We start from the raw sequence: 271382 nt of genomic DNA on the forward strand, positions 1-271382 counted from the left end.
AGCTTATAAACATATATACATATTTGGTCATTTGGTTTTGATAGGTTGTTTAAAAAATAAAAATAATTACGTTGAAGGAGTTACTTCCCTTTGATCATGTATACATTGAATTGAAAATTCTTTGATTTTCAGTACATAAAACTGGGAAGTAACGGTTTCGATAATAGTTTTTGGTATAACCGTTAATTGCTTAAAATTAAATTTCCAATTATTTGATTTTATATTTGAAATACAATCTGTCAGCATTATATTGAAAATATTTATTTTAACAGGAATTCACCAAGGATTGTTACTAGGCGACTCCGGTTATCCATGTACCAAATACCTGATGACCCCTTATCTTAGTCCAGCTAATAACTGCCAGGGATACTTTAATAGAGCACTTTGTAGAACACGGGTTTAAAAGAACAAACATTTGGAATATTAAATAGGAGGTTAAACTGTTTGCATGATGGCTTTAGAACAACACCAAATCAGTCTGTAAAATATATAACAGCCTGTGTTATTTTACATGATATTGGAATCAATCACAACGATAGCATTATAATTAACAGTATTGAGGAAAATTGCTATTAAAGATTGTAGGGGTAACATTAATATCAACCCTACTTTTGATGGCACCGCAAAGAGGAATGACATAGCAAGACAATTTTTTTGAGTAAAATTTTTTATTTGTAGACATCATACTAGATTACCAAGTTTACATTACTGTATCATTAATAGTTAATTCATAACTTTTGTTCACTAAGAAGATAACATTTTAGTCAGTTAAGAATTCCTAATGTTTGATTAGTTAATCAATTATTTTTATGTTTCGTAAACTATGTAGATAATATTAGCCTAAATTTTTCTTAATTCATGTCTGACAGGTAAATATAAATTTTTCTGGTTTTTTTTTTATACATTAGTATACAAAAATAAACCCAAAGTGATCTCTTGCACAAAGATTCGCCTAGTCCAGCATTCTGCAACGGTCTAATAGCCACCTCTTATGTAAAATTTGAAAAAAAACGGCCAAGATCCAAAAATTGTAAAATATACAGTAGAGTTGGTGACATTTGAATGATATGGATTTCTGTCAAGGAGACAACATGTTTACAATGTTAGACAATATTTTACCAAGTATATACACGTGTTTGGGGAAAATATAGCAAAAATGTTATGTTATTGAGAATTGAACACCAAAATATCAAGATTTACGGTATTACACATGTTGTATTTATGGTTCGCTTAAAATTTGGACACAATCAGAATAATCTGTCTGCAATTTACATATGATACATTGTTTTTTTCAAAATAAACACTCCTTTCTCTAGTTGTAAATTTTCTTGTTCAAGTTTGTCTTTTTGTTTCTTTCCGTAGACGTTCATTATCATAAAATCAAATTCCTCTAATTCTACCAGAGTCCTTCTGTTGTTGCTTCTCCTTTTTATTATTCCTAGTAACATGATATATAACATTAAGTTGTTATATATATATATATACTAGTATATACAATGTGTTACAAATCTTTTTGTATTTCATGTTGATTCTGCTATATAAGCTGTATCACGAAATAAGTTAATTTTAGTTCAATCAAAATTGAGAATGGAAATGGGGAATATGTCAAAGAGACAACAAAATTATATGTTTTGGTGTTTAGTATGACGTCCATTTCACTAAACTATTGCAGAACACATTTTTGTTTAGCTGAAGCCCGCCTCCGGGTGCGGGATTTTCTCGCTGTCTTGAAGACCCATTGTTGGCCTTCGGCTGTTACTGCTCTTTGGTCGGGTTGTTGTCTCTTTGACACATTCCCCATTTCCATTCTAAATTTTGAATATGAAACATTTCCAGCTGAAATATTTTGTTAGACTGTGTTTTTTGTTTCTGATTAGCATCTTTTTATTTATTTCTTGTATGGTGAAAAACATTGAACTGTTAGAAATGCAGCAACCATTTATATTCATGCAACATTTTGTTAAAGTTGATTGTACGACGTCATAATTTCTGTATTGTATTTTTGTTGAAATATACTAGTTCGAACCATAACGACTTGAAAGTTTACACATTGATAAGTCCATTTCATGACGTCATGAACAAGAATTTGTAACGGCCAAAATATACTGTTTTCCGTTTCCAAATTTTGGATATTTTTTTATTCATTTCATAGCAAATGAGTGATTTGGTTGAGTTTACACATCAATAAATGCCATCAAATTAATCTTTATTACTTCAATAATGACATCCATGTCATAGCTCAATAACTAATAGATGAAAAGGTGGTATACAATGTTTATGTAGAAGATGTTTTGTTGTATGATATAACTTTATTCAATTATACCATATATGAAAATACCATTTGTGCAATATGGTTGTTTAAATTTAAAGAGTTAGTTCCCCTCTATTTTGTATTATATATTTTCATTTTTATATCCTTCTAAAATCTTCATATATTTGTTTTAGTTCTAAAAAGTGTTTAGATAATAAAGTTGTATTTATCTATACATACTTCACAAAAACAAAGAAATATTTCTGGAAAAAAAAACATTCATACAATGATGTATTCATCTTTAAGCCCTTTGTATTCAATCAAATTATCAAAAATGACCATTTTTCTTTTATTTTATTTGCCTTATATGTCGATCAGAAAACTATACAGACCATGTGTATTCTATAATAGTATTGTAGCCGTTCAATTGCTTCAGTGGTAGATGGAATTTTAAATATAATTCTACATAAATAAATACATCTCTTAAGATTATGCTTGATATGGTTGGTTGGAAACTAATATTACATGTCTGTTTTGACTTTTGAAAAAAAATTCAGCCAGCATTTTTTGAAACTTACCTTTAGCTTTTTTGGTATAACTTGGTGTTCTTGTCTTTTTACTATTTTTTCCTATATAAGATAGAAATTTTATGTCAACATTTATTACTTAAAAAAAAATTCATGTAAGACATAGATGATTAAAACATTTTACATGGGCTGGAACTTTATATTCCAATTAAATCCCCAGTGATACATTGTAAAATGTTAAAATGTACCATTCATTAGAATAGTGAAAATGAAAATATAGCCTGTGCACATGTGCAAAGTATGTGTATATGGGATTTTTTAAATCTAACATACATAAAGTTGAAATAGTACGTCCATTAGAACTTTCAACAAATTCTTACTTCATTATTTAACTATGCTGTATGCACAAACATAAGAAAGACAAAAATACAATAATGAAATACTTTATATAAAATATGTCATAAATATATAACTTCAATGTTATGAATTTATACATAATACAAAATATCATGTATGCATCTTTTGTGTATAAAATTAATCATTTTAAAAGAAAATCTTCAAATTTAACTTTTTACAAACCAAATGGAATATAATGTCATTCCCAGTTTTTATTGAGGTCATGCTTCCACAGACTTCCTTTTTTGCTGATTTTTGTTTGTGTTAATTTTTGTAATTGTTTCATAATTGTCTGTTTCGGTTTTCTATTGTTTCTTCTATTGATGACTTTGTCTCAAGATTTTCCACAGGTGAGGTAACAGATTTAATATAATCCCTGTATTTCCAAAATATTTAATAAATAAATTCGCCTGTCCTGCTTCTAGTTGGGAATGGAAAAATATGTTTACAACCTTACCCTGTTCTTTCACTATATTTGTTCAGTAGCTTTCTTTGTCTGTTTCAACCTGTCCATTAATTCCAATCTCCTCATTTGATCTCGATTCTGAAATGTAACTGGAATTTATAAATGTCAATCGATTTTCTCCAACTTCAAAATTGAACCAACATGACACAACCTTGACAATATTTTTGTTGTCATTTAAACATTGGCTCTAGTTGTTTTCACTAATATTTCATCACAAGCGACAGCAAGAGAAACAATATTGACCTGCGATCTGGACCTGCCACGCCATTATATTGATTGTATACTGAAATATATATTTTAATAGGACACTAGTCTCCCCCTTTTGCTCAATTATGTATGTTATATTAATTGGTTAGAGCAAGAAACCTGTACATGTGGTTTTCTTTATAAATATCACCAAGTCATTAATCATAGAAGGTAAATCATGGGTTTTTTTTAAATTTCTAAGGCAACTGTATGTTTGACATAGGTAGTTCACCAATAAATCACTTTCAGACTCATCTTGGTCAACTTCACTCTTGGAAATTCCTTTTAAGCTTTCCATAATGTGTATATCATTAGCTCTAGGAACTGGTTTTACAACTGTATGAGTTTTTAAAAAATATTTTATTTCTACTGACATTTTTTTGGCTGTTGACTCCAAATATCTATCTGAAAAATGAGACAATGGTTGAACCGACTTTATTCATTTTATATTTTCAATGCTTATTTACTTTTTAACCTATACTAAGAGGTATTTCAAGAGGCATTTCAAGTGACTGCATGTGACAGGTTGCTGCTTTTTTCATGTCAATTTATAATTAATTTGCTGCTTTTTTATGTCAATTTATAATTAATTATCACTGTGGGACTTCAAAAAGTGACCATTTTATTCAGATTTTGCTATATTCTTTGAAAAGAAAGTGTAAGCTTAATAAATTGGACTGATGGACATCCTAGGTGAGGTAACAGATTTCTCCAATCCCTCAATCAATGTTAGTTAGGTTGAAGATGGTGGAAATGTTACCCATGAGCGTCTGCAATTGCCAAGCCTCTTTCTTTCATGTGTTTTTATTTCTTACCCAAGAAGCTTGAAAACAGCAACTTAATATATCATTTGCAGGCTATTGTTTGTATCAGAGTTATTTCCCCATTTTGGGATATAATAATGGGTTTAAACCAAACTTTTAAATTTTTTTTTTCTATAGGGGTACTAAAGTAATATTTTAATGTTATATTCATGATGTTTCATAATTCTCGTAAAGGATGCGCAAACTGATGTAGCCTGTTATATAAAAAAGGTGATTTGGTGGTAACCTGTATACAAGACAAGAAAATCAGAAGATACATTTTACCAAAATGAAAATACCTGACAATTCTTTGTTGTGTACCAGCACCTCCTTCTGCCTGGTAATCCAGAATCCAGACTATTCTGGTTGGGATGCAATAGCTAAAATAGGACATGAAATATTAGTTCTCATTTCTGATAAAAATAACACATATAAATGACTGACAAACAGTCCCACAAATAAAACTTTATATTCATCTGAAAAGTAGGAAGTGAAGAAGGATAGATAATTATTTTAAAAGCTCATTAGAGATTATGTTACTTGTATTTATTATGCATCGACAATAAATAAACAATTGAATTATTTATACAGTTAACATCATCTGATCATTTTTCTGTATTCATGATGCAACACAGAATTTATCAAATGCTGCAAAAAATTGTATTCAGTTTTAGATTACTGTACATGTTGATCACACTACTGTGTTGTATAGTATGAAAATAATCATATACACATATAATTTCATTGTACCAGACAATTTTTTTTAACATGTTTAAATTGATAAATATTCTTTGCTTATTTTAACTTATATACTGCATGTATTTCCCACATTTCACAAGCATGTCACAAGTGTAATTTCAAGGAGAATCAAAATGATCACTATATTGTCTTAAATATTAACTATCAGTGTCTACACCTTCTGGCAAACCAGTCAATTGTGTCCTTTTATCCTCATGCATTTGATTGATTAAGAGTTCTTCTACTAGTTTTTGCAGCAGGACCTCTTCCTGTTTTAGGCTTCTTTTGCAAGTCATGTTTTTCTTTACCTTCAGAACATATATTTCTCAAATAACAATATTATTACACATATTATTACATACATGTACCAAGGATTTCACCAAACAAGGAAAAAATATGTATTAATAACAGGGCCTTTGCAGCTCTGATGTACATTTTAAATATTGCATGTAAGTGTTCATGATTTTCAATTTTAAACTTTGCTTAATTTACTTTTGTTTCCTAGTGCCCGTCAATTTACATACAATATGCATCGATAGAAGCAACAAACTGTTAAATTTTTAGAGGCATCTATAAACACAACATGAAAATATTCAAACTCACTTCTTATTAAAACTTACTTCTTTATTTCAAATTGTAATACTTCTTTTTAACCTTATCAAATGTTCTTTTACGAAATGTTAATCTTCTGCACAAGAAATAAAAAGCAAAATCTCAATGAATAAAATGAAAATGTGCACTGTTACTTCAACTTAATTTCTTTATAATTTAATTTTGGATGTAACAAGTCTTCATATTGGCTGAAAGTCTTTTGTCTATTAGCTCATAAACATAATTTTTTTCATGTGACCGTTACGTCATCAACGTTTTTTCATGATTTACTCCTTAAATTTACTCCAGAATTAAATTATAAGGAATGACTGTAATATTTTTTCTGTCTATTCTATTCAAAATCGTGGTTTAAACTTTTAAATAACCCGCTATGCGTGTCATTCAGTGTGCATCACATTTTTGAAGTTATTTTTTCATGGACAGAAAAAATATTACAGTCATTCCTTAAGTGGATATAAAAATGAAATTTTATTAATCATTTTGATCCTTAACAGCCACTATTTATTCATAGCAGTAGCTTTTTAACTGGACTCGGCTAAATACACTTCTGTAATAATGGGGCTATTTGACCGGATTTGGTTCAATAACTCCAGACTGTATCATATATAAGGAATGTCACCAAGGAAACTGAATATTCTTGGCATCCATATACAAGAACAGTGACAGTCTACAAACTGGCATATAACATATTTCTATTTCCTATATTTCTAATAAATAAACTATTAGAATATGTATAAATATTTTATGTTTTTTTTTTTAAATATCTCATTTTAAACCTGAATTTTAATTTGCAGAGATCCTAGAAAATATAATTAGGATTAAACAACCATTTTCTGCAATTATCCGTCCCCTACCAAGATTTTTTTTAGGTAATTCCCAGTAACAATATTTTTCGTTACAAGTTATTGTTTGCAAATAAAATTATAATTTACAGGCAATCCTAGCCAGTGCCTACAATGTAAGGCATTAAAAGCAAGTTTTAAACTTGGAAGAAAACCAAATCTGCAGCCTCTGTTAGTTAATTTGACCCTATACCTCTTTTTATTTTACTATTTTACATGATTTAGAAATTATTTGTGGCACAATTACTATAAGGAAAGTAACTTTCTCGCTATGTACAGGTCAAATATCAATAGCATTCGCATTAAACTGTTCAATGTATACAGTGACGAGGAAGCTGTACAATCGGCATTCTTATTTTGAAAACGTGGGAAAATATAGAGAACATACACATTTAACATATTGCAAATCTCCTGCCAAGCGTTAGCCTCATTGTGGTGATATTACATCACCAGAACCTTTCATTTTCCCAAAGAGGGAATTTTCCCTGAGATTTCCATGCTTAATTAGGGCAAGCTCCTCGTCGTTGGTCCAATTTAAGCCTCTTTTATTATTTTCTGCCAAGCTGACTGTACTGACGACAGAAATTACCTTGACAGGCGACTTTTGACAACTACAATGTATCATCAAATCTCACTAAACTGGTCCCCCATTCCATCTAAATCTCCGCACTGAAGGAACGGTTGGGAGACATTGTCACCTTGTCATTAATTGGACGAGTCTTACAAATTCAACGATTGGCTACGAAATTGACCAATTATATTGACAGGAGCTTTTGACAACTTGACCTCAAATGTTAATACTGCGATGCCGCATATTAAATAAGTATCTGTTAATTAACTCCATGGTGACAGCGCAGATAAATGCCCCCACGAACGTGTTATTATATTCTTGACAAACTGAGCCGGTATCTCTCATTTCCTTGAGAACTCAGTAGGGATAGGAATGTGCTAATTTCTTGTTTGAGTAAAAACATCACATATATGCATGATGCACTAGTCTCGTCTAAAATATTAAATCACGTAGACCGCGGGATTAAGGCCGTACCTGTTGTTAGTGTACCGATAAGTGAACACAACAGGGGTCCAGTTTACAAATCTCACCTGCGTTTTCGCGAAGTTTCGTACTCTTTTCTAGATTTCATACACAGAAGAGTTCCGTGTACCGCTTACATCGCTGAGAAAAAAATTCTCAGCTGAGAATACATTGAGAATATTTTTTATGGCAGATAAACAAAGTTCTCATTATTAGCTGAGTAATATAATTCATTCTGAGAATATCTTTTTTCTCGGAAAATAAAAGTTTTATGGCGCCAGGGCCTGATGTCAAATGCTGACAAAACTTACTTAAATAAGGTTAAAAAAACCTACTTTTTGCTTTTTAACATTATATGAGCTGTAAATGTACAGGAAACGACTGCACCAAAGATTTACCAGATCAGCACAAGCGAATTACTACTGGATTGGTGAAACACTTTTAAATTAGGATAAAGCTTTAACAGACGGATGCATCGACTCTGTGGTTGTAAAAACTCACAATAGATACCAGGCGGTTTATTCCTGCTATTCCTACATTTTAAAATTTGGTATGTCATTTGTAAGAAATCCATGTAGGAATAGGAGGAATACTTGAATAAACAAGGGATTAAATCAGATTAGGTTGTAAAAAATAAAGCTAATTAACTTCAGGTAAATTTCCATTAAACTGCTGGAGTTTGAAAAATTATGTAAGTGTTAATAAAAAAATGTTCAAACAAATGCATGTTATTATCTCATTGAAATTGTCATTTATCATTTATCTTTATTCATTTTTTTTCTATCGTTTTCAAAGCTGTTGTGTTTTTCCCTAAAGTAATGAAAAGTCTTTGTCATTGAGGGAATCCTTCAAAAATAGATCAAAACAAATTTGTACAAAGTCCCATAAAATAGAGTTTACTAACACAACGATGTAAGCATCATTTAAACTCCATAATATATTTTAATCCCTACAATAAAAAAAATATTATTCTTTACATAAGAGAAAAATATCAAAATTACTATAATATGTTTTGATATGAGAATTTATCATAAAATCAGTCCATATAAAGCAAGAGTTTCAGTTCTACACCAAACATGTTACATGAACCATTTGAAATTTAAACAAAATGCTGATTATTTTTAAATATGTAACGGCTTCAAAATATCAGAATTTATTACACAGTGGGAAATCGAGTGAACGAAAACAAAAGATAATTCACTCTTCTTATGATAGAGTCGAGAAAGTCAATAATAAAACAATGCCGGTGACGATACTGATCAAAAGTTATTAATAATAATTGTACATTTTATAGAAATTATTTGTTAAACTGTGTTATTAGAAATATACATGCAAATAAACGATGTTTTATGTTCAGTATTTATCGAGATAATTGCATTAGAAGCTTGTGAAACTAAGATTTAAAAAATGCCAATATTTGCTGCATATTGATTTCAAAAATGGAAAAAATCATGTAAACACAAAATCTAAAGATCTTTCGGGTCCCCAATTTTCGGAGGGTTCCACAAAGTCCTTAGCATGTTACAATTTCCAAAAGTATACTTATTTTTTCACACCTAAGTTATCGAGCACTCCAATCTACTCTTGTCACATGTACATTTAATAGAGAAATATTGTCTTTTCGTGAATATAAAAATTTAAAAGTCTATCTGTGCAGGTTAAGAAATTAAAGATAGCTATTCTTATAAAGTAGGTATCTTCCTACTTTTTTATATAATTTTAAGAATAGGTCGTCTCAATTTTTGTACATGTATTTGCGGTCTTTTCGATCTATTCACATTCAATGTTTACATCCAGATAAGGTCCGTTTGAATTTGCTTAGTAACTTAATTTTAAAAGTGCCAATCTTTGCTGCATATCAATCGATTCCTTGGGAATTTTTTCCCTGACTTTCTCTGATCTAGCTGTATATACATACAGATAATTAGCATGTTCTAGAGAGGTATACAGGCAGTAGAAAAATAAATTGAAGTTGGTACTCCATGAATTTATTCGCATAGCAACATTTTAAACCAATTTTACATCAAGCTTCTATAGCCTGCTGTACTCGTCGTTTGCACTTAAGGAGAGAAATGATAAGATAAAATTGGAGTTTTGTTTTTATTTCAACTTATTTCTATTTTTACAATTTACCAGAACGTTTTCCCGTGAATCCATAATTGATAGCGTCCTTGCTAAAATGGGACAAACATTGAGACGATTAAGTTTTCATATTATGGGTTCTAGGTGCAATGCATGCATCATCTGAGTACTGTGATCTATTTTACTTTAAGTGTTATAAAGTGTAGTTTAAATTTGGCATTGCACATTCAACATACATATACATTTTAGCATTTATCTTAGCACCAAGGCTATCGATTAAGATTAAGTTTCAAATTCTCAACTATACGTGTAATATATATAATTCACTTTGATTTCTTTATTTCTGAATTAAGCCTTTTCTTTCTCGTTATTTTTTTTATTTGAAAAACTCGGAATTCTCTTTTATATAAATTGAAAGTACACTTCTATATTTGATTTTCTTTTTTATTCTCTGCAATGCATCCATTTTTTTTACTTTTACAATCATAATTCTTCATAATTACATAAAACCAGAGACATATATACACATGTGTATAGATCCCTGAAAAAAATGTGCATTTCTTTGCCATTTGTTTACCTGGTAATCAATCAAATCTAATTGCTAAAACAACAAATTACCTTATAACAACATCTATTGTACTTTGTTTGTAGAAGGAATATGTATTTTTAAAATGTAGGAATAGCAGGAAGACACCTACCAGGCTTATAGTAAGTTTGTCAAACAATTTTATCGTCTAAATAAGACTTTTAGATCAAAAATAGTTGCGCTTGAACCAAAACGATTGAAATGCTTAACCAAAGCCCATTTTGAGTGAGAATACATTGAAAACTGCAATTTAATTAATCTACTGAATTCTACGAAACAAAAGACACTTTATCACATTTTTATTAACATGTAAAAGTCTAGAAGATATTAGAAAACCCATTTTGTAAGATTTAATTTCTTCCTGTAGTACAGAGTTGGCTATTTTTAATATGAAAGATGAACAAATTGACATTTTACAACTGATTATAGATCCATTTGGGTATTTAGCAATATTTAGAAATGAAAAGGCTTGTACAGTGTAAGAGAAATTTATAGAACCAAAATGTAGACGATTATGTTATAATCTTCATTGTGAAAGGTATAGACTGTTGAAATTAGATGATATAAAGAAAAAGTAGATGTTGACTGTATATATATTTTCAAGTGATTGGTGGATGTCTACTCAGAAACAGTGATATCCTTGGCTAGATATTTTTATATTTTATAGTAGAAGTATTGGTACTGCTTAAACTGACAATAAGCCTGATTTTATCGACAAGAATATGATGTAAATATTGTACAGTGATATTGGTGGAAAAATTTTTTATTCATTTTGTGAACCAGAATACTCAGAAGAGGTGTGCCTACATTGGCAGAATTTATATAACAGATTACAGATTACTGAGCAAAAAATCTAAATTTAAACAAAATACCGCATCAATGATTTTTTCATGTCATCTCAAAAGAGCTCACTATACTTGGATGGTGATACTATCGGAGACAAAACGACCACATAAACTGTTAATATTGTGTTAACTATTTAAAAAGAATACACATTTTACCCGTTTAATAATATAATATTTATAATCGTTACATAAAAAGTCATATACTATATATTGAAGCAAAATTGATTTTTTAAAACAACATACAAATAAAATAATAAATTCTACTTGACAAACCAGTTACAAATTGGACCTAATGCAATTTCTTTTTCTATCTTAAATAATCATAAACGTCAAATTATCACTTGTATGTTTTTGTAATACCAAACTTGATGCTTATTTATAGATAATTCACGTTCATCGCAACCCATCCTTTTAAAATTGTTTAAAGATGAAATCTTTTTGATAAAGTACTGAATGAAAATAACTTTACAGTATTTTGTTTCATTAGCATTTTGAATCTGGATTTTAAATACTTACCGCGACCGTCGATCAAATTTAAATATAGTACAGGGCGCTAAACTAAAATCAACATAATTATTTTCAAAAACTGCTAAATATAATTAGATTAAATCATCATATCATTAAAATTATGATATAAAGCTACAAGATAAAAAAAATTATGTAAGAATTATATCGTGGGGGATGGGGAGGGGGGATTATGCAGAAATCCTTAAGGATGTAAATCAACATCTAAAGAGGATTTTCTTTTTTCGAATACTTACTCTACGATTGCTCTGCATAATTGATTAACTGGTGCTGGTCTATTGTTTGTGTAGAGGGTTTTATTTTGAGCATTTGTTTTGTGCATTTTGGTTGAAATGTATAGAAATGGACATATGCGCAAAGTCTTTAATTCTTTAATAAAAAAAAGCTTTTTACCGAAAAAAAGAACGTTTTATTATATTTTGTAGTCAGTTTGACAAAACTTTGCAACAATAACATAAATTGAAGATGAAAAGTGTAAAAAGACGGAAGCAAACAAGGTGAAGCACATTTCGGTTATACATAATGATTATGTTAATTTAATACAACTTTCCACTATTTACTGGTATACCCCGCCCCCCTTAGCAACACATGGCAACCCAGCATCCTAGGTCAAGCAAATCAACAAAATGGCGGTTATTATCAAACATTTAACCATATATGTGAAAATGTCACAGCCATTATACATAACCTAATTTACGATATGGTTTTGATAGTAATTAAAAAAAAACATAAACAAAACTATTTTTATAGTACACTTCTTAACTATACAACAAAGATTCAATATTCATAAAAAACACAATTTTGTGCCAACAAATAATGCAGTTGGATAATCCAGGTCATGTGTTTAAATAATATGTATTCATTTGTTATACATTTTGTAAAACAATGACTTTTAAGTGAACGGTAAGTTAGTCTCGGAGTCTTATCTTAAGATCTTTTATCTATAAATGGTATTCTATGTGTCTTGCCTATTCTGCCATTTACACAATTTCCGCTGGGTCTGCATCATATCCAATATAACGTGTATAAAGGCAACAGTTATATACCGCTGTTCAATAGTCATAAATCAATTTAACTGAAACAAATCCGGGTCACAAACCAAAACCATAGGAAACACATCAATTATACGAGGAAAACAATGGAACAACAAACACACTGAACTGCTACAAAAACAAACGCCAACATGCATAGAAACGGACTATTTGATAACAACTGCCATATTCCTGACTTGGCACAGGACATTTTTTGAAAAAAATGGTGGGTTGAAACTGGTTTTATGGCTAGCCAAACCTCCCGCTTATATGGCAATGTTTAAACACTTCAAAAGTCAAAAGTCTGAAAAGACCAATTTTTGTCTGAATTTGCATGAATTTTTACTCGACATTCTTTCTTTGTCTGAATTATTTTTAAAAATTCTTAACATATTATGAATTTGTCTAATAAGGTTCTTGATTTTTTCTTGACAAGTGTCTTGACAGTATTAAAATTGTCTAAAAATATCTCCACACTTTCTGTATCATCTGATAAGAGTCTTGATTAATCTCGACCAATTCTTGACTGTCTTAAATTTGTCTCGATCAGTCTTGACATATTCTTGACATTCTTAATAATGTCTGAATATGTCTTGACATATTCTTGACATTCTTAATAATGTCTGAATATGTCTTGACACATTCTTGACAGTCTTAAAGCTGTCTGAATATATCTCGACACATTCTTGAAGATTCATCAGAGATGTCTTGACACTATCTCAACAGTATAAATTTCGCTTGAATTGTGTTTAGACACATTCTGCACTGTTTAAACACTTTCTTTTGCTGTTATATACTCATTTTTATTATCGTTAAACTAAACTTAGAAGAATCAAGGATTTGTATAGTAAGATACCCTTTGGGTGCACCTATGTGGAAAACCCCGAATGACCTCCCATGTAGTTTAATTTGGATTTATTTTTTATTAAACGTGTAATTAAATTGTTTTCACTTGGAATATATGTCGAAGTTAGTGACAAACAGCATTTGAGATTTTTGCTGGTCAAAAAACTGCCAGTCAAATTTGCTTTACTAAAATGGGTGACTTGAGGCAGTTTTAAAATGTGACCATTTGTCTCTTTTGAACCCCACCATTCATCTTGTGCGTGTGTGTGGCTAAAAAAAGGGGGGGGGACTTTCGTTCAAAATTGAGTGTTGAATCTCATAATTTTTTTATCAAAACTAAATATTTGTTATACTTCCCTCCTGATTTTTTTCTCAAGAAATCATAGAACAAAAAAAATGTTTAGATCTTAATTATGCGTGTCTGTTTGAGATCCATTTCATAAGACCAATGATTTCTCTGATGGGACCCTTTATGAATACAGTTTTCTATTATTCCATGAGTAGATAATAGTTTTCTTTTAATCTTTGGGAAATTATCCAATTTGTTTTTTATGTTAAATTATTTCACTTCATAATTTTTGATGAAGAAAATCCATTTTAATTCAAAATTTTTTTATTAAAATGATGATTTTCATTTTCATCTATCAACAAACTTTTAAAAATTGTAGTAGCATGGTCAGTCAACTGATAAGTTGCATGGCTGATTACAGGTAAAGCAGTAATTTTCCTTATGACAGTCGCGAGTACCCTGGGGTGTGTATAACTTATTTGGAATACCTTAATTGTATGGGGAACATCCTGTCCACGTTTTATACTTAATATATATTCCAACAGATGACATTACACAAATTTTCTTCTGTTAAATCAAGGATTTGTATAGTAAGACTATACAAATCCTTGGAAGAATGAGGATACAATAATACTTTGCTATTTATAAAAACCACATTTTGATACAATAATTGTTTATTTACCCTATTAACATTGAATATTATGCATGTAGAATGAAATATGTCTACAGTATGATTGGTTTTAATTATTTAGCAATTATTTATAAGATTTAGGAATCAACATTTGTAATTATTTACAAACCCACATTTGAATTGGTTTTTATCAACATACCCACATTTGTATTGTTTATACTTTAACTTTCATAGCCATATTTGTATTTATGAAAATATCTATATACCCAAATTTTCAATTATTTTGCATGCCCAACATTTGTTTTTGTTGTAACAAGTGTAACTGAAACAACAGTAAATTATATAAAGAGAAATAAAGATAAAGTTATATCATGTATATTGGTCATGATTTGTAAAACTCAGAATTTTCAAAAGTAAAATCACAAAAATTGTCAAGTAAGTTTAAGACACAATTCAAAATGTTCAGAATATGTCAAGCCATACTGAGAAAAAATAAGAATGTCGAGAATCTGTCAAGAAATTATAAGACAGTATTCATATGTCAAGAATTTGTCAAGAAATTGTAAAACCATATTCAGAATGTCGAGAATTTGTCGAGTAAATTTCATACAAATTTAATATAAATGAGAATTTGTCAAGAAAAATTAAGACACAAGTCATACATTTGGAGAATGTCGAGTAATTGTTCATGCAAATCAAGACAAAAATTGGTCTTTTCAGACTTTTGGACTTTTGTAGTGAAAATACCGCTAAAATGGAATAACATGACAGGAATACAGTACAAATAAACGCAAGAGCACTCAGGAGAGAGAAATACATAAACAAATAATATAATAGTACATTGTATTTACTTCTTCATTTCGAAACTTGATTTTTGAAACCCTTGTTAAGAAATGTGAAGCTACAGCTATAATTGAATAGGCTAACCATAGGCGGCTCACATCGTTCGACTTTCGGCGTTGCAAAGATGAAAGTGAGAAATACCATTTCTTATCAGAGAAAGAAGATACCTAATGGTCAATTAAACAAGTGGAAAAATAAAACGTCGAAAAAACAAAATTAAATTAAGAAAACAGTTCACAGAAGATTTAACATATGAACCCTACTAAAACTTAGGTATCAACGCAGATACTGCAACGAGGTTAACTTAAGTGACTTAGTATATTGATGTACTTATAAAACGATTACAGAGAGACAAACAAAGATAACAAGCAACATGTCTTATAAAATTTAAAATGGAATCGGGGAATGTGTCAAAGAGACAACAATCCGACTAAGGAGCAGAAAAACATCCCAAGGCCACAAATGGGTCTTCAACACAGCGAGAAAATCAAGTACCTTGCAAAAATAAAACTATAGACAAAATTATGTATTCCACATTTTCGGCTTGATAAGTTATAACTGGTCATATTTATAGTTATATCTATATGTGTTTTCCAAAGCCCCCCCCCCCCCCCCCCCAAAAAAAAAAAAAAAAAATTTTCGAAGTGGTTACAATAAAGGCAGTTCAAAAATTCAAACAATTTCAGTTGAACAAAGAATTTGGCGTGTTGTAATTCAGAAACCATTTCAGATGAATGAAGAATTTATAGCTGACGTAAAAGATCTTCCTTCAGATTATAACCTGAAGGATGAAACTAATGTGATCAAGTGGAAGGTTTTCTTTGAAAAATGGGGAATGTATGTCGTGATCGGTGCGTACTTAGGAGGATCTTTAACATGCCATGTTAAAGTAGAAAAAGAACAGTCTGTAGAAGACGTACAAATTGCATTGGCGGCAAAATTTTTCTTTTTTCAGGGATATGCAGGCTATGATTTTTCCAAGGCAAACACACAAAGTACTATTCAGAAAAGTTTATCATCCGTTCATTCAACTTCTTTACAGTGGAATGGTGGAAACAAAGAAACGTACAAGACATCATTAGAAAATATAGATCAAAGTGATTGGAAAGCATGGGTAGAATCATTGGAGTATTCCCCTGTTCCTCTATGGAGTTCACTTGATCTTTATCCTCTGTACCATATCGTTGCTGAAGTTGACAAAGATAAAAGTTTTATCATGCAGAGGGCTATAAATTTAGCTTTGAAAGGGGAATTTACTTATCAGCCCCCAATAGTAGATGATAGAACTACCACTGCTAAATCAAAAAATGCTGGATACTGTTTTCATGAAAATTCTGTTGTAGAACTCAGTAATGGAAATATGAAACGAATGAAAGACCTTAGGGTTGGTGATAAGATTATAACATTAAATAGCAAAGGAATTCTTGTTGAAGACGAAGTTATTGTATGGCTTCATCGATTAGGGACGGGTCAATTTACTTTTCTAAAAATAATCCACGGCCTTGGCGAAATCATATTGACCCCTGATCATATTTTTTTTGTTGGAGAAAACAGAAACCCGCAACAAGCATCCACTGTCAGTCCAGGTAATCAACTTCGATTTTTAACGACCGCGAAAGATCGTAAGACGGTTATTATGACAACTGTATTATCAATACAGACAGTGAATGGAACGGGAGTCTACGCTCCATTGACGTATAATGGCCGCCTTCTCGTTAACAATGTTGATGTCAGTTGTTACAGCACCTTGAACCCGCTACAAATAATGGGACATGACTTAATGTCAACACATGCACTTGCTCATATGGCTTTCCTCCCGTTGAGGATGGCTTTCACATTTGGTTTGGATATCAATAATGATGAATATGATGACGGAACTGGGATTCATGGCTACGCAAGGTGGTTAATGAAGTTATACTGGGCTCAATAGTTTCCCATGAGGTAGGGATAACATGTATACATGAAATTTGAGTTGGATGATAGATAAAAACTTATCCATTTGGCGTGAATGTGTAGTGTCGTCTTACATGTGATCGAAACAAAACAATATATCGATTCGCAATTATTTTTTTGAGTGTCGTGACGTCAGCCTATTCATTTACCGTGGTTTCTTTTTCTAAAAAAACGCTTCCTAAATCTGTCTCTGGAATGGAATTCAATTGTTTCATCTGTGTGCTTAATTTCATTAAGTTTGAATTGGCTAATTTACTGATTTCTGTTCACTAATGAAATTAATTTAAAAACTTACCTTTAACTTTTGTAATTTTTATATGCCTACACTGGGAATCTAACACTCCTTGAAATCTGTTATGTGTGACTAACATCAACACATTGACGAAACCTTTCGACTACAAATGGGTTACAATTTAGATGTCTATTTCATATATATCAATGAAAATATGATACAAATCGGAACAACGGACACACTGGGCTTGTACCTTTAAATATACATAATAGACAATCGAATAGTACAAGTTACAGTAGGACAACCGGAAGCGCCTGAGTATTGATTTCGGTGCTCAGTGATACGGTTCACTAGACGACGTTGTCAACACGTAATGGCGGCCATTGTTTGACGTTGGATTTGGTATTCCACGCTGTAAAGACGCATTTATGACATTCTTGGATGCTAAAACTTAATGCCACACAACATAAAAGGTAAAGGCTTATTTCAGAAATACCGAGTTAATTATTTTCAAATAATTGGGATCCCAAAAATTGATTTAAACGGCAAAAATAAAGTGTAAAATTATATGAAACGTGAAAATTGAAATCCCATTTTTCATCATTTCCTTTTCATATATTGAATACACTATTTACACCAACCACTGGTGAATTATATCCTGATTTCGGTCTTAGGTATTCGTCCTTGTCTCCGGGAATATTATACCCACACAAGTTGTCAACATCCGTTTTCAAACTGTTCAAAGTGTTCTTCTTCTTTATATACAGAAAAACATCAACTGGTTGATGATTACTTTCTGCACATTCTTTACAATCTCCCTGGAAAATATTCACGCTATCACTTCGTGCTCAGATAATAGAACATTGTAAACCTCTAACAGCAAATACGGACCAAAATTAATCATATTTGAATGCACGGATGATCACGTGTAATGCCGACTGTAAGTTCTCTAAAATGGGTGGTAATTTCCCCCCCAAATACACATGAATTTTGCTGACGTTTCAAATTCAACTCATAAGTCCATTATCAAATCAGAGGCGGATTTAGGGGTGGCAGGGGTCAGCCCCCCCCCCTTTTGTGGGAAAAATTTGGTTGATTATAATGTATATAGGGAATCACTGATGCATGACTGGAGCGGGCCCCCTCTTAGGCAGTTAGTGGGCCCCCTCTTATTAAAATTTCTGGATCTGCAAATGCAAATCATTAGAATGTAAGACATATTCACTTCAACTGTTGGCTATTTTATAGCTGGTCTAATTTTTAATAGATTCGTCCCATTTCATATACACCAAAATTTAATATTTAAAAAAACTTTCATTATTATATTAACATATATACAAGTGTGGACACAGATCAGTGTGGATAGTATGATTGGATGTTTGACAGTGTTTTATATGACAAAAGGAGTTCTATGTTTTATGTTTTCTATGTATTAACTGTGTTGCACAATGACAACCAACATGAGCATTAGGGGTGTTGTTTATGTAATATTTAGTTTTTTATGTTCAACACGGGCATGGAAGAGATACTAATTGCATTAATTACCAAATGATTATGATAGAATATATATGTTCCACATCTTTGATTTTGGATACATTTTGTAGCTAGGAGAGGAACACATAATAGGTTCATTTTTTTCTTAATGTGATTTTTTTATATGGGAGATGGTATCTGAGAACATGTATTTGCTTACTATTTGTATGGTTCTATTTATATTACTTTGTGGGGGATTGTTAGTATCATAAGTAAAAGATTTCGGTTAAATGTGGAAATTGTTTCTCAGTTTAGAAGACATTTAATGTTTTTTAGTAATGACAATGCCTGACATGATGATTGGGGCTAGATGAGCTAGAAAGTTAATTTCTGTGTTATTTTTTATTAATTCTTTGAAAATATCTCCTCCAAAGCTGGTCAAAGCAAAAAAAAGTTTTGACCAGTATGAAAATGATATCAACAAAAGAACCTTTGTGAGCATGCTTCAAAGACTCATAACTAACTACAGAAGTCATATGATAAAATGTCAAGCGGATATTATGAACATCTACTTAATATGTCTAAATATCTAAAAAGTTTTAGTATTCAATATGAAAAAGCTATTGCAAAAGCATTCTCTTTTCAGTTTTTTTTGTTATATGGATACAAATATAAGTGATACCAATACAGTAAGGCAGTTTTGTTATGGTATGAAAGTGTAGTAATTAACATTTACTGTTAATTCACACAAATTAAGAAATAAACAAATGAATGATAAATGTTGAACATGTACAATGAAATATATTTTAGAAATCAATTAGGCCAGATAGGCCTTATAAATTTTGGTCTTTTTCTTAACATACTGAATGACCATTTACACTCAGGACTGAGTCGCCAGTAGGCAGTACAGATGTAAAAAAGTAAAGTGTAACAAAAGAACCTAGCATCATATTGCTAGTAGCCCCAGTAGCATTGTTTGGTGAATTTGTGCTTTATTTTTTTAGTTTGGCTAATGGACAAAAAATGTTTGGTTCAAATCTAAATAAAATGCTTTTATCTCCCTATTACTTACATTGTACATAGAATGGATACCACTTTGACAATTCCTTGTACATGAGAGTTGTCTGTCAAATCTTTATTTCACAAAGAATGAATTGCATAACAATGAACTGAGCTCAAAGCAAAGCACTTTAATAATACACTTAGACAATGAGCTCAATCCAGTGATATACTTTGTACTACAGGTCCTTCATGAACATCCTACTGGCCAAAACCATATCTCACAAACATGCCATACTACATGGTTGGATCAGAAGTCCTGAAAAAGACATGAACTTTATTAACATATTTTAAATATATACACCGGTTAAAACTTTAACAAATTTGTGGTAAAATTATTCAGTATCTAGCAACTATCAATCGCTTCATGCACAAATTGATATAGGTTGAGTACCCCTCTGTCAGAAATAAGAACATACCTCCACCTAATTTTAGTTAACTGATGAAGAAACATTCAAAACTATAAAATGTTATCTAATAGACTAGCTGCAATGAAATCCCAGTTTTCTAAAATGGTAGATGGACCTAAAACTCAAAAGATTTTAAACTATGCATTTTAAATATTGCAAATATACATGCAATAATAATAATTCTCAAAAATTCGCTATATTTTTCCTTATTTTGTCTTTTGTTCAAGACTGTATATTGACCTCTAGATGTCTTTCAATTACATCCAGTTTGGCGTGGGTTGATGTTTGATTGTTGTACATGTTATATATCGTCATGGGATTTGTTTATATAAATTAGGCGTGAAATAATTTTGGTTAACTGAAATCCTTTAACTTAATTCCAAATTAATGTTAATACTGAGGGAAAAAATTACATTGCTAAATAACCACTTTAAAACACATGCAAACTTTTTGAGAGGAAGTCATAATGCATGTAACATCTATTAGATCTTTTTTTAAACCATTCTAAACTACTGATAAGTGATAAAGTTTGTTAACTGTTACTTACCTTCAAAAAGGGGGTTGCATTCACTTTACTACATATACATATAAATATAATCAACAATACTGAGTGCAACACCTAGGATAAATAGAGGATTGTTTTGTAAGAATAGTTGCTGAAATAAGCAGGCAATATTCAAAGTAGAATAAAAAATATTACAGGACTGTGTTTTAAAGTAATAAGCATTGTGCAGGGCTCACGTTACCATGCTACTGGGACGACAAAGTCGCTTTACCAGTCGCCACTTGGCTTTGACCGACCTTCAAAAGCGAAATCTAGTCGCCCTGTTGTTTACGATACTCAAATTCAGTGGCTTTCGTCATCGGCAATATTCAACATTTACCAAGTCGATGAAACAGCAATTTTTCATTTGAAAGTAAAGAAATTCAAAAACATAAACGATTTATTTTCTTTAGGAGGTTAAAGCATTGATTTTAAAGTTGGTTGCATGTTATTTTCATACAGACAATTTTTTTATCACTTCTGGTACTTGTTACTCAAGCGTAGATCAAATCATTCTAACTTTCGGCAAAATAAGCTTGTTACTTCATTAGAACGTGATGAAATTAAAGATTTCTTGCTGTTGTGCAATACACTGTGCTGTTGCGCAATACTTAGTAAATCTGTCGTCAGACTATAAACAAATAAAGTTCAATTAATTCCCAGTCATATTAGAAATTTATGAAAATGTAAAGGGAGCTTGCATCAATAGATATAAACAATTCACTTAAGTTTCATGAGAATTGCTGACAGCATTTTTGAGCTATTGTCCGAAAACTGGAAAATCACCCCTTTTTTAATGAATAAAACCCCATCACTCAGAAATGTAAAATTTATAAAATTCTAAACGGAGCTTACATCAATATAGATATAAACAATTCACCAAAGTTTCATACAAACTGCTGAAAGCATTTTTGATTTTTGTCCGAAACTGGAAAATCCCCCCTTTTTTCATGAATAAAACCCTGTAACTCAGAAATGTAAAATCTAAAATATATAAAAATCGAAAGGGAACTCATGTCAATAGATATAAACAATTCACCACAATTTCTTGCAAGTTGGTGAAAGCTTTTATTGTCCGAAAACTGGAAAATCCCCCTTTTTTTAATGAATAAAACCCCATAACTCAGAAACGTAAAATCTAAAATTTATAAAAACAGAAAGGGAGCTCATGTCAATAGATATAAACAATTCACCAAAGTTTTATGCAAATTGGTTAAAGCGGTTTTGAGTTAATGTCTGACATGTTAACGACGGACAGACGGACAACGGTATACCATAGTACGTCCCGTAAACGGGCGTATAAAAATGACAGGGTGTCATACCACACCAAAACCTTCTGAAGGAAACACTAAGTTGGCAAACAAATTTATTTTTTTTCATTGACAACCCTGTATAACCTTGCAGCAGTATCGAGTCTACATGCATTACCTTGTATATTTCATGTACATTGAACTTAAAAATATGTGGTCATTGTCAAAATTAGTTATGTCAGTTATAATTTACACATTTACTGAAACAATGCCAGAGAAGTGCATGTACAAACTTTTGAATTTGATCTGCAAACTGGGAAAGCCATCCTTTTTTATGAATAAAATTCCACAATTTATTAAATTGAAAGGGAGCTTGCATCAATAGATATATATAAACAATTAACCAAAGTTTCATGACAAATGACAACTGCTTAAAGCATTTTCGAGTTAATGTCAAAAAACATGGAAATCCCCCTTTTTGAATGAATAAAACCCCTTACATTGTAACTGGATAATGTAAATTGTAAAATTCCAAAACAATCTAAAGGGAGCTCACATCAATACATGAATACAATCCCATATAACTCTGAAACGGGAAACCTAAAATTTATAAAATAATCAATTTACAACAGTTTCATGCAAATTGGTGAAAGCGTTGAAGAGTTAGTGAACAAAGCATTTTAAGAGTTAATGGGCGTTAACATGAAAATCCCCCTTTTTTAATGAATAAAACCTCACATTTTGAAAATGTATATTATAAAATTCCTAAAAATCTAAAAGGAAGCTCACGTCAGTAGATATATTCAATTCACCAGAGTTTAATGCAAATTGGTGAACTATTACTGAGTTAGTGGACAACATGCTAGAAACAGACAGATCAGGGCAGACAGACGGACAAAGGCATACCATAATATTTCTCATGAACAGGCGTATGAAAACTGCAGGGTACCATTCCAGGCCAACACCCGCTGAAGGAAACACTATAAGGGAGCTTCCTTTCCATTTTTATGGGGGGAAAAAGGGGGGGCTAGGATGAATATTTTGTCCTGCATTTTTTTTTTTAAGTTCGAGATGTAATCTGTCCTGCCTTTTTTTCTATTAGTTTATCCCGACTTGTTTTTACATAAATTGTCATCCTGCCTTTTTTTTCATATTGACTCATCCTGCCTTTTTTTCAAATTTCATCCTAGACCCCCACCCCCTAAAAATCAAATGGTAGCTCCCTAAGTTAGCAAACAAATTATTTTATTTTACATTGACAAACCTGTATAACCTTGAAGCAGTATTAAGTTCATGTATTATCCCGCATATTATTACATGTACATTGAACTAAAACAAATTGTGGTCATTGTCAAAATTATAATTTACAGTTTACTTTTCCAATGCTTTCAATTAAAGATTAGGGCATTTTTGTCATTGGAATTGAGTTTTGTAGTCGGAGATTACTCTAACCTCCAACAACTGTTTTGCGACACCAGCTAGGGCAGTGGGACTTCAGCTGGTCCCATATCAGATAGATGATATTTGCCCGTCCAAAGTGGATGTGCTGCTTCATTGCTTCTGGAGGCGACTGGATCCATATAAATCAAGCCTCAATTTATTCATTTTTCTCTTCATTTAAGTAAGTTTGATCAACCTGCCACCCGTTATCTTCTCATATTTGGACAGTTTTCACATTGACCCATCAATACTGGCATTTTAGAGGGCATGAATGCCCTTTACCGTCAGGCGTCAAAGGGTCAATTTGGCTACCGTTAGTGTCAAATATGTTAACATTTTACCGTGATTCGTCAACATATCCTTAACGTGATTCATCAGAGGTCTCAAATAATTATCGTTACCGTTATTTTTGGGAAAAAATTAACGTGATTCATCAAAATCTGTCAATTTTTTTCACGTCTTAAAGAAAGTCTTCATTTTATCGTCATGCACCAAAAATTACCGTTAACGTCATCTGGCAAGATTTTTTACCCTTATTCGTCATGAAGGTACCCCCATTACCACCCTCATTTTAACTTTCACTTTAAAAGAATGTCACATGACCAACATTATGGGAACTGATTTATGCAAATGACCCTTATCGAGCCTCAATTAGTTCATTTTTCTCTTCATTTAAGTAAGTTTAATCGACCTGCCACCCGCTATTTTCTCATATTTGGACAGTTGACACATCAATACTGGCATTTTAACTTTAACTTTAAAACATTGTGACTGACCAACAGAAAAAGTAATTTACAATGCATTATGAGAGCTGATTTATGAAAATGACCCTTATTCAATAGGAAAACATAATCTAACACCTCGTTCATTTCTGATGCAAATAAGCTGAATGGCCGAGTGTGTTCAATTTGAAAATAAAAGAGTTAAAATGTCGGAATCGCAAAAACAGATGTTGGACATTAATCTCGGACTATGAGTACGAGTTTTGAGCAATTTGTAGGGGTGGGGGGAGGGTTCAAGGGAAGCAAATGCTCTTTAAATTATGCATGTTTCAAAAATTGGGGAAAAATTACACAGAGTGTTGAGTCATTTTTATATTCATTAAATAATGACTAATAACATAAACGGTACCAATTTTTCTGCACCAGATGCGCATTTTGACAATCAATGTCTCTTCAGTGATGCTCAAGGCTAAAATATTTGAAAATCTAAAGCTCATTAAAAACATGAAGAGCAATAAACCAAAAAGGACAAAAAGTATAGCCAAAGCTGGGCAAGGAATCAGAGCTTTGCATGAGGGAGATACATTCCTTAATTTTAAATAATTTCCAAAATTTTGTAACAGCAAATTTTATGTAGACTTACCTTCTAATTCTATAAAAAAAAATCACAACTACTGAACAGGAACAATCATGGTACTTTTTTGTCTATGAAACTACACTATGACATCTTATCTGCAAAACCTACAAACAGACACAGAAATATCATCAAATAGTGAAATATAAGATTGATTGCACTTGGTATGGATAGTTCCGACACGTGTTACATGGGGAGCCCGTTTGTTTACAAATAATAATGTCACGTGATCACGCACTGACCGACAATTCACAAATGCATAACCCATTTATCTTGCGGACATGTAATGGGAATGTGCACGGTTATCAAAAACTACAAAACTATTGCATGTACAGTTAATGAAGAAGTTATTTCATCAAATAGATAAGATTTTCGCTCATGACACAAATCGACTGGGTGCCATCGGGGATAATTGATAAATGGGATTAAATTGACCGCCAAGAAGGTGTAGAGAACCACCTCTGGAGAACCTTAACATTAATAAATAATACTCACCAAAATTTCTCTATAATTAACGCTACTTTCTGTTGGAAAATTTCAGAAAGATGCTGATAAACTTATTTTGTGATACAGATTATTTTCTTGTTTTGGCGCGAAATATATTCTTACTGTTAATGCTTGACGTAACAAAATTTGTATAGAATTATATTTAACTAAAGCTCAGCGTAAATATGCAGTAGCATGACAATACATTAATGATAAAATGTGTAAATACTTCTGTAAAAGAATGTAATTTTACTTTACCAGTATACTTCACTTAGAATTACATTTGAGCGCAAGAAAATCTCTATGTGAATCGGCTGAAGGTTACCTCGGCTGAATCCCGGGGTCGAAGTTCAACATGTCAACGGAAATTTTTGCGTTTGCTTGCGTTGCTTTAGATCGAGGCCACAGCTTTTCAACCAATCGGGGAATGTTTACTTGGGGCATACATCTATTTTTACTGCAGGTTTCGACATGTTTAAATCGGGATTATAGAAAAATGGAATGTTGTTGGTAGATACAAAACAGAAAATGATGAACACTTTTAGCAAAAGATAAATTGGATCGGGGGTCTGTGAATTCACATTATTTGTACAACTCTCCTTACTCTTGGGAAGCGTGTGCTTTACATCGAGGCTTGCGTTGCTTTACATCGAGGCTTGCCTTGCTTTACATCGACGCCATAGTAGTTCAACCAATCGGGGAATGTTTATTTGGGGCATACATCTATTTTTACTGCAGGTTTTGGCATATTTTAATCGAAATTAGAGAAAAATGGAATGATGTTAGAAGATATAAAACAGAAAATGATAAATATTTTTAGCAAAAGATGAATTGGATCGGGGTTCTGTGTATTCACATTATTTGTACAACTCTCCTTACTGATGGCAAAAAATGGAATTTCCGTGACCTAAATGGTTCGCGAAAATTAATATTTTTATATATATATAGTAATAATACAAAGGGAAATCAATCACAAACACTTGTTTCTGTCAATGGGGGTTCACTATCCATACTCATACGAAAATTTTTATTTTTATGTGGGTGGGTGGGTAGGAGGAATTTAAGGGGACATTATATTCATCTTCTTATTTTACTATTATGGCTGATTCATTTTTAGCTCACCTGGCCCGAAGGGCCAAGTGAGCTTTTCTCATCACTTGGCGTCCGTCGTCCGGCGTCGTCCGTCGTCGGCGTTAACTTTTTACATTTTGAACTTCTTCTAGAGAACCACTGAATGGAATGAAACCAAACATGGCATGAATGTTCCTTATGAGGTGCTGACCAAGATGGCCGACAGCGGGGGACTTAGTTTAACATAGGACCCTATGGGAAATACATACAATTGTCTTCTTTTAGAGAACCACTAAATGGAATTGAACCAAACATGGCTTGAATGTTCCTTATGAGTTGCTGACCAAGTGTTATTACTTTGCAGTCGATCCATCATCCAAGATGGCCGCTAGGGGGAGGGGCTTAGTTTAACATAGGACCCTATGGGAAATACATACAAATGTCTTCTTTTAGAGTACCACTGAATGGAATGAAACCAAACATAGCATGAATGTTCCTTATGAAGTGCTGACCAAGTGTTGCTACTTTGTTGCCGATTTACTGTTCAAGATGGCCACCAGGATATTTTATTAAATAACGGGACCAATATTAATCAAAATTTGGCCTCAATCATTATTTGTATCGGTATCTGTTATGATTTTTATCTATCTTTACATGATTTCTAAAACCAAAGTAGAGTCAGGTGAGCGACACAGGCTCTTGAGAGCCTCTAGTTTTTCAATCTGTACACAATTGTTCTTTCCTTTTTATTAGACAGAATATTCAATGACATGTTCATCCTGTGTCAGCACTCTTGAGCAATGTATATTTTATGTTTGGTAATTACCATGATTACATGGACATGTACCAGATCTTTCCCATAAACAAATTAAGATAGCCATCCTCTAAATCATAACTCTGAAATTATAAAAGAAATTTACACATTGAAATTAACCAATCACCCACCCATTTGAAAAGCTTGTACACGTGCTGCTTTGCATTACATGAATCCCCAGAAACTAATTAATTTACAATTTCTTTATACATGTTATATCTGACATGTTACATGTACATGTATATTCTTCCAATCATGATTATATACACAATCTAATTAGAAATGATAATCCATTAACAATATTACTTTCTCAAACTTCATTAATATTGTCAAATTCAAGGTGTCAATTTAGTGACAATACAGTCATGACAGTGGTGGTTCCAGGATTTAAATTAAAATAAAACTGGGTTGTGAGTGCCCCCAAAATGTATAAAATTTCAGCTTGTATTGTACAATAGACATGTTATGATCTTATGATGTTTATGCAAACTATTAAATATAAAAATGTTATCAAAAGGTTTGGTATAACATAAATTTGCTCCTTGTTAAACCTAAAAATTATTTTTCAAGACTTTTGAAATGTTTTCTTTGTCTGAAACTTTTATGTACATGTATTGAGCAAAAATGCTGGGGGAATAATTATCTATAATACTTAATACATTTTTTTACATGTACATGTATTTTCTTGGTAATTTATTTGGCAAATTTGTATTCATGTGTTGATAATATCAATGCAAAGTTTAATTTTGCTTTGAATAATTTAGTATATAAACATTAATAGTAATTGTATGTAAATTTGCTTTATATTTACAGGATGGAGAAAGATGTTCACTAAGGATCAAAAATTCAAAACAGAGGACTTTTTTATTCAAACAAAAATACTTGTACATGTATGATATTCTGTACATACAACAAGAAAACAGTAATCAAATGTAATGTCCAGTGATGTTGAAAGCAAAATTATTTTTGTTAACAGAAAAAAAATAGGACTACAATCATGACAATATATTAAGGGTAAGTAATCCAAAATTGTCTGTTTTAATAGGGTTACAAAAGTGGGTTATTGACAATGTGCTATGATTTCAATCCCCCAAATATGAAACAAAAACATAATATACATGGTATTTGAACTGTTTTCATAAGGAAACAGACTGAAAATATTCTGCATTTAACAGTCAGACATGAAAGTTGCCAATGTAATAAGTTGGGACTGGAACTTAAAATTTATAGGATATACATTGTAGGCCAAGGAATCATTCAGACTTTATGGCCAAATGGTATACTTTTAATATTTTAAAGATTTTATTCTATTATCTATGCTGTTTAAATGTCAATATTGTTTCATTTGGATTTAAAACCTAATTTCAAGAATGAAGGGTACAGTAATTTAAAATTAATTTAAATGATTAAAAACAATACAAGGGAATTAACTCTTACAAGATGTGCATTATATCCTAATGAAGTGTTTTAATGAATTTGTCCATTTTTTTCAGATAAGAGAATGACTTAAGCAGACTGTATTGGGGTCATAGATGGCCATAACAATGAAATACAATATATTATAATTAGCATTCTTCATTACGTTTTGATTGAATAAACAAACTTAATTTAATAACAAAATATTTTCTTTTTTTCAGTACACAACACATCGTGTCAGGAGAATAATTTTACTGGAGGATAAAAAATTTAATACCTGGAATCAGCAATTTACAAAATGTATATGAAATTTATTAAGAGAGATATATTCATGTACAGAATGGTAACCCCACCAAATAACCCAGGTGGTTCAAGTGATTATTAGCTGGCATTTTTGTTGAACTAATGCAGGATTAAATAAATGAAGCTTTAGCAAACTATGGGCTTCAAAGTGTAGTAAAAAGAGGATTTTTAAATATGACAGACTCATAAACATTAAAATGTGCATAAGTGAAATGTTACAATATTTAGTAAAAAATTCAGATTATTGACTCAGAGGAAATTTTTTATCAAATGAAAACTTTTTATCAAAGCAATATCACTGTTATATAATTAATAAGATTCCAAATGTTTTATTTTATACTTTTGACAACCGAATATATCTTCACTCTGGCCTCAAGTGTTTCCCTTTTATTAACCGGATTTTCGAAGGAAATATCAGTTATTAAAATGGTGATGTACGGCGGGCTGCTGTACCGCGGGATCTACGGGGGGCTGCCAAACAGTGTCAGCACAATAACATAAAAACGCTTTAACAATTTTTTTTCAAATTTAAAAATGTTGTTTCCTGGGACTTAATGAAGGTCTAGTTCAATTTTCAAGATTTTAGTATATCTCCTTTGTGAGTTATCGCCATTTTTAATATCCAAAAGTGGAATTTTTAAATATTTTACTCTTGTTATCTTTTTTATGACTAAGCATAATGTCTTATCTCACAATAAAAATTGGAGTGACAGATTTATTTGAAAATTATCTATTTCCAAAGTGGTAATGATTATAAGCTATATTATTAGACATTTTGAAGTTAATTACATTATAAATTATTAATTAGATCTGGGTTATATCTTAGCATATAATATCATTGGAGTGACAAATTTATTTGAAAATTTTCTGTTTCCTGATAAGATCTGTAGGACTGTATATATAAAGTTTGAAATTTACTAGGACTGTATAAATGAAATTTGAAAATTACTGTTCATTATTAGACATTTTGTAGATAATTAAGTCTCCCTAAACCATATATATTCTTACCCCCACCCCCTTCAATTTGAGAATGTGCTTTTATCTTGTAAATGATTGAGATCCCCACCCCTAAACCATATATATTCTTGTATGGGACAAAAAAAACAAATCAAATGAAATATTTGGGGAGTCCCCGGGTTCACCCCCACCCCTCTTCTTTTTGAAAACTTGTAAACGGTCAAGATCCCCACCCCAAAACCATATATATTCTTGTATGGGACAATAAAACAAATCAAATGAAATATAAGGCGAGTCCCCTGTGGTCAACTCCCACCCCCTCCTGTTTAAGAACTTGTAAACAGTCGAGATCCCCACCCCTAAAACTAAATATTCTTGTATGGGACAATAACACAAATGAAATGGAATATAGGGGAAGTCCATAGGGGTCACCCCCACCCCCCTTCTTTTTGAAAACTTGTAAACGGTCAAGATCCCCACCCTGGAACCATATATATTCTTGAATGGGACAACAAAACACATCAAATGAAATAAAAGGCGAGTCCCCTGGGGTTACCCCCACCCCCTCCTGTTTAAGAACTTGTAAATGGTCCAGATCCCCACCCCTAAACCATATATATTCTTGTATGGGACAAAAACACAAATCAAATGAAATATAGGGGAAGTCCACGGGGGTCACCCCCTGCCCCCTTCTTTTTGAAAACTTGTAAACGGTCAAAATCTCCACCCACAAACCATATATATTGTTGTATGGGACAATAAAAAAAATCAAATGAAATAAAAGGCGGGTCCCCTGGGTCACCCCAGCCCATCCTGTTTAAGAACTTGTAAACGGTTGAGATCCCCACCCCTAAACCATGAAGGGGACAATAAAACAAATCAAATGAAATATAGTGGAAGTCCATAGGGGTCACACCCACCCCCCTTCTTTTTGAAAAATTGTAAACGGTCAAGATCCCCACCCTGAAACCATATATCTTCTTGTATGGGATAATAAAACAAATCAAATGAAATATAAGGTGAGTCCCCTGGGGTCACCCCCACCCCCTCCTGTTTAAGAACTTGTAAATGGTCGATATCCCCACCCCTAAACCATATATATTCTTTCACCTCACCCCCCCCCTTCTTTTTGATAACTTGTAAACGGTCTAGATCCCCACCCCTAAACCATATATATTCTTGAATGGGACAATAAAACAAATCGAAAGGAAATTAAGGGGAAATCTCCTGGGGTAACCCCCACCCCCCTTCTTTTTGAAAACTTGTAAACGGTCAAGATCCCCACGCCGAAACCATATATATTCTTGTATGGGACCATAAAACAAATCAAATGAAATATAAGGCGAGTCCCCTGGGGTCACCCCCACCCCCTCCTGTTTAAGAACTTGTAAACGGTCGAGATCCCCACCCTAAACCATATATATTCTTGTACGGGACAAAAAAACAAATCATATGAAATAAAGGGAGAGTCTTCTGGGGATCACCCCCCCCCCCCCCCTTTTTGGGAACTTGTAAACAGTGATCTCCACCCCTAAACCATATCAATTCCTGTTCGTAATTTCAAGAAGATTTGAATGACATACAGGGTAAATCCATAGGCGTCACTAATGCATATCATAAACCAATTTGTACTGGACATTGCCCAATGTCACGCGACAATGGGAATGACGAATTATTGGAGCTTTGTTTGGGAGACTTCGTAACTTACAATTATTTCTTGTTACTGATAAGTTTTATAGATTTTGAAATGACATTGTATTAATGATAAATAAAATTTCGCATTTTTTTCTTCTTTTCTTTGGTAAATGGTTTGTAGAATTTTGTGGCAAGTTTGTTTGTTATTCTGTAAAAACTAATTTTCTGAATGCTTTATATTTTTTTTTTTGATGTAGTAAACTCCTTTAAAAACTAAGCTTATATTGTCTATTAATAAACATATATTTAGATTTCTGATTTTGGGCCCAGTTTTCAAGTTGGTCCAAATTAGGGTCCAAAATTAAACTGTGTTTGATTTCAACATAAATTGAATATATATAGGGTTCTTTGAAATGCTTAATCTAAACCTGTATTTCTTTTCATTATTAATAAGATAATACCACATTTAGAGTCCAAAGGGTCCTAAATTACACTTTTGATTAATTTCATCAAAAATTGAATTCTTTGGTTCTTTGATATGCTGATTCTAACAATGTTTGAGTGTTAAATCATATCTATTTTTAGAGAACTAAGTCATCACTGGTTGTTGTTATTATATTATTGATTATAATTTGTAAAAAAATTGCATCATATCTTATTTTAGAGAACTATTTATCCAGTTTGAGTTATTTCCCTTTGCACAGAAAATATTATGGATAAAATTAACCTGTGTTTCATTTCAACATGAATTAAATATATATAGGGTTCTTTCAAATGCTGAATCTAAACCTGTATTTAAATATTAGATTTTTGGGCCCAGTTTTCAAGTTGGTCCAAATCAGTGTCCAAAATTAAACTTTGTTTGATTCAACAAAAAAATAATTTATGGGGTTCTTTGAAATGCTGAATCTATCCATGTATTGAGAGATTTTGGATTGTGGGCTCCTTTATCAAATTGGTCCACATTGAGGTCCAAAGGGTCTTAAATTAAACTTTTGTCTGATTTCATCAAAAATTGAATTCTTGGGGTTCTTTGATATGCTGATTCTAATATGTACTTAGAGTTTTGATATTGGACCATAATAGGTATTTAAATGTCCAATTTCAAGTATTTCAGTTCTTAAACCACATTCATTTTGTGTCACAAACCTATGCTGTGTCAAATATTCAATCACAATCCAAATTCAGAGCTGTTTTAAGCTTAAATGCAGTGTCCATACTTGCTCAACTGTTCAGGGTTCGACCTCTGCAGGAAAATCCGGTTTGCTGTCACTCTGACAGCCTCTTGTTTTGTATGAGTGTAATTTACAGAAAGCTCACTTTGCTTTTGGCGAATTCAAGTTTTGCCTTTCCAGAATTATTGGACTTTATTCATGGAAAATTAGACATTTGCCCATATGTTGCAGAAGAACTCAATTTTGCTTTAATACTTTTTCAAGAAATTGTATGACAAGGCTTGATTTGATCAAATAATCTCACTTTTGAATATTTATCACATATCACATACTTAAATAATCTAGTATGCTTAGATTGATTTCCTTCACTTTTGTCCTGTTGTTGAGATTGAGTGAAATAATTTAATAATTTTATCCCTATCAATTTGGGGTGGGGATCTGTGTACCATCGGGACCGGTATTTAACACTGCATAACTATATCCTATCACAAGTTATGATACAGCCAACCATATAACATACCCCTGCCACTCAAAGGAGAAAAGAAGTGCACAGCAAACAAAAAAATATTTCATATGGCTAGCTTCATTGTATCCTTTGAATATTTCATTGATTTTTTGTCAGTAGTTATTTATTAAAGGTACTACAGTTCCCTTTCAGTTTGCCTGCTTAAGACTTGATTACAGTTCCAATATAAAAATAAGAAGTTGGGGTATGATTACCAATGAGACAACTCTCCACAAGATACCCAGGGGTTGATCCAGGAATTTAGGTTTTGGGGGGGGGGGTGTGCGAACATAAATTTTCGCCGAGCGGAGCGAGACCAAAATTTTTTTTGAGGTAAAATGATCGGAATATTCTTTATTAAGCTGAGGACAACCTATGCTTTGCAAATTTTAGGGGGAGCGCACGCCCACACGCCACGCCCCTGCCTGAATCCTCCCCCGATACCTTATGACGAAAAGGTTAATAAATATATGCATAGGTCTCTGACAGCCTTCATCAATGAGCAGAACCAATAACGCATAGTAAGCTACATGTATAAAAGGTCCCCAAATAACATCACACAATAGAGGCTGAAAATGAATATTCTGCATCAGTGAGTATGCAAAAGTGAAAATTTATCTAGAAAGAAAAGCATGGATGCAAATAAAAAGTCAATCCAGAAAAAAAATCCTACTACCTCACACGTTATGGTTTGTGCAGTTTATTCACTTAATTGTCAACAAACATTTACATACTTCATTCAACTAATTTACATTTAACCTGGGAACAGTATATCTGTCAATATATGTTCGTGATTAAACAAGACAAAATAAAAGAAAAGAACAGAGCGAACAAGTACTAGTGCGAACAGACCAGGATTCCCTTCCCACCACCTACCTAGAATAGCAAATGGTCCTCCCCATATGCATAGATATATTAATACTAGTACAATAGTCATAATACATGTTATACCAATGCCCTAAGAAACTGCACATTGAATTTTTAAAAAGTAAAGTCATGAAGAGTTTAAACCAACACTGCAAACCAGAAATTAAGAATCAATAAAATGACACACGCCTTTGACAAAATTAACCCCCACCCCCCTCTTTTTTTCAAAAAAGAAACAAAACAAAACACATAACGATAACTGTATTAACGAAAGGAAACTTATGAGAAAAAAACCGATAGCTTTTCTATGGCCTATTCAGATTAGATGTTCATTTAAAACTCATCGGCCGGTAACATACTAAAAATATTCACGAAATAAATATGGATCAACGTCAACGAAGTGCGATATCAACAAATCAATCCCATGATAATGTAGGCCTAAAACTGTTAGTTTACCAAGCTCGGTCTGTTTTGGTATATCGTTGATATGAATTAAACATATCGCATGACTTCCTTGGCATTCATATAAACAAAATTGCTACAAAGAAGTAAAGAATCCAACTTTTAATGACATTTACGTTGACATTTTCGGCGCCGGAAATTGACAACGTTGGTCTATAAACTGACACAACATCGGTTGAGGTCGATTCCGGCAATTCTGCTTCAAACAATCTCTAGCAGTTAGAATTTATTGATGTCTTTAAATATATTTGTTATGTTTCAATAAATTTTAGTGGATAATTATTTTTGAGAGAAGACTAGCTATCGTGTACTTCAGAAACCAAGGTTTAGGGAGGACCACGACCCCTTAGTGGGAACATACAAAATAAAGATGACCGTTCTCCATTTGTACTCGATAGAAGTGCCTAATTTTTTCATAACATATACATTATGTACCAAAGATAATTAAATAAAAGTATAAAAGAAATCGAGACGGAGAATTTTTAGAAACAGCTAATAATTATAGCAGACCAATTGACGTAATAGAAAAAAAGACGAAAATGGCGCCTTCTTTAATTTCGAAAAAAATCTATTATTTTACAATTTATTGACACATATTGTTATTTTTAAAGGAGTTTAATATCTATTGATTCACTTTTCCATGAGAATTGAATGAATATTTTACTTTAAAAACAGAAACTCTTCCAATTTCTAAATCTACCGACCATGCAAGGAAAAACCTATAAAAAATTGCGACCCTTACATTAAAATGGGAACAAATTTTTGCCCTGGCTTGAACACTCATGTTCTTTACGAATTTCGATGCCAAAAACTAGCGAGAATATGATGTAGAAATTTTTAAAAATCGAAAAATAGGTATTTTTTTGTTCTCATTTTTAATATAGCCAATTTATCCTACAGTGCAGAAAATCAATATCCGAAATTCTATGTTCAGATATAAAAAAATGAGATTTCCTTGTATTTTAATGTTCGAAAATGAAAATAATATGTAAATTCATATATTTTTCTCATATAGATTTGCTTACAATCAACAGTATTTAAAGTCGGTACTTTGCCGCAAACGAACGAAAAAAAATTACAAAAGCGCGCCATTTTTCAGTTGACGTCGGCCGACGCAAAATAGTCCAATTTTCGGCGGAGGACTACTGAGCGCCGCCGAATCACATTTTGACAAAAAAGGCACATCCGGTTGTCCTACTGTTAGTAGCCGCGAGGTAAAGATTAATGAGTTGTAGAGTCAAGTTCGAAGTAGAGATTTGTTGGTTTAGGTTCGAATCCTGTTTTCTCTTTGTTGTCCCTTTTTTCTTTATTTTTGCCGTTTTCTTATTTTGTATATTATTGTGGATATTTTTCATGTAATAGCGGGTTCCCGTGTATTCTAAAATTATTATTGGCTTTTTCACGTATTTAAAAAAAAAATGATAACATTCAATTTGTTCATTTTTGTGTTATAGATATAAAATTGAGAATGGAAACGGGGAATGTGTCAAAGAGACAACAACCCGACCAAAGAGATGAAAACAGCCGAAGGTCACCAATGGGTCTTCAACGCAGCGAGTAAATCCCGCACCTGGAGGCGGGCTTCAGCTGGCCCCTTAAAAAAATGTATACTAGTTCATCGAAAATGGACGTCACACTTAACTCCGAAACATATATAAATAAACCAAAATAAAAAAATCCTACAAGACTAACAAATGCCAGAGGTCCCTGACTTGGGACAGGCGCAAAAATGCGGCGGGGTTAAACATGTTTTGTGAGATCTTAACCCTCCCCCTATACCTCTAGCCAATGTTGAATAAAAAAAAACACACAGCAATACGCACAGTAAAACTCAGTTTTAAAGAAGTCAGAGTCCGATGTTAGATAAGGTAACAGAAGAAACTAAGCAAAATGACAATAATGAACATAAATTAATAAATGACTACTAGCAGTTACTGACATGCCAGCTCCAGACTTCAATTAAACTGATTGTAAGATTATGTCTTCATCATATGAAAAATCAAGCACAATTCCTCCTGTAAGGGGTTTAGTATCATACCATCATAAAATATACGAGAGGAACATAACCCGTATCATGTCAATAACTGGTTTTTAGAATAAATGTGTTTCTGACGCAAAGACCCTATGAATGAATCAATACTAGTTCCAAAAAATGCCATCTTTAATGACTTGACAACAGTATCGTAACTATATCCCTTCTGAATAAGTCTGTTTAAATGTTTTGTTAGCTTTTGAGGTGAATGACGACATTTTTGTACTTTGAAGAGAATATAACCATAAAAGATTGGATGTGAAATACCTGAACGTATAAGATGCCTGCACGTTGATTTATATTTACGAATGATGTCCTTGTACCGATGATAAAATTTAGTAAAAGTTTGGAAAGTTTGTGATATCGTAAACCCTGGTGTAATAATTATTCAGTAATACAGAGATTTCTTTCGTTAAAACCATATACATTGTTACATACACGAGCAAATCGTACAAGTTTGGATATATAAACACCAGATGGTGCCAATGGAACCTCACCATCTAAATATGAATAATTAACAATAGGAAACTTAAAATCATCTCTTTTATCGTAAATGTTAGTATTAAGCTTCCCGTCAAAGATATAGATTTCAAGATCTAGGAAAAGACAGATTTCATTGTTAGTATTAGCTTTATCTAAAGTCAGTTCACCATTATACATCTCTTAAGTGTACATATTGAAGTCGTCATAATTGAGAGCAAATGTATCATCCAAATATCTAAAAGTGTTATTAAATTTTTGTATCAGATGTTGTATCGATGGGTCTTTGCTGATTTTAGTCATACATTGTAACTCGTAACAATACAGAAATAGGTCCGCAATAAGTGGTGCACAGTAAGTCCCAATTGGAATTCGGATAACTTGACGATATACGAAATCTCCATAGCGAACAAAAATGTTATCTAGTAAAAATTCAAGTGCAGTTATCGTATCAGAGCAAGCCCAATTGACATAATTCTTTTGTTTGTTGTTTCTAAACAATGACCCAAAAGAGTTAGAACATACATATCCGCACTCCGACTTTTTAAATGCCCATCATGTTTAATTAGGTATGTGATTTTTTTCTTTATGCGATTAGTATGATTTCATCTGTTTTACTACATATCTTTACAAATGTGTATTTGCAAATCCCTATGCGCTTAAATCATGATTTGCCTAGAAAAAGGTTTCTTGCTAGAAATGTGGGTAACATAAATGTTATATATACTTAGAAAATAAGTTCTTATTTTGTAAATTACAGATGTTATTCAGATGCATAATAATTTAATTTGAAAACAGACGTGTTTTGTTATATTTGTATTTCTCTAACCGATTAATTGCGAGCTTTGATTAATTAATGCACAGTTGAACATGATAACATGGTTATTTTAACTCACTCACAATACCTTCTAAGCTTAAAGCCTCCGAGCTCATGGTTTCTTTTTCAAGAACAGACGCTTATCCATTGTATCTATAATATTTATTTCATGATGTTAGAAAAAAAAAATGAATACATAAACTGGTCCGGATTCGTGATACAGTAGAGTGTCAAACATGCGTGACTGTAGAAAGTAAACTCTCTGTTTGTTGTACATAATTATTAGATATGTGTACATAGTTTCACATTTGGAAGTGGTTCGGCCATGCATTGTTGTTCCTTCATTAACGTGTATCATTTGTCTTTTCAGAATTTAAATCAGTATTGGTGTTATTTTTGAAAGCATATCAACCATCTTCATTTATCAATATCAAAACGTTCGGATAATCTCGTAACGGTAAAAATAGTGAAAATTTAACAAATGACGAAACGTCATTTTCCTTATTTGGTTTACAAATAATTAAACTAACCATAGTCGTTTCATTCCGAAATGGTTAATGGGTTTTAGTTAAAGTGATATACTGTATTTAAGCCTTTCTGCATATCTAAATATAATACCGATGTCTTAGCATAATTGCTATATTTCATGGTGTTTATAAAATCATCTGTCCAACAGAAACATAAAGTTCCAATTTGAAGATTTGAGATATTGCGGATCGTTGGCTTATTCGCTAACTGTTTATCTAGACGACAGATGACTTTGACATGATTAAGATACTATTCTAGAATGTAGGATTCACTTCAATATGACTTAACATCGAAGGTTAAGTGAAAACATAGTTATCTTGTGCTTGAAAATAGACATTTTATTTAGGTTTATATAACAAAAAAAGTAATGCATATACATATGAAGCCATTTAATGTTTTACATGTAAATTACAAATAGAGATTATATTTTAAAAATGTCCATTTAAATGTAATTTGCTGGTTTTCAAGGCTGATTGTAGTGAAAATGATTTACGTCGGAGAAAGATACACTATACCGGGACCTCTCTCCCTTAAAAAAAAAATCAACGTAAAGACATTTTACACAACAAACGCAACACATTTAATTGTATAGACTGTGAATCAAGTTCCTCACGAAATATTGAGAGTGATTTCTAGTGCTGTGATAGGGTAAACAGAACCTGCACTAATAGTAGCAACCGAATTGATGCTCACCACAGGTAAATTTTGAAGTAAAGTCAGGACAGGATTTTGGCTCTAAAACTTGATAGGAGCATCCATGGTCACCTGTTACACAAATATTCAATAACGATAAAACAAAACAGGATGGCTTCCATAAAACTTTGTTAAGATCCGACTTAACCATAATACGAAGAACAGTCGGAATTGTATCCAAACTGATTCCATATCTTGAAGATTTCATTCTATATTTGCTGTCAGAGAAGCTGCAAGTAATCACTGTTGTGTTGTCTAGTATTTTGGAGATTCCTGTGATCATTTTTATATATTATTTTATGTGAAAACTGGATACACATAATTGTCTGTGATATTTATCAAACCAAATGTTATTAAGTTTCAGCTGCAACCCAATAAATGTTATTCAATTATGGTTATTTTTTTCAGAACTGGTAAGATTTTGACTTGGCTAAGTAGAATATAATACAGGCTTTCTGACAACATGGTGGTCTAGGAACAGCAACCATGACTATTTCTAAGTTAATTAATGCAAAATATAGTGTGACACAACCTAAATGAACATCACATTTTTAAACCAAATTTGATGAATTGTTGCATTTTACAGCTATGTATTTTATCTCCCATAGTTATTTAGGAAGATCTTATTCCTTTTTATAATGGTATTGCATATAATTAAACAATCTATGTACCGAATGATAAGTTGAACGTTTTAAGAAAGTGGTAACGAAACATATCAAAGATACCAGGCTTATATTTTGGTAAGCACGACATGCGTTCGTCTACATGGGAGTCATCAGTGGTGCTCGAATAAAAACAGTGAGACAGCCATGCAAATACGAAGTGGAAGAGCTTTAAAAATTGTTAAGTTAGTTGATTAAAAAAAAACGATTAAAGTCACAATTTACGAAAAATATTTGATTGTTTTGGCATTCATCGTATATGAGAATACTTACACATAGTTATATTGATGGTTTTTTTTTGTTCGGATGAATTTTAAAATATGACTTTAAAAACTCTGCTTATTCAAAAAACGTTACAATGTGAAAACTTACATTTACATATGGATTGTTATTTCTTATGTCGGAAAAATACTTTTCCATGATACTTTAGTACAAAAATACATTAAATCGGACAGCAGCACATCGCATGTATGTTTTGTTCAGTTTTAAAAACCAAGTATATCTGCAGGGTGTTAAAAAGATTTAAACCGGTTACATACTTCAAAGTTCTGTAAATTTACTGTTCATCATTTCTTTCAATATAGATTTTCCACTTTCAACATGGTCCATTTAGCGTCACTGTTATAATGTTACATTGTTTATGATCTTCTGCAACTTGTATATTCTAACCATCAACTATGATTCATTCTGAGGTTTTGATATTGAAATAAAAACATAATTTCCGTTCTTCGTCATTAAAGGAAATCAAATATTTCTTGGACCAATCGATTAGCTCACTGAGGTCGTTGCCTATAGCTGATGTTATCTATGACGTGTCATGATCAAAATGACTGGTAGATGCGACATCTGAAAATAATCTACATATCGAGGGAAGATTTCTGCAATATCAATAATAAAGACTTGCAAAAAGAAATCTTAATATAGAACCATGTGGCTCTCCAGCTAAAACACACCAATGGCAAAAAAGGATTAATGTCTTTTGTTCGAGTAATTTTTAAAAAAAATTACAAACTCGTCGTCGAAACTACAAGACTTCATTTAATGTAATAAACATTGATGTCTAATTTATCGAAAGATTTAGAAAAGTCACAGAAAAAAATACAACTATTACTTTATCTGAAGTGAATTTAAAATACAGTTGATTTTTTTAAATGGCTGATGAACTTTTGAACAATTTCGAAGATAAGCACAATTATATTCAGATAATAATTTATTTCGTTGCAAGTAATTGGAAACGTGTTTACAAACAACTCGCTCCAACATCCATCACAACTTTTAATTAGAATTTGTCTATAACTATACGTTTATGACCTATCACTTTTAAAAAAATGCAATTAATTTACAATTTTCCTGTCGTGTAGGAAATTTGCTTTGCTGAAATTTAAAAAAAAATATTATTCTTAAAAGGAATAGCCACTTATTGTTTTAAATCTATATTGTTTGTTAAAAGTTGATGCGCTGATAATATACTGAGAAACCCTACCATAACGACTCCATCTAAGAACCCATAAACATTTAATGCTAGCCAAACCTGCGCAAGTTTTAACAATGACGCTAGGTGTGTCAAGATTTCCAAGGGCTTCATTCATATTTCTGAGCATCTATTTGCATAGCAACTAAAAAAAGGCATCTAGTGTATATTGAGAAAGTTTGTGCCACAAGTGGTTCGAATGAGATATGGATTCGTAAAAAAATCAAAAGTTTCTTAAATTATTTTAATCTAATTTCATTGTTATCAGCAGTTTTCTAGATGTGAATGGAAAAATAATAGACGTTTGTAACTTCATTTATTGTTAGTTTCTATACATAGATGTACATTATAAATAATGATCAATTCAGATTACGCTATATTTTATTTTTTGCAATTACCTATAATATTAGGACATTTCAGAATCATAATCATGTTTAAGCTAGATTTATACCTATCGTTAGGTTAGGATACAGTTGGTATATCCAACGTGATGATTTTTTACGTTATTTTTGTTCACCTTTATGAAGTGCATATTTCCGAATTGGTTTGTTTGGAAAGAGATATAGTCTACACGGCATAATCACCGTAACATGAGCATCAGTTTCAATATGATAAAACTGCTCATCTATTTTTTAAACGTTCCTTAAATGGTCACGAATATAAGATTTCTTATTATTAAATATCAAACCATAGCTTGCAGTTTTCTTGAACAAACGTTGTTTTAATACAATGTTTTTTTCCAAATTATTTTCGATATAGATATTTTTGAATACCTCATCAACAACACCAAGATTTACCCAAATTTAATTTCATTTTATATCGTCTAACATCAAATTAAACTTGATGATGTCAGCCACGGGCTGTTTTTCGGATGTATCCTAAGACATCTTAAGCAATTTGGACACACTTTCTTGGATTGGTGTCTTTAAAACTTTACACTATTGTTGGAATGCATAAAAGGAAGCTCCCTTTCGATTGAAACAAATCTGGTTTAAAAAAAAATCGGTTTGTATTTCCATAGTTATGGGATATTTAACAGTCATATTTGACACTTCATATTTCTACAGTGCTCTTTTGTTACACATAAATATTCCATTTATTTCTCGCAACAATTTCAATGTGTAGACGCTTGACGCAGAAACTTATTGTTTCAGTTGTGGCACATCAGAATAGCAGCAATTTTGGCTGAAAGATAGGTGCAACAATGTGCTTAAGTTAGTATTTACCTTTGTTGGTTCATGAATCACATTTCAATGTTCATATTTGCCGTTTATTGTATTGTTATTTGTACAAAAGAGGTTTAAACAAGTATTCTGAGAGTATTGCATGGCAATACATAGTCCTCTACCTCTAAAAATTCATCGTACCGGAACAAAATGCTAAAGTGTTCTCTAAATTGTCATGGTGTAAACTATATAAGAAATATCATGTCATTATCTTCAAGTATGACGAAAAAAGTGTGGAAAACTGATTATTTGCGTGAATTTTCTAAGTCTAAAGACCGTAACTCTGCAAAATAATCATCCGAATGGAACAAACTTCGAACTTGAGCTGTAACTTGTCATGGTCAAAATATATACCAAATATCAAATCAATATCTCCAAGCATGACGAAAAAAAAAGTGTGGAAAACTGATTACTTGCGTGAATTTTCGAAGACCAAGCACATAAATTCTCTGCACAAAATCTTCAGACCGAAACAAAATTGTGTGGAAAACTTATTTGGCGGTCTGATGGATGGAAAGACAGACAGACGGACGAAATGCAAGCCTATAGTCCCTTTCGATTTCGTCGGTAGGGGACTAACAAAGGTCGCCTATAATTATGTTATCATTCAAATCAAGGGTAAACTTATTGAGAACATATGACTCGATGTGTCTTAAACTAGTGGACTTAGACTTGGTTCAATATCACTACTGTAATATTTAATACGAATTTGGAGTCTTAGAAAAGACACAATTTTAAAATTGTGATTCATGCGTTTGAGAATCAGTAGGACCTTGTGCACGATGGAGATGGTTTGGTGAGATCAGCAATAGTGCGTACACAATTTGGACTTACCAATAGACCGATCGTCAAACTGTACCCAACAGAGATTAATTCTAATGACAATGATGAATCTCAAATTCTTAGAAGGAGTGTTTGTTTACAAAACCGTAACCAAAGACTGTAATTATAACAGAACTATTTTAAACGCACCTTGATTTAAGAATTGAATGCTTTTTTTTGTAAATTTATTGGGGTGTAAAAGCGTCGACCGAAGTACATTTTGTATGAAGCGCTGAAGCGCTTCATTCTCAAAATGTGCGCACGGTCAACGCTTTTACAACTCTATAAAATTACTAAAAGAAGCATTCGATACTTATAATGTGAACATGAAAACATACGGAAGCGTATTAGCGCCACGACATTTTTTTTTATTTTTTCCTTCCTATCTTTGCGTTATAACGCAAACCTTTGCAATATAACGCAAACCTTTGCGAAATAATGCAAACTTTTGCGTTATAACGCAAACATTTGCGATATAACGTAAACCTTTGCGTTATAACGCAAACATTTGCGAAATAACGCAAACCTTTGCGTTAAAACGCAAACCTTAGCGTTAAAACTCAAACCTTTGCGTTATAACGCAAACCTTTGCGATATAACGCAAATATTGGCGTTATAATGCAAACATTTGCGAAATAACGCAAACATTTGCGAAATAACGCAAACATTTGCGTTATAACGCAAAAATTTTGATTGCAATTATTCATTAAGTTTTGTATTATGTCCTTCTGTCATTAAATTCCGGTTGTGATTTAATTAATAGAAGAACCATAAATACAAGGCCAAATCATTACTTATAAATATGCATAGGAATAAGGGAATACTTAATGTGCAAAAAATTGAAAACAACACGTTTAACAATTTCATGCGTCCGAAGCGCTTTTCTGGATTTACCTTCATCAGGAACGCTCAAAGCTAAACATTTGAAATCCGAGGAATGTATAAGTACCGAAACAGTTGAAGAGATATATGACAAAAATACCTAAAACGAATAGCCAAATTCATCTGAGGTCAACTTTGCCTGAGGGAGTTAAAACCTTAGTTTCTTTATAATTTCAAAATTTATAAACAGACAATGAAACCTTTTGCGTTATAACGCAAACATTTGCGATATAACGCAAACATTTGCGAAATAACGCAAACCTTTGCGAAATAACGCAAACATTTGTTTTATCTTATTTCTTATTTAAGGTTCAAAGGAAGCAGCTGTTATTAATGGATAAGGCTGCATATATTAGAATGAATCACCCTTTGTACTCATTGCAAAGTAAAATGCTTGAATATTTAGAACATATCATTGATTAATAAAGAGCAGGATAATACATGTATATATATCACAAAGAAAATTGAGTAATTTGAAGTTATCACGATAAAATAAAAATCTACCCTGCTAATATAGCTATGAATATACCTCCAAAGTAAGCTCTCGTTTGAGATTTTTTCTGAATAATTCATTTTAAAGCAGAAAGATCAATTTGTCTATTTGAATTGATAGTTTCACAATTGTATGACATTATTTAGCCCTGATCTACTTAATTAAAATTTTCAAATTTTGTTCTTTCAATTAAAATATGCCTATTTTCTTGTTAAATTATATAATTTTCTGATACAAAAACCATTCTTAATTAGTGTATAATGGTACTGCCATGATTTATAACAAACCTTTCTAAAATTGTCTGTTTATAAATTTTGAAATTATAAAGAAACTAAGGTTTCAACTCCCTCAGGCAAATTTGAACTTAGATGAATTTGGCTATTCGTTTTAGGTATTTTTGTCTTATAGCTCTTCAACTGTTTCGGTACTTATACATCCCTCTGATTTCAAATGTTTGGCTTTGAGCGTTCCTGATGAAGGTAAATCCAGAAAAGCGCTTCGGACGCATGAAATTATTAAACGTGTTGTTTTCAATTTTTTACATCACTGGGTCGATACCTCTGCTGGTGGACTATCAGTCCCCGAGGGTATTATCAGCTCAGTAGTCAGTACTTCGGTACTGACATGATTTATAACAAACCTTTCTAAAATTGTCTGTTTATAAATTTTGAAATTATAAAGAAACTAAGGTTTCAACTCCCTCAGGCAAAGTTGACCTTAGATTAATTTGGCTATTCGTTTTAGGTATTTTTGTCATATAGCTCTTCAACTGTTTCGGTACTTATACATCCCTTGGATTTCAAATGTTTGGCTTTGAGCGTTCCTGATGAAGGTAAATCCAAAAAAGCGCTTCGGACGCATGAAACTATTAAACGTGTTGTTTTCAATTTTTACATCACTGGGTCGATACCTCTGCTGGTGGACTATCAGTCCCCGAGGGAATCATCAGCTCAGTAGTCAGTACTTCGGTACTGACATGATTTATAACAAACCTTTCTAAAATTGTCTGTTTATAAATTTTGAAATTATAAAGAAACTAAGGTTTTAACTCCCTCAGGCAAAGTTGACCTTAGATGAATTTGGCTATTCGTTTTAGGTATTTTTGTCATATAGCTCTTCAACTGTTTCGGTACTTATACATTCCTCGGATTTCAAATGTTAAGCTTTGAGCGTTCCTGATGAAGGTAAATCCAGAAAAGCGCTTCGGACGCATGAAATTATTAAACGTGTTGTTTTCAATTTTTTGCACATTAAGTATTCCCTTATTCCTATGCATATTTATAAGTAATGATTTGGCCTTGTATTTATGGTTCTTCTATTAACTAAATCACAACCGGAATTTAATGACAGAAGGACATAATACAAAACTTAATGAAAAATTGCAATCAAAATTTTTGCGTTATAACGCAAATGTTTGCGTTATTTTGCAAATGTTTGCGTTATTTCGTAAATGTTTGCATTATAAAGCCAATGTTTGCGTTATATTGCAAAGGTTTGCGTTATAACGCAAAGGTTTTGCGTTATAACACAAAGGTTTGCGTTATTTCGCAAATGTTTGCGTTATAACGCAAAGGTTTGCGTTATTTCGCAAAGGTTTGCGTTATAACGCAAATGTTTGCGTTATATCGCAAATGTTTGCGTTATAACGCAAAAGTTTGCATTATTTCGCAAAGGTTTGCGTTATATTGCAAAGGTTTGCGTTATAACGCAAAGATAGGAAGAAAAAATTAAAAAATAATGTCGTGGCGCTAATACGCTTCCGTATGTTTTCATGTTCACATTATAAGTATCGAATGCTTCTTTTAGTAATTTTATAGGGTTGTAAAAGCGTTGACCGTGCGTACATTCTGAGAATGAAGCGCTTCAGCGCTTCATACAAAATGTACTTCGGTCGACGCTTTTACACCCCAATAAATTTACAAAAAAAAACATTCAATTCTTAAATCAAGGTGCGTTTAAAATAGTTCTGTTATAATTACAGTCTCTGATTACGGTTTTGTAAACAAACACTCCTTCTAAGAATTTGAGATTCATCATTGTCATTAGAATTAATCTCTGTTGGGTACAGTTTGACGATCGGTCTATTGGTAATTCCAAATTTTGTACGCACTATTGCTGATCTCACCAAAACCATCTCCATCGTGCACAAGGTCCTACTGATTCTCAAACGCATGAATCACAATTTTAAAATTGTGTCTTTTCTAAGACTCCAAATTCGTATTAAATATTACAGTAGTGATATTGAACCAAGTCTAAGTCCACTAGTTTAAGACACATCGAGTCATATGTTCTCAATAAGTTTACCCTTGATTTGAATGATAACATAATTATAGGCGACCTTTGTTAGTCCCCTACCGACGAAATCGAAAGGGACTATAGGCTTGCATTTCGTCCGTCTGTCTGTCTTTCCATCCATCAGACCGCCAAATAAGTTTTCCACACAATTTTGTTTCGGTCTGAAGATTTTGTGCAGAGAATTTATGTGCTTGGTCTTCGAAAATTCACGCAAGTAATCAGTTTTCCACACTTTTTTTTTCGTCATGCTTGGAGATATTGATTTGATATTTGGTATATAGTTTGACCATGACAAGTTACAGCTCAAGTTCGAAGTTTGTTCCATTCGGATGATTATTTTGCAGAGTTACGGTCTTTAGACTTAGAAAATTCACGCAAATAATCAGTTTTCCACACTTTTTTCGTCATACTTGAAGATAATGACATGATATTTCTTATATAGTTTACACCATGACAATTTAGAGAACACTTTAGCATTTTGTTCCGGTACGATGAATTTTTAGAGGTAGAGGACTATGTATTGCCATGCAATACTCTCAGAATACTTGTTTAAACCTCTTTTGTACAAATAACAATACAATAAACGGCAAATATGAACATTGAAATGTGATTCATGAACCAACAAAGGTAAATACTAACTTTAGCACATTGTTGCACCTATCTTTCAGCCAAATTTGCTGCTATTCTGATGTGCCACAACTGAAACAATAAGTTACTGCGTCAAGCGTCTACACATTGAAATTGTTGCGAGAAATAAATGGAATATTTATGTGTAACAAAAGAGCACTGTAGAAATATGAAGTGTCAAATATGACTGTTAAATATCCCATAACTATGGAAATACAAACCGAATTTTTTTTAAACCAGATTTGTTTCAATCGAAAGGGAGCTTCCTTTTATGCATTCCAACAATAGTGTAAAGTTTTAAAGACACCAATCCAAGAAAGTGTGTCCAAATTGCTTAAGATGTCTTAGGATACATCCGAAAAACAGCCCGTGGCTGACATCATCAAGTTTAATTTGATGTTAGACGATATAAAATGAAATTAAATTTGGGTAAATCTTGGTATTGTTGATGAGGTATTCAAAAATATCTATATCGAAAATAATTTGGAAAAAAACATTGTATTAAAACAACGTTTGTTCAAGAAAACTGCAAGCTATGGTTTGATATTTAATAATAAGAAATCTTATATTCGTGACCATTTAAGGAACGTTTAAAAAATAGATGAGCAGTTTTATCATATTGAAACTGATGCTCATGTTACGGTGATTATGCCGTGTAGACTATATCTCTTTCCAAACAAACCAATTCGGAAATATGCACTTCATAAAGGTGAACAAAAATAACGTAAAAAATCACCACGTTGGATATACCAACTGTATCCTAACCTAACGATAGGTATAAATCTAGCTTAAACATGATTATGATTCTGAAATGTCCTAATATTATAGGTAATTGCAATAAATAAAATATAGCGTAATCTGAATTGATCATTATTTATAATGTACATCTATGTATAGAAACTAACAATAAACGAAGTTACAAACGTCTATTATTTTTCCATTCACATCTAGAAAACTGCTGATAACAATGAAATTAGATTAAAATAATTTAAGAAACTTTTGATTTTTTTACGAATCCATATCTCATTCGAACCACTTGTGGCACAAACTTTCTCATTATACACTAGATGCCTTTTTTTAGTTGCTATGCAAATAGATGCTCAGAAATATGAATGAAGCCCTTGGAAATCTTGACACACCTAGCGTCATGTTGTTAAAACTTGCGCAGGTTTGGCATGCATTAAATGTTTATGGGTTCTTAGATGGAGTCGTTATGGTAGGGTTTCTCAGTATATTATCAGCGCATCAACTTTTAACAAGCAATATAGATTTAAAACAATAAGTGGCTATTCCTTTTAAGAATAATATTTTTTTTTAAATTTCAGCAAAGCAAATTTCCTACACGACAGGAAAATTGTAAATTAATTGCATTTTTTTAAAAGTGATAGGTCATAAACGTATAGTTATAGACAAATTCTAATTAAAAGTTGTGATGGATGTTGGAGCGAGTTGTTTGTAAACACGTTTCCAATTACTTGCAACGAAATAAATTATTATCTGAATATAATTGTGCTTATCTTCGAAATTGTTCAAATGTTCATCAGCCATTTAAAAAAATCAACTGTATTTTAAATTCACTTCAGATAAAGTAATAGTTGTATTTTTTTTCTGTGACTTTTCTAAATCTTTCGATAAATTAGACAGCAATGTTTATTACATTATATGAAGTCTTGTAGTTTCGACGACGAGTTTGTAATTTTTTTTAATAATTACTCGAACAAAAGACATTAATCCTTTTTTGCCATTGGTGTGTTTTAGCTGGAGAGCCACATGGTTCTATATTAAGATTTCTTTTTGCAAGTCTTTATTATTGATATTGCAGAAATCTTCCCTCGATATGTAGATTATTTTCAGATGTCGCATCTACCAGTCATTTTGATCATGACACGTCATAGCTAACATCAGCTATAGGCAACGACCTCAGTGAGCTATTCGATTGGTCCAAGAAATAGTTCATTTCCTTTAATGACGAAGAACGGAAATTATGTTTTTATTTCAATATCAAAACCTCAGAATGAATCATAGTTGATGGTTAGAATATACAAGTTGCAGAAGATCATAAACAATGTAACATTATAACAGTGACGCTAAATGGACCATGTTGAAAGTGGAAAATCTATATTGAAAGAAATGATGAACAGTAAATTTACAGAACTTTAAAGTATGTAACCGGTTTAAATCTTTTTAACACCCTGCAGATATACTTGGTTTTTAAAACTGAACAAACATACATGCGATGTGCTGCTGTCCGATTTAATGTATTTTTGTACAAAAGTATCATGGAAAAGTATTTTTCCGACATAAGAAATAACAATCCATATGTAAATGTAAGTTTTCACATTGTAACGTTTTTTGAATAAGCAGAGTTTTTAAAGTCATATTTTAAAATTCATCCGAACAAAAAAAAACATCAATATAACTATGTGTAAGTATTCTCATATACGATGAATGCCAAAACAATCAAATATTTTTCGTAAATTGTGACTTTAATCGTTTTTTTATTAATCAACTAACTTAACAATTTTTAAAGCTCTTCCACTTCGTATTTGCATGGCTGTCTCACTGTTTTTATTCGAGCACCACTGATGATTCCCATGTAGACGAACGCATGTCGTGCTTACCAAAATATAAGCCTGGTATCTTTGATATGTTTCGTTACCACTTTCTTAAAACGTTCAACTTATCATTCGGTACATAGATTGTTTAAGTATATGCAATACCATTATAAAAAGGAATAAGATCTTCCTAAATAACTATGGGAGATAAAATACATAGCTGTAAAATGCAACAATTCATCAAATTTGGTTTAAAAATGTGATGTTCATTTAGGTTGTGTCACACTATATTTTGCATTAATTAACTTAGAAATAGTCATGGTTGCTGTTCCTAGACCACCATGTTGTCAGAAAGCCTGTATTATATTCTACTTAGCCAAGTCAAAATCTTACCAGTTCTGAAAAAAATAACAATAATTGAATAACATTTATTGGGTTGCAGCTGAAACTTAATAACATTTGGTTTGATAAATATCACAGACAATTATGTGTATCCAGTTTTCACATAAAATAATATATAAAAAATGATCACAGGAATCTCCAAAATACTAGACAACACAACAGTGATTACTTGCAGCTTCTCTGACAGCAAATATAGAATGAAATCTTCAAGATATGGAATCTGTTTGGATCCAATTCCGACTGTTCTTCGTATTATGGTTAAGTCGGATCTTAACAAAGTTTTATGGAAGCCATCCTGTTTTGTTTTATCGTTATTGAATATTTGTGTAACAGGTGACCATGGATGCTCCTATCAAGTTTTAGAGCCAAAATCCTGTCCTGACTTTACTTCAAAATTTACCTGTGGTGAGCATCAATTCGGTTGCTACTATTAGTGCAGGTTCTGTTTACCCTATCACAGCACTAGAAATCACTCTCAATATTTCGTGAGGAACTTGATTCACAGTCTATACAATTAAATGTGTTGCGTTTGTTGTGTAAAATGTCTTTACGTTGATTTTTTTTTTTTGAAGGGAGAGAGGTCCCGGTATAGTGTATCTTTCTCCGACGTAAATCATTTTCACTACAATCAGCCTTGAAAACCAGCAAATTACATTTAAATGGACATTTTTAAAATATAATCTCTATTTGTAATTTACCTGTAAAACATTAAATGGCTTCATATGTATATGCATTACTTTTTTTGTTATATAAACCTAAATAAAATGTCTATTTTCAAGCACAAGATAACTATGTTTTCACTTAACCTTCGATGTTAAGTCATATTGAAGTGAATCCTACATTCTAGAATAGTATCTTAATCATGTCAAAGTCATCTGTCGTCTAGATAAACAGTTAACGAATAAGCCAACGATCCGCAATATCTCAAATCTTCAAATTGGAACTTTATGTTTCTGTTGGACAGATGATTTTATAAACACCATGAAATATAGCAATTATGCTAAGACATCGGTATTATATTTAGATATGCAGAAAGGCTTAAATACAGTATATCACTTTAACTAAAACCCATTAACCATTTCGAAATGAAACGACTATGGTTAGTTAAATTATTTGTAAACCAAAAAAGGAAAATGACGTTTCGTCATTTGTTAAATTTTCACTATTTTTACCGTTATGAGATTATCCGAACTTTTTGATATTGATAAATGAAGATGGTTGATATACTTTCAAAAATAACACCAATACTGATTTAAATTCTGAAAAGACAAATGATACACGCTAATGAAGGAACAACAATGCATGGCAGAACCACTTCCAAATGTGAAACTATGTACACATATCTAATAATTATGTACAACAAACAGAGAGTTTACTTTCTACAATCACGCATGTTTGACACTCTAATGTATCACGAATCCGGACCAGTTTATGTATTCATTTTTTTTTCAAACATCATGAAATAAATATTATAGATACAATGGATAAGCGTCTGTTCTTGAAAAAGAAACCATGAGCTCGGAGGCTTAAAGCTTAGAAGGTATTGTGAGTGAGTTAAAATAACCATGTTATCATGTTCAACTGTGCATTAATTAATCAAAGTTCGCAATTAATCGGTTAGAGAAATACAAATATAACAAAACACGTCTGTTTTCAAATTAAATTATTATGCATCTGAATAACATCCGTAATTTACAAAATTAGAACTTATTTTCTAAGTATATATAACATTTATGTTACCCACATTTCTAGCAAGAAACCTTTTTCTAGGCAAATCATGATTTAAGCGCATAGGGATTTGCAAATACACATTTGTAAAGATATGTAGTAAAACAGATGAAATCATACTAATCGCATAAAGAAAAAAATCACATACCTAATTAAACATGATGGGCATTTAAAAAGTCGGAGTGCGGATATGTATGTTCTAACTCTTTTTGGGTCATTGTTTAGAAACAACAAACAAAAGAATTATGTCAATTGGACTTGCTTTGATACGATAACTGCACTTGAATTTTTACTAGATAACATTTTTGTTCGCTATGGAGGTTTCGTATATCGTCAAGTTATCGGAATTCCAATTGGGACTTACTGTGCACCGCTTATTGCGGACCTATTTCTGTATTGTTACGAGTTACAATGTATGACTAAAATCAGCAAAGACCCATCGATACAACATCTGATACAAAAATTTAATAACACTTTTAGATATTTGGATGATATATTTGCTCTCAATTATGACGACTTCAATATGTACACTTAAGAGATGTTTAATGGTGAACTGACTTTAGATAAAGCTAATACTAACAATGAAATCTGTCTTTTCCTAGATCTTGAAATCTATATCTTTAACGGGAAGCTTAATACTAACATTTACGATAAAAGAGATGATTTTAAGTTTCCTATTGTTAATTATTCATATTTAGATGGTGAGGTTCCATTGGCACCATCTGGTGTTTATATATCCAAACTTGTACGATTTGCTCGTGTATGTAACAATGTATATGGTTTTAACGAAAGAAATCTCTGTATTACTGAATAATTATTACACCAGGGTTTACGATATCACAAACTTTCCAAACTTTTACTAAATTTTATCATCGGTACAAGGACATCATTCGTAAATATAAATCAACGTGCAGGCATCTTATACGTTCAGGTATTTCACATCCAATCTTTTATGGTTATATTCTCTTCAAAGTACAAAAATGTCGTCATTCACCCCAAAAGCTAACAAAACCTTTAAACAGACTTATTCAGAAGGGATATAGTTACGATACTGTTGTCAAGTCATTAAAGATGGCATTTTTTGGAACTAGTATTGATTCATTCATAGGGTCTTTACGTCAGAAACACATTTATTCTAAAAACCAGTTATTGACATGATACGGGTTATGTTCCTCTCGTATATTTTATGATGGTATGATACTAAACCCCTTACAGGAGGAATTGTGCTTGATTTTTCATATGATGAAGACATAATCTTACAATCAGTTTAATTGAAGTCTGGAGCTGGCATGTCAGTAACTGCTAGTAGTCATTTATTAATTTATGTTCATTATTGTCATTTTGCTTAGTTTCTTCTGTTACCTTATCTAACATCGGACTCTGACTTCTTTAAAACTGAGTTTTACTGTGCGTATTGCTGTGTGTTTTTTTTTATTCAACATTGGCTAGAGGTATAGGGGGAGGGTTAAGATCTCACAAAACATGTTTAACTCCGCCGCATTTTTGCGCCTGTCCCAAGTCAGGGACCTCTGGCCTTTGTTAGTCTTGTAGGATTTTTTTATTTTGGTTTATTTATATATGTTTCGGAGTTAAGTGTGACGTCCATTTTCGATGAACTAGTATACATTTTTTAAGGGGCCAGCTGAAGCCCGCCTCCAGGTTCGGGATTTACTCGCTGCGTTGAAGACCCATTGGTGACCTTCGGCTGTTTTTATCTCTTTGGTCGGGTTGTTGTCTCTTTGACACATTCCCCGTTTCCATTCTCAATTTTATATCTATAACACAAAAATGAACAAATTGAATGTTATCATTTTTTTTTAAATACGTGAAAAAGCCAATAATAATTTATGAATACACGGGAACCCGCTATTACATGAAAAATATCCACAATAATATACAAAATAAGAAAACGGCAAAAATAAAGAAAAAAGGGACAACAAAGAGAAAACAGGATTCGAATCTAAACCAACAAATCTCTACTTCGAACTTGACTCTACAACTCATTGATCTTAACCTCGCGGCTACTAACTTGTACTATTCGATTGTCTATTATGTATATTTAAAGGTACAAGCCCAGTGTGTCCGTTGTTCCGATTTGTATCATATTTTCATTGATATATATGAAATAGACATCTAAATTGTAACCCATTTGTAGTCGAAAGGTTTCGTCAATGTGTTGATGTTAGTCACACATAACAGATTTCAAGGAGTGTTAAATTCCCAGTGTAGGCATATAAAAATTACAAAAGTTAAAGGTAAGTTTTTAAATTAATTTCATTAGTGAACAGAAATCAGTAAATTAGGCAATTCAAACTTAATGCAATTAAGCACACAGATGAAACAATTGAATTTCATTCCAGAGACAGATTTAGGAAGCGTTTTTTTTAGAAAAAGAAACCACGGTAAATGAATAGGCTGACGTCACGACACTCAAAAAAATAATTGCGAATCGATATATTGTTTTGTTTCGATCACATGTAAGACGACACTACACATTCACGCCAAATGGATAAGTTTTTATCTATCATCCAACTCAAATTTCTTGTATACATGTTATCCCTACCTAATGGGAAACTATTGAGCCCAGTATAACTTCATTAACCACCTTGCGTAGCCATGAATCCCAGTTACGTCATCATATTCATCATTATTGATATCCAAACCAAATGTGAAAGCCATCCTCAACGGGAGGAAAGCCATATGAGCAAGTGCATGTGTTGACATTAAGTCATGTCCCATTATTTGTAGCGGGTTCAAGGTGCTGTAACAACTGACATCAACATTGTTAACGAGAAGGCGGCCATTATACGTCAATGGAGCGTAGACTCCCGTTCCATTCACTGTCTGTATTGATAATACAGTTGTCATAATAACCGTCTTACGATTTTTCGCGGTCGTTAAAAATCGAAGTTGATTACCTGGACTGAGAGTGGATGCTTGTTGCGGGTTTCTGTTTTCTCCAACAAACAAAATATGATCAGGGGTCAATATGATTTCGCCAAGGCCGTGGATTATTTTCAGAAAAGTAAATTGACCCGTCCCTAATCGATGAAGCCATACAATAACTTCGTCTTCAACAAGAATTCCTTTGCTATTTAATGTTATAATCTTATCACCAACACTAAGGTCTTTCATACGTTTCATATTTCCATTACTGAGTTCTACAACAGAATTTTCATGAAAACAGTATCCAGCATTTTTTGATTTAGCAGTGGTAGTTCTATCATCTACTATTGGGGGCTGATAAGTAAATTCCCCTTTCAAAGCTAAATTTATAGCCCTCTGCATGATAAAACTTTTATCTTTGTCAACTTCAGCAACGATATGGTACAGAGGATAAAGATCAAGTGAACTCCATAGAGGAACAGGGGAATACTCCAATGATTCTACCCATGCTTTCCAATCTCTTTGATCTATATTTTCTAATGATGTCTTGTACGTTTCTTTGTTTCCACCATTCCACTGTAAAGAAGTTGAATGAACGGATGATAAACTTTTCTGAATAGTACTTTGTGTGTTTGCCTTGGAAAAATCATAGCCTGCATATCCCTGAAAAAAGGAAAATTTTGCCGCCAATGCAATTTGTACGTCTTCTACAGACTGTTCTTTTTCTACTTTAACATGGCATGTTAAAGATCCTCCTAAGTACGCACCGATCACGACATACATTCCCCATTTTTCAAAGAAAACCTTCCACTTGATCACATTAGTTTCATCCTTCAGGTTATAATCTGAAGGAAGATCTTTTACGTCAGTTATAAATTCTTCATTCATCTGAAATGGTTTCTGAATTACAACATGCCGAATTCTTTGTTCAACTGAAATTGTTTGAATTTTTGAACTGCCTTTATTGTAACCACTTCGAAAATTTATGTTAAAGGCTTCAAAGTTGATAACCCCATCCACCTGTATGTGTAAATCTCTTAATCTTTTACTAATATATTCATTTGTATCCTCAACTAAATCAAATTTGACTTCGAATGAGGAGCATTCTTTCAACTGTACATTGGCGGGTAATCCATACTGATCTTTACACTCTTCCATCGCTAGTGGCGACATCAAAGTTGTTGAATCCTCAAAAATATTGTAACCTTTTCCAATATGGTAGTCTAATCCCGAAACTTGTTCATAAGTCAAACCGAAAACTTCTTGTAAAACTTTCTGCATCTCCTTTGTGATTCTAACAGGATAACATTTTGCCATTAATTTGTTCATCGACATGTTTTGTATATCGCTAATTTTGAAGATATTAAGATCGCGAAATCTTACCTGAAGAAATAAAATTTCGTTATCAAGAAATTTCATTTTTTTCATTTTTTTGTAATTCTCTAACATGCTACCTACCTCAGAAGTAGGAACCATAACTATTGATTCAAGCAAAAGTGAATGCATGACTTGTGCATCATCCGATGTAACCTTGGAGGATGGTACGCTGTATCCCTTCTTAACACTCTTGTCAATACCAGGTCTAAAGCCAACTGCAATGGCTTCATGTCCTATATCATCGCCAGCTCGTTCTAAAATTCCTGCACATACTTGATAGAGTATTTTTGGCTGCTTGTCACCATTCGGTAAAATATACCAATCGCCATCACGTTTTAAATCGTTGTCCTCTGGTAGGTTTTCTTGCACCACAATCTCTGGATGAACACCTAAGTAAAGTCGTACGATTGCTTTAACTTCTTCCTGCCTCTGTTGTACCTTTTCTTTCCAACGTTTGAGATTCCGAGCAATAGATGCAGCATGTGTAAGAACAACTACAACATTTGGATTGTAAGGGTCAATTGCACCGACTTTGCTCAATCCTTTTAACATTTTCGCAAAGTTGGAACTTTCTCCTGCCATTCTATTGTCATTGATATTCTGTACAATAAACACCAGATTTGGATAACTGTTTTCTCTCATAAATGGATGTGAGTTCAAAAAGTATTTTATAGACATTACATTTTTGGCATCCTGCTGGAGTCCATCAGTATCACCAAATCCCGGTGTATCTATTATGGACAGTTTAAGGTCAGGAATTTTATATTCACTTGATTTCAAATTTAAAACATATTCAGTTGTTGAGCGGGTCACTGACAAGCTATCACCAGTTTTCGCAACATTTTTGTCGAACAGGTAATTAACAGTTGAGCTTTTACCAGATCCGCTTAAACCAATAAGTAATAGAAACACTTGATTTGGTGATCTCTTCATTTGTATTGCAGTAGCAGCCATTTTCATTGCAAGGTGGCGTTTGCCACTGATAAACAAAGTTTGTAACTGTTGCTCACTTTCTGGAAGCGACATCCATTCATCTTTCCTGGAAAATATGTGATTTAAAAAAAAGTTATTCCTAAAAGAACCATAAAGAGATCCTGTTTTTAAGTTATTCATAACCTTAACTGAAACTTATTGTATTAATTAGAATATTTCAGTCTAATGTTCAGCGTAAAATTTCTCTAGCGATTTGTTATAAAGATACCATACCTTAAGATCATTTTGGTATCTTTTCTGTAAAAAGTGTCAAAACGAAAATAATCAAAGGGAAATATCTGAACACCAAGAAATCCGAGTTTTTCTTTTTTGAAATAATGATAATTTTTAACATCCAGACGATTACGAAAACCGTTATGTTGATAACATATACACGAAATAGTTATTATGTACCGAATTCGGTAAACTTACAAGATTACAATTAATATAAAAGACCCTTTTGTTTTATCATTTTGCAGAAATTCACTTTCAAAGGCCTTTTTTTTCTTACAAGAAGACAGCATTTTCAAATGGTAAAAAAATTTAATCCTAGTATCTATGATGAGTTTATTAATCAACATTATTTCAACTATCCATTATGGATTTTTTTATGGTGAGGGCGAATTATTCACAACTTTAATATTATTGCAACGATTTACAACTTGATATATGAAATGCACACTTGTCTAGTACTGAAGACCTATGCTGTCCCTTCGGTGACTTTTATGGCTTTATCATGTTTTGGGTTGTTGTGCCACATAACAAATGACGTAAGTAAAGTGATTAAAAAGATTTTAAAACATGTTCTTGGTATACACGACAAAATTAAAAAGCGAGCTAAATGAAACAACACTAATTTTCTTCTGATGTAATCTTTTTTGGAAAACGCAGTCCAAAAGAACATCAACAACAGTTTCAGTGACGTTTTATCAAATAAAGAACCATACATAGTCCATCATAGTCTGACAGGCATCTTAAAATATGTTAAACAAAAACGAATATTGAAAATAGAGATGTCCACTTCCTTCCATTATCGAGAAAATGCCACATTGAATAATCAAAGACATGTAGACCATTTAAATGGTAATTTTCACAATTGACAAAGGTGTCAGATTTCCTAATTTCCTTTTAAATCATTTTGTTTGCAGTGAAACTATATTTCTTAGCAAGTAGCAAAGGGTACTAAAAGACCGTTGATTATTTATTAATTCATTCATGTAAATTAGTGCTTACATGGAGATTTTAGAAATTGTCAAAAAGAAAAGAAAAATACAATATCAGGTCTTCATAATCATTGTTATACTTGCTACTCAAACAGTTTCTATAAAAGCTATATAGTAAGATTGCTGATGATTATAAGTTTTATAACGAATTAGAATTGGATATCGCTTGATATCAACTCGAGTTATATAATTTCAAAATGATAATAAACGAGACTGGGGTGAGTTTATTATTACTATTTAAATAAAATAACGGGAGTTGATATCAAGCGATATCCAATTTTCACGAGATTTTAAAACTATTTCTTTTATGGTAAACACTCTCGTTGCCATGAAGAAAATGTACATCGTTTTTACCTTTGGAAGTCATCAATGACTAAACTTGTTCATGATGCTTGATAGACCAATCAAATTAACGCATTTTTGTATCACTTTTTCATATCCTACTCCGTGCAGTGTTATACGAGAAATATATGTTCATGAGAACAGGCCAGAACCATACAAGAATGAAACTTTTTAAATATATATACCTGACATCCTCACTGTATCTCCGATGCCCGTTATTAACATCTCCACTTCCATCACACTTCTCTTCATTGTCGGATCCCTCATGATCGTTATCTCTGTCATTGTTGCAATTTTCATTGGATTTGCTACTCGTATGATGAATCATGATTACGCACATAAACAGTAACCACCTGATATAAATCACAAATTAATTAAAATACGATTTGTTGTATACATATGCAATATTAACGTTTATGTCTTGAAAATGTCTTTCATGTCTTTAACATTTTGAGTCTGTGTTGGTCTTCGGCATTTCATACTTCGTATATCCAATGTTTTTGAGTCTATATGTTCTTCGACATTTCATACTTTCGTATATCCAAGTTAAATAGATCTATATTCAATAAACGAAATGAGAATTTCTCTGATGTATCCATTCATTGTCCAAATAATGATTCCTTTGATAATCAAAAAAATGTTTGCTAGGCACAATTTGATATATTGTACACTATTTACATTGTTACAGTAATAATTATACTTAAAGTAAATTGTCACTCAAAAATAGTATATGACATACATCTTTGTCAATGTTTACTTTCGCTTATGAAATACAAGTATATAATAACAACTCTAAGGTTATTCTATCTTTAATATTACATTTCACCGTTAAACGTATTTGTTGCTATATACAATTTGTCGAAGTTACCGAACCATCTTTAGGAGGGAAGAAGAAAAATGTAAATTCAGAGGTAAAAAAACACGACCGAGTCCAATCAGCTGCTTGCACAAGCAACCATAATCTGAATGAATTTTGTTGTGTTATAATAAGTCCAGATATAAACTCAAAGGGGTAACTTTTAGTGCAAAATAAGAAAATTTCATTCTTCTTTTTTTTTAAACTAAGGACCATGGGAGTCTTAATTTAGCAAAAGTAAAAGCAACGAAAATACAAACTGCCGTCCACAGAAAACTAAGATTGACCACCTAAAACCTCACCAAAATCCGGGGAACAGTACTCTGTACAGTAAGTAGTTGCTGATCTTCTAGTGACACGCTCTAGCTCATGAATTTAAAATTCGGTGACTAGTCGCTTTCGTTTATGGTACAATCGAAGAATATAGGAAAGGATTGGGCTACAACAAGTAAAACATATCTGCTGTTAGCTGTGGTACAGATATTCCATAATGGTGGATCCAATCATGACGGCATCAATCTTTATCCTATTAATAGAATGTTTCAATACAGAACATGGGAGAAGAAAAGACTTTTTTTTTATTTTCGCTTTGGTAGTTTAGATTACACAATACATCTTGTATACAAGAACTGATTATATTCAAACACTTTTACAGATAAGAAGAAGGATTCTTTTATAGTGATGTTTTGAAATGATCTGTCAAATGACTTTATTGTCAAATCATACTAGGCCTCGAGCATCAATGAAGATACATTAATTGTCGAAATGCTCATTTGGTGAAGTACAATTGGCACTATTAATGTTATAAATACCACTGGGTCGATACCTCTGTTGGTAGACTGTTAGTTCCAAGTATAGCATTACCCCAGTAGCCATTACTGCGGTATATGCATGAAAATACTGATATTGTTTTAATTAAAATTTGGTGTTAGAAAAATTTTGAAATCAATTTGAATATCTCTCATGTCATCTTATTTCTTGTCCGGGTTTGGCTTTATTTTTGATCCTTTTTAGCTTTATCAGCTCTTTAACGTTTATATCAGGTTTTTGATTTCCGAATATTTTAGATAAAGGCAACAGTAGTATACCGCTGTTTAAAAGTCATAAATCGATTAAGCGAAAACAAATCAGGGTTACAAACTAAAACCGAGGGAAACACATCAACTATAAGAGGAAAACAACGGAACAACAGAAACACTGAACTTCAACAAAAAAAAAACGCCAACATACATAGAAACGGACTATTTGATAACAACTGCTATATTCCTGACTTGGTACAGGACATTTTAAGAAAAAATGGTGGGTTGAACCTGGTTTTATGGCTAGCCAAACCTCCCGCTTATATGGCAATGTTAACAATACTGCTAAAGTGACAACACTACGTGACAGTAATACAGTACAAATAAACGCAAGAACACTCAGGACAGAGAAATACATTAATAAATAATATAATAGTACATTACAACATGTAAACCGCAGAATAACAACGGACACCTCCCATGAATTTATGACAGCCTAACCTCTAACATCACTAAAGAGACATTAATTGTCGAAATGCGCATCTGGTGCAGAAAAATAAGTACCGTTAATGTTCTTACCTTGATATGCTTGACATCTTTACGGTGTAAGCTCTGTATTTTCTGAAAACAAACAAATTAGTTAATAAAATGAGCTGCGACAGATAGAAATCGACCTCATGCAAATGCACATATACATGTACATGTAAAAGAAGTTGATTGATTTTGGAACATTGAAATACGACATAAAAGATGAATTTGGTCTGTTTTGTAGGGTTCTTATATTAACTTAATTTTAAACAGTTACAGACTTTGCATAGATATTTTGTCATATACAGTATACAGATGTATTTATATGCATTAGCATAAGGTCGATTCCTCAAATTATACATATAAATACAACAAATACAGTGTGAAAGTACAGGTGTTTAATTCAAGGCCTTGAACGATTAACTTCACTTATATCTATCCAAGATCTCGGTTTAGTTTACTACAGCCTTGATGTGTTGGTCGAAGATCAAAACTGTTTGTCCAAGATAATTTAATATTAATTCATTTATCCAAAATAGCAATCGGAATTTTTTTGTTAGACGACTGAATAATGAAGTGAGTTGTGACCATTCAGGACTTGCTTACCAATGAGTTCATTTTATTGTTTGACTTTTGGTATACTTTAAAGTTGCATTTCACAGGACACAACTTATAATTTCGATAAGACTTATCCAAAAACCCAAAATCAGTAATAATGAGTAAATATTTATTTGACTATTGATTACTTCTGTCCAAAAAACTTTAAAGAATTCAATGAGGAACTGAAAGACATACCATGTTTAGTAAAGGCAAATGAGGATCTTGATAATGTCAGTTTTAAAAAAGAATTGTAATAATCAGACTGATTGTTGTATAAGGTATAATGTATCCTTTCCTAAATCAAGATATTTGTATTGAATTCGGTCATTATTTTTTATTATTTTTTTAAACCAATTTTGACTAATTCAAATGATTCGATATTCTAGAGCTTGCAGTTACTATGGATATATCAAATAATGTCAAAGATTTAATACAAATAATTAAAGGGTGTGTGAGAGAGAAAACAAATACGGTACATTATTTCCCTAAAATTTCATTGATTGAAAAAAAAAATAGTGTCCTCTACTCAGATGTCAAGGAGAGCATTCTGTATGGTTAAGTTTACGCTCACAACTACTCATAGTTGAGTATAGTTAAAATGTAATATACCCGTAATACTGTTCTTACCAAAGAGTCCCAGCTCTTTAAAATGTTTAAGTAGGCAGCCACGTCCGGCATAATTATGATTTAGAGTACAAATACTTTTACAAAGGGGTTGCTTGGCATCTACCATTGACTTCAATGCAAACTTATGTCTTGAATTAAAGTTATAACTGTTTTACCTTTAGCAATCAGGAGCTTTTATATATCATTTGTTGAATAACAAATGTAGCCCCATCTTTTGCAATAGTAAAAACATAGGGTCATGGGGCATTTTTGTGCCATTCACATGGCCCTGTTTACAAACACCGCAGATTCGCACTAAATTCCTATAATGACCCCCATTACTTTTCCACCCTGTAGTAAAAACATTAAGTGCATTCAGCATTCATTTTTTTATTTTTTCCCCCTAGTTTTGACCCATCTATCAAAAGATATTTATTACAAACATTATCTACCAAGCAGAAGAGCAGAAAGCTCTCCACCAAAAGTGCGGTCTTTGACAACGTATATTTATTTACTGAACTTACCCCCTACTACTCTTACCTAATGTGGTGACCGGCTGTTCGGGTTGTATATTGAATGAATCAATTACATACAACATATTTTTTGTGTCTTTTAATTATTATTATTTGTTTATTTGTGTTTAATGTTAATATTTTCTACAGATAATATAATGCTACTTTTCTTCTGTTTTATAATTGTGTGTATCTATAAGTGTTAGTGTGAACTAAGTATCCGTGTTCTGTCTTTTAATTACGGTGATATATATTTTAACGAAATCCGATTATAGTAAGCTTGTATGCATCATGCTTACGGTTTGTTCTGTAATGACGACTTAGGTTATAAAAAGTGTTTCATTCCCCTTTACCGAATTTCGCGTAATTGTTCCCCTAGACTTCGAACAGGAATATTGCACTTGTCCGGACTGGGTTTTTTTTCTTGTTTATGTTAAAAGACCTGTTGATGATTTTGGTACAATAGAGTTTAGTAATGATCGACATACTGATCGAATTGCTTTTCGTTCTGGTTGGTCGACTTTTTTCGATAAGGAGCAATCGTGTCGCACAAACATATCTAGTCTTTAGAAGTCATCAATGTTTTCATTGAAACATTTTTCATGTCAATGCTAAAGAACTATGGTAAGTTCGATTCTTACATAAAATATATATTTCGGTATCGGTACCATTACGTATTTTTGTGATGCAAATGAAGAATTAGTTATTGCCTTTAAGGTTCTATATTTCCATACAGCTCATGTAACGAATTTGACATTTCACTTTATTCTAGATACTTTTAAAACATTTTATGAACTAACAAATCCCCAAAAATATTTTTCTTTCATTTTTAATGGAAAATTTCTTTGGCAATTAATAAAGGGGAAAAGAGGATTTCTTCTAGTCAAATAGTAATTTTTTAACAAAATTTATGAAATATTATTACTACTGGCCTCGCCCTTTGCCATCAGTCTAAGAACCGTCCTTAATAAAACTCTATCTCTGTTAAAAAAAAAGCCTGAAATTAGTGAAAGGAACATTCTTTAAAAGGTCGACTTTACGGCTTTGTTTTCTTATTGAATATTAAAAGACTAAAACAAAAAAGATATAATATAATATAATGTATTCGAGATTTCTTTGATTATATAAATTATAAAAGGCAACGAGCCGGATAAGTATAAAGAATACAAAGTTCTTGTTTTATTTGCACTAAGTAAACAGACTTTTGCCCTTCCATTAGCAGGATTTGAACGAATGTTTTTATGATATTGTGGCATCTTTGCCTGAAATGTGTCCAACACCCTGGACCACTCAGCCAACTAGGCTATAAATAGATATTTTCATTGAATCCGATTTTTCTGCACTGGACACGTATCGTCGCTTTAAATATTCATACATAAAGCATTTAAAAATTACTTTGACATATTTAACATTACTCATAAAGTGGTTAACTTGCATTTTAATTATGTTTTTCATTTTGAGATATCTCTTTCTATTATCATAACGATATCAGTATATAGAAAAATCTAAGGGAGCGTTTACATCTGTTAGAATCATAATAATACATTTGTGAGACAAATGTTCCAAAACCAATTTAATATAAATTTCTTTTTATAACAAAAGACAATTTAAAAAGATAAACAAGATGACGTCAGTGGAATTTCTACACTCAGATGTGTAATGAATTGGTTTGTAACGTATATTAAACCTATTGAACGTTTATCTGTTATAACAAAATGCGTACCTTTAAAAACATAAAGCTGGTATTGTGTTCCTTTTCTTATCCGTTCCAAAATCAGAAGTTATGAAAATCTTTCGTATTTGACTAATTGTTTGCATGTAGGGACAGATCCATGGGTCCCCCCCCTTTTCACATACACACACTTATAACCGATTATTTGGTTGGTTCTTTTTAGTATTTAGTTTTACCACCGGCTTCCTTTTTTATTTTTTTATCCGCCCAACCCCACTTCAGAAAAATCCTTAAGCAGCCATTACACATGGTACAATTTTGCAGTATAATTTTGTGTAAATCTGTATATATTGTTTCAATTTAACATTGTAAAATCATTGCTTTACTTGCCTCAATTAATCTGTTTGTCGAATTTGATCCTCTTCTCTATCACTATAATAACACGTCATCAGATCATGTATTGGAGTGCATCAATGTGTTTGTCAGTTTAAGAAAATGTAAACCACTTGGTTTTTTAAATGTCCGATAGGAATTCCAAAATACAGAAGGAAAACGAAAGTAGGATTTTTATCAAGTATAAGGAATTATATTATGATAAACGAGCAGATATCAAAATTCTATGTGTGTATATATTTGCAACTCTTTAGATAAAACTTTACTTTTTGTATCAAAACTAAATGAAACGTTCACATTCCCTCCCATCCAAAACTATAGGAGTTAAAGACCGTTTTGAATTATGCATAATATCAGGTAGGTAGGTACGCAGATAGCGATCAATATAACCTTGCTAAAATCCTTAATTAAAGTCTAATATATGTAAATGTTAAAATTAAATTTTAACCCAACAGATAATTATGCTGAAAAAATACAGCTTTTAAGTCAAACAAAATAATGTTTATATATTTTGTGCCGTAACAGTTGAACACAACATTAGATAACAAGATATAAAGAGAAACAGATGCCTTTAAGATGACAAGTGAAAATAAAAATGAACAAAAGGAAATTTTAAGTAGATGTCAATAAGACAAAAACAACAAAAACGGTTTTCAACAATAGACAAATGACTATGAAAAGGTCATGACATAAATCAGAATCTGTAAAAGAAAAAGTTGCGATAAATCTGAAACATAGACCACAAGGATTTGAAATCTACTTCTAAATACCTGAAAGAATTGAAAACAAGTGGCTGTCAAAGTGACAACAAACCGGATTTTCCTGCATGAAAATGATATTTGCAAATCTGGACCCCCAAACAGGATCAAGTAAAAATAAAATGTTCCGCTAGGCGCAAGCTTGATACGACCGCAGAGGTCGAGCCCTGAACAGTTGAGACAAGTATGGACACAACATTTAAGCTTAAACAGCTCTGAATTTGGATTGTGATCGAATATTTGACACAGCATAGGTTTGTGACACAAAATGAATGTGGTCGAAGAACTGAAAAATTTGAAATTGGACATTTACTTATTATGGTCCAATATCCAAAATCTAATTACATGGTTAGAATCAGCATATCAAAGAACCCCAAGAGTTCAATTTTTGTTGAAATCAAACAAAAGTTTAATTTAGGACCCTTTGAACCTCAATTTGATAAAGGAGCCCAAAATCCAAAGTCTCTAAATACATGGTTAGATTCAGCATTTCAAAGAACCCCATAAATTCATTTTATGTTGAAATCAAACACAGTTCAATTTTGGACCCTGATTTGGACCAACTTGAAAACTGGGCCCAAAAATCCAAAATTTAAATACAGGTTTAGATTCAGCATTTCAAAGAACCCTTTATATATTCAATTTATGTTGAAATCAAACACAGTTTAATTTTGGGCCCCGATTTGGACCAACTTGAAAACTGGGCCCAAAATCAAAAATCTAAATACATGTTTATTAATAGACAATATAAGCTTAGTTTTTAAAGGAGTTCGCTTCATAAAATATATATATATATATATATAGCATTCAGAAAATTAGTTTATACAGAATAATAAACAAACCTACCACAAAATTCTTCAAACAATTTACCAAAGAAAAGAAAAAAAATGTTCCAAAATATCATTTATCATTAATACAATGTTTTTTTTTAAATCTATAAAACTTATCTGTAATTATCTTCAAAATGTCTAATAATGAACAGTACATTTTAAACTATATTTATACAATCCTACAGAGCTTATCATCAACAACACTAAGGAAACACAAAATTTTCAAATAAATTTGTCACTCCAATTATAACTTATCTATCAATGTCAACAACTTTATCTACACAATGTAATGTAATGAAATATATCCTTAAATAAAAATAGATTATTATTTAATGAAAATGATATTTGCAAATCTGGACCCCCAAACAGGATCAAGTAAAAATTAAACATTAACGCACACAACAAAAATAGAATACCACATAACAACTGTGACATCTACCTTCAAAACACACATGACTTAAAATAATAGTTATAAAGAAAGTTTTGACAACTCCTGACTAAAATCAATTGAACAGATACAATCATTGATAGACTATCTATCCATATACTTAATTACACCATTTCTGTTCAAAGGGAAAAAACTCAAAATAAAAACAAATCATATAATAAGTATCACTTTTCGCTACTGAAAGGTCTACAACTCAACAACGAGAAAAGCTAATATCGTGAAAATTATTACTTGACCTTCATTTAGTCACAGGAAACAACATATCTAAATTTGAAAAGATTTCGTCGAAGCGTTTTCATGTTAATGAACGGACACTGTTTGTCAGCCGCCCGCCCGCCATCCGTACATCCCCAAATCAATAACCGATTTTTCCTTCGGAAATCCGGTTAAAAATTTAAATATCAAGTGTGCGCTGTCAAGTTGTTGGACAGTATTTAAAAATTTTCATAACTTGAAAAAAGAAATTGATCAAGTAATATTAAACATACGAGGCACATAAAACAGGTTTTTTACAATCGATAATTATTTCCGTGTGATAACTAAGGATTCTTAATGATAACGTTTTATTTGAGTCTGAGGAAATTATTACGAACGCCAACGTCAACACGATTTTGCTGACAAAACTGGATTATCTCTGTCACACAGATGACACAGGCTCTACTTTATTTTTCGTATACGTCTTCATGACCTGATTTATGATCGGTTCTTCCTGTGACGTAAAAACATAAGCATTGTGACATAGGAAATGTTCAAGAAAGTGAAAGAATTCAAAAGACGTTTATGTAGCATGTACTTTTCAACCTGTATGTGCACCGGAAGTCATCACCAAATTTTTAATGGGTTCCTGTTGCTTATGATTATGTTTTTCTATGATATATTGTTCGATTTTATTTATTTATTTGTTGTCATAAAGTTTCATATCAAAAGTATTCATGCATCAAGCGTTAGAAAATGTATGTTACATTGCACAAAAATTGATTATTTACACATGTTACAATCATTTTTCAATTGATTTGTCTTTTTAATGGTCTGCCAAATCCATGCATACGCTTACTGAAACGAAAGTGTCAGTAAGCCGACAAATAGATTTGGAATAGATATCTGTCACGATCACTTTGTAAAAATGTCTCTGATTGTGCGACACATGTTACATTTATGAAATATCAATAGATACTTTTGAAAAGATTGAAATGATCAAGGTGGTGCAGTTTCTACACACTGATATGTAATGGATATTTGCCCGATATAATAAAGAGTGTCTGTTTGCGTAATTTTCAAGTATTGTAGAATTTGTACATTCCTTTCCAAAATTGAAAGCTAAAAAATTATTTCGTAAGAAATTCTTCCGTATTTGGCAAAAAGCAATTGTATAAAAAGACGGGTCCAAGGGATGGTTCGAGGCGCTTCCCTTCTTTGGTCGATAATTTGAGTTTGTGGTACATTTAACTGGTTTTGACTAGAGCCACCTTCTAAGGTGCCTCATTTAGAAATTCTAGATTCGCCATTCTGAACTTGTTTGGATATATATATCTTTTGAAAAAATAAAACCTTGAAAAATATTGATTTACCTTTCTTATTTAGTTTTTTCAATCTTCCGTCTTTTATCCATTTATATTATCATATTATTATATGATCAAACTTTCATCAATACCAATCGAACATTTAAACTAATTAATTTACTTGACGTAAATCTATTTCTTTCCCACCGAGAGTATGTCATCAAATCATTTACAGAAGTGCATTCTAACGGAAGTGCATTCTAATGTTTATTTGTCATCAAAACAAGAAATCGTTTACAATTATCTATTTGGATTTTTTATCAATTTTTGAAAAAAATCTATGAAATTGTACTCGAAGGAATAAGAGAAAATAACAGATGCTTACCTCATTTAGGAGACAGATAAAATTTATAGATTTTGAAATAAGCTGATAAAAGAGAGGTGGAGTATACCAAATGGACAGTCATAAGCCAAATACAAATTAGTTGGATTAATCGTAATCCACAATAACTGACAACTATTTATATAAGTCATTGATTATATCATATCAAAGGATAACACCGTTTAATACACGGCGAAATGTTTTAAGCAAAGTTTTAAAACTTAGCAAAAATTAATAGCACAGCTTACGATCATCGTTTAAGGCATTTTAAGAAAAATCCAATTTGATAATAATACAGAACCTGTTCTGCAGTTTTTGTTTGGCATGCGCTCTGCAACTTTCGAAATGCTGACGGAGTTTAGATTACCGGGAAAATATGAAACAAATTCGTTTGTGTATTAAGATTATATCATATTAAAGATTAAGGATAACAACGTTTAATACATGGCGAAATTTTTTAAGCAAGGTTTTAAAACCTAGCAAAAATTAATAGCACAGCTTACGATCATTGTTTTAAGACATTTTTAGAAAAATCCAATTTGATAATAATACATAACCTGTCTCCACGCTTCCCTTAGAGAATCGTGGACAAATAATCTGTATTTTATTTCGATTGAGAACAATCATAGAAATGTCTAAAAGACATTATTCATGTGTATAAAAAAATATTCTTAGCTTTTTTTCTTCTAACAAACAACTTCTGTAACATATGTCATTATCGAAAGGGCTACAATAAACCCTGTTGAATTTGAAAAAAAACATAAGAATTATTTATTTTGAATGATTGTTCTAAAAGATTTTTTTTTTTAAATTGACTATTCGATAATTTATATTTGAAATGGGAATAGAATTCATTGATATTTTCAGAGAACTGCCCATCAAAGCAGTTACTCCGATATTAGATATTACTTTGTAGTAATAAAATATTATAAACTGTTGAATTACTCGAAATACTACGGTTATTCTTCTTCCCCCTAACCCCACCCCCACCCCACCTTAGATTGCCTTAGCCGTGATTAGCATAACTTTCTGGAACTTTCTTTTTTTAATAATCTTCAACCTCGTTTTTGATCTGACCTTCCAGTTGTTTTGATTTGTGTGTCAATGATAAATCTTATGCAGACGAAACGCTCGTCTGTGTCTCCAAATTATAAGCCTGGTATCTATGATGGGTTTTTTTTTTATAAAAGTTGGAAAAAAGATTTCCAGTGACTAAAACAGAAATTACCACATTCATTCACGGTAAAGTCAGTAAGATACATACCAAAGTCCATGTCCTATGTATTATCCACTCAACAATTTTGCACAATTGCAAATAAAGAAAAAGCGATAGTGGATTGCTTAAACTGTGCCTTTGCTACGTGTATCGCCTATCTAAATGGAAATATTTCAACTTTGAAATTTATGACCCATATGATTAACCCGTTATTAGAAAAGTATACATTTGGAAAACCCCTTAATCAGTTTCTGTACTGTGTGAGGCAACAGTTATTGAAATAAATTGATTGGTATGGAATGAGAACTGTAATAGATCATACTTAAAAATGAAAACAACAGGATATAAAATATAAACTCCGTTAGCAATCAATGGTTGCTTCGGTAAATTGGATAAGGTTCATTTAAAAGAGGAAACATAGTACTGGTATATTTTCCACTAGTCATCCTGTGTTATATATTACTTAAGATAAAAACCCATTGACATGAACTTTCTTTCTATTAGAAAATATTGGATGGCTATATGTTGAATGTGGAGATGCAAAAGTATAGCTGCCAGTAGCAATTAAGGTGATCAAGCTACGATCTACGAAATTTTGTTACGGATACAAAAATAATTTGGCTGACTGCAATTGATTATCCGTGTCACATATCACTATCCATATGTTTCATATATGGTTTCAAAAATCCCGTCCTACTGAATTCATTTGTGACATAAACTATTCTGGCTTATCATGGGGATTAAACTTGTCATGGGCTTCACGACGGGTGCCTCTAGAAAAGCAGTAGCGGACACCCCGTTTTCATTATGGATTCTTGTTCTTTTCATTTAGTTTTTATGTGATGAATTTTTTCAACTATATAACAATATCTGTTTGGTTTTTGTCAGTAACGATCTTTTATAACCTTGTGCATGAAAACTGTAAATACTCTTATGTATAAATTGTTAAAATATACTTTTTCACTCATTTGGTATTTTGGAAAATGTTGTTTGTGCTGTATTTAGACCCCTCTACCAAGAAAGGAGTAGGTCCGGTAAGGGCCTATTTTGGCCTCAAATTTCAGGTTCATCTGATGTAAGATTTTGTACACTTTTTAAATACTTAAGTGTCTATTTCAGTCGATTCAATTAGTTTGTGTGAAAGATTTGAACTGATTTAGTCATTTCAGACGCTCATATTCAAGCTTAAATATGAAAAATCTTTCAAATATGCCATAATATGTCACTTTTCAGATAGTTTTTGTCAAAAATGAAAGTGGCCGCATCCGTGTTCACCCTCAACCTTTATATATGTTATGTATTATCATCAAATACATCTTACATTTAAATATTAAGAATGAACACGTATGCGGCCACTTCTATTTAAGACGAAAACCGTCTAAAATTTAACTCAAATGCTAAAATTGTGAAGATTTCAGTAATTTAGCATGACTTAATGATGCTAGTACCCGATATATGTGCATTGTATTGTCAAAAACAGCCCATATTTATGTAGCAGAAGTATTCTACTTTCCAATAAATAGCTAAAAGTTTACATTATAACAATTTTGTAAAACTGATATATTTTGGGGCGCAAAAGGGGTCTTACTGAACCTACTCCTTTGTTTTGCATGCACATGTATAAAAGTTGCGGTTTTTATCCAACGCAATCATAGGTTTGAGCGTTGTTTTCAATTTAGGCTTGGTTAATTTACATAATATATATATATATAAGTTCAAGGCGTACTGGTTCGTTTTCTGTTTAAAAATGTGTGTGCTGTTTACATACCATGGACATTTTAAACAATTGATTTCAATCTTTTATTTTTGAAAGTCAGTCATGTAAGAATGATATAATAATATATTACAAACACTCTTAAAAGGAAAACTGGGCAGCGGAAAAATTACAGAATTGAAACAACATTGTATGGTAGGTATGGTATATCATTATAATTCTTCCGTTGTTTACAGATAATATCTTAAGTTGATACTGTACTCTTATTATATTTACTGATTAATAATACTTCCTGTTGGTTTAAAATTCTGTCTTTTAATCCATTACTTAATCCTTGCAATATTACGATTAATTAAACTAAGGTAAAGCACTTTAGCCGGTAATTTGTTGATATAATCTATCGTAAGCGGTCTTAAACACATTTGTACCATTAATAAACTCATTTGTACCATTATCCATCTTGTAAAGTTTTGCGCTCCTTCTTGTGCTGGGTCGACAATGGCATTGGCGTTAAGTGTGATGTTTTTTTCCGCGTTGAACTCTTTGTGACATTGCAATTCTCTGGGTTTTGTCAAGTGCATTTACAGATTTGGGAAAGCGAATAAATACAACATTCTCATCCATAACAATTATCTTTCGTTTTTTATTGTTTTAAAAGCATTCTAAAACATTTGGCTAACAATTAAATTTAGCAGAAATAAAAACAAAATTACAAAATCTTGACCTTCAAGTAGATCAGATATCTCATTTACCATAACAAACTTGGACAATATATTTTAGAACAGAGAAGCATTGATCATAGTTTCACTCGTTTACACAACTACGTACGTGTCTGATTTCGAGGTGTACGAACCAGTAAAAGGCAATTTTAAGAGGTACTGTCAAAATGTAAATTTAGCATTTTGATTGTAAATTTAAATGTAAATGTTTCAATGTAAATATCGTTTAAAATTACGAAAACAAAAGTTGCAACTTTTAGACAAAGATGAATCTTGTTGTTTTTATGCTTTTTTGTGTTTAGATTCTACGATGCGTTTATAGATTCCTTTCAGCATTCAACTTATATATTCCTATGTTGTGTTTGTTTTGTTAATTATTACTTTATACAGTTCATAACCGTTTAAACTATTTTTCGCATATTTTTTCTTTGACGTTTGTTTAATTGCAATTTCATGGTATCTTCTAAAATTTAAATTGCATATGTTTGTTACTCAATAACTTTAATCTAACTTTTCAGCTGACGACTTAAAAGTTCTTCTTTTGTCCTGTTTTTGTATTTCATATAGACAATCAAAGACATTGTTGCATGATGGAGAAGGAAAGCGTTCTACTGCAGCTAGTAAGTAAACACAATCGTTTTCCTTTTTATAATTTTGTATTTTCATCATTCTTATTTTTCTTTTTCTGTTTTTTAAAAGATGGGTTTACTCGGAGTCTACATATGTTTGTCCATTAAAGAGGAACCAGTGACCTTTTTAGTTTTTGTTTATGCTTTTTATATTGTTTCATATTACCGGATGTACGTATAAAGTGTATTTTCATTTTTAGCTTATAAGACATGATAATAACCTTGCGATTATTCAGTCATGTTTTGTGGTATATGTATTCAATTGTTACAAATGATTCATCTTCAGTGTTCTCTTGGTTGCATTCCTGTTTTAATCATATTAACTAATGAATATGCACAAATGATAATTGCTCGTTCTTACCAATTGTACCCAGTTCTCGTATGCTTTAAAGAATACATTTTGTTTTTAGATTTTCAGTTTATAAAATATGTAGTGGTGATAACATTAAGTTTGCACCCCTGCATGCTAAGTTGACCTTAAACGACTTTTGCAGTTATATTAAAATCATTGTAGTGTTTATATGTTCTCAAACGTTATTTGCTTTTGGCTTTCCAAATTGTTACTCATTAGTGAGCCTAAGAAGATTATTCCAGAAAAAAAATGTGATGTTCTCCCTGATATGTATCTGGTTTTATTTCAGAATATTGGAAGGCAACCCCTACACATTGCAGCATCAATCGGAAACACAGACACAATAACAAATCTAGTGGGCCGTGGTGCTGACATTAATTGTACAGATGAGGTAAACATATATGTTACTACTGGCCAAAGGAAAGATTTCAATACCGATAAAACGGTGACTTTCGCTAGCGGATCAGCATCAGCTGACCTGGAGCCCCTGAATTCCTCCACGGTTTATAGTGAGTTGGTGTCAGTCAATTTAAAGTTGTCTGTGTCATGTATTGTGGATTTTTGTTAGTCTTTTCGTCGTTTATTATTCGTTGCTACATATTGCAAATGTCATAGCGGTTTATTTAGCTAATGCAAATAACTGATATACACTGTTGTAACCTAAGGATAAGTAATCACTAATTCTAAAACAAATCAATAATGATATATACTGGGTGGTTTTGACGATATACTGTCATAGTTTTGCCTCTGTCAAGACACCTTTAACTGAAAACTATGGGTTAAACAAGGTGTCACAGTGCGCAAAACCTACCATTTGTATGACAGTCTTAATGGGCATAATGCATCTACATAGGTCAACTTAATCTGAATGAGATCCAGCCTTAGTTAAACAGCCATATCATACTTAGGGTAAAAATTGTAAATTCACAACTAAAATGTATAAATTAAATCATGCAAGTAACAAAGAGCTAGAAAATGTGCGCATTTTTTTCATATTTTCTTTTATTCCTTTGCCAGCAGCATCGAACCATCTACATTGATATAACAGATTTAGTATCTGGAATAATTTTCGGTATATATGATGAATTTATTTTCATACGTACGCTCGAGGCAAAAATGTTAGAAGCCAATTACTTAAAACAATGCGGAGCATCAAAGCCAACAGAACAGACAAAATCGTTACTTAGACTTGCAATCTTATTTATGTAACTTCTCATGAAATTTACAACAGAAAAGTAATATTTAAATTATTAGCTACAAACGATGGTGCCCCTGTGAACTGAAAGGCATAAGTATAAAAATAAGAAGATGTGGTATGATTGCCAACGAGACAACTCTCCACCAGAGACCAAATAATGTAGAATTCAGCAACTATAGGTCACATTACGGCCTTCAACACTGAGCAAAGCCCATGCCGCATATCAAGCTATAAAGGGCCCAGAAATGACAACATTACTGTAAAACAATTCAAACGAGAAAACGAACGGCCTGATTTATGTACAAAAGAATTGATCAAAAACAAATATGATAACCAGCAACAAACGACAACCATTAAATAACAGGCTCCTGGCTTGGGACAAGCACATACCGAATTTGGCGGGATTAAACATGTTTGCGGGCGTCCAATCCTCCCCTTAACAGTGGTTTTACAGCACAACATAAGAACAAATAAAAACTTCAGTTGAAAAGGCTTAACTAATCAGCTCGACACACAGCAAAAAAAAAAAAAAAAATCACAAAAAACACAACTAGTTCAAAGCCAATAACAACAAATAACAACTAATAATGTTATATTTGGTCTAACAATTTTGAATACTTAAATATAGATAGCAGAATGGTGTCAGATTCGTCACTTCAGCATTTTACGGATTAAAAAGAAACTTCATTAACTGTTAAATAATTTGAAAAATATTTTTTGAATTATCATATCAATTCCTTTACATTATTGCGAATTATTTGTAATTTAGTATGGGGACACGCCACTTCATTTAGCCGTGTCACGTGGACACGATCATGTTGCTGCATTGTTGATAGCACTTGGTGCAAATTTAGAGGCCGAAAATAAGGTAGGATATAATCTGTTTTATACCAATTTGAAATAGGTTTGATATGTGGGAAACAAATGAAAATAGTATGTATTCAGAATATTACATTACTTCTATGAATAGTTTCAGTTGTTTTTGATGGTTTGTTGTACTATAACATACAATTCTTAGTTATCTGTAAAAAAAAAAGGAAAATTAGGGATGGCATTTTGGCATCTGAAGTTTGTCGTTATATCTATAAATGAAATATATATATGAAAGAATCATGATATCCTGAGATTTGCTTGGTATTTCAATGCGTGTTCTTCATAGGTAGTGTTACAGTATTAAATATGCCGATCGTGTCCACTCGTCTGATCTGAGTTTGTGCGATTCAGGCAGATCTTGATTTGTAAAAAAGATCGAAATTGATATTTCGTCTTGAGCTTCTAACAATTGTGTTTCTGCTACTTTTACTTTGACAATAAGAAGCATGTATGTATTTTTACTTTGACAATATGGACATATATATACATATATTAATTTTATATCTTGGATCTGTTAAATGTTTATTATTTTATCAAAAGTATTAATAAAGCATACAAAATCTATAATCGAGATATAGTTTTCAGATAACAAGAAAATGCTCTCATTATGACAATATACATATGAGAAAGTTCAGTTTGAAATATTATTATTTCTCTGTTTTAATAGGTGAAGTTACAAAATAATTTAAAGTATTAAGCGTTTCATTTGCATCTGCACTGTTAACAATTATATAGATATTTTAATTCCCAGTATTTAATAATTTCTATGTTTATTTAAAGGAAGGCCATAAAGCATTATACATAGCTGTGATGGATAAAAGTCCTCGCATAGTGGACATATTACTCAAATTTGGTATCGATCCTTGTGTAGTAGAATGGGTAACTTTTCTTCTAAACTTTATTAAGTGATAATTTTTTGGGAGCCAACAGTCTTGGTACAATGTAATCTCATGTAATTTTTTTCTTCATTATTTTACGATTCTATAGATGTTTTTATCCTTAAGTGTTAATTTCAAGTATTGGCTTTCTTTTTCCAACTATTTTAAGCGACATGTTTCGCGGTCTAAGATATTTTGATACCAGTGTGATCGCCTGATCTGTAGTATTACCAATTGTGTCTTGTTTCCGAATGTGACATTTTCTCAGTGGTAATTCGCATGGCGAGTGATGAATGCATAGCAGGAGACGCACCACGTCTCGCTTCTTTTGGCGTTCATGCAATTACTTCGGGTTTTAATTGTTGCCTTGATTTGTGTCTTATTGGTCATTTGAGAGATTTGAACATCGGTAAACTACGCTGGCCTTAATTTAGTGTGTTACAAGTACCATAGAGTAATATAATTTCTTCAATATTTGTATTTTTTTATTTTTTACGTTTTTAAAATAACAAAAAAATGCAGTATTTTGAAAACGATAGATACATATATTATATAGCTGCTGACTATGCAATTGTGTCATTTAAGAGTTAAATTGGACTTTTAGGATTGGGCTACCAACAGTAATGGCTCCAAAGAGCATCAGATATTAGAGGCCTTTGACAGACAGTGTCAGCTAATTCCTGGATTCAGAAATGGGTATTTATAGGATTGTCTTTATACTTAAATCACCCTCAAAATTGAGTTATGATGATGTGTAGTAAAGCAAACATAGCTTAATCAATCAATCAAAATTAATTTTAAATCCTTTTTTTCCTTATCATAATTTTTGTGTGATTTTCAATATCAGTGACAAGATGTCTTGGTACGTAAACTTGATTTGTAATGTAATAAAATGTTGAATTATTCTAAACACTAAGGTTATATAATCCCCAGGCAGAGATTGCCTTCGTCGTATTTGGCATGGATATTCGGACTTCTCATTTGATTTAGCATTCCAACTGTTTAGATTCGAAAGTTACTGCTAAGTCTTTAGTAAACGTAACGCGTGTCTGGCGTATAAAATAATAAGCCTGGTATCTTTAGTGAATTGTTTTTTTTTTTCTTTTCTTTTCATACAACATTTCTAGAATATTTTTAATCTCTAATATATTTATAACGGGTTATTTGCTTAATGGTTATCTATCTGTTTTGGGGATTGTGTTTTTATACGCTTCCTGGGAAACCTCTTTTGTGCATTTTCATATTTCAGGTTTGTCAGCAAGGAACTTGTTTCTATTCAACCACACCAGGCATGTAACTGTAATTCTGTGCAAGTTGAAGTTGACACCACAAAGATCAGTAGACCGTTTGTTCTCCAGCTTTACAAAATGCAACCTGAATTTGTCAATACCCAATACCATCTACAAACTTCTGAACAGTATTTTAGTGACATATATGAATTAAGAGCATGGGACTGTAAAGAAAAAGAAATTCAACTAAAGGTTCAAGTAAATAGTCTAGTGAGACCCAATAGACAACTGAAATTTGTATCTTTAGAAAACTGTTTTGGACGTTTAGATGAGTCCGATAACACGTTCGTGAATACAGAAGATTTGCAGGTAATTGTTATTGTTAACTCAAATACAAAATTATAGTACCATTTATTTTCCAGAGAATAGTAAAGATACTTTTCTGTCGACTGTATCTCTGTTGCCTACGTTTTTTTTTTTTTTTTTTTTTTTTTTTTTTTATATCCGAAACTGTTTTTTTTTTCTGAATGCAGTAAAATGAATTTAATTCAAAAATTCAAAGTTCGTCTTTCTTTAGCTAGAAAAAGTAGAGGTAAAAGCCAGAAGACACTTTCTACTTTTAATTGGACTCACTAAAGTTCAAGATATATCAAAAGGTTACGAGTAACCAAATCATCGGTTTCCACAGTGTGTGAAAGAAACGTTTTTTTTAACACTTTCAGGTAATAAAGTTGGTGCCAAATAAAGTACACATGATACGCGCACTTCTGAAATTAACTTTGCCCCGAGGGAGTAGAGATTTTGTTTTTAAAAAAAAGTATTCAAAGTTTATAATTCTACAATTAAGATATATCCTTAAAACCATGTCAGTACCAGAGCACTGTTTCTCTGCAAAAAAATCAAAGAAATTAACACTCTCTAGAAACAATCCCTATCACTTTTATCAGTATCTTTGAGATTCACAGTATGTGAGAATGTTTAATGCTTTTAAATTAACTAATTATCTAATAATGTCATGAATTTAACTTATATAGAAATTGAATGCTAAAATAAATGTCAAGCTGTGGCCGCCATTACGTATTGACAACCTCGTCTAATGAACCGTATCACTGAGCACCGAAATCTTTACAAGGACCCTTGTGGTTGTCCTACTGTTAAGATACATCGGCTTACTACTTAATTGATATAGTCATCGAATGCTAAAATAAATGTCAAGCTGTGGCCGCTATTACGTGTTGACAACGTCGTCTAATGAACCGTTTCACTGAGCACCGAAATCCTTACTCATACACTTGCGGTTGTCCTACTGTTAATAGACTTCGGTTTACTACTTAATTGACTATAAAACTTTCGTCTGCGCTATGAATTCATGTAAATTAACTTTGTATCGAGTTTTGCTTTGACAAAAGGGAAATGTAGGGTATATGTCAGTAAGACTGCAACCAAACGATATCCAGAAAGTGACATGCAGTTTTAGAAAAGACATGTGTATCAACCCGATGAAAGAACGGATACACTAAACAAAGCTTTATTCATTCAAATACTAATATACACTTAACAGCGGTATGGTACAATATATTGTGTTTTTTCTTTCTCTTTTCAGACAACTGTGTCGCTCCATCTCAGAATTCAAGATGGCGTATACAACAAGTTTGTAATAATATCGGAAGAGAAGATTGAAAAAATAAAAATTTCGAATTCAGATACAATATTTCATCCAAACGTTATGCCTGGTGCAAAAGTATATATACCAACAAATGCACTAAGAAATGACACAAGCGTCTCATTTAAAGTACGTTTACGTTATAATAAGCTGTCTTTGTTTGGTCATCGATATTACAAAAGTCAGCATCTTTTTCATAAGAAATCCGTTGACGGTTTTGAAGATATGATCTAACGCATAGTATAAAGATATTTAAAACGGCAGGGGTGTAAATAATATGGGGGTTTCTTTCTTGTTTTTCTTTTTGTGATTTTTCCCATTGGTTACAGTGCTTCCAGTGGGTGAGTTCTTTGTGTACCTGTTTGCATAGATTTTTAGCAACCGTGGCATCTTAACACTAGAAAGATTATGCAAGTTGGTCAAGATTTCTGCGTAATTTTATCACAAAGGTTGGTTTCTATTGGGAAGTGTGGTTAAATTGTCAAGACTGATATATTTAAGGCGGTCTTGTTTTGGTCGGCTTGTTTGTGATTTTTTAACAGGTGTCTTATTGATTTTCCGTTTTAGGGTTCTACGTTTTTATAAAAACAAAGAGAAGTGTCTTCTCGGAAGTGGTATGGCCTTTATTGACTGTGATGAGTCTGCTCGGAAGTGGCGTGAGTTTTAGTGACTGTGTGGAGTCTGCTCGGAAGTGTCATTACCTTTATTGACTGTGTGGAATCTGTTCCGGATTGGTCTGGCCTTTATTGGATTGTGAAATTTTAATTTAAAATGATAGATTAATGGTACAACAAAGTAGTTTTACTCGTACTTATTTATTTTCTTTGCCGTGTAGTTGTCTGTCTTTCCTCGACATATCGTCCTGAATATGAATGAACTATTTGCCACTGGAAGTTAAGCAACCAACAATCAATTTTTGGTAGTTTCTTGTTTTAGTGCTTTTCATGAAGTGATTTTAGAATGCGTACTTACCTTTTTGTTTTCCATTGTTTGGTGATAAAAAAAAATCAAAGATAGAGAGTTGAGTTGCCTTAAGTTAAAAGTTTAATTTTTCAAAATACTTATACATCATATTTTTTGGTATCGACTGTTTTGTCATCATTCGTACTTTGTGTAACTTTCATATATTTTTTAAATCACTAAATGTGATAGCCCATGTCTGCCTCTGTTTTAGAAACTACATATTTTTATCGAATGACCGGACTATTAATTGTTTAATGTATTTTATGTTTGGTTGTTTTTCAGGTAATTGATACAACAGAATTAAGCGATGAAGTTATAGCAGGAAGGATATTTAGTGAAATTTTAGTTATCAATACATTTAAAAATATCCAGCCACAACAAGATGTAACAATAACCCTACCTCTCCGTTCCAAAACTGACTGTGATGAGTTAGTTGTACTCGCATCGAACAAGGTTCGTCCAGACTGCGTGGGTGACTGGCAGTTAACTGAGCCTACTGATATAACCAGTACAGGATCAGTATCTTTCAATACTGATATGTTCTCATTGTAAGTGATTGAACACTGATGTCTTTCATAATATGTTTTTCTCTTTTTATTAACCTTTTACGGATGTAATGAATGAATTCACATGCTTAATCAACCTAATCAAAGCGTTCCAAAGTTGCTTTCATATGGTCCCATATGTCTGTACTTTATGTGGGTTACTATGTATAGAGTATAATAACAAAAATAACGAACTCCAAGGAAAATTCAAAACAGAAAGTTCTTTATCAAATGGCAAAATCAAAAGCTCAAACGCATCAAACGAATGGAAAACATCGGTCTTATTCCTGACTTGGTACAGGCATTTCCTTATATTGAAAATGGTGGATTAAACCTGTTTTTATAGCTAGCTGAACCCTTTCACTTGACAGTCGCATAGAATTCCATTGTATTGACAACAACATGTGAGCAAAACAAACGGACGCAATAGGTAAAAATATCAAAAACTGGTGTACAACAGTCAACATTGTGTTATAATCTTAATCGCTATAAAAACAAATACTTATTTCAACAAAGAAAAACAAAATGGCATATAGACACCCTATGGACAAATGGAGTATATTTGAGGCAATAGACTTTTACCGATGTTTAAAATTTTTAAATTATTTTAAATATACAAAGAAAGAGGAAAAATACGAGAGATTCGCATGACGGAAAAAATTATCAACAAACATACCGAACTTCAAGGTAAATTCAAAAAGGGGGAAGTCCATAAAACCTGACAAAACCAAACGCTCGACTATATCAACCAACGTATCGAATGGAAAACAATTGTCAAATTCTGGTGGGTAAACCTGGTTCTATAGCTAAACAAGTGAGACCGATGTATTGACAGTGTAAACATCGTCAGTAATGCATGCGTCAACCATATAACTTGGTGCTATCTGTTTGCTTGGCAATAAGCACTTAGCTATACAGTTCCATATACGAGATGACTGATTTATTGCCCGGACTAACTGACTATTTCAGCAGCATCACGCCTTATATGTATTGATTTCATAGAGAATCAAGGAAATCTTATTCAACCTAATCGTGGCTTTCTGAAAGTTGTTGGGTTTCTTTAAAATAATCCGAATACTACAACATAAAGTTATATAAGCTGTAGATAGCTTGAAACTATTATACTAATATGTTTACATTCCCTTAGATACTTGTAATCTTCTAAACTCCGATCTACAAATTATTCCTTATACAAAAAATCCCTATCTCTTGATTCGTGCAGATTGTTTCCAAACGTATTTACGTATGGTATTCAAACCTTTGAGAGCTTCATCTGTTTATCTGTATAACGATGCACGATTACTTTTCATCTTCATTTATTTTTTGATAGTTTTTAAATATGTAAATCAATTTGTTCGCAATTCTTTTTTCTAACGCTAGACTATTTTTGGTAGTATGCAGGTTGAATGCTGAATCATAATGACATTTTTCACATCTAAATTGAAATTACTTCTTTCCATATTGAAATTTCTCAGTTCCAACTTGAAAGTGGAAAATGCAAACTTAATACTCAGAAATGTCTAGTTGGAGGTGAGAAATTTCAAGTTTGAACAGGGTTGAGAAATTTTAACAACAGAATGTCCCTACAAGTATTGTAGATATCAGCTGTTATAGTAATAAACCCAATTCCTCCTTTGGATGCGACTTCTGGTGTATTGCATCGTGCTCTTATTCAACCAAATCGTGGTTTTCTGAAGGTTGTTGGGTTTCATTAAAATAATCCGAATACTACAACATACAGTTATATAAGCTGCAGTTAGCTTGAAACTACCATACTACTATGTAGCGATTCCACATTCCCTTAGAAACTTGTAATCTTCTGAACTTAAATGCATTCACTAATCACATATTTTAGATTTGTAGTTGTGTCTCGAACCTCAGTGTCCTCAGAATCTAGCTTCTCAGATATTCATGAAACACTATGTACTCTAATGGAATATAAAAGAAAAGTTGTGATAATGATTTTAACAAAGGAGGTACCAGAAACTGGTGGAGAGCTGTACATTGTTGTGCATTGTGTTTTGCATGAAAAATCGAATGACACACAAAAGTTGTGGGAAGAAAAAGGGTATAATCTAATAGGGGTTTCAGATCAACTGTTCTGTTTGGTGAACACTAAATTTCAGGTAAATTGAAAATAATATCTTATAGTTAAAACAATGACAACATAGCATAGTATAGTTCTAAAAAACACATGATATTCATGTTTTTGTCTGTGACACTTGTTTTGTAATGAACGTGTTCAGGTATAGTTGGTACAAAAAAATTAAATATTATGCACATAATATAAGAACTAATATCGTTAGAAGCAACATAGGCAAGATGTGCATGCGGACGATAAATCCTTAAATTCCTATATGGAATACTGAATTTCTGAAAGCAGTTTATTGATCACCCCCGGTTTTTTGTGGGGTTTGTGTTGCTCAATCTCTAGTTTTCTATGTCGTGTTTTGTATACTGTTGTTTGTCTTTTGGTCTTTTTCTTTTCTTTTTTTTTGCCATGGCGTTGTCAGTTTTATTTCGGCTTATGAGTTTTAATGTACCTTTGGTATCTTTCGCCTCTCTTTCAGCAAAGTCAGCAACGTAAAGTTTTCTTCTAGGTGTATATCTACTTGTAATTTTAATGCAAGGCAACGTTAGTTTACCGATGTTCAATTTCCATAAATCAGGTAAGCTATACATCGAGGTAAAAAAAAATTTAAAAACGAGGGAATCGCATGAACTCCAAAAGGAGCGAGATTGGTGTGTCGACATGATAATCGTCTCTTGCTATGCATGCATCACCAGCCTTTAATAAAGTTGATGAGTTTTCAGACATAATCCTATTCATGATGGGTTCTGTATATTCGGGGAATCTTTAGTATCTTATAGCATAGAAAATTGAAAGACTTTAAAATCAGTTGATAGGGTTTTACTAGAAGCTGAAAAAATATTATGTATACTTAAAATTTGTTAAATTTCAGATTTCATTATCAGGTAACATTGTTGAAATATTTCATACGAAAAATATGGAATTATTATTTCAACTATGCAAAGAAAGTTACAGAATATTTAATGTAACAATCGCAGACAAAGAATGTAAACCCGGAGGAACTATAAAGGTGCATCTCGCCACAGCTAGACAAAATATTGGAGATGTTAAAGAAGATGACGTTATTTGTATTTCTTGTGGTAGTAACAGACCAAAAACCAAAAGGATGGATGATTTAACATCAGTGTTGTCCTGTCGTTTGTCCTTCAATATGGAAGCTTTGAAGGTCAACGAACAAACAAACATTGACAGTAATTATATTTGTAGAACTTTTTATCCTATTTGTAAATAATGTTATGCTTTACATACCGTATAATATAATTTTGAATCCATTTACCATATGTTAACTAATGCAATCTTATATACGTTTAAAACATTATAACAATGTAATGCTTTTTTGTAATTATGTCCGTGTGTAAAAAGGTTAACAGAAGCACATACACTAAAATGTGCGCACGTTCAATGCTTTTACAACCCAACAAAATTTTAAAAAAAGAAGCATTGCAATTCTTATAATTACATGTGTATGCTACAACCATGAAATTACCGGAATTGAACAGAGACATTCGTTTGTTTATTCTATGCAATGTTTTAAGTTGTTAAGGCGAGCACGTGCAGTCAAATTTTTTACATTTCATACGAAAAAAGATATTATTGGCCAATTAAAATTACAGATTCGTATGCAACCTTTATGATATGTTATTATATAATATCCAATCCCTCATTGGATAACCTACATATATATTACACAAGGTAAACGCTTTAATTTCTACGCTAATGCTCAATGTCAATATTAACGTCTTTCAATTAACCAATTACAGTGTTCGAAATGTATTAAGCTGGCAAATAGTCGTTCCATAAGCAAATTTCACTGATCAGGAATTAAACGCATGCGGCTGGAACACTCATTGCAATACTGTTGCTTTAGGCTGCTAATTCGACCTTGTCACCTTGAAAATGTTAATCATGTGTCAAACATGTGCCAAATAACTAGAGAGGGGAATATATGCACGATACCTGATGTAGAAACTGCACAATTCTTTCGGGTTTTGTAGCCTGCAGTGGTATCAATCTATTACAAATCATGCTTCTGCGTAAAAAGTATTTGGTCAAATCGTATGCCATTATACCATGCATGCATTTTGGGTTAGAAGTATCTCGTTTAATATATTACAAGTTTACTTTACACATATTTTTCTTTCTCCTATGCGTTGGCATGTTTTTGTTTCAGGTCAAAAGGCAAAGCTCAGAAAAATGTAAGTTCAATCTAATAGTGAAACATGAAACTGTCAAATCGGGTAAGAGACGCCGAACAATACATGAAATACAAAATCGGATAACAGAAGAAAGAACAGAATTCCGGGGGTAAAATTACATTGATAAACGAAAAAACAAGTATATTTTAAGAATAGCCAAATGAACTCAATTTTATCGATTAGCAACTGTATTGTTTGTGTGTGTAAAATTGAAGAGTTCGTGAGCTATAATGTAAACCCAAAGCATTATTTATTTTAATTTACTGCGTCACTGATGAGTCTTTTGTAGACGAAACGCACATTTAAATCCTGGTATATATGATGGGTTCACTTACAACCACTGTGTCGATGTCACTGCTGGTGGAGGTTTCTTCCTCGATGGCCACTAGCCCAGTGGTCATCACTTCTGTATTGACATGAATTATCATTGATATGGTCATAATGATAAATTACTGATTATAAAACTTGATTATAAAAAAATTTCAAAATACTAATGATGTTCTACCTCAAGGATAGATGATCGTAGCTGTATTTGGCAAAACTTTTCGGAAGTTCGGTCCTCAATGCTCTTCAACTTCGTACTTAATTTGGTCTTTTAAACTTTTTTATTCGAACGTCACTGGTGGGCTTTTGTAGACGAAACGCGCGGTCTGGCGTACAAAATTTTAAATGTGGTTATCTATGATGAGTTTATTTGTTAACTTCTGAATTAGTGTTCGAAAGGTCAGTTAATTTCAAGAAAAAAAAAACACAAAACAATGATCTGCGGACAAACATATCCACAAAACAAAACATGGAAACGCAAGTATGTTAAACATGGACAGGATAACAAATGTGCTTTGCATTGTTTTTCTCCATGATCTATTTCCGTTTACAAAGAGAAATAGGCCAGTTATACCTGAATTTGTTTCATACTGGGGCCATTTAAAAAAAAAACAAATCAGAGCGCCATGAGTATTCTTCTAGCTTTTGACAAAATTATGCTTATTTTAAAATAGTTACTTAAACTATACACGCCGGAAGATAGCCAAAAGCTGCAATTTTAGCATATTTTGACAAACTTTGAGTATTGATCCAAAACGTATAAGCCCATTCTTAACTTAAAGCAAAATTTCTTTTGAAAGTATAATAAATAGTGTCGTCCAGACACAACATTATTAATTTTGGAAAGCGAAGTCCATCGGTGTAAAACTTAACAATACCATGTAAAATTTGCATTTTAACAAAATGCCTTCAACTGCAACTCTGAATGACATTTAAAATATGCAGATATGTAAAATGGTTGAAATTGTTCAATAATATATGATATAGGCATCCTCTTTCATACTCAATTTTAAGTAAGATTTGAAGACTTTTAGTGTATGAGCCTGTGAGAAAGCCAATGCAGTCAGGAGCCTGAAATTCAGTGGTTCTCGTTTTTCTCTGTCTATTATATTTGTTTTTCGATTATTGATTTGCACATAAATGGGGCCGTTGTGTATCTCGTTTGAATTGTTTTACATTTTGTCCAATGGGAACCTATTATAGCTTACTATATGGTATGAGGTTTTTCTCATTGTTGAAGGCCGTACGATGACATATACATCGCTTAAATTTCCGTTATTTTGGTATTGATGGATAGTTGTCTCATTGGCAATCCTACCACATCTTCTTATTTTTTATACAGAGGAATTTAACCCGACATCTTTGTATTCAACAAAAGTTTTTGAATAACCTTTTGCACACCAGAATGATGATTGACAGTAGCTTTTTTTTGTCCTTTTCACTTTTGAAAGTCTGTGTAAACTTGTTCAACCACATAAAAAAAGGTGACAGCTAAATACACATATTTTACTTTGTTAGATCTAAGTAGTCATAGTTGCTTACTTCTGCGTCATTTGGTCTCTGGTGAGGAGTTGTCTCATTGGCAATCATACCACGTCTCCCTATTTTTATATAGAAGTAGGTTCTGTGGAAATATTGCAAATTTTGTCCATCCCATGAACGATTGAAACTTAAAAAATAAACCCACAGGGTTATTTGTTATCTATGTCAATTAAAAGTTTAATTAAAATATAATTTACATGGCACCAGCTTTTTATAGCATGCGTCAAGATGTCTTGTAGGCAAAAATTTCTTCACGTTTGTTATATCATAACGACATAAATTCAGTTTCAAGGAAAATTTTCCATTTGAACCCCTCTTTATTGCGGAATAATAATAGTCATAAATAAAATGGGGGGTCAAATTAATAAATTGTGATATTCTCCAATATTTAAAAACAACTGACTTATATAATAGGATATAGAAATAGAGTTGTCTTTTGGGAATATGACTAATATTGGTCGCCCAATATCTGTCTAATCAATATTAAATGGATATGATTAGACAGAAATGTGTCGTTACTTTAAACATTCCCCAAAAGTCGTCCCTAAAATCGTATTGATTTCGCTATTTTCAATTGTCAATGTAAACAAACAATGCAAAATGATAAATACAACCATCAATGCATTTAAACATAGTTTTGCAAGTAATTTATGATTGAGCCTTGTTTTGAGCCACACCGTAGTAGTTCTGAAATATTTCTGCAATAATTAACTAATTTGATTTTTTTTAGCTTCAATGGATTCAGATTGGTACATACCAGACCCAGAAACAAAATAGTACCCATGGTTTAACCTTTGGTACAAAGAAATACTTTCTTGAGACATTTTACATGCTGTTAATTGTCAGGGTGAACTGGCGGATATTTATTACATGGGTAGAGATAGAAGGTAGACATCGGCAGTTCTCTTGTAATATCAAAGTGTTTTGTATAATTTAATGAATTATATATTGATTGCTGATCTTTTGAATTCTCTATTTAATTTATTTGTAATTTTCTAGACTCATAGGGATTTAAATCTTGACATATTGTAAATACACTTACATCATGTTGCCATTAAATATAATTTGATATCACGCATTTATCTTGATGTATCATGAAATAAGGCCACCCCTCCTCCCCCTCTGAATTATTGAACGCTGTCATTTTGCAATATTCATAACATCATGCAGTGTATATTAGATCCACCTTTTGTGTGTCCCATTGACTTATAACCCACATTGAATTTGATTTATGTGCAATGAATTGTTAACGTCTTTAAAAAGGCGTTAACGTCCAGTCTCAACTATTTCATCCATATTCAGAACTACTTTAACTTCAAAGTTCACGGAGTCATCAAATGAAAATTACGCATATTACCAGGACATATGCCGTTTTCGTAATCACTTAGCAACTTTTGACTCCCCTCATTCGACGGAGTGAGCACAGGCATACACACATGTATGGGAAGGGATATTCAAAAGGAAGTCTTTGCATGTGTTTTTTTTTACGCTGTCTCTGCAATTATTTTTGTCTGCGTAGAGCGTAGAAGTTTGTTTTGATGCTATATCAACGTGTTTTGATGTTGGGAGTAACATATATAACAGCAGTGGTTTTCTTTGATTGCGGTTTTTCATGGTTTGGTTTTTCTTTCATATAAATAGAAATTAGGTCGTTGGTTTTCACTTTGAAATCGTTTTACATTTTGGTATCCCGCTGCTTACTATACGGTACATGTTTTGGTCATTACATGAGGCCATACGGTGACGTGTAATCCTTAATTTGTCTTTTGGTGTTAGGTGAAAAAATGTCTTATTACTAATGATACCAAATCTCCTTATTTTTTTACAACTGTCCAAATATAATCAAGGCGATGCAGAGCTTGAAATATAATGAAGGTGCTTTGACGAATAGGTTTCTGAATAAATATGGCTTTTTCATATAAACTAGTTAAATCAACATTGCTGTGTCTGAACAACGATGCTTTCTGGACAAAACCAAATGTATTTACAGTTTAAGCATAAAAACCAGAAATACGACAAAACTGAACTGAATTATGAAGAATTTAATTGACCCAGGACAATTTAGAGCTTGACGCATTGTATAGACATCTGTCTGTTGTTGAACACAGCATTTTGAGCTCTATATGTTTTCTGGTTTATTTGTGTCGTTAAGCTGTTGTCACATAGACGTATATAAAACATCTCATTTTACACGTGACAATCGTAGTTGTGTATTCCATTTTAAAAAAAAACATTGGAGCACGTTTTAATCGAACGTGAGAATATATTGGTAAATCAAGTTCAACATCAACCATCCTGAACCCATATTTTTTGTTAAACAAATTACGTAATTTGGTTTGCAGCAATTCATATTAAAAAGATATAACCTGCATTACTAAATAAATACATGACGAAAATTAAATTTTATAATTCAGTTTTAATACTAGACACATGTAAGAGTGCATCTTATTGCACTTGAGCGTATGAATACAATGTAATACTGAAAGGTGTATATGAATTCATGTGCAAAAGCAAAGATGTAAAAACAATATATATATATCGCATAAAATGAGCAATAGCTTAAAGTATTTATAATACTGATAAATAATGAAATGTTTTCTTCTTTTGATTTTTAGATGTCATTCGTTTGTCTCTATCTCGTTCATTGTTCTCTATATCTGTAGCACACTTTTGTCTGAAATAAAGAAATTGAAAAAATTAGCATTAAAAAATATGCATTATGTGATAATATATCTGTACACAACATGTATAAGTAAATAGTGTTTTGTTCGCCATTATGTGTGTTACTGTTACATTGTATTTAAAAAACTTAAAATCTAAAAAAAAAAGCATAAGGGAGACGCCGATTTTAAATAATGTAACAAGACAGGGTGATTAAACAAAATTAAGATAGAAAATTGATACCGCTGTTGCATAGGTTTTACCATCTAAAATTTAAAATATAAATAAAAGCTTTATTTTAAGAAGTTTGAATGATTGTTTGTTGATTTACGTCCAGTGGCAAGACTAATCTGGAGAAATTATCGATTTAACGTTAAAAAAATAATGTACAAGAACTGATATTTTTTTTTTGAAACTGCGCATATAAACTCCTTCTCCCTTGTTTACTTTAAACTATCGCGACAAATTCCTTTTCTCGTCTGAACGAGATCTCTTCACGCGTGTATTCGTGCTGTTATTTACAATAAGAGTCATTACAAACATTAAACACGTACATTGCTATAGTATGTTATAGGTATGACATGAAGTTAAATGCTACATCGAAGCCAAACAAATAACGAAAAAATAAGCAGCTATATTTACATGCAATTAAGCCTGTTATCCTGAATTTCAACAATGGTTAAAGCTAGCTTTACTTTAAGTTTTTTTTTTAAGTTTAAGCATATATATATTTGATATTCTTGATTTACTGCGATCAGAGAAAGACAGATGATGGAGCAGAATGAAAGCTAACATTCAACGTATAAGCTAAAGATTTTAATTTATTAGTTACGTTGTGTATTGCAATTTCAAATTTACTTGTTTTCATGTGACCTTGTTCTATGTATGTTTTATTATTATAATAATTAGTTTTAAATAAACTTATGACATAAATGTATTTTAAGTTGATCATTCTCTTGTTAGGTTATTTAAAGCTATATTTACAAAATATTTAATTTGTAAGTCCTCTAAAAAAACTACACATATAAGCGTTTCTGAACAATTACATGGTAAACATATAAATAGGAGCAACTATTTTATTCTAACTAGTCTATCTGGGAATAACTATAATGTGTTTAATCTGTGAAAAAATATGCAATCTTGTTGGTTTCAATCAAGTCCTTTCGAAAATGTTTCGGATTAAAATGAAGTGCGACGCGAATGACGAAGACAGAAGTGGTCCATAAATGTCGTTACTGCTTCGTTTCTGGCATATTGACCTTCTCTTTATAGAAAAGAAGGGAGATGCTGTATCAAATCCACACAGGCGTCAAAAACACAACGCAGAGTACTAGTGCCTAAGTTTAAGGCTTATGTAACTGTGGTCTCATAAGTGAAGTTTTCGCTTGAATTGTTCTACTTTTTGTCTTACCTTACTGTTTGGGATTTGCTCATTGTTGACGACCGTGCGGTAACCTATAGATGCTTACATCTACGTCATTTGGTCTTTTATGGATATTAGTCCCATTGGTAGTCATATCATATATTCTTATTTGTTTTATATTGTTTATGTTAGGTCGTATTGTGACCACTGAATACTGATTTTTTTCTTTACTGTGTTGTTGACGCAAGGACTCTGTGTTTTCCTTCATTTATATATAATTCCTATAAAGGTGTATTCGCGATTCAATTCGATTTTTGTCAACGGTAAATGTCATTCTTTATCCTGTATAACAAGTATGTGAAGAAACAATTGTTTAACTAAGTGACGTCAAGATTTTTCTGTTCGGATATCACGCTACTACAAATTTAAATTTATGAAACATAATTCTAGAAAATGACTATACTTAGGAATTGCATTATATCTACAAGGTTAGTTTCACTATAAGCTTAAAGACAATAGTTAATTATACATTTAAGCATTGGAAGCATCTTACCATGATACTACTAAATCAGAAAACCTAAAATTTCAAAAGTAATAATACAATATACTGATATTGACAAAAAGTATAATAGTCAATATTTATATTTCACCTCAAGATAATCATAACGATTTAATAATTACATAATAAATCATTGAAATAAATTCTCCTTTTGTACGTGATAAATTTTATCTTAATTTTACCGAGAACTATTCAAAAAAAGGGCCGGGTGTTAAAAGTTGAAGAGGTACATGTAGGGCCAATTAACTTGTTTCACATGGTGTCACAAGGGCAATTTTCAAAAAATCTTCTAATCATTACCAAAATAGTTAGCAACTTGTGTTTACCATGAGGTTCTAACAGCATAATTGCACTTTTCTGAACGTGTAACAAAGACTGTTCTTAAATGAAAACTTTAACAAAACTTGTGACATGAGCAAAAAAAATTGCGAAATTGCATAAAACTGTCTTAAACAACATTTTTGGCACTCGGAATATCAATTTGATTGGATGGATAAATGTAACATTATTGTTAAATCAATTATCTTTAATGTGAAAATTTTAAATCTACATGTACGCAAGTTTAAACACCTTTTGGATTTTTACACTGTGAGTGAAAGAAAATAGTTGGATTCGGACCTACATCTTCCTCAGATGGAACTCCGCCGGTAATTTAAGGTTATGTCGTCGCAATCAAACTGATTTACTTGACCATTTTGAAAAGCTATTGATACTATTATAATAGAATTAAAGGGCAGGGGCGGATCCAGCCTTTTTTAAAAGGGGGGTTTCCAACCCAGGATAAAGGGGGGGTTCCAACTATATGTCCCCATTCAAATTCATTTATCGTCCATAAAAGGGGGGTTCCAACTCCCGGACCCCCCTCCCTGGATCCGCCACTGAAGGGGTTGCCCGTAAATGGTTTCTTGTGTTATCCTTATTGTACATCAATTTAATACATATATTTAACTATAAGTATAACAATTCATTTTCAGCAATAACTGTCTGGTTATAATTTTAAAGTACAGTTTTTAATTAGACAATAATTCGTATTCTAAATTGTTATTTACACATTATGAATCTCAATTCTAAGAGATATATCTTAAAACTGGAATACTACGTCAAAAAATTATGTACGAAATGTACATGCATGCTGCATATTTAAGAATAAGATCAAAAATATTTAAGATTTTTTCTACATTTCGAACAATGCTTATGCTTACCCGACACCATACTCAGCTGTTTAATAACGTTTAACAAAACAGCTCAATCTAATTATGATAAATGAAGAAATTCTAGCATATCAGTATTCAGATAATCTGCTTTCGACATATTTTTCTTAATTATAAATCGACCAGTCTGTGTAAAATTTCCAAATCAGAACACAGGACATATTCTATCAATCATATAGTATACATAGCAAATAAAATTATTGTACGGATGCCAGGTAAAACAAATTATGTCAATAAATGATTTATTAAATAATTGATCAATAGATCAACCATTTACATGTGTTTAATCAATAAAACAGGGTTGATAAATTGTGGCATGTTCACACAATTCAAATTTGGCAAACATTTAGGGTCTGCTATGTTTTCAACACCTTCTATGTTTAATCTTGTATCATTATCATATTTTTTAATTGTTTATTATATATGTAATATATATGTGCAGTAAAATAATTAGTAGTATAGTGATTTAAGACTGTACTATATTCGTACTTTTTTTTATTGCTGAGACTATGATACATATGATATTTCAAGGCATTCAATTAGGCTTTTGTCAAATATCATGGTTCTTTTTGGTGTAGGGTATAAATTTGTTTCAGAGATATTGCAATATGAATTCACTTCAACAACATTTATAATATTAAGACCGGGAAGTGAAAATATGCACGCAAAGAAGTTATCAGACCTTACATTGACGATAAACATTGCCATACAACAATAATATATTTGAAAATCTTACTTTGTTCCCTGTAATGTTTTCTTTCTCTATGTGTGGGAGCATTTATCTCAAATGTACAACGTGGCTGATATCCAGGTTTGTGTTCATCAAATGCCGTGCTTGTAAATTGATCCCCATGGTGTTTCCTTTCTGTTCGACACCAGCTCTGCTCTTTTTTCATTTCCACGGCACACCATGATTCCCTTGCTTCTCCAATAGCCCTAGCATCAGTTGGAGATAGTTTCGACATTTTGCAACTAACACATGTAACCTAACAACGATCAATGACGCTATAACGTTCCGCTGTTGCCAAGTAATAAACAAAGGCAGAAACTAAAAGTAATTGATAATTTAACTCAATCGTACTTGAAAATACGTATTGATTACTTATAAATGACAATTAATTTCATTTAACTATCATTGTCCACTTAACTTATATCAAATTTAAATGGAACTATATAACAATGCGAATTAATTTCTGGTTTCGTTTAAAATCAAGTCCGGATCGAAGCTTATTTTCCGACTTTAAAATGTTATTTATCAGTAAAATTTTAAATGTCCGGTAATTTAAGTATTGATTACTTATAAATGACAATTAATTTCATTTAACTATCATTGTCTACTTAACTTAAATTAAATTTAAATGGAACTATATACAATTCGAATTAATTTCTGGTTTCGTTTTAAATCAAGTCCGGATCGAAGTTTTATTTTCCGAATTTAGTATAATGTTATTTTTTTATTACATATGTCCGGTAATTTTTGTTTAAAGATTTGTTTACATTCCACGGAGCAGTATTTTATGTTGGCCTTGTCCAATTTTAAAAAGGAAAAATATAGGACTTTAAAATTTATTCTGACTTTCATTATGATGAACCAATTGCAAGTTAAAATCAACATCACTTCGAATAAAATTTAAGATAATATATGGAAATTCAAGTTAAGTTGCATATTTTTTTTTATTTTTGTGTTCATCCAGAACGTTATATATTGATCAGCGAAAAAGTTACTTATAATAATGATTACAGATTATCTTCACTTAATCACGCTTTGCGGGTACGCGAGACTTTAAGGGAATGGCCAATCACCATCACCACCTTTCTCCTTGTTCCACGGCAGATGAAACATCGAACTGTCTTGGAATTTCATTAATTATACGAATGATACTGACTTTTCTTGAATGCACGTATTTGGATTCGTTGCCGAATGAGAGCAGCGAACCAGCAGTAAAATGCAAATCAGTGTGTTCAAGGGGCTGGTGTTTTACAATATCATTATTGATTATGAATGTTATTGATAAATAAAAGAGAAAAAAAGAAAGCCATTGCAAAGTTGGTGGAGTTGATTTCACGATGCCAGTCGGACGAAATTAAAAATTGTGAAGTCGTCAAACTAAAAAAAATTCAAGAAGTTATCAAAGCCGTTATGGGGATTTTCCTATGCAGATTAATAAAAAGAGATGTGGGATATGCGTTATTAAACCGACAGCAACCCAACAACGTTGAGTTACAGTCCTCAGTTAGGGTTCCCCACAAGAAATATATAGACCATCTTTTTTGTTACATATATGCCTTTGGTATGAATTAATTAAAGGCATGATTTGTAAAATGTTTTTCTCTAATATCACGAAATGCCATGCAGTTTAAATTTTCTGACACTACAAAAAAAGGAAAAGAAAAAACCCAATATAATCGGTTATTCAATGGTTAAAATGCGATTTCTTCACAGAAATATCCAAATTTACATACAGATTTGAATGTTAAAAACAACATCATTATGTGATCTGCATCATTTTAAAGATGACAAATATTTGAAATAGAAATAACATATTCGAAGAGTGATTAACTAAGTTATCTTTGGCTACTTGTTTCTCTGGAGCCTTTGCCCTTACGGGGAAGTTTTAAATCAGATAGATTTTGGACTTGTAAATATCTGGACCACAAATCAAACTGATCAAAACGGGAACTCTGATATCTATTTTATAGAGAGAGAAAAAACATATGCAATACCAATATATTTTACTAGTATTCAAAGGTAAAACGCATTTATTTAACTGATATTGATTCTTTTCTTTTTAAGAATAGTTTGTAGGAAACTTTTCTGAGTGTACATTGAACGAGATAACCATGCTTATAGTTTGGAGCACATTTGCGTGTGGACATGATATCCTTTGGGTCCCCCATGAGTGGGAGTACTCCGAATGACCCACCCCATCCGCTCCTCCCACCCCACCCAGCCCCCACTACATGTATAGTAAAATTATGATTTATTTTTTATCGAACTTTTATGTATATTGACAGACATCATTTGGTATATAAGCTTGACGACTGATATATACACGGGTTTAAGGGGTCATTCGGAGTACTCACACTAAGGTGCACATAAACGGTATCCTATCCACGTGTACTTTTGGTTTGCACTGGATGAGCATAAGACATAAATCCCATGAAATACAGTTGGAAACCAACACGACGCCTTCGATGTTGATTTTTGTGTCTACTACTTGACAGCTACTTCAACAATAAGGTAAAGAACCAATGTATGTCAGACAGACGGTCCCAAAAATGCACTTCGGTCAAATTTTAAATTTTAATTCATCGACATACCTTTGCGATTTTTTACAACTGATCACACAGTTTCCTTCTGTATTTTATTCCAACAATGTTTTAAAGAGTTTATATCAAATGAATAAATAAACACTCTGAACACGAACAAAGACTTTTTTTATTTCATATTAGTCCCTTACCCGTGCTGCTCATATAGGAATTAATCAATTGGTTTGGCGTCTTCTGTTGCAGAATTAAACTTTTTTTAACCTAATCCTAATTCGAATAGTCAGTGTTACAAATTTAATTCCATTTCACGCGGAACGGAGAACACGATTTTTTCTCTCCTGAAAATTACAGATGAAAGACTGTTAGTCTATATATGGCACTGATGACAATATAAGTTTATCACTTATGGCTTATGCCACTTAGGAAAGCTATAACATGATGTTAGAATATACAAATGAAAACCACATTCCTGATGAAAAATGGAACTTTTTTAAATTTTGTTAGGTCTAACACACCGAAGAATAAAATCCTCTGATAATACTGTCACATCGTGGATAACTCGAAAATTGTCTCTGTTTTTCTTAATGTCTGTTGCAATTTCTAAACAGCTTTGCACGACTGGCACATCCTAAAATGAAAAAAAAAATGAGTAACGGTTCAAGTTAAAGTAAAATCTAACATAAGACTTTGAAAGCACTTATATGATAGTCATTCAAATCAGTATGGAAAGAAATAAAGTAAATCTAATAACATAATGAAAAAAGCAATAGGAAACGAATGGAAGAAATGAAAATAAACTAATACATTTAGTACACTAACTAGATTGCACTAAGAACAAATTATTTCATTTTCTCAATATTATCGCATATTTTCCTTTAGATTTTTAAGGAGGAGCAATGCAACATCGTCTGAATCTATTTCATCCACAGGATTTAACTGGAGTAACAGACATTTGTTACCCTTTCGGAGCACCTGAGGGTAGTCAACCACGGTTTTTGGTTGAGGTTATAATTACTTGATATTTAGTTTTGTTGACTGTTGTTTGGTCGAATATTTTTATTTTGGTTAATGTGTTATATCCTGTATGTCTTTCTTCTGCATATTGTTTTGATATCTACCTTGGTGTCAACACGATCTATTATACCATATGATTTTATATATTAAATTCAAATCTTCAAAATTTAAAAAAAAGATAGAAGCAATTTTTCCTGTACTGAATTCTTTAATTTATTTCTACGTCTTCAGAAGCGTCATATATATATGTTTACTTTTATAAATTTTGACTTAGATGGAGAGTTGTCTCATTGGCACTCATACCACATCTTCTTATATCTATATAGATATAATGCAGAGATGACATTTTACCTGAAGTTCAAGGCGGTCTATGGCACTAGTATAGTTTTCTTTTATCGCGACAAGAAGTTCTAAAGCTCCACGTGTGGTAATCGAATTGTAATTCACCTGTAAATTGAAAAAAGATTACCAAATAAACATTTCGTAGTGTCGTCATTATCTTGTTGTGATGAACTGTCTTGGAGGTTTTTCGAGAAGCAACTTAACTGAATACTTTAAATGAGAATAACACTTCATGAATTTCGTGCGTCCGAAGCGTTTTCGTATTTTTCTGTATTTACCTTCATTAAGAACCCTCGGAACTTTTAAAAGTTTATAGAGATATGAAAATGAAGCACTATGAATTATAAAATTGGTCAAACTGATTTATTTGTTGTTGGTTGCTTAACGTCAAGTGACAAATATTTCACCAATGTTCAGGACGAGAACACATTAATCAAATTCATTTTAGTAAAAACATAGTTGGTTTCTTTGCCCAGAGAGTATATTTGAAAATAGAAATAAATAGAGCTGCCTGCTATACAAAAGTAAGTGCAAGTTAATGATATCGGCCGTTTTGTTCTTAAATACCCGGTATTAATTACCAATTACCTTTAAGCATGTCAATGTATTATTAAGAACTAAAGCTTTGGCAAGATTGTGGCATCCTTCATATCCAATTCTATTACTGGACAAATCTAAAGTCTCAAGACAAGAATTTGACGCTATTGCTCTCCCTACAGCTTCACAACCCAAGTCTGCAAAACCATTCCAGGACACATTCAGATGTTTTAATGATTCATTATTCTAGAAGAAAACAAAAAATAAAGAAGTGCCCGGCTGTATCTCAATCCAAAAAGCAAGAAAAAATGTTGTCACTACCGTAAATGTTTTACCCCGCCACATTCTGTATGTGCCTGTCCAAAGCTAAGAGCATGTAATTCAGTGATTGCCGTTTGTTGCTGTATATCATATTTGTTTTACGTTTATTGTTTTGTATATAAATCGGTCCGTTAGTTTCCTCGTTTGAATTGTTTTACATTTTTCATTTCGATGTCTTTTATAGCTTACTATGCGGTATGGGTTTTGCTCATTGTTGAAGGCCGTACGGTGACCTATAGTTGTTCTACGTCATTTGGTCTCTGGTGGAGTGTTGTCACATGTCCAATCATACCACATGTTCTTATTTTTATATTTACAAAAAAAATCCTACCTGTAAACTATTTCCGATGGCAACAGCGCCATAGAGTCTCAGTTGGTTCCAACTTAAATCTAAATCTTGTAAATATTCGTTGTTTTCTAAATTATAAAACGAATTATAATGATTCAATGCTTCAAAATTACAAATTATACATTTGAAGGTTTACACATCGTATTTAAGTTAGAGTATCGGGAGAGAGAGAAAAAAGGAAGATACCATGTGACAATTAAAAAGCATAAGTCACAGAAAGGCCGATAATACCATGGTCAAAAAGAAAAACAAGACGATGAGACAAACAACAAAACACAAACACTACATAGACAACTAACGATCAAGCTATACGAAACCAAGCACGGAAAGAACGCAAGTGCTCTGGAAACGTCAGACGTTCCCGCTCCACTAATGAAATCAATTAAAAAGTTGTGGCTAAGATGCAATTGGGTTAGGCTTTAATAAAAATATCTTTTTATTTAAGACGTTTTTGTTTCATGTCTTAAACATTGGCCTTTTTTTTATCTTTTTTAAATTGTCTGTGTTCAAGCAACATACCTAATGCCTCTGCAAGCAGCGATCCTCCTTGCTCCTGGATATTGTTGTCACTTAAAATTAACTGACGTAGATTTGTATTTTGCTGTAAAAAAATAAGTCATAGAACAGCTGCTAGGTGAGTATTATGTCATTAAAAATATAAACCATCGTGAGAATACACGTACTTTGGGGACAGACATTTTGTGTTGCCCTCCCCCTATTTTTCTCAAATCCGTTATTTTTTAATTTCTATTATTTTCGTGTTTTTTGTTTGTGTTAAACTAACATACATATACTAGAATATTTTTTTTAATTTGCTAGTTTACTATCCACAGCGGTCACTGACAATTAAATATAAAAGCCATGGAGTGACCTCTAATAATAATAATAATAATAATAATAATAATAATAATAATAATAATAATAATAATAATAATAATAATAATGTTTATTTAAAGAGGGTAACCCGGTTAGTTTTCATTAATCTTACTTGGGGCCCTCATTAAGTAAATGCAAACATGATATAGTATACATCTGTGGATAGTAAACTATCAATTGATATTAATATTACGGATTTTGGGGGTAGGTGGGGAGTGAGGGCGAAAAATCAGTGTCCTGGCCCAAGTACCTGTGCTGAGAGAAAGCAAAAGCATGGTAAGTGTTAATAACGTGCATTGTTGAACTCAAGACTGAATTTCAAATGACATGTAAGCGATGTCTTGAAATGATACATTCATTTTGTTATGAATTATTCTTTTCGTCATACGTAACTTCGTTGTTAAACCTTTCTTTCTTTCTTAATCAAGATGTCTGGTATTATTATGACGTGTTGTTGCTGTCTCATTGTCGTATACCACACATCCTTTTGTTCATACTTTAACGTACATGTAGTACTATTTTGACAAGCTAGTAGTGATCTACTAAAATTTCGAAATTCACATAAGATATTTTTAATTGAGACGTATTATGGTTGCATTTCAACAACGAAAGGAACCATTGTATGTTGACAGAAACATCAAGCTAATAGCACTCATGCAAAGGTTTCACCAAAAAAAAACATACCCAGAAAATCAGTGATATCGAACATTTTTTTTTGTATTTGTTTTGTTTTAAGTATTTTGTTTAAAAAAAAATTGTTTTTTAAATACATTGACTTTATTATAAGTGTTCCTATCCACCCATTGCAGTTCAGCAATAACATTATGGTACTTAAAACTTGTACTTAGATACAACAGAGTTGTCTTTTTTCTCACAAATACCGCGTGATACATACCAATCAGAATTTTAATGTATAAATAATTTTAACAACACAAACACACTATTTAGTAGTATTATATAATAGTTTAACCGATTTGATTAAATTCCTATAAGTATAAGTTTAATATTATGTCATTATTTCATATCCAATAACAAATACATGAATACCTTTAGAGCTTCTGCAAAGCAGCGAGATTCTTCGTTTCCAAAACTGTTCCCTACATAACAATATAAAGGGTATAAGAAAAAAGAGTTGATATGTATAAGAAATCTGATAATGTCTTAGACATGTTTCAATGTGCGTTTCTTAAACATGCATCTTAAATAGTCAGTATGCGTGTGTGTAAATTTCACATTCCACAATGTCTATATAAAAGTTTCTCTGGACTGTAAATGAGACGATAGAACCAAAAGTATGTTAGAAAAAAATGCAAGTAAATTGCTTAAACTGAGACATCTTTCTAAAAAATAAATGAGATATGACAAATCTGAAGAACAAAATATAATATGGAAGATCAAAATATAATACTGAAGATCAAAATATAATACAGAAGATCAAAATATATTACGGAAGATCAAAATATAATACTGAAAATCAAAATATAATACGGAAGATCAAAATATAATACGGAAGATCAAAATATAATACGGAAGATCAAAATATAGTATCGAAGAACAAAATATAATTTTCCTACAGCATTAAGAGATTAAGAACAAAATATAGTTTACCTGTAGCATTAAGAGATTTCAGATTTGATTTGGAACTAAGTAACTGCTCAAGAAGTATGGCACCTTTACAACCTAGGTCGTTATAGGAAACATCCTGTGGAAAAAAATATAGAGCTCTGTGGTGTATTTTAAAAACAAAGCCATCGTTTGTCGTTCATTACGACACCTTATTATGGTGGTCGGATAAGGCCATTTTGCGTTTTCCCTTTCTCGCCTTTCATATTCTATAGGGCGAAAACGTGAAGTGGAAAACGCGAAAACGCGAAATGCCCTAATCCGGCCACCATACCTCATGGTAAAAGACTAACTACGGTGTTATTTTAAATGAGTGACTTGCTTAATGACTTTTTACCTTACCACTGTGACAGATTAAGTTATAAAGCAGTACTAGTGTTTAAATAATTGCAAGGAATAATATCAGGAATTTTCAAAGATAAAAAAATCTAAACTCTGCTGTTAATTAGAAACATAGATGATTTTTCTTCTGCTATTTTTTTTGCTTTGTACAATCTTTGTTTTGTAGTTGACAAATTTTGTAATGTCTAAAAAAAGACAAAGCATGTATGTAACCCCTTCAAACAAAGTCGACCGTACAATGTTTCGACTATTCCTTTTAGTCCCTTTTAATTATAGACCTTCATGTATTCATACGCCTTTGATTTTCAAAACGTTTGGATCCAAGCGTTCCTGAACGAGATAATTTAGATATGGACAATTTAGCACGTTTAACTTGCACACAGCAACTTACAATGTCAGTTCCTGAACGAGGCAAATCCATATGTGAACAATTTGGTATACGTTTTACTTGTACAACAACTTACAAGGTCAGTTATCGACACATTTTCCTCCAGCATTCTACTAAAATGCTTCAAGCCTTCTCCTCCAAGATTGTTCCCAGAAATATCTAATATAGTTATGGTGTTATTCATCTGAAAATTTAAAAAAAATGTTATGTAGAGTCTGATTTGTATTGCAGATGGTTTGGATTTTATACGTATAATTAAGACATGGCCCATGCCAAGCTTTAATAACATTAACGGTACCAATTTTTCTGCACCAGATGTGCATTTCGACAATAAATGTCTTTTCAGTGATGCTCGGGGCCAACATATATGAAAATACAAAGTTTATCAAAAATATGAAGAGCTTATAAACCAAAAACGACAAAAAAAGTATAACCAAATTAGGGCAAGGAATCAGAGTTTTGCGCGAGGGAGATATAAACCTACTATCAAACTATCTTATTTTGAAATTTATAAATACAGTTCAAGTAACAGTATTTTACAAATGTGTTATTATAATCTTGATGTATTCCTGTCCGGTTTATTTATTTGAATTATGCCCGCCTTTTGAAGTGACCACACAAAATAAAATAAACTATGCAATTTGTAAGAAATATTAAACATACCGTGAGAGAATATGCTAAAGGTTGAATGTCGTGGCGTGTCAGTCTACCGTTGTTGATGGATAATTTGTCTGTTAGTAAATGTTTCAAAACACTATCACGTGGTGTGACTCCAAACTTTTTACAGGAATTATTGTACACCAGCACACTTGTTTCTGTTCCATCTTGAGTAGTTTCTGATGAAAACAAGAGAAACAATTATAGTTACATGTAGATTGTTATAGAGTAATGGTATGAAAAAAGTGTGGATTCTATTCAATATAACAATAAAAATTGTTATTAATTTTATTCTATAACATATTACTGTCGTTCCATCCCTAATCTCTCTCTCTCTCTCTCTCTCTCTCTCTCTCTCTCTCTCTCTCTCTCTCTCTCTCTCTCTCTCTCTCTCTCTCTCTCTCTCTCTCCCTGCCATAGAAAAGAAAAATTACATTTCAGTTCACATTGTTTGTTACATATTATCTGGTTGAATTCATACTATGTACAACTGAAAAATAACTAAATAAACCTTGTTGCTCATCTTCGCTTTCTGACAAAGAAGCGTCCAAGTTAAAGTCTAGCCATAAGTCTGAGTTGGCTTTTGAAGCTTTACGGGTTATTCGTTCGTCGGTGGAATATTTGTGGTGGCGTCTGGTTGACTTAGGACTCTGTTGTCGTCGTTTTGTTCTTGCTCTTCCAATATGTTGTCTTTGGTGCGATCCTATCTTGTGGTGAATTGGCATACGTTCTCTATAATGAAAACTTTTTATGAAATATTCTGATGTTAGATGAGGTAGGAGGATTCTTCAAATAAATGACTCAAAATATATTTTGCAACTCGCAAAAATAAATAATCTTTCCGAAGAAAGCTTGCCAATAAATATCAAAACCCACAAAATGATTGAAATAGTAGTGCATGAAAACTTTAAATACATATTCAAGCAATGAACGTCCAAATACATCCTATTTATGCACAATGATTGAAAAATCAAATGTTTGTGCCAAAAAAATATCTGCTGCCCTCCCCCTTTTAAATGTTTTATGTCGCAATTAGTATACAACTTTTATTCTTTTTTACCTCTAACAAGTATGAACTTTTACCTTGTTTTGTTAGGTTGATATCTTCTTATGTATCTTTTAATGGTCAAATCATTGTATTTGACACAAAACTGTTTTTGTAGGTGAACAATTACAAATATTTTAGTAACTTTGTAAGGTAAATCATAAACTAAAAGATAAAATACTTTAAGTACACGAAAGTGATATACTAAAGCAGATAGTCTTCTAATATAGAAATAAATCAATATCATAATTATTAACACTTTAGAACTATTAAAATACGTACAGATTTGGTATAAATTCAGGTTTTCTTAATAAGTTCCAGTCCTCATCAGCCATTTTGTTTATATTTGTAGATTTCGAATACGATAGCTTAGATGTTTCATTGGTAGAACAATTTTAACATTTTTGTGTAATATTTATCCTATTTAAGAACGTCAATAGCGGGACTATGGCTATTGTAGAAGATTTTAGGAAGGTTTAAATTCAAATTATTTTGTCACATTGATATAAAGACATTTAAAATTTATCGAAGTAGAAAATTGTCATTCTCATAAAAAGAAAATTTGAAGGTTAAATTATTATTTTGATTGAAGGCATACAATTAAATCATATATGATATGATATTTTGATATAGTGAGACAATTTTTAATCATGAAATCATGAAAGCAAATCCATGAAATCGATACCATTACAATATGTTCCTGCAAGTTTATGTGCATTAATCTATAAATCCATTTTAATGCCTTTCTAAATGTACAAATAAGTGCATTTTGACGTTAATGAGTTAATTCAAAGTAAAGTCGTCTGCTTCTGTATTGAAAATAGATACGGAAATTAATACATCCGTAAACTGGTAAACCCTGCATGTGTTTTGTTTATTCGAATTTAATCCCTAAATTCTGTAATTTATAGTTTCAGGACATGCTAATCTTGATTTGATAATTAAAAAATGCAATTTCTCATGCCTAACCTAGAATGTTTACCCACTAATGGAGAGAGAGAGAGAGAAAGACTGAATGGGGCATATATTCCGTACTATTAGCTTTATTTACGTAACATGAAATTCTTTTCTGCCAACTCGGATATGTTATTGCGATTGTTGATTAAGGTATCAAGATGTGATATCGATAATCGTAAAATTGGAAGAAGTACCATAAACAAATACTAGTATGCTGTTAAATTGGAATGCGAGTTTTAATTATATCAATATTCATCCTATCGCATTTTTGTTCGCAATAATAAAGATACTGCATAATTTCTTAACATAACCTTGTGTTTCCTTGATTTTGACGGTTGTCTGTTGTCTTCATTGCTCTTCCATAGTGACTAGTGTACTATATGTACACATGCAAGTTTTGCTCACGTAAATTTCACATTAATCTCAATTGAAATTCACGAGAAAAATTTCACGTGAAATTCACCTCAGACGAGCTTATACGTGAAACTTGTGTGAACATTTCACCGTTGGAATTTTGCGTGAATTGATGAATTGAAATTCACATGAATCACACGAAAAAATTTTCACGCGAATTTCACGTGAACTTTACCAAACAAATACGTATTTTTCATGATTTTAATTACATTTGAAAATTAAGATGTAATTTGAATAACTTTATTTTGAAAATTCATGTGATTTTCGCGTGAAATTCCGACATGAGTTTCAGGTGAAATTCACGTGATTCACGCGAATCCCGATGAAATGTGTTTATGAAGGAGGAAGAGTACTTACTATACTAACTTTACACAGGGACATGTTTATGAGCTTGTCAATAGAAATGTTACTGTCTCTCTCAAATTTTGCTTTCCGCTTTCACTAGTTTAAAGTAGATATTTTGATTTTTCTAATTGATTATTTCACGATTTGTCCTAGATATGCACTTTTAAAGTGTTATTCATTCTTTGGTTTTCTGTGTTATGTGTTGCTATTGTTGTTCGTCTTATTTTTTACCATTGTGTTAGTCTTTTTTAATTGGATTTTTGATTTATTCTAGATCGCTCCCATAGTATCTTCCCTCTTTCTTTCTCTCTCCTTATATGAAGTTTTTTTTTTGTATCTATCTGTATTCATCCTATTCATGCGAACTTTGCTGCTTTTGAATAATAATTATAAACAATAACTTATATTTTGACAAACTAAAATAAATAAATAAAAAACTAAAAACAACACGTTATAAATTGTATGCGTTCGAAGCGCTTTTCTGGATTTGCTTTCATCAGGGACGCTCAAAGCCGAATATTTGACCATAAAGAACCTAAAAAAACCAAATCCATCTAAGGTCATCTTTGCCCGAGGGAGTTGAAACCTTAGTTTCGTTATAATTTCAAAATCTATAAACGGTCAATTTAAGAAAGGTTTGTTATAAATCATGTCAGTGCCGAAGTACTGACTTCTGAGCTGATGATACCCTCGGGGACTGATAGTCCACCAGCAGAGGTATCGACCCAGTGCTGTAATAAATAAAAACAACACGTTATAAATTGCATGCGTCCGAAGCACTTCTCTGGATTTTACTTCATCAGGAACGCTCAAAGCCAAATTTCTGAAAGCCAATGACGAATAAGAACCGAAACAATTGAAGAGCTATATGAGCAACAAGGACATAAAAAAAAATAGACAAATCCATCTAAGGTCAGTTTTGCCTGAGGCAGTTGAAACCTTAGTTTCTTTATAATTTCAAAATTTATTAACGGACAATTTTAGAAAGGTTTGTTAAAAATCATGTCAGTACCGAGGTACTGACTTCTGAGCTGATGATACCCTCGGGGACTGATAGTCCACTAGCAGAAGTATCGACCCAGTGCTGTAAAAAACGGAAACAACACGCTATAAATTTCATGCGTCCGAAGCGCTTTTCTTGATTCATGTACATTTTTGTTCCTGGCACACGATTAAAACTGGCAATATATGTTTTAGCAAGACTGTATTTACATGCAATTCGCAGTTTGGTGTAAATGAAAGGTGATTTGGAATATATTTTCAATGAGACAGCAATCAAACAATACATACAAATCAGGGAAGACGTCAAGGTGTTAGCTTTCATGTCAGAATCAAGTTGTGTTAGCTAATGCGCATAAACAATAGGCTGTTTGGTCTTTAAAAGACGGTCTTCAAAAAAGACCAGTGTGTTTACCTTATGCCAAGCTCTAAACTGTCTCCAGTATAGACAAGTTTCAAAGGAATTGAAGAGACAACATAGATCATTATGCAACGTATTACGATCTGAATGATATGTCGGATTTGCATCGTGTAGTTATGTAACCGAAAAAGTCTCAAACTTGTATTGTGTTGTTATGTTCAGCAGTTCGTGTCGATCCGTCCTGTTCCATATGATTTTTTAAAAAAAGAACCGACTAATACCGTATTGTGTTGTAAAAACATATTGAAGACCTGTCAAGCTATTAAAAAGTATTATCCCTGTAGTGTCATATTATCTGATTTATTAACAGGGAAGTTGGATAATCGACTGCCCCATCGTCTTTGATAACAGGAACAAACGGAAATAAAAATCCAATAAATAATAAGAAAACTTGTCTTAATTTCATTGTTAATCCATAACATGGGTTGTAAAGCGTCAAGAATTACTTCTGCTTTGTGTGTTTATATAGATTCACATGATGTTATTGTCTTCTATTAGAAATTTAACTGCTTCCCGCTCAAAAATTCATTCGTCTTTATAACAGACGACCAAGCAAGTTAACGCCAGAACAATGTTGGTAGTGTTTGTATGGATTGCTTTATTTTCTGTAAGCCATGGTAAGGTTTCACGTTATTCCAAAAATCTTTATTTGCATATGAAGGAATTTATGTATTAGATATGTTCATATTTTTGATCATGCCCTTAAATCCATTCTATTATATACTTCAGAGGTATGGGGAGGTTATAATGTTTCTTGTAATAAATTTCAATCCTCCTTATTCAATCTTGAATCTATTTATAAAAATCTTCACTGTGAGAAACTTCATCTCAAGTTCTCTAAATTTATACTTGTACACAAAAGGAGTGTAAATTTTGCTGTATTATCAGAACTGGGGAGTTTCCCCCTACATTATGATATTGTGAAGTCAATTGTTAAATACTGGTATAGATTTGAACATCTTCCGACTGAATTCAGTCTGTTGAAAGATGCTTATAAATGCTTATAAATGCAGACAAGAGCTTCACAAATCTAACATAACTTCTTCAATGTTCTCATTTGTTAAAAAAAATATTAGAAAGTTTTGAAATTAAACAAGAAGTAAAACATTTTGGACAATATAAATTTTTGAATATATGTAGAAAATTAATTCACACTAAATATATTAAAATATCAAATATTCCACGAAATGAAAGAATTTGCAAAAAATACTCCTTTGGCTGTGGTGAAGATGAAATTCATTTTTTAACTTCATGTGAAAATTTTAACTCTAATAGAGATATCTCGCTCTCTTTGACTTTGTTTGCCAAAAAAAATCCATTTTTTTCTATACTGGAAAATCAGCTTATATTCGTTTATTTATTAAGTTGTGAAAACAATCAGGTCCTTAATGTTGTTGTAAAGTTTATTAAAGTCAATATGAGTCAGATCTATTTATTTTTCATGTAACTATATTATATACTATAGACCAAGGGCTTTATTACAGTTTAATTGTATTGTGATTGAGTATTTAAATTCTTTATACATGTATGCTCTATATGCCCCTTATGGGCCCTTAATTGATAATAAAATATGTTCTTGTTCTTATACCACGGAAGGCATTGGCCCGATGGTATATATAAATCACACTATGATATTATGGTAAATGCAAAATGATAGCTTTCAATAATTTCAAGTTAAGGGGGTCCATCAGGAATTTGACTTTATCTAAGGTAAAAGATGATCAATGCAGGATACCCAACATCTTGGTGTAATAATTTTTTTTTTTTTTTGAGATCACGTAATTATGTGTCATATTTGTTTAATTAAGCTGAAATATTAATATTAAAGAGTAACATTTTGCTAGAAGTCGGATATAATTGGAGGATTAACATAAATTATGTAATAAACCAACAATATTTTCTTTTCCGTACAACACATATTTTTTGAGACACACATTACTATCTTGTTAACATGGAAATTTAACACTGATTAGACGAAATTGAAATGAAAAATGTTATCTCTTGTAAGCTTTGACACTCTCAGCTCCCTCTCCGTATGAATAAATATAGAATAAGAATATTTGTTGTTCCAATTAAGGACCCTTGATGGGCAGTATGACATTTATACACACAAAAAAGTCACTATGATTTTGTAAACAAAATATTTGTCTTTCGTTTGTTTTTAAGGAGGAACAAAAATACCCGAGACCACCAATCTCATTTTTAGTATGATAGAAGGGGGAATGAGCTGGAACGAGGCTTCAGTGGAATGCCAAACACGTGGTGGGCGTCTTCTTAATATATACGATGAAGTTCGAAAAATTGCAACCTCCGTTTATGTTAAATACATGAAAGAGGCCAGTGCTTTGTAAGTTTCTTGTACATATAATATATAGGATCAACAGTTTAATTATGGAGGTAATGGGCTTTCTTGTGAAGGTTATTAATTTTATATTGAAAGACTGGTAAAGGAAACTCTCTTTAAAGTCTGCTGATTTTTTAAAATTTATATAAATAAATATTTTTCATATTTTGATTACATTTGATAATCTGATGCCAAAACACCATGAAATTCAGAGCAAGAAACGACCGCAGAGGTCCAACCCTGAACAGTTGGGGGCGAAAATGGACACAATATTCGCGCTTGATACAGGTCTGAATTTGGATTGTAATTAAATATTTGACACATAATAGATTTCTGACACCGAATAACAGTAGTCAAAGAACTTAGAATTGGTTATATGATTTGAATTTATATTCAATTTTTTGCTTTTGTGCAATACATTATGCCGACAGCTGTTGCGAATTGACCCCCCCCCCCCCCCAAACAAACAAACAAAAAAATTACCCCCCCTTTTTTTTAGCTTTTGTGAAATATACTATGCTGTTGCGAATTGCCCCCCCCCCCCCCCCAAAAAAAAAAATAATATTTTTTTTACCCACCCCCTTTTTTTGCAAAAAAAAAAAATATTTGAAGAAATTTTCTTTTTAATTTCTGAAATCTGAAATGAAAAAAAAAAATGCACCCCACAATTTCTTTTTTACTCCACCCTCCCCCCCCCCCCCCCCCCCTTTTCCAAAAAAAAAATTCTTTCCCTCAAGATATGGTCATAATCTCAATTCAAATTTCCAATGGAGTTTGCAACCGTAATTACCAATTTAAATACATCATAAAAGTCTCAAATAAATATTTTAAAAGCAGTGTAAGGGAGGTAATCCAACATTGTACAATTTTGTTTTTGGATTACCTCCCTTACACTGCTTTTAAATTGTCCATTAACCAGGAAACCTTTGTTTTTTCCCCTTTTTTGCCCCCAATTCCTTAACGGTTTGAGCCAAAACCCCCAAAGCCAATCCTAACCATCCCTTTGTGGTATGGAAACTTGTGGTATAATTTCAGAGAGATCCATACACTTTAACACAAGTTATTGTCTGGAAGTTACAAAAATGCTTATTTTTGGCCCCTAATTCCTTAACTGTTGGTACCATAACCCCCAAAATCAATCCCAACCTTTCTTTTGTTGTATTGAACCTTATGGTAAAATTTCATAGAGATCCATTCACTTAAACTAAAGTTATTGTGCGAAAACCAATGTGTCTTCGGACGACGACGACGACGAAGACGCCAACGTCATACCAATATACGACCGCAAAAATTTTTTGCGGTCGTATTAAAATTGCAAAATATCAAAGTTCAAATAAAAAAATGATACCAGTAATTTAATTCTATGTTCAAATAGTATCAGCTCGTTTCGCTAGGCATAATCAACCAGCCAGCTAGCAAACTCAGATCTCTAAACATATTCAGTTAAATCAGTGTATGTTATATGAATCAATGTATATTATATAAATCAATGTATATTATATGAATCAAAAATAGTCTTTCATGAGAGAAAATCTATAATTCAGGACGTCTGCCTTCTGGGTAGGATTGCATGATGTAAACGGTAGCAATACAGATGGTATATTCAAATGGTCAGACTGTAGCGCCATAACATCTTCATACTGGTCTACCACAACACAGGCGAACGGTGAATTCTGTGTATCTGCCAGTCAAGTTGATCTGTTATGGACAATTCGTCCTTGTACAGACAAACTGCCTGCTGTATGTGAAAATCGCGAACCATGTAAGTTAGTCTAGAAAATGCATAACCCGTAACCGAGAAAAAAAGATACATGGAGCAAGCCAATATAAAAATAAACATATGTGGTATGATTGCCAATGAGACAACTCTCCACCAAAGACCAAATGTTGTAGAATTTAACAATTATAGGTCACCGTACGGCCTTCAACAATGAGCAAAACCCATACCGCATAGTACTGTAAGCTATTAAAGGCCCCGAAATGACAAATGTAAAACAATCCAAACGAGGAAACTAACGGCCTGATTAATGTACAAAACAATGAACGAAAAACTGTCATGTTATACATCAACAAACGACAACCACGTCTGAATTACAGGCTCCTGACTTGGGACAGGCACATACAGAATGTGACGTAGTTAAACATGTTTGATGGCGCAAAACCCTCCCCTAACCAAGTCTACATTTTAACATATACATCCTACACCCATAATAGGGAAACAATAAATTGTGTCCATGGGACACAGATGATGCCCCTGCTTGCATATAACGTTATAAAGGGACATAACTCAAGAACGGTAAAAGTGACGCCACCCAAATTCGAACTTGATCAGAGTTTTGTAGTAATAAGCATTGTGTGTGAGTTTTGGTTCATAAAATTTGGTTGGGGCAAACTTAAGTAAAAGTATAGAAATAAAAAAAAATGCATTTTTTTCTATTTGAAAAGGGACATAACTCTACGGAACGGTAAAAGTGACGCCACCCTGGGAACAGTATATCTAACATGAATATATATGTTCCTGCGCCACCCAAATTCAGACTTAATCTGTGTTGTTTTGTGGTTATAAGCATCATGTATAAGTTTCATAACAAATGGTTAAGGCAAACTAAAGGAAGAGAACGTAAACAAATATTTTGAAGTACGGATGGACGTACAGACGGACAAGAGTAACACTTAATGCCCCCTCAGCTGCGGCGGGGGCATAATAATAACACTAGACATGCCGGACGCTATGCCAATAACAAGAAAACGTTATTTCGCCTTCAACAGTTTAAAAGAGAATAACTCACTGTTCTACAATACAAAATAATAACACCAACGACAGTTTAGAATAACACCTAAAATGACTACAATAAATTGGACGAAAAACACAGATTGAAGGCAATGACATCACTACTCATTCCGTAAGTCTGAATCCCACAGACTGTATAGTGAAAACATCCAAACTTACAGACACTTACTAAAAAGAAAAGATCATATCTAACTAATACTGAAAGGTACAAGAAAACGTGTTTACCTACACCAGTCATACAAAGAACATAATTGTTGTTGGATTGTTTTTTGTTGAATGTCAAATGGCGAAAAAAACAAGGCTGTGGCTACTTTGCCGTCGTTAGCAAAATAGAAAATATGTTATTTTGCCGGCTCTGATTAAAATATTTTAATTAAAGCTGGTAAAATAGCATATTTTTATAGAAATGGCTATTTTGCCGGTTCTTTGTAAAGAGTGAATTTTAATTTACTTTTGAAAAGTACTACGGAAATGTGCATTGTCAACATAAAAGAATCGAATTATTACTCATATAATTAAATAAGATAACAGTAACAATATCTGAGATACGTATAATCGTTTTAAAAAAATAAGAATGTGTAAACAGAAATAAAATATAAATATTGAGCATCCATTTGTAGCAATGAAATCATATCAAAACATATGTAGTTGAAATTACTTTTAAAATCAGTAACAGTCTAATGTTACATGTACGCGTAGAATAAAATCTCAGATTTTTTAACTGTATGTTGTAAAAAAAAATATAAGTTAAAAATCTCACTACATATAAATTTCATAAAACTTTATTGACTCTAACTAAATCAATCACATAGTTTCAAAATCAAAAATGTTTAAATCAAGTTTGCTATTGAATTAATAGTCAGTTCTTTGAATTGCATATTTAAACAAAATCGTTTTTATTGGCATAATTGGCTTCTGCTTACCTAGAGCCGGAAAATAGCATATTTTCTATTTTGCCGGCACCGTCAAAATAGCCACTGCCAAAAACAGTCTACAAAACCAAAATAGCCACTGCCTAAAAACAGTCTACAAAATACTACATAGAAAAATAACGACTGCAGAGCAACACGCACCCCACCAAAAACTTATGGCGATCGCATATGTCAGTCCGGTAGGGTAAACAGACCCTGCTCCACATTTGGCTCCCGGTTGAAAGATCGGATACCTGTATGGTGTTTACATGGTTCCGAGGACGGACGGACAGACTTAGAAGGAACATATTTGTTAGGATGAGATAACAACGATACTTCTGCAATTTGTGTAATGAATACTTGAATTGGTCTGGAGAGAAATTTCTTCAATTTCGTAGAGCTTAACCTGCAGCTCGATTAACAAAACATCTTTGGTAATAATTAATCGTATAAATTACGCTGATTTGTTTAAATTTAATAATAGTAAAACAAACAAGAAAAAAAATACACATTAACTACAGGTTAACCTTAACTTAAACCTCAGGTATAAAGATGACAAATGTCATACCCTATAGCTACCGCGTAGGTATGTTAAATGTGAGATGCCTGGCTGGGCACACCAAACACTTTTAAAACGTTAAACTCGTCTTTTTCCACCATGCACGCATTATTAATAAGTAAAATCAAATACTAGTACAGCATGTAACGTTTTGCCTCAAAATAATGTGTCTGTGAAGGGTTAACATCGGACTGCGGAAGATACCTGTAATATTTGCTGCTGGGCGTAAAACGGTTTTTTTATCAGCGTCATATCATAGCCATATTGATAACACATATCAAAGTATTTGTATCTAAATTCAATGTTTTATTTAGTAGTGAACAATTATTATCAATCTCCACGTCATTTGTAAATGGACTTGCCCTTATTTGGTAGGTAATTTGGAACAAATAAATTTCTTTCTTATACCAGATTCGCTTGATATGAAAATACATCGTAGTTCGTTTTTATATTCTAATTCGTAGACTCAAACGAACATAAAATATTTATCAAATAAACACAAACTTTCAAATGGGAGACGCCACTTGCAGAGATAAGTGCACATTCTATTATTCTTATTGGTAAATGAACAACTTTTATAAATACAGATTCTCTGCGCCTATATCACTGTACTGTTCAAAATAAAGATTGCTTGATCCGTGTTTAATGTCCAGTTGCAAATATTAGATTTACATTCAATATATCTTCATGTCATAGCAATACACTCTCTTTGTACAATACCAAAACAGAGTAATTTTTAACGTGCACTATTGTGTCTGAACAGTCTTTATGAAGATGTATCACTCTAAAACAAATACACATTATTAAGACTCCGAGCAATCCAATGTTGTTGTTTTTTCACCCACTACTTAACGTGGTGTTCTTAGCAGAATACCATTTACCCAACCAGGGAAAAGAAACTATGATCTCCGAAGCTAATAAATTTCAGCCTTGTTTAAAATACATAATATATATAATATTAACACTTTTATTTTTATATCCACAGGTTCTTGTAAAATTATTTTTGATTCCACACAGTGTGCTAATTTGGAAACCTCTGTAAGCTCAACAAAAATTGGACTATCAGAGGAGGACTGTCAGACTCAATGTCTCCTGCATGTCCGTTCTAATGAGCAGTGCTGGGGTCTATCTTATGATACTACCACATCAACTTGTATTCTACATGAAAGACTACAGGCAAAAACAACTTGCACCCTCCCTCACAGATATTATAGGAAAGTCTGTTTTTCTTATCGTAAGTTAATAATAGGAGTACTTTTATAATATTATAAGATTGGTGAGACATGTATGATACTTAGGACTATCGGGAATAGTGTGAAAAATATGTGCATATGTGGGTATGGGTATTACAAGTAACAAGTCTTTATATATCATTGGCTTTAAAAAAAATGGTTTTGAGAGTTCTTGATACTAGTGAAGGTAAAATATGTTTCTTTCCATTTTCTTGCGCTGGGTCTATATTGATTCTGGTGTACTGTTAGTCATGGAGGGGATCATCATCTCAATAGTCAGTACTTTGTTACTGATTTGATCTATAACATACTTTAATTAAATTCTCTTTTTGATAAATCTTGAAAATTATTAAGAAACTAAGGTTCAAACTGAATTTCTGTTTTCATTTTCGGTTTCTATTAGATCATGTAGCTACTCTATTCAGGTATTCATACATCCTTTCACTTATTCAGGTATTCATACATCCTTTCACTTATTCAGGTAATCATACATCCTTTCACATATTCAGGTATTCATGCATCCTTTCACATATGCAGGTATTCATGCATCCTTTCACATATGCAGGTATTCATACATCCTTTCACTTATTCAGGTAATCATACATCCTTTCACATATTCAGGTATTCATGCATCCTTTCACTTATTCAGGTAATCATACATCCTTTCACACATTTAGGTATTCATACATCCTTTCACATATGCAGGTATTCATACATCCTTTCACATATGCAGGTATTCATACATCCATTCACCAATTCAGGTATTCATACATCCTTTCACATATGCAGATATTCATACATCCTTTCACATATTCAGGTATTGATACATCCTTTCACATATTCAGGTATTCATACAACATATTCAGGTATTCATGCATTCTTTCACATATTCAGGTATTCATGCATCCTTGTCTATCAAATATTTGGGTTTGAGCTTTCCTAATGAAGGTATATCCAGTAAGCACGTTGAAAGCACACAATTTATAAAGTGTTATTTCCATTCATTAACAAGAGAGGACAAAACATACAATGCCTGATGCAGTATCTAAATTACATTTTGTATTTCAAGATCAAGAAAGTCTAAAACTGAGGTCAAGGTCAGATAAAAATTGTCAACTGCACATGGACTTCTTTTACCGAGTTCACATACAAACTATTCTAAACCAATTTTGCATAAGTCCAATGTTACATCCAGATGCCTTTTCCAAGGGTTGTCATCGTAAAAAAATACATCTTGCTTCACTTTGATTGCATTTCTTATGACTGTAAGGTTGATAAGTATATGACTTCATAAAGATCAATAAGCAACATTATGTTAAGAATGGCCAAAAATTCAGTTTCTAACGAAATAACAAGTCATTTGTAATCCAGGGTTCAAAATTGGATAAGACACCATTGGTACCTCCCCCATAAAACACCTGCCTTCTTGTTCACTCCATTTGGTAATACTGATTAATTCTTTGATCATTTTAAACCACTAAATTTTTCTATAGTACAATCATACCTGTATATAAAGGGCACCTCTTGACCACAGAAAACTGACCTTATTATAAAGAGAAATGACTTTCGAATTTAGGTTCAAAATACATTGATAGGTATTACTACAGTGGAAGAAGCAAATGGTGACCTGACAATACAAGTTTCCCTTAATAGAAATAACCTTTATAGCAGGTTTGAATGTACATGGCATTGTTTCTACATTTATCCAATATTATAACTATTTTTATAGAATCTGATTGACTTCTGGCAATCACATTTAAAAGAGAACAATTTCCATTTTTTTTCACTCAATCAGTTTTAAGGGTCATCTAGGTCTTGTTTAATCAGAACTCATTCAAAAATGCCTATTTAATCAGGTCATTAGTTTCCTTCTTTGAACTTTTTCTCTTTTTTTCATGTCTTTTATAACTGAATATATGTTATGGGTTTTGATCAATGTTAAAGGATGTACAGTAACCCTTAGTTACGTATATCCACATCATTTGAATTTGGTGGAAAGTTATTTCATTGGCAAACATACCACATCTTTTTTTTTTATATACTAGATAATTTTTTTAGAAACTAAATTATTCATAAATACACATCTTTAATTATATACCGTAGAGTGGTTTTTTTTTTGCGGGTGTAAAATTTTGCAATTTGGGGGCAACAAAGTATACGAAAAATTTTGGCTGTTTTTATTTTGGCGGATTCTTAATTCCCAATTAAATATTTTGGCGGATACTGAATTGGTTGCTATTAAAAAGTTGAAAAAAGTGATAGGCAGAAAACAGTTAAACATATCTTTGCTGAATGACGTCTTGTTTATTGAATATATTCAGATACAGTTATTCAATAAAAAAACGGTAACTTAGATATTTGTCACGGATGTACAAACTTCTTGTAAATGTTACGGTTGATTTGTTACGAAATTTACCGTACCATTGATATAGTAATTAGGTTATAAAATTATCATAAGTGACTTACAACTCTTAAATAATTTGACACTTATTAAGGGTAAAATACCCAACAGAGTACCTTACACTATTTTATTATTTGACACTAAATAAAAAGGGTATGCCTATATACTGTTTAATTAGCACTCATGACATCCTTTTATAAAATACATGTATGTACAATGCCCTTTGGCATTAATATTGTTATTAAAACAAATGCATACCCTTATCGATCTGCCGACTGGAAAAAGATAAGATTGATAGATATTATCACAAAACGTTATATAACTATTAAAATGTACCGAAAGTATGCATAAATTTTCCCGTAATATAGTTTCAAGATTTTCATTTATCCGCCAAAATAAGCACCCTGCAAAAATTACCCGCTATACAGTAATATCTGTTTTTTACTGAAAATTAAATTAAAGATACATATTTGTGATTCCAGGTGCCAATCCTTTCCCACGTATAAACACCACTTACACCAACACTGACGTGAACCCAGATTCTGTATGTACCACAGGTGATGATCCTATTGATTCTAACATTGATTGTAATTACACACTCTCAGTGGACATTTCACCTGCAACAACACCAGCATGTTCCTGTCCTTCATGTGGATCAGAGGTCTCTGGTTTACCTGATTTTTGGGGTAACAGTACATTACAAGAACAAATTGACTGGCTTGTAACAAGCCTGAAAGTAGATAAATCTAATACTTCTATCATGCGCAGAAGGAAATACAGTGCTACCGATTCTCGTATGACTGCAGCTAGTATTGGTTATGCAGGAGCTGCCATTTTAATACTGATTGTTAGTGGTATTGTTATTTTAGATTTGAACAGACTATGGAGAGATATTAAACAGGCATTTAAAGGAGTACACATGTACATATTACAAAAAAAGTGATTCCTTTCCACGAATTGCAAACCAGGGGTTATTCCAGAAATAAATGATGATGATTTCCATTACAAATATATATAAATTTTGTATTAAAATTTCTTTAGTTTTATTGATTTGTGTCCTTTGTTCAAAAGTTGTGTAGTTGCACTTGATTTTCATCATATATGCTTCCAAATACATAACTTTTTATATTCTAAAATTGTGAAGTTGACCTTTGCAAAGTGATATCTGTTTCAGTGATCAGATAAAAACTGAAGTAGTTGGATCAAGAGGAACTGCCCTCTAACTTCTTATACATTTATTTTTTGTAACAGCTGTAATGTTAAATGGATGTTTTTTATCCTCTCGGATGTTGAATGTTTATAAAAATTATATATGTAGATGAATTTAAAACAGAAAGCCTAATGTATCTTTCTCTTATATTTTTATTCCATAAAATTTGTATGTACCCGGTTTTTAAAAAGCCACATTTTGAATAATTTAATAGATATTCCACTATTAAATGTTATGAGATTTCTTAGCAATAAACCTTCTGTTGTACAAACAGTTCATTTTCTTCCAACAGATCATAATTTCTCCTGGTTTACATCTGTGTCTAAAGGATACTTGGAGAGTACACATCCCGTATGAGAGAACCTGGTAACACATAATTAAAAGTGGGCACCTATTAACAAAAGTGTTTTTAAACTCGGCAAAGTCTACATTCAAATCACTGTAAATTATCATTGGCATTTGTTGAAAAGTTTTGAAGCTGCTCTTGACTTCAATGTTATCTCTCTCCTAAATAGAACTGGTACACCTCTGAGTTGTGCAGCTGGCCATTCCATGGTGGTTAGAATTAATATAGATATCATCAATCTGTAGTTAAGTTGTTGGCATCTTTACTGTGATTGGCTGTAAAAAAACAACTTTAAAATAAAAGAAACAACAAAACACATGCAAAATACACATCATTTATATATCTGTTTAATGTTAAAGGGAAATAACTCTTTTTATTAAAGTAAAAGATATTAAAAATAGTCTCCATGACTTAGTGGTCTAACTGGTTGGTAAAGAATACTTGTGTCAACATTTATCTCTGACATGATACAGGTGCAAATCATACTGTCTATTGACATTAAAAATAAATGGGTAAGTTTACTTAAAGGATTTGTCAGTTATTTTTCTCAGGTCTGTCTTTGTAGGTACATAAAATTTTGTGTATTTTTAGATAGTGGTTTATGATGGACACATTTTGACAAATAAATGATTTCCTACTCACAGTCAACAAATGAATGTATTTACAACAGCAAATATTGTAAATTGGCATCATGTCTATAAAAAAAAACCAATAATTTACCTTGCTGCAATATGGGCATTCACCAAAAACTGTATTAAAACTTTGTCTACAGCCAGATGACCTTAACCACTGAAAAGAAATTCAAAACATGTCAGGAACATGAAGTGTCCATATAAAATAGACAGTATAAAAATACAATTTTTGAGAGTCTCATTAGCTACAGAAAATTTTGAGAAAACAAAATGACAAATAACTATTTCGAATGGTAAATTCAACAACAGAAAATATAAAACCACTGGTAAAAAAATTGATCTGAAAAACAAAATTTGTGGTCTCTGTATGCATTGAGGGCAAGCTGTTTATGCAGGCTACAGCAAGCTACACTGGGACAAAATTTATTATTTTTTCATGAGATTTTTGGACCTGATTGATGACAAGACAAACGTAGGGGTCAAGAACAGGGCTTCCAAAACGGTCATATATTCCGGACTTGACCGAAACTTTCATAAAAAGACCGGCTGCTCTCAGCCTCAAACGGTCAAATAGAATTGGTGTGCCACATTTTGTTATTCAAGGCATTTTCATGAAACGGTCATTTCAATTTTTACCAACTATCGATCGATAAAAATGTCCGTTTGGGGCTTTGTGCATGTCCGTTTGGGCATTTTAGTTTATAATTGTGGCAATCTATTTCACAAAGATATTTCGGTCATAATTGGGTTTAATAAAACAGAAGCAGCATATTTCAGATACTTTGAAGTGTCTCAGTTAGTCTAATCCTCTGGGTACATAAATGTACGGCTTGGTCTTTAGCTTGTGTACATCAATAAAAAGTAGAAAAAACACGTTTTCTTTTATTTAAATAACAACAAGCTGTCAAACAATTATCCCTTCAATAAGTTATATTGAAGCCATAAATCATTCACTGATAACAGGTTTGTTACCTTTGATGAGGTGTCCTTAGCTTATCTTTATCAATAGAATTAATGATGCATAACAATGTACATAAAGGTAATCCGGTAAACGAGGTCAAACATGTAAGCGTGTATGGAACAACATCCTATTTAATTACGCTTTATAGATATTATTTTAAATGAGCATTCAGTTTTAAAAGTATCCTGATATTTAAAAGTTATTCTTCAAATAAGGATATTTATAAATGAATAAGTATGATATATATTATTTTATTTAACACTGTACATCGTGTTAAATACTGGGGTACTCTCAAGGGGAAAATTTACTAAAATATATAGGAAAAACCCATGGACAAATTTCAGTCAATAAATGATTTAACTAAGTTAAATGGTGCCGTGATCACTTCTAAATTATATCAAGAGAACAATGCCTGCTCCGAATTTATTCAGACAATTTCCGATGTTATAGAGAAAGAGGTGATGTCCGACGTAAAGTTAAGTCCCGCCGTGGGAATTATGATCGACTAAGGTGTAGTCTAGGTATTGACGCTTTAGATCAACTTATGAGGATAAGCTTAGTAGGTGTAGATGTTAAAGACTTTGACCCTGTTCCTGCTATCCGCAAATGGCAATCCGTTCGTAACCGCCATGTTTATCAGAACAATGCATTTAGCAAGCTCATGAATGTAAAATCTTTAATTAGACTAAATGAACTCTAATCTTGTGCTGTGATCTGTGCTTCTTTTCAATGTGCTCATTGTAATATTTATTGCGTGTGTTTGTCAGCATTGTGCTCTCCTGACATTTTATTGTTGTTATATGCTTACATAAAATATCATGTTGTTATTCATTAAATTATTTATCAACTGAGTATGTTTTTATTTATTCCTTATTTTCTAAATCAGGTTGGGAAATTGTACAAAGAAAAATGTTATCACTGATCAGTAGATTTTACACGGTTTAAAACAATATCCTTCATCGGGCCTCCTCAATGTTATCTATAAATACCGCATCAGTTGTAAAAGTCACGTGGTCAGGTAATAAATACACAAAAAGAAAAGTATCACGTGTATTGATGATCAAGTTGTACTGCAATTAAAGCCAACATCAACAGTTTCAAATAAGATGGCCTTAATTTACAAAGTGTTAAGTACTCACAGAGAGAAGATAGATTATATAAACAGAAACAAAAACATGAGAACAGTCAGGTACTGAAGCTGATTGATGCAATGATGGTTACTGTATTACGATACACAGAAAAATGACACAATACCGAGGATAATATTTTATTTATTTTTAGAATGAAGAAAACAAAACAGTTATAAATAATTTTATTGCATATAACACTACTAATTATTTAGACACATATATCAATTTATGCATCCTCTCAGTTACATTTAAGTATCCAGCTGATCATTGACCGTCATAAATAATTCTTTGAAAAATGTCCGGCTGTCGTCAGGAAATTTTGGAAGCCCTGGTCAAGAACATGATATCCTGAACAACAGCAAGGTTTAAATATATTTTTTTTTAATTGCTTCCAATTTTAATATAAAATCTCTATAACTTTATATAGTTTAACTGAAGTATGTTGCTCTATAACAATTTACTTATCAGTTTATAGTATTGGCCAGCATATTCGAGTGTTTGTTAGATATCTAGGGAAAAATATTAAGAATACATTGTCGAAACATTTTTCAAAATATAAAATATTACAGTATATGGTCAAAGTATTACTTTTCTTAACTAATTTTGTAATAAAAACATATATTACCTAGCAATCAATTAAATATTACCTCATACAAACAGGAATGATGGTAGGCCTGTCCACATCTACTGTCATTACATACTTCATTGGGTAATTCTGTGTCAAGTTTATACGAATAACAGATCCCACATTCCATACTGAACTCCTGAAAATATATAAACTAGATATAAAACCATAACCTAATTAGTATAGCCCAAGTAATAATTGTATAAAAATATGAACTGGAGGAGTCAGAAGTTTGTGGTTGGTGTGGTCTAATGTGCCCTCCAGTATTTTTGGTGATTGGTGATATACTGTTTATATTTATTATTAGCTTGATGGTTGTTTTTGGTTGTATCTTAGTGTTATTATACTTTATGTTGATTGCAGATTTTTGGTAGTTTCTATTGAATTTATTCAAAACTTGTATAGACTCTGTGCTATTTAGAGTTTGACATGTCATATAGACATTGGTCTTTTAATAATCCCTTTTTTTAATTGTGGATGTCTTTTCTGGTTTGACTATGTTGTTGCAGTGATGTATACTAAACTTCTTAATTTATTTATAGCTTTCCCTCTTTATTATTTTCAACCCACTATATAAATCTAATTATTTCCAAGGAAACAAAGACTATAGAAGGAAGTTTTGTTAAATGTAATGAGATTGGACCATGCAAGATTCATAAATTAAATCTCACATAACAAGTTTCTCCTAATTCATTGTCCAGTAAAAACAAAGACTGGCAAGTCTGGCATGTTAAGAAACTAGAGGCTCTAAAGAGCCTGTGTTGCTCACCTTGGTCTATGTGCATATTAAACAAAGGACACAGATGGATTCATGACAAAATTGTGTTTTGGTGATGGTGATGTGTTTGTAGATCTTACTTTACTGAACATTCTTGCTGCTTACAATTATCTCTATCTATAATGAACTTTGCCCAGTAGTTACAGTGGAAAATATTTTGTAAAAATTTACAAAAATTTACAAAATTTATGAAAATTGTAAAAAATTGACTATAAAGGGCAATAACTCATTAAGGGGTCAATTGACAATTTTGGTCATGTTGACTTATTTGTAGATCTTACTTTGCTGTACATTATTGATGTTTACAGTTTATCTCTATCTATAATAATATTCAAGATAATAACCAAAAGCTGCAAAATTTTCTTAAAATTACCAAATCAGGGGCAGCAACCCAACAACGTGTTGCCTGATTGGTCTGAAAATTTCAGGGCAGATAGATCTTGACCTTATGAACAATTTTATCCTTGTCAGATTTGCTCTAAATGCTTTGGTTTCAGAGATATGAGCCAAAAACTGCATTTTACCCTATGTACTATTTTTTAGCCATGTCAGCCATCTTGGTTTGCGGGCGGGGTCATCGGACACATTTTTTAAACTAGATACCCTAATGATGATTGTGGACTAGTTTGGTTAAATTTGTCTTAGTAGTTTCAGAGGAGAAGATTTTTGTAAAAGATTACAAAAATTTACAAAAAATTTAGTTTCAGAGAAGAAGATTTTTGTAAAAGATTACAAAAATTTACAAAAAATTGTTAAAAATTGACTATTAAGGGCAATAATTCCTAAAGGGGTCGACTGACAATTTTGGTCATGACAACTTATTTGTAGATCTTACTTTGCTGAACATTATTGCTGTTTACAGTTTATCTCTATCTATAATAATATTCAAGATAATAACCAATAAACTGCTTCGCTGAGCGCAGCTGGATACGCCCGCAGAGGTCTAACCCTGAACAGTTGGGGCAAAAATGGACACAATATTCAAGCTTGATACAGGTCTGAATTTGGATTGTAATTAAATATTTGACATACATCTATTATAGGTTTCTGAATATATGTAGTCAAAGAACTTGAAGTTGGTTATATGAATTGAATTTATATTCAATTAAAGATTTCTTGCTGTTGTGCAATACACTGTGCTGTTGCGCAATACTTAGTAAATCTGTTGTCAGACTATAAACAAATAAAATTTATAAAATTCTAAAGGGAGCTTACATCAATAGATATAAACAGTTCACCAAAGTTTCATACGAATTGCTGAAAGCATTTTTGAGTTTTTGTCTGAAAACTGGAAAATCCCCCCTTTTTTAATGAATAAACCCCATAATTCGGAAATGTAAAATCTAAAATTTATAAAATTCTAAAGGTAGCTTACATCAATAGATATCAACAATTCATCAAAGTTTCATGAGAACTGCTGAAAGCATTTTTGAGTTATGGTCCAATAACTGGAAAATCCCCCTTTTTTTTATGAATAAAACCCCATAACTCCGAAACGTAAAATCTAAAATTTATAAAAATCCAAAGGGAGCTCATGTCAATAGATATAAACAATTAACCAAAATTTCTTGCAAGTTGGTGAAAGCATTCTTGAGTTATGGTCCAAAAACTGGAAAACCCCCCTTTTTTTTATGAATAAAACCCCATAACTCGGAAACGTAAAATCTAAAATTTATAAAAATCCAAAGGGAGCTCATGTCAATAGATATAAACAATTAACCAAAATTTCTTGCAAGTTGGTGAAAGCATTCTTGAGTTATTGTCCGAAAACTGGAAAATCCCCCTTTTTTTAATGAATAAAACCCCATAACTCGGAAACGAAAAATCTAAAATTTATAAAAAACGAAAGGGAGCTCACGTCAATAGATATAAACAATTCACTAAAGTTTTAAGCAAATTGGTTAAAGCGTTTTTGAGTTAATGTCCGACATGTTGACGACGGACGGACGGACAGACGGACGGACGGACAGACGGACGTACAACGGTATACCATAATACGTCCCGTAAACGGGCGTATAAAAACTGCAAAATTTCCTTAAAATTACCAATTCAGGGGCAGTAACCCAACAACAGGTTGTCAGATTTGTCTGAAAATTTCAGGGCAAATAGATCTTGACCTGATTATCAGTTTTATCCTTGTCAGATTTACTCTAAATGCTTTGGTTTCAGAGATATAAGCCAAAATCTACATTTTACCCCTATGTTCTATTTTTAGCCATGGCGGCCATCTTGGTTGGTTGGCGGGGTCATCGGACACATTTTTTAAACTAGCTACCTTAATGATGATTGTGGCCAAGTTTGGTTAAATTTGGCCCAGTGGTTTCAGAGGAGAAGATTTTGTAAAAAGCTAACGACAACGACGGACGACGGACGCCAAGTGATGAGAAAAGCTCACTTGGCCCTTTGGGCCAGGTGAGCTAAAAAAGAGAATGTGTCCATGGGACACAGATGATGCCCCTGCTTGCATATAAGGTTATAATGGGACATAACAAGAGAACTGTTATATTGATGCACCCAAATTCGAACTTGATCTGTGTTTTATGGTAATAGCATTGTGTATCTTGAAATTTGGTTAAGGCAAACTAAAGTTTGAGAACAGAAACTAGTTTTGGGACATACAGACGGACAATGGTAACACTTAATGCCCCCTCTGCCTTGGCGTGGCATAATTATACAGTAATAATATATATGAAACTGCTACCTCTTTCTTCGACGTTGAAGGAGTAGGGAAGGTCACATCTAATAAACTCTGTAGATTCTCTAGAAGATTTCCTTCTGGATCCCTGTAATCAGTATTCACAGTATTTGTTAGATATAAATTGGCATGTTAAGAGACATCATACATAAAAAATTTCTACAACTTCTTATATTTCTTGATTTGCATGTGCCGTTGAGTGAATTATTTCAAAGAGTAAACCAAGACAGAATGGTATATATTCCAGTTATACATATGTAGGACTCTGAACTGCGATGATACTCCGAACCAAGATGGTCACGCTGAGGTACGATGGTTTGACGCTGAAGTGCGATGGTGGCATTGTGACCCTATCTTGTTGATTGCTACGCCGAAATGTGATGGTGGTAACGCTGAAGTCGATGGTCAACACAAACTATATTTGCAATACTTTTCATAGTCAATGTAGAAGTCAATTTGTATGTTAAGAGCAGTTTTCCAGGTTTTTAAGTTGAAAATGGGCTTATAAACTTAAATACTACAAGAAATGGGGAGGATTGGTGGATAAGGAAAAATTAACCTTTTGTAGCGATTTTTTTCGAAATCTACAAATGGTTTCTCTTTACGTACGATGGAGTGTGATATTCTGTAAATACATACGGGTCTGCAGACAGGCTCTCTGTATTATTATATTACGGTAAACTTGGAACTCATGAGAGGAACAAAGTAAAGATAAAATGTTAATGCAGAATTATGTCCACATGTAGAAAATCAAAGAGGAAGATCTCTCATTTAGTATGCAACTGTAATTAAGGACAGACATATATAAAAATTTCAAAAATTTGTAAGGGTTCCGCGGAACCCAGTGTCTCGCTTACTTTTGCTGTTAGTCACAGGCTCAACAAAAATGGGGAAAAAATGATTAAATATTTTCCTCTAGATACATTGAGATACTATCTTTTGATTGTAAGAAGCTTCTGTCCAAGTTTGGTAAAAATCCAGGATAGTTTATGAATCTAATAAATGTTTTAAAATCTGTAACTGCAGACTGTATGTAATGTTAACTGGAAGAAAAACTAAATCCATTTATAAGTAATATATGGAAAAACAGGAAATAAATTTTTACAAAATTTCCTTCTAGATACTAGCTTTTGATCATAAACAAGCTTCTGTCCAAGTTTGGTACAAATCCAGGATAGTTTAAGAAAGTTATTAAAATTTTTAAAACTTTAACCACAGAGTGAATGTAATGTTAACTGGCAGAAAAACTAAGTCCATTTATAAGTAAAATACAGATAAACTGGATTTTTGTTTTACAAAATTTACTTCTGGATACTATCTTATGATCATAAACAAGCTTCTGTCCAAGTTTGGTAGAAATCCAGGATAGTTTAAGAAAGTTATTAAAATTTCAAAAACTTTAACCACAGAGAGAATATTTGTGGACGCTGCCGAAGGAATGTAGGATCGCTATGTCTCGCTTTTGCGACAAATGTCGCAGGCTCGACAATAATGAATGCAAATTCATTTACTAACTATTAAAGAAATCTACATGTACTTGTCATAATAATTGCACATCTGTAGATTTTAAACTAGCCATCATGCGTCAAATAGACCATCGCACATCAGCGTACAGACCATCGAACTTCGGCGTAGATCATCGCACTTCAGCGTCTCCATCGCACCTCTGAGTCCTACACATATATACTATTTCTTTTTTTCAAATTTATATCAGTAAACCAATACCTTATACCAGTCAAATTGGGAACATTTAAAAATAAGTACCTTAAATGTTTTACTGTATGGATAATGCCACTAAAAAGTGGCAAACATATCTGAATTAAAGCTAATATAAATATATATAACCATGTAGGAATGATGGATGGCATTCACTTGTGGAAAGTCTAAAAAGACAGTCTTTTTTCAAGTGGTATAATGTTTTATGTTCATAAGTTTATGTACTATTTAAATGATCGATTGTCTGAATCAATTATATCTTACCAGTGATAAAGGTTAGAGTTCATGTTCTGTCTTAATTGACTCACACCTATAAAAAATATGACCTTTTTTAATTATATCAGATTATATACTAAAAACTTGACCTGGTATGAGTTTCACAATCTGTAGGTTCCAGTACCAATATCTGATGCTATTGAAATGCAGAAATTTTGTTATGTAACAATTTCATTTGTTTTTATTTTGCATTTACAGGAATTTTGACATCATATTTGCCTCTATCACTCTACAATGATACCAATTTACATAATTTTATTTCATTGAGCATTTATGGTTGCCTCAGGCAACTTCACAGCTTCTTAGCCACAGAAAACTTTCTATTAAGTTCTTACCCAGTCAATAGGTATACGATCTTGCATTTGTCATGTAATAAAAGTTACCATACTTTATAATATCAGTTACAAATGGAAGAAATATTCTGTACCGGGTAATCTTATTTCTACTGGAAGAAATATATGTGACAACTTACTGTGATCAGCTCCCATAAATCTACAACTTGGTAATAACTGTGGTTGTTTGGGGTCCACTGTGATCTGAACGTACGCTGATGAACCTTTAAAAGAAAAACTAAATTTGAGAACTAAAATTTAAATTTTTTTGAAAATGAAAGAACCTTAGTGAGCACGCTCACATACCCCACGTCCTCACATTGTCATTGGAGAAATAAAAAAAATTGTATCAGAAAAAAAAATTGAATCATAATTTCCTGTCAATATGCACATCTACATAGTATGTCCTTATTATCTACACAGTTTCATGAAATTCTGTTGTGTGGTTTGAGAGGAGTTGCGATGACAAAAGGTTGCAGTAGTATATTGGGCAAATAAGTTCAAAGGGGCGTAACTCCTGGAAAAAAAAAATGAATCGTAATTTCCTGTCGATATGCACATCTACGTAGTATGTCCTTATTATCTGAAAAGGTTTCATGAAATTCTGTTGTGTGGTTTGAGAGGAGTTGCGATGACAAAAGGTTGCAGTAGTATATTGGGCAAATAAGTCCAAAGGGGCGTAACTCCTGGAAAAAAAATTGAATCGTAATTTCCTGTCGATATGCACATCTACGTAGTATGTCCTTATTATCTGAAAAGGTTTCATGAAATTCTGTTGTGTGGTTTGAGAGGAGTTGCGATGACAAACTGTTGCAGTAGTACATTAAAGTAAATAAGTTCAAAGGGGCGTAATTCCTAGAAAAAGAATTGAATCGTAATTTCCTGTTGATATGCACAACTACATAGTATGTCCTTATTATCTAAAAAGGTTTCGTGAAATTCTGTTGTGTGGTTTGAGAGGAGTTGCAATGACAAGAAACAGGACTGACGGACTGACATACGGACGGACAGACGGACGGACGGACAGATGGACGGACGGATGAGTCAAAAACATTATACCCTCCGCAACTCGTTGCGTGGGGTATTACAAGTTTCAATACACATTTTCTCTCAGACCTATATTTTGAATGACTTTAAAAACATGTTTTGAGAATTACTTCGATATAAGAATATCTAGACAGATAAAACTATTTAGGTAGTATTTCCTGCATACCTTGTATTGCAATGCAAAAATAGGTACTGTAAATTCAGAAATTATTGGGAGGTTTTTATTAATGCGAATAATGCGACTGGGTGAGTATCGCAATAATAAGAACTTGCATTCTGATAACTGATACATAGAGCAGTATGCAGATTTTTTCGAAATCGTAAAAATCGCAATAATTAAAATCGCATTTTTGTCCACTCTTGAAAAATCGCAATAATAAAATCACACAATAATTTCTGAATTTACAGTATTAGCACACATATTTGTATACTGCAGAAATGATTAAAAGTGTTAATGTATGCCACTAAAGCTGATGCTAATGTATGCCAATAAAGCTGATGCTAATGTATGCCACTAAAGCTGATGCTAATGTATGCCACTAAAGCTGATAACCATTGAAATAAATGGTAAACATTTGGTTTATATATAAGCTGTTTTATCTTACTGATGGCTATACGCCTGTATACTGCACTAAAGTTTGGGTTGTCTGGTTCAAGTACCCAGGTATTCTTGTCTAAGTCTTCCATACAGTCCCAAAATAACTGGTAACTATTTACACTGTGTGTGAACTGGTTGTATAAATCTTCTAGAGTACTCTATAATATATCAAATCACCATTTTAAGATATGCAGACATTCCCAATTTACTGTTCTATGAAAATGACACACTAAAAAAGTTCATTGATTAATACATGTTGGAAACATTCTTCTTCCCAATCTTTTTCTCATACAATATATTTTATATTTAGTTTATTATAAATCTTACAAGATAAGTTCCTTGTGAATAAAAATTTATCTTATTGAAAATGAATATTTGATAAACTTACTTTATTTGTCCAATGAGGATCAAAAGGTACAGGGAGATCTGTTATACACTGAGGTGGTTCTACTGGATGCTGAAATATATTGTCATAATTATATAACCAAAAAAATATTCCTTATGTAAACAATTGTTTATTTTGTAGCTTTTAATAAACAAATAATGGCTACAAAGTTTCTTAGATATATGTTCAACAACCCTGCATACCTTAGGTTAATCACTTCCTAGGATCAGTGCCTACTCTTAGTCTCAGCCACTGTGAAATGGATGACAAATAAAATGAATGAATGGCATAAATAAACTGTTGACAGAGATATGTCTATCCTATATGTAATTTTGATTTTTGTAAGCAAAAGTTGAAATTCAAATGGCAAAACTTTAACATGAAACTTGGGGTGGGGCCAAATAATGGTAATGAGATATGCCAATGCTAATGCAATAAGGTACCAAATATCATTGATATACCAATAGTGGTTAACCCTTAAACTGACGTAATAACAAACTTTAACATGTAAACTATGCAAAATTTTAAGTAAATGGACCATGACTGAGGATGTGCGGCCAAATAAACTGCATGAAATTGAGATGAGCAAATAACAATACAAATGCATACCAAATATCATTGACTTACAATTAATGATTTCCCTTAAACTTAACTAATCACAAGCTTTGCAGATTGTTGATGCCACCAATGCAGGAAACAAATAGCCTAAGTCTCTCTTTCACAACCTTGTTGCAGAAAAGACAAAAATAAAAGTACACACAAAGCAAACAGAATACCTGAGGATGAAGCTTCATTCCTAGGATGTGGTCTCTCCCTTTATGGTCTGTATGAAGGAATTGTAACAGTGTGAAGTCAGCATCTACTGATACAAGTCTGAAATGATAAGTGAAGAGCTACAGTAATGTACCGCTTTATAAAATTGTATTTCTATTGAAACTTACCTGAATTTTTCCCAAATCCCAACAATACACAAGAAAGATGGTGCTTTCTGATGACTTATTTCTTCTTAGATATATGTAGTTTTTCAATCTTTTGCTACCTCTGATGTTAAAACCCTGTAACATCAAAGCTACCTCAACTAACATGATTATTTAATTTGAACTTATTCAACCAGCTTGGTGATTTCATAGTAGAACTTTCACATTGAATGTTTGATGTCAAACGTTCCTAATTCAGCCTTGTCGAATCAAGCAAACAGCATTTAGCAGTGAGAGCAAAGAATAGTGGTTCAAAATAATGTGTTCAGAACATATAATGATCATGAATTACATTAATTCGTAAACAATTAAGCAACAGTTTGAATGTCTATTCTATGATATAACCTTCCTTTAATCCAAATACATCTTTAATTTAATACTTCAACTGTCCAAAACTATGAGTATCTTATATCATCTGCCAATAATTCATAGCTTAAAACCATTGAAACTTAAAAATTTGTTCAAAACTTTCAACTTTTAAGTAATCTGCCAACAGCTGATTTGCATAACTCATCTAGTAACATTAACAATTATACCAATTTTACTTCACCAGATGCACATTTCAACATTAAATGTCTCTTCAGTGATGCTCATAACTTGTTTGAATAATTATAAAACAATAATCTATGTAATTTGAATGCAAGATCCAAATTGTGTTTCTTTTCTAGTCTATTGTCTACTCTGAATTCATAGATTACACCAATTGTAACATACCTGTCCCATCCTAAACTCTCAATTTCTGATATAATCTGCCCACATTTTACAGGTTCTTTGTATGACTTTGTACTTTTTGTAACTTCTAACTTTTTTTCCTGTGAAAAAAAAAAACTCAACTTGTATTGTGGTAACATACACCTCTTCACTTTTCAAAAATTCCTATATTACCGTAATGATTTAACTCATCCATTTGAATCTTTGACCAAAAAATTTTAAAATAGAGTCCTGAGTGCATGATACGCCCGTCATTTTTTCAAGGAATAAAGTTCCATTGATTTTATGTTGAAAGCCTTAAAGATAAAGGTTTTACTAAAAGCATTACAGAAACTTAACATTTTTAAAAATCTATGACATTGAGGTCAAGGTCAGATAAATTGTGGCAGACAGATGTCAGATGATACCTGCCAGACAGACATGTACACCTTACAATCATTCCATACACGATTATAGTTGACCTATTGCTTATAGTCCTTGAAAAACAGACCAAAACACATAACTTAACATTGACCAATGAACCATGAAAATGGGGTCAAGGTTAGATTATACCTGCCAGAAAGACATTCTCACCTTACTATCTTTCCATACACCAAATATAGTTGATCTATTGTTTATATAATACTTAAAAAAAAACCGACCAAAACACAAAAACTTAACACTGACCATTGAACCATAAAAATGAGGTCAAGGTCAGATGATACTTGCCAGATAGACATGTACACCTCACAATCATTCTATACACCAATTATAGTTGACTTATTGCTTATAGTCCTTGAAAAACAGACAAAAACACAAAAACTTAACACTGACCATTGAATCATAAAAATGAGGTCAAGGTCAGATGATACCTGCCAGATAGACATGTACACCTCACAATCATTCTATACACCAATTATAGTTGACTTATTGCTTATAGTCCTTGAAAAAACAGACCAAAACACAAAAACTTAACATTCACCAAGGAACCATGAAAATGAGGTAAAGATCAGATGATACCTGCCAGACATACATTTACACCTTATAATCTTTCCATACACCAAATATAGTTGACCTAATGCTTATAGTACTTGAAAAACAGACAAAAACACAAAAACTTAACATTGCCCATTGAACCATGAAAATGAGGTCAAAGTCAGATGATACCTGCCAGACAGACATGTACACCTTACAAAGTTTCCATATACCAAATATAGCTGACATATTGCTTATAGTACTTGAAAAACAGACAAAAACACAAAAACTACCTTGACCAACAACTTTAACCTGAAGCGGGACAGACGGACGAACAAACGAACGGACGAACAAAAGAACGCACAGACCGAAAAACATAATGCCCCTAGGTGGGGCATAAAAACTCACATTTTTTTTCAAGCAGTCGCTGAACCATGAAAATGAGATCAAGGACAATGGACATATGATTGACGGAAACTTTGTAACATAAGGTATCTGCACACAAGATATGAAGTGGTCTTCTACCTTCTTAAATATAAAAGCTTTATTCAATAAGTTTACGCCGCCGCAGGATAGTAACACCTATGTTTCGCATTCTACGACTTTTGTCGCAGGCGAGACAAAAAACTGAAGAAAGGTTATTTCTAACTGATATAAAACAGTCAGCAAAGTTTCATGAAAACTATTCAAGCCACTTTTGAGTTATTGAAAATCCCCCCTTTTTTATGAATAAAATCCCATAACTCGAAAACGTAAAATCTATAAAATTTAAGAAAATCAAAAGGTAGCTTACATCAATAGATATAAACAATTCACCAAAGTTTCACGAAAACTGCTAAAAACATTTTTGAATTATTGTCTGAAAACTGGAAAATCCCCCTTTAATAATGAATAAAACCCCATAAATCGGAAACGTAAAATCTAAAATTTATAAAAATCGAAAGGGAGCTCAGTTCAATAGATATAAACAATTCACCAAAGTTTCACGAAAACTGCTCAAAGCATTTTTAAGTTATTGTCCGAAAACTGAAAAATCCCCCTTTTTTAATGATATAAACAATTCACCAAAGTTTCATGCAAATTGGATAATGCGTTTTTGAGTTATTGTCCAACATGTTGACGATGGATGGACAACTGTATACCATAATACGTCCTGTAAACGGGCGTATAAAAAAGTAGTTTCAATGTATTAATTTTTTAATAACCATAAAATGCAGCTATTGAAATCAACAAAATTAATAAAATTAATATTTAAAGCACATAAAAATCCAATGAATTGACATTTTTCACTTTCATAATTCAGACTGTTTCCACTATAACCAATCTCAAATAGAAAGATCATCATTTAATTCCATTCAATGTACAAAAATGTTTTAGAAATCTAAGGGAGAATTCATGTTTTAAAAGACAAACTCTTGAATGACAAGTTTTGAATATTTAAGCAAATGTCAAAGATTTAGATAATTCTACAGTCAAGAGATTTAAACAACTTACAATAATTCTTGTCATTTCTTGCAGAAAACTTGGCAAAGATTTACTCTGTAAAAGTCTCTGAAAATAATTTTTAAATGTCAAACACAAGGTTTTGGTACCATTAGAAATTTGTTCTTTAATCTCTTTTTTGTTTTTATACTGCTTCTAAATTACAAACTGTGAACATTAAAGATGTCTCACCAGCGTGCAGCAAACAATTAACATTAAAACAAAACATCTGGCAGATTATATCATACAGTAGGTAATACAGGTGTGTACCCATTGTAATAATACATGTCAAGTATTCCTAAAACTGGCCTTATATCATAGGACTATCAAACAATTCTCAAAACTTCAAAAACTAACGATGATAAGCAAGCAAACATTTAAAAGTCATTGGACCATATTGCAAAACAATCTCCAAGGAAATAAAATGTATCAACACAACCGCTCACAACTACCGTAATAACATATTTTAACATTTCAAGTGTGCAAAATTTCAGATTCAATTGACCATTACTTAAAAAGCAGGGCTTAAAAATCTCCATGTAATTCAGGTGCACTGATGCCATATACATATAATTATATACCAAATACTATGGAATTTAAGGGTTCTGATCATAAAGTTTTAACATGTGAAAAAGGTTAAATTTTTAAGGTCAATGTGCATGAATTATGAAAGTCAAATTAAATATTCTTCATTGATGTGCAAATGTAAATGCAACTGCATTCTAAATATCACTGAATTACTGTAAGTAGTCCTAATATCTGTCCTAATTAGAACCTTAACTGGCAAAATAAATAAAAGCCAATGAACCATGATTGAGCAATCAGAGCTGCATAATCTCGATAGAAATAAAATGTATTGATGAAAATGCCTCCCTTATATCAATGACTTTTTTAATACCATAAAAGAAACCTATTTCTTACCTAATCATAAAGCAATGCATATATTTTGAAGTCAGATGACCATGACTGGGGAAGTGAAGCTAAATGATTCCCACAGAAATGATCAGTAGTAATTATGACAAACTGCATGCCAATTATCAGTGACTAACCATACACGATTCCTGTTTAACTGACATAATTACAATGAGTCTGTTTCAAAAAATTTATGACTGATGAGCATGACTATATAATATTGATGGAAATAAATTGTACTAGTGCTATTACAACTGCATAACAAATATATCACTGACTTATCAAAAGTGGTTCCTGGACTAACAAACTTTCAAATTTCTAACAATGCCAAAGAAACTGAAAATACAACACACCCTATTTTTTCGGTTCTAATTGTTTTAAATGTATCATATATATTTGTCTGTGAGTAACTTTTTACTGAAATTCCATCAATTATTATAAAATTCTTATGTGATTAGTTAAATGCAAAGCTTTTATTTTATTACCCTCACCTGTTTTAGCACGTCAAGACAACCATCCAATAAGCATTTTAGTTTCCAATCACATGATAAATTAGCTTTGGTGATGTCAGATGGATATTCTAGGCACAAACGGAAGTCTTCATTCTGAAAAATAAAATGTATTGGTAATAAAAAACAAGCAAAACTGTGAGCTAGTGCTCACTTATGATACCCCCGCCGAAATATTTCGGTAAACAAGAAGTTGTTGAGTGATGAATCTGAAAACACATCACACGGTATAGCTGACTTATATAAACCCTGAAACCAAATTTCAGAAATCCTTGTCAAGTAGTTCCTGAGAAAAATGTGACGAAAATTTTCAATTTGGCTATCATGTGTAAAATAATACAAGTGTTCGGTAAACAGGAAGTTGTTGAGTGATGAATCTGAAAACACATCACACGGTGTAACTTACTTACCGGTATATAAACCCTGAAACCAAATTTCAGAAATGCTTGTCAAGTAGTTCCTGAGAAAAATGTGACGAAAATTTTCAACTTGGCTATCATGTGTAAAATAATACACGTGTTCGGATAACAGGAAGTTGTTGAGTGATGAATCTGATAACACATCACATGGTGTAACTTACTTATATAAACCCTGAAACCAAATTTCAGAAATCCTTGTCAAGTAGTTCCTGAGAAAAATGCTACGAAAATATTCATGGGACGGACGGACTGACGGATGGACTGATGGATGGACTGACAGAAGGACAGACAGAGGTAGAACAGTATACCACCCTTTTTTAAAGCGTGGGTATAATAATTCTTGTGTATAATGAAAAAACAGTTAAACTGTTTAGGAATATATCTTTTAATAATTTAATTTTGGGTGTAACACGTCTTCTGATTGGCTGAAAGTTTTTAGTCTATCAGCTCATAGACATAATTGTGTCATGTGACCGTGACCTCATCAACGCTTTTTTCATGATTTACTCCTTAAAAATGGAATTTAGAATTAAATTATAAGGAAGGACTGTAATATTTTTTCTGTCTATTTGAAATAACCTAAAAACATACTGCACACTTTTAAATAACCCACTACGCGGATTATTCAGTGTCCACCACATTTTTGATATTATTTCTTCATAGACATAAAAGATATTACAGTCATTCCTTAAATGAAAAACAGACAGGTAAAATTTTTAATCCCATTACCATGATTACCAAATTCTGTCAACAAAAATAAAACATTACAAAACAAGAATGTGACATAGTACACAGATGCCCCACTCACACTATCATTTTCTATGTTCAGTGGACCGTGAATTTGGGTCAAAACTCTAATTTGGCATTAAAATTAGAAAGATCATATCATAGGGAACATGTGTACTAAGTTTCAAGTTGATTGGTCTTCAACTACATCAAAAACTACCTTGACAAAAACTTTAACCTGAAGCAGGACAGACAGACGGATGAATGAACGGCCGCACAGACCGAAAAACATAATGCCCCCCTACTATTATGGTGGGGCATAAAAATTTGAATTTTTAATAAGATCCATTGGATGTAATCAAAGAATATAACCACTGGATTAATAATAATTAAATTATAATAGAATTCTCAAATCAATTGACACAATAACTGAAAATGTATAAATGAAAGTCACTTACTCCAAAATGTGTACCAGAAAAAAAGTAGGTTTCAGCAACCTCAGTCACAATATTTTTGTAACAAAATTAAGAAAAGAAACAAAGTTAAAATAATTTCAGTCTTTGATGCTTATATTTCTATTTCTATCCAATACTGTGGATTCATTATTATTTGTTGGATACCAATTTTCGTGGATTTCATGGGTACAAGTGAAACACGAATTCAAATGTTCAACGAATTACAAATTTTCTATAGGCTTTGTATGCAGTGATTGGCAAAACCACGATAATCAAATACCCACGAAAATGCAAGTTTTCCTTAATCCACGAAAATTGATACCCACAAAAATAAATGAATCCACTGTACCTAACAGGCTCACATATTATGAATTTACTTTACCATTACAGTTAAATAACCATCATATCTAGTTCCTTCTGTATTCTGTAGGACCATATTAGGAAACTCTACCAACATATCCATCTTACAATCTGTTTCTCTACTCTTTATAAATCTGGAATCTGTTCCCTAAAAAAATAAAAAGCCATAATCCATTATTTTGAATACAACTTAAACCAGCAAAATTTGATACTTTCCAAAGACAATTGGTTTTAAAAATGTCTAAATAAAACTGTGGGCAGAGTTCACAAATTTAAACCATGCTCTACTATTTTGATCATTATATGAAAGTTATTTTTTGCTATATACAACTTCAAAAATTTGTGCTAAAATTATATTAGGACTGGAGAATGAAAGCAAAGATTCTATTCAAGTTTCATTGAAATAATGTCATTGTTTTAGGAAAGTTGCAGACGGTCAACACATTTAATGCTGTAAGTTTTATTATCCCTTTTACATGTACTTGAATACAAGAATAAATAGATTGTAGTAACAACACTTGAATTGATAAAATGTTACAGTAACTGAAACATCACTTTGAATGTCAAATTATTGTAATTAATATACTCTAATTTTTTAAAATCAATTCCTTCTAACTATTATCATAATGGTGTTTGTCTCACAATATTTTGTACATTGTTCTATTTTAGGTGTCCAAACAATATTTATTATAGATATTCAACATGTTCAATTAAACTAATTTAACGTTGAATTCCATTATCATTTTGGTGAAAATCACAGAATAATGCCCATATATTAAAAATAACCCAGATTTACAGTACAGTATTTGTATTATATTCAGATCAAGAACACTTGCAGGGATTGGAATATTCAACCATTGATAACAAAGCATAATAATTTATCATAATCAAAATGAAAAAGACAAAATATGAATAACATTTATAAAGTTAAAAGCCTGTAAAGAGTAACAAATGGGAGATAAATCATAATCTAATTTTGATAAAAATTAAGGGTTTTCTCCCATTATATATCAAAATGGTCTGACAACCCAATTCATAAGGTACAAAAATGTAGTGCAATTCTTTATACAATTACATAGTTTTAACAGAATAAGACCTTCCTTTTCTCAAAAAAGTGACGCTACCCAAATTTGAACTTGATCTGAGTTTTGTGGTAATAAACATTGTGTGTAAGTCTCATAACATTTGGTTGAGGCTTACTTAAGTAGAGAACAGAAACTAAAAATTCAGTAATTTTTCTATTTGTAAACACGAATAACTCTAGAACGGTTGTGTATAAGTTTTATAACATTTGGTTGAGACAAACTAAAGTTAGAAAACGGAAACGAAAAATTCAGCTATTTTTATGTTTATAAAGGGACATAACTCAAGAATGTTAAAAGTGTCGCCACCAAATTTCGTACTTAATCTGTATTATGTAGTAATAAGCATTGTGTATAAGTTTCATAACATTTGGTTGAGGCAAACTAAAGTTAGAAAACGGAAACAAAAAATTTGTACTTGATCTTAGTTTTGTGGTAATGAATATTGTGTATAGGTTTCATAATGTTTGGTTGGGGCAAACTTAAGTTACAGAATGGAAACTAAAAAATTTTCAATCTTTCGATTTATAAAGGGGCATAACCCATAATGGTTAAAGTGACACTACCCAAATTCAACTTGATCTGTGTTTTATCAGTGGAAAGCAAAATTAAACATTGCATAAAAATTATCAGCTCTAACTCAAAATATTGACAAATTTCATGTGAAGGGGGTCTGAATTTAAGTACATATTCAGACTCATTTTTACCTTTTTCAACTGACAATACTTGACCTGAAAGTTCATGAATATTTTTTTTTAAGTTAATTTCATCTTAGTCACTTTATGCTTGTAGGCAAGGAAAATCAAAGGGAGATAATTGTTGTCTCAGACAAACCATCTTTTATTTTTCTGTAATCACAGTGTAGCATCACCACCAGATAAAGGTACCCCCAAAGAGATGGAAAAAACAAATGTCAAGTCAGGTGAGGTCAAATTCTTCTTATTTTCATTATCTTCCATTTTTTTCCTTTCTGCAGAAGGTGTAAAAATAAACAAACACCTGAATTACTTTGATACTGTCCACTCAGTTAAACCCTTTAACTCACCTATAGTTGTGAAGATACCTATTGTCCATGTCAATCAAGGACAATCAATACAAAACAATACAGTTTTTACCTGAGAAGGAGCATCTCAAAGTTGTATCACAACTAAGTTAATGTTTACACCTTCTGCAGAAAGGAAAAAAAATGCCCATCAAAATCCAAAAAAGATTTTATCTTTCTGAAACACAAAATGCACTTAACTTTATAACTTTATCATAAAGGGAGTCAGCATGCATAGTCACCAATTTTCCTGAAACCTAGCCTGACCTTAAAATTAGGTGAATAGGTAGGAAAATGCCTCCCAAAGTGTTGCTAGGCCACATTTGGCATGGGAACCAAGTCAATAAGTTTTCCCGTACATTTTGAGGAATTTAGCATTGAAATAACATCTACTTTTCAGGCATTCTGAAGCAAAAACAGATTTTGTTTAATGATATTTGTTAATATTTTTCAGAAACATGATACTAACCAAACATAACAGCAATGTCATATATATAAATAATATTTTGGTTGAATATTGTCACAACCGAAAGGAGTAGAGGTCATTTTTCATTGTATTTGTGAAGGCAAATTATACACATTTATCATGAATAAAATATACAGTTTTGCATCCACCTCCATTTAAGTTGTGGTAATAAATATAAAGTATCAACGTTTCTAGTCAATAATTTACAACAAAATGTTTGGGATTCAGGGTGCTAAGATGATTGCTATGGTAACCAAAATGTGTCATTTTTGTTTTTTTTCTTCAGAAATTCAACCATGTTATTAAGATTACCCGAGAAACATAATTACTATTGAATGACTATGATGTGAAACTATTGAACAGTAAGTGACATTCAATTTAACCCAAGGTCAAAGGTTATCGATGACCTTGACCTTTGACGTTGCATATATTATTTGGATTTTGTAAGAAAAGATAATAGAAAGAAGCAAGTGATATGTGAGGAAACTGTTTTCTTTATAAAATTAGTAATCCTTTTGAAAAACTCACATTGTATGTACTGAATTGTTGAATTACACTGACTTGATTGTGCATATGCATAATTCAGGATAGTTGATTAAATGGAAAATTCAATTTCAAGGTTGAAAAAAATAAGGGTCTAATTACAAATCCAAATACAAAAATAAGATGTGGTATGATTGCCAATGAGACAACTATCCACAAGAGAACAAATGTTATTTTTAAGACAGATCCTTTGAATCTACAAAAACAAGGCGAAATAAACAAAATTACTTAGAGAACTACCAATTTATTTCTTTGTTTAGGGTTGGGCTTTTGAGCAAGAGGTTTTGCGTGGACAGAATAATAATTTTCACCCGTTATAAGGCTGGATTGATAGTTCATTTTTTTTTTTAAATATTTTCCATTGTGTACACATCTATTTCTTTTTTCAAATCATATGTGCATCTGAATGTACAGAAAATTCATTTTCAGAATGTCTTGGGCAAAATAATTGATCTTCAGTTCTAGACATCACATTCATTTCTTTCAGCATTCCTAATCCCCATCACAAAATATAGAATGGTCTTCCCAAGCTAATAGAAATACTCTGAATCTGCTCAATTGCTACTTTTGTATTCTGTGGATAATGTAAAAAAAACTCCTTCTTAAAAACAAATACATCGTGTGTTCTGAAAAATTTACTTTTTTTCATGTAGATTTTTTCTTGATGTTCACATTATCTTCCTGTCTATTATAGTAAAAGCTAATTGTAGAATCTCAAAATTTAGCTGAAAACATTCTTTTTAGGCAAGAACTGCTTAAGAAATTTGATTCACAATTTCAACAATGTTAAGCCATTGGTAAATCTTATCTTTAAGCTCATTTAAGCTGTATACTTAATTTTTAAAGAAACCATTATTTTATAAAATGCTTTTTGTATTTCAAAACTATGCAAATGAAAGTCTTTAATGAGTTCATCAAAAGAAATTATACTATACCGTGTGCAAATAATTACTTGGTTTACTTAGAAATATAATCTTCATCTTCTTGCATTTTCCTATAAATTTATCCTTTTTAAATATAATTATAAAAATATATAGATAACCGTTTATTTTTTTCTTTCCTACCATTTGCACTGTTTAAAGTACAAATCCTTATAAAAGTACTGTTTTATACAATGTATATATTATGATGATTGTATTATATGTATTACAAGCGATGAAACTTTAATAAAATATTGAATCTGAATCTGTATGTGTACTTATAAAGAAACACAATCTGTGGGGAGTAAAATACTATTACAAAAAAGTAATACAATTGTATAGTATGTATACAGTAATATAAATAAGTATAAAATATAAACTATGAAATTGACTATATAAATAATGGTGATTGTTAGTAAATAAAGTGGTAAACAATACACTAGTTCAAAGTGTGCCTTTTATATACAAATGATAACTTTAACTATAATACAGAGGCACAAGTTATGTCATAAAAATGTTTATATATCTACAAAATGAGCAAAGAATAAGCAAATTCGACTATTAAAAGTAATTACAATATTTGAGATAAACGGTCAAGGTTGCCTATTCCAAATAAGTTTTTTTTTGTTTGATTAAGCAATCATTCTGATTTATTCCAAATAAGTTTTTTGTTTGTTTGATTAAGCGATCATTTTGATAAAATCATTCATATCTTTCTTAAAAATACAGAGGATGGATGTTTCATTAAATACTGTTTTCAGTTGAATTTAAGTCGTTCCGACCTTTCCAAATACTAAATTTTCCCGAAAACACTATAAAAATTCCAATATTTATTTGCGTTTTATCAAGATCTTGATTATATCCAATATTCATGCTCTATGCACAGAGATAGCAATCTTTTTATTTCTTCGATGATGTTTTGAATTTTATAACAACAATAGAATAGATGCTCTTGGATTTCAAAATATTTGCCACATAAAGTTACATAGGCCATTTCCATAGTGATTTCCATTGGAATGGGAAAATATTGTTTGATACAGGCAGCTTGTGAAGCTTTTTCAAAACTGATTACCAGTCTAGTTCCGTATTAAATGTTCTATTCCATTTAATTTTTACATTTTGCACTAGTAAATTTATTTAGTATTTTTTGTAATGATTTTAATTGATTTTTTTCTGGGGGGAATAAATTTTCTTTCCATATCATATATTTTTTTATTATTGATATTTATGTGTTTCAAATTTGTTGGATTACTAATGGTGTCGGACCACCAATTCAATTTAGAATGTATGTAAAAGTAGCCATTCCTCGAGTAAAAATAGTGCTTTTGATGATATTGTTTACTTTAACTAATTACAAACAAATTTGCAGAAATGATGCTTTTGGTGATGAGAAATATATGTAGACCTTTTTGAGCTAAAATTTACTTGTCCATGAGTTTGCATTAAAAATTGAGGATGAATGCGATCCACGATATACTTCTTTAAGATTGCGTGGGGATTGATTTCTTTATTCAGATTGTATTCGCATATCCAATTACGTTTTTATCTATTAGTTTATTGAATATTATTTTATTACTATAGGTTTCCATTTCGATATGCCAAACATCTTTTATTTTGGTGATATGACTCTTAGTAAAGGAAGAGAAGAGCAAAGTTTTACCAAATATATTCTCTTCAAGAATGCTATTTTTTAACGTTCAGTCATTTTACTATAAACTTCACACCATGCAGTAACCGCATTTTGATAAAAAACAAGAGTGCACACGCTGAAATGTCTCGCCTTCTTTACTAACCATTTATATTATGTGGATAGTCCTAAATGAAAGCTTTACTACAACTATTACATAAACTTAACATGATCCAAGATAATGAAGTCAAGGTCATATAAACCAAAAGAGAAATACATGTACACCTTACAATTATTCAATACACTAAATATAGTTGACCTATTGCTTATAGTTTCTAAGAAACTGAGACTTAACCAAGAAAACTAAACATTGACCAATGAATCGTGAAAATGAGGTCAAGGTCAGATGAACCATGCAAGGTAGACATGAACAGCTTACAATCCTTCCATACAACAAATATAGCTGACCTATTGCTTATAGTTTAAGAAAAACAGACTGAAACACATAAACTTAACACTGAGCAATGAACCGTGAAAATGAGGTCAAGGTCAAATAAAACCTGTGAGACTGACATGTACATCATAGAATATTTCCATACACCAAATATAGTTGACTTATTGCATATAGTATAAGAAAAAAGACCAAAACTCAAAAACTTAACTTTGACCACTGAACCATGAAAATGAGGTCAAAGTCAGATGACACCTGCCAGTTGGACATGTACACCTTACAATCATTCCATACACCAAATATAGAAGACCTATTGCATAAAGTATAAGAAAAACGGACCAAAACACAAAAACTAAACTATAACCACTGAACCATGAAAATGAGGTCAAGGTCAGATGACACCTGCCAGCTAGACATGTACACCTTACAATCATTCCATACACCAAATATAGTAGACCTATTGCATACAGTATAAGAAAAACAGACCAAAACACAAAAACTTAACTATAACCACTGAACCATGAAAATGAGGTCAAGGTCAGATGACACCTGCCAGTTGGACATGTACACCTTACAGTCCTTCCATACACCGAATATACTAGACCTATTGCTTATAGTATCTGAGATATGGACTTGACCACCAAAACTTAACCTTGTTCACTGATCCATGAAATGAGGTCGAGGTCAAGTGAAAACTGTCTGACAGGCATGAGGACCTTGCAAGGTACGCACATACAAAATATAGTTTTCCTATTACTTATAATAAGAGAGAATTTAACATTACAAAAAATCTTAACTTTTTTTTCAAGTAGTCACTGAACCATGAAAATGAGGTCAAGGACATTGGACATGTGACTGACCGAAACTTCGTAACATGAGGCATCCATATACAAAGTATGAAGCATCCAGGTCTTCCACCTTCTTAAATATAAAGCTTTTAAGAAGTTAGATAACGCCGCCGCCGCCGGATCACTATCCCTATGTCGAGCTTTCTGCGACAAAAGTCGCAGGCTCAACAAAAATGACTTATACTTAATTTTAATTCTATTTAGATCTTTACAGGTACATACAAAAATACCCGGTATTCAATACCAATTTTTTGTCAAAGCGTTTAAGCCAGTATTTGGCAATTGCAATTCCTACTTTGTGTTGCACTTTCTAAAATTCTGTAAATTAAGTTTATGTCTTTGCTTGTTACTAAATTTTCCAAACTGATAATTTTGATCCCCCTAAGCCTAAATCAATTTATAGAAAGAATTAGCAAAAACAACAACAATATATGTCTGAAGTATTAACGTTCAGAAGTTCTTTGGTATATTTTGGTCGGTCTATGGTGTTCCGTCACACTGGTATTCTGTGGTGTTGTGGTAAAAAAAAAAAACAATCCAAATGGCTAAATCAGTAAAAAGAAAATATTAGCAATTTACAGATATAGAAATTAAGGCCCAAGAGGTCATATATATGTTAAGGTTCATCATAACCTTTTGGCTAATATGGCCGTATTTACACCACAAATTTTACTGAGTACAGACAGACCTGTGCACCTGGAAAAGTTTAGAGGCATGGTAGGAACTAGATAATTTTAAATGCATTTTATGTTTCAGAAAATCAAAAACTTTTCTGGATTTTGCTATTCATTTTTTTCATTCATGCAGAAGGTGCCAAAATAAACTAAGTTGGGACTGAGACTACTATTATATGTATAGTAGTCTCAGGTTGGGAGAGAGGTTTGAGAAGCTTCCCTCATATGATAAATGGTGTGAGTACCGGTAGTATTAATTTAAATGGACAATGGATGTACAATAGACTTCTACAAACAATAGGTGATTTAAAATGTGTAACTGTAACTTTTATATATCTAGGTCCTGCCATGCCTTAAAACTTTCCTAGATGCATCTGTTTGTCTGTTTGTAGATTTTGTGGTGTGAACATGGCCATAATTTTTCAATTCCTTTTGAAGAACCTTAATGGGATTTCGTTACCACAAATTATGATGAACCTTAAACAAGGGGAAGGTCTAAAAACAGGACAGATAAAACCAGGACAGTTATTTTTGATACGATTTCATCTGTAACTTTTGTTTTAAAAAACATATTGTTAAAATCTAAATTGTATAATAAAAACCAGGGTCTTTACTTACATTATTTGTAAAAAAAATTAAAATAAAAAAAATTAATAAGTAAAAAAAAATCTGCCAGGACAGTTAAATTTTAAGAAAATTATGGCGGAAATTGCAGAGAAAAGTTTACTTATAATTGAAGTAATTTCTCCAAAACAACTGTCTGGCATAATATTTTTGTACGATTATAAAGTTTAGGGAATAATCATTCTAAAAATCTAGAATTTAATATATTTTTCGATTTTTAAAGGTAAAAAAATCTGCCAGGACAGTAGCCTGTTACGTAAGAATTCTTTTTGAAATTAGCTCAAAATCAAAATATAAAGTTAAATATCTTCTTCAAAATGAATGTCTGGTAGGCAAATTTTGATTCATTGGAAAGATTTAAATATAAGCTTTAAGAAAATATAAAAAAATATGAACTTTTATTTCATTAACACAAAAAAAATCTGCCAGGACAGTAGCCTTTTGCGTCAGAAATTTTGTTGAAATTCGCTAAAAATCAATGGATCAATTTGAATATTTTCTTCAAAATGCATGTCTGGTAAGCAAATTTGTGTTCATTGGAAAGTTTGAATTATCAGCTTTATGAAAATATAAGTTTTATGAACTTTTATTTTGTAAACATAAAAAAAAAATCTGCCAGGACAGTAGCCTGTTATGTAAGAATTCTTTTTGAAATTAGCTCAAAATCAAAATATAAAGTTAAATATCTTCTTCAAAATGAATGTCTGGTAAGCAAATTTTGGTTCATTGGAAAGTTTGAAATATAAGCTTTAAGAAAATTAAAAAATATGGACCCTTTATTTCATTAACACAAAAAAAAATCTGCCAGGACACTAGTCTACTCCGTTAAATTTCTGTACAAATGGTGGAAATTAACAATGCAATTTCTAACTATAAATGAAATAGTTTCTTTATTGCGAATGTCTGGCATACTATTTTGAAACTATTATAAACATGATAAAGTAACAGACCCAATTATTAAATTAAAATAATGAAATTGAACAATTTTCATTTTAAAAGTAAATATAAATCTGCCAGGACAGTAACTTAATATACAATTCCTTGTTATGTCTCAAGACCCTCTCTTAACTAGAAAGTTGAATAGATTATTATTATTTTTGTTATTAGTTGTAAAGTTTGAACAATAAATCTAGGAAAATATAATAAAATGCTCCGCTGGGCGCAGCTTGATACGACCGCAGAGGTCGAACCCTGAACAGTTGGGGCAAATATGGACACAACATTCAAGTTTGATACAGCTCTGAATTTGGATTGTGATTAAATATTTGACACAGCATAGGTTTCTGACACAGAATGAATGTGGTCTAAGAACTTAAATTTTTTTAATTTACCTATTATGGTCCAATATCCCAAATCTAAATACATGGTTAGATTCAGCATATCAAAGAATCCAAAGAATTCAATTTTTGATGAAATCATTCAAAGTTTAATTTTGGACCCTTTTGACCTCAATGTGGACCAATTTGATAACAGGGCCCAAAAATCAAAATACATGGTTAGATTCAGCATATCAAAGAACCCCATATGTTCAATTTTTGTTAAAATCAAACGAAGTTTAATTTTGGACCCCAACTTGGACCAACTTAAAAACTGGGCCCATAATCAAAAATCTAAACACATGTTAAGATTCAGCATATCAAAGAACCCCATATATTCAATTTTTGTTAAAATCAAACTAAGTTTAATTTTGGACCCCAACTTGGACAAACTTGAAAACTGGGCCCATAATAAAAAATCTAAACACATGTTTAGATTCAGCATATCAAAGAACCCCAAGAATTCAATTTTTGTTAAAATCAAACTAAGTTTAATTTTGGACCCTTTGGACCTTAATGTAGACCAATTTAAAAAACGGGACCCAAAATTTAAAATCTAAATACACGGTTAGATTTGGCATATCAAAGAACCCCAATAATTCAATTTTTGATGAAATAAAACAAAGTTTAATTTTGGACCCTTTTGACCTCAATATGAACCAATTTGATAGCGGGGCCCACAAATAAAAAATATAAATACATGGTTAGATTCAGCATATCAAAGAACCCCATATATTCATTTTTTGTTGAAATCAAACAAAGTTTAATTTTGGACCCCAATTTGGACCAACTTGAAAACTGGGCCCGAAATCAAAAATCTAAATACATGTTTGGATTCAGCATATCAAAGAACCCCATATATTCTTTTTTGTTAAAATCAAACTAAGTTTAATTTTGGACCCTTTGGACCTTAATGTAGACCAATTTGAAAACTGGACCCAAAATTAATAATCTAAATACACGGTCAGATTTGGCATAACAAATAAATAAATGTGGTCAAAGATTTTACAAATCTAATGCGCCACTGTGCAATTAAAGATTACTTCTTGAAATTTTTCAATATTTGAAATTTGAAAAAAAAATAATATTTGAAGAATAATTCCTTTTTTATTTCTGAAATCTGAAATGAGAAAAATTGACCCCCCACAATTTCTTTTTAACCCCCCCCCCCCCCCTTTTTTCCCCAAAAAAATTCTTTCCCTCAAGATATGGTCATAATCTCAATTCAAATTTCCAATGGAATTTGCAACCATAATTACCCATTTAAATTTACCATAGTGCTAACTTAATCTATTTTATAATAGAATTTAAAATATGGTGTCAAATCTTTCATATGGATGTTTTTGTACAAAAAAAAAAGATGCAACATTTGCAGATATTTTTACTGGTCTTCCTTTATAAATATGCATTTCTTTAAACATAATTTAAAGGCAGTGTAAGGGAAGTAATCAAAATGTTGTATGTGGATTACCTCTCTTACACTGTTTTAAATTGTCTTAATTGTTCATTAACCATTACTTTATACATAATTTAAAAGCAGTGTAAGGGAGATAATTCAAATGATGTATTTGATTTATCTCCCTTAGACTGCTTTATATTATGTTTTGTACTAAAGTATTTGTCCATATAAAAATGCTTGTTTTTTGCCCCTTTTTGGGCCCGTAATTCCTAAAATTTTGAGGCAATTACCCCCAAAATCAATCCCAGCATTCCCTTTGTGATATGGAACCTTGTGGTACAATGTCAGAGAGATCCATACACTAACACACAAGTTATGTCTGGAAGTTACAAAAATGCTTATTTTTGGCCCCTTTTTCCTTAACTGTTGGTACCATAACCCCCAAAATCAATCCCAACCTTCCTTTTGTGGTATTGAACCTTATGGTAAAATTTCATAGAGATCCATTCACTTAAACTAAAGTTAGAGTGCGAAAACCAATGTGTCTTAGGACGACGACGACGACGACGCCAACGTAATACCAATATACGATCGCAAATTATTTTGCGGTCGTATAAAAATGTTCATTTGATAATAGATCAATATTTCAAAAGTCGTCCTAAAGCTAAATATTTGGTTGGCATGTGCCAAACTTTACAACCAGTCAACGAATCTGTGTATTTGTGTATTCTGTTATGTTAACCGTAAACCAAGCGTGTGGTAATGAATACCTATGAGAAGATATTTATTAAGAATACAATTGGAAAAAAAAAATCGAAACACTATCTGATTGTATATTTAAAAGTAAAAATTGATTAGATCTCAATTTTACAGAAAGCATCAAAGAATGTAGTTTTACACCTACACAGGGCCAAGCTGTACAAATTCATCATACAGGGCATTCACACTGGGTCACGTCTTTAAACAAACAATCGATAAAGTTCATGTACAGCACACTAACAACATCTGCAGAAATACAACTTTCACAAATATATTCACATGATAGAAAACGTCGGTTGGTCAAAATACCAGAAGTCCAGAAACAAACTAATTCCATAGATTGTGGGTTGTTTGCAATTGCAAATGCTGAAGAATTTTGTTTTACAAGTTTTTCAGGTGGGATACATGTAGAATTTGACATTGAACTTTTTAGAGAACATCTTGTGATTTGTTTAGAAAAAGGTGGATTTATTCCATTTCCAAAGAAAAAAATTATCATGAAAGGTAAACCGAAATATAAAACTAGTGTGGTGGAATGTAATTGTGAGTGTGGCAAATGTGATTCAGAAGAAGACATATTAGGGTGTGAATGGCAGAAAGGAGTTAAGAAATGCAACATTTGGAAACCCGTTTCGTGTACTGGGATAAAAGAAGGTGTCACATTCCTGTGACCTAAACACATTTCTAATTAGTGAATTAATACCTTTTGAAGGATTTAACACCAATCATTGACTTTACAGTTTTTATTACTGTCAAAACGTTATTTACCTGACTTAATTTGTTAAGATTTTACTTCCGTTATGAAAAAAAAAGATTTTGCAGTTTTAAACATTTGTGTTTTTGTCATTCTCTTACATATACATATGTATGTGTATGAAATGTTTTCGATTGATAAAATATGAGCCCATGCCCCTTCAATGTCCTGTTTGCTGCCTTTAATAAACTGAAAAGAGATCAAATTAATCAACAATTACAAAATTAGTAAATATTTTTTAAAATGAACACACCAATAATTTTGTTTTCTAAATATCATGAATATAGTCACTTTAATTATTTTAACACTGATAAAGCTTAAACTGCAAACTTTGAATGAAATGAAAAAAATCATTCTATGAAAATTACTTTTAAATTTGAAACAAATTTCTTCACTAGTTCCGATGTAATAAGGTACTGTCCTGGCAGATTTGTTTTACCTAGAGAAATGATTAAAAAATAAATTCATAGATTTTGTTTAATGATTTGGTCCTAACGTTATAAGATAAAAAAAAAAGTTTGCCAGACAATGGTAATAAAGATAGGATTTCTTTTATAATTAAAAAATATTACGTTGATTTCCGCCATCTATACAAACATCTAACACAGTTGGCTACTGTCCTGGCAGATTTTTTATTTATGTTTACAAAATTAAAGTACATAAAATTTTATATTTTCATAAAGCTGATAATTCAAACTTTCCAATGAACACAAATTTGTTTACCAGACATGCATTTTGAAGAAAATATTCAAATTGATCCATTGATTTTGAGCGAATTTCAACAAAATTTCTGACACAAAAGGCTACTGTCCTGGCAGATTTTTTTTGTGTTAATGAAATAAAAGTTCATATTTGTTTTTATTTTCTTAAAGCTTATATTTAAATCTTTCCAATGAACCAAAATTTGCGTACCAGACATCCATTTTGAAGAAGATATTTCACTTTATATTTTGATTTTGAGCTAATTTCAAAAAGAATTCTTGCGTAACAGGCTACTGTCCTGGCAGATTTTTTTACCTTTGTAAGACGAAATAAATATTGAATTATAGATTTTTGGAATAATTATTCCTTAAACTTTATAATCGAACAAAAATATTATGCTAGACAGTTGTTTTGGAGAAATCATTTCAATTGTAAGTAAATTTTTCTCTGCAATTTCAGTCATTTTTTTCTTAAAATTTAACTGTCCTGGCAGATTTTTTTTTACTTTATTAATTTTTTATTTTAATTTTTTTACAAATAATGTAGGAAAATACCCTGTTCTTTAATACACAGTTTAAATTTTAACAGTATGTTGGTTAAAACAAAGGTTACAGGTAAAGACTTATCAAAAATAACTGTTCTGGTTTTAACTTTTACTGTATCTGTCCTGTTAATAGACCTTCCCACTTAAACAAGGATTATAAATCCTTGTCCATGTGCATCTAACTTTCAAGTTCCTGTCCTACATTCTACAAAATGACCCCTACAAAAATAGGAGTTGTCATCTGTTTCAGTGTTTGGAAACTCAAAGTTTCTGATTTCTATTGACTATCGTGTGTAATAATTTTTCCCGCAGTTTAAAAGGATTTTGTAAGTTTAAGATTTCACACTAAACTTCATTTCAGAAAACGTTTTATTGATCGTGTACTGAGCTAAGCATTTTAACGCCTCCACATACAGGAGAGTTATTACTATAAACAAGCACATTGATTTGCCAAGCAGAAAAGGATTTTACAGCTTTACGAAGAGCATTGAGAAACTGTCACTTGAATACTCGCTATCTACGGAATTGAGAAACGATGACAGAGAGTGGAGCACATCATTATATTCCTGATCCTGACAGTGAATTGGAGAAAAAAGTGAAAAAGCTGACTTTGGGGGATGGTGAAAACGACAAGGACACTGAAAATGATAAGCCTCTTAGGGATGAAAATGCACAATTAAAAATAACAGAACATTATAAAGGTATTCTTTCGAATTTAGGTGAAGACCCAACTAGACAAGGATTAGTTAGAACTCCTGAAAGGGCTGCTAAAGCATTAATGTTTTTTACAAAAGGATACAATGACAACATCAAAGGTTAGTACATAAAGTTGCCTAAAGGGGATGTTAATGTGTCCTGTTTTAATGTGATTAAAATTATATAATTTAATTTTTAAACAAATGTTGAAATTAAAAATTCATCTGCTATAAAAGTATACCGTAAAACCAACTTAATTTTCACAGAATCACTGTTACCTCATTTTTTTTTTAGATTTCTTATTGACATGTTCTAGTCAATTTTGTGACGAATTTTTTAAAGCAATTTTCTTACTTTTTTGTGTATTTAAATAAGAGAATATCTAAGACTTAGTTTAAAGTTTTTGAACAATCTTTATTCATGATTTATTTCTACCTGCAAAATCTATGTGACATTCATGTATATATGTCACTTTCTAAATTTATATTTATGTTAATGTTTAAAAATTATGCTACAACAGACATGACAGAGTGTAATATACATGTATGTGGTCACTTTTTAAGCCTTGAAATATAAGAATAGTAAAGTTGTTAATAGTGGTGTTATGTTCTTCTATTCACTAGATAATAATCGTCCTGAACATGCATGAAATAATTGCCACTGGACATTAAGCAACCAACAATCAATCAATCTATTCACAAGTACATTTGTACTACATTATCCTAGAATATCAGACGTCAGTAATTAATAAAATATTTGATTGTTATCTTATCTACATATACATGATATACATATATTTACTTACATAAGCTGGGTTATGTCATTTGACTCCAATATTTATCTCCTATTATGTCAGAGACTTAAGTCTTATTCAAATTTTACTACAACATTTCATCTATGACTATTTTTATCAATCTGATTCATTGCCCATCAGCTGAAATAAGAAATATATTTGAAATATATATGATTTGTATTCAGGAATTTTCTCCCTACTTTTTGCTTTTGTATTTTTTGCTAGTTAATTTTTTTAACATAACCAAAAAATATTCACAATTTTCTTGTATTAGAATTTTTTTTAAAGGACAATGGAGTAAAATGTAAGGAGAATCAGAGAAACACCAGATAAAATGTTCTAAAACAAACACAAGTTCACTGCAAAGGACATAACAAAATTTAAATAAATTAAAAAGAAAAACCACAGTACATGAACATGATGAAATAAAATGACTTTCTTTCGAATTTCACCAAAACTTTTCAAGAATAACTGTTTTTTTTATCAATCTTATTCATTGCTGGTTGGCTAAAATAAGAAATGAATAATGTATGTTTTCATGAATATTCTACCTACCCTTTGCTTTGCATTTTTTTAGTGAAACAAACAAAAAAAGCAACAATTTTCTTATATCAGTGAAAGAACCAGAATTAAAAAAAGGGCAATGGAGGGACCCACCAAAAAGTAAGTAGGGGTCAAATGTCAAATAGGTATTATATTAGTATAATAGTCCCAGCTGCTAACAACATTCATGACAATTTACAAAAGTTGAATATTTATTTAAAAACAGTCACAATGAACATGATGCAATATTATAAAAACCATAAGTAATGTACTAGGAATGAATTATAATGTATTGTTAAAACTTTTTTAAAGTTTGGAATAGATGCCTGATGTAGTAATTTAAGACAAAGCCTTAATCATGTTAATGAAAAGGTGTTGTTAAAATAGGAAGACCTGACAGTAATGGTTATCAATCATTATGTAATCATGACACTATAGTATTGTTATTTCTGCTGAACAATATATATACATGTATATAGATATAAATTACAAAAGCAACAAAAGAAATAGTCTTAGAAAGAAATTTTACCAGTAATTTATTGAGATCGACATGTTTCGGTGGCTAGGCCACCGTCATCAGGATAGAAAGCAATACATAAAATCATGCTGAGGTACAAAATCGAGTTGAGAAAATTAAAACGTCTCAAGTACCAGGCGTTGGTTCACTTGTGTTTAAATAAAAGACTTTTGATATAGGTAGACTTAATCTTCAAGATCAGTAAAGTAGGCGAGACATTTCAGCATGATAATGAACTCTTGATTAATTATTTTGTCAGTTCATATTGTTATGTAAATGTTTGTTTGAATAAAATAGATCTGTGTAACAATATACATGTATTGCCCTGTGTAACAATATACATGTATTGCCCTGTGTAACAATATACATGTATTGCCCTGTGTAACAATATACATGTATTGCCCTGTGTAACAATATACATGTATTGTCGTTCTGATACCCCATGATAGTGAATATCATTCTTTTTCTTATTCTTGTAACTGCATGCTTAAGCTGAGTCAGTATAATGAGAAACAAGATTAATGCAGTATAGTATTTAACTTTTGTGAGTGTACCAACATCATTAATAAACTTGGCGGGGGTCTCATTGGGGGGTTCTGATCCCGGATCCCGCTTACTGTTTTGTCAGATTCCCGTATCCCGCTTACACTATGTACCTAAGCAATTCTCTTTTTTTTGTAATTTCCCGTATCCCGCTAGACTTCATTTCCCGTTTTCACAGCACAATAATTTGACCTTCAAGTGTCACGCTTACAAAAAATCGGCAATCCCGTGTCACGCTTAGACCCCAATGAGACCCACCTTGGTGACAATATGCAAGATAAATAAAGGCAAGACTCCACTTCATGTAAGTCTATATATTCTTTTTCCATCAACAGAGGGGGTCTAAATTAAAAAGGGATATATCGAGTCTTTCCAAGATGTGTTTAAAGTTGTTTGAAAAAAGGAGATAGTCAACTGTGATTATTTTTGAAATGCCAAGGAAACTTCAAAATTTTAAGATCATTTACAGCCAACCTTTTCTAAAAAATAGTACACCTAAGGGAGGGAAATGCTTGAAACAATCTTGCCATTATATTAAAAAGTATTTTTTTTAACCACTGGAATGTTTACAATACTAATGGTTTGATTTTTCTTGAAATCTGGTAGAGAGCAATTAAAGCAGTTAATAAGAAGCCTAGCTAATATAAAAATAAGAAGATGTGATATGATTGCCAATGATACAACTCTCCACAAGAGACCAAATGACACAGAAATTAACAACTATAAGTCTCAGTATTTATTAGCTTTTTTGTAGTTTGAAAAACAGTTACTGGTAAAATGGGCAGTACCTTTGTTTACTGTCTATATATTTATATAGAAATAAATTTACATAGATATACAAGTTTACTTTTGGCATTGCAGTAAAATCATGTTTTTTTTACTTCATTCTATCTATTGTTAATTTTTTAAACAAACCTTTTTCAGTACCAAAAACAAGATTTAAATGATAGTTTATGTAAAACTTTTGATGAAAATAAACCAATGTATTACACAGTCAATGCCTCTTGTTTTCTATTTTATTACATCGTGTATTGCATTAAGTATCAAAATAAATAAAAATACAGTATATTTTATGATTGAATGTTTTACCATTTCATTCAATTAGGAGGAAATATATTTTCTTGTTATGTTATGAAACCTAAATCTCACTTAACTTCAGAAGTTAGGAAATCCATTAGATATTGTTTACTTTGAAAACTTGCAGTTTATTCTTTGACTGTCTGAATCTGTTATTCATGTATGTAAATAAAATTCATGAATGGATCAAATGTTTCCTATGGCCTGATCAATACACATAATTCCACTTAAAACATTTGACAAATCAGTTCACAGCAACAAAACAAATCACAATTTTATTGATCCTTAATTTTGTCATTTTTGCAATTTGTCTGGTAACTGAATATAAATACCCACGGCACTCCTGAGCAGTATTGCTATTTTACCAATAAACCATTCCGCTATTTTGTTAAATGTTTATAAATGGTTTAACTACTGGTTAACTAGCAAATTAGATCAGTTAAATGGCTGCTGAACTTTTATTGCAGAGTTAATTGGATTTCAATATGGTTTTATTGAGCTTTTCATTATATGTCCATGTAAAAATTGAATGACATCAAAAACGACATTTAACATTAGCTCGTATGACAGTTTTACATACATATGCATCTATTTGGTTTCACAATCTTTGCATAGGTTTGCAGATCTGTACATTTACTTGTATATATATAAGGAATGTATCTTTAAAAGGTTTTTATTCCTAAAACTATATTTATTTAATTTGTATAGAAGTTTGTGACCTTTTTACATGGATCATGAGAAATGAAGATAGCAGTTTTTTATCTGTTTTATGTGCCAACCTTGATAAAGGCCTGCAACTTAAAAAATCAGAAAATTAGTTAAATACTCTAATAGATAGCAATATTATCTCCCCTTGACAAATGACCCTTTCCTCATGCATTTGAACTATTATTTTATGTTTCTTTAATCACTCTGTAATATTTATGTCATGTTGTTATTAATGTTATGCTCTTAATGGGCCCTTAAATTTGGAAATAAAAATATTGTATTGTGACCTGCTATCTTTTTACATTGAATATGTATATTTTTTGTTGGGTTCGTGTTGCTCAGTCTGTGTTTTTCTTTAATGTGTTTTGTGTACTGCTGTTTGTCTTTTTGTTGTTTTCCGTTTTTTGCCATGGCAATTTGACAGTTTGTTTTCAACTTATGAGTTTGAATATCCCTTTGGTATCTTTCGCCTCTCTTGTGTACATAGTACATTGCTTTAAACCGGAACAAGTTGATCATTTCCCATTATAGAATGGCATAATGTAGCTTGAGAAAACCAGGAGTAATTTACCGTATTCCAAAGCAAAACGGAGTACAGTAAACTGGATATGTGTCATATAGCTCTGCAGTTAAAATTAATTTCTGGTGTATATTATATAAAAGTAAACTTTTCTCTACTTTTCAATAGCTTTTGATATTTATGATGCGCAAGAGTTATATATACATGGACCTGAATAATGATTTTCTCCAGAGTTAAAGAATTAAGTGCTCAATGAATGATTAATTTTTTACCTCAGAAGACATTGTGCAGATTTGTTCCATAAAAGTTATCCCGGCAGCATGATTAAAGGCAAAGCAATTTTAATGTGCAGTGTCATTGAATTGCAAGGAAAACCATGATCATGTCTCTTTTTTTTCTGTGTTGTTTGATTACTGTCTTATTAACATTTATGCAAAACCTCCTTTTATTCGTATATCACAAATTTGAAAATGAAAATGTCTGTATTAGAATTTAAGGTTTATTTGAAATGTTCAATTTTAGTCAAATATTTTATTTATTTTTTTTATCTTTTCCAGAAAAAAATTTATAAGAAACTTAAGGTTGTGATGTGGGAAGGTTATTTAGGGATTATTCAAAAGTGAAATATATTAAGTCCATGTACTTTTACAACGTATGTAATACATGACCAAGTGCAAACATATTTAAATACTATATATAAAACAAACAGGATGTAAAATTGAATAATTTAATATTGCATTTGTTTTATTTTTAAATATCTACATATAGTCCATGATTTTGGAATGTTTTGATTGCAGAAAATAGAAAATACTTTGAACTTAAAGAATGTGTGCATACAAATGACATTATCATTTTCTTGGTACTACAAGTATAGATTTAAAGAATGATAATGACCTGGAAAGGGGACAGGTTTTCTGTGAATTTATAGTCTGAAAAGATTATATGTGGTTTTGCAATGAATTTCTATGAATAGATTATTTTAATTTTTATTACAGAGGCCTTAAATGATGCTATATTTGATGAAGATCATGATGAAATGGTGATAGTAAAAGATATAGAAATGTTCTCTCTATGTGAACATCATTTAGTTCCCTTTTTAGGAAAGGTAATTTTAATGATACTGTTTAGAGCAATATTTGCATTGGCAGACCTCACCCTGCTTTCATGAACTGGAATTATTCATGAATATTCCTGAATAATTCTAGAACATTCATGAATAATATTCATGAATATTCATGAATATTCAAGGTTACAATTCATGAATATTCATGAATATTCATGAATGTTAAATGGCACCTTGAATATACATGAATATTGTATGAACTGAATAACCAAGAATTAACATGAATATTTATCTACAGAATATTCTTGAATGTGAAAAAGGATGTCCATGAGTATTGAATAGTGGAATACTGACTTAAGGATAACCATTACTGTGAAATAAGATGTCCATGAATATTGAATGGTTGAATATTCTAGAATAACCATGAATGTGGAGTATCCATTAATATTTTAGAATAACCATGAATGTGAAATATCCTTGAATATTCTCGAATAACCATGAATGTGAAATATCCTTGAATATTTTAGAATAACCATGAATGTGAATATCCTTGAATATTCTAGAATAACCATAAATGCGAAATAGATGTTATTGAATATTGAATGTAGAAATAAATTTAGAATACCATGAATACAAATATGAGGGGCAGAAGGTCTTTCTCGGGCTTTAATTTTTGCAGGAATTCAGGATTTGACCTTTATAATGCAGTTCTAAATATATTTTGCTATTTTTGCATTCTTGATATAAAATATTAAATGACATTTTAAGAAAATCACTTTATGCCCCTGGTGACGGTGACGGTGTCTGACCCTTGCGAAAATGGATATCTCAGGATAATCTTGGGAAAAATCCCAGGGCAACTACAGATAATCCTTATCCTGAGATAGGGTTAAACATGGGATGGTATTGGAACAAGGATATTCCAGGGATATCCAGAGACCATCCATAAATATAATAGTAAAGAATCTTGTGATAATCCTGTGCTCAGGATTCATCAGGTCCTGGTCTCAGGAAATTATCCTGATGTCAGGATTTACAGATTTGCTTGCATTAAGTTGGCCCTGGGATAATCGTGTAAATATCCTGAGAATGTCCTTAGTTCAGGACCAATAATGTCTTGCATGTATTCTATAAAGAATTAAAAAAATTGAGTAAAATCTATTTTTAATACACAAATTTGTTCTTTTGCAAATATTTTCTTTTATTAGTTTAAATCCATATTCCTCATTATAAGGTAGACGATTGCCCTTGTTGTATCAAATCTGTCACGTATATATAAACATTGCAGTATGATTTACATTGACTAATTAATTTATTACAGCAAGATGTATTGTAATAAGTAATGAGTATTTGTATTGGCCATGTTTATATAATATCTTATTCCAATGGCTGTCAAGTTCCGATTTAAAAAAAAAATACTTGACGTATTTAATGTCAGATCCTTAAACTTCCATCAAAATTAGATACTAGTACTACTAGCAAACTTGTTTGCCATTTTTAATGGCTGCTTATATTGTTAAATTACCCATTAAAATGGTACCCCTCCACACCCCCTCCTGCCATATTGTATTTAGATACGCATTGTTCACCATGGCTTAATGATGCTCGCTGTTCAGTTTTATAATATTAAAATTGTGTGTCAGATATAAAGGATACATGTGAAGTTCTCCTCCTTTCTGTAATTAAATTTGCTGTCTCTGTACTTCCAACTAGTATTGCTGAGTAAAGGTAACTGGAATCTGCATGCATGCAATCCGTTTACTTTCAAAATTGGCAGCTCCATTTAATCATTTAATCCCCTAAAAGTATCGAAAAAATCCACAAAGAATCAATTGTTCTAGACGTTTTGAAGCAATAAATTCAATAGAAATATTATTGCATGATTATACAGTATACATTGGAAGCCATTTGGAATCAAATTAAATACCCTCCCCCTTTTTTATCCCCTGAAGATAAAAAACTAGCGACTTATTATTTTCACCAAATAACCATTCACACAATTCAATTAATTATTTACATATCTACCAGTGATGCCTGTTATGTGACAACAAGATTATTCAATTGTTAAAAATAAATATATTTTCAGTTTATGCTTTCAGACTTTCTGATGTTGATTTGCTCAAATAAAAACCATAAAACAATCATAGTTCCTCAACAAATTATATTTTATAATCTCATTATATACACATGTTAAATTAAATTTTTAATACACTTATCTGAAAACATCTTCATGGGATTTTCTATGTTGATTTGTTCTGCAACAGCGTAATCACAATTTCATGACGTTTTTATCGAGTACGCTAACGTCGAGGTGACAATCTCGCCCCATATTATATCGGCCAAAAGTTGATCCGTCCCCGTAACGGTATTATAAAAATAAATCATGGGTGTCGTATAAAAGTATTTATTACGGGCCAGTTTTTAAAAATAAGAAAAAACAACTTTAATTTAATCGGCACAGGGTGCATAAGGATGAACTAGTGGCTGCATTATCTAGGACAGTATTTTCTAGGGTCGGACTGTTCAGTACAATTACAAAAAAAAAACACGTGGTCATGACTTGTTTACATTTTACATAAGTTGAGAAACCAAGGTTTTACGATGTCGATCGTTGACCTATCATTGATCTGATAATGTTTCTAAGTTATTTAAATGCCGGACAACAGGTAGAAAATCAGAAACGATCCAGCTTGTCTGGCAAAACAGCCGTTGGCGTTTCTCGGGCGCCCTGTCGTTTTTATCGCGAAAATCTCGGCATTTTTCTGACTTTGAAATACTGACAAACTGAAATTCGTAATTCTTCCATGAAAAGGAAGTTCAGCTAGCTGTGTAAACTGTCAAATTAAGTGACCCATTAAGTGCAGGGCTTCACCTGACAGCTTTGGTGTCCAACACATTGTTAATTAACACCAATAACCTTTGCTTTATTTCATAAATAATTTGTGTATTTCAAAAATGTTTCAGTTACCTCCCGTTTTTTATCACCTTTTTCACAATATATTCCTTAAATTTATTGGGTTTTTTTCTAAAAAAAAAATATAAAACAAATTGAATGCAAATGCATATCAGAATATTACTTTTAATTATTTTTAACCTGAAAGCACTTAAAATATAAATATTTTGAAAATTATTTTTTTCATCTTTACTTCCATTAATTGATCTAGCAAGTGCATTAAAATAATAATTCAAATTTTTCTGTAACAGAGGACATCTGTCATTTTTAGAAAGCAGCAGGTGGGGGAGAGGCATTATAAAAAGGGCATCCAATTTTACAAAGCAGCGGCTCTTTTCACAAAAAATCTTAAGAGTAAAAATACTCGTAAGTCATACACATTTCAGTATAACTTACGATCAATTTTAATCGTAAGATTTTTTGTGGAAGTAAGATTTTTTGTGAAAACAGTCGCAGCAGTTTAAGGGTAGGGTCATTGAAAAAATCAAACATAAGGGCTTGATGTCACACGAAATATTCATGATTTTTTCATCCAATTATTGAACATATTTCCTCAGCCAAAAAAAAAAGTCAAAATAAACAAAATCCTAGAACAAATTACATTTTTCATTGGTAATATAATGCAGTTGGTCACACATAATTCTGAGTCATTATCATGCAGCTTTATTCATGCTTATTCATGTTTGTCACACAATCGAGAAATATTTTAAGTCCAAATTTCATTCATCATTATTCATCCTTATTCATGTTATATGTATGAGAAAAAATCTAAGTCCATACATTCAAGTTTATTCATGATTATTCATGTCCCAAAAAAAGGTTTCTTTTGTGCCCAAATTAGTTTTAGAAATAAAAAAACTTCATTATAGTAAGCTTTAGGCATTTTAACAATTCTTTTTGGTTGTCTTCATACAGTTATTAAGAATTCATGTATATTCCAGTTTATTCATGCTTCTTATTCATGAATAATTTTGACACTGGAATAGAACCCATGAATAAAACTGGAATATTCATGAATATTCATGAATATTCTTCCTAATTCATGAATATATGAATATCATGAAAGCAGGGCATGAATGGGGAGAGCCAGAATGGCAGGTTTTTTTCCCCTTTTCTCATGATTTAAAAAAAAACTTTAAAAGATATACTGGAACCCCTGTGATCCAGATGAACCTCTTCTTTTCACATTTTCTGGATCTTTGGCGGAATTGCTTCAAGTGACAAGATTACAAAATTCTACCAACCACATCCACACCTGTTTTAAAATCAATACATATATACTGCTACTTCCAAGAAGTTACCTTTTTTAATTTATTAAGAACAGAGAACCTTTGTAATTAAACCATAAATTACAAAAAGTGACTACAATAGCTTTTAAAGAAAAGAAGTCAAGTATGAATACAAAAATGATTAGAATCCTGACCTAGTACATGTACAGACAAATGGTTAATTTTTGTTCACACATTTTTAGCTCACCTGACCCGAAGGGTCAAGTGAGCTTTTCTCATCACTTGGCGTCCATCGTCCGTCGTCCATCGTCGTTAGCTTTTTACAAGAATCTTCTCCTCTGAAACCACTTGGCCACAATCATCATTAGGGTATCTAGTTTAAAAAATGTTCCCGATGACCCCGCCAACCAACCAAGATGGCCGCCATGGCTAAAAATAGAACATAGGGGTAAAATGTAGATTTTGGCTTATATCTCTGAAACCAAAGCATTTAGAGGAAATCTGACATAGGGTAAAACTGATTATCAGGTCAAGATCTATCTGCCCTGAAATTTTCAGACAAATCTGACAACCTGTTGTTGGGTTGCTGCCCCTGAATTGGTAATTTTAAGGAAATTTTGCAGTTTTTGGTTATTATCTTGAATATTATTATAGATAGAGATAAACTGTAAACAGCAATAATGTTCAGCAAAGTAAGATCTACAAATAAGTTGTCATGACCAAAATTGTCAGTCGACCCCTTTAGGAGTTATTGCCCTTAATAATCAATTTTTAACAATTTTTCGTAAATTTTTGTAATCTTTTACAAAAATCTTCTTCTCTGAAACTAATGATACAAATTTAACCATACTTGGCCATAATCATTATTAGGGTAACTAGTTTGAAAAATTTGTCCGATGACCCCGCCAACCAACCAAGATGGCCGCCATGGCTAAAAATAGAACATAGGGGTAAAATGCAGTTTTTGGTTTATATCTCTGAAACTAAAGCATTTAGAGCAAATCTGACAGGTGGCAAAAATGTTCATCAGATTTAGATTTATCTGCCCTGAAATTTTCAGACAAATCCGACGACCCGTTGTTGGGTTGCTGCCCCTGAGTTAGTAATTTTACAAAAATTTTGCAGTTTTTTGTTATTATCTTAGATATCATTATAATATCTAATATCTAATACTATTAATTATGATTTTAACCTTATTTTACATGATTTCCAAAGCATCAGTAAATACAGGTGAGCGACACAGGCTCTTGAGAGCCTCTAGTTTAAAAGATCCTCAGCCTTTGCTTTGATTAGGAAAGCAAAATTTTCATGCTAGGAACCGAAAATAGAAATTATGCTTTATTTAGATCATGCTAACTGAAAAGGAAATGACTTATTTATTTCACTAATAACATATGGTTTACAATGATGAGATTTTAATCACTTTTTACAAATAGGTATATTTTCTTTAAAACCAATGGAGGAGAAAACTGGAGGCGTTTTCTGAGTGAACCATCAATCAACAAATGAGTTATTTACAAATACCGTCACATTTCGATCATAGCTACAGTTTGTGAGAATTTTTTTGCTTAACATATAAGCTGCGTCGGATAGAAATGGACCTTATGCAAATGAGAGTATAAGACTTTGAATGATTTTGGAATATTTAAATGCGAAATAAAAGATGAATTTTGGAATCGGTTTTGTAGGGTTCTTATAACGATTCAATTTTCAAACAGTTACAGACTTTGCATAGAGTTTTTTTCAACTGAAATAGGTTAACAGATGTATTGATATTCATTTGCATAAGGTCGATTTCTATCCGACGCAGCTCATATATTATATTGATTCAATAAATGGTATATAACATTTTAAATCTTATTTTTCCTTAAAAAATCCCTCCTAAAAACACTGTGCTACTAACATTAAATAAAACATTGCCTCTTTTTCCATCTTATGCACTAATTATACAGGGCCTAAAACATTTTATATTAGTTCTACTTTCAGGACTTGAAGTAAAACGCATTTCTGTACATTTCAGGTATCTATAGGCTATTTACCAAATAAACGGGTATTAGGACTTAGTAAATTAGCAAGGTAAGCTTGATATATTTAATTGATTCTATCAAAGACGCAATCAATTCCAGATTGCTGTAGTGCTATTGATTCCTAGAAGTTTGTTTATATTAAATCTAATAATTGGTCATTTTATTGTTACTGATACTTAGGTGTGGTAAAGAGAAGCCAATAATTGACTTAATATTATCAAACCCAGTAAAAACATGTCCAATAATAACATTGATATTTAGGCCTATATTACGAACACAGAGGCGAGTGACATCATTGATACTTTGTGCCACAATCACTCCTTTTAAAAAAATCACTTTGTCCATCCATAGATTTTCTTTAAACAAATTTTACATGAATAAACAAGTATGTTTAGTTTTGCCTTGATTTTGATGGTTTGTTTAATGTCAGCCAAGTAATCATTGGAAATCACGTCACATTATAGATATAGTCTCTTTATTTAATTCTGATATATTTTCATAGCTTTTAATGATTTGGAATTTAATACTGTTTAAAAAGTACAGTGGGAGTTAATTCTGATGCTGTATTGAATGGTTTTAAATAACGGTGGAATTTACCAGTAAAAAAATCAAAATCAATTTCTTTTTGTTTATCTTATTTAAAAAAAAAAAGATTGGTTTATCTGATTTAAAAAAAAAAGGATTGATAACATGTTTCAATGCTAACTTTTATGGCTTTTAATATAACAACATAGTTTGATCTTTGAAGTTTAACAAGATGAAATAGTGGTTGATTTTTGTAAATTCATTTCTGATTTCTTTGGTTTATTGCAAGTAATTTTTAATTGACAATTCTGGAGTTATGGGACTTTGACCATATTTTTTACTCCCCATAACACATGGACTATTTTAGAACTAGCTCTTCTGAGTTTTACCAGGAAACTTTCATACCTAGTAGCATCTGTATTTTGAATAGGCTTGACATATAATGCATCAGGAAACATTAGCAACCATTTTTGAATTGATTTATCTTTTCTGCAACTGCTTGACTAATCAGACCAAAAGTTGACAGGAATAATATTTAAAATAATAAGAGGAAATTCTTTATACCAATTGGTTCCTCATGATCAAACACTTTGTTTTCTTCAAAAACTCAATGGTAAGATGAATAAATTATTCCATGACATTCTTTAATAACAATGATTTCAGTGCAGAATATGATATTAGTAACATAGAACTCAACCAAATTGAGATAGAAGCTATTTTGAGTCTGTAGAAACTAAGACAATGCAAGAGAGACCCATGTAGACAGTGTTGTTAAACATCCCCATAATAGAGTATATTGGTCAAAACTTTTATAATTATTAATGACATAGAAGTTGTCATATGATAATTTCAATTTGTTTTTCAGAATAGTAGAAATTTACAGTAGACGTTTACAAGGTAGGCTTTAATCAGAAATAAATAATATAATTATTCTTTATAATGGTATTAGAGTGTACATGTAAGTAGCTGTAATGCAGTTTCTGTTAGAGATTTTGTAAAGTAATAACAGAAGCCAGTAATTTTACAATATGAATGTTTCACATAAAAATTGTTTTAATAACTGTTTTATAGATTATCCATCTGGTTTAAAGCTATACATTTTATTACAGAAAAGGCAATTGTAATTATTGACAATCTTCTTGTTATCATTAATAATAATCCCATTCATGTGCAGACCCCCCCCCCCCCCCCCCCTAAAAAAAAAGAATAAAATGTAATAAAAGTAAATCTACAGCCAATTTTAGGTCTAAAAAGGTCCTCTAATTCCTATTCTAATATGACGTTCTTCTTTTGCTTTGAAAACAAAGCCATGTTCTAATTCCAATAAAAAATGGGCTGCACGTGATTGACGTCACAATTGAAAGTGCAAAGTCAGTTGAATTTTAAACAACGCAGGAGATCAAAATGGACATTTGTTTTGGTGTTGCTTGCTAGGAAATTAAATAAAATCATTCTAAAAGTTTACATGTATCTGTTCATTTTTTATCGTGAAACAGTTGATTTTCTATATCTTTTTGGCTTCATAAAATCAAAATGGCTGCCTTTGAACGTTATTATAGTTCCGCTTCGAGGTACAAAAGTTCTAAATTTTCCTATTTGAATCGAAATAATTCTATCATGCCATGCTCTATACTTATTTTAACATGAGTAGGCATTATATTTGTCAACATTTTACACCTCGCTAACGCTCGGTATAAAGATATTGACAAATATAATGCCTTCCCATGTTGAAATGAGCATAGAGCATGGCATGAAAGAATTATTTCTTAATTTCTAAGGAGCGCCCCCTAAAATCAAATCCTGAATCACAGCCTGCTATTGATGCTTATTATCATAGATGTTTGGTTTGTAATTCTGTTTGTCATTGTGTTTACCATGATGTTCTATAAAATGCACTTTATTTTATAGAACATTCATTTCTATCTAATTTAGTGCACAAAATTTGTGATTTAATTTGATAAGTTAACAGCCAAAGATCTCATATTTAGATTAAATATCCTTTGATTTTTAAACACCAAAACATCAAAAATGGAATATAATTTATAATTTTTTTTAAAGCTCAAAGCATTGACATTCTCATTTATAAGCTATGTTTACCTAATATTCATTTAAGTGGCATCCAATGGATTGATCTTAGGTACATTAAAATTACACGACATGGATCCAGTTTACTGTTCTGTTAATTGATACTAGATCCAGGGTGTAAAGTAATTTCATTGTCAGTGAAATGAGCCAGTAAATCGCAGTATATGGTGCATAGAGATGCACAGTGGTTCAATGGGAATAAAGCAAATGTAGGGTGTATGTCCATGAGACAGCAATCCAATGACAAAAACAACAAAAGACATTCTCAGGGCAACATTTATTCTTCAACAATAAACATGCGTCTTTATGATATTTCAAGCTTTTAATTTACTAAATCTATAAAAGTTTTGAATAATAATTAGAAACATTTAAAGATCTGCTATTACAATACAATACAATATGCTTTATTTAAAAACACTCCGTCACATTGACATGTGAAACCTCATTCTATCCTCCCCCCCAAAAAAAATATAAAGATTACTAGATACAAGTATGACATACCACAACTACTGACTAGTATGTAATGTAAAGTGGAATTGAACTTTCTGGACATAAAAAGAAGAAGGTTCCTAAAGGGTCAATAATGGCATTTGAAATTTTTGCTTGCCACTGGAATGAAGCCAAGGGGGTATGTTGGATATGGGCAGAAACTTGCAGTTGGCCAATCAGAGTAGGGTTTTTATCAACTTGCATAGAGCTCTGCACTCACCCTAAATAATACAGAAGATCTAATTCTCAAAATTTGGCTGCCTACTTTAACATCCAGTATAAGCCATACAGATGCCCTAATTTTGAAATTTTTAATTGGCGGACAGAGGAAGTCCATGAATGACCATATTTCTACAAATTGGGTTTGAGATATTTTGACTGCCAATGGAAAATTAGGGTATGCATGATAGGGGCAGTAATTTTGCTTTGAAACAGGTCATCGAGTGACCCCTTGGAGAGTTTTGCAACATGCAGAGAGTATGGCACTTCCCCTACTCAAAGTAAATTAAATTATCATATATGTTTATTTAAAGCATTATATCATACTTTGATTTAAGGACCTGAATAGGCCATTAATTATAGTGAACTTTTTATTCATTTAAACTGCCTTAATATAATCAGAATCTTTTGCTAATGTGATGAATTGTAAGAGATATTGTGGACAAATATCGAAATTTTTAATATCATAGTAAACAAAACAACTTACTGTTGGTAAGAAATTAGAAAAAAGAACAATAGTCACAGATTCAAGGGGGGGGGGGGGTCTGAAGTAGGTCAATGTAGCTAAGGAAAAGTCAGGGTATAGTTATTTGTTTAAACACCTGAATGCCCTTTAATTTTGATGGTTTAGACTTATTAAATTTCTTTTTTTTTCAGTGCAAGAAAGACTAACAAAACAAATAGCTGTGGCTATAACAGAAGCTATACAGCCTTCTGGTGTAGCAGTTGTAATAGAGGCTACGTAAGTTTTAGTAATTAACTATATTTTCCTCTTCTAACATTAATGAATATCTATGCATGCAAATTAAAACTAACATTGGAGCAAGACAATCTAACATTGTTCATTGAGATGAGTAACATAACGTAGTTGGCTCATCAACAATCATACCTCATCTCTTATTTTTATATATGTATGTTATTCTATTGAGTGAGTATTGGTTAATTAATGTACATTGGCTGAAAATGTATTCATATACATGTGTACGCCAGTTCCGGGATACGGTAGTTAGTTGAATCTGTCATGTGACTTCCATCACCACGTGACTAAAATGTAGGCATTGTTACTTCCAACATATGTTGAGGGAACGGCTGAAATAGTTTGATCTTATAATAATACTGCACAAAATATTTGGGAAATTAAAATCTAATAAGTTGTTCACACTCTCTTCAGTCGTACAGGAATTAAGATTACGTATTTACATAACATAAATTATTTCTAGACTACCCTGCAGAATGACGATTCTGAAAGTTCTTGAAACTTTAATAGAGCAGGGATACAGGCGCGCCTTCTATCTGGTAAATGACATCATGAAGGCGTGCGAAATTGATGATCTTTTCCGGTGAAAGACATGATTCGAGAAATGGCCTATTCATGTAAAATTAACATAAAAAAACCGATAAAATAAGAGAAAAACAATGTAAGATATGAATTTCTGTAGATATACCAGAATGCAACCGATAAAGTTCAAAAAATTAATTTTGAAGGCATTTATGGCTGGAATGAACCAAACCAGATGTTAAAAGAAGCAAAATTGTCTGAAGTATATTTGTTTGTTTTATTCATAGTTTTGTCTTCAATTGTTTTTGTTTTCTCCTGATGTAGTATATATTACATGTAGCATAAATTCTGAAATTTAAATTTGTTGAAATATGTAGCAAATTTCAGGGGGAAAAAATTGCAACAAATTAACTAGTGATAATTCTGCTTCTTTAAGTACAAAGTTAATCAAAATTTGACCAGAAATAACACACAATAATTTTTGAAAAAAAACAGTTTAAGATGGAATATGGACCTTGACCTTATTTGAACTTAATTTTTTGGATTGGTTGTGTTTCTCAGAATTCATACAGAGTTTGGTTGTAACCATGATGTACTTCGGAAAATACCTGAATCAAGTCAGGATAATTACAGTTTTCCCGTTGTTCTGTTGGTTGATATAGTTGAGCATTTGGTTTCGTCAGTTTTTATGGACTTCACCGTTTTGAATTTACCTTGGAGTTTGGTATTTTTGTTTTTACATATTTTATTACAGAATACATTAGATCATGGAATAAAATTCTAGTGAAAGGTCATTGCCTTTTCAAAATATACAAAACTGCAGCAGGCGAGATATATTTGTATATGTAAACTGATAATGCGTTATTACTGAATACTATTATGCATAAGTGGTTTTATTTTTGTATGGTTTAAATTTTGCGATTTCAAATGACAGAAAGAACAGTGAGGTGTTAATTTTGAAACAAATGCAAGTGACAAATACTGAGCACTGTGAGCAAAATGGTGATTAAGGGTAAGAATCTTTTGTGTGATTTAAAGGAATAAACAACACATGTTGGTTAGTGCTGTCACTTTTAAATTTGTGGAAATTTATTTTGATTTCTTAGCCAATAAACGTTTGTATTTGCATATTTCAGACACATGTGTATGGTTATGAGAGGGGTACAGAAATTAAACAGTAAAACAGTAACCAGTACTATGCTTGGTGTATTCCGTGATGATCCGAAAACTAGAGAAGAGTTTCTTACGTTGATACGATAACAACAGAGCAGGTCATCTTGCCTACGTTGGTACAATAACAATAGAGCTGGTCATCTAGTCGTGCTGATTTTTATTTGTTATATTTTTTTAATCTTCCAGAAGCTTTTCTTCCAAGGAAGAAGTAACATTTTTACTTCTATTTTGGAAGTTGTTAGAAAAAATATTGTTTTTAAAAAGTATTTATATATTAAACAGGATATTATTTATTTAAATATACTGGTTATGTAGTTATGTAATGTATATTGAGTTCAGTGCCTTTTCTGCAGTTTTGAAGTCTTAAAACAGTTAATTTGTTTACTTTTGTGGATAGCAATTTTCACTGATTAGGAAGAATGTAATAAAGTGGACCTCATTTCAAAGTTTGTACAATTAAATTCTGAACAAAAGCTTTTTTTAAATTTGTATTGTTCAGTACTTAAATTCACTTATAAATCCACAAACTTTGTAGCAAATACAAAATGAATTCACAATTTTTAGAAAAAAAGATTTCTTCAGACATTTAGTAATCTCTATAGGGTTGCACAAAGGTAGTCTCTATATAGATTAAGTGCCAATCTGCCTAAGAATCAGGCAGTGGTGAAAACATGACAAACAAAAACCCGCTCAACTTCTCACTAATTAAATTTTTAGAAAGTATAATGGTGCATGAATATAACATTCGTTTCCTTTTCCTGTTCCTGTTCTGATATAATTTGATTGAAATGCACTAGAAAATAACAATTAAGGGGAGATAACCACATAATTTGCTGTCATTCTAACCAAAATTTATCTAGATATTTCTCGAATTACCAGACATGAAAGACCTACCATTTCTAACTCAGGATGAGGTTATCTTCAAAATAGGGTGGTAAGGACGGTGGGTTCTTTCTGCCATGTTTTGATTTTTTTCTAAATTGACAATTCTTACAAAGACTTGCACTTAAACCCTTACCTGATATGAAGGCTATAATAATATGTTTTTTTTATTTAGAACTGATGTTTATAAGTTTTAATATTTTCATACATTCCTGAAAATAGTGTTCAGGGTATAGTTTATGTGATATTTTTATTTAAACATAAATATGTTTTATATTCTGCAACAGGTATTTGTTTGAGAGTAAATTATAACAACTTTTTGAAATTTTCTACAAGAATAGACATTTTATGTCTTTCAGCCTAAGAGATATATTGGTACATATTGAGGGTTGATACACAAAATATTTATTTATTTTTACATTTTTATTCCATTTTTCAAGCATATTCCCAGTGTTATAAACTGATTTCCACTTGGTCAGCTTATAATTTGGCCTTATGCTGTTATTGAGTTTTGCATAATTTTGATTTGCACTTCCATTATTTAGAAACACAGACTCTTCACTTCTTTATTTTAACATTTTTTTTATATAACTAATTTTGTGGTTGCTTGATAAATATGGGTGGATGCTGGTCATCAAATGATATATTCAGAATAGTGTAGGTGAAAATTGCATGCTTGAGAAATATTAAGTATCTCTCCTCTATAGGACTGTGGGCCTTATTGCATTCATCTTGTCTGTCTATTCTTCTAATAAATATTTCCCTCATATTTTTCTTAACTACTACCAAACGGAATGACTTAATATTTGATCAGTGTCTTAACAATGATGAGTTGTAACATGAGAACACTTTGAATCTGTTAAACGCCAACTCCCTGTTTGCTGATACTTTGAAGTTTCAATATGTTGAATGAACCTAAAATTTTCATCGCACATTTTTCCAGAACTATAGATCTGATTGACTTCAATATTTTGTCAGCAATCAACAGTGATGAGTTTAAATGTGTGCATGCTTTTTGGGTCTGTCAGACACCTACTTCTGGTTTTATGATACTTTGAATTATGAGTAATGGTATGCTAAGCAAGAAAACACATGCATTCTTGTGAGAATAAATTCCTGTATGTAAAATTGTCCAAAAGAAGATAGCTTTAATATTTGTTTTTATCATTTTTGTAGTATTTATTGATTTTCAGATTTTGTGTAATATTTGTTTCACTAAATGCAATAAAAAAATTGCAATTGAAAGGTAAAAATTATATGAAATGATACTGCCTTTGTATTATAAATGATTTTATATTATGGTGATATGTTGTGTACTTAATTATTTTGAGTTATTTGAATAGAATGGGTTGCATTGTACGATTCAAGTGGGAGGGTGAATGTCTTTATTCACTTAACATGAATGATTCAGATTAGTTTAGAGCGAATTTCCTAATGCTTGTGGAATGAGACTTTGGTTGGCTTGCTTGCTTTGTTTACATAAATGTTTGCTCAAGCATTGTAATTAAGATTGACATCTGCAAACAATATAAAAAGGCGGAGTTAAACTTGTATGCATTATACTTAAATTTGATTGGATATTATCCTGGAGGTTAGGAATCTAAATATGATGTAAACAGGTTTAACTCCTCCTATTTATAGTGTTTACAGATGTCAATCTTAATTACAATGCTGAGGCAAACATTTATACATACAAAGCAAGCAAGCCAGCCAAAGTTTTACTCTACAAGTATTAGAAAATTAGCTCTAAAATTTTTTTATACACACAAGGAATCTTGGTGTAATTGCTTGGTCACAAGAAAAGAAATCATAAATTCTCACCTCAACTCCATTTTTTTCAGAACCAAAACAAAATTATTTTGATTTCCTGCTTTAATCTTTTATTTTGGAAGGAGTAATTACAAAAAGGTTGAATATGAAAAAAAATTGCCCCCTCCCTTCAAATTGATCAAAAAAAGTAAAATGAGAATCTAGGAATGTTATATAATGGCCCAATAAGACATCAAACACTAATGATAAGCGCCTCAAGTGTTGTACAAAAATTTTAAGGCTACCATCTTGATGTATGATGTTTTTCACATCATCACTTTAAGTTATAATCTTCAATACCATATCGAATTCTTAAGTTGGTTGTCAGCGACTCAATATTTATAAGTCAGTATTAAATATACCCTCCTGTATCTTACAATGTATTTAGTATTGTGGTTTAATCCATGATGTTGGGTGATCAATTATTCCATTGTATTTCTTTCTTTTTTGTATCTTATAACAACATGTTGTTATGCATATATCCAAATTCTTAATCTTTCTCAAAATTCATCAAGAAAATATGTTTCAGTTTAGAAGTTGCCATTGATTATCAGAATATACACAGAAATTTGTACAAGAGTAACAATCTACCTTTAAAGGTGTTGGGAAATTCAAATATGTAGATTTATTTATTTTCTATGATATAAAAACAAACCAGTAGCAAACTTTTTTCCAATGATATGTTGTCTGAGACCATTAGTATTTTATATGTCTATTCTTAATATTGTTAATTTAATAATTTGTAAATTCAGATGCATTTCTTTGAAGTTTGTTATCTTTTATCTTTTATTTTTATTATGTTTTTATGACTACACTCTATGTAGGACATGAAACCACAAAGGACCAATAATAAAAACTGGTTGTGATTTAAATTAGCCATTTCTTCCATTTGATATGACCACATATATTTCAGTTGGGGATCTAGGATTTTTTTAAAGGAGGGAGGGGTGTATATAATTTAAATTCCTGAAAATGGAATATAAAACACAATATTTTTTTGGATAACATTCCCTTTTGAATTTGATTAAGTTCATTGAAAAAAAATTTAGGCAAAGTAAAAAATTAAGTAGAGTTAAGCTACGGAGGGAAAAATTTATTCATAACATCCTCACTTTATTTAGGACCCAAATATTTTAAGTTATTTTCATTTAGCAATTATATATAAGAAAATTGTTTCTCTTTATTCACTTATGACTCAAATATTTAAGATTTATCAAGATATTCTTCCTCTGGCACTAGTAGCATATAGAGGCATTCAAGGTTTGTAGAAAAGTTGTTTTGTGGCCAAAACATTTATTAAATATAAAACTTACAAAACATTCGTTTTGGTACTTAAAGACTTGTGTTTTGTTATATATTTTGATCTGTAAACACTAACAAAGATATGGCAAAGGGAGATAATTCATTATTTTTAGTGTTGTATATTCTAAAAAATATGTGATTTTCTTATCTGTACACCCTTATCATAACATTCTTCCTTAAGTAAACTCAATTTCTACATGGTTTATACTTTGATACTTTTGACTTTTTAAATTACTTCTATAAATAATACGACAATAAATATATTATAATTTATACATTTTGATCTTTTGCTTTATATTTATTTTTGCCTGTGTTATATTTATACTGTAATAATTTTATGTTTACTTTGTATTTCAAGGCAATGACCAGAGCTGATTTATCTTTGAACATGCAAGCTTTTTATAAATATATACTAATAGATGGAGTTTTGTATGAGTAAATTTGTGGTGGTGGGGCTATGAACATAACATAAAATATAAATTTCACCATGAGCGAAAAATGATTTGTCATACTGTGCATGGAGCAAAATTACTATGTGCATGAAAGATGATAAAATTTGGAAGCAGGTAAAATCAAATGGATCATCAGTTCAGTGTCCTACATGTATACTTAATCACAAGTAGAAAACCATTTATTAAAAATGAGACCAGAACAAAAGTTTCTTTTATTTTTTATTTTTTAGAACTTTTGGTATTAGAGACAATCTGAATGTGGACATACTTTTGGTGATGATTTATAAAGGGAGATATTGTAATAATCAAGTCGGATTCATTAGCTTTTGTTCTCACCATAGTGTTTTCACAATATAAGAAACATTCAAAGATATTTTATAAAAGTTTTGCTCACCTTATTTATACTTATTCAACAATTTCTTTGGTGTCTCAAAAGTTGTGGCTATTTTATTTTATTTTAACAATAGAAATTTAACTGCATGTTACATGCTTGAATGTTTTCAAATTTGCTGTCATATTTATTAAAAAAGTATTTAGATAATGTATTGAATATATGTTAAAATTTTAATACAAATTATGTTGAAAAGGAGAGATTATCTGCTAAGAACAGTTTAGAATGTTGGAAAAAGTCAGTATTGCCAAATTTCAGATTTATGTTGGAGCCTAGAAATTATAGGCTTTTGAGATTTGCATGCATGTAATGAAATCTGAAATACTGTACTCTTGTGGATTCATTTTTATTTGTGGAATGCCAATTTTCGTTGATTTTGTGGTTAAAGATGAACCATGAATTTAAATGTTCAATGAAGTACAATTTTTTTATAGGCTTGTATGCAGATTTTGGCAAAACCATGAAATCAAATATCCAAGAAAGAAATCCACAAAAATTTGTAACCATGAAATAAATCCGCAGTAATAATAAGACAGAATAACATAAACCATTATCTTTTTGATTCACCAGATTTTAATTTTTGCAAATGGTATCTCTTATGTGATGCTAAGAATGAAATATTTTGGAATCAAAAACTTTTTAAAAAAAATTAGTTACAACGGCTGAATGGAAATGAAATGTAAAGGCAGGCAAACTAACAAACAACCACATTAGAGCTAGAAGTCATAACCAAGTTCAAATAAAATACATTTTAGCTCTTCATTATTCCTTAAATATTAAAGTTGTCCAAAATAACATTTTATAATTTTTGTATGGTAAAGAAAATAAATGGTCATCTACAATTCAAAATAATGAAGGTCCTTACAAGAAATGGTAACATTGACCAATCCAGCCCAGTTAGCAATAATGGACGGAAATTGGGCAATTCAAAACCTAAAGGATTGTTGGTAATTTCATCTTTCCTTCAGCAAATTTAACAATGTCATATCATTGGTTAGATGACCAATTACATGTAGAAGGTTTTGGTATACACTTTTGAAAATATAACATAGAAATCATTTGATTCTGAAACAGTGAATTAAGGAATATTTTTCCCTGCTTGTTTTATTTGGGTAAAAATTACACAAAGTCCAAACAAAACCCTATAGTCACTGACTTGATAGCTATTATATCAGGCCTCAATCTGATTGAAATACAGATCTGGTATCCAGGCTTTGCTTACAAGGATCTGGCAACACTCCAATCTAATTTCTGTTCTGGGAATAGATATTATTGTATCAGCCAATGAAATTTCAGCCTTTTAATTTTTAAATGTTTGTATCCTTATGACAAAACCAGAGGATTCTGAAAGGTATTAATAACAGAAAGTTAGATTCTTGTAAGTGAAGTGTGGACACAAGATTTGTATTTCAGTCAGATTGTTCAGGCCTCATCTCTACTTTTGAGAGTACAAACAACACAGTGTTGTAAGGTGAACATTCTTCAGATCATAATCCATGCCCATGTCAAACAACAACATGTCTGTAAATATTTATGCTACAAAATGATGCATATGTGGGTAACCTTACTTCTTAAGAAAATGATAATTAATATTACATAAGATGCAGAAATTATTGCATGGTGTATGAATTCATCTGTTATACTTTCAATTGTGAGCAAAGGAAGATAACTCCATTTCAAATATGTTCTACTGCTTAACATTTTTAATGAAAGCAATCTTCCCCTTCAGTGCTAACAAGCACTTTGATTTATTTGTCTTTTAAAAGTTGTTACTATGTGATGATTATCTTGTTGACTTTACAATATGTTGTTTTAATTTGCATTGTTTTAATTTAATAATCAAAGTAATTTGTAACAGTTCCATGTCAATATTTGTTGATTATGTAATAAATTTATACCAAAAAAATTCTTATTCTTATTTAAAAGATATGACGGAAATCACTTCATACCCTTATTTGGCATTACTTTTTTCTTGAATTTATAATTTAACTACCATAACAAAAACAGTACCAAGAGAAATTATGAGTGTCTAATCTGACAGGTGCAGATCCAGGATTTTCAAAAAGGGGGGCCCCTCGTTAGCCAACGTTTGGACTGATGCTTGTAAAAAGTATATTCATTTATCATATATGTAGCTCCATAAGAGGGGCCAGGCCCCCTGCCCCCCCCCCCCCCCCCCCCCCCTTTTGCCTGCAATGAATGACACAGAATGTGAATTGTAACAAGGCTGTGGTGTCAATGACAGTGTAAGGTTTAAATATTTCAAAAGGCTAAAGAAGTGTATACGTCATTTCTTATATACCGATGCCTTATGTTCTAAAGTTTTCTTTGGAATATGTTAGATATTGATGACCTCATTTTTATGGTTCAGCAACTTCTTGAAATTACATTATAGTGTGTTTAACACATGATCTCAACTCTTAAGGGTTTTATTTAGTTTATAGAATCATTGTAAGGTCTAGATTTTCTTCAGAGAGGATTCACTTGACCTTGACCTCATATCAGGGATCATACACAATAAATTTGCATGGTTACTTCTGTTTCTCAGTTAATGTAAGCAATTGGTAAACTATATTTTGTGTTTGAAATGATTGAAAGAGTAATGTCTGTTTTGTAGGGTTAATCTGACTTTTACATCATTTTCATAGTTTATTGGTCAATGTTAAGTTTTCATGGTTAAGGAATTTTCTCAAGTACTATAAACAATAGGTCAACTATATTTGGTGATGGTTTCCGTCTGGCAGGTTTCATTTGACCTGAACCTATTTAATGGTACATTGGACAATGTTAAGTTTTTCCAGTTTGGTCTATTTTTCAGACACTTTAAGCAATAGATCAGCTGTATTTGGTGTTTTGAATGATTGTAAGGTGTATATCTCCGTCTGTCAGGTTTCATCTGACATTGACCTTTTTAGCTCACCTGGCCCGTCGTCGTCGTTAACTTTTACAAAAATCTTCTCCTTTGAAACTGTTTGGCCAAATTTAATCAAACTTGGCCACAATCATCATTAGGGTATCTAGTTTATAAAATGTGTCAGATGACCCCCCCTGCCAACCAAAATGGCCGACATGGCTAAAAAAATAAAACATAGGGGTAAAATGCAGTTTTTGTCTTATATCTCTGAAACTAAAGCATTTAGAGCAAATCTGACAGGGGGTAAAGATGTTCATCAGGTTAAGATCTATCTGCCCTGAAATTTTCAGATGAATCAGACAACCCGTTGTTGGGTTACTGCCCCTGAATTTGTAATTTTAAGGAAATTTTGCAGTTTTTGGAAATTATCTTGAATATTATAATAGATAAAGATAAACTGTAACAGCAATAATGTTCAGCAAAGTAAGATCAACAAATAAGATAACATGATCAAAATTTTCAATTGACCACTTAAGGAGTTATTGCCCTTTGTAGACAATTTTTAACAATTTTTCGTAAATATATGTAATCTTTTACAAAAATCTTCTCCTCTGAAACTGCTGGGCCAAATAGAATAAAACTTGGCCACAATCATCATTAGGGTATTTAGTTTTTAAAATGTGTCCGATGACCCTGCTTACCAACCAACATGGCCACCATAGCTAAAAATAGAACATAGGGGTAAAATGCAGTTTTTGGCTTATATCTCTGACACTAAAGCATTTAGAGCAAATCTGACAGGTGTTAAAATTTTCATCAGGTTAATTTCTATCTGCCCTGAATTTTTCAGACGAATCAGACAACAAGTTGTTGGGTTGTTGCCCCTGAATTGGTAATTTTAAGGAAATTTTGCAGTTTTTGGTAATTATCTTGAATATTATTATAGATAGAGATAAACATTAAACAGCAATAATGTTCAGCAAAATAAGATCTACAAATAAGGTAACATGACCAAAATTGTCAATTGACCCCTTAAGGATTTATTCCTTTGTTGTCAATTTTTCATAAATTTTTGTAATCTTTTACAAAAATCTTCTCCTCTGAAACTACTGGGCCAAATAGAATCAAACTTGGCCACAATCATCATTAGGGTATTCAATTTAAAAAATTGTGTCCGATGACCCAGCCTGCCAACAAAGATGGCCGACATGGCTAGAAATAGAAGATATTGGGTAAAATGCAAGTTTTGTCTGTTATTCTGATAACGTTATAAATAAAGGAAATCTGAAAAGAATAAAATTGTTCAGAATGTTGAGCTCTACCAATTGTCCATATACGTCAAAACTGTCAGACGATTTCCTGTAGGAGTTATTGCCCTTAAATGACCAAATTTTTTTTCATTTTTGGCTTTTATCTTGAAAACTATAATAGATAGAGAGAAACTTTAAATAGCAAAAATGATCAGAAAGACAAGTTCTACAAATAAGTTTTTATGGTTGAAATCGTCAGTTGACGCCTTATTAGAGTTATTGCCCTTTGATGACGATTTGTATAATTTTTTTTTTTGCGTTTTTGTCTTATATCTTAAAACTTATAATAGATAGAAAGAAACATAAATAAACAAAAATGATCAGCAAGACAAGATCTACAATTAAGACAAATGTCAGAAATTGTCCTATTTGGAGTTATTACCCTTTAATGACGATTTTTACCATTTTTTTTGCGTTTTGCCTTTTATGATAAAAATTATAATAGATAGATAGAAACTTAAATAATCAAAAATGATAAGCAAGACAAGACCTACTAACAAGTCAAATTTTGCCGATATAATTACAGCAGAATGCATTGAGTGTGTAGGTAAAGGTAGAATCTTTGGTTAGCTTGCTTGTTAGCTGAACCGTGAAGTCATTATTAGGTTAGGTATACTACCCTCCTTTCAGAGTAGTCTAGTCCTACAGACAGAGAGATTGGTTATCTGTCGGACTAGTCTACTATTAAAGGAGGGTAGTTTACCTAACCTAATAATGACTTCACGGTTCAGCTAGCAAGCAAGCTAACCAAAGATACTACTTTTACCTACACACTCAATGTATTCTGCTGTAGTAGGCTGTTACTCTTTATAGGAGTTATTGTCCTTAAATTAGGAATATTTTTTACCCTCTTTTGTGTTTGGCGCAAAAGCTAAATAAGAAAGAGAGAAACTAAACAGACTTCAATGATCAGTAATATAAGATAAAAAAGGCAAAGATTTTTTTCATTGATTCTATTCTCGTCTACAATGTTGGAGAGTGTCCTTTGTTGAATATGCATATAGACCAAGGTGAGCGACACAGGCTCTTTAGAGCCTCTAGTTCATAGTTCGCTGGACAATGTTGAGTTTTTTCCGGTTTGGTCTAATTTTAGACACTGCAAGCAATAGGGCCATTATATCCGGTGAAGGGAATGATTTTAAGGTGTACATGTCTGTCTGGGCAGGGTTCATCTGACCTTGGCCTCATTTTTCTTGGTTCATTGGTCAATGTTAAAATTTTGTTGTTTTATCTTTTAATCAGATACAAAAAGCAATTGGTCAGCTATATTTGGTGTATGGAATGATTGCATGCCGATGGTGTGCATGTTGTCTGTCAGGGTTCATCTGATCTTCACTTCATTTACCTGGATCATTGATAATGTTTTTTTTCTTATCCCCCTTCCTGACCCTTGTTCATGTGTTATCCCTCAAAAGAGATATGACAAAGAATCACTAAAACTGAATGTGTTATTCAGAAAATCACACAGCATGAATATTGTCTCGCCTGCGACAAAAGTCACAGAATGCGAGACATAGGGATTACTATACGGAGGAGGCAGCGTAAACTGTTTGTATAATGCTTTATACTTAGAAGTTAGAAGACCTGGATGCTTCAAACCTTGTATGCAGATGCCTTATGCTATGAAGTTTCTGTCTGCCATATGTCCATTGTCCTTGGCCTCATTTTCATGGTTCCGTGACTGCTTGAAAAAATGTATAGTTTTTGTTTGCTATGTGAAATACTCACTTATCATGAGTAATACTATATTCGGTATATGGAATCCTTTCTAGGTCTACATGTCCGTCAGATCGGGTTTCTGATCTTGAAACCATTTTTTTTATCAGTGATCAAGGCCGTTAAGTTTTCGTGGTCAAGTCCGTATCTCAGACACTATAAGCAATAGGTCATCTATATTTAGTGTATGGAAATATTGTAATGTGTACATGTCCGGCTGACAGGATTCATCTGACCTTGACCTCATGTTCATGGTTTGTTGGTCAATGTTAAGTCTTTGTGGTTTGGTCTATTTTTCATATAATATGAGCTATAAGCAACAGGTTAACTATATTTGGTGTATGGAATGATAATAAGGTGTACGTGTCTGTCTGACAGGGTTAATCTGACCTGGACCTCATTTAAATGGTACATTGATCAATGTTAAGTTTTCATGGTTATGTCTAGTTCTCAGATACTATAAGTAATAGGTCAACTATAATTGGTGTATGGAATTATTGCATGGTGGACATGTTGTATGGCCGATTTAATCTGACCTTGACCTCATTTTATGGTTTTTTGGTCAATGTTAAGTTTACGTGATTAGGTCGGTTTCTCAAGTGCTATAAGCAATATACTTGGTGTATGGTATGATTATTTATATGGTGAACGTCTGGTAGGGTTCATCTAACCTTGTCCATATTTACAAGGATCATTGATAATACCTTCCGATATTACAGACTTTCAACAAAAGTTCAATCAAGATAAGTGAAGCAGGCGAGACATTTACGCGTGTGCATTATTGTTTAATTTTTCTTTTTTTTTTTCTTAAGGTTTTCAGTGCAATATGTTTTATGGACTTTGTCTTTTTTCTGGTCAAATTGTTATTCTGTCTTTCGAATATTAAGGACGAAAACATGTTACTATAATACAATTATGAACCCTGGTTTGCACTAAACCGACAGGCTGTGCCTGATTTTTAGTGTGCCTGTTCACAAGGTAACAGTCCGAAAGAACTCGTTATTCTGAGCTCTTTCTTCTGAATGCCGCTTGCTCAATGGAGAAGCAGTAAATACCAATTTTCAAGTTTGTTTTGACTTGATCGAGGGTCGGACCCACGATCTTTTGTAGTCGAGGCGAGCCCGTTACCCCTTCACTACCCAAATATCACCAAGGCATTATAATGATTTCAGAAAAGAAATTGTGGAATTTTGTTCAAGGCTTTCGCCATTATTTTAGTTTTAGAAGTACTTGACAATTGCTGTTAGCCCCTAAAATGTTATCTCCAGTTTCTACCTATATTATTAAAAATTTCGAGATCGTTGACAAAATAACAAAACAGAGTAAAAAAAATCTTCATAAGGGCAATAAATCGAATATGAAGTCGAATGGTTTCTATTATGTGGGTCTTGTATTTTTACTGTCAACATTTTCTATCTACTTCATAGGCGGATCCAGGGGGGGGGGGGGCCTGGGGGGCCCGGGCCCCCCCTTTCGTGGGAAAAATTTGGTTGATTATATTGGGAATCACTGAAGCATGACTGGAGCGCCCCCCCCCCCTTTAGGTCAGTCAGCGGAACCCCCCCTTTTAGGTCAGTCAGCGGAACCCCCCCCCCCCCCCCCCCTTATGAAAAGTTCTGGATCCGCCACTGTACTTATTGTAGTTTTCGAGATGATTGGCAAAAATACATAAATTAATCAAACAGATCATCATTTAAGGCAATAATAAGGGTTTAGAATTCATCCAATTGATTCGGTCAAATTGTCATTTTTGTAGATCTAGTAAGGCTGATCAATTTGACCGTTAAAGGTTTCTACCTATCGATTATAGTTTTCAAGTTAATAGACTTAAAGGAAACACAGAAAATTAGTAAAAGCTAGATATGGACGACGCCCCCCTCTACTCTGCCATATGCACGAGTATAGTTCCACATACTTTAGATTTGACAAACAGTGACGTTGGATGACAACTTGAAATTGTTGCGCTGTCTGTAAGACACAATATATGTTATTATACTTCATGTCAAAATGCCAGATTTTGATTGGTTAATACGAGGGAGATAATTTACTCTATCCCATGGCAAATACTCTATTACCCTTCACGGAGACGCTTGCTCAAGTGTGCGCTTTAATAAATACAGATGATTGGTATGTACAAGACGACATAGTTTATTACTTTGAATTTGAAATTTAATAGACAGTAATAACAGAACATTCAGTATAATAAATTAAATAACACATATCTGAGAGGGTGATAGAGCAGATTGTTACCCCTCGAAAAGACATTGTCAACCTTGGCTTCGTCCCGTCTTCTCGGGGTAACAATCTGCTCTATCACCCTCTCAGCTATTTGTTATTTATATAATGTCCCCGCCTGACCATAAGGAATTATAAATTTATCACTATGAATGATGATTTATCTTTTATTTTTATTCTGAGTACAAAAATGAATAACTAAGTCCAAAAATATGTGTACAAACAACCTACAAAATATTAAAGCTGTAGCTCAAAAACTGTAGGAGGAGATAGCCGGAAAATCTCTATATCTATGATCTTTTTATGCGGCTAGTACCAAAAAATGACTTAAGTCCAAATACCTGGCATTTTGAGAATATTTCAACGGGAAAAATCAAAATCCTGTGGACATGCACACCTCTATTTCGTGTAGAAACATCCTATACAAAACGGGCGGACAGGGGTAAATTAATATGCCCCTCGAAATTTTGACGCGGGGGCATAAAAAAGTCATTTAAGGGCAATGACTCCCTAAAACAACATAACTGAATATAAGATACCCTTTGTATCATACATGCCAAGTTTGGTTGAAATTGGTCTTGTAGATTGGATTGGATGCCAAGTGAGAGCAGTAGCTCACCTGGGCCATATAGTGTCAGGTGAGCTACAAATGGAGTTCTGTTATAAATTTTTCTGACTATTTTTATGAAGACGAGCAGATTCACAAGGGCATCATTATTTTTATTATTTTGATAACGGGAAGGAATTTAAAAAAAAAACCTTCAAAATTTTTTTTTTCTTCTTCTTCAATTTGTATATAGTTCTTTAAATGAAGATGTACAAATCATAATGTTTGTCTTTTTTTTCAATTTTTTCGTCTTTTGAGTTTAATCTCTTTAAACTGTTATAGAAAAACATCTGTAAATGTATATGATTTACGACCGAAAACGGATGAATTTGAATAGCGTTGTAGATCTTATTCAATCCGGCTGATTAAAATCAGATTTTTCACTCTGCTTGACTAGATATATTTGTCACGGTGGGTAAAACGACAAACACGAGACAAATAAATCTAATAGAGCAGAATGAATGATCTGGTTTTAATCATATTGTTTTTTTTTTTTTCATTTTGTTTATACTTACACAATGGGCATAAAATGGTTATATATTCGTCTGAGAAATATCAATGACATCCCGCAAGGGATATTAATTCTGTTTGGCTGGTGGGTGCATACTGAATACGCAACTGCACGTCAGTGACACGCTCTCTGACCGTACGTTACACGACCGTTTTAATAACTCTTTGAGAGTCAATTAAAAGACAAAATGAATGGGTTTTTTTCCAGTGGCTTTCCAAATTTCCCGACCTTCATCTCGATCGACCCCCTTTGCAGAGCCTTCAAGTTTTTTGTTTGTTTTTCTTGTCCTGAAGTGTTTGCAACTGGACGTTGAGCATACAACAGCAAATCAATCAATCCAAACATAATCAAAATATTACTGCATATTACTTTTGTACATATATCATAATGATTTCTTTGATGTTAAATAGTATTTATCGGTTGGTTGATTGGTATTTGCCTAACGTCCAGTGGCAATGGAAGTTATACGTTTATCTTGTCTTCTTAAGGGTATTTAAACAATAAAGACTGGATAAAAGAAAAATCGAAAAGATATTAGGGAAATGTACATTTGCGGCATTGTTCCCGCGCAATAAAATATTCAGTTCACCGTGGCACTCCTGTACCCCCTCCCCCCCCCCCCCCCCCCCCCCCCCCCCCCCCCCCCCCCGAAATACAAAACTGGTCTTCCCCTTCTTATTTTCATTGTAATATATAAATGGGACACCAATTTGATTGAAAATGTCTATTGGCTTAACTTTTAAGAATATCATATCAAGGATTAATCATTGTTCCGAGATGGATCACCGAGCTTATGATAAATGCTCTTCTGCATGTAATAAGTGGCGATTTTTAATATATATGACACCCACATGATTAAGTAATAATTTATATTGACAATTATAACGGATTAACGGGTGTTTAACAACTTCTATGCGGCGGGGTTAAACATGTTTTGTGAGATCTCAACCCTCCCCCTATACCTCTGATCACCTCTAGCCAATGTAGAATAATCATTAAAGATTAAAAATAATATTTTACCGAGTTCCATAGATAAACAACACTTTTATTTAAAGGAGGAACGGACGGGTAGACAGGAGGAAACCATTATATTAGTCATTATATAAATCAAAGTGAAATAATGATATCAGGAAAAGTAACGATGTTTTATTGATCACAAGTCTGCTACCAATAATTATGCACACTTCAAGTTAGAATTTCGAATTTTTCATTTTTGTAACTTTTTGCATGGACATGATGGGCTGGCTCATATATTATCTTTATTTTTTTAATAATGCTGACGGTGGCTTAATTAAGATCGAAAATTAAGGTGATTGTTTATACATGATTAACAAAATTATTTGTGTCTCTCAATTACAGAAATCATTGTAATGTTATAAATTACTTTACTTTGTAGCCCTTTAAATTAATAATTGGAATAACAATATATCTTTTGTATATTTTAATCAGAAGCATATAATACACTATAAGATACAAAACTTGACCGTTTTCAAATTAAATTTAACCCCCCCCCCCCCCCCAAAAAAAAACGTGACACACAAACACACATATCTGACAACTAATTGATTAAGGGCACCTGTTCGAGAGGTGGCGCTTTTCAATTCAATATAGGTCAAAGTTCGCTAGTCACTTTGGATTAATTTCATGGCTGATATTGCGTTATTAGTTGATGTTTATCAATAAAACAATCTTTCTTCCAGTACTTCTAATTAAAATGATAATGATGCTGTTGTTTTCTTTGATAGTTTCTTATATGAAAGCTAAACTATAACATGACATTTCTGTTTCTAATTATTACCGCCATACTTGCAGTATCATGACGTCACTCATCTGTGTATTTTTAACATGTGGGATGTCAAAACAAAAATTCCTCAGTCGTGCAGGCTACTCATAATTGTTGAGGTGAAGAAAAAGTAGGAAATGTAAGTGTCAAAGTTTTCAATTCAATTTTCTTTACTAAAAGTTTCATTTATGTTCAAGAAAAGAGAGTTTAGTAATAGCATTGTGCAAGTGACTAAACTGTAAACAAAATGGATGTCCCTCCCTGTCAACACAGACAGTCACCTGGATAATACCTGTCTGGCAAATTTATGATGGTAAACATGTTGTGGGATTATTTCTAGTAGTTGTATTAAGACATCCATGATTGAAAGCTATTGTTTATTTGCTCTATACTATTTAAAAATGACAAAACATGTCCATGACAGAAAAGGGGGGAAGTTAACGTATGTAAAATAACATAGAACTATATTCTGTAGAAATAGCAAAGATGCAATAGATTTACAGTCAGATGAGAAATATTTCTGCATTGAAAACCAATTTATTATTATAATGTAATGGTGTTCAATGGCAAAATGTCATCAAGTGACATGTATTTACTATTACAGTATGTCCGAGCCATAATAAGCATCCAAGATTGGCTAGTAGAAAATCTGGCTAATATCATGTGTGTAACATCGTTCCCAGGCTCCCAGCAGTCCTTCACAAGATTGCTAAAAAACCATGTGTAACCAGAGTTGCAGAGACAACATAAACAATCTATTTGAACATCTTGTACATTTTGCTTGTATTTAATAATTTGTAGTCCAAATGCCTTCTTGAAAGGCTATTTTATTTTTATGCTGTGACTTCACAAGACTTTCAAGACTTCTTAATTATTTGAACTACTTGTATTTGTTGAGAGGGACATCATTTGTATATTTATGAGTTTATGATCATGTCTTTAAAGCATTTATTAATCTGTTGATTGTAGGGTCCCATGATGAGGTGCTTATTGAAAGTTACTAATCTTTTGATTAGAGGGCCCAAATACTTTAAATTACAAGTGGTAGGTTTTTTTTAAATAACTGGTATTGTCAAAAATGTCATTTAATAGGGACCAGCTGCTGAACCGTAGCTCCTAAGTCCTTATGATATTTTTTTTACAATTTGGGGATCAAAGACCGTAATTTGTCAAAAAAATGTCATAACTTGATATAAGGACCTAAAAGCTACAGTTCCGCAGCTAATTAGGGACCGGCGACTCTTCACAAAAAATCTTAGGATTAAAATTGATCGTAAGTTATACTGAAATGTGTATGACTTACAAGTATTTTTACTCTTAAGATTTTTTGTGAAAAGAGTCGCTGCTTCATCCAAGTTAACTTTTGTCAAATATCGTCGATGATTGCAAGCTCGTCGTGACATTTGGGGATTTCCACTTTATTTGTGACGTCATGCATAAGTATTTATCATCGGCAACGTGCTACTTCAAAAAAACTTAACCGGATATTTTGCATTGCATTTCTACTAATTTCTACTAATATCGGCTTGAAAAAGCGAAGTTGTGTATGTTCTTGGATATCAGTTGTTTAAACGTCTAATTCCACTATGACTGTTTTACTCCTATCCTAGAATTTCGTTGAATTCTTGGGAAAATCCTTTCAGCAATGTTTTGGACATCTCAACAATGAGTCATCATCTATTTTTAGGTTATGTGGCGCTCTTTTTCTTTTTTTAAGGCCAAGGGTATTATTTTTCAAAGTTTGTATGTGAGCGGATTTTTTAAGATCAGAAAATGATTTGATTTATTTTGATAAAACAAAACCTATGGAATATTGGCTTGCAAAATAAATTTAATTATATGGTATTGAGTGCAAATTGAATGAAAAAATACTTTGATGCATTAATCACATTGTGACATCGTTGTAGTTATCTTAAATGTGTTTAAATTGTTTAATTCTGGACTTTCTAATTGACCATTGAAAATCACATGTAAAAATTGGAATATTTGTTGTAGGGAGAATACAAAAGTTAGTATGCCCCAATTTCTCTTTTTTTTTCGAGATATTCATTTGTTATTTGATCTCAAATTTATTATGTAATGCTCAAATACATAATACAATAGGCCTGACTTATATATTGTTGCACATGCTCAAAAGTCAACGTCCGAGTTAAAGGTCACAAACTTACAAGCATGTCTACTTATTTTACGGAATCAGGTCACAATACAAAACATAGACAGATTGACCATGTCTCTGAAGCTATTCATCAATAAATTGTATCAGACTGTTTGCAAATAAGTAAAGAATATTTACATTCACAGTGGATAATAGTTGCTCCAAGGTTGTGATTTTTTTCTTCCATTTCGAGTTAGGGTAACGAACTTCCAATCATCGAGGATAATTGTAGGTGTGCTTCCTTGTTGTCCTTTTCACAATGTCCAATGAAGTCAGGACTTTTTTAACAGACTACAAATTTGATAATAAGATTGAAAAATATATATTGTTTAGAGAATACGCAGTGTCAAGAGGTAAATTGTGAGATTAAATAGACCTTATCACTATTTGGAAATCTTAGCCTCTTGAACTATTGACGTCATACAACAATCACTTCCATTATGGCGTCAGATATTTTCTATTATGACGTCAAAATTTTATGGTAACCTTTGTGATTTCCAGTAATGGCAGACAAATAGCGATAAGGTGTATTACACTCAACAATTTTCTTACTTACAAGAATAAAATAAAAGAATGATATACTTGATAATCTCAATTAAGACAAAAAATCTTCAAGATTAAATTAATTTATATGACTCATATTAAGCATCTTTACAAGTGTTAAGCTGGTACCTGAATTAGCTGCGGAAATGTAGCTCTTATGATAATCTTTGATAATTTGTTCTGGTGAAGTCTTGAGCACATACATGGTATTTACAGCTTCATAAAGCAGTAGAGATGTGTTTCCAATCTCAGGTACTATATATTTCTAGTGTACATGGTGTAGACTAAGTGTTCTGTCTGCATGATTTCTATGTTGTTCAATGTTGGCTAGTTATTCTTGACTTCTGTCCATCATGTCCATATAAGTTCTTTCATTCAACCTTAGGTAAACGAAATGGACAGACAGGTCTAAGGCAAAAAATTCTGGACTTGGAACTGAAAATGTATCTAAAATTTGCCCAGTACTAAGTCGTCATTCAGGGAATTTGTATTTAGGCTCAAATTTGTGGTATTTCTGTCATTCCAAAACCCTTGATATGTATTAGAAAACCAAGCTTAAAAGAATTGCTGAATATCCAGTTATATTAAACTGGGATAATCTGGTAATTTTATTTGTACAAGGCTTAGAAACAGGTGGATAGTGAGGCTTTGCTGAGTATTTCTATCCTGTTTTAAGATAGTACAAATAAAATTTATATTTTGAGACAATGTATGGTTATTCTTTATATACTGCAACTCCTATAACTGTTCCAAATGAAATATTTAGAGTAAAAACCATCATTTTTTAATTTGGATGAAGTAAAATTTTCGTGAACCTGTATTGTTTATTGACCGTCATAAATAAAACTCTATGGAAACACATTGTCAACGTCATAAACAAGGCGATATATGGTCAATGCAATTTGACTGCAAATAGCACAGCTGCAGTATTTATATATATATTACACCTTTTACAATAGTCTTTATTAAAACTCATATATGTATTTAATTTATGACAAAAAAATTAAAACTTAATCAGTCTCAAAACTACTGATTTTATCATTTTCCAAAGTTTATCTCATATAATGTTAAAACTCAAAAGTTTATTCTGAGAAAAGGGTGATGCTGGAAATCCACAGGTGGTGCTATAAAATTAAGGGTGGAGGAGAACCACCCCTAAATAAAATAGCCTGTGTTGATTCCTGGTGCTATAAATCGGTATCTATATGCTAACAAAAATCTGACAGGTATAAAAATCAAGTTCATGTACACAGTAAAAATCATGTGTGATTGTCTAGAGGGCATTTGAATCCATGGCAGTAAGATTAACTTTAAATTCAAGATGTTGGGTAAAAATAACAGCTTCCAAAGTTTTCTAAAAATTGAAATAATTTATAGGTCCATGACTTATAGATAATGATCAATACTTACACATGTTAAAAGCATTTATGAGTAAAAAGATTAATTTAAATAGCTAGTTTTAAAAGTAAATCAACATTATAAAACAAATTGATTCAATATTTACATTAAGATGACAAATATTGTTTCTTATATGTGAAGTAGGATCAAATAGAACTAGTTTTCATGTTAAATGTAAACAAACTATATCTTCTAATAGTTCTATTTAAAAGCCAATAATTTATATACACAATCTACCACAAAATGAAGTCTATATACATGTACTATTTGTAAAGCTGGATTCATAATATTTATAAGAAAAAAATTTAGTTCAATAATCAGTGTTATTTTTATGTCCTGTCATTTCCTTTGCTGTCATACATCATACATGGAAATAACATTTTAATTATTTTTGTTTTGTAAAAAACTTATTGTGTCAGAGAACTTAGAAAGAAAGTTGATAAATTTGTAAATAATGTTTTAAAAAATGGTTTAGCAACCCAGATCTTTGGAACTTCATAGAAAGTTTGCAAATAAAACCTATTGATGTTGTGCACCTTCAGATTTTTTCCTATTGTATATTTCCTTATATTTAAATGTTTAGTATAGTCTATTTTCCATTGTATATGAAACATTCTTCGAAAACCCAGTCATTTGAGTCTTTGATCCATTTTAACAAGTATAATCTATTAATCCCACTTTAATTTAATGAAAAACATATCGTGTTCAAAAGTCTTCACACTTTAGTGTAATCCCAGGATATTTAAAAACTTTTTATCCAGAATATTTTTTATGATATTCCATTACAGAAATATTATAAGTTCTATGGAGGCTTAAAAGTGAAAAGTCTTTCACAAGTGAAAGTATCCCAAGGATGACTGGGGTATAGAATAGAAATATGGTCATCAGGGTCTTCCTCTGTCCGATAGTAAAACCCTTGCCAAGATGTCAGAGGCCTCAGGTTGTGTGGAATGTATAAATTTGCCTCAACATCCAGTTAGAATGGGGACATTTAATTGGATGCTTTGGCTTAGAGAGTGCATGTGTATTAATAGTTTCTCAACCTGATTATGCTTGAAATAATTGCCACTGGACAATGAGTAAGCAACAATAACATCAATCCCATGTGAGAGTTTTTAAAGGTGCTGTATACTGATATTTCACTGTCATTTAGTCTAGTGGACATCATTATTTATTGTTAGTGGTCCAAACAAAACTTCACTGGCCAATCTATTATTAATTTATCACATAAAAGAAATTTCTCAAAATTAACAGTTGCTATTTGAATTTCAAAATTTGTATTATCCTTTATGTATCAAAAATGCATACAGGCACGACGTACCCCTTGTGTCAACAGTTTATTGTATTTATTTCTTTTGTTTTCCAAGAAGTGTCCACCTTTTTTGTTAAAGTACCAATCTTGTAGGTAATATTAATTTGCCATTTGAAAGAACAATTATAATGTCTTGTTAATTAATTTATTTAATTTCCTTTCAGAACAAATATTTTTAGTTCAGAGAATGTAACTGAGTCTGCAGAATGAAGTCTAATAATATGTTTCGTGATCACATGAACTCTATCTACAGTTGGTTTGAAAGTTGGAGTGAATGTGAACAAACTGTAGCATTATATTCTCTGTTAATGAGAGCTACGACAACACAGTGTCGATTCCTGTCACAAGTGCTATCCCAGAGGAATTATAGTGATATCCTAGAGTTGGAGAAAGAAGCTAACCAATCAGGTACTATTAAAACAGAAAAGTTTAATTGCACTTAAAAGAAAAGTCATGATCACTGACAAAAATTGTTATCAGTCATTTTGCTTTGCAAATTAACTGACATTTTTCTTATACATGTACATATTTGTCTTATGAAATTATAACATAACTGACCATATGATTGCTAAAATTGACCAGGACTTGGTTGCAAAAAAAATATATTTAAACGTCACGTTTAAATTTTGGACTGAGAATTAGAAAAACTCTAAAGTTGTTTAACTCTTGTAACCCATTTTCAAATAATGTTAACAAGAACAACTTTGACCACCTCCCAGTTGGAATATGAAACTTGAAAAGACACTTTGACTCCAACCTTCAAAAATTTATTTGGGAGATTTATTGGTGACAATTTTCTTTTTTTTTTGAGCTTTTATAATAATTGAATTATTTATTGCTTTCAAACATAAGTTTGCTGTAAAGGGCTGTTCAAAAATTTATGTTGTGCCGGTGGGGGATGAGAGGCACTCAAATTAATTAAATACATTTTTTTTTTAATTTTGAAAGAAAAGTAAAATGAGAATTTTTATTTTATGGGAGATCAGGGTATTAAAAAAGTGCTTCCCTCTCCTACCCAAGTGTTTAATTCTGCAACTGTTGTAAGGTAAATTTATGTTTACTGTTTACTTTGGAATGTTTGTTCAAAATCAAATATTGCTTTTAATATTCAATACTAAGAAAAATTCTGTCTGTTTCAGCTTATATTCACAATTTGTGTAATGAAAGTAAAGAAAGTGCTATATCTAAACTGTTGGCCCACTGGCCACTGCTTCATACAGGTAACAATGATGCCAAAAAGGAATACTTAAGACTGATTCCTATAATCTTGTCATATTCAAAGGAAAATGGAAGTCATATCGAAGACACTAGACAATTATTGTCATATTCATTGATTCATCCAGCATGCACTAGTGAGGAACGGTCACAGTTCACCATGTGGATCGGTCAGTTGGAGGAGATATTTACATATGGAATCCAACAACAACAACAACAAAATAGTGAAAAATCTAGTGACACAAACTGTTGGCAAGAAAAACATAGTGAAGAAAACCATCATACGCCTTTACATGCTACCTATTCTGCTCCTGCTAGATATCCTACAAAACCTCCATGTAAGTGTCTCTGACATGTGTTTAATTCTGACAGTCCTTGGTATAGTCTAGTCACATCAGTATCAGCATGACAATGTTGACTGTAGATACAAAATTAAAGTTCAATGTTGGAGAACTGTTTGTCTCCTAGAAGATTTCTTATTTAATATTAATATTAGATGACACATATCATGAGCAACCAAACTTGCAATTTCCCCTTCTTGTAAAGAAAAATACTGGGTAAGCAAGTAGGTTACAAAAAGTTATAATTTTATACTATTGTTCATGCTAAAAATTCTGAACAGTAAATCTTTAAAAAGAAAAATAATAATAGAAATTATACATTTTTACAGCTCATAGTGCAACAATGCTAACCAAAACCAGAAGCAACATTTACCATGTATACAAAACTTGTCACTGAAAAGATTGAATTTTCTTTTTAAGGATGTTCAGTACTCTGTTTCAAAGTAACAAGCTTTTTAAACAACTGTTATAAATTGGTAGTATATAAATAAAGGAACTATAAAAGCAGAAAAAATTAAGGGTCCGTGTGATTGTTTTTGAGATATAAGCCATTGAAAATTTGGCGGGAAATGATTCTCTCTGGATTTTTCATACAATTCACATTGGCACCTTTTTTCTTTCAAAAACTATGAAAAAATAACAAGGATTTTATAAGATTTTCATAGGTGGCATTTTAAACTATATGTAATCAAATTATGAAAAGAAAAGTAGGCGTTAGTGGGCAATTTTTTTATGGCACTTCATGGATAAAACCAGAGGATTCCGAATATCTGACAAAAAGTAAAAAACAAGAGTAGCCAGGGCTTCCAAAACGGTCATATATTCCGGACTTGACCGAAACTTTCATAAAAAGACCGGCTGCTCTCAGCCTCAAACGGTCAAATAGAATTGGTGTGCCACATTTTGTTATTCAAGGCATTTTCATGAAACGGTCATTTCAATTTTTACCAACTATCGATCGATAAAAATGTCCGTTTGGGGCTTTGGGCATGTCCGTTTGGGCATTTTAGTTTATAATTGTGGCAATCTATTTCACAAAGATATTTCGGTCATAATTGGGTTTAATAAAACAGAAGCAGCATATTTCAGATACTTTGAAGTGTCTCAGTTAGTCTAATCCTCTGGGTACATAAATGTACGGCTTGGTCTTTAGCTTGTGTACATCAATAAAAAGTAGAAAAAACACGTTTTCTTTTATTTAAATAACAACAAGCTGTCAAACAATTATCCCTTCAATAAGTTATATTGAAGCCATAAATCATTCACTGATTACAGGTTTGTTACCTTTGATGAGGTGTCCTTAGCTTGTCTTTATCAATAGAATTAATGATGCATAACAATGTACATAAAGGTAATCAGGTAAACGAGGTCAAACATGTAAGCGTGTATGGAACAACATCCTATTTAATTACGCTTTATAGATACTATTTCAAATGAGCATTCAGTTTAAAAAAGTATCCTGATATTTAAAAGTTATTCTTCAAATAAGGATATTTGTAAATGAATAAGTATGATATATATTATTTTATTTAACACTGTACATCGTGTTAAATACTGGGGTACTCTCAAGGGGAAAATTTACTAAAATATATAGGAAAAACTATACCAAGCTGAGTTGTCCAATAAATAAGGGGGCGTTCTCTATTCTTGTTTTCATATTAAAAACTGTTTTTATAATTAAAATCATAAAGAATAATATCCAATCATGACAATCTCCGACTGTTATAAAGACTTTGTCTCAAATTGAACTTTACAAATCTGCCATCATGGGCAAACGTAAACGTGACGATTCCGATCAAAATTCGAAGTCTGCTAAACATGCTAGAAGCTTTATTCATAAATGGTTACAACGTGGGAATTATGATCGACGAGTCAACTGATCTGGCTACGCAAAAACATTTAATTTTGTACTTATCATTGTACAAAGAAAAATGTTATCACTGTTCAGTAGATTTTACACGGTTTAAAACAATATCCTTCATTGGGCCTCCTCAATGTTATCTATAAATACCGCATCAGTTGTAAAAGTCACGTGGTCAGGTAATCAATACACAAAAAGAAAAGTATCACGTGTATTGATGATCAAGTTGTACTGCAATTAAAGCCAACATCAACAGTTTCAAATAAGATGGCCTTAATTTACAAAGTGTTAAGTACTCACAGAGAGAAGATAGATTATATAAACAGAAAAAAAACATGAGAACAGTCAGGTACTGAAGCTGATTGATGCAATGATGGTTACTGTATTACGATACACAGAAAAATGACACAATACCGAGGATAATATTTTATTTATTTTTAGAATGAAGAAAACAAAACAGTTATAAATAATTTTATTGCATATAACACTACTAATTATTTAGACACATATATCAATTTATGCATCCTCTCAGTTACATTTAAGTATCCAGCTGATCATTGACCGTCAAAAATATTTCTTTGAAAAATGTCCGGCTGTCGTCAGGAAATTTTGGAAGCCCTGAGAGTAGCAATCATCCTTAATTAGTATCTTACTGTGTAATCAACTATATTGTACTACTACTGTTCAGTCATTTTGTTTCAGGCTTGAAAAAGGAAACAAGTTCTATTAGATAATCAATAAACTAATTACTTGTTGTTGTTGTTTCAGTAACTCGTACTCATGCACAATTAACCAGAACAACATCTTTAGTTCCTCCACCTTCCACATTAAATGTTTCTATCAATGAATGGTTATCATCGAGTGACACACAGATAAACCGTATAGAGCATGCCCCATTATCTCCACAAAGTAGTATCACGTCATCTGGTAGTAGTAGTGACACACATCAGGAAGATGGCCCACAACCTACTCGCAACAGTTTTCTGGAAGGTCGAAGTGGTATGAGAGGTGAGTATCATGTCATACGGTGAATGAAGCTTAACCTTTGTAAACAGGTTTTCTTAAGTGATTTACACTACAGCTAAGATAGATATAATTGCTCCTACATTTTACATGGTTGGAATAGGCACAAAGTGGGCAAAACTTGTAGATAGTCGACTCTACATGTACCTACTCTTTGCAACTGCAATTAATTCCCACTTGGCATGCTTGGGAATGCCATTTCTTTTCTTACATTATATCAAAGAATTGAACATACAATACCATGGAAAAAGGATTAATTCATTTAAACTTTTGAATAACATTTACAAAATATAAGGTTAAAGTTTAGGGGACCCAGATTAGATATGAATAAAAGTACCGGTAAATATGGGATATACATGCAGGTTAATGAGAAAGCAATCCATGATATTAAAAACATCTAGAAGTCAACAGACAGTTCCCAACAAGCTACAAAGGTCAAAACAAAATGCCAATCTCTTAATCACCAAGACATAAATTTTGGATGATAGTAAAGGAAAATACATTTGTAAGTCATTCATAAAATTATATGAAAATTGACACTACAAAATTATCACATAGGATTTATCAAATTCAAGCAGAAAACATTCAGTTCTATTGTCAAAAGAATATTGACCAAAGCCTACAAGGGCTGTTCCATTTAAACATAAAGTAGACCCAGTGAAGGCACTACATAATCTCAATTATGGGTGTGTGTCTTGACAAATTCTTTTTGTACTATAAAAATGCCAAATTCTAAATTTGCCTCTTTAGGTGGTAACCCCTTTTAAAAGTAACTTTTGTGAGTACCATGTATGTTTTTATGGAAAACCCTAATATTGAACTCTGGTAATTATGTTTTAAACACTAAAACACTAAAGTTTTGCCACAGACAGTCACAAGAATTAGCAATTAAAAGGGAAATGTATTATATTTCTTGTTTTAGATGTTCCCATGTGGTTGAAGTCTTTACGGTTACACAAATATGCCTATCTTTTCCAACAAATGACATACGAAGAAATGATGAATTTGACAGAGGAATGGCTGGAAACTCAGGTAAAACTTTTAAAACAAATAAAAGTCCCAAGTTCATAGGTGAGAAGTTAATAAGTATTCTAATCAACATCAGTGATCACACATAGCTAATATCCAGGAAAGGAAACAAAATGTAGCTTAGGCATAATATTTTGACTTTTTATAGCTTGGTTCGTAAATGTACTAGTATAGTTTGTTTTTAGGAACGTAGAATTCAAATTTTAAAAGCACAAGAATGTAAAATGAAATAAGTTGTTAGCTCTGCTCAAAGATGGATCAATCGTTTGAAGTAACATGAGTAATAAGTTGAGATTATACATGTAGGACCTTTTATAACTCATGTTGGAATGCACTGTGAATTGTAACATGACTTTTTTCAGAATGTTACCAAAGGTGCTAGAAACAAGATTGTACTGAGTATAACCAAGTTACAGGAAAGACAGGCTAGATTGAGAGATATGGAAAAGGTATAGAATAAAATTGGAATTTTGAACAGTTTGATTTACTTCTCAAATAGTTATTGAAATGCATATTATTTAAGTACCTGTAGGTTTAATATATTTTTCCATTGCATTGCTGATTTTGGTGTATATCAAATATTATCACACATTTTGTTCTAATATGTACGTTTTTGCATGGCCAATAATAGCTGGAAGTCAAGGTTGGTTATTTGCCCTCAGGGCCAATATCGATATCAGCCCCCAAAATACATATCATGCCCCCGAATTTGACTTCCGGTAACCTGTCAATCAAAAACTATTTGTAAACAAGATGGAATTTGAAGTAGAGGATCATATGTCCATGTTTTAATTTATGCAAACTTCTCATCATTGCTGTATCTCTTTAAAATAAAACGCCGAAGATTAAACTGTAATTTTTTTTCTTCAATGGCTCCCAAATGTGACGGTTATTAGGGTGTGACGTCATATATCGAATGACGTTATTGTTGGGCATGCGAAGTCACAGACGTGGAGTACACGAAATGCAACCTTGAAAAACTACTGACAGCAAGAGGGTTAATGAAGTCTGTAAAACAATAGAAAGTTATGAATCTGATGTAGCAGAAAAAAAATGCAAAAATCAACAGTGGAAATAGTTCCAGGTTTTCCATTCTTCCTCACGCATCAACAAAAATGTAACAATAATATGTATAACTCTGAGAATTAATGTTTATTGTTTTAAAAAATTATTTGTTAAACTTTCCACAAAACTTAGTTTACTTGCTGTGATACGAATTTTAGTAACTCACTGTGATACATTTTTAAAATTTGTTTTCTTCAAATGTTTTTCGAATTTTTGTTGCAAATATTAAACATAATTTGATATATGCTTTCATTTTTCTCCAGCTTGAAAATAGGTGATAAATAGATTATTACATGGCATTTTCCAAATTGGCCCTGGTATCAGCCCTCGACCCATATCATGCCCTCTGGCTTGATATTGGAGTCTAGGGCCAATATGGAAAATGTCATGTAATAATCTATAAAGAAATAGGACATTTCAAGTCAAAATAAGTGAATGTAATTGTTTCACTTATATGGATCTTGAAATAATTGAAACCCATCTGAGTAGGAATATTTGACTATAAAGTATTAATTTTGACGATAAAGATAGAAAAAATCATTTATTTATTCACATATAAACCAGATGACAACTATTTTAACATTGAATTCCAATATGCCAAATTTATAATACAGTAAAACTAAATGCCAAAACTTAACAACTACTAGCAAAAAAAATATCTATACTAAAAATGTCCAGATTTACAGGATCCTGGATAAAAAAGCATAAGTTAGATGAATGATTACTTCTGTTTTTTACGATTTCATGTATGTTCACACTTGACTTGATCCTTCTTTTTTTTATTTTTCAGGAAATAATGGATGGTGCATCTTTGATAGAAGCTTTAAATGAAATGAAATCCATGTTAAACAGTCCTCTGAAAGGATTTAATCAACAATCTGAAAGTGACAATTCTATAGCTGAAAATGACATTCCTTCCCAGTTTACAAGGACAATGGGAAAAGGTTGGGATTCAGAATTTAGTCATCAATGAATCCACTGAGTTTTTTTTTCTGTATTGTTGAATGAAAATGCAAAGGCATTTTAGATTAACATTATAAAATTAGGATATGTGGTATGATTGCTAATGAGACAACTATTCAACACAGACCAAATGACATAGATGTTAGTAACTGTATGAATGTTCAATAAATCTAGTGAACACATATAAACTGATATTTCTACCTATTTTTCAGTTTGTACACAGCTGTCTGTCTGTAGTCAGCCAGATGACCAGAGTTGTAATTTGTACATGATACTGATTGAAAAATGTATCAACCATGAAGTAAGTATAGTAGACACCACATATCCACATAATGATTAATTGCATAATTTAGTAATTTGCATACATTTTCTTCTGCACAAAGTCTTTTGTTATTCTGTCAATTGGCTTTTCAGTTAATTGCATATAAAATATATTTTAATAAGAATTGTACGATTTTTGAGCCAGAAATGACAATATCAATGCAAGAACCTTTTGTTAAAAGACCAAGTCGTCATTCTTGCATGCATTAATATTTAACGCCCAGTCTAAGATAGAACCATGCAGCGAGTCCACATGACATGTCAACCAAATGTAATGAAATTTTGCACGCATGTTACGATAGTCAATAGAAAAGAAAGCTAACTTTAAAATTGATATGATGCTATTTTTAGATTTTGTCAGGGCCATCTATTGTAAAAGGATTATTTTTCAAAAAAGTCCACTAAAATGTCACATCTTTGTTGCTATGAATATGCTAGATATGGTTGTGTTAGCTGGTATTTGAATTGATTTTTACAAAAAGCATTATTAAAAGTGTTTTTTCTCATATTTATATAACACCATGTTAATTTATTTCTGTGAATTGTGTAAAGGTAAATTTGTTTCCCCTGTTCCATTTAAAGCTGTGAGGTCATAGATATGTCTAAACTTCTAATTATTATAAAAACTTACCCACATAGGTGAAATTTATGAGAAGCAGAGTTCACAAAGAAGGAAATTGGAAACCATGCAATTAACTAACTGGGTTAACTGATATTGGTAAATAAACTTTATACAATCCTAAGACCAATTATCTTCCTATTTATTGTTTGAAGAGAACATGGGAACGGAGCAAGATATAAGGAAAGACCCTTATAGTTAGTACAAACTAATGTAGTGAAGTTGGTTGATGAACTATTTTGGGATTTGCATCTAATTTGAATGTTGATTTACTATGAGCAATACGCAAAAAATGAAGTGTGTGGGTTTTTTTTTATATATATAATTTTTATCAATTCAACATTTTGTTATTTTCAGGCTTTCACTGACAAACAGAAGAAGTTACTTGCTTCATGGAAATTACAATTGCAGAGAGTTTGGCAACCTCAAGGTTATAGTAAATATGGTCATGATAGAAGAAAAATAGGGTATGTTTACTGGACTATTGATAGAATCAAGCACTTAAATTCTAGGTCAACAATTCAAATCATGTTACAGCACAATGAATGGAGTTTGTAGGTAAAGGTTATATCTTTGGTAAGCTTGCTTGCTAGCTGAACCATGAAATCATTATAAGTTAAGGTACCCCTTCCTGTGGACTGAGTCAGTTATTATAGTGCATAAACATTGTGAAACCAGTTAAGAAATGTGTTTTCAATCTAAATTTAAAATATAGTGTCAATTATAAGCGAATTCACAAGCCTGTTGAAGGTGTGTTTGATTAGTAGGTTTTATTTTAATCAGAACAATACAATACCAATTTTACAATAGCATAGTGAGAGATGCATTTAAAGATTTTACCTGACTAAGTTTATTTTTACACCTTCTGTAGCATTGCCCCCCAAAAAATACACATCAAAATCAAAGATAATGATATCCTTATTATATATATAAACATATATAATAAGGATATGAAAAGTTGTTTTTTTAAATCGATTAAATCATAATGTTATATAGAATTACACATGTAAACAATCGAGTTATAAATGGACAGAAGTAATTGATTGAAATGAAATTGACAAATCAAACACACCCTTCAACCTGAAAACATATTTTTGAACTAACTTGTACAATTGGTTTCACAATATTTATATACTGTTTCTACTGTTGATTGGTTCCCTGCTTAACTATTGACTCCGCCCTAAAGAAGGTGGTACCTTAGCTAGTAATGATTTCATGGTTCAGCTAGCAAGTAAGCTAGCCAAAGATACTACCTTTACCTACGTATCTAAGTCAATGTGCTGTATTATTATTGTCATACACCCTGTTGTTGAAGCTTACTTGATAGGAAAATGTAATCTTAGCATTGTATGTGCATTTACTTTTCATCAGGCTGTTCATAGAATTTTTAAAAAGACATACATGCATTAAAATAATGAAAAAATGTGTGGCACTAAAATTTAATGAATGATGTCAAAATAGGAGAACCCAAATATTGTAATAAAGCTGAAGTAAACAGTAATTCTATACATTTTTAGCTCACCTTTCCAAAGGAAATGTGAGCTTTTGCCATCACTTGGCATCCGTCGTCGTCCGTCCGGTGTAAACTATTTCAAACATCTCCCCTGAAACTACTGAACCAATTTCAACCAAACTTAAGCTGAATGATCCTTAGGGTATCTAGAATTAAGTTTGTGTGTTATTTTCTGTTTCATCAAGAAACATGGCCCCATGGCTAAAAATAGAACATACAGGTAAAATGCAGTTTTTGGCTTATATCTCAAAAACTAAAGTATTTAGAGCAAATCTGGCTGGGTAGAAATGTTCATTAGGTGAAGTTCTATCAGCCCCGAAATTTTCAGATGAATCTTAACAACCCATTGTTGGGTTGCTGCCACTAAATTGGTAATTTTGAGGAAATTTTGCAGTTTTCTGTTATTATCTTGAATATTATTATAGATAAAGATAAACTGTAAACAGCAAAAATGGTCAGCAAAGTAAGATCTACAAATAAGTTTTTTAATGACCAAAATTGTCATTTGACCCCTTAAGGAGTTATTGCCCTTTAAGGACAATTTTACACAATTTGTTTATCATGTTTTCTAACTTTAAAAAAAAATCTCCTCTGAAACTACTGAACCAAATTAAACCAAACTTAAGCTGAATGATTCTTAGGTTATCTAGAATAAAGTTTGTGTTTTATTTTCTGTTTCCTCAGAAAAGATGGCCGCCATGGCTACAAATAGAAAATAGGGTAAAATGCAGTTTTTATACGCCCGTCAAATTTTTGACGGGACGTATTATGTTATACAAATGTCCGGCGTCCGGCCATCTGTCTGTCCGTCCGTCTGTCTGTCCATCTGTCTGTCCGGCGTAAACATGTCGCACCGTAACTTGAGAATGACTTATCCAAATTTCATGAAACTTATAATAGTTGTTTCTTATGATGGTCAAAGATCTGTATACTTTTTGGTGAAAATAAGATTAAAACTTTTTGAGTTACGGGACTTAGTAACTAAAACAGGTGTGTGTTTTCTTTCACATGTCGCGCCGTATCTCAAAAACAATTTATGATTATTGCTTAAAACTTTACACTTCTTAGTTATATTAATCTTAAGATCTGTATACTTTTTGGTGATGATTCAAAATTTTATTTTAGAGATATTGAGTATTTTGTTAAAAAAGGGGGAGGGGTTTTTCACATGTCGCGCCGTATCTCAAAAACAGTTTATGATTATTGCTTAAAACTTTACACACTTCTTAGTTATATTAACCTTAAGATCTGCATACTTTTTGGTGATGATTCAAAATTTTATTTTTGAGTTATTGAGTATTTTGTAAAAAAAGGGGGAGGGGTTTTTCACATGTCGCGCCGTATCTCAAAAACGATTTATGATTATTGCTTAAAATTTTACACACTTCTTAGTTATGTTAATCTAAAGATCTGTATACTTTTTGGTTTTGATTCAAAATTTTATTTTTGAGATATTGATTTTTTTTTTTTAAAAGTGGGGTTTTCACATGTCGTGCCGTATCTCAAAAACGATTTATGATTATTGCTTAAAATTTTACACACTTCTTAGTTATATTAATCTAAAGATCTGTATACTTTTTGGTTTTGATTCAAAATTATATTTTAGAGATATTGAGTTTTTGTTTAAAAAAAAAGGGGGGTTTTCGCATGTCACGCCGTATGTCAGAAACTATTTTTGCTTATTGCATAAAAATTCACACACAAGACGACGGGCGTATCATGCGCTCATGGCGCAGCTGTTTATTGATTTATATCTCAAAAACTAAAGCATTTAGAGCAAATCAGACAAGAAGTTATAGTATTCAATAGGTCAAGGCCTACCTGTTCTGAAATTATCATCCAATCACGTATCTGATTTTTAGGTTATTGCCCCTTAATTGACAATTTTAAGGAAATTTTGCAGTTTTTATATGACTGCAAAAAAATTTTTGGGATCGTATAATGGTATGATGTCGTCGTCGTCCGAAGACACATTGGTTTCCGGACAATAACTTTAGTTTAAGTGAATGGATCTCTATGAAATTTTTTAAGAAGGTTCAATACCACAAAAGGAAGGTTGGGATTGATTTTTGGGATGATGGTCCCAACCGTTTAGGAATTAGGGGCCCAAAACAAGCATTTTTCTAGTTTCAGGATAATAACTTGTGTATAAGTATTTCGATTGCTCTGAAATTGTATCACAATGTTAAATACCACAAATAGAAGGTTGGGATTTATTTTAGGGGTTATGGGGCTAACAGTTTAGGAATTAAGGGCCAAAAAGAGGCCAAAAACAAGTATTTTTCTAGTTTCCAGACAATAATTTGTGTGTAAGTGTATGGATCTCTCTGACATTGTACCACGAGGTTCCATATAACAAAGGGAAGGCCGTGATTGAGTTTGGGGTTAATTGCCCAAACATGTAGGAAAAAGGGGCCTAAAAACAAGCATTTTTCTAGTTTCCAGACAATAACTTGTGTTTAAGTGTATGGATCTCTCTGAAATTGTACTACAATGTTCCATACTACAAGGGAAAGGCTGGGATTGAGTTTTGGGGTTATTGCTCCAAGGGGGGTTTCAAAAAGTTGGAGGGGGGGGGTTCCAATTTTTTTAAGGGATTCATATTTTTTTTTCAAAATTTTTCAAATTTGGGCTGAATTAGTTTCAGAGTATCTAGTATAAATTTTGTATTTTATTTCCTTGTACGTCAAGAAACATAGCCACTAATACTATGGCTAAAATGGAACATAGGGGTAAAATGCATTTTTTTGCTTTTGAAGAAAATATGACAGATACAAAGAACATTTAAATGGCATCATTTTTAAGCCACTCATTAATATATATTGAAAAGCAAAAATAATCATTGATGAAAGATTTAAGCAAAAAATTACAGGTGAGCGATTCAGGCTCTTAAGAGCCTCTGTATTTTGTACCATACTTTAAAAAAAAAAATTAATTTTCAAAAGACCGACATGAATCTTTCACCTCAAAAATCTGTAAATCAACATATTAAAAACTGGGCCAAACATACTAAAATTAGATATACTATTGATATGAAAACCAAATTTTAAAATTATGAGTGACATATTACAATCTGTATGAGAGAAACTAAAATGAATCTGCTTTTAGGTGGGGCAACACTTTCCCAATGTCAACTAGAGGCGGAATAGTGCAGAAACCAGTGATTAGACTACAAAAATCTGGACCCCAGTTTACTATCGGTCCCAAAAGGTCTATAGTAGGAGGAACAACCAGTGGACATGCTCCATTACAGAGAAACAGTTCATTGAATCCGGATATGTTCACACAGTCATTCTTATTAGAAGTAAGTTTTGCTCATAAGTGTCTAATAAGCAATAAAAACATGATAATTTGATTCTGAAGCCCCATTCATGTCATTGAAGTTGTTGTCCACTAGCAATGTTCTATACTCCTGCTGGTGGACTATCAGTCCCAGAGGGTATCATCACCTTAGTAGTTAGTTCTTCTGTACTGACATGATTTATAACAAATCTTTCTTAAATTGTCCATTTAAGAATTTGGAAATTATTAAGAAACTAGGATTTCAACTCCCTCAGGCAAAGATGACCTTAGATGGATTTGGCTATTATTTTTATTCCTTTTTGGTTATACAGCTCTTCAATTGTTTCGTTTCTTATACATCCTTGGCTTTTAAATATTTGGCTTTGAGCGTTCCAGATGAAGGTAAAGGAGAAAAGTGCTTCAGATGTATGCAATTATAGTGTTATTTTCAATTTTTAGTTATTATTCATTTTATTTTGGGAGATAAACCTCACATAGTCCAGACAACTTTTTTTTAGATGACATTGTATTAATTTAACTAAAATGCAGCATATGGGTAAACATTAATTTATGGAAAAATGGTGTATGAATGTTTATGAGTTATTTTATTAATTAATCAGCATAGAAAAAATGTCACTACTTTAATGTTTTCAGTGAGCCTTCAATAATCACTTTTACAAAATAAACATTTAAAAACATTTTAAATTTAAAACTCCTGAAATGTAAAAGTGAAATTGTTTTTAAGAGAAAAGCATTAAGGACTGATCCATAAAAACCTACATGAGACCCAGGGATGGCACATTGAAATCTCCAACTAAAGATGGTTGTCATGTACATTGAAAATATAAATGAAATTCCAAATTTGCCTCTTGGTGGTTACCCCATTTTAAAGTGCCTTCCCTACTTTGGATTCATTATAAAACCTTGTATAAAATAAGACAGGGTAGGTCTTTCAAGTTTGTCATTGCAATTTTTATGCCCCTGCCGTAGCATCCGTCTGTACGTACGTCCCAAAGTTGGTTTCTGTTCTCTAACTTTAGTTTGCCTCAACCAAATGTTATGAAACTTATACAAAATGCTGATAACCACAAAACACAGATCAAGTTTGAATTTGGTGGCATCACTTTAACCGTTCTAGAGTTATGCCCCTTTACAAGTGGAAAAATTGCTGAATTTTTCGTTTCCATTCTCTAACTTTAGTTTGCCTCAACCAAATGTTATGAAACTTATACACAATGCTTATAACCACAAAATACAGATCAAGTTTGAATTTTGGTGGTGTCACTTTAAACGATCTAGAGTTATGCCCCTTTACAAATGGAAAAATTGCTGAATTTTTCGTTTCCGTTCTTTAACTTAAGTTTGCCTCAACCAAATGTTATTAAACTTATACACAATACTGATTACCACAAAACTCAGATCAAGTACAAATTTGGGTAGCGTCACTTTAACCATTCTTCAGTTATGTCCCTTTATAACTTTATATGATATGCAAGCGGGGGCATCATCTGTGTCCCATGGACACGTTCCCCATTTATTTTTTTTACAGTTTACATTCAAATGAAACAACATTTGACAAAAATACAGTGTGCAATATTGCATTTCAAAGGAGTTACAGGCCTTGTAATTAGACAGAAGGAAATGGGGAGATTTTGCAACAAATACCAAATTTTATATTTATATGGGTTAATCATGGCCTTCCTGGAATTTTATAACTGTTGTAAATCAATAGTCTGAACACATGCTATGCTTTTGAATACATTTATACCAGTTTTTATACGCCCGTTTACGGGACGTTTTATGGTATACCTCTGTCCGTCCGTCATCAACATGTCGAACATTTACTCAAAAACGCTTTAACCAATTTGCATGAAACTTTGGTGAATTGTTTATATCTATTGACGTGAGCTCCCTTTCGCTTTTTATAAGTTTTAGATTTTACGTTTCCGTGTTATGGGGTTTTATTCATTAAAAAAAGAGGGATTTTCCAGTTTTCAGACAATAACTCAAGAATGCTTTCACCAACTTTCAAGAAATTGTGGTGAATTGTTTATATCTATTGACATGAGCTCCCTTTCGATTTTTATATATTTTAGATTTTAAGTTTCTGAGTTACAGGGTTTTATTCATAAAAAAGGGGAATTTTCCAGTTTTCGGACAAAAAATCAAAAATGCTTTCAGCAGTTAGTATGAAACCTTGGTGAATTGTTTATATCTATTGATGTAAGCTCCGTTTAGAATTTTATAAATTTTACATTTTGAGTTTCTGAGTTATGGGGTTTTATTCATTAAAAAAGGGGGGATTTTCCAGTTTTCGGACAATAACTCATAAATGCTGTCAGCAATTCTCATGAAACTTTGGTGAATTGTTTATATCTATTGATGTAAGCTCCCTTTACATTTTCATAAATTTCTAATATGACATTGAGAATTAATTTAACTTTATTTGTTTATAGTCTGACAACAGATTTACTAAGTATTGCACAACAGCAAGAAATCTTTAATTGAATATAAATTCAATTCATATAACCAAATTCAAGTTCTTTGACTACATTTATTCAGAAACCTATAATATGTCAAATATTTAATACAATCCAAATTCAGACCTGTATCAAGCTTGAATATTGTGTCCATTTTTGCCCCACCTGTTCAAGGTTGGACCATCTGCGGGCGTATCCAGCTGCGCTCAGCGAAGCAGTTTATTGACAATTATTTATTCCTACTTTTTTACAGCATGGAAAAACTCCTGTTACAAGAACTTATTCAGCCCCATTAAGATCAGCAGCTAGTTATGGACTTACCATGTCAAGTAAGTAATACGCAAGTGTTTCCAAAAATAGAAATATTCTACAACTACTCAGTATTTGTCTAAATTTTGTTTACAAGCTAAGATAAAATTTTATGAATTTAAAGAATACTAGAATATAATGATACAGATGTAGATGAAGAAGAATGAATTCTAATCCTAGTTTCCTATTTTCTTAAATCCAAACTTCTATGAATTAAATTGTTGTTTGGCACATAGAAAGATATTACTGCATATAATGTGTTCCTAACATCAACTACTAGTCTGTCAGAGATAAATGAAATTTTGCTACTGCAATATCCCATTAAAAGCACTAAGTATTTTCTTATGCACCCTGAAAGAAATAAATATCAAAGCACACAACAGCCCTAAGATATTCTTTATTTTGTAGATTTCGAACAATCATCAACAGACACTGCAGAGAATTATGCTCAGTTGGACTCGCTGTGTCTTAGTGTGACTGAACATGCCTTAGGCAGTTTAGGTATTTAAAATGTTATAATAGTGTTTAAAACAAACTAATGTTTCGCAGTTAGCAAAAAAACTGAATTTAGATCATCACAAATATGTCAAACTTGGATCTTCCATTAAATAAATACACCAACAAAGTTAGGAAATCTCTAAGAATTAGGCTAAATGTGAAAATAAGCTGTATACAGTACTGTAGTTATTTTTGTGGCACATAGAAAAACCAGGAAAAAGTATGCTTCAAAAGTCAGTATTTATGATAAAAAGACCATAGAATATTAAAAATGCTATTTTATTAATAAAATAGATAAAGGGAGGATGTATTGAATTTAAAGAAACAATCAGGGTTTTTAATAAGCACCAGCACCTGGCGAAATTTCCCCGTTTCAAATTAAGGAAATAGCCGGTTCAAATAGTGTTTCCAAATAAAATAAAGTAAATAAAACTAGGCTATTGTTGCGTAAAACAAGTTGTTATCGATTGAACTGACTCTTGTCTTTGCTTGCGCTTTGGTTAGGTGTTCTCATCGAGGTCCGCGCTATAATTTACTTATAGATTCTTGACAATGTTACAACGATGGATAAGGAACGAGACATACGAAATGATTTTTAATGCGATCATTTATGGGCTTTGAAAACATATTAGTAAAGCGCCCTTTTGTCACAGAGAGAAAACACATGTTGATCCAAGATGACAAGTAAACAATCAAAAAGAAAATCACGGTTGCTTGATTTCTTTACAGCCGCCAAAAAGAAAAAAAGAAGCAGGTGAAAACAGAATCACATTTTATGCAATTTACGCATGAATATTGATAGTTGTTGTGACTGACAATTCTTTAATAATGATCATAATAATTTTCGAATCCATTCAACACTGATATGGTTGTCAAGTATATATAATTATTGATGCGGAGCTCAATGAGAACACACAATATGTCAGTGTAACAACTGATTGATGTACATGTAGTATTGTTTATCCTGTTTCCTGTTTCCAGTTTCTGTTAATTTTATAGTCTAACCTACTCTGAAAATTTCGATTATAAAAAAAAAAAAAATCACAGAAATTTCATATAGGTTGGCCTGCAATTTTTTGTTTGTTCATGTTATTTTTTTCAATTAGTTATTAATAAAGAATGATTCTAGGAAAAATACTGCCTTAATTTCTTCATGGTTAGGATCGATTATTTGTGTGTGTTTTGACTGGTAACTTTTATGATCCAGGTTTTTGAGGTTGTTTCTTGTTTTCTCAACCTGATTGCATTGATTTCTTGGTAATGGTTGATTATGACCCATCAACTGCTTTCTTACCTTTTGAAAATATCTGGCAATATGATTGATTACAATAAAGATCATTATTGATATCAAAAATATTTTTATTTGATAAGCAATATTATAAAAATTACTAATAAGATTAACTTTACTAAAAAAAGAGATACTATTCCTATGAAACCTCATTTTTAATGCAGAGTCTGAAAATGCCTCTGAGTGCACCATTTTTAATGTAAGTCCCAAAACTTTTTTAGGGGTGCAAGCCACCCATCTTCTATCAGCTGCTTCAAATTAGTAAACAGCCTGTTCACTTCAAACTTATTGAAAACTCTCATCTGTCTTCTATCAGCTGGTCAAATTAGTAAACAGCCTGTTTACTTCAAACTTATTGAACAATATTAATTGGATGCATTTACAGTAATTCAGACTGTATACATGTACATCACGAAAGGAGATTAAGAGCAAATAAATCTTGGTGATATTTCATAGTGAATGTTTGAAATTTTTATGCCCCACCTATGATAGTAGAGGGGCATTATGTTTTTCTGTCTGTACGTCTGTTCATTCGTCCGTCTGTCCTGCTTCAGGTTAAAGTTTTTGGTCAAGGTAGTTTTTGATGAAGTTGGAAGTCCAATCAACCTGAAACTTAGTACATATGTTCCCTATGATATGATCTTTCGGATTTTAATGCCAAATTAGAGTTTTGACCCCAATTTCACGGTCCACTGAACATAGAAAATGATAGTGCGAGAGGGGCATCCGTGTACTATGAACACATTCTTGTTCAAAGGGCATTTCAGTGGTTTTGGATGATCTACATTAAAATATATCTTTTTGTTTCATCGATATTATATGGAAAGATCTTAGATGAGTGTTATCACCATAATGACCAGGCTTTACTATTTTTACCTTGATTCACTCTGACAATATAAGCAGGAGATTAGGATTGGACTGAAAACATATTTTGGATTGACAAATTTCAAACTGTCAGTTGAATTTTATCATGAGAAAACATTTTTTTTTTTCTCTCAAGAACTCAGAAACATATTACTCATATTAGATGTTTTAAAGTTATATCAGGTTGAATGTATTCATGTATAAATAAGTTTAAAATATAATATTAAACGCCTTTTTAAAAGAATTTATTGGTGTATAAACTGGACCAAGTCACTCACAAACAATTCACTCACAAACAAATAAAAGTCTGAAGGACTTTTAAGAAATGTTTGTGAGTGACTTGGTTCAGATTATACACCAATAAATTCCTTTAAAAATGTGTTTAATCCTCATAATTCTTCAAAATTGGAGATAAGGAATTTAATTTCCTCACTCATAAACTCTATCACACGTAAATTGTATATGTGTGTCATTGAATTGGCCTGGCGCATGAATATATTTTTTGGTTAATGCAAAATATGTACTCCATGAAATTTGTTATCATTCAAATGAATATTTTGTGCTTATTATTTTATCTAATGATGAATGCGAAGTGAAAATAAATATTTTTAACGTTGAGCTGGTTTGTGTTATTATTGCCACCATCTTGTTTATTACATTGGTTACAAAAAGTAGTTCCGTCAACATCTATCAAAAAAAAATATATCTTCAAGAGCCACTGCCAGAAGCCCTCTCGACCAATCATATAAACGTATTCTCTAATATGCAAATCATATAAGAATTATTTAACCATGTTTTACAGATATGAATGACAGATGATGGTGTGGAATGGCAATCTTTTAGCAGGGTAAAACAGGCCAGTGTTGAAAAGCTCCAGCTCAAACAGTGGTTATAGACACCTGGTGCTTGCCATATTTGATCACTTTGTGATGTGTATATATATCATTGCTGGATAAACACAGTTTTAAAGTTATTTTAACTGTTGTTAAACAACTTGTTATAATATTATTATGGCCTGAAATGTTTAAGATGTGAATGTTGCCAAAAATTCAACATATATATATGTCCCTTTTGTAAGGTTGTATTGTGTAGAAAATTGTCATTGATCTCATGTGCCTTCCAAGTGAAACCAGTCTTTGTTAGAAAATCAAAATATGCATTGTTTACAAAACTGTCTATTTTTACATTTCTTACTTTTTATCATTCTGCTTTATTGGTGCAAAACTAAATCATGATTAAAAAAAAATGTGCTTTATACATTGCTCAACCATGAACTTATGTTTGTAACGGCATTTTGCAGTGTCAATTTAGTCACATATTAAACCATGTTGTGCCATTTTTTGTTCAGTAAGGTCATTGAAGTGTATGAAATTAGTAATAATTAAGTGAGGTTGGGTTCATGTTTTGAGAAACACTAGAAAAATATGTACCAGCTTCTCACGAGACAGTGCCATGTTATTAGATAGAGAGAAGACTCTTTTATATGTCATTACGATAAAACATGTCAGGAAACTATATGTAGGTCTGATTTACGTGTAGATAATTATCAGGATTTTGCACTATGTGCCCATGTATTTAGTAGTAGATGTATAAAAAAATATAATTACTACAGATGATAGATGTACAGTAGTGGACGTAATAGTCCTCTGAGAGGATTGTCCAATTATTTTCTTTAAGTTATATTTATGTTCATGATTTATGTTTATAGAAACCCTACAAAGCATTAAAAAGCAAATGTTCAGTGCGCTAAAGTGTAAATGGGTTCTGATGGAAACTTCTTTCTCTGTTTTTGACAATTTATAGTTCTAAAAAGCTATTCATATTTATTTAATGCACTCCTTTTGATTTATAAATTAAATATTTTATGTATGAAAATATTATTTGGGTCACATGACGAGGGAAAACATGAAGAAAAAAGGTATTTTTTGTTTATTATCTTTTCAAAAACATTTGTAATAATTCGTAGAAAAAAATTCTATTAAAACACAAAAGAAGAAGAAATAAATGTCATGCTTTTTGTAGGGTTACAAAATGAACCTCATCTCTGTTATAAAGGGTACTTTTACAAAACATATATAAACTATGATAATTTATTGAACTGCTGGATCAGTTTATATAATCAAGGCAGCTTTGTATATGTGTGCCTTGATGGAATGTTTGTAATGCCGTACCAATCAAATTCATTATTTCTGGTACATATATTTCTCAAAGAAATCATTGTATGAATCATTTGAATGTAAGTATTATATATATACAATTTTTTGTGACAATTTATACACCAGTAGTATAGGTGAAGCACAATTGATTCTGATGTCGTTATCGTGGCATCACAGATGCTTTATATACCTCATTGATGGCTTTTGTTATTGTATATCACCACAGCAGTATTCTCTTGTCTTGAATTTGTATATTATTCTAGAATTCTCTTTATATAAGAAAATCTTTAATGACAATAGAGGTAAGAGTTCCTATGACACATATGTGGTATCCGGGGATGGCACTCTGAAAATTATGCATTAGTACATTTGAGCGATTTGACATTTCTCATGCATTTTTTTTTAAAAGAGGTACTATTCATCATAAATTAAAACAATTGAAATCCATCCCTGTGTGCTATGTATCTGAAAAGAGAACAGCATCAACTGTCTTTGAAAAACCAAAGTAATTGATCAGAAGCAATATAATTATTGTTATTTAATTAAAATTAATAGTCGTCTCTGTTTCAAAAAAATTTTTCGAAGGAAAAGTAAATGAGAATGGAATCATGAGTTTTGTTTTAAGGGTGTATATTTTTTTTTATGTATTTGTTTGTATAGTTTTGTTCATTAATTAAAAAAAGACTTTACCATTGCAGTTTTTAAAAGGGATTTTTTTTTAAAGTTGGAACTTTCTTTAAGTACAGACCTACATCTAAGATGGGAAATATAAAAATTATTTGTTTAATATATTTGGTACATGACCTTACTAGTAAGAAAAATACATCTTTTCTGTTTAAGTTCTGCCTAATTACTTGCTTGGTTTTTTTTGGGGGGGGGGTCACAAATTCTTCTATGGCCTTTTGTTTTGTTATATTATTTGAACGAAATTTATCATCCTGGTTCCTGTTGAACAGACTTGTATTTTTACAAAACTCAAAGGTTGTAGTAATTAAGTGTTCAATTATTTATAGTGTCCTCATTATATAGGACTTAACAGTAGTCCTGTGAGAGTGAATGAAATTTGTGTAGTTTTGAAAGATTTCTTAATATTTTTTAGTGCTAAGATTGTTGCAGATTTCAATGAAATTGAAGCATTAGGCCATGTTTAATTACTTTTTAGATTTTTGGAGGCTTCAATTTTTTATTTTGTGTTGATTTTCACTACTGGTAATTGCTAGGAACATTATATTTGAAAATGTAAAGTATGTGTTTGAAGACAAAATTCTGGTGCGTGTGAATCTAAATCAATTTTATGTGGCCTTACTTTATAGATTATTATTATATGGCAACATTATTTCACATCACAAGAAATAAAAAGCAGTTGTATCATATTTTATTAAGTGTGTATTCACATTTTAAAAATCCAAACAGGTTTTCAGTCTGTACCTGTACAATATTTATAAAAATCAAGTCTTGTATACCAATAATATTGATGTATTTGGCAGGTTCTTTATTTTTATATCTGTTTACAATAATATTGATGGTAATATGCATGCAGTTCAGAAATCATGGTAGTAGATTTAAGATTGTAAAAGACTTATTTATTATTATCCCTATATACAATCACTTATAGGCTCTATAGTGGATTTAGTTGCACACTAGATCAGCGATCTAGATTTACTGGAACTTGCAAAATTCAAAGCATGCACCAATTTATTTACATTACAAATCTCTTTGTCAAATTTAACTATCAGAATATAGTATTTTATATGATAAAATCTTTTTACAACAGTGTTATACTATAGAAATATTTTACAATGTATCAAGACTACTTTTACCCTGTTAATGCAGGTAGTTTTCATCTGATGCCTGAGGCTTCTTGTACAAATGTTTTGTTACATTTTTCTCTTGTTATATTTATCAGTTTATTTCTGCATCTTTAATAGAGTATGATGGAACTTAAATTTGAAAATATGTTCAATATAATAACAATGTGCAATATCTTAATCATTGCACCATTCAGTGTTGGGTTTCAAGTTTTTTTGTGTGAAAAGATTAAAAACAACATGCTTTTAAAAATGAAAAAGAAGGGATATTAGATATCAATTTATAGGACAGAAATCCCTACACCCACTTGGTAAAAACCGAGAGCAAACTGCCTTCATTAGTGTTCTTACTCTCAATGTTTAAATGAGGCCAAGATCAAGACAGGCACTAGCTATGCTAGATGTTGATAGGTTTATACCTAAAATATTTATCATAGTTTGGGCTCAGATTTTATCAATTGACTAAATAAAGGATATACTCGTTTAACTTTGTTGTAACTTCCTCACAACTATCATAATTTTGCAATATTGATCTCTTGGCATCCATATTTCACAGTGCTTAATTTGTAATATGTAATATGAATTTGTTGTGTTTGTTCATAAGGTTCTGGATAAAAATAGTTTCGACAGTGCCAAATAGTAATTTTTCCAAAAAAATGTTTAGCAACTGAAAATTTTAAAGTTGTAAAATTTTTCATAGCTCAATGCTGTATTTTACCTGGTTCCCAGATGTGTGAACTATAAAGGTGCACTTAACCAAAGGGCAGGGCTGAGGGTATTTGCAAGCTTAATGTTTTTATCATAGACTAATAGAGATGCAGAAATTATGTTTGTTGAATCTCTTTATTGTTAATCATGTTTAGACGTTTAGACAATTTGTTCGTTAAGAGTTGAATATGATAATTGTTTTCAGCATCTGAAACCAAACTTATTTTTTTCTTCAATTATTTTTGGCTTGAAATGATATGGTAACAATTTAAATATCACTTATTATCTTGTCAACAGTTTCAAATTAATGATATAAAAATTAAGCAAAATGTTTATGTTTTGATATTGGAAAAATTGTGATCCTATTAAGAAAGCAGTTTTCTTGTGTGATTATTGTCAAGTTTTAATCCCTCCATAATATACTACTATGACACATATCTTCCTGTACTCAGTATAGAAATCATTGCTCTTCTTTTTGTCAGACACCTTTTTGTGAGTATGGGAACAAACATTGCTTTTGTTAACAAAATGAATTTAATGTTGCTAAATCAAATAAACAAGATTTTCATCTGCATTGTTAAGATATCTGTGTATTTTGTAACTTGAAGATTACTATTCTGAGTACTAAAGAGTATGTTGCAAAATGACCTATTCTGTCAATTTAATTAAAGACTAGCAAACAAGCGAAGAAAAGATACAAAATCAGAAGCATTAATTTTTCATTCAAATTAAAATGTAAAAACGTTCACCTAATGTGTAAAGGAAATACAAGGGATCTGCTTGAGTGTCAATTACAGAGAAATTTACAAGTGTGTAGATATATATGTAGCCAATGTGATATTAAATTGTTTTGTAAAATCAAGTAACTTTTTACATAAATCTTGATAGTAGTCATGATTGTCACATTAGAATTTACATGCAAAACATCAAACTTATTTTGGTATTTGAGGGAAATAAATGATTGAAAACATGTTTTTGTAATTTATTTCCACTTTCATTTGGTTTTCCAATAGTCAAAAGCTTATCAGTTACAACAACAAATTGTGCTTATATCTCTACAAAAATATTGACAAAAACAGACATATAATACTGTTGGACAATACATTCAAGCAGTGGATATGTGAACAGATAACATTCAACTCCTTATAATAGGCAGCAGTTATGGACAAATAGTTCATGCAAAGTCATCTGGCTGTATTGAAAATCAATGAAATGATTGATTGATTGGTGTTTTATACCACTTTCAGCACACTTGGCTATATAATGGTGGATAGTTTTTATTGGTGGAGGAAACTTGAGTACCTTGAAAGAATCACTGACCTCTAGCAGGAAAACAATATAGATCAGAATCAGAAATACCTTGCCCGTGAGTTATCTGTGAGATTCAAATAATATATCGCCCATTTTCTCATTATGTCCGTAGTGGAGGGGGCATAAGTTTTATCCTTGTCCGTCTGTACTTATGAAACTTATACACAATGCTAATTTCCACTAAATACAGATCAAGTTTGAATTTTGGTGGCGTCACTTTTACCGTTCTAGAGTTATGCTCCTTTACAAATGGAAAAATTGCTAAATTTTTCGTTTCCGTTCTCTAAAGTTTGCCTCAACCAAATGTTATGACAATTGGAGTATCTTTCTTTGTGCATAATGGTAGTTGAATCAACTATAACCAATGCTTTATACAATGCAATATTCAATTTTACTTCCTACTGATAAATTAAAGCAATCTTTACCATTCAGTGCTTACAAGCACTTTGATTACCGTTCTAGGGTTATGCCCCTTTACAAATGAAAAAAATTGCTGAATTTTTCGTTTCCGTTCTCTAACTTGAGTTTGTCTTAACTAAATGTAATTTCTAAAAATATCAATGTCATTATTCAAGTAATTTTTATACGACCGCAAACAAATTTTGCGGTCGTATATTGGTATGTCGTTGTCCGAAGACACATTGGTTTTCACACTCCTAACTTTAGTTTAAGTGAATGGATCTCTAGGAAATTTTACTATAAGGTTCAATACCACAAAAGGAAGGTGGGGATTGATTTTGGGGATTATGGTACCAACAGTTAAGGAAAAAGGGGCCAAAAATAAGCATTTTTGTAACTTCCAGACATAACTTGTGTTAGTGTATGGATCTCTCTGACATTGTACCACAAGGTTCCATATCACAAAGAGAATGCTGGGATTGATTTTGGGGGTAATTGCCTCCAAATTTTAGGAATTAGGGGCCAAAAAGGGAAAAAAAACAAGCATTTTTCTAGTTTCATGACAATAACTTGTGTGTAAGTGTATGGATCTTTATGAAATTGTAGTATAAGGTTCCATATCACAAAGGGAAAGCTGGGTTTGAGTTTGGGGGTAATTGCCCTAAACGTTTAGAAATTTGGGGCCAAAAAACAAGCATTTTTCTAGTTTCCAGACAAAAACTTGTGTTCATGTATGGGTCTCGCTGAAATTGTACTGCAAGGTACCATGCCACAAAGGGAAGGCTGGGATTGAGTTTGGGGGTGATGAATCATAAGGGGGTTCAAAAAATTTGGGAGTGTTTTTTTTTTTTCCTTTTTTTTCTATAAAATTTTCCATTTTAAATTGGTTATTTCTGATTTATATATAAAAGCAAATAATAATGATATGGTTTGAATACGTAAATTAAAATTTTTTAAGTTCTTAGACCACATTCATTCTGTGTCAGAAACCTATGCTGTGTCAAATATTTAATTACAATCCAAATTCAGTGCTGTATCAAGCTTGAATGTTGTGTCCATACTTGCCCAAACTGTTCAGGGTTCGACCTCTGCGGTCGTATCAAGCTGTGCCCAGCGGAGCATTTTATTAAAATTGGAGTTATCTTCCTTTGTCCATGATTATAGTTGAATCATCTACAATCAATGCTTTATACAATGCAATGTTTAATTTTGCCTTCCACTGATAAAACACAGATCAAGTTGAATTTGGGTAGTGTCACTTTAACCATTATTGAGTTATGCCCCTTTATAAATCGAAAGATTGCAAAATTTTTAGTTTCCATTCTGTAACTTAAGTTTGCCCCAACCAAACATTATGAAACCTACACACAATATTCATTACCTCAAAACTAAGATAATGTACAATTTTTTTGTTTCCGTTCTCTATCTTTAGTTTGCCTCAACCAAATGTTATGAAACTTATTACTTATGCTTATTACTACATAATACAGATTAAGTACGAAATTTGGTGGCGTCACTTTTACCATTCTTGAGTTATGTCCCTTTATAAACATAAAAATTGCTGAATTTTTCGTTTCTGTTCTCTAACTTTAGTTTGTCTCAACCAAATGTTATAAAACTTATACACAACCGTTCTAGAGTTATGCGTGTTTACAAACAGAATAAAATGCTCCGCAGGGCGCAGCTTGATACGACCGCAGAGGTCGAACCCTGAACAGTTGGGGCAAGTATGGACACAACATTCAAGCTTGATACAGCTTTGCATTTGGATTGTGATTAAATATTTGACACAGCATAAATTTCTGACACAGAATGAATGTGGTCTAAGAACTTAAAAATTTTAAATTGGACATTCACCTATTATGGTCCAATATCCAAAATCTAAATACATGGTTAGATTCAGCATATCAAAGAACCCCAAGAATTCAATTTTTGATGAAATCAAACAAAGTTTAATTTTGGACCCTTTTGACCTCAATGTGGACAAAGTTGATAACGGGGCCCAAAAATCAAAAATCTAAATACATGGTTAGATTCAGCATATCAAAGAACCCCATATATTTAATTTTTGTTGAAATCAAACAAAGTTTAATTTTGGACCCAGATTTGGACCAACTTGAAAACTGGGCCCATAATCAAAAATCTAAATACATGTTTAGATTCAGCATATCAAAGAACCCTAAGAATTCAATTTTTGTTAAAATCAAACTAAGTTTAATTTTGGACCCTTTGGACCTTAATGTAGACCAATTTGAAAACGGAACCAAAAAATTAAGAATCTAAATACACGGTTAGATTCGGCATATCAAAGAACCCCAATAATTCAATTTTTGATGAAATCAAACAAAGTTTAATTTTGGACCCTTTTGACCTCAATGTGGACCAATTTAAAAACGGGGCCCAAAATCCAAAAACTAAATACACGGTTAGATTCAGCATATTAAAAAACCCCAAGAATTCAAGAATAAAACCCCATTGAAATTGGTCAAGAAATAAGCAATTTATACGAAGTATCTTCTTTTGCACAATACTGTGCAATTAAATATTTCTTGCTATTGCGAAATACTGTACAATTGACAATTTCTTGCTATTGCGCAATATTGTGCTATTGGATATTTCTTGCTATTGCGCAATACTGTGCAATTGAAGATTTCTTGCTATTGCGCAATACTGTGCAATTGAAGATTTCTTGCTATTGTGCAATACTGTGCAATTGAAAATTTCTTGCTATTGCACAATACTTATTATATAATAATTTACACATCCTGTTTGGTGTGTATCTCCTACAATATCATTATTATTTGCTTTTAAATATAAATCAGAAATAACCAACTTAAAATGGAAAATTTTAAAAGAAAAAACAAGGAAAAAAAGAAAAAAAAAGGAAAAAAAAAAAATCCCCCCCCCAAATTTTTTGAACCCCCTTATGATTCATCACCCCCAAACTCAATCCCAGCCTTCCCTTTGTGGTATGGTACCTTGCAGTACAATTTCAGAGAGATCCATACACTTGAACACAAGTTATTGTCTGGAAACTAGAAAAATGCTTATTTTTGGCCCCTTTTTGGCCCCCAATTCCTAAACGTTTCGGCAATTACCCCCAAACTCAATTCCAGCTTTTCCTTTGTGATATGGAACCTTGTAGTACAATTTCATAAAGATCCATACACTTACACACAAGTTATTGTCATGAAACTAGAAAAATGCTTGTTTTTTGCCCCTTTTTTTGCCCCTAATTCCTAAAATTTTGAGGCAATTACCCCCAAAATCAATCCCAGCATTCCTTTTGTGATATGGAACCTTGTGGTACAATGTCAGAGATATCCATACTCTAACACACAAGTTATGTCTGGAAGTTACAAAAATGCTTATTTTTGTGCCCTTTTCGGCCCCTAATTCCTTTACTGTTGGTACCATAACCCCCAAAATCAATCCCAACCTTCCTTTTGTGGTATTGAACCTTGTGGTAAAATTTCATAGAGATCCATGCACTTAAACTAAAGTTAGAGTGCGAAAACCAATGTGTCTTCGGACGACGCCAGATGACGACGACGACGACGACGCCAACGTCATACCAATATACGACCACAAAAATTTTTTTGCAGTCGTATAAAAATTGCTGAATTTTTAGTTTCTGTTCTCTTTTTAAGTTAGCCTCAACCAAATGTTATGAGACTTACACACAATGTTTATTACCACAAAACTCGGATCAAGTTCAAATTTGGGTAGCGTCACTTTTACCATTCTTCAGTTATGTCCCTTTATAACTATATGATATGCAAGCGGGGGCATCATCTGTGTCCACATGTGGACACTATCCACATTTATTTCTATATTATTTTATAAAAGTAGAACCCTATACTGTAAAAATATTATTGAGAAAAGGAAGGCCTGATTTCTGTTTAAACTATGTAATTGTATAAAGAATTGCACTACATTTTTGTACCTTATGAATTGCGGTGTCAGACCATTTTGATATATAATGGGAGAAAACTCTTAATTTTTATTAAAATTAGATTATGATTTGTCTCCCATTTGTTACTCCTTACATTCTTTGAACTTTATAAATGTTATTCATATTTTGTCTTTTTATTTTGATTATGATAAATTATTCTGCTTTGTTATCAATGGTTGAATATTCCAGTCCCTGCAAGTGTTCTTGATCTGAAAATAATACCGGTACTTATATTTTATGTATACTTTAAATCTGGGTTATTTTTAATATATGGGCATTATTCTGTGATTTTCACCAAAATGATAATGGAATTCAATGTTAAATTATTTTAATTGAATATGTTATATATATATACCCACCGTTCTAGAGTTATGCCTGTTTACAAATAGAATAAAATGCTCCGCCGGGTGCAGCTTGATACGACCGCAGAGGTCGAACTCTGAACAATTGGGGCAAGTATGGACACAACATTCAAGCTTGATACAGCTCTGAATTTAGATTGTGATTAAATATTTGACACAGCATAGGTTTCTGACACAGAATGAATGTGGTCTAAGAACTTAAAATTTTTTAATTTACCTATTATGGTCCAATATCCAAAATCTAAATACATGGTTAGATTCAGCATATCAAAGAATCCAAAGTATTCAATTTTTGATGAAATCAAACAAACAAAAAAAAAGTTTAATTTTGACCCTTTTGACCTCAATGTGGACCAATTTGATAACGGGGCCCAAAAATCAAAATACATGGTTAGATTCAGCATATCAAAGAACCCATATATTCAATTTTTGTTGAAATCAAACAAAGTTTAATTTTGGACCCCAACTGGGACCAACTTGAAAACTGGACCCATAATAAAAAATCTAAACACATGTTTAGATTCAGCATATCAAAGAACCCCAAGAATTCATTTTTTGTTAAAATCAAACTAAGTTTAATTTTGGACCCTTTGGACCTTAATGTCGACCAATTTAAAAAACGGGACCCAAAATTAAAAATCTAAATACACGGTCAGATTAGGCATATCAAAGAACCCCAATAATTCAATTTTTGATGAAATAAAACAAAGTTTAATTTTGGACCCTTTTGACCTCAATATGAACCAATTTGATAGCGGGGCCCACAAATAAAAAATCTAAATACATGGTTAGATTCAGCATATCAAAGAACCCCATATATTCAATTTTTGTTGAAATCAAACAAAGTTAAATTTTGGACCCCAATTTGGACCAACTTGAAAACTGGGCCCATAATCAAAAATCTAAATACATGTTTAGATTCAGAATATCAAAGAACCCTAAAAATTCAATTTTTGTTAAAATCAAACTAAGTTTAATTTTGGACCCTTTGGACCTTAATGTAAACCAATTTGAAAACGGAACCAAAAATTAAGAATCTAATTACACGGTTAGATTCGGCATATCAAAGAACCCCAATAATTCAATTTTTGACCAAATCAAACAAAGTTAAATTTTGGACCCTTTGGACCTCAATGTGGACCAATTTAAAAACGGGGCCCAAAATCCAAAAACTTAATATACGGTTAGATTCAGCATATTAAAGAACCCCAAGAATTCAAGAATAAAACCCTATTGAAATTGATCAAGTTATAAGCAATTTATACGAAGTATCTTCTTTTGCACAATACTGTGCAATTGAAGATTTCTTGCTATTGCGCAATACTGTGCAATTGAAGATTTCTTGCTATTGTGCAATACTGTGCAATTGAAAATTTCTTGCTATTGCACAATACTTATTATATAATAACTTACACATCCTGTTTGGTGTGTATCTCCTACCATATCATTATTATTTGCTTTTAAATATAAATCAGAAATAACCAACTTAAAATGGAAAATTTTAAAAGAAAAAACAAGGAAAAAAAGAAAAAAAAAGGAAAAAAAAAAAATCCCCCCCCCAAATTTTTTGAACCCCCTTATGATTCATCACCCCCAAACTCAATCCCAGCCTTCCCTTTGTGGTATGGTACCTTGCAGTACAATTTCAGAGAGATCCATACACTTGAACACAAGTTATTGTCTGGAAACTAGAAAAATGCTTATTTTTGGCCCCTTTTTGGCCCCCAATTCCTAAACGTTTCGGCAATAACCCCCAAACTCAATTCCAGCTTTCCCTTTGTGATATGGAACCTTGTAGTACAATTTCATAAAGATCCATACACTTACACACAAGTTATTGTCATGAAACTAGAAAAATGCTTGTTTTTTGCCCCTTTTTTTGCCCCTAATTCCTAAAATTTTGAGGCAATTACCCCCAAAATCAATCCCAGCATTCCTTTTGTGATATGGAACCTTGTGGTACAATGTCAGAGATATCCATACTCTAACACACAAGTTATGTCTGGAAGTTACAAAAATGCTTATTTTTGGGCCCTTTTCGGCCCCTAATTCCTTTACTGTTGGTACCATAACCCCCAAAATCAATCCCAACCTTCCTTTTGTGGTATTGAACCTTGTGGTAAAATTTCATAGAGATCCATGCACTTAAACTAAAGTTAGAGTGCGAAAACCAATGTGTCTTCGGACGACGCCAGATGACGACGACGACGACGACGCCAACGTCATACCAATATACGACCACAAAAATTTTTTTGCAGTCGTATAAAAATTGCTGAATTTTTAGTTTCTGTTCTCTTTTTAAGTTAGCCTCAACCAAATGTTATGAGACTTACACACAATGTTTATTACCACAAAACTCGGATCAAGTTCAAATTTGGGTAGCGTCACTTTTACCATTCTTCAGTTATGTCCCTTTATAACTATATGATATGCAAGCGGGGGCATCATCTGTGTCCACATGTGGACACTATCCACATTTATTTCTATATTATTTTATAAAAGTAGAACCCTATACTGTAAAAATATTATTGAGAAAAGGAAGGCCTGATTTCTGTTTAAACTATGTAATTGTATAAAGAATTGCACTACATTTTTGTACCTTATGAATTGCGGTGTCAGACCATTTTGATATATATATAATGGGAGAAAACTCTTAATTTTTATTAAAATTAGATTATGATTTGTCTCCCATTTGTTACTCCTTACATTCTTTGAACTTTATAAATGTTATTCATATTTTGTCTTTTTATTTTGATTATGATAAATTATTCTGCTTTGTTATCAATGGTTGAATATTCCAGTCCCTGCAAGTGTTCTTGATCTGAAAATAATACCGGTACTTATATTTTATGTATACTTTAAATCTGGGTTATTTTTAATATATGGGCATTATTCTGTGATTTTCACCAAAATGATAATGGAATTCAATGTTAAATTATTTTAATTGAATATGTTATATATATATACCCACCGTTCTAGAGTTATGCCTGTTTACAAATAGAATAAAATGCTCCGCCGGGTGCAGCTTGATACGACCGCAGAGGTCGAACTCTGAACAATTGGGGCAAGTATGGACACAACATTCAAGCTTGATACAGCTCTGAATTTAGATTGTGATTAAATATTTGACACAGCATAGGTTTCTGACACAGAATGAATGTGGTCTAAGAACTTAAAATTTTTTAATTTACCTATTATGGTCCAATATCCAAAATCTAAATACATGGTTAGATTCAGCATATCAAAGAATCCAAAGTATTCAATTTTTGATGAAATCAAACAAACAAAAAAAAAGTTTAATTTTGACCCTTTTGACCTCAATGTGGACCAATTTGATAACGGGGCCCAAAAATCAAAATACATGGTTAGATTCAGCATATCAAAGAACCCATATATTCAATTTTTGTTGAAATCAAACAAAGTTTAATTTTGGACCCCAACTGGGACCAACTTGAAAACTGGACCCATAATAAAAAATCTAAACACATGTTTAGATTCAGCATATCAAAGAACCCCAAGAATTCATTTTTTGTTAAAATCAAACTAAGTTTAATTTTGGACCCTTTGGACCTTAATGTAGACCAATTTAAAAAACGGGACCCAAAATTAAAAATCTAAATACACGGTCAGATTAGGCATATCAAAGAACCCCAATAATTCAATTTTTGATGAAATAAAACAAAGTTTAATTTTGGACCCTTTTGACCTCAATATGAACCAATTTGATAGCGGGGCCCACAAATAAAAAATCTAAATACATGGTTAGATTCAGCATATCAAAGAACCCCATATATTCAATTTTTGTTGAAATCAAACAAAGTTAAATTTTGGACCCCAATTTGGACCAACTTGAAAACTGGGCCCATAATCAAAAATCTAAATACATGTTTAGATTCAGAATATCAAAGAACCCTAAAAATTCAATTTTTGTTAAAATCAAACTAAGTTTAATTTTGGACCCTTTGGACCTTAATGTAAACCAATTTGAAAACGGAACCAAAAATTAAGAATCTAATTACACGGTTAGATTCGGCATATCAAAGAACCCCAATAATTCAATTTTTGACCAAATCAAACAAAGTTAAATTTTGGACCCTTTGGACCTCAATGTGGACCAATTTAAAAACGGGGCCCAAAATCCAAAAACTTAATACACGGTTAGATTCAGCATATTAAAGAACCCCAAGAATTCAAGAATAAAACCCTATTGAAATTGATCAAGTTATAAGCAATTTATACGAAGTATCTTCTTTTGCACAATACTGTGCAATTGAAGATTTCTTGCTATTGCGCAATACTGTGCAATTGAAGATTTCTTGCTATTGTGCAATACTGTGCAATTGAAAATTTCTTGCTATTGCACAATACTTATTATATAATAACTTACACATCCTGTTTGGTGTGTATCTCCTACCATATCATTATTATTTGCTTTTAAATATAAATCAGTAATAACCAACTTAAAATGGAAAATTTTAAAAGAAAAAAAAAAGGAAAAACAGAAAAAAAAAGAAAAAAAAAAAAATCCCCCCCCCAAATTTTTTGAACCCCCTTATGATTCATCACCCCCAAACTCAATCCCAGCCTTCCCTTTGTGGTATGGTACCTTGCAGTACAATTTCAGAGAGATCCATACACTTGAACACAAGTTATTGTCTGGAAACTAGAAAAATGCTTATTTTTGGCCCCTTTTTGGCCCCCAATTCCTAAACGTTTCGGGCAATTACCCCCAACCTCAATTCCAGCTTTCCCTTTGTGATATGGAACCTTGTAGTACAATTTCAGAAATATCCAAACACTTACACACAAGTTATTGTCATGAAACTAGGAAAATGCTCGTTTTTTGCCCCTTTTTTGGCCCCTAATTCCTAAAATTTTGAGACAATTACCCCCAAAATCAATCCCAGCATTCCTTTTGTGATATGGAACCTTGTGGTACAATGTCAGAGATATCCATACACTAACACACAAGTTATGTCTGGAAGTTACAAAAATGCTTATTTTTGGCCCCGTTTTGGCCCCTAATTCCTTTACTGTTGGTACCATAACCCCCAAAATCAATCCCAACCTTCCTTTTGTGGTATTGAACCTTGTGGTAAAATTTCATAGAGATCCATTCACTTAAACTAAAGTTAGAGTGCGAAAACCAATGTGTCTTCGGACGACGCCGGACGACACAAGATGACGACGACGACGACGCCAACGTCATACCAATATACGACCAAAAAATTTTTAATTTTTGCGGTCGTATAAAAATTGCTGAATTTTTAGTTTCTGTTCTCTACTTAAATTAGCCTCAACTAAATGTTATGAGACTTGCACACAATGCTTATTACCACAAAACTCAGATCAAGTTCAAATTTGGGTAGCGTCACTTTTACCGTTCTTCAGTTATGTCCATTTATAACTATATGATATGCAAGCGGGGGCATCATCTGTGTCCACATGTGGACACAATCCACATTTATTTCCCTATTCAGGTCCCTCAGTTTCTCTTCTTTTTGACTATATTTTATGTTTCAAAGCTTTTTAGGTCTTATACACACACATCTTGGTTTAAGCTGTTGCCACTTGCATTATCCAACTCAAGTTTAATTAATTACTACACAAGAATGGTATGCAACTCCACCATTAAAGAGATGTATAATGTAGGTACTATAAGTTTTATGTGGTTTCTGTCCATAGCTTTTGAATCTGACAGAAAACTTGCAGGCAACTATTTTCAATTTTCCTGCTAAATATGGTTCTTCAAAACTGACTGAAATAAGCATTAAACACCAACCAACAAAAAAATTGAAAGCTGAAACAAGTGTTGTATTCATTTCTATACTTAAAGGGGTACCAACTTCTGGGTAATAATTGGATGAACTGTTCCACAATTCTGTTTCATTACCAGTAATTTGAAGAATTTGTATAAACCATTGAATACTAAGAAAAGGAGGTCAAGGTCAGAAAGGCATGTACACCTTGGGATCATTCCATATACCAAATAAAACTGCTGTTGCACCACTGTCCCAAGTAAGCTATATTTGTTTTTAGGATAAATCCAGCAATTGGTTTTTTCTTCTGAATTGTTTTACATTTTGTCATGTGGAAACCTTTTATTTCTTACTATTGGTATGTATTTTGCACATTGATGAAGGCTGTACATTGCCCAATTGCTGTTTACATCCTTGTCCTTTGGTCTAAGATAAACAGTTGTCTCATTGGCAATCATACCACATATTGTTTTCAAATACATACAACAAACAACACATGGTCCAGATAGTTGGACTTGGTAAAAGGTAAAGCCACAAAATGTGGTGGGGTTAATATAAAAATAAGGAGATGTGGTATGATTGCCAATAAGACAACTATCCACCCAAGTTCAAATGAAGTTGATGTAAGCAATTAAAGGGAACCGTATAGCCTTCAACAATGATGAAAACCCATACTGTATAGTCAACTATAAAAGGCCCTGTTATGAAAAATTTGAAACAATTCAATGGAGAAAACTAACTGCCTAATTTATAACGAAACAATTTACGAAAAACAAGTATGACAGTTATGAACCAACAACAACCACTGAACTACAGACTCCTGACTTGGGACAGGCACATAAAAAATGGGGTGGGGTTAAACATGTTTGTGAGCGCTCAACCCTCCCCTTACCTGGGACAGCACAACATACAAACAAATTATAACTAGAGGCTCTAAAGAGCCTGTGTCGCTCACCTTGGTCTATGTGAATATTAAACAAAGGACGCAGATGGATTCATGACAAAATTGTGTTTTGGTGATGGTGATGTGTTTGTACATCTTAATTTACTGAACATTTTTCCTGCTTACAATTATCTCTATCTATAATTAACTTGGCCCAGTAGTTTCAGAGGAGAAGATTTTTGTAAAAGATTACTAAGATTTACGAAAAAATGGTTAAAAATTGACTATAAAGGGCAATAACTCCTAAAGGGGTCAACTGACAATTTCGGTCATGTTGACTTATTTGTAGATCTTACTTTGCCGACATTTATTGTTTTTTACAGTTTATCTCTATCTATAATAATATTCAAGATAATAACCAAAAACAGCAAAATCACCTTAAAATTACCAATTCAGGGGCAGCAACCCAACAATGGGTTGTCCGATTCATCTGAAAATTTCAGGGCAGATAGATCTTGACCTGATAAACAATTTTACTTCATGTCAGATTTGCTTTGAATGCTTTGGTTTTTGAGTTAAAAGCCAAAAACTGAATTTTACCCCTATGTTCTATTTTTAGCCGTGGCGGCCATCTTGGTTGGTTGACCAGGTCACGCCACACATTTTCAAAACTAGATAACCAAATGATGATTGTGGCCAAGTTTGGTTTAATTTGGCCCAGTTGTTTCAGAGGAGAAGATTTTTATAAAAGATTACTAAGATTTACAAAAATGGTTAAAAATTGACTATAAAGGGCAATTACTCCTAAAGGGGTCAACTGACCATTTCGGTTATATTGACTTATTTGTAAATCTTACTTTGCTGAACATTATTGCTGTTTACAGTTTATCTCTATCTATAATAATATTCAAGATAATAACCAAAAACAGCAAAATTTCCTTAAAATTACCAATTCAGGGGCAGCAACCCAATAACGGGTTGTCCGATTCATCTGAAAATTTCAGGGCAGATAGATCTTGACCTGATAAACAATTTTACTTCATGTCAGATTTGCTTTAAATGCTTTGGTTTTTGAGTTAAAAGCCAAAAACTGAATTTTACCCCTATGTTCTATTTTTAGCCGTGGCGGCCATCTTGGTTGGTTGACCAGGTCACGCCACACATTTTTAAAACTAGATAACCAAATGATGATTGTGGCCAAGTTTGGTTTAATTTGGCCACGGAGTTTCAGAGGAGAAGATTTTTGTAAAAGATTACTAAGATTTACGAAAAATTGTTAAAAATTGACTATAAAGGGCAATAACTCCTAAAGGGGTCAACTGACCATTTCAGTCATGTTGACTTATTTGTTAATCTTACTTTGCTGAACATTATTGCTGTTTACAGTTTATCTCTATCTATAATAATATTCAAGATAATAACCAAAAACAGCAAAATTTCCTTAAAATTACCAATTCAGGGGCAGCAACCCAATAACGGGTTGTCCGATTCATCTGAAAATTTCAGGGCAGATAGATCTTGACCTGATGAACAATTTTACCCCATGTCAGATTTGCTCTTAATGCTTTGGTTTTTGAGTTATAAGCTAAAAACTGCATTTTACCCCTATGTTCTATTTTTAGCCGTGGCGGCCATCTTGGTTGGTTGACCGGGTCACGCCACACATTTTTAAAACTAGATACCCCAATGATGATTGTGGCCAAGTTTGGTTAAATTTGGCCCAGTAGTTTCAGAGGAGAAGATTTTTGTAAAAGTTTACGGACGACGGACGACGGACGACGGACGCCGGACGACGGACGCAGGACGACGGACGACGGACGCAAAGTGATGAGAAAAGCTCACTTGACCTTTCAGGTCAGGTGAGCTAAAAATCAGTTGAAAATGGCTTAACACATCAGATCTATACAAAGCAGAAAAACTTACAAAAACACAGACCGTACATGGCAGAGTATTTATACATCCCTAACAACAAAAAAGACACAAAGTACAGATCTGAGAGTACTCGCAGTTACTGACAGCTAGTTCAAGTCAGTTTTTCATGTACAAAAACTCCCCTGTGCTTATCATTAAACAGGGAAAGTTAGTGGACATAAAAAATGTCGAAATATATTTTTTTTCAAAAATGTTTTTGTGTGCATTTTGCATGAAAACCAATTGTTTTGGCTTTTGTATTATAAAAGCAATAATACAAAAATAAAAAAAAGATTGCTACATATGTTACACCATAAGTGCCACCTTAAATACACCTTTATAAGTTTAGGGAGCTACCATTTGATTTTTATGGGGGGGCTAGGATGAAATTTGAAAAAAATAGGCAGGACAGGAGTTTTGAGTAAAAAAAAAGGCAGGATGAGACACTTTGCAAATAAAAAAAGGCAGGATGACAATTTATGTAAAAAAAAGTCAGGATAAACTAAAAAAAAAAAAAGGCAGGACCGAATAGAGTGAAAATAAAAAGGCAGGACAGAGATTACAACTAAAAAAAAATGCAGGACAAAATTTTTCATCCTAGCCCCCCATAAAAATCAAATGGTAGCTCCCTTATAGTCAAGAGTAGACTAAAAACAACAGCTCAGATTATGATCTCAGTTTGGAGCTTTTGTAATTATGAGTGTTCAGAAAGTGTCAATATGATACAACAGGTAATAAAATCATTTAATGTTTAAAAGCAATCTAAACAAGAAACTTTTTGGTCAAACAGTCACTGAAAAGTTGTTGACAACACATACTGACAAACAATCCCAATAAGTAAGAAAGTTTATCGACATTATCTCTGAGGAGTTGTATTCATAAGGTGCTATTATGCTACAAAAGACCAAAAGACCAAAAAACAGTCCAAGTCCAAGAACTGTTGTAAAAATGATCAAATCCACATGGCAATATTGTATGGCCAACAACACATAAGAATAATGATCAATCTCACCATTATGAAAGCTTTTTGGCGTGGTCTCGGAGAATAGAGTTTACAAGGTGCCATTATACAGCAAAATGGTCAAAGTCCCATAATTCCAACAAACATTGTTAAATCAAATGGTGAATTACACATGACGACAAACAATCCTATCATATTAAAGCTTTTGGGCAAACACAAACATGATCACAGGAGTACTGTGTTACTGACATACAGAAGGAGACTTTTATTTCCTTGATAGAGGGTTCCTGCTTACAAGGAAGCTATTAAACCAAAAATTCAAAGTGGTGCAGTTGAAATAATACTTTTGAAAATTCAACTAACGCCATCACAAGTTTGTTGACCATTATGGAATATCTGTTTCACTGATATCTTCCAACTGTTGTAACCAAAATCCCATGCTCTTTTCCTTGCATGTGACCTATCGAATTAGACGGGTGCCAAACATGGAGCAGGATCTGTGCTTACCCTTCAAGAGCATCAGAGATCACCCCTGGTTTTTGGTGTTGCTCAGTCTATAGTTTTCTATGTTGTGTTTTGTGTAGTGTTAAGTTTGTCTTTACGTCATTTGTCGTTTTTTGCCATGGTATTGTCATTTTGTTTTGGACTGAGTTTGAATATCCCTTTGGTATCTTTCCCCTCTCCTTTACCATGTCCTCTGCCACAGTGTAGCTGGGGATGAATAAAATAAATTAATGAGGCAAAAATTAAAGTTTTGGTATGTAACATAACCTATAAAATAATTCTCACATGAATGCAAACAAAAACACTTTCTACTTTTTTCAAATTTATCATAATTTTAATTTTTAATCTCATTTGTTTTTCTTAACATGGGCTAAGTCATATTTTCCACGCACACAGCGAAGTTTAACACCAGGTACATCCTGTAAGCGACCTCCTCCAACTAATACTACACTATGTTCTTGTAAATTGTGCCCTTCACCTGGTACATAAGCTGTTGCTTCTTTACCATTACTCATTCTAACACGAACACATTTTCTATTGGCAGAGTTTGGTTTTTTAGGCTTTTTTATAATGGCTTTAAGAACAACAGCTCGTTTGAAAGGGTTTCCATCTAATTGAACAGAATGATTTTTCCTCTTTCGTATCACTGGTCCTTTTCTGTGCATTTGGGCAAGAGATGCCATGGATCTGTTTATGACAGAGCAAGTAAATGGATTGAAGTTCCTCAGACTTGGAACCAGATTGTTTGCTTGACTGGTAACATATTCTGGAAAGGAAAAAAGGAATTAATGGATTGTAGTTCCTCAGTCTTGGAACCAGATTATTCACTTGACTGGTAACATATTCTGAAAATGCACCAGCTTGACATGTATAACAAATACTACTGTCCTATTGTAAGTATTGCTGGTTAAACCCGAAACATTTAAGAGATATTTTGAAAGTGGTCCCTTTGATTTAATTTCAAACACAAAAAAAATTTTTATTAAGAAATAAAATATGATAGGTATATTGAAAGAATTGTGTATGATTTTGAAGCAATCCTCCTTCATTTGTCAGTTGGAATGATTTCTTTTATCAAAAAGCTGCTTATTCGTGTGTTGTACTGGTATAATGTCTCATAAAAAAAAGTTTGTAAGGTTAAAAGTAGTAAATAATTCATATAATCAACAAATCGACTGGATTTTAAATACTTACCAGTTGGTAAAGTATTTCTTGCAACATTAAACAATTTTTGGGAAATCTTCTGGCAAAAGTTCTGTAGCATTCTGTGGCTGAAATAAAGAAAAAAAAAATATACTGTGTGCAGACTCATCAATATAAATATAAGGAGATGTGGTATAATTGAATATGAGACAACTATCCACAAGAGACCAGATGACATAAAATTAATGTAAGCAACTACTGCAATCAATAATAATGCATCAAAACTAGACCAGTTCTCATACAAGGAAAATCACATCACTAATTCAAATGATAATTATGCATTTCTCCTAAAGAGGGGCAGAAGGCCCTTTTTCAGGACTTGGGATTGGGTCTTTATTTTTTGCAGGAATTTAGGATTGGAAATTTGGGATTTACACTTATCGGTACTTGTGAATTTATGATTAATTTTTGGGGACCTGTGAAAAAATGTTTTATTTTTTCAGGAATTCAGGATGACACCTCCTCCTATCACCCCTCCATTAAGGCTTTGTCTGATTCTTATCTTATTTCTACATGTAATTTATCGGTATCTTGGCAGTCAAGAGCTGAGTTTCTTTTGATAAAAACTGTACAATGAGGATCAAAACATACACACTAAATCATTACAGTATTAATTTCCAGTCAAACCATTAGTTTTATTATCTTCACATAAAACAAATTTTTCATCAACTAGATTTTCATGCTACTGACAGTAATTAAAAGCATTTTGAATCTCCAGTCTATAAATATACAAAATGTTGCTGGTCTATGTAAATTATACAACTTCATGTTTGGCTATGAGTGTTCCTGATAAAGGTTAATCAAAATTTGTGTTAAATGCAGCAAAACTACATCTTTTACTTTGATTTAATACCAGTGGAGTGGATTGGTACTACAATGTACTACTGTTTAACAGTCTTCACATTTGGCCAAAGGCCCACCAGGCCAGAATTGTAAAATTTATACTACATGCCAATACTAAGAATCTACATTTGTCTCAATGCACTTCAACTTCATACTTAATTTGGCCTTTTTAACTTTTATAATTTGAGCGTCACTGAAGGTCTTTTGAAGATGAAACGTGCATCTGGCATACAAATTTTTTACCCCGGTATCTTTAATATGTTTATTATTTAATATAATGTTCAAATAAATAAGGAATGTGTCCATGGGACACAGAAGATGCCCCCGCTTGCATATTACATTGTAAAGGGACATAACTCAAGAACTGTAAAATGACACTATTTTGTACTTGATCTGAGTTTTGTGGAATAATCATTGTTTATAAGTTTCACAACATTTCATTGGGGCAAACTAAAGTTAGAGAATGGAAACGAAAAATTCAGCAATTTTTCCATTTGTAAAGGGGCATAATTCTAAAACAGTAAAAGTGACGCCACCAAAATTCGAACTTGATCTGTGTTTTGTGGTATTAAGCATTGTGCATAAGTTTCGTAACATTTGGTTGAGGCAAACCAAGGCTCCGTGTTGAAGACTGTACTGTGACCTATAATGGTTTACTTTTATAAATTTTGACTTGGATGGAGAGTTGTCTCATTGGCACTCATACCACATCTTCTTATATCTATTATGTTTATTTTTGTATTTATTTGATATACAAAATGAATACAATACAACAAAAACGTACAGCTATTCTATTAAATAATACAGAGATCATATTTTTATTAAAATAAACATGATTATTGAGGGTATTAATATAAGCACCCTTAAAAAAAGGTAAAAAAAACGAGCTTGATGCCTTGCTTACCCTTCTTGAGCACATGAGATCACATTCAGTTTTAATGGGGTTCATGTTGCCCAGAAACGAATTTTCAGCAATTTTTCCATTTGTAATGGGGCATAACTCTAGAACAGTAAAAGTGATGCCACCAAAATTCAAATTTGATCTGTGTTTTGTGGTAATTAGCATTGTGTATAAGTTCATATCAATTGGTTGAGGCAAACTAAAGTTAGAGAACGGAAACGAAAAATTCAGCAATTTTTCCATTTGTAAAGGGGCATAACTCTAGAACAGTATAAGTGATGCCACCAAAATTCAAAATTGATCTGTGTTTTGTGGAAATAAGCATTTTGTATAAGTTTCATAACATTTGGTTGAGGCAAACTAAAGTTAGAGAACGGAAACGAAAAATTCAGCAGTTTTTCCATTTGTAAAGGGGCATAACTCTAGAATTGTATAAGTGACGCCACAAAAATTCAAACTTGATCTGTGTTTTGTGGTTATAAGCATTGTGTATAAGTTTCATAACATTTGGTTGAGGCAAACTAAAGTTAGAGAACGGAAACCAATTTTGGGATGTACGTAGGACGGACGTACGTACAGACAGACAAGGGTAAAACTTAATGCCCCCTCCGCTATGGCGGGGGCATAAAAATGAGGTTCAGGCCTGTGGCTGTGAAAACTTATCATGTATTGTCTCGGTCATGAAATAGAAGTTCCTTCATAATACAAGATCCACTGGAACAAAGGGTATAGAATATTTGTACCAACAGGAATAGATATTATATGGCATTTTTTTAACAAAGTTTTCAGGGGAACTTCTGTTAAGCCGAACACATATACGCTGACATGTCCAGGGGGTATCATCAACCTGGTAGTCAAACTTTTAGCATTGCTATTTATAATATATGTTTTTTTTTAATTTTCTGAGTTTCCAAATATAATGTTTTTTAATCTTAAGAAACTTAAGGTTCCAACTCTTTCATGAATGATGGTTTAGTCTTCTTTTTTTGGGGTTCCAAATATCAGACATGATATTCACAGCATATATCCTGACTGTACAAAGATCTAGGTCATCCATGCTTTAAAACTTTTCCAGGTGAACAGGTTTTTCAGAGTAAAATGTGTAAAAATAAGGCCATATTTGATGAAAGGTTATGATGAACCTGTCTAGTCTTAGATACATGACTTTTTTATTAGTTGTTATGGGCTTTGAACTAGCTTTCAGTAACTGTGAGTTCTCTTAGATCTGTTCTTAGTGTCTTTTGTGTTTTTCTTAATGTTTTTGTGCTTTATATCGATCTGATGAGTTAGTCCCTTTTCAACTAATTTCTATAGTTTGTTCTTATGTTCAACCCCACTACATTCTCATGGTATGTGCCTGTCCCAAGTCAGGAACCGGTCTTTTGTGGTTGATGTTTATTGCTGTATACGATATTTGTTTTTCATTTATTTTTAAGTACATAAATCAGGCTGTTTGTTTACTCGTTTCAATTACTTTACCATGTTTACAGTTGTCATTTTTGGGCCTATTACAGCTTACTGTGTGGTTTGGGCTTTGCTCATAATTTGTAGAGGGCTGTACGGTGACCTATAGTATGTGGGTACCCAAATTGCACCTATTCTAAATTTTTTTCACCTAAATTTATTCAAGAAACAGACAAAAGTTTCAAATCTATGGTTATTTGGTAGATGTATCCTTACTTACTATATAGTTCCACAAAGGAGTAGGTCCGGTAAGGGCCGATTTTGGCCTCAAATTTCAGGTTCATCTGATGAAATATTTTGGACACTTTTTAAACACTCAAGTGTCTACTTTAGTAGATTTAATTAGTTTATCTGAAAGATTTGGGCCGATTTAGTCACTAAAGACGCTCAAATTCAGGCTTAAATATTAAAAATCTATCAATTATGCCATAATATGTCACTTTTCAGATGGTTTTTGTCAAAAATGAAAGTGGCCGCATTCGTGTTCATCCTCGATCTTTATATATGATATGTATTATCATCAAATACAACTTACATTTAAATATTAAGAATGAACACGAATGCGGCCTCTTCCATTTAAGACGAAAACCGTCTAAAAATTAACTCAAATGCTAAAATTGTGAAGATTTCAGTAATTTAGCATGACTTAATGATGCTAGTACCCGATACATGTGCATTGTATTGTCAAAAACAGCCCATATTTATGTAACAGAAGTATTCTTCTTTCCAATAAATAGCTAAAAGTTTACATTTTAACAATTTTGTAAAACTGCTATATTTTGGGGCCAAAAAGGGGTCTTACTGGACCTACTCCTTTAATTTTGCATCCAAACTGAATCATAGAAAAACAGGTTTGAACCTACCTCTAAACGACAAAAGATTCTGTAATGAGGAGTACCTAAATTACACCCATGCTTAACTTCACTTCGTAAAAATGGAACAACTGACGTTTTGTTTTATCATGCAATCATTTTTGGATCCTCTTTGCGATCCTTGTTTAAACTGTGTTCTTTTCTTTGAAAAATCAAAGAAAATGATTTTGATTTCAACAACTAAAGCTTCAAGGGCCGCGTGTTAATTGCAGGATAAAAACTGTATATGTACATTGTCAGAAATATAAAATGTATTTGTACTCGCTTTTCTTTCTGTTTCTAAAGCTCGTACAGATAAATCTGATATTTTCCAACAATGTACATATATGACATATATTGCATAATTATTTCTCATTAAGCAATGTTGAAAAGATGTACATAAATGCAAATTACAAAAAATACAAATTGTTTGACCTTTAAGAAAAACTAAGATTTCTGCAGCTTTTTTTTTTTTTTGCTAAATGGGTGCAAATTGGGTACTCTGTGCAATTTGAGTACTGTGACGTGGGTCGGTCTTTTCACCACCGAACACCACCGCACACTACCAAACACCACCGAACACCCGAAAAGACCACTAACCCTTAAGAAAAACAGTTATGTTACACAATAAAACAATAAAATCGATTAAATTACATAAAATTTAATCCCATTCTCATGTTTTCACATTTTTATGTGCATTAGTGATGTTAAAGTTGAGAATCAAAATTTAAAAAAAAAACGCTTCCGGATCCAGCAATATTTTTTCCGGATTTACATTGTCTGTATTATGGTCTTTACTTTTCAATTATTAGAAATAAATTGTTCAAATAAGTTAAAACATTTTATTTAATGTGAAATTATCACAATAATTATATTTAAAAAAATGTTAAAGACTTGAAAGTGTACTGTTCTGACTACAGCCCTGCAAGACTGTCCTTTTTGGTTCTCTTAATTCATTTATTTTCATTTCTTATTAATTTATGTACATATATGTATAAACATATTCATCCTCGTTCAGAAGGTAAGTAAAATATATAAATAAAGATGAAAACAATACATTTAGGAGTGTTAGACAGTTAGATGGTATTTTAATGTGTTCGGTGGTATTCGGCGGAGTGCAGTGGTGTTCGGTGGTGTTTGGTCTTTGGTGGAGAGTTGTGCCATTGGCAATCACACAACATCTTCTTATTTTTTAAAATTCATACTGTAAATGATAAATCTAGAATTAGCAAAAGACACATACATTGTATACATAATTTTTTGAAAGATAATGTCTCTGTCAACATTATTCAGACAATTAATTATGGGTCCGAATGAAAGAGACATGTAAAAGAACTGATTAAAAGGTATTATGAAACAAGTTCCACCTAAAGTCAATACATAAAAGGCTTGTAAAATAGTTATTTACATTCATAAGTCTTTGACAGCTTTTAAAGTTGACATTTTATCTGAATCTGGTTTTAATGAATCAGTGTGGTGTGAAGTTAAGTTGGAAGGAACTGATAAACTTTTATTAGGATGTATTTATAGGAGTCCGTCGTCTGTACCATCAAATAATAAGAAATTGAACGATTTGATATGTCAAGCTTGTAATTTAAAGTATAGCCATTATTTAATTAGGGGAGACTTTAATTTTCCTGAGATCAAGTGGGTTGATAATGAAGTATCAAGTGGTATTAACACAGATCCTTTTAAATTTTATGAGTTTATGCAGAACAATTTTCTCTTTCAACATATATGTACACCAACACGTTTTCGTACTGGTCAAAATGCTAATTTACTTGACCTGGTTTTTACAAATGAAGAAAATATGATAGCCAAAGACTCAATACAAACTGATTCACCAGTGGGGAAGAGTGACCATTGCATGATAAATTTTGATTTTTGTTGTTATTTGAATAATGAGAAAACTCCTGGCGATCGTTTTTCATATTTTAGAGGAAATTATGAGCTTTTTAATGAGAGTCTAAACAACATTGACTGGGATGTTTTGCTAAGTAAAATAAACGTTGATGAAATGTGGAAAAGTTTCTCTTCTGTTATGTCAGAAAATATTGATAGATTTATTCCTAAGAAAAAGACTGACCGTAAATTTATAAGCCCACCGTTGTGGATGGATAGAGCTACTAAATCTGCAATTGTCAAGAAACGTAAATCATGGAAAAAATATAAATATTCAAGAAGTAACTTGTCATATGCAAAATATGTGAAGGATCGTAACGAATGTACAAATGTTGAAGTTTTAAATCAGTTTTTTACTAGTGTGTTTACTCATACAGATGACTTGAAAGATTATGATACTAATTCAGAGTCAAACAATTTTTTGGATGATATTAATATTTGTCAGGAAGATGTGCTAAAGAAACTTAATAAATTAAAAGACCGATAAATCTGCAGGACCTGATGGTCTACATCCGAAAGTTTTATATGAAGTAAGACATGCAATTTGTTATCCCTTGTTTAAAATTTTTGATAAGTCTATCAAAGAGGGTAAAGTTCCAGATGATTGGAAAAATGCCATAGTGTCACCAATATTTAAGAAAGGGAAGAAGCTGAGCCCTGGTAATTACAGACCTGTTAGTTTAACATCCGTAGTATGTAAGATCTGTGAATCCATTATTAGAGACAATATTATGAAGTATATTCTCATGAACAATCTTTTTACAAGTAGTCAATATGGCTTCCGACCAGGTAGATCATGTGTTACTCAACTCCTGGAGGTTTTGGATGAGTGGTCAGAATTAATTGATAATGGTTTTCCACTGGACTCAGTTTACCTTGATTTTTCCAAGGCATTTGATACCGTGCCTCATCAGAGCTTATTTTTGAAACTTGAAAAACTTGGAATAAAGGGATGCATTTTAGATTGGATAAAAAGTTTTCTATCCAGGCGTAAGCAATGTGTTCGTATAAATAATACAACTTCAGCATGGTCAGATGTTGTGAGTGGTGTACCTCAGGGGAGTGTTCTAGGACCAGTTCTTTTTTTAACATTTATAAATGACCTTCCTGATGTAGTAGAGGGCATAGTGAAAATTTTTGCCGATGATTGTAAAGTATATTCTAAAGTCTCGTCAGATAATGAGCGCTGTAAGTTACAGGAAAATTTGGACAGTTTATGTGAATGGTCAAATACGTGGAAATTGAAATTTAATGCATGCTAAATGTAAAGTATTACATATTAATCCTGACAATGATCAACAATATCGTTATACCATGTTGGATGATACAGAAAATTTTATTGCGTTATCTAAGGTGAATGAAGAAAAGGATCTTGGAGTAACTTTCGAGTCAAATTTAAAGTTTGAAAAACATATTAGTACTATTGTTAATAAAGTACAGAGAGTTTTATCTCTTATTCATCATTCCTTTGACTACATGGATCAGGATATGTTTCTTACTCTTTATAAGTCAATTGTTTGTCCACTGTTGGAATATGCTACATGTGTTTGGTCTCCGCACCGTAAAAAAGATATTCGTAAATTGGAATCTGTCCAAAGAAGGGCCACTAAACTCGTAAAGAATATAAATCATTTAAGTTATGAAGATAGATTACGCTCATTGGGATTGCCAACCTTGGAATATTGTAGGGATAGAAATGATATGATACAAGTATATAAAGCGTTGCATGATATAGATGATATAAACTGGATGAGCTTATTTACTTTAGCATCATCTAATAATACTAGAGGTCACTCATTAAAACTCTTTAAGAAACAGTGTAAGACGACACATAGACTAAATACTTTTTCAATTAGAGTAGTGGATTGATCAGTGGAATAACCTGTCAGATTTAACAGTGACGGCAAAGACTTTGAATAAATTTAAGTCAGAGTTAAATGGCGAGAATTGGAACCCATATAAATTTATATGTTCATGTTAATTGTTAAGCTGAGCACACCTAAATAAGTTCGATTTTTACAGGTCAGGAATAACCACCAATTGATGGATTATACCTCAATTGACGTATAATCCAACAATTGACATATATTGGTATAGACCAATTGACGTATAATGCAAGTTTTTTTGTTATAAAATGCTAGTGTGAGAAAACAGTGAGATAGGAGCATCATTTTGCAACTTACAACCTATTTCATGACCATTATTGAGTCCTCCGAAAGTTTCAGTTTTGTCAAAGCCTGCTGCATCTCTTTAGAATGCATGTGTACAACAATTCTTTTGTTGAAACATCTGTACTATTGACCATGATTGACTTTTAATAATGCAAGTCAAGTATTAACAAAGAGCTTCATTCACCTGTGGAGTTGTACTCATAATCACATGACTGAAGACAGTATTGATGTCCATTGACAGGTGATTAGTGGTAAATTTGCCAATCAAGAATTGACAAGATAACAATAGAAGAAACTGCAAATACAATTACTGATTAAATGCAATATGTTATGTCACTATACTAAACTAGGAATGTTTGACATGTTTTCATACAATAATATGGTTTTAAGAAAACAATGCTCCATTTTGGTTGAATAATTTGCTTTGAAAAACAAATAATTATACGTCAATTGGTCTATACCATTATATGTCAATTGGTGGATTATACGTCAATTGAGGTATAATCCACCAATTGGTGGTTATTCCTGACCTGTTTAATAAGTATAATATATATAAATATATTATTATGCGTTTATTATGAGAGGAGAAATTGCATTACGACAATCCAAGATGAGGGGTCAGTAGAAGCCTTTGGCTTATTTTAAGGACCCGAAGATAAAGGTATAAAGGTATAATAAAATCTAAATGACTGCAACCAAAAAAATACCAACCTTGGCCAATTCAAGGGAGGTAACTAAAAGTTCAGTGTTGTTAAGATGCTTCTGATAAAAAGAAATCACTCCTGAACAAAAACACCTTTTCAACTATGAATAGGGACCAATAATTTTGTTCAAAAAAGTTATTTGACGTTATGAGTTAAAATAATTTTCTTTATGTTGAATCGAAAATCCTATTTCAATTTAATGACCAGAACGACATAATTCTCTATTTCTTTATTTACATTGCATATCAACTCACAATATTAATCAAATTAATTCTCCCGGCCCAGAGGTTAATAAGTAGCACACCACACGGAACGTGGAACCGATTCACTTCTGACCATGACTGCGGCACCAGAAACCGTTGAAATGACACAGCACAGCCCTGCTAAGTTAGGTTTAATGCAGTTTCTGGCTGGTGGTTGTGCTGGTGAGGATCTAACAATTACTTAAAAATAGAATGTCATATTAAATTTATTTTCAAAGGCAAAGGATCTCTATGACTATGGAAGCAAGTTAACTTGTACCATTGCAAACTCTTACCATGTCAACTCGAACCACTAAAAGTCAACTCGTACCAATGTTAACTCGTACCACTGCGAAATAGTACCATTGCGAACTCGTACTACTATAAACTTGTACCATTAAAATGTATGCATTGTTTTTAAAAATCTTTATAAAATATTAATCATGTGTTAATTGATTTTCCTGTATTTTATACAAAAAATATTTTTTTTAAATTTGTAAGGGGTTCCGCGGAACCCTGTGTCTCGCCTATGATTGCTGCTGTCAGTACAAAAGTGTAATTATGACTTAAAAAGTGAGTCCATTTATCAGTAAAATACAGAATGTTAGAGATTCAAACTTTCTCTTTAGATGCTATTTATGGTCTTGAAGACTAGCTTCTGTCCAAGTTTCATAACAATCCATGAAGGTTAACAAACTGATCATGTCAATTTAATCCCAAACTGTCAGTAAATGTTAACTGTATTATCTCTTAATCATAAATAAGTTTCATAAAATTCTATACAGGTTTGACAAAGTATTTGATGTGTAACAAACTTCAACCCCAGACTCTATCTATTTGTTAAATGTAAAAAAAAACTAAGTCCATTTATCGGTAAAATACAGAAAAATGAAAATAAATATTTTCAAAATTTTGCTCTGGATACCGTATTTTGGACATAAACAAGCTTCTGTCTAAATTTCATCAAATTCCATGAAGGTTTGACAAAGTTATTGATGACTGAAAAACTTTAAACTTAAACTGAATATGAATGTTTAACTGTAAAAAAAAACAAGTCCATTTATCAGTAAAATACGGAAAAATGAAAATAAATATTTTAAAAATTTTGCTCTGAATACTGTATTATGGTCATAAACAAAGCTTCTGTCCAAATTTCATCTAATTTCATGTAGGTTTAACAAAGTTATTGATGTCCAAAAAAACTTTAACCACAGACTGAACCTAATTGTTGACGCCGCAGACCATTTATGTAGCTCCATGAGGTGGGCACTGGCCCCCTGCCCTCCTTAGATCAGCCTCTGCTTTCTGTATGGTACATTGTAGAATCCCTGATGATTGTCAAATTCTTAACAAATAGAGATTGAGTAATCACAAATTAAGAATTGAAACTGACTGTAATGAATGTCAAGAAATGTTTAACTTGATAGTCTATATGTAGGACTCTAAAATGCAATGAGGACGCTAAAGTACGATGGTCACTCTAAAGTGCCATGGTGTGTGCTAAAGTGTGATGCCTCCATACACTAAAGTCTGAGGTCCATGAAAGTATAGACGTAGGAAACGTAGTTGGATTATGACGTTAACAGTCATTTATATAAACCAAAAATGAATATACTGGCAGATAAATTAGGAATATTTGATAAACAACTTTTAAACCAAATGTCCATGACTAAATTTCAGACCTAAACATGCTTTGTCGGCTGAACCAAATGTGTTGTTTTTTTTTGGGTGCTGGAAGAATGACTTGTGTCCTGCAGTCGACCATTTTACTGTATAGCTACAAAATAGCATACGCATAGGTATCCTGTATCCTGCTTCTATTGGAAGTGAACAGATACAATTAAATCATTGTTTACATTGCAGTTTACTTTGCGATCCCCGTTAAAATATTGTCAATTTTATTAAAAAGTAACGTCAGTAAAATTATAAATTGTAGGCTAAAACATTAGTTTGTACATTGTAGGAAAATATAACATGTATTTGTACTCGTTACGAAAAAGGAGAAAGCTTGGCGAATATTGCATTTATTTCGCATTTAAATTAAAGCTTGTACAAATAAATGTTACCCGGGTACTTATTCCGACAATGAACGCATTTTGTATTTGTGATTTACAATGACGACTGTAAAGGGGGGGGGGGGGGGGGGGGGTTCAGATTATTGATAGACTGTGTGAACGGCAAGCTACACCAATTATCCAAATATTTAATACGCGCGAATTGTTAAAAATTCATTTAACAGGAAATACAGTATTTTGTGACACCTTAATTACCTTTTTAGCAATTATTAAGTGGTTGGTCTTCTAAATTTAGAAACAATCACTTAAGCCTACCGGTATATTATAAAGCCTATCACATATGTTATACCTTAGCATACTAGCTTTTGCAAAAAGAATATTTTATAAAATCGATGTACTTTAACATTTTAATCCCTGGAACCTTACCCTATTGGTCCATTGCACTTTAGCTTGATATACTATTGTACTTTAGCAAACAAACAACCATCACACTTTATCGTGAGACACCATCGTACTTCAGCGTAGACCATCGTACTTTAGCGAGACCATTGCACTTTAGAGTACCATCACACTTTAGAGTCCTACATATATATTTTATCAATTATCCAAAATTGATAATACCAATTTTACATTACCAATTTTACTATAGAATTTATTCATTTTGATTATGTCAAATGACGACAAACGCTTTAAAACATCTTTATGCAAATACCTGAACATAAGTTTCGAAACAAGACAAAAATTTGGAAAATGAATTTACCGAACTGACACACCTACAATATGTAACTGCAGGTTTTACTGACATTATGTAGAGTGAAGTTATCTCTCTTTCACACAGCTGGCTCTTCTCTTGTACATGTTATTTATTCATATAATAATGTTTAATGCATGTATTGTCTATAACGAATGTGTATATGGTTGTCTTTTTTTTTATTCTCTTGCTTGTAATTGTTTAGGAAATAAACTGATTTGATTTGATTTGATTTATACAGATATAGACAGGATTAGGAATTGGTGTTACTGTATAAACATTGTAATGACTTTGTTTACAGACAGAGTAATGACTTAGTACATTTGTAGTATATAGACAGGGTAATGACTTTGTATATGGATAGCGTAATGATTTGGTATATAGACAGGACAATGACATGATTTAAAGAAAGTGTTATATTTTGATTTTGTACATAGATGGTAATGACTTGATATTAGAACAGGATAATGACTTGGTATAAAGACAGGATAAATACTTGGTATGTCGAAAAGGTAAAGACTTGATATGAAGATAGGGTAATGAATTGATATATAGACAGGATAATGACTTGGTGTATAGACAGAGTAAATACTTGGTATTTACATGATATAGACAGAGTAATGACTTGGTATAAGACAGAGTACTGACTTGATATGTAAACAGAGTAATGACTTGGTGTAAGGACAAAGTGATGACTTTGTGTATACACAAGGTAATGACTTGGTGTATAGACAGAGTGATGACTTGGTGTATACACAGAGTAATGACTTGGTATTTACATGATATAGGCAGAGTAATGACTTCGTATAAGACAGAGTACTGACTTGATATTTAAACAGAGTAATGACATGGTATATAGACAGAGAAATGACTTGATTTATAGACAGAGAAATGACTTGGCAAAAAGACAGAGTAATGAGTTGGTAAATGGACAAGTAATGACTTTGAATATCATTTATATAGACAGATTAATGACTTGGTATACAGACAGAGTAATGACTTGGTATATAGACAGAGTAATGACATGGTATATAGACAGAGAAATGACTTGATTTATAGACAGAGAAATGACTTGGGAAAAAGACAGAGTAATGAGTTGGTATATGGACAAGTAATGACTTTGAATATCATTTATATAGACAGATTAATGACTTGGTATACAGACAGAGTAATGACTTGGTATACAGACAGAGTAATCAGACATGGTATAAGACAGAGTAATGACATGGTATATAGACAGAGTAATGACATGGTATATAAACAGAGTAATGACATGGTATAAGACAGAGTAATAACTTGCCACACATTTTTAAACAAAGAATAATTTGAATCTGGAATAGTTTTAAATTCTGGAAAATTGATAAGAAAATTGAATTTTGAATTGAAAAGAGATCTGAAATATTTTGTGTTTTGAATACATTTACAATTAATTGGAGTCCACTGTACTGTATTTGTTTTTCAGGCTTTGTGGAGGTATCCATAATGCATCCATTAGACTTAATCAAAACAAGATTTCAAATACAGAGAGGACCAGATGACCCACACAGATACACCTCACTAGCAGATTGTTTTAAAAAAATGTACAGACAAGAAGGGTAAATTGATATTTTGGTAATTCTAATATCATGATACTACATTGTATCATATGTAATTTATTCATTTGATACTATTTTATTAACGAAAAATACTCTTCAATGTAGAATGGGTTAATTTTCCATAATATTTTGAGAGTTGTATCTGTATTTTGTACATTTTCATTAATTTTGAAAGAAAAGGTTAAGTTGTGACTTTTTGTTCAAATTTATGATTTTCAATTCATGATTTCTTATACCAGGACCCATTATGGTATAGAATTGTCAAATATTATTTTTTTGTTGAATGCATAAATATACAAGCAAAATTCCTCATGTCAAACTAAAGAATTAATGTTCTTATGAAAGGAAGAATTCTGTCAACTATTTCTTGGTATGCCATCCATATTTATAAGAATAAGAAGATATGGTATAATTGCCAGAAACCAAATGATGTAGATGTAAGCCACTATAGGTCTCATGTGACCATTATTTCCTTATTTTTTCAGTGCATTATCCTTTTATAAAGGTATATTACCACCGCTGTGTGCAGAGATGCCAAAAAGAGCTGTAAAATTCTTCACATTTGAGCAGTATAAAACAATGTATTCATATAATTCATTCTTATCTCAGGGTGTGGTAAGTTATTTTATTTTTAAAAAGTGTGCATCGTTCTACATTATCATCTTCAGACATATCTAGTTCTTATTTGATAATAATCTTTGGTAAGATACATATTTTCACAAGATAGTCAAGATCATAGTTCAACTTCAGGAATGTACCAATGTTTGCTAACTATGTGCAGTCATCTTAGGTATTTTTTTAAACAGCAATTTCCTTGTAGACAATTTACATTTGACTCTATGGAATGTACATGAATCAAATTTGAGAAGGTTTTGCCAAATTCAAATTAAGTAGGAATAGAATTAACTATAAAATAATTAATGCTGTAAATATTTTAACATTGTATCCTGTTTAAACTTGTTTTATGTATATATATATATATATGGATCTTTTGAGTATGAAATAAAGATTATCTTATCTTTACAAAGGCTTGTTGATGACATCTGAAATATCTTCTAGTTGTACCTCATTTTTCCATGTTTTATATTGCTTGGCCTCAGAATAATGTATGGTGTGTAAGGTATTAACAATGGTTTTGTCACATTTTAAAAATTCTATTGAATGTCTACATAAGCAGCAAAGGTAATAATATCAAGAGTACCTGTTAGTTGTTTCACTATTTTCTTCATTTAATTTTAGGTGTTTACATTAGCAGGTCTATCATCAGGCCTTACAGAAGCTGTTATTATAAATCCTTTTGAAGTAGTAAAAGTTAAATTACAATCTGAGAGGGGTACAATTTCTGAGGTAAGTACAATCAATGCATTTCTGTATTATTGATTTAATGTTTACAAGGGTAGAATTTGTTTAATGTGCTATGAATGAGGGTAGGAATGCCCTTTACCGTCAGGCGTCAAACGGTCATTTTCGGCTACCGTTAGTGTCAAATTGGTTAAAATTTTAACGTGATTCGTCAAAATATCCTTAGCATGATTCGTCAGAGGTCTCAAATAATTATCGTTACAGTTATTTTTGGAAAAAAATTAACGTGATTCGTCAAAATCAGTCGATTTTTTTATCGTCTAAAAGAAAGTGTACATTTTGTCGTCATGCACCAAAAATTACTGTTAATGTCATTTGGCAAGAATTTTTACCGTTATTTGTCATGAAGGTACCCCCATTACAACCCTAATGAATATGATCCCCTCTTTATAATGTTTATACAACAGATGATGGATGCTAAGAATATGTTTATTACACTGCACCTGCTTTATTATTCTAACAACCTTTCACTTAAGCAATGGGCTAAACAGAATTTACCAGTCATGCCAGTTGATCAGTTTGAAGAGATAATTTCAAACTGCAATTTGAAAAAAAATAATTTGATCAATTGATATTGTGAAAAGGCAAAGCTTATTGTATAAACACAGTAAAATTTGGTCCATTATATTTACTGTTTCATAAAAATGTACATCAAGTATTTATTTTAGTTTTCTGGCATAAAAATATTGAGATGTGGTACTATTGTCAATAAGACAACTATCCACCAGAAACCAAAGGACGAGGATGTAAACAACTATAGGGCATTGTATTGCCTTCAACAATGAGCAAAACTCATACCTTAAAAGGCCAAGCAAGAAAAAATGTAAATTATTCAATAGTATTTATAATATGTTAATGCCAAATTGTGTATATTATTTAACTTGAATTTAATTAATGAAATATTTTTACACTAAGAAAAGTGTGAAACAAATTCAAAAGAGAAAACCAACTGCCTGATTATGTTAAAAACAAATAAGACAGTCAGGACCTAATGAGAATGACTGATTTACAGGCTCCTGACTTTGGACAGGAGTCAAATAAGTCAATATTTAAGTTAAATAGTTGTCATCTGTTAAGATATTCTATTTTCTGGATCTGGCTTCACTGATGAGTTGATGATAAACTCAAAATCCTATGATTGATGCTGGCAGATATTAACCTATCCAGTCACAATTTTTCTCAAAAATAAAAACAATGCAAAATTTTCTGAATTTATGCTGAAACAAAAATTTATAATTTTGCTTTAAGATGAGCAACAACATTTTTTTTTGTGTCATTGCAGTGATTGACAGATATAGATATAAACTGAAAAGTTTTTTTTTTATTATGTTTTAGCAAAAAAGTACATATGCTACAGCCAGAGAAATAATCAAAGAGCATGGTGTCAGATATTTTGCTAGCAAGGGAATGACAGCAACATTAGGACGTCATGGTGTTTTCAATATGATCTACTTTAGTTTTTATCATAATGTAAAAGGCATTGTTCCACAATATGAGGTAATGTCAGTACAATACACCTTCTTTTATCAAAACCTAAAGAATGCAATTCATCCCTAGGCAATGTTGATTGTTAATGGTTTTGGCAAATCTCCCCTTGTATTCTTACATTCTGGACCTTTGATGAATTTAAGCTCAAAGCATTACTGATAGGTTAAATCCAGAAAATTGCCTTAAAAGTGGCAAATTTGGGTGTAATAGAAAAAAAAATGTAATCCATTGTTCTGTTGTACTGTTGATTGATTGATTGATTGATTGCCGCATGATATCAAGCAACAAATATTACATCTATATTTAGGATGATAACATGTTTAAATTGAAGTTGAATATACTCTGCTTTGTACGAAATCGGCACACTGTGTCAGATTTTTTTATGTGCTAACTTACAAGGTACCAGACCACATGAAGACACCCACATGAAGACACATCATAAAAATAAAAAGAGATGTGGGGGTATATATCAAAATATAAGGGCATAAAATGTTTCTGTATAAATATCCTTCTGTAAAAATGATGAAACTGATGGAGAATATAGATGATAATTCCGAAGGTTAGGATTCTTTTACCTCTTTTAAAATGTACATAACATTGCAAAACTAATTCCAAGGAAGAGTTATTTACCTAAGTACACGTATTTCATATAAACATCCAAACTTAAAGTAGAGCAGGGAAAATATTTGTACAATGTAAACTATTAAACCAAATGGTTCTTGGAGAAGAAATATACTCAATCCTGCAAATAACACTTTCTGTACTACCTGTTAAAGGACAATATATTTCGAATACAGCTAAATTTTGTGTGATTTTTAAAGTACTGTAAACTAATTTTCACGACTTTCGCAAGTAGAAAAATAACCCGAATATAAAGTGTCACGAAAATGTAATACTTGGGTCTTCCCTTATATAAATACATCAAGAAAATTAGATAAATGCAAATATAAATTTATGTGAAGTCCACTGAAAAGGGCTAAATTTGAAAATAAGTTGGTTTACAGTATTTAGCCATTGTGAAAACAAAATTAGAATAAACAAATAAAAACAACCATGATTTGTGATATCAGTATATTTTCAAATTTTCAAAGGTTCTATTATGTGATTCAATTTCTATTTCAGGATCCTTTTACAGAATTCTGTAGAAAGTTTTTGATTGGTTTAATTGCTGGTACTCTGGCTTCCTGTATAAACATTCCATTTGATGTCGCTAAGAGTCGTATCCAAGGACCTCAGCCAGTACCAGGACAAGTTAAATATAGAAGTTGTTTTGCTACTATGCTAACAGTATATAGGGAAGAAGGGTAAAGATGCTCTTTTATTTTATATCAATGTAATATTCATTGTAGAATGTAACCAATGTGAGTGTGGAATATAACTTGGCATTTGTACTTGAATAATTTGCTTGAAATGGTGACATAAACATCAGTAGCTGTCACACATGGTCAATATTTATATATAATTGCAGTAACCCTGTCTTATTATGAATTGTTTGATTTTTTATTGATGTTTTAATTGATGTTTGAAATGACCTTCTTAACAACAATTGGGACAATTAGGTAGTCAGCCTTGTTTGTGAAGGAAACCAATGGTACATTTGTCAATCTAAAAAAATTTAGAATTCATAAGGAAGAAGACCTGAGGCTTCATGCCTTGTATGCAGATACCTTATGTTTCTGTCTGTCATATGTTGTATGCACCTCATTTTCATGGTTCAGTGACTGCTTGAAAGAAAAAAAAAAACATTTTTAGCTCACCTGGCCCAAAGGGCCAAGTGAGCTTTTCTCATCACTTGGCGTCTGTCGTCCGTCGTCCGTCGTCGTTAGCTTTTTGACAAAAATCTTCTCCTCTGAAACCACTGGGCCAAATTTAACCAAACTTGGCCACAATCATCATTAGGGTATCTAGTTTAAAAAGTGTGTCCGATGACCCCGCCAACCAACCAAGATGGCCACCATGGCTAAAAATAGAACATAGGGGTAAAATGTAGATTTTGGCTTATATCTCTGAAACCAAAGCATTTAGAGTAAATCTGACAAGGGTAAAACTGATTATCAGGTCAAGATCTATCTGCCCTGAAATTTTCAGACAAATCTGACAACCTGTTGTTGGGTTGCTGCCCCTGAATTGGTAATTTTAAGGAAATTTTGCAGTTTTTGGTTATTATCTTGAATATTATTATAGATAGAGATAAACTGTAAACAGCAATAATGTTCAGCAAAGTAAGATCTACAAATAAGTTGTCATGACCAAAATTGTCAGTCGACCCCTTTAGGAGTTATTGCCCTTAATAGTCAATTTTTAACAATTTTTTGTAAATTTTTGTAATCTTTTACAAAAATCTTCTTCTCTGAAACTACTGAGACAAATTTAACCATACTTGGCCATAATCATTATTAGGGTATCTAGTTTGAAAAATTTGTCCGATGACCCCGCCTTCCAACCATCATGGCCGACTTGGTTAAAAATAGAACATAGGGGTAAAATGCAGTTTTTGGTTTATATCTCTGAAACTAAAGCATTTAGAGCAAATCTGACAGGTGGCAAAAATGTTCATCAGATTTAGATTTATCTGCCCTGAAATTTTCAGACGAATCCGACAACCTGTTGTTGGGTTGCTGCCCCTGAGTTAGTAATTTTACAAAAATTTTGCAGTTTTTTGTTATTATCTTAGATATCATTATAATATCTAATATCTAATATCTAATACTATTAATTATGATTTTAACCTTATTTTACATGATTTCCAAAGCATCAGTAAATACAGGTGAGCGACACAGGCTCTTGAGAGTCTCTAGTTTTTTCATGTGAAATACTCACTTATGAATAATAGGCTTACTTTATTTGGTATATAGGTTCCTTGCAAGGTCTTCATGTCTGTCAGACAGGGTAATCCTGACCTTGACCTCATTTCATGGATTATTGATCAAGGTTAAGTTTGTGTGGTCAAGTCCATATCTCAGATACTATAAGCGATAGGTCAACTATATTTGATGTATGCAATGATTGTAAAGTGTACATGTTCCGACTGGCAGGTTTCATCTGACCTTGACCTCATATTCATGGTTTATTGGACAATGTTTAGTTTTTGTGGTTTGATCTATTTCTTTTGCTATAAGCAATAGGGCCACTATATTTTGTGCATGGAATGAGATTTAGGTGTTCATGTCTGTCTGGCAGGTTTCATATAACCATGACCTCATTTTCATGGTGTTTTGGTCAATGTTAAGTTTTTATTTTGTCTTTTTATCAGATACTATAATATAAGCAAAAGGTTAATTATATTTTGTGTATGGAATGATTGTAAGGTGTATACATGTCTGTTGTCTGTCTGACAGGGTTTATATGATCTTGACCTCATTTTCATGGTTCATTGGTCAATGATTAGTTTTTATTGTTTTGTCAGTTTATCAGATACTATCAGTGACAGGTCAACTATGTTTGGTATATTGAATGATTGTAAGATGTCCGTCTGGCAGGGTTCATATGACCTTTACCTCATTTTCATGGTTCATTAGTCAATGTTAAGATTTTGTGAATTAATCTATTTCTCAGGTACTGTAAGTGAAAGGACCACTATATTTGGTGTATGGAATGATTAAGGTTATTGATATTGTTAAGTTAAATGATACTTGTATATGTTGTAGTAAAACCTTCATATTACAGACTTTCATCATAAATTCAATCATAAATAAGTAAAGCAGATGAAAAATTTCAGCGTGTGCACTCTTGTTTATTACATAATTTATATCTGATTAATGAATCTTTATGTAACATTTGAACAGTTATTATTTTTTCTGCATAAATGAGAGTTACTGTGCAAAGGAAACGTAGATGTTCATTAGCTTCGACTGATGCCTCCAAGTTAAGTTAGTTTAACACAGTTTATCTTAGCCTTCTTACTTATGTCTTCCCTCAATGTATTACATCCAATCCATAAAAATCCTTTTTTGTCAATATGAAGACTTAAAGGTAATTCTATTCCTAAGCTTGTGACATCCTTACATACAACAACTTCCCCAGCAGGATTTAATATGAAGACTTAAAGGTAATTCTATTCCTAAGCTTGCGACATCCTTACATACAACAACTTCCACAGCAGGATTTAATATATGTATAGCATGATTTGCACAATCAGAAACTAAGATCATATCATCAGAGGTTATTGCCACATCTCTTGGATAAAATTTGAACTGGGCAGAATTGAGACCATTACATCCATTGTAGGTCCAATGCAATTGTCCCCCGTTATCTAACATTTCTACCCTACCCTTGCATTTTTTGTTTATAACATCTATAACCACTATCTTCTTATTGAAAGTTTGGATTCTACAAGGAAAGTTTAAGAGTCTCTCATTGTCTTTATCATATTCAATAGTATGTTGTATGTCACCATCCTGGTTCATAATCAAAAGTTTTCTGCTACTATCTTTTGGTGCAGGTAATCTAACAGGGTCAGATTCTGACAACCCTACTATTATCTTATTATCTTTAGTTACATGAACACATAACATTTTTAAGGGAGAAAAGGACTTGAATATTTTTAATTGTCCATCCTTGGTATATAGTTTCAGATCAATATCTTGACACGATAAAAGTATTTCTCCCTCTAGTGTCTTTGCCATATCATTAACTGTTATCTGAATTTCTTTTCAACTTTTATATTGATTTATGAATTTTACTTTCTGTATTTTTCCACTGTAATACCGTCCTATGAATGCAGTATTGTCACTACAGAAAAGTATATTTGTTACATTTTCAACATCACTTTGATAAGTGTCTATGAGTTTCAAGTCTGGAACTGTATAAAGACTACCAAACATCTGACTTCCTATATTTACTGATGTATTGCTTGGAATGAACTTTGTCTTATTCAGTTTGAATTGTTTAACTGAATATTTTGGCAATGTCTTATCTAAGGTTTTATTTGTAGAGAAAATGTCTGCCACTTGATGAGACAGCAGTGTTTGGCTTAGATTGTTTTTCCTGGTTTCCAACTCCTCCTCATTCTTTTTCATGGCAGAAAGTTCCTTTTTTATCATATTTTCTGATGGTTTCCATTTTGCTTCAAGTTTTTGTAAGAGGTCTCTGGTATGTTTTGAAATGGCATCTTTCATTTTTATCTCAGTTTGCAGAATTATGTTCCTTGTTTCCTGAAAACTGTTATCCCCATCCAAAAGATATTTTTGCAGTTTGTCCTTTTCATTTCTAAAGAACTGAAGTTTGGATTGAAATTCTTTCATGACTTTTTTCATTTCACAGATGATATCATTATATACTTCATCAAGGGCTTCATAGTCATGCAGTTTATGTGTCTCCTTTAAACATTTGGAACAAGCAAGCTGACTGCAATCTTTACAAAAGACAAAGCACTTTTGTTTTCCATGGATTGTACATACCATGTTTTCAAGGTCAACTTTCCGTATGGAAGTGACAAAATCCTCCGTTTCAAAATCTTTTAGATTTATAATTTCATGTTCCATTGATGCCTTGATTTTACTATGTATCTTTGAACAGCACAGTTGACATAGAAATAGTTCACAGTTAATACACTTCCACTTAATCTCCGAGGATTCTTCACAGAACTGACACACAGCTGGAGTCTGTGCTTTCCCTATAACCTGAGAAAGTGCCATTTTTATATCATATCCAGTAACTATTGGTGATTCAAAAATAGATTTTAAGATAATTTTTACAGGTAAAATACTAACAAAGTTATTACATTTACATGATTTTGTAACTACAAAATAACGTTTTTTATTGTTCAAATATTTAAAGGACTAATATCAGTAAAGTATGATGAATTTGAACAAATTGAGCAGTTACAATTATTTTTACAGAAGGTTTGAAAAGAAAAGTAGGCTAGATATGAAGTATTTGAGAAGTTCTTTTATAATGAAAAAATACTATTCAGTACAATTTGTTCAAGTATTCTTATGGTAGTTTAGGATTGATTCACATGTCTTTGTATAGTTAATCTTCCATATATTATTCAGATGAGATTCATAAATTTCATTATCCATTCTTATCCTGTAATGGTGCCTTATATGGTAGAAAATTTACTTTTTTATGGTCCTGAAAAAATTTCAGGAGCATGTAGTAAATGCTTTGTCTGTCTGTCTGTCCTCCCCTCTTTATCTTTCTGGATTACAACTTGAGTATTACTTGATCGATTGGAAGGAAACTGATACATTTGAAAGTTAAAGGGAAGGGAAAAAAGCCTATGTACTTAGGAGTCAATATGTCAAAGGGCAAGGTCAGAGTTATTAAAAATAGTTTCCAAATGGTAACTTCAGTTTCCATTGCTTGATTGGTATGAAACTTGTACAGGTGGAAAATAAAGGAAAGGGGATGAAGCTTATTGATTTTGGGGTCAACAGGTCAAATGTTAAGGTCACTTACTAAAAATAGATATTTTTTTTAATGGTTTTCAGATGGTTTCTTGAGTTTCCCTTGATTGATTGAAATTGTACATATGGAAGTTATATTGTTGAGGAAGAAACCTATTGATTTTTTGGTTCAATGGGTCAAAGATCAAGGTCACTTTTACTTAAAATAGATTTTGTTTACTAATTATAAAGGTGAAATGTAAGCACTAATAGTTTTACATATTCCTCCAAGCATACTAGTATTTTGTACCCTTTATTAAAGTAAAAGGTTTTCTATCAATCAATTTTCACTTGTGTTATAATTATAATTACTTTATTTATTTTGGCATTCATATTATATAGATATTAATTAGGGTCCTGCATTGAGGAGGCAGAAGCCCTATAGTTTTCAATCTACCTATTACTTTAAAAACAGATATTGTTTTTATATGCTTTTATTATTATTATTTAGGTGTGGCAAATTTAAAAACTCACATTTTTTATTTTGAAAGCATTATTTGTATAAATAACTGCACTGAAAAAATTCTTAATTTACAATCATTGTTTGTCAATAATTTAATGAACACATAAAATCCAAAAGTACTTAGTATTGGTAGGGCATGGATACAAATTTGAACAGGTGTTATGCATAACATGATGTTGTGCATATTAGATTTTTTGTGAAAATTCACAAAAATTAATTGTGGAAAAAACTTAGTTTTTGTTTAAAAAAATCACCATTTTTGAGAAATGTTAATTGTCCATTATCATGAAAATACTAGTAGATTAAGATAATCTGACAGGGCAAAAAATTCAGAATGTAAGATCTACCTACTTTTCAATCCACTAAAATTGTCAGATGGCTCCTTATAGGGGTAAATGTCCTTTAATGATGATTTTTGTCCCCCATGAATGCCTTGTGGGGGACATAGAAATACAGGGTGTCTGTCCGTCCGTCCGTCTGTCCGGTCTTGTAAGTGCTCTCACAGGTACAATTCTTGCAGATTTTTATAAAACTTATACTATAGGTTAATATCAGCAGTATCTCGAACAAGTCCTATAATGGTGGCCAAACGACTTTTTTTAAAAGAGTTATGCCCCTTGGAAATATTAAATTTACGGAAAATGGCCTCGTTAGCACTCTCACGAGTACAATTCTTGCCAGATTTTTATAAAACTTATACTACTAGTATATGTTAATATCAGCAATATCTCGAACAAGTTCTATAATGGTGGCCGATCCACTTTTTTTAAAAGAGTTATGCCCCTTGGAAATATTGAATTTATGGAAAATGGCCTCTTTAGTGCTCTCAAGGGTACAATTCTTCTCAGATTTTTATAAAAGTTATACTATAGGTGAATATCAGCAGTATCTCGAACAAGTACTATAATGGTGGCCAAACGACTTTTTTTAAAAGAGTTATGCCCCTTGGAAATATTGAATTTATGGAAAATGGCCTCGTTAGTGCTCTCAAGGGTACAATTCTTCTCAGATATTTATAAAACTTATACTATGGGTTAATATCAGCAATATCTCGGACAAGTTCTGTAATGGTAGCCGATTGACTTTTTTTTAACAGAGTTATGCCCCTTCGAAATATTAAATTTATGGAAAATGGCCTCGTTACCTCTCTCAAGGGTACAATTCTTGCCACATTTTTATAAAACTTATACTATAGGTTAATATCAGCAATATCTCGGACAATTTTATAATGGTGGCCAGTATACTTTTTTAAAAGAGTTATGCCCCTTGGAAATATTAAATTTATCGAAAATGGCCTCGTTAGCGCTCTCACGGGTACAATTCTTGCCAGATTTTTTTAAAAATTATAGTATATTATAATTTGTTTTGAAGAACAAAAAAAAAAAGGTTTTCTAGATATTGCCCTTGTACCTTGGATAGATTAAATATGTGCAACATGGGGGACATTGGAACTCTGTTATTTTATTTGACTATTATTTGTGTTTTTGTAATAATCTTGAAAACTATATAGATAAGCAGAAACCGTAACCAGGAAAAATAATCAGTAATGCAAGATCTATAGAATTTCTCACATGATTGAAACCAATAGTTGACTCTCTATAGGAATAATTGACCTAAAACGATGATTTATTTTTTTAGAAAAAAAATTGTGTTTTTGCTTATGATCTTGTTAACTATAATACTTTGTAGATACACAAAAACTATAAACAGCAAATATGATTTAGCAATACAAGATCTACAAAAATGCCAATATGATTAAAACCATCATGCTACTTCTTCAAGGAGTTATTTCCCTTAAATTTTTTTAATTTTTTTGGTAAAAAAAATAGCATTTTCACATGTTATCTTGAAAACTTTAATAGATACACAGAAAATACTAGACCTACAAAATCACCAACATGACTGAAATCATCAAATGACTCTTTATAGGATATATAATTTTACAAATTTTAGTGATTTTACTTCTTATCTTGTTATATATATATGAGATAGACAGTGAAAATTATCGGCAATACCAAATCTATAATAGTGCAAATATTAGTGAAAACATCATTGGGAAATCTGGAAAGTAATATAGTGGCTGATACAAAGGAGTAAATCACTCTTGGATCTATTCCTGTTCATGCACTGCAGTAGACATTAGTGGTAGCATTAGTTACTGAAAAATTACATAAAAGATGAAAAATTTAAATGAAGGACAGAACCAAATAATAAGGACTGAATTTTAAGAAAAAAGCAAAAATAATATACAGTTTATGACTCACTACAAAAGTTGAAATGTTCCTTGTTATTTTATAAATTTTTCCACAATGCTTTAATCTGTTTAATAAATTAAAATAAATATTTTCAGATATTTAGCTTTATACAAAGGACTACTGCCAAAGGTATTGCGATTAGGACCAGGTATGTAAAGCAGATATTATTTCATTGAGGGTCCAAACATGTGGGAAAACTATAATTCAAAGTCAGGAAAAATACTCAAACAATATGATAGAATAAGATTATCAGTTTTTAGCTCACCCATGAAAAGAACCCAAATAACTTCATAATGTGACCGATCGTTAATATTTTTTATGAATGCAAAAAATTTGATGATCTATACATGACATAAGTTCACCAGATTTAATAATTGTTTATTGATTCTAGCCAGCAAAAAATATTGTAGATATCTGCATATACAAGTTGTACAGATTTATATCATTTGACAGGCTTTGAAATGGGATTGGCATGCAGAATGAATAGAAAATTTTACTGCCATTGGAATGTGACAAGGTTTTGTTTGCAACAGTCAAGATGAAGAGAATTAATAAAATTGTTATTTCTTTCAATATATTGTGAGAATTTCAAGGAATGTTTTTCTCAAGAACCTGGTACATCCACCCATAAACTCTCTCTTTTCTAAATTACAAATACTAGGAGATACCCAGGAAATCGCTGTTTAATTGGGCAAGTGTTGAAACAAAGAGTGTGGACACAGTAAGGATTTGGACAGGGTTAATGCATTTAATTCTATTTCTTTAAAGAGATGAAAATGAGGAACATAATGCAAACGACCCCATTCATCTCGTTTGGAAAATAAAAATAAAAAGTACGTCAACTGAGCATGCACGAAAGCGTATAAGACATGGATCAATAACGGACTCCGAATTTGGTTTTTCTCAAAAATTGGATTTTTCTGTGGAAAAGAGATTGTTTCAAAGACAAATTTAGGAAGTACAAAACACTACATTGATACGTCATATCACAAATATTTCCGACTTTGTATGGTTTCAGTGGAGTTGCGGCTCAATGAAATCGGTCTCTTCCTTTAGTAGTATAGATATACAAAGACTTATTGCAGTGTGGCTAACATTCTTCAGTTTATAACAACAAATAAATCATTGTTCCCAAAAATGAATTCCAAAGAGTCTGGTTGATATCAAAAATTTGCATCATACTTTATTGATATAATGCAAAATAGGAAATAATAAATGCAGAAAGTGTGTATTGTAATTTTGTATTTTATAAATTTCTTTTCCAGGTGGTGCCATTATGTTGCTGGTCAATGAACATGCATTAGAGTGGATGAAAAATAACTTTTAAAGATACAGTGATGTTAAGAATGAAATTACTGTGGGCTTTCATTTACACTAAAGAGAAATATTTTTTTTATTATAAAACAAGTTTAATATAATTTCTACTTATAGATTTGTGTGGAATTTCATATACTTATTTAAAAATGTGTTTTGTAAGTGGTAGATTTTATTATACTGCAGGTTCATCAAACACAGTATTTTTTGTAAGCAGTAGATTTTGTATCCTAGATATTATTGTTAGAGTTTATACTTTGTACACACCTTTGTTGGAATACTTGATAATTTTTTGTAATTTTCATTTATTTTCAAATATTTTAAGCATACACACTGACATAGCATCTGTGTGAAAAAGCCAGTATGGTATTAAAAAAGTCCCTTTTTATGTTTTAAACTCAGGATCATGAAAATGCTTTATTTTGTATAATTTTATTGTAATATTCCAAAAAATGACACAGCTAAAACCTTTACCAGCCGCACTGAGTGCTACAAAAAACGACTTTTGGACATCGTTTCTTTAAACTCATTCTTTTCCTAAAGTCCTAAATGTTATTACCAGTAATTGGCTTTTTTTTTTTTATTGTATTTTGTTTTCATTAAGAGAAGAAGATATCAACAATAGACAGAATAATTTTTTTATTTAAGTAAAGAGAGAAAAATATTTTAACATGTTGTGATTTTAATACATGTAAAACATATATTGGTAACTACCGGTATATTTCTATGAAATCTATGAAAAGAAGAAAATATTTTGTCATGATTTAGTTCACTAATAGAACAACCTGTAAAAAATAGCCATACTTCATCTTTGAAGACTTTTCAGCAACTGCCAAGATAAAGAACATCAAATTAAATCATTATTGTTTATTATTTCCAGAAATTGCTGTCTCATGTATATCAATACTATATCCTTTATTTTCTATTTTAAACATTGTTATCCATGTGATATGAGAGAAAAATTATAGATAGTGCTGCTTTTGCTTCTGAGCATATCTGGTCATTTTGTTGTTTTGTTCATTTCAAGTATTCAAGACTCACAATCATATAGATTGTATTCAATTGTAACGATCCTTTAAGAGTTGATCAATTCAACCACTTGTCTCATCTTGTGTTTTCAAGTTCAAGATCATATCAATCGTATTCAATCATCATGATCATATTCAATCATTATAATCGTTTAAATGTTGATCAATCAATTGTGGAATACTGTACCTAATAGTTCTTGTCCTGATATGTATGATATATTTGCCATAAGATGTTAAACACTCAATTCATCATCATTGCATCACCAAGGTAAACATTGCTCAAATTACATTCCAAACAAGGGAGACAACTCAAAGTTAACTATAGCTAGCAGGTGAATTGATTAAAGCTTGCTTTGTCTTCTTCAATATACTGATGTGGAATTATTATTTGTGGGATACTAATTTTCGTTGATTTGTGGGTATATGTGAACCATAAATTTAGATATTCAATGAAGTCTAAATTTCCTGAAGGCTTGTATGCAGACTTTGACATGACAATAAAAATATCCATAAAAATATAACTTTTCCTCAATTCATGAAAAGTGGTACCCACGAAAATAAAGCAGAAAGCTATATCACTGAAATCAGTTACTTTTTGATGATACTATATTTAAGAAATTTCAATTTTTATATTCATTGCTAATTACATATTTGATCATTGTTATAATTTCAGTTAACATTTAGATAATACAATATGCTTATTATTAATGTATTTTAAAGGCAGCAGTTAACAAAATGTACATACATTTTACTTACCATATGTTTATTCTTAACATGGAAATATATTTAGTTTAGTTCACAAGATTAGTATCAGACTTATGACTATTTCACATTGATGTTTCTGTATTAGATATGTTAAAAAAGGGTGTTTTAAGAGCCATTACTTGAAGCAGTGGATAAAGGAGATTACTACAAACATCTTAACTATACTTAAATCACATCAGCTTCTTTGAAAAACATATCTCTCAGAAAAAAATGTTTTTTTATAAGGCAGTTGTTCACTGTCCAACCTGCAGCTTGGACACCATTAGCTCTTTGCATTGTGGTAGATGCAGAGGTCTACAGTTATAGTGTATTACTGCATTCTGTTTTATTAGGGCCCCACTGAATGGCGGGTCGCCCTATAGTGATCAGTCTGTCCGTCCGTAACAAATTGTATCAGCTCTATATCTAGAGAACCATTATGATTTCAAAGTTTATACTTGACATGTATATTAACCAACACCAGAGGGTGTGTCATAATGTATGTACAACTTCCTAGGTCAATGGTCAAAAACTTTGGTTTCAGTTGACAACCCCATGTCCTATGGTAAAGATTGTGTCCGATGTATATCTTGAGAACCATTATGATTTTAAAGTTTATACTTGACATGTATATTAACCAACACCGGAGGGTGTGTCATAATGTATGTACAACTTCCTAGGTCAAAGGTCAAGGTCAAAAACTTTGGTTTCAGTTGACAACCCCATGTCCTATGGTAAAGATTGTGTCTGCTCTATATCTAGAGAACCGTTATGATTTCAAAGTTTATACTTGACATGTATATTAACCACCACTAGAGGGTGTGTCATAATGTATGTACAACTTCCTAGGTCAAAGGTCAAGGTCAAAAACTTTGGTTTCAGTAACCCAATGTCCTATGGTAAAGATAGATTTTTACCACACGTTATTCACAGCAGGGCCCACATAGATGGCTCCCATCTCAATGATATCTAGTTAAATTTTTCATCCTAGCCCCCCTATAAAAATCAAATGGTAGCTCCCTAACTGGTAACTTTTTTTGTTATGGTTTTTGATGAGTGTATTGTTGATATTGCTGTTGTTTTCCATTTTCGAAGGGTTTGTTTTGTTATGCAGTCATTTTATTACATATGTTTGATTTTTGTTTTAGTTAAATGACTGTTTTTCTTATTGAACTTCTTAAAATTATTTTGTTTTCTTTCTTTCCATTTTGGATCAATACACTTAGTTTTGTTTTTATTTGTATTTAGTTTACAGTTATAAATGTATTTTTTAAAAGGGAAATAAAACTATCGTAATATTTTATAGGGCAATTATGTATATGAACCTTAAGACAAATTTATATACCGTTAAAGCTATTTTGGTTATAAGGTGAGAGCTCAATACATATCTTAATTAACGACAAAATTTATAAGGAAGATCTCTGTTGAAATTAAAAATATCAAAATGTTTTTCTTAAGGATGTACTTAGGTGAAATAAAAAAAATCTAGAAGTTAAAATTGATACTATAAGTCAGAAGAGTATTAGTTCAGGAACAAAATAAGCTGAAAATATTGATAGGTAATGGAGCTCCTTTTCGAGATATTTGAGTTTTAAAAAATGGCGGGAAAAGGCTGACACAGACTTTTACCTTGTAATTGCATTGGTATTATTTGGGCCTCAAATCGAAAGAAAAGAAATCTAGAATCTGCTTTAATTTTGGTAAATGACCTTTTATGAGCTATTGAAGTCTTATATGAAAAGAAAAATGGGTGTTATGGGGAAAAATATTTTACCCTGTATCGTAGGAAAAAAACCAAGGAGTCAGAACATTTGACACAAATTCCTAAACCTCACCTAAGTACATCCTTAATTGATATTGTTTAATCAATTTAGAATTTAAGAAAGGTTGGTTACGGGAATTTATGTATGTTTTAATGTATAGAAAAAATAAAATAAATAACAAGAATTTCAAAATATTTTACCAGAAGTGCATTTGATATTTAGATATAAATGTTGTGACTTTAAAGGATAGGTCTAGCTACTAAACATCTGTAATTTTAGTTATTTAAAGAATTTTTTAAGAGATAATCACTGAATGCTCAACTATTTCATTACTCACTTTACACTGAAATATATTGATTTGATAATGCTTTTGTATAAGGCATGCAATGTTAATTGTTTTGATATTTTAAAATTTAGTATATATACTGTATTTTAATGCCTGACTATTGATATTAAAGGGGAATTAAATATCTTTGAACTTTGTTCTTATGGAGGGAAGTATAACAGATTCTTACATTATGGAGAATAGATTGATTGATTGATTGATTGTTGTTGTTTAACACCACTTTCAGCACTCTTGGCTATATAGGGGCAGTCAGTATTTAATGTTAAGGGAGGCCAGAGTGTCCAGAGAAAACCACTGACCTTCTGGCAATTAAGATTGGAGTAGAAACCACCTGCCATGAGCATTGTTCTACCTCACAACCACAGTGTTGACAGGCATGTGACTACTGTAGATGAACTAACTTAAATCACTAGGCCACAGTTAATTGATAATTTTATGGCAATATGTTCAATGTGTTGAGAATGGTCAAATGTAATATTTTCCCTTAAAAGTTAAAAGTAATATCGACTCCAATTTTATTCGGGCAAATGTAGCACTTTGCCACCTACAAAGTTCTAGGCATCCCAGAATATTATCTAGAATATAACCAACAAAGCACTTATATCCAAAAAACTGTAAGTTCAAATATTCCAATATTTCCAACACTTGAAGAACACTTCATAAGGTCACCTCTTAGAACAATTTATAAGAATTTCTGAACCTGGAAGAAGAAATTTCAGAAGAAAGTGCTAGGTCAGATAATCAGATATTATGGTGCAAAAAACTCATACTTGACAAAAGTTATTCATGCATTCTTTTTATAAAAATTTAAAAACAACACTGTTTTGTAATACACATAAAAGAATGTTGCTACAAAATGCAGCTAGGAATTCCAATCTTGAAAAATTTTCAACAAATGACCAAACAGCTCATTAATTCACCATTGTGTGTAAAGCATTAGAAAATCATAAGTATTGTTCAGTCATGATTTGAAAATTTTTAGATATTTGAATTCTTTAATTAGTTATTTCTTTTTTTAAATTATTACATTGACTATTAATGTAAATAAAGTAAAACAATGCAAGGACATGTATCATTGTTCTCCCTTTGTTTTGATTATCTATGTTGACAATGTTTTGACAACACCTATTGAAAATACAGGATAAAATTATTTGTCATGTATAATTTTGATTTTATTTGACTTATGAAAATGTGGTGTGTCATTTCAACTAATGAAAAAAAATTATTTTCATACACAGAGGGCTTGTTTGAAAATGCTAGAGTTTAGTCAAGTTTTGGGATGACTAAAAACTTATTATTGAATTCTAACTATGGAAAAAGCAAGGAGAATCTGTGGTGACTATGTCTGTCTGTTAGTTTGTACATCCATATACTTTGTTTGTGGTTATCCCCCTTGGTTTCTATATAACTTTTCTTTATCTGAATTTCTTTTCATCCTTAGTTGTAAATGAATAACCTGGACATTTCAACAGAATAATCCGTTCTCCATTATTGTGTTCATTTATACAGGTAATGCTGTTGATTTCTGCAGCTGCACTGTAAAATTTTATCCTTCATAATTGACTATTTTCATGTTTAATTGACATTTTCTTCATCATCTTCTGCCTTTTAAATTCATTGCCATATTTTTTTTTAAATTCACTCATGATGCAGCCGTTTGGTCAAAAGAGTTGTCTCCCTTTTTGACAGGTAGTCTGATATAGCTTTCATAGTTATGGGTGTTTTTTTCTCGAAAAGTACTGCTCTATTTTGTCTACTTTTCTACTGAAATTTGTTCTTTTTATGTAAGATTTCCATTTATGTGTAAATTAAGTTACTTACTGTATATAAGACAAAACTAAAATCAAGTATAAATTCATAAACAATAAGTTTACAATAATTGTAGCTGCGGCATAATAAGAAAGGCCACTTTTGATATTTTTCATGAAAAATATTCATGCACTGACATTTCCCACTCATAAATTTTTTAAAGCGTTATGTCCCTTGGAAATATTATTTATATGGAAAATTGCCGTTTACAATTCTTGCCAGATTTTTATGAAATTTATATTATAGGTTTACATCATCAATGTCTTTGAGGAGTTCAAAAATCAGTGCCGATCAATTATTTTTAAAAGAGTTATGCCCTTGGGAATATTGATTATATGGAAAATTGCATTGTTAGCGCTCTCATGTGTACAATTCTTGCCAGAATTTTATGAAACTTATATCATAGAAATATATCAGCAAATGTCTGTGACACTTTTGGAAATAAGTCAATTTATGCCCATTGGAAATACTAATTAAAACGGAAATCACATTGCATTTGCTCTGAAGTTATAAATAAAAAGTTTAAAAGAACTCTGTTCTTTCATTTATCTTGTAATGCCCTTTACTTAACTCCTCCTTTATTCAAGTATCCTTAGGATGACCCATAATCATGCTTAGAGTTGTCTTTACCACTCATACCACATCTTCCTATATCTATTAGAACTTTATTGTTACATCAATACTAGTGGAAGGATATGTGGAATAAGCTTTAATGAGACAGCCATGTAACTACACAAATCGATCCAAGCATACATCTAGAGGTCGTTATATAGCTTTTAACAACCCAACAACACAAAAAAAAAACTACTGACATCTAGAGGTCAACATGCAACCTTCAACAATAAACAGATATCTTTAAAATATGTCAAGCTCGAAATAGCCCCCAATCTAGAAAAGTTCTGAATGAATTTAGAGAGAAAAATAGAAACTGTTCAGAGTGTTCCTAGTTAAAAAAGGGACAACTCTCATTAAAAAATTCAAACTTGAAGAAGATGAATTCTAATAATATAGTACACATCTATTTGAAAGAAAGGTATATTCTTACAAAAATAATAAAGGAAGAAACAATAATAGACAAAACACAACTAATTTCATTTACTTGTCTATGCTAATGATGATTTAAATGTCTTGAAATAATTCAAATGGGGTTTGAATAAAATGTTCAATCCAATGACCAAATTATTGAATAGTTTGGACATCAGAGTGAATATTTTATCATGATAAGCAATATGATCTTTCCTGGTCTAAAGGTCTAGTAATATGTCGGTTTCACTTTTTGCACACCTGTATCAAAGGTCAAGTAGGATGATGTCGTCAAACAGTATAAAAGAAGTGTCTGTTTTGGTTTATCCATCCGTTCCTCTTTAGCTTTTTTTTAACAAATTTGCCTTCCTCTGAAAGCTTACAGTAAATCTTATTAAAATTTACCTTAATCTTAAGACCCCCTATGAGATATTAAGCCATAAAGACTCAACTGACCAAAGTTGCTTCAAATAGAACATAGGGGTAAAAAAGTTTTTGAGGAATTATATGTGATATTCCTTTAAGCTATGGTTTATGTGGTTATAACTTCTTAATATACACATATGTACAACAGTTCATGTACATATTTTTAAATGAACTGCAACAAAGTAACAAATTTATCAATGCTATAACAATCTAATTTTTGATATCATACAATGTAAGAAAAGCTTTCCAGACACTAGGATTTTTTATAAAGATAAAGAACAATTTTCATTCCACAATTACAAAAAGATTAGCATGTAATTGGCTATGTAATTTGTTTTTGATAAAATGACAGTGTTTGAAAGTTTTTTCAAGATCCACTATGCCTAAGAAACAAACAGTGGTATAAATAAAGAATGAATACAAACTAAAGGAATCTGAACCATAATTGATCTCATGACTGCTAAAGAGACAAGGATGTCAGTACAAAATTTATAAAATGGCTTCAGTAAACTTTGGAACTGCTAGGAAAACATTGAGAACAGTACAGAATACAAAAACGAACTGAGATAAATATGGTGCATATGTAAATGGGGCTGCATTATGATACAACCAGAAGAAAAACATTCACTTTTTTCTGCAGAATGTCTATGTTGGCATCTCACTTGGAAATTATTAAAATTTCAAAGATATTTATTTTAAGTTCAAACTTCTGAGAAGCATCCATAGTTTGTTTAGGCACAAAAAAAATTGTTATAGACATACCCTCTACAGGCTTTACAGCCCTTGAATAAAGATTTTTACCATATTTTTTTGCATTTTCTCCTATCATCTTGAAATTTATATTAGATATATTTTTTTGGCATTTTGGGCAAAAACTATAGAAGATAAAGAGAAATTGGAAGCAGTAAAAATGAACAGCAAGACACATTCAACAAATAGGTCAACAAAGCCTAAATAATCAGACCTCTTACTATGTTGAGATTGTCGCGGGAACATAACGTCCGTACTATTGTACTTGTCCATTGTCGACGTCGTATTGTCAGTGACGTCGCCTTGGGCGGAAATACGTTAGTTATTCTATAAGTAATGGCTGAACAGTTGTCTTTATACACATTGCCTAACTATCATCTATATTTATGGTACCGTGACCAATGAATCTCGAAAAATTGAAATCAGTTCGATCTGGGAACAGAAGCGCTGTTACCAGACTATTCCGCAGATTAGATGAAGCAAAGGAGAATACGAATTTCGATGAAGAAGAAGTCATTGCAACGGTCGGAAAACTTGTGCAAAAACAAACATTGTTTGAGGACTTAAATGAACAAATTCTTAAGTTAACAGAACCGGAAGATGTGGAAAATGAGATTATTGATTCAGATGAATATTCAGTGACTATGGAAACGAAGATTCGACACATACGTAAGTTCATACAAAATGTCCAAACCCCGCAGTCCCGTCATATTGAATCACATACTACAACTCACACGTTAAATCCAGAAACTATACCGTTTGTTCCAACGCACAACATAACCAACCCACACAACGCACAGTCCTTTGAAAACCCGTCTGTACAAGCCAGTCACACATTTAACACGCAACAAAGTACATTTTCGTCAACTAGTAATCAGAGTCACCGCCTACCAAAACTTTCGCTTCCAACCTTCTCAGGCAACATTTTAGAATGGCAAACTTTCTGGGACTCATATGAGTCGGCCGTACATCTTAATCTGTCACTTACAAATGTACAAAAATTTAATTACTTGAAAGCACAGCTAGAACATGAAGCACTAGGATCAATAGCAGGTTTCGCACTAACAAATGTAAACTACGATGAAGCCGTAAATTTGTTAAAAGAGAGGTTCGGTCAACAAGATAAAATCATAAATGCATACATGCAGGCATTATTAGAAATTCCTTCGCCTAGAAATCAGTTAACAAGCTTACGAAGTTTTTACGATAAAATGGAAGGTTACGTCAGGGGATTAGAAGCTTTGGGTCAAACACAGGAAACATACGGCACGTTACTTGTTCCCATTATTATGAACAAATTACCCGGGGAAGTCAGAAAACATCTCGCGCGAGAACACAGAACAAAAACTTGGGTATTACGGGACCTCCGTAAAAGCATATTAGACGAGATAGATATAATGGACGCAGGACAAGAGATAGAGTCAACACACAATTTGCCCACAACATCGTCTTTCTTTGCCGGAGCGAAATCGCCGAAGTCCAAATCTTACAAGAATATTGAGACTAGACCTTGCGTTTTCTGTCACGAAATACACGCACCTACCCATTGCAGTAAAATAACCGACACAGAATCCCGTATGAACATAGTAAAACGTGATAAGTTATGCTTTAATTGCCTTGGTAAACACAGACTAAACGAATGTAAATCTAAACACACATGTAGACATTGTAATAAGAAACACCATACAAGCTTGTGTAATGTACGTCTAACAAATAGCATAAAACCAGTCCATGAGGTAAGCCATAGAAACGGGGGTAGTAACTCAGCACATACGAATTTCCGCGCGAAAGATAATCAGAGCAGCAACCCGCAAAACCCACTATCTTCAAATTCGACAAACGTTCACCTCGTAAATGATAGTCATACAACGGAACAAGATACTACCATTTTGTATTCACAATCGACAGAATCGCGTTCAAATGTACTTTTGAAAACCGCCGTAGCACAAGTAGGGTCGAATCAGCTCTACACCGAGACAAACATTCTTTTTGACGAAGGAGCGCAAAGATCGTTTTTAACGCAGAACTTAGCGAATAAACTCAAATTACAGATAGAGGGAACAGAGATAATACATTTATCGGCATTTGGAGGTGAAGAGAAAAACGCGAGACACCTAGAAAAGACAACAATCTATCTGAAAACCGATGCAGGACACGTATTGCCAATCAAAGTACTGATAGTACCGATGATAGCCATGCCTCTACAGAATCACATACGTAATATTGATACACAAAATGGTTATTTGCGTGGTTTAAAGTTAGCGCACACGATGACACAGCAAGATTCATTCGAAATATCGTTGTTAGTAGGCGCAGATCACTATTGGGACATTGTAGAAGACCATATAGTACGGGGAAACGGTCCGACCGCCGTGAAATCCAAGATCGGATATTTGCTTTCGGGACCTACATACGGTAAGAAAAATAACACGTCGAAAACTAGCATGTTTAATGTTCTAATATCACACAAAGTTGAAGAATACAATCTAGAGAGATTTTGGAATTTAGAATCAATAGGAATAAATAGTAAGGAGGTAGACGAAGACGGTGATGCATATATTAAAGCCTATCAGGACAGATCAATTGAGTTCCGAGAAAATAAATATTTCGCTAGGTTACCATGGAAACAGGATCATGATGAATTGCCTACAAATTTAGCAGTCACGAAGAGAAGGACAGAAAACGTCATTAAAAGACTTACTCAAAACCCAGATATGTTAAAGAAGTACGGGAACATCATACAAGAACAGGAACGTAGGGGATTCATAGAGAAGGTGGATGAAACAGCAGAAACTTCAGAAAAACTACACTACATTCCTCATCATCCAGTACAGAAGGAATCAAGCACTACGCCTATCAGAATTGTTTACGACTGCAGTTGTCGCCAGTCGCCTAATTCGCAAAGCTTGAATGACTGCCTCTTGGATACACCGCCGAAGCTAAACGACCTGACAAAAATTCTGATGAGATTTAGAGCCAACCCTGTCGCCATAACAACGGATATTGAGAAAGCCTTTTTACATGTAGGATTAAACGAGGATGACCGAGACGCTACACGTTTCTTGTGGCTAAGTAACCCATCCGACCCAACAAGTTATTTACAGACTTACAGGTTCAAATCCGTCTTTTTTGGAGCGACTTGTTCACCGTTTATACTAAACGCCACAATACTGAAACATTTACAACGTTACAACAGTAAAACAGCTACATTGGTGGAAAGAGACTTGTACGTGGACAACATTCTGACAAGTTTACAGAACGAGGATGAGGCTGATACGTATTATAAGGAAGCGAGAACAATGATGAAAGACGCCGGATTCAACCTACGATCGTGGACGTCAAACAGTGAGAATATACGCAAGCTAGCCAAGACGGAAAATGTACTAGATATGGACAAAAACACAAAAGTACTTGGTATGTTATGGAATAGCAAATCCGATGATCTGATGTACCAGAAATGTGATATTCCAATACGAGATATTGAAACAAAAAGGGAGATTTTGAAACATTCGTCGAAAATATACGATCCACTTGGAATACTCAGCCCGGTAACAATAAGAGCAAAGACACTAATACAGGATCTATGGAAAAGTAGACTGGATTGGGATGAACAAGTTCCGGAAAACTTTAAGGCTACTTGGATTAATGTAGCAAGCGACTTAGAGAAAGCGACACAAATCGTCTTTCCGAGATATTATTTCTCCGGTAATTCTACTTCGGAACAACTTGAACTACACGTATTTTGCGATGCCAGTCCAAAGGCGTATGGAGCGACCGCATATCTGAACAACGGAACCGAAACTGCGTTACTGATGGCAAAAAGCAGAGTAGCGCCAGTGAAAAACCTAACATTACCGCAACTAGAACTTATGGCCGCAGTTATTGGAACTAGACTAGCGTCACATGTACAATCGACTTTCGAATGTAAAAACGTGGTTTTCTGGTCGGATAGCTGCATAGTATTGCACTGGTTAAAATCAGCGAAACCGTTAAAACGATTTATTGCGAATCGAGTGAGAGAAATAACGGAATCTACAAATCAACATGAATGGAGATATTGTCCAACAGAATGCAATCCAGCCGATCTCTTAACACGAGGAATTAACGCCGATCAATACATCGATAGTGTCATTTGGAAAAAAGGACCAAATTGGTTAACGGATCGCACAAAATGGCCAGAAATAACTCCCACAAGTAAAATGGTAATGACAATTACAGGAGAAAACGACGAAGAGGAATTTCTAAACAATGAAGTTCATACTGATCACTATGGTATTAGTAACGTTATAGACATTTCGAAATATGGGACTTTCAGGAAATTGATTCGAGTAACCGCTTACGTTCAGCGGTTCATATCTAACTGCCTATATACCAAACATCGGAGAAAAGGTGGAATTTTGACGACATATGATATAAATACCGCGGTGCGTTCATGGATATTAGATTGCCAAGAATCTTCATATTCAGCCGAAATAAAAAGTTTAAAGGACACACGAAATAAAAACACAATGAAATTTCCAAGAATAAGACAATTAGGACTCTTCATAGATGACGATGGTCTTGTGAGATGCAATGGAAGAATTCACAATGCACCGATTTCAGAGAATACCAAATTTCCGTACCTTATACCTGCGAATCATCCACTTACCAAACTGATTGTGATAGACGCACACGAACGTTCACTCCATTCTGGACTTAATGCTACGCTGACTTTTGTACGACAATCGTATTGGGTACCGACACTTCGACAATTTATTAAGAAGTTATTGAATAAGTGTGTAACTTGCCGCAAAGTTATGGGAAAATCTTACAGCAAACCGGACCCG

The 271382-nt window shown here is 32.0% G+C and overlaps 9 protein-coding genes and 1 long non-coding RNA gene across 16 annotated transcripts; 6 read left to right on the plus strand and 4 right to left on the minus strand.

Moving 5' to 3' along the window:
- Window positions 1-16359: 16359 nt before the first annotated feature.
- LOC127738701 (desert hedgehog protein A-like) lies at window positions 16360-40659 on the plus strand. The gene is made up of 2 exons (XM_052250043.1): window positions 16360-17533; window positions 39959-40659. The coding sequence occupies exon 1, from the start codon at window positions 16428-16430 to the stop codon at window positions 17520-17522; it is 1095 nt and encodes a 364-aa protein (XP_052106003.1). The 5' UTR covers window positions 16360-16427; the 3' UTR covers window positions 17523-17533; window positions 39959-40659.
- Window positions 40660-50002: 9343 nt separating this feature from the next.
- On the minus strand, window positions 50003-62008 carry LOC127738687 (uncharacterized). Of its 3 annotated transcripts, none has more exons than XM_052250023.1 (4): window positions 61968-62008; window positions 59699-59866; window positions 57058-58015; window positions 50003-50981 (listed from the first exon to the last, which is right to left on the minus strand). In XM_052250023.1, the coding sequence occupies exons 1-4, from the start codon at window positions 61982-61984 to the stop codon at window positions 50973-50975; spliced, it is 1152 nt and encodes a 383-aa protein (XP_052105983.1). In that variant the 5' UTR covers window positions 61985-62008; the 3' UTR covers window positions 50003-50972. The 3 variants fall into 3 exon arrangements, with proteins under 3 accessions (XP_052105983.1, XP_052105982.1, XP_052105981.1); XM_052250022.1 differs by having other exon boundaries at window positions 55277-58015; XM_052250021.1 differs by lacking the exon at window positions 50003-50981 and having other exon boundaries at window positions 54970-58015.
- A 10685-nt stretch (window positions 62009-72693) lies between these two features.
- LOC127738692 (uncharacterized) lies at window positions 72694-88824 on the plus strand. Its single transcript, XM_052250028.1, has 13 exons — window positions 72694-72741; window positions 73784-73885; window positions 74536-74637; window positions 76214-76312; window positions 77098-77196; window positions 77800-77891; window positions 78445-78793; window positions 80028-80216; window positions 81333-81598; window positions 83451-83721; window positions 84559-84877; window positions 85858-85882; window positions 88479-88824. Exons 2-13 carry the CDS (start codon window positions 73853-73855, stop codon window positions 88537-88539), a joined length of 1905 nt encoding a protein of 634 aa, XP_052105988.1. The 5' UTR covers window positions 72694-72741; window positions 73784-73852; the 3' UTR covers window positions 88540-88824.
- Window positions 88825-96963: 8139 nt separating this feature from the next.
- On the minus strand, window positions 96964-104769 carry LOC127738696 (leucine-rich repeat-containing protein 74B-like). Of its 2 annotated transcripts, XM_052250033.1 has the most exons (11): window positions 104589-104769; window positions 103773-103993; window positions 103268-103440; window positions 102681-102788; window positions 101860-101953; window positions 101299-101348; window positions 99895-99976; window positions 99358-99443; window positions 98757-98951; window positions 98178-98273; window positions 96964-97440 (listed from the first exon to the last, which is right to left on the minus strand). In XM_052250033.1, the coding sequence occupies exons 1-11, from the start codon at window positions 104639-104641 to the stop codon at window positions 97303-97305; spliced, it is 1296 nt and encodes a 431-aa protein (XP_052105993.1). In that variant the 5' UTR covers window positions 104642-104769; the 3' UTR covers window positions 96964-97302. The 2 variants fall into 2 exon arrangements, with proteins under 2 accessions (XP_052105993.1, XP_052105994.1); XM_052250034.1 differs by lacking the exon at window positions 98757-98951.
- A 5000-nt stretch (window positions 104770-109769) lies between these two features.
- Window positions 109770-118726, plus strand: LOC127737106 (uncharacterized). The gene is made up of 4 exons (XM_052247638.1): window positions 109770-109789; window positions 111331-111548; window positions 115033-115281; window positions 118163-118726. The coding sequence occupies exons 1-4, from the start codon at window positions 109770-109772 to the stop codon at window positions 118621-118623; spliced, it is 948 nt and encodes a 315-aa protein (XP_052103598.1). The 3' UTR covers window positions 118624-118726.
- Window positions 118727-119024: 298 nt separating this feature from the next.
- On the minus strand, window positions 119025-152003 carry LOC127738699 (E3 ubiquitin-protein ligase FANCL-like). Of its 4 annotated transcripts, none has more exons than XM_052250038.1 (14): window positions 151891-152003; window positions 137939-138064; window positions 135939-136052; window positions 134548-134604; window positions 132103-132200; window positions 131188-131284; window positions 130415-130483; window positions 130034-130184; window positions 128522-128605; window positions 128038-128083; window positions 126064-126145; window positions 122607-122723; window positions 119957-120025; window positions 119025-119511 (listed from the first exon to the last, which is right to left on the minus strand). In XM_052250038.1, the coding sequence occupies exons 1-14, from the start codon at window positions 151906-151908 to the stop codon at window positions 119482-119484; spliced, it is 1158 nt and encodes a 385-aa protein (XP_052105998.1). In that variant the 5' UTR covers window positions 151909-152003; the 3' UTR covers window positions 119025-119481. The 4 variants fall into 4 exon arrangements, with proteins under 4 accessions (XP_052105998.1, XP_052106001.1, XP_052106002.1 ...); XM_052250041.1 differs by having other exon boundaries at window positions 151870-152003; XM_052250042.1 differs by having other exon boundaries at window positions 151775-152003.
- Window positions 152004-152097: 94 nt separating this feature from the next.
- On the plus strand, window positions 152098-173685 carry LOC127738705 (GTP cyclohydrolase 1-like). Its single transcript, XM_052250052.1, has 6 exons — window positions 152098-152482; window positions 158060-158169; window positions 164330-164385; window positions 165727-165758; window positions 168312-168396; window positions 170070-173685. Exons 1-6 carry the CDS (start codon window positions 152203-152205, stop codon window positions 170191-170193), a joined length of 687 nt encoding a protein of 228 aa, XP_052106012.1. The 5' UTR covers window positions 152098-152202; the 3' UTR covers window positions 170194-173685.
- Window positions 173686-185966: 12281 nt separating this feature from the next.
- LOC127738693 (protein Smaug homolog 2-like) lies at window positions 185967-215679 on the plus strand. The gene is made up of 13 exons (XM_052250029.1): window positions 185967-186097; window positions 191531-191774; window positions 192506-192919; window positions 195552-195791; window positions 196729-196838; window positions 197198-197284; window positions 198691-198844; window positions 199076-199164; window positions 200161-200270; window positions 204425-204620; window positions 207332-207407; window positions 207796-207888; window positions 210840-215679. Exons 2-13 carry the CDS (start codon window positions 191573-191575, stop codon window positions 210854-210856), a joined length of 1788 nt encoding a protein of 595 aa, XP_052105989.1. The 5' UTR covers window positions 185967-186097; window positions 191531-191572; the 3' UTR covers window positions 210857-215679.
- A 15902-nt stretch (window positions 215680-231581) lies between these two features.
- Window positions 231582-236093, minus strand: LOC127738719 (uncharacterized). Its single transcript, XR_008000148.1, has 3 exons — window positions 236029-236093; window positions 231949-232025; window positions 231582-231599 (listed from the first exon to the last, which is right to left on the minus strand). It is a non-coding gene; the product is annotated as an uncharacterized LOC127738719 (long non-coding RNA).
- A 4986-nt stretch (window positions 236094-241079) lies between these two features.
- On the plus strand, window positions 241080-262674 carry LOC127738704 (mitochondrial 2-oxodicarboxylate carrier-like). The gene is made up of 8 exons (XM_052250051.1): window positions 241080-241218; window positions 245264-245396; window positions 245882-246011; window positions 246636-246743; window positions 248094-248255; window positions 249369-249550; window positions 257449-257501; window positions 258619-262674. The coding sequence occupies exons 1-8, from the start codon at window positions 241131-241133 to the stop codon at window positions 258678-258680; spliced, it is 918 nt and encodes a 305-aa protein (XP_052106011.1). The 5' UTR covers window positions 241080-241130; the 3' UTR covers window positions 258681-262674.
- The last annotated feature ends 8708 nt before the right edge of the window (window positions 262675-271382 follow it).

Source organism: Mytilus californianus, unplaced genomic scaffold (genome assembly GCF_021869535.1).
Source record: "Mytilus californianus isolate M0D057914Y unplaced genomic scaffold, xbMytCali1.0.p SCAF_4, whole genome shotgun sequence".
NCBI classification, from domain to species: domain Eukaryota; kingdom Metazoa; phylum Mollusca; class Bivalvia; order Mytilida; family Mytilidae; genus Mytilus; species Mytilus californianus.

Excerpts from the sequence above, each read along its gene's own strand:
- LOC127737106 (XM_052247638.1), top strand. The coding sequence starts at position 109,770 with ATGAAAGAGGCCAGTGCTTT. Across the intron at positions 109,790-111,330 it reads ATGAAAGAGGCCAGTGCTTT|GACGTCTGCCTTCTGGGTAG; the intron begins GTAAGTTTCTTG and ends TCTATAATTCAG. Across the intron at positions 111,549-115,032 it reads ATGTGAAAATCGCGAACCAT|GTTCTTGTAAAATTATTTTT; the intron begins GTAAGTTAGTCT and ends TTATATCCACAG.
- LOC127738687 (XM_052250022.1), bottom strand. Across the intron at positions 58,016-59,698 it reads AGATACAGTGAGGATGTCAG|GAAAGATGAATGGATGTCGC; the intron begins GTATATATATTT and ends CATATTTTCCAG.
- LOC127738699 (XM_052250038.1), bottom strand. Across the intron at positions 128,084-128,521 it reads ATTTATGGGAGCTGATCACA|GTGTGAGTCAATTAAGACAG; the intron begins GTAAGTTGTCAC and ends TATTTTTTATAG. Across the intron at positions 122,724-126,063 it reads CTTCAACGTCGAAGAAAGAG|GAGTTCAGTATGGAATGTGG; the intron begins GTAGCAGTTTCA and ends ATATATTTTCAG.
- LOC127738693 (XM_052250029.1), top strand. The coding sequence starts at position 191,573 with ATGAAGTCTAATAATATGTTTCGTGATCACATGAACTCTATCTACAGT. Across the intron at positions 199,165-200,160 it reads AAAAATGTATCAACCATGAA|GCTTTCACTGACAAACAGAA; the intron begins GTAAGTATAGTA and ends TGTTATTTTCAG. Across the intron at positions 200,271-204,424 it reads CATGATAGAAGAAAAATAGG|GTGGGGCAACACTTTCCCAA; the intron begins GTATGTTTACTG and ends ATCTGCTTTTAG.
- LOC127738696 (XM_052250033.1), bottom strand. The coding sequence starts at position 104,641 with ATGGCTGATGAGGACTGGAACTTATTAAGAAAACCTGAATTTATACCA. Across the intron at positions 101,349-101,859 it reads GAAATCTCTTAATGCTACAG|GGAACAGTTTTGGAAACGAA; the intron begins GTAAACTATATT and ends ATTGTTATGTAG. Across the intron at positions 98,952-99,357 it reads CCATCGGAAATAGTTTACAG|AATAATGAATCATTAAAACA; the intron begins GTAGGATTTTTT and ends GTTTTCTTCTAG.
- LOC127738701 (XM_052250043.1), top strand. The coding sequence starts at position 16,428 with ATGTATGTCGTGATCGGTGCGTACTTAGGAGGATCTTTAACATGCCAT.
- LOC127738692 (XM_052250028.1), top strand. The coding sequence starts at position 73,853 with ATGATGGAGAAGGAAAGCGTTCTACTGCAGCTA. Across the intron at positions 81,599-83,450 it reads AATACTGATATGTTCTCATT|ATTTGTAGTTGTGTCTCGAA; the intron begins GTAAGTGATTGA and ends CACATATTTTAG. Across the intron at positions 84,878-85,857 it reads CGAACAAACAAACATTGACA|GTCAAAAGGCAAAGCTCAGA; the intron begins GTAATTATATTT and ends TTTTTGTTTCAG.
- LOC127738705 (XM_052250052.1), top strand. The coding sequence starts at position 152,203 with ATGACAGAGAGTGGAGCACATCATTATATTCCTGATCCTGACAGTGAA. Across the intron at positions 152,483-158,059 it reads ATACAATGACAACATCAAAG|AGGCCTTAAATGATGCTATA; the intron begins GTTAGTACATAA and ends TTTTTATTACAG. Across the intron at positions 165,759-168,311 it reads TTACAGTAGACGTTTACAAG|TGCAAGAAAGACTAACAAAA; the intron begins GTAGGCTTTAAT and ends TTTTTTTTTCAG.
- LOC127738704 (XM_052250051.1), top strand. The coding sequence starts at position 241,131 with ATGACTGCGGCACCAGAAACCGTTGAAATGACACAGCACAGCCCTGCT. Across the intron at positions 246,744-248,093 it reads AGAGGGGTACAATTTCTGAG|CAAAAAAGTACATATGCTAC; the intron begins GTAAGTACAATC and ends ATTATGTTTTAG. Across the intron at positions 249,551-257,448 it reads ACAGTATATAGGGAAGAAGG|ATATTTAGCTTTATACAAAG; the intron begins GTAAAGATGCTC and ends AAATATTTTCAG.